General features: G+C 46.8%; 7 protein-coding genes and 1 non-coding gene across 24 annotated transcripts in view; 4 read left to right on the forward strand and 4 right to left on the reverse strand.

Moving 5' to 3' along the window:
• LOC135919543 (protein Shroom3-like) overlaps positions 1–67,383 on the forward strand; it is a 612,939-nt gene extending 545,556 nt beyond the window's left edge. For all 6 annotated transcript variants that reach the window (XM_065453435.2, XM_065453437.1, XM_065453436.1 and 3 more), the window contains 5 exons: positions 49,543–50,273; positions 60,171–60,366; positions 60,982–61,111; positions 61,536–61,814; positions 63,861–67,383. In XM_065453435.2, the coding sequence (XP_065309507.1) occupies positions 49,543–50,273; positions 60,171–60,366; positions 60,982–61,111; positions 61,536–61,814; positions 63,861–64,145 (1,621 nt within the window). In that variant the 3' untranslated portion in view covers positions 64,146–67,383. The remainder of the gene's footprint in view (positions 1–49,542; positions 50,274–60,170; positions 60,367–60,981; positions 61,112–61,535; positions 61,815–63,860) is intronic.
• A 24,535-nt stretch (positions 67,384–91,918) lies between these two features.
• On the forward strand, positions 91,919–92,490 carry LOC135919527 (transmembrane protein 107-like). Its single transcript, XM_065453409.1, has one exon. It carries the CDS (start codon positions 92,074–92,076, stop codon positions 92,488–92,490), a length of 417 nt encoding a protein of 138 aa, XP_065309481.1. The 5' UTR covers positions 91,919–92,073.
• A 1,850-nt stretch (positions 92,491–94,340) lies between these two features.
• gogo (golden goal) lies at positions 94,341–222,257 on the reverse strand. 5 transcript variants are annotated; one of them, XM_065453447.2, is made up of 12 exons: positions 221,869–222,257; positions 209,262–209,415; positions 139,668–140,183; positions 122,277–122,581; positions 117,629–117,946; positions 114,626–114,792; positions 110,840–111,081; positions 109,989–110,153; positions 100,745–101,158; positions 98,450–98,886; positions 97,431–97,991; positions 94,341–95,624 (listed from the first exon to the last, which is right to left on the reverse strand). In XM_065453447.2, the coding sequence occupies exons 3-11, from the start codon at positions 139,876–139,878 to the stop codon at positions 97,479–97,481; spliced, it is 2,772 nt and encodes a 923-aa protein (XP_065309519.1). In that variant the 5' UTR covers positions 139,879–140,183; positions 209,262–209,415; positions 221,869–222,257; the 3' UTR covers positions 94,341–95,624; positions 97,431–97,478. The 5 variants fall into 5 exon arrangements, with proteins under 5 accessions (XP_065309519.1, XP_065309516.1, XP_070391177.1 ...); XM_065453444.2 differs by having other exon boundaries at positions 94,341–97,991; XM_070535076.1 differs by lacking the exons at positions 209,262–209,415; positions 221,869–222,257 and adding exons at positions 160,237–160,310; positions 178,260–178,513 and having other exon boundaries at positions 94,341–97,991.
• On the reverse strand, positions 180,744–180,825 carry TRNAL-UAG (transfer RNA leucine (anticodon UAG)). Its single transcript has one exon. It is a non-coding gene; the product is annotated as a tRNA-Leu (tRNA).
• LOC135919549 (protein arginine N-methyltransferase 9-like) lies at positions 181,009–218,045 on the forward strand. 3 transcript variants are annotated; one of them, XM_065453449.2, is made up of 11 exons: positions 181,009–181,303; positions 181,386–181,512; positions 182,661–182,897; positions 184,438–184,605; positions 190,771–190,875; positions 192,774–192,866; positions 196,022–196,193; positions 197,001–197,166; positions 209,827–210,322; positions 212,754–212,910; positions 214,353–218,042. In XM_065453449.2, exons 1-11 carry the CDS (start codon positions 181,135–181,137, stop codon positions 214,719–214,721), a joined length of 2,259 nt encoding a protein of 752 aa, XP_065309521.1. In that variant the 5' UTR covers positions 181,009–181,134; the 3' UTR covers positions 214,722–218,042. The 3 variants fall into 3 exon arrangements, with proteins under 3 accessions (XP_065309521.1, XP_065309522.1, XP_065309523.1); XM_065453451.2 differs by having other exon boundaries at positions 181,165–181,299; positions 214,353–218,045; XM_065453450.2 differs by lacking the exon at positions 184,438–184,605 and having other exon boundaries at positions 214,353–218,044.
• A 14,932-nt stretch (positions 222,258–237,189) lies between the features above and the next one.
• LOC135919529 (uncharacterized) lies at positions 237,190–249,572 on the forward strand. Its single transcript, XM_065453418.1, has 3 exons — positions 237,190–237,572; positions 237,999–238,283; positions 244,805–249,572. Exons 1-3 carry the CDS (start codon positions 237,411–237,413, stop codon positions 249,431–249,433), a joined length of 5,076 nt encoding a protein of 1,691 aa, XP_065309490.1. The 5' UTR covers positions 237,190–237,410; the 3' UTR covers positions 249,434–249,572.
• A 2,857-nt stretch (positions 249,573–252,429) lies between these two features.
• LOC135919537 (glycine receptor subunit alpha-2-like) lies at positions 252,430–284,431 on the reverse strand. Of its 2 annotated transcripts, none has more exons than XM_065453430.1 (8): positions 284,302–284,431; positions 279,872–280,038; positions 277,288–277,355; positions 276,067–276,299; positions 269,680–269,762; positions 261,841–262,005; positions 256,348–256,658; positions 252,430–252,899 (listed from the first exon to the last, which is right to left on the reverse strand). In XM_065453430.1, exons 1-8 carry the CDS (start codon positions 284,337–284,339, stop codon positions 252,549–252,551), a joined length of 1,416 nt encoding a protein of 471 aa, XP_065309502.1. In that variant the 5' UTR covers positions 284,340–284,431; the 3' UTR covers positions 252,430–252,548. The 2 variants fall into 2 exon arrangements, with proteins under 2 accessions (XP_065309502.1, XP_065309503.1); XM_065453431.1 differs by having other exon boundaries at positions 284,362–284,411.
• A 2,004-nt stretch (positions 284,432–286,435) lies between these two features.
• LOC135919535 (uncharacterized) overlaps positions 286,436–288,358 on the reverse strand; it is a 28,500-nt gene continuing 26,577 nt past the window's right edge. For 2 of the 5 annotated variants that reach the window (XM_070535078.1, XM_070535079.1), the window contains 3 exons: positions 287,306–287,330; positions 287,189–287,228; positions 286,436–287,077 (listed from right to left, as the gene is read on the reverse strand). In XM_070535078.1, the coding sequence (XP_070391179.1) occupies positions 287,207–287,228; positions 287,306–287,330 (47 nt within the window). In that variant the 3' untranslated portion in view covers positions 286,436–287,077; positions 287,189–287,206. Of the gene's footprint in view, positions 287,078–287,169; positions 287,229–287,305; positions 287,331–288,021; positions 288,320–288,358 lie in introns of those variants that run through there. The other 3 variants (XM_070535080.1, XM_065453427.2, XM_065453428.2) reach the window with 3 other exon arrangements.

Below are 288,358 nucleotides of genomic sequence, written 5' to 3' on the forward strand. Positions count from 1 at the left end.
AATGAGGAGGGAAGGTAACCGATGGTCATTAAGAGTTACCGCCTGATTCCAAGAGAAGGGAAGCGTAGCAGGGGTGGCAGAAAGTTAGGTGGGTGGATGAGATTAAGAAGTTTGCAGGGGCAACATGGCCATAATTAGCACATGACCGGGGTATTCGGAGAAGTATGGGAGAGGCCTTTGCCCTAGAGTTGGCGTTGCCAGGCTGATGATGATAATAACAGAAACGCGAATATGTGGACGCGTAGTGCCAACATGTGTCAAATATGCTTCAAGATGAGCAGCCAAGTAATCATATTCTGACCTATGCATCATCACAGACGCCTTTGCAACACCCACATGTCACTGGATTAACCACAGAATAAAGCTTCAGCTATCTCCCGCGCAGTCTTACCTTTGTGTCTTGACAATACCTTCATACCTAACAGCAACGGCTTGCATTTATGCTATTGATATTGTAGGGATAAATTATAACAGGGCTGCCCTTTCAAGAAATATCTGTGATATATGAAATCATTATTTAACCGTCGTTCGCTCTGGCCAATATTTCGCTTTCCAAGGGACAGGGACATGTGATAGATGTACTACACTCTTCCACCCACTGCCGAGAGTTCACGATGATTAACTATTTGTTCGTGCCAGTCTTGCGTGGTGTTTTCAACCTTTCTCTCCACTGCTGTGCAGATAAGGCCCAACCTATTTTTTTCAGCAAAGAACATGTACGCCGTGTCGGCTTCCTATATCTTTCTCATGCGATGTGACATAGCTTGCAAGTAAGGAATACTAGCAACTGGCTTTTCATTAACGTTAGTCCTCCCTGGAATCACCCCCTTCGCTTCCATTTCGAATTTTGAAAGTTCTAAAAGCGCTTCAGTCATCCGTTGCTATTCTTTACGATTTCTGAGCGCAGACTGAAGGTCAGTCCACATTTACATTCGGACTCGATATCGCTGCCCATCTACAATGGGCCGTCGCTCGGGACCCTGCGGTATGTATAGTAAACAAGGCAACCGTACGCAGGCACACATGTAAGAGCGGCGTGTTTTGGTTGAGTGAGTACATTTATCCAACCGTTTTGTTTCAACACCGAAGTTCTGCAATAAACAGTACACACAGTAAATGTAGTCGACCCTGCAGCCTCGTCTTATCGCGCTGTAGCGCATTTACTGTGACCTTCCTATTATACCTCTGACTGTATGCGACTTTGCGATGACTACAACCATGTAATATTGCGAAGTCTCTTGTGCTCGCGTTGTGCTAAGCGTGGGCTATCAATCCCGTCACTATATTACTTTCTGTCCATTTTCATTCCCATCGAGCGTGGAGCAGCCCAGTCAGGTGTATTTCTGATAACCTCCCTGGTTTTCCTTCGCCCTTTAGGGAGTTTTAGCACACCGCTATTACCCCACCGTTCCCACCACCTTCTCTGCCACCTTTGCGCTTGAAAGCAAACACACGCACGCGGCTTAGCACCCGCTAAGCTGACACGAGGTGGAGGCGATAGTGATAACGGTAAAGTGGTAGCTGTATTATATATTTTTCTATTCGGGATACTTAGCACACAGCTACCGTTCTACCCTTACCGCTACCGTTTCCTCCACCTGCCAGTTTTGAAGGTGCTAGCTAAGCCGCGTCAGGCCCATGTGTCGCGTATCGCGCGCGAAACGTGTAGGTGGTCCAAGCGGTAGCCGTAACAGCAGAGCCGCAGCGGTGTACGAATACTCTTTTATCTTCTGTTCTGCGCACGTATGTGCTACACGCTTGAAGCTTTGTGGCGCCGGCCGTGGCAGTAATCGTCGCACTTCCAATCCACGACTACGAGTCAATCCTCGTCCGTCGCTCCTGGAAAGGGGCCGCAGCCGACGTTTCCCTTCGAGCTCCATCGCTCTTGCGCGCGTGTGTGTGTATCGGTTTGGGGAGATGCTTCGGCAGATGCACACGCATGAGTTCAGTCTTTGCTACTCGTCTCCGGGGATAAATATATCGCTCTGTCTTTCGTGAGCCCAGCTGAGACTCCGATATTATATTCGTGCCCTTCTTTCTCTCCCTTTTCGATTGTCTCAGCCGCCGGTGCACTGTGTTTTCTATACGTTCTAGCGTCGATACTCGTATACCCGGCTGGTCCCCGTCCGCACGCTCCGGGCCGCGTCAGCGGCACCGACGACGTGGCCGCACATTCCTCACTCTTTGCCTTCAGTCCGAGTGTTTTCGAAGAGCCCTGCCCCCGGCCTCGTCTGAACACACGCTAGCCGATGTCGCGGAGCTCTGTATATAGATATGCGCAAACATGTGGACACGAGCACAGCAGCAGTTGCGGAATGAAAATGGGACGCTATTTCAGCATTCTCGCTGTGTTGTTGCGAGGACTCGCGACCTTTCAGAGACGCGGAGCGTATCACTGCCGGGTATTCCCCTTTCGTTTCGTTTCCGCTTCAGTGTGCCTCTTTTGCTGTGTGTTTGTTTCATTGAATACAAGCGGGGTAACCTGGTGCAAGCGATATAGAAACGAGTGTGTCAACAGCGAGCATTCCATTATGTGGTCTTATCGGTTTTTTTTTTCTGTTTCCGTGTTTGTAGAAATCCGGGTGAGCTGCTTTCGGGGCTTCTGTGTTATGATTCCGGTTTGCAAATAAGAGAGCGGAAATCCCTCTGTGCGACGATATTATTATACCCAGAATGGCGCACTTGTTTTGGTTCGAAGTGCAAGTGGATGATAGAAGGTCACATCACGTGTGTTGATAAAACACCGCGAGTAATAGGCGTGGAAGTGCTACTGCCGAACTGGCATGATAATATTTACTTTGCCTCGAGGTGAGTGATGAAAACAGGACTCCTCCTTTTCATTCTTGTTGTTTTTCTACAGCATGAATCATAACTCGGGCAGAAGGTTCAAAACAAACGCTAACTGAGTGTTGTAACATTCTTCTTTTCTTTTTTCTTTTCTTCTTCTTTATTTGCAGTTGTGACTTCTGAACTCCACGTAACGTCTGTTCGCAGGAAACCGAATTGAATAACTGTGATCAAGTACTGAGCATTGAGAAGAACAGAACGTCTTCATTTATTGTTATTAACAACCGAATGAAGCCAAGTCGCAATGAATCCCATTTGGAAAAGCTGCATAGTCATAGCTTTACTATCTGTTGGCTTCATTTGGATGTTATTGAGCGTTGCAGTTCTATCTTCACCTAAGTTTCTGTATGGCGACAACAGTTGATAACGAAGCGTTTCGACGTCTTGATCACACTGTTTTGCATTCTGCACCTTCAATATACATTTTCATCCAGGGAAATTTGGATCGAGAGCCGTTGCCCATATGTCGCTGTGTCATCGAAGTACACGACAGTCTTCAAGATAAAGATATTTGTCCTGTATGAGAACTCACCTCGAGAAGAGAGAGACAGAGAAAATGCGGGGAAGTTAGCGAGACGGCATGTACGGTTTGCTATGGTTGATCCGAAGCGCAAGGTAATATCGCATGGTTGCCTCGTGTCTTCTTATAACGTTATTTAGCTAAATATAGTACAATTCTGGAGCCCATGCACAATCTATATGTCGCTTTGTCTTCTACTGGAAAAAGAGCAATGGCAATTTTTCTTTTTCTTTCTTCCCTTTTTTTTCAAAGCCAACGTTTTCTTTCTTGGCTATAGCGTAGCCGGGGAGGGTCAGTTTTCTAACAAACCCGCCGCACCCGAGCACTGTTTGCCTCTCGTCTGATTATCTTCTAGATGATTTATTTCGTCATTCCCCCTTCAGCGTCGGTCATATTTTATACGACGTTGAGTATCAGCCCGTCCATTCGATGCGAAAACGAGGACACGGGAACGTAAGTGAATTAAAAAAGTGGCTCGCTGTTGTTGGAGCCGCTTGAGATAAAGAGAGAGAGAGCACGGCCGGCCGTCGTCGTCGGCACTGCGACGCGAACGGCTGCAAACAATGCCCGTGGCGCTTGCCGCGCCAAACAAACGCCGCAGGCTTGACGGTGCCGCGCGCGCACCGCACGTTGCGTTGCGGCGTGTGTGCGATCGGGACGAAAGGGGCGGTGCGTGTGGGGAACGGAGGCAGAGAAGATGGGGATGAAAGGGGCGGGTTGCGGCTGAGCCAGGAGCGCGCTGCGCGGAAGCGCAGATGCTCGACACCGCAGGCCGCAACTCCCTGTTATTCTGGGCGGCAAATTCAATGAGCGGAGGCCGCGGCAAACGCAGTTATCGTGATTACCGACGGCTACCCCCCTTCTTCGCTTTGTGCGCCCTGTCCTCCGTCCCTGCCTCCTCTTTGAGAGAAAAAGCGAGAGATCGGGTGTTTGTGCCGCGACCGACTCGCGCGCGCACGCGGTGTGGGAAACAAGAGAGCGCGCATTTTTTTGCGAAACGCTTGCCGCGTCTGTCCTAGAAGACGAGGAGACAGACGCGCTCACCCAACGACAGCAGCCAGTTTACTTAAACAGGGCAAAGAAGAACCTTATTATGCATGCACTGAGAATTTCACTTCGAGGCTGCGTTAACGTGTAGGGGCTAGCAACGATTTTACAAAGTTTTAACAGAATAATGGAATTACTCTGTGGTAAAACTATCGAGCATTACTGTATATAATCGGTGCGTTCCGCCAGTACTAACCTGTGGGGCTAGAACTTGTAAAATAACAAATAAACTTGAAAGATAGCTAAAGACTGCGAAACGAGGGTTGTAATAAATGTGGTAGAACGGTGGTAGAACGGTAGAACGGTACACGGTGAACGATAGTATATAGCTGAAATTAGCAAAAGCAAGGAGAGTTCGAAGCAGGTCACCTAATAATGTAACCGACTGGATTACAAGTCAAGGCAAATGCAATCTATTTTGGCAGTATAATCTATGGGATAATTCGATAAGGAAATTTGGATTCTCAATGTGAAATCGGCTGACGAACGAAAAAGAAACTGCAGATCGCTAAAAGAAGCCTTTGTCCTACAGGAGCCCGGAGATAGAAAGATGATGCTGACGACGACGACCATGATGATAAAATTTTTGTTCCAATTTGGACTTTTAGAAGGAAAGAAGTGCTATTGGCACAACACAGCCGAGCGCAACAATAACCACGAATGACACAGCCAAGTAAGCACGTGGAACGTAATCGCTACAAGTTTTGGCGTGCCGTTTTAATTATTGGTTAGTGGACATACGGTTGGGCATCCGCGATGTTGCATATCACAGTGCACGTTTATTAGTTCCTTTACCGCGAGCTCCTTGGAGGTGGCCACTTGCACTGCGCCTCGTTCGTTTTCGTACCCGGCGAACGACGAGAGACCGCAGTTCGGCGAACGAGAACGACCGAAGCGCAGCGGAAGTAGTCAGTTTCACCAATAAATCAATAGAGATATAATGGTGATTCCTGTCGCTGGCGCGCCGTGGTGCACGATAAACGATGAGCTGTTCTATTACTCGGAGAGAGAAGAAAAAAAAACATAGAGATGCGAAGAACACATCCCCGCTGGCGCCGAGGTTTCAGGAGCGAACACGACGAGCGAAACGTCCGTGCGTGGACGGTTTTATACGAGGCGGCGGTACGGCGGAGCGCGGGCGGAAGCAATGGAAGCAAAACGCGGCGTTTTCGCTCATCTGTGTTTCTTTCCTTCGCGTTGTTTTGGTGCGCGGAGAAAACAACGATCGCGGTGAGCACACAAGGCGTGCGATGCGGAATAAGCAGGAAGCCATACCGGGAAGCATTCCTTCTTTCCTTCTATTCCCGCGGCGAAATGGCCAATTTCGATATACCAAAATAGCCACGAAGGCAGCGAGCCCGCTACGTCTGATCGGTCGGTGAATGGTGCAGGGAAGGGGAGGTGAGGCAAGACTGTGAAGGGAAAGGGCATGCGGTTTGAACGGCGGCGTAGAGAGGAGAACGCGGAGCGGCGGAAGAGACTGGGACATTAGGGAGGGAGCATCCAGGAGCGATAATCCAATTTGCTCTCGCGAACGTCGAAGAAAACGGCCTTCATATTCATCGCACACAACTGCGGGAGCGAAGGGCACGAAGCCCGTGCCGACCTGCTGCGATTTGGGGAGCGTTATTGCTTTATACCCGGCGCGGCTGCAGCGAGCTACGTAGTCGAGCGTAACATGATGACAAGCGCGTGCCGCACGTTTTTGTCGACATTTAAGAACGCGGTAAACGTAGACGTGAGTTAGAGCTAAGGACATTTACAATAGGAACATCCACACACACACACACACACACACACAAAAAAAAAAACGTTGACACGCAACCTTGTGAAATTTGCGAACCGTGCTTGGGGCTCACATGTTTACATATCGGTGAATAAGGCCGTATTGGAACTGCTACGTCCCTATGTTTATTTAGCCCGTACCAGGCCTAACGGCTGTGTTACTCCTTTAGTCTGTGAAGAACGTTCAGCCCTTCAGTTATTGTCCCTCAATGAAAGCTCCTTTTATTGCGATAACAATTATAGTGACACTCTATAGGCGCGTTCGCGTGATCGCCGTGTTATCAGGAATGTGACAGCCCGTGACCTTGTGTTGGCGGTCACGTGATCTCATGCGGCGGCCAGGGCGACGGGTGGATACGCTAAAGCGAACCAAGAAAGCTGGTTCGCACTGTCTTGATGCGCACTGTCTTCCCGCGCGCCCAGTATTGGAAGCCACGTGATGTGCTGCTCTTTGGAGGCGCGGCACAGGTGATATACTGAAGAGAGCGCCCGCACAAAACGTTCGTTTTGGGAAAAGCAGGCCCGCTCCCTACCACCGTCGCTTCTATCACCCCAGCGTTTTGACCTCAAGTGCAAGCTGTGATCGACCAAACTCTATTCGAGTGCGTCTTCGTGCCAGTGACACCACGCTTGATTAGTTGGTATGGGAATATCTACTGCAATAAATGCTGCCTATAAAACTACGAGCCTTATGTCGTGTATAGTCCAATACCGCGAACAATGATCTGCCTTTCAAGTGAAACTACGTTCTTCGTCCGGTGTAGTAGCTGGGCCAAAGTCATCTGCGCCTCCTACTTCATTATCCCCTAAACCTTGTACAAGATGGCCAACCAGAACGTAACCTCTACTACCTACCTCTCTTTCTTTTCCTTCATTCAATCTCTTTCTCTGTCCCCAACTCATATAAAGCTGTCAGATGTCTTTCACCTTCCTCGGGCAATCCTTCTTAGGGGCCCAATTTTCTCTCGCGGAAGATGACAAGGCAGTCAAGACCTCCTGCACTGCTCCCCCACCCCCTTCCCAGAAGCATCGTCGCCTACACATTCGGAACGCCTCGCGGCGCAATATGTCGGCGTGCTGTCGCGCGAGCCCGTGTCGCGCCGTCTCCCAGTGTGTACAGCTCTTCTCACGACTCTCACTCTTCCGACGCCTCCCTGCGGCTGCAACCCATCGCGTGTCCCCCCGACTCATATGAGTTGGTCGAAGCCGCCAACAGCCGGACGCATCCGCGCAGTGCCCGAGTTCCCTCGCGCGCCCCTCCGCTGGGACCCTGGAGCGATGCGCGGCAGCCTCTCCTCACGGCTCGCTTCTCTGCGGACGCGGCGCCTAATCCAATTTGCGCCCCTGCGAGAGCGGGGACCCACCGGCTCTTACTTACTTCGTCCGAGAAACGCGAGAGGCTCACAGATGCCTCCGCTCAGGCCGCCGCCGTCAAGAGCCGCGCCCGTTATGCCCGCAGCGTCACTTGTACCGCGTGTGTACATGTCACCGAACACCGCAACCTCCTTCGTCCGCCGACATACACAAACACACTGCCCGGCCCCGCGCTCTGCTTCACTCCAGCGCGTACGCACACACGCGGTGTGTCCTTGTGTGCCTGCGCACGCAGCCATGGCCAGATATAGGCGCTCGTTTATTGTGCGCAAGAAGTTCGCGTGTGGCTTTATTGCGCGGGCTAAGTCTGTGGGATTGGGCGCGCGCTTTATATTATGTACATATATACACGTGCTTAAGAAGCGTGTACGAGTACGTGCGCCGAGTATAGAGTCGCGTCGTTGGAAGCCTCGCCTCCGCCGCGCGCATACTTGTCCTGGTTCGCCGGGCACGAGCGGATCCCCAACGTTTTCGCGGTGACACCTCTCTTGGCCCTTCTCGGTCGTGTCGCGCGCAGTTGCCGTGCCTGCTTAATTCCTCTCCTGTCGCGAGCGCCATCGCGCGTAAGGAAGGCTGCGGATTAGCCTGACGCCGGCATTTCTTGTGGGCTTCGGGGCCTCCACTTGTTGGCGTTGCGTCGCGTTTGCTGTGGAAGTGTTATGTCGCATTCTGCAGCATTCAGAAGATAAAAAACTTGCTTTCTCTTAAAATTTCATCGTACAGCTACTGGTAAAGAGAATGTGCGAGTGCGCGCTACCCCATGACAGACAAACGACTTACGAGATTACTTGTCTCGCCCCTACCGGAATACCTGTTCGCCGTTATCTGCTCGGCCTTTCAGGAGCGCGGTCACGCGACCGCTTCGTCCAACTTACTGCATTGTTTATCAGAGTACCAGGCAAAAGCTTTGGTGATCATATTGAGCTTTGCATAACTCTACTGTTTTTCTTGTATTTTATTATTATTTCGTGACGCCTATCGCAGGTTCTTGATCTTGTTCCGCCACATCAGGTCGTCAGAAAAACTTTTTTTTTTTACCCGCGCAGATTTATTTCTGAGTGCGCGACGTCTGAGCTGTCGCGCTGTCGTCGTGGCGTCATCGGCGTCGATGTCCGTCATCACGCGGCCGTCATCGTCGCCATCTTTGTCATCGCGATGTTGTCGCAGGTGTCGCAGGGCACCTGTCTCTCACACTCTCGTACGGAATGTAAGGGCTCATTCGCCCTTATGTTCGCTGTTTCAGTAAGCTGCCGCTGGGGCGCTTTATGCGATCCGGTATAAAACTGATGCTGCTGGGTCGAAAGGACTACAGTACTTCGAAGAAAGCGTCAGTTCAAATAAAGCAATTCTGCTTGAAACCTCGAAGATTGAGTTTCGGGCCCTCCATGTTACTGCAGCAAACCGCCACGATTGCAGCATCGTAGGTTCAAAAATAAACCATAAAACATCAGGATGATCACGAATACCTAAGATCGCGTTTGATTTTTCTGAACGCTATGTGCGCGTGCTGTGGATGAATACCATGAAATCGAAAAAAAAGAATAGAAAGAGAGAAAGGCTTGGTGGCGCAGTGCTAGCGCGTGTGACTCTAAATCACAAGTTCGCATCTTCAAATCACGTCTGGGTCATTCCTTTCTTTTTCTTCTTTCTTTTTTTTTACATGTCATATATTTACTATGGTTAACCTCCATGTTTCTCTTCTCCCTGACTAATAACATATGCGTCAGTACGTCGTAATATAGTATTCATTTCTTTTATGTACTACTATAACGCACCACTTGGACTTATTCATTTTGCTCGAAAGTATTGAAAACTAATTTGACTTAAGAAAGCGCTGAGCAGTAGGGCGTTTTTAGCAAGTTTTAGCGAGCAATCTTCTCCGCAGTGCAAGACGCCCGTTTGGCCAGAGCATGAAGCCGCAGGGAGAAGCTCCCTTGCTGTATTTTGAATACCTACGCTAATTGCAGAAATCGTTCGCCACGTAAACAAAACTTTATCATCGGTGCTTCGGTCGACCGCTTAGTCATGTTTTACATTACCTCGTAAACACCGTACAAGAATACTGAAGAGACTGTCAGTCTCTGGTATTTATTTTTATTATTATTTGTTTTGGAAACATCTATAGCTTTGAAAGGAAAGGGGAAACGAGGAGCAGACTGGCAACTGTCACTGGAAGGGGCACAACGCCTGGCTACTCTTCGGAAAGGAGGGGACAGAAACATAGAAATTGAAGATAGGTAGGATGGTAGGAAAGAGCAAAGAAAGAGCAAGATGACAAATGTCAATGAATGAAGTAGAACACACAGTAGGGCCGGTCACTGCAGGTCACCCTACTACGGAATGTTAAATACCTGTAGAAGAAACAGTGTCCGAGCTACTAACGTGAACCTGACTTAAGTTCCTTCTAGAAAAGTAAATAGAGTGCGATGAGCCTGATCGCGTCGAGACGCACAACCACTTCGGTAAAAACATTCGTCGGGTGTAGGACACCGCAAGTCAAGGAGATGATAGTTTCTCACTAGCCACATGCGCTGCGCACTGAAAGCGGGACACTTCAATGTCATCTGTTGAAGTGACTCGCAGCAACCGAAAGACGTACGCGATGAACTGTCCACGCGTCCTTGTCGGTATGAACGTTCGCACACGTTCACATAGCTAACCCTTAGCTTAAGTAGTGGCGCTGAGTTGAGTATTTGGGTGTTTGCATAAAGCGCGCACCTCAGATCCCCAATTACAAGAAACGTGTTTCTTTTTTTAGATGTGTACATGGTCGCATCCAGCTACGTAAAACCAAATACATTACAAGCAAGAGGCTTCGGAAGAATCGAGCAGCTCAGTTGTTTAGCAGCCATACGAAGGCAACAGATAATGAGAATAAGGAAGGTAACATGACATTTCTTTATTTCAATGTAGATTTGGTTGCGAATCAGGGCTAAATTTGCGGTAAGCTTCGTATTCTGTCTAAATGGCAGTGAAAGCGTAATAAAACGGCAGTTTGCCTCCGCTGGGAGCCGAACCCATGTTTTCCGGCATAGATGATCGCACACGTAAAGTGTGTTTATTGATATATATATATATATATATATATATATATATATATATATATATATATATTGAAGCGAAATAGGTTTGCACGTGTTGACACCGGACCCTTAAGGCGAGAACGACGAAGTTCGTGATTGCGCGTGGGCTCTCCGAGGACCAGCCATCGCTAAAGGCAGACGTTTTGTCCCAGTCTGTCGGTGCTAAACTGTTTTAGTTGCCATAGCTGGGTGACATTTCTGGTGGAAGTGCTGGGTACGGTCGATGTTAAGATCTCCGGAGCATACCACAGACCTAAGCCCGGCGAGTAGTTCAACCGAGCTTACCCCTGTGCACGTACGTGCCAGCCGACGCCTCCAGGGACTCCAGCCTCAGCACGGTCTGCTACCTGAACGAACTAAAATGACGACCCAACCACCTCCCGCCACTCCTGCAGCATCGCACGTTGTCGTCAATCACATCCGGACGCCGAATCTGTTCCACGGAAGTGCTTCCGAGGACGCCGATGACTGGCTTGACCATTTTGACCGGGTTGCCAACCTCAACGACTGGAACCACGAGCGTAAGCTACGTTACGTGTACTTCGCTCTTGAAGATTCCGCGAAAATATGGTTTGAGAACCACGAGGCGACACTGACGTCATGGGAAGAATTTCGTAGGCAGTTCCTCAATGCCTTCGCCAGGGCGGACAGGAAGGAGAGAGCGGAGTTAGCGTTGGAGGCAAGAATTCAAGGCCCCAATGAGCGAGTGACTGCGTACGTAGAAGACATGAATCGGCTGTTCAGACGTGCGGACCCTTTGATGACTGAAACAAAGAAGGTGCGCCGTCTCATGCGCGGCGTCAAAGAGGAAATCTTTGCTGGCCTAATTCGAAATCCGCCGACGACACTTGCAGAGTTCCATGACGAAGCCACTACTATGGAAAAGGCCTTTCAACAGCGGGCCAGGCAAAACAACCGCGACGCCGTGATTTCAAGGGAGCTCTCTGCCGTTACCCTCGGTAACGACGTTGGCGCCTTGCGAGAACTCATCAGGGCTGTCGTCAAGGAGGAACTGCAGAAGATGCAGACGAGCACGGCCCCTGTGGGACAACTTTCCATTGCGGAAATGGTGCGCGCCGAGGTCCGACAGGCCGTCCATGTTCCTGGACAGTACGAGTCACCACAGCAGGTACCGCACGCCGAAATGAGTTACGCTGAAGCAGTACGCCGTCCGCCACCCTCAAGTGCATGCAGCATGGTACACCCCACTCAACAAATGGACGTAAGCTTCAGGCCGCCTCGCAACCCACCACACATCGCCGAAGCAAGGACTAGGAAGAGCGACGTCTGGCGCACCCCAGACTACAAACCTCTTTGTTTTCATTGTGGCGAAGCCGGGCACATCTACAGAATGTGTCCTTATCGTCATGTGGGGCTTCGTGGATTCTCGCCGAATGCACCTCGTCCACGACCTGGTGAGCGGCCGCCGGATATAGAGAGTTTCGTCGCAAATCGTCGCACTGTTGATCAGCAATGGCCGGAGCCCCGTTCGTCGTCTCCTGCTCGTTACAGGTCTCCATCACCAAGCCAATCCTTTACTCGCGGCGCTCTGAGACGCCGCTCGCCTAGCCCGGCGGGTCGGGAAAACTGAGTTCAGCGACCTCCGGAGGTGAGGCCGCTGACGACGACCGTACGCAATATCCTCCACTACGACGACAACGACGAAAACAGAACGACGCAGACGTACAGACGGAGTCGAACACCTTACGAGAGGTAGTAACGTCGAACATTCCCGTCACCATAGACGACGAAGAAATAACGGCGGTAATCGACACTGGAGCGGACACCTCAGTTATGAGCATGGACCTTGCCTGCAAGGTGAAGAAAGTTTCTACCGAGTGGACAGGGTCGCAGATTCGAACTGCAGGAGGACATCTGCTAACCCCGGTAGGAAGATGCACAGCCCGAGTGAGCATTCGTGGGTTTACGTACCTCGGAGATTTCGTTATCCTCCCAACCTGCTCGAGGGACCTAATTCTGGGAATGGACTTTCTGCAGGCTAATGGAGCTGTGATCAACTTACAAAAGTCGCGGGTAACGTTTTCGACGGCGCAGGCCTTAGCAGGGAGCAGCACTGACGACACGTATGTCAACGCCTTGAGGATTGTTGACGAGAACATCACAGTGCCGCCAAGGAGCAGCGTATTGACCCTCGTCACCTGCGACGCATTCGACGGCTATGAGGGTATTGCCGAGGCAAATATCCAGCTGCTGCTTGAAAAACACATCTGCATCGCCCGCGGCCTTGTTCGAATACAGCATAAGTGCTCGCAAGTGTTGTTGACAAACTTCAGCCATGAGTATCAGCACGTCCCTCAAGGTACAGCTGTGGCATTCCTGAACGAAATTGCTGACTTCTCCGATATCGGCACGTTACAAGTGACTTCACTGGACGCAACAGCTCACGCCAGCCTGAATACCCGCGTCCACATTAATGCTGACTTAGCAGATGTCCAGAAGGATCAGCTGCTGGGCCTACTGACAGAATTCTCCGGCTGTTTTTCCACGGAATCCAAAGTCCAGCGCACTTCCGTTACGCAACACCGGATAGTTACAGAGGAGTCGGCGCGGCCTGTTCGTCAGCATCCGTATCGCGTGTCACCTATGGAGCGGGAGGCGATTAAGCGTCAACTTCAAGAAATGCTAAATGATGACGTCATCCAGCCGTCGACAAGTCCGTGGGCATCGCCTGTCGTACTAGTAAAAAAGAAAGACAACACACTCCGCTTCTGCGTTGACTACAGACGGCTTAACCGAGTCACCAAACGCGACGTTTATCCCCTGCCACGGATCGATGACGCTTTGGACCGTCTGCGTCATGCTCAGTTCTTCACTTCGTTAGACCTAAAGTCAGGCTACTGGCAAATCGAAGTGGACGAGCGTGACCGTGAAAAAACCGCCTTCGTGACTCCCGATGGGCTGTACGAATTTAAAGTGCTGCCTTTCGGTCTCTGTTCCGCCCCTGCTACGTTCCAACGAATGATGGACACTGTACTCGTTGGACTAAAGTGGCAGACGTGTCTAGTGTACCTAGACGACGTTGTTGTGTTTTCCAGCACGTTCGATGAACATCTCGCCCGGCTACGAAGTGTTCTTACCGCAATACGCAAGGCCAACCTCACCATCAAGCCTGAAAAATGTTACTTTGGCTTCCAGGAACTCAAGTTTCTAGGCCACGTGGTCAGCGCCCAAGGAGTACGACCAGACCAAGAAAAACTCGCTGCCGTTGCCGAGTTTCCTCGTCCTAAAGACAAAAAGTCTGTTCAGCGGTTCCTGGGCCTCTGCGCTTACTACCGTCGTTTCGTTGAAGGCTTCTCAAGGATTGCTGAACCGCTCACGAGACTGACGCGACAAGATGTGCCCTTTGCGTGGACGGAAGAACAAGAGCAGGCCTTCACCGAATTGCGTAAACGCCTTCAATCCGCTCCAGTGCTGGTGCATTTTGATGCCACCGCGGCAACTGAAATACACACCGACGCCAGCAACGTAGGACTCGGGGCCATTCTGGTTCAATGGCAAGATGGCGCAGAACGTGTAATTGCGTACGCCAGTCGTAGTCTGACAAAAGCAGAAGCTAATTATTCAACGACCGAAAAAGAATGCTTAGCAGTCGTGTGGGCCATCAGCAAGTTCCGACCCTACTTATACGGCCGGCCATTTCGAGCGATTAGTGATCACCACTCGCTCTGCTGGCTTGCCAACCTACGAGACCCGTCAGGTCGCCTCGCTCGTTGGAGCCTCCGCCTCCAGGAATACGACATAACTGTTGTCTACAGATCCGGCCATAAGCATAGCGACGCTGACTGCTTGTCACGTTCTCCTATTCCCTTGACATCCTCCGACTTGGAGCTAGATTTGCCGTTTCTTGGTGTCGTCGACGTGGTGCGCATGGCTGACTATCAACGTGCAGACTCTGAGCTGCTTCCAGTCATCCGATATCTCGAGGGAGCTGACGTTGTTGTCCCACGCCCACTTTCACGAGGATTGACGTCGTACTGCCTGCGAAACGATGTCCTGTACAAGAAAAATTTCGAGAACAGCCAGGAAACGTTCCTTCTCGTCGTTCCGACGACACTGCGCGAGGAAGTTTTACAGGCGTGTCACGACGATCCCTGTGCCGGCCACTTAGGCTTCGCGAGGACATTAGCGCGCATACGGCAAAAATACTATTGGCCACACCTATTTTCATTGGTTCAGCGCTATGTGCGAACATGCCGTGACTGTCAGAGGCGTAAAGTTCCACCCGTCAAGCCTGCCGGCCTCCTCCAGCCTTTAGATCCGCCTCCGGCGCCGTTCCAGCAAGTCGGAATGGACCTTCTTGGGCCGTTCCCCACGTCCTCCTTGCAAAATAAGTGGATAATCGTGGCAACTGACTATTTAACTCGCTATGCGGAGACAAAAGCTGTGCCGCGGGGAACTGCTGCTGAAGTCGCCAGCTTCTTCGTCCACAACATCGTGCTTCGCCACGGTGCACCCGCTGTACTCATTACTGACCGCGGTGCAGCGTTTACAGCGGAGTTATTGCAACAAGTCGTCACACTGACGCACACCGACCACCGAAAGACCACAGCCTATCATCCCCAAACTAACGGCTTAACAGAGCGCCTAAACAGAACATTAGCCGACATGCTCTCCATGTACATTGATGTGGAACACAAAACATGGGATGAAATTTTGCCATACGTCACGTTTGCTTACAATACCGCTGTGCAGGAGACCACCGAGTTTACACCATTCGAGCTTGTTTACGGACGTCGCGTTACAACCCCCTTAGACGCCATGCTGCCGGTAGACCAAGGAACCACAAGGAATGACAACACTGAAGATTTCGTCGAGAAAGCCGAGGAAGCTCGCCAGCTTGCTCGGAATCGCATCCGCACCCAGCAGAATGCCGACGCCTGCCGTTACAACCGGACCCGACGGAATGTCCAGTACTTACCAGGCGACCGCGTGTGGGTGTGGACGCCTATCCGGCACCGCGGGCTCTCAGAGAAATTGTTGCGCCGCTACTTCGGCCCCTACGAAGTCGTACGCCGCCTCAGTGATGTGAACTACGAGGTGGTGCCTCGAACCTCTGATCCTGGTTCGAACCGACGCCGTCCACGTGCTGAAGTCGTCCACGTAGTACGGATGAAGCCGTACTACGCACGCAAGGGCTAAGCAACCCTCACAAACCGCTTCAGCATTGTGTACATTCCTTTATGTGCTTTTTTTGTCTTTTCATGTGGACACTCTTGCCCATAGTGCGCGCCCGCTGCCCTTGAAGCGACCGGGCCGGTCGCTTTTGAGAGGGGAGCAATGAAGCGAAATAGGTTTGCACGTGTTGACACCGGACCCTTAAGGCGAGAACGACGAAGTTCGTGATTGCGCGTGGGCTCTCCGAGGACCAGCCATCGCTAAAGGCAGACGTTTTGTCCCAGTCTGTCGGTGCTAAACTGTTTTAGTTGCCATAGCTGGGTGACAATATATATATATATATATATATATATATATATATATATATATATATATATATATATATATGTATGGCTTAGACTCGCATAAGCGCCAAGTTGTCTTTCATCTTCGTTTCTGGTTATTGAGAATGCAAAGGTTATCGCAACCTAACCATAATAATAACGCGCTGTAACTCACTGTAACCGTAACTACGCTTGTTTCGGGCACTATAGGGTCAGGAAGGCGCGATCGCTTCTTCGCACGTGAAGGGACTCGTGGATTTCTATTCTCGAAATCGAATGTTTCCGCAACACAGCGGGAAAAACAAACATCCATCTATTTTGAAGCGCTATTTCTGTAAAGTAAACACGAGCCAGTGCTTTCTCAAAACTGTGGAGGCGTTGTTTTCTCAAAACTCCGGAAGCGGAACGGTAGAGGGCATACACCAGCGCTTTACGCCAGCGATCTAAACTAGTCGGGTCTGTTTGCGTAGTATATGGTGGGGAATATTCTGCTTGCTTGGTTTATCGTTTGCCTATTTGCTTTGCTGCGTATTCGCGCTAGAGCCGCACGCCGTCAATTCGGCTGCTAAAACTTATAAGCTCGTTTCTGCGTTGACGCTTAAAAAGATTGATTGATTGATTGATTGATTGATTGATTGATTGATTGATTGATTGATTGATTGATTGATTGATTGATTGATTGACAATGCTATTTTTGTTAGCGATATTTACATATCCGTTGCCTTCAAAGTGTTTTATTTGTAATGCACCTGTACTATACAGAGCACACACTGATATTACAGAAAGGCAAAGCGTTATATCCTTTACAACCACTCACGCCGCGCAGTCGAACATTCAAGAACAACAACCCTATTTTGCAGCTGGTAGCGGCAATGATAGCATGGAAGCGTGCGCACGCCTCGCTATTCTACGCCCAGAATGGCCGCGCAGAAATCAAGAGGCGAGTGTACCGTTGGCAAAATTGTGCCGCAAGCGAGGGTCAAAGCGGATACGTGAGACAGTGGTCGCCCTGCACAGTGTTTTATCACCACTGGCGACGTCGGCGGATGTGTGCGGCTTTCTTGCGTCGCGAGCACGTCACTTAGCTCATAGCGTTTCCTGCAAAGATAACAGCAGCGAACCCTGGCATTAATTTCTCTCGGAACTGCGTGCATGGTGGTTCGGATGCAGCATCGGGATGACGACCAGTGCGTGGATTTGCCTAAACTTCGTCCTTCTCGCTTCAAATGGCTTTGTGACTTTGTAAATTAGTCACTTTCAACAAAATATTCCGCTAGTAATGCAACAATTTGCAATGATTAAGCACGTGCGCAGACAGTTAATTACCTTGCTATGTTTGCAAAGCTATGAGTGATGCGAAAAATGAGAAAAATGAAGCGTAATAAATTACATCGCACAATTTTTTTGAAGCCACAACTACGAAGATTAAACAAATCCATTTACTAACCGTCATTCCCGCAGTAGCTGAGCGATCACAGCGCCAGATTTCCGTCTAGTAATTTTTGTAGGAAACTCAATGGCTTAGCCCACACGGAGTGAAATGTTTTATGCGTTTTTATCGCGGTGTAGTGATAACTGGGCGAGTTGGTCGACATTTCATCGCCACTTTGAAGCTTCTCTTGAGAGAAGCTACACATATGTCTCGTAACTGAAAACACGAGCGTTACATTACGCAAGATAGGTACCCAAGAATCTACTGCACAACCAAGAAACCATATCGCAAGCTAGCTTGGCTATCTTCCATTTGCAAAGCTTGCAAAAACAAACATGCTTTTGAAAATCTTGGCATGGACCATTCTGGTAAAGATCGGACCTAGCAGCACTGATAGGTCGTTAGCCTGAAAGTGGCAATGGTTGAAAGATTATAGCGTTGCATGTTTTTTTTATGTGACTGATGATTTATCACTATCAATTACTGTTGTACTTTTGCTTGTGATGTAAAAGACGTTTGATAGGTCCATGCCCAAACATTTTGGAAAGTGCCCCTTTGGCTACCTGTTGAACTTCACCGCAGTGCACCAGCGTTAGTCAATTGGCATCATTTTCAAAAAAAAAAAATGATCCTTCAGAAAGCCGCCAGAATTTCAACGACGTTAAATGAGCAACCATGAGAGGGTACACTCTTCCTTTAAAATGCGCATTTTAGGCACTTAGTGGTGACGCCTTCGCTGCGTTATAGTAGAACTTTGGTCAGGATTAAAACGCCGCTATAAAACGCAGCAGCAAAGTTACAAATAAGTGCCGCAAACAGACACATTACCAGAATGTCGTACCCACTCGACGTAGTGAACAAAAAGTTTTTGAAATTCTGAAGGCCTTCTGAAATATAGTGTTTAAAAATGTTGACCATCGAGTTACGCTGGTGTATTGCGGTGAAGTTATACAGATGGCGGCAGGGGCAATGTGTTCGTAATTCCTGGGCATACAGCAACACAGGGATTATGAGAGGCACGTGTGCCGTCGTGGAGGGCTCTGGGTTCGTTTTTGATTGCCCGCGGTTATTTGCCGCGCAACTGAAGCTCGGTGCAGGAGTGCGTTTGTTTCCTTCTACCTGTCTTGGAATGCGGCCGGGAATCGAACCCTCGACTTCGTGCTGCGCTGCAGAACGCTACAGCAACGGAAGGACTGCGGTGTGTATGCATAGGAAGTCGCTTACGAGTCGGCGCCGCCGCTTGCTTCTTCTGCTATGAATGAATCAATGCGCTTTGCTCTTCTGTAGCTTTGGCTCCCTTCTCTCTCCTCCCATTCTCCCTTCCCCCAGCGTAGGGTAGCCAACCAGACTTTTCACTGACTAACATCCCTGCCTTCCTTACATCCCTCCCCCCCCCCCTCTCTCTCTCTCGGCGTGCCTGGAATGCAGTATTGGAACACCGACATGTAGCCCGCTGATGAAAAATAGTGCTCTATTTGCTAAAAGTTTGCAGCTCTTGCCAACGTTTTTTTTTTTTTCGAATGGTCGCCGAGCTCGCCAAAAGCGTCAGTCGCCTCCATTTTTTCTTCATTAACGCTGACTGCACGCCGTTTCCAAAAATAGGCGTAAATAATTGTGTTTCCTACAAAAAATTACCATAGACAACTCGGCCCCTAGTTTCTACTGCGGCTGCAAGTACACATCTCGACTCAGCCGGCACGGGAATGGGGGTAAATTCATCGAGTTGTCTAAAATTCGCCTTTCTCGCTTCAAATCGCTCTGGAACTTACCAAATTGTTCAGTTTCACTGACGTATTGCCTTATAAATCCATAAGTCCGTAGTGATTATGCATGGGTGCACAAACTTATCGCTTTCGTGCGTTCAGAAAAAGTCGCAGTTTTGCCCGAAATGCGAAGCATGGATTGTGGTAGCAAATTAGTGGACACCTATACGAAGTAAAGGTGCTAGGTATATATCGGCCGTATAAACTTGTAAACGTAGGCACACTAACTAAATTAACAAGCATGGTGTCACGCGCGCACAATCAAACATGAACGCATCTCGCTCGATAATCGCGGAAATTCGCTGTCGAAATACTGGAGCGAGGAAGCGCGGCAGCAGCAGCAAGCGAATTAACCTTCGTGCTGCGTCTCGCATCCATGCGAACTAAGCCGCGAAAACACGGCGCGTGGCGGACTCTGTCCCCGTCGCAGCTGGCTTTCAAGATACAGCGGCTCGGAGTAGAACGCTCCCCTCCCCCCTCCTCCCCGCCCTTTCCTACTCTCCCCCCGAAAGGGGTGTACGGCACGGCGGCTAAAAGACGGGACAAAAGAAGACACACAGTGACACACACAGCGCTGTGTGTCCCTGTGTGCCTTCTTTTGTCCCGTCATTTAATAGCGCTACCGTACAACCCTTGAAGATGCATTAACAACAAGCCCACTCTGCGACCTTCGTGAGCTCCCCCCGAAGCCTCGAGCGCGACAGAAGACGGCACGCTGCTTCCCCGCTTTCCTCTCTTGCATGCGCGAGATGGAGCCGTGATCGCCGCCTCACACCCTCGCACGCTTTCACTCGCACATACAGCATATTGCGCGCAGCGAATATTTTATTGCTCTTAGACTTTTTACGGAAATTCACGGCGACGGCGACAGCAGAAATGCGGCTGGAGTGTCCATATAATTGCTATCGCAGTAAAAAAAAAAGTGATTGCTTAAAAATTTAGAAACATGAATCTTCATAAATACCGTCACAAGAACGCCTTAAGCCGCGAGTACGAAGAATGGTCGTGGCAGCAAACTTCTGTCAAGTAATTTTTGTAGGTTATATTCGATGCCGTGAATCACTGCGCGGGTATACTCTTTCGTTGCAGCCGGCACTATAGTGCTTTGAATTAAACCGGCGAGCGCTCGAGAAAGAAAAGAGAGTTGGCGTTGGCTGGCCGCTCAAAATAACGCTGCGCCACGCGCCGCGAAGTGACACGCCGCCGCGTTGCTGACAGGCGAGCTGGCAGATCTTGCACCTCGGCTCCTTCGCCTCCTTCCGCCATCGCCGGTTGGCTGTCGGCTGGGCAATCAATTTCGCCGGGTCGTAAAAGCTCACTCTGCTCTCGTCCTCCTCCGCCGAAGCATAGAAGGGACGTCTCGTGCGTAACCCTTCAGCGGGAATAATTTTAATATATATACACAGTCGCACTTGTCGCGACCAGAAGGGTCTCGAAGCGTGCACTGAAAACGTTTATCTTTGCTCCACCGACGTTTGCTTAGTTTGAAAGGTCCATATTTGCCTGTCCATTTCGAGACGTTCTTTCTGAGTAAGAAAAACGACTGTGAGGCGGCGATCGCCCCCTTGTGAAGCAACATTTCCTCTCTCTCTTTTTTGCGGTCTCGTTTGAGTCTGGAGAGCGTAACCACAATCTGTCACATATTTCTCGCTTTCGAGTTTTCTCTAACGTTGAGAAGTTTATGAAAGAGTGCCTTCTCCTTGACAATAAATACTAGACTGAAAGCACACATCTTGATGCGACTGTGGCTGAATTACGGCGGGAGAGATTTCGTTCAGGCTGAGTCCATGCTTAGCATGGCTTAGTGCTTGCCGAATGCTACAAGGATGAAGGGCTGTTACTCGTAGCCCCGTGCTTTGTTGGTACTCATGCTTTTCCAAGCACGGCGGCCGCAATGGCTATGGCGTTCTGCGCCAAAGCACATGATCGGATGTTCGCTGTCCGGACACAGCGCCCGTGTTGCGAAGGGAGGGGAATGCAAAAACTTTAGTGCACCGCACTTTGTGTCCCAAGTGATGAAAGTTTATCTGGAGCTCTTTACTACGGCGCTTCTCGCAACCCCTGATCTAACCTTTGTGGCGTCAAACTCCATCGACCACGGCATAGTGCACGTTACTGAAGTTCCAGCAGTGTTCTCGAGCTCATGAACTCGGTCCGAGTTATAAGCTCTCACTCAAACACGTCAGCGTTGCCCGCAAGGAAGCGCTTTTGGATTCAGCTCAGCTGTTGCGCTCCGTTTCAGTAGAGTGCAGCGTGCGACACCAACGCAGAGACATCGGCTCCGCTCGAGAACGCCAGCGACGCCGCGTTTCAGTTGTCGCTGCATCGTATATATACGCTTGCGTGGCAACTCGTGCCGCGCTTCGAATAGGAGCCGTCTGTCTTCGTTGGACACGTCACCGGCTCCTTCCGTTGGCCTTGGTCCAGTTTTTCAGCGACTCGGCCGTTCGTGCCTTTCGTTGAATGGGAAAGCCCCGTGTATCGCGTAAACGAACATGGCAGGCAGCCCGCACTTATCCAACCGCTTCCGCAGCGTTTATCTTTGTGTTCTGCAGTGCCGCGTCTGCCCGCGTTGGCGCGTCTGTCTCGTGGCCGTGTAATTTTCAGCGTCTTCCCCCGAGCACGTCAACCAGAGCGTTTTTATCCTCTTTATAAAGTATCGCCCTCCCAGTCAGCCTTTCCGCCGAATGCGCAGCGAGCGACGGTATCCGCTGGCCGCGCGGTCTGCGTCCGGTACACACGTTGAATTCGTTTGCAGGTCCTTCGCTCCATGGTCTCCCAGCCCTTCTTGTATTAACTCCAAGGTGGTGGACGATTTACTATGTTCTATCGCGCACCCGCGGCAGTGGCTCTGTGCTTATAGCGTTCTGCCGCCGGGCACAAAGTCGCGGGTTCGATTCCTGGCCGTGTTCAATACGAGGCGACAATAGCGCGGCGTGCTATAGTTGGGCGCACGCTAAAGCATCCGACGTCAATCAGGTGCTGTATATCGGAAGCATCCGAATTACTCTCGACGTTAATGTGCACAGGCCGAGTTACGAAATGTTTTACTGCATTGCGAAGTGTTTCCCCAGCTTCGGAATGAGAAATAAATTGGGAAAAAAAGCTTTTGTTTTATTGCGATACTCGAGGCAAATTTTTCACCGTGGTCGTTGTCGTGATGTTGCGCACATGTTTAGGTACATCTATGCTATATCTTTATTTGTGCCGTATATTCAAGGTAGATACTACATTGTTCAACCACCAAAATTGATAAAACTATGTTCCTGACTGATAATTCTCAGAATTTTTCTTGGGACTGAAGCGCGCAACAAAAGCCAGAAACCGAAGATTTTGAATCTTCAACAAAAGCCGAAGATTTTGAATCTTCGCAGACTATCAGAGAGTGCAAAACGATGTTAGTGCTCACAATCTGAAAGTGATATCATTTTAATGGCGCCGCTCTTCGCGAGCAGCGCAGTGGCGCCTGTGCGATGTCATTATTCGCCCTATACACGACGCGTTTAAGTTTTCAAGGAGTGCGGAAATTCCAACGTTGGGACAGCCAGGCCATGCCCGCCTTTTTTTTTTTTTAAATAGAAACAAGCCAACTGTCGAGGCAACTCAATTTGTTGTTGTTTGTTAACTGGGACAGCGTGAAAAGTGTGGCTACTGAACAGTCTGCTATATCACAATTATAGCAAAAAGCAAACAGAAGTAACACTGATCGAGAGAACAATATAGATGGGGGGAAAATTGTGGCTCTCAAAACTGCATAGAGTAAAAGAAACTCTCGCTACATGACTAAGTACTTTGCATAAAGTTTGTTGCGGCTTAGGTGGCGTTATGGCTAAGAATCCACCAAGCCCATCGACGAATACGTCCAATTGTAGGAATGAAGGAAAAGGGGTTTATTGGCTTGGTTACACGGCTTCAGTTACGGAAGCCCACTCCATGCAGGAGCAAGTTAAACGTCCGAGTTCTCATGAGGACCCTCTGTCACACTGCTCGAAAAGTATCCGCTTTTAATAACGTCGTCTTCCCTAAGTGAATCGACTAGGGAATCTAAAGACTGTCCAGCAGCAAATCACAATAATCGAATCCTGCTGCGATACCACGCCCATGCTCGCAACACTCCGCAGTAATCTCACCTCCGAAGGCATGGAATAAGCTGCAGGATAGCAACCTGCAAACCCAAGGTAGCCGTCGTTTTTCGGTAGCATTGGGTGGGCCCCCCGCTCCCCTTTCATCCTTAGTTCAGGCTGTCAGGAAATGGTGGGTTTGGTGGCTTTTTGTGGTATTGAGATGTAACAAGTTGTAAATATATAGATATCATGCGCAATGCGGAGTGCTTACAAAAACTCGATTTTTTTTTTTCACTACAGCTGTTTCGTCTGGCGTGCACACAAGCACAATATTTTCGTTGCAACAAGACACTCAGCGATGGAAGGGGGCACGTACGCTCCGTGTGCAAATACAGCCTAGCTTTTTGTACACATCTCTTCCATGGCATACGGGCGCTGCGTTTTTGCAAACAAAGCGGCGGTCGTGACTCAAGGGTATCGCGGACTTCTGAGCTTTCGCGTGAACCTTTGTCTCGTACTTGGACTGGATGCATGGATATGTTGCGTGCACATGTGTCACCTGTGGAGATGACGAAACAAGCGAAATTTTTCACTTTACCGCATTTGTTTGCATGCCGGTGCCAGCATGATTCCTGAGGTCTGTGGCCTTGGATTGGACAATGTAAAAGCAAACATATAACTCGGCTTACGTTGGCTAAAGACACTTTGAATATTAGCAGCGCAAAATATAGAGTGCCATGAATTGAATTCTGTGGTTTTACGTGCTAAAACCACAATTTGATTATGAGGCGCGCCGTAGTGGGGGACTCCGGACTGATTTCAACCACCAAGGGATCTTTAACGTGTCCCCAATGCACGAGTCACGGATGTTTTCGCATTTCATGCGCATCGAAATGCGGGCGAAATCCGCCCCTTTTATCAGTTAAACAGATAAGAAAGACCACTCAATGTAGGCAGTGCTATTCGCTTTGAAAGCAAACAAAAGTGACCTCCTATAAACAAGGAAAACGCTTGATTGCGCTTTTAGAACTACGCTGAGAATTATACCGCCCGATACTTGCGTCAGTAGTTACGTAAATTTGACGTCATGAGATTAGAATAAGAACAAATTGGAATAATTTTACGTTATAAGGCCCCAGAATAATAAGCTTATAAGATAGCACGAGACCTGCTTCCAGAAAGGCAAGATAGAGAGAGCTACAAGTACGACTCACTATTAAAATCTCACATGCGAAGCTTTACAGTGAGCTGAGCGTCTCCTTAAATTTAGCCCGCGACCGCGAATTTAGCCCTCCGAGGACGTCACCGCGTTGCGCCGGGGCTTGTCACGGGATGCCTTTAGCCTGACGTCTTCTCACACGAGCTGATGCACGCCTGGGGTTGCCTCCACCTGCGCACGTAATATAACATTTCAGTACAGCGCACTCACGCGAGGAAGATGAATAAACTTTATTCATTAAAATGAGCTGACGGTGGAGTCGTTCGATGTGGGCGGCGTCCCTAGTCCTGGATGCCGTGGGCCTGAGTCGATGGCTTGGTCCCGCTCACTAGACAATGCTCCAGGTCTTCAGGGCTCGGACTTGTCAGCTCGGCCTTCCACTGATCGGTGTTTGGTCCGGTTATGCGTGGTATCGATGGGTTGTCCCCACACTCCTATACCATGTGGTGGAGGCGATTGGGCGCAGAGCAGAAGGCGCACTTGTAAGTGTAGCTCGCAGGATACATGGCGTGCGGCAGGGTGCCGTGCGCAAATGTGCCGGTCTGTAGTTCACACAAAAAAATTAAAAAAAGAAAGACGCGAAGTTTCTGAGGCGTCTGCAGCGCAGAATATGACGTCACGGTGGTGGGCTGCTGCGAACGTCAAATTCAACCGCCCATCGACGCGGCTACGCGCGGACGCTAAAGTTCGACGCTCTCGGTTTGCACTGGAAAAGATAATGTCGCGAACCAAGGAGTTGCAGTGGAGCACCAGAACCGGAGGACTAGCGTAAGCATAAACGAAAGTTTATGCGTAATTATTGGAGAAAAAGGATGAAAAAGATGAATATTAAATCTGCAAGGGAGCCGCATGACTTGATCTTCCTTTCTTTCTTCTTTTTTTCCCTGGGTTTTCATGCGGCATAATGTGGGCATGAAATTAAATATGAGCATGGAGGCTGGTTTCGTGCAGACACTGCAATTGGAGCTACTTAACAATTGTTTATGAACCATCGTTCTTAGTCTTCAGGTTGTTGGCTTAATTCCCAACTACAAACCCCTATAAATAGACTTTCGCGTACTGTCTTTATCCCAGGGCACGTCCAACCTCGATGGCGGTTATCCCACAGGAGCATCCGCTGATTCATGTACAGCATGACCTTAAATCGAGGCCCTCCAAGCCTAACCATGCCACTGGACGACATTTCGGAAAGGCGAGCGCGAATATATGATACCCTCATGCAGGCGAGTCGGTCGCCCATATAAAAAGGTGGGTCGTCGAGAAAAGACCTCGCTTTAGCCTTGTTCTCGCCTCAAAGCACGACACAAAATCGTTCTAACTTCGTACAGAACACAACGAAGATGGCATATAGGAAGGGCCAGGATAGCGTCGTAGGAAAGGCATAGCGTCTCCAAATAACGATGACATTCATTCCTGTAAAGCAGCAGAACAGAGAACAACAAAACAAATAAAACGAAAATTTTCGCCGGGGGTGGTTGTTCTAGTATAGCGACTCAACCTTCCAGCTTAATCAGCAAAACTGTGTAGAGCGCAACTAATTTGCCCGCGGCTAACACCGAACTGAGTGCCTCCTTGGTCCCTTACCTTGAAATATATATATATATATATATATATATATATATATATATATATATATATATATATATATATATATATATATATATATATATATATATATATATATATATATATATATATATCAAATTTTCCGCTCCAACGCTGCTTCTGTGTATTTAAGCCTAAGCTGTAATCGATGGTGCGTGATTTATGGCACTTTCAGCTCTTCTCGCGTCACACGTCGACGAAGCCGCTGGCGAGGATAGCCTAATAGCCTCCATTCATCACGCTTAAGTGCCCGGTCTTTGTCTGTTTGTCGCCTAGTGTTCGAGAAGATGTGAAAGAAACACTGCTACAGTTTAGTCGCCGGAAGAGAGGCGGGCAAGCGCGGTACGCGCTTGGTTTCTAATTTGTATTTTTTTCTTTAGTATCTGGTTTCATGATCTGGACGCTTGCTTGCTTGCTTGCTTGCTTGCTCCTTTATTTTTCGCTCGCTGTGAGCTATCTCGTGTGTAAACCCTTGTTCGGAGACTTGTTGGTGCACGGCGTAAACACCGTAAATAGCGTTCGTGCAGAGAGATAAACAGTCTTTCGCAGCTGTTTCGCGTCCTGCGCGATGCGTATTGGGCGAAGGCGGGTTAGCCGTGAGAAGCCCTTCATTTCGTTATCCGCGAAATCTAGTCGACCTGGTATTCACAGCCCAGTGTTGACATCATGTGGCTCCTCCTTCAATGTTGTGGACACTCACCTCTTCTGCCGAGACTGAACACGTTTCCGCCTCTGTCAGCGCATGCGCTTGTATACGACAGTTGTGAGGATGGCATCGGTGGTGACGTATTGACCATGATTGTGGGACTATGAGAGATTATTTAATGCGCAGGCGCAAACTTAGAGAGAAAGTTTAATAATATATGGAGAAGTCAGGCTTTGCGTGCTGCTCAAAGTGAGATCGTGAGGAATGAAAGGTACTGAGACAGAAAACACAAACAAAGCACACGCACACTTACACACACGCTAACTCATACACTGACCTGGGTCGTCCTTGTTGTATACAGTAAGAACGAAGTAAAGAAGAGTGTAAAACAATATGAAAATAACGTCACAGCAACGGAGTGCTGAAAAAATCAAACGGAAAATAAAATATTCGCACGCCCGAGCGTAGTTCGTCATTCCGTAGGAAAGAATGGCATTAAATAATATATACCCAGACATGCTCCGCCCATACATAAACTGAGAGTGTGTTGGCTGCAACTTATGCATATTTTTCTCGCACACAATGCAAACCGGGATAAATTAATGGAGAGCTGTGGCGTGTTTCCCCCCCCCCCCCAAAAAAAAAAAAGAAAAGAAGGAGTACGAAAGAACACCCTCTTCGAAACCTTAATAAATTAAAATGTCGACGAACTCACGACTGAAGCAAACGTTGGCTTTATAGGGCGACCGTTACGTCAGAGTACCGCGACAGAGACGAGTAAAATATGTTCGGTATTCCTGCGCAACCTGCCTCCCGTAATATGAGCGTAACGTCAACGTCGGCTCACTCGTTTAGGACATAGTGCCGTTCTGCATAACGAGCCGAGGTGGTATAGAAGCTGCATGCAGTCGCCCATGGGCTTTATGCATCAGCACAGCGAATGTCAGTGCATGCGGGAAAACCACTCTGATCCGAGAGTTTGAACGAATGTACGTACTGACACTTCATCTCTCTTTCTCTTGACAGTTATCGTTTTCATCATTTTCATCATTTTCCTTTTTTCTTCTCTAGTTCGCACCCGCTTGCTCGCAAGTCTCAGCGAAGTTGCTAGCGGAAAAGTTCTGTGAGCCAGCTATATAGGCCCTTAATTAAGCACGAACGCTAACCACGTGTCATCGCTTCCAGCGCAACGTCCTGTTTGTTGTTCTCTGTCCTGCAATTAGCGCTATCGCCTCCCAGATTTGTACAAACCGCTACCAACTAGCTCACCTATAGTCAGTCGCCTTATCGCTTTTACGTTCGCGGGTAAGAAACTCTTCGGCATCAATTCTTTGGGTTATGGCATGTTTATCTCACCTATAGAAAAGCTATATCGCCCGGATACGCGGTGACGCCTTATCGCACATTTTTTCTTTTTTTTTTGTTGGTTTGTTTGTTTGTTCTGATCTTGCGTTTCTGCTCCGATAGTATATCGATTATTGCTCATCGCACGAGCTCAATGAATAAATATACTGTCTCTGTAATATACTGTCTACTGTAATGTACGGCCATCCTGTCTGACGCGCTTCTCAATCTTCCATTCATCATTACATCAGCTCATAACATCATTACAACAACGACTGCCCGTTGTTGTTTTACAACAGCAAGTGCCCGCGTCAGACTTGTATTGCGGGCGATGTGCAGTATGGGTCAATTTTAGAAGGAACATAGAATTATACTGCCCAATCGAAATGCACCTCTACTTCTCATTGTTCTTAACTGGAGGAAAAAAAGACGAGTGTTTCATATGAAGGACAATCTACAAAAATAGGTAAACTTCCAAGCCTTCGTATCTCGTCTGCTGAGGTCGAAGCTTTGACCAGCTTTACGTCTAAGCATCGTACATAACATAGAGTTGCGTTCAATATGAGCTGCAAGACGGTGCCCATGGACTAAAAGGCTCCAAAACTACAAGGCAGCGCCTGCATATCAAAAATGGTTTAATAGTTACCAGTAACTTAATTTGTGTTCTCCAGGTTTTCGTACGTCGGCGCCGGCGTCTGCTATTGAGGCCTCTTCCAAGACGGGAACCGTGTTGCAGCTCATATTGAACGCGACTGCGCGTACGCGGTACAGGACCAGCAGATGGGCAGTGAGATAAAATTTGTGCGCATAAATGTTTCTTTCTTTCTTTACTCCCTTTCATTCTCGGGACACTAGCTTCGGCCACATCGTTTCCGTCTCGTTTATTTCCTTCTGTGCCGCATCGTGATCAAAGCACATGTTTGTTTGTTTTATCTCTCGAAACATAAATCTATCTTTTATTCTATAGTATGCATGTCACTGTAGGCATCTAAGCACGTGAAATGTAGGCATGCAAGAGTTAGGCTCGAGGAGGTCGTAATCTAGCTAAATTTGTAGCCTGTCTCGAGTTAAAGGCGCCAAGTGTGGCGTATCGTCACAGAACTGCGTAAATAAAGGCGAGGACAGGCTGGGACTATACGCTGCGTCATGGCGCATGATTTACGTTGCCTGCAATCGCACGTTGCCACATCGCATTTGATACTGGAGTAACCTCGAAGCTTGAATATCTTATTTTGCTTCACTTTGCTATCGCTTTGCGACCTATTGCAGTTCAGGCGCAACGCATTTTTTTCTAACGAGACAGCCTCGAGCGCAGCACGACCGCAGAAACAGTATGATATATAGGCACCTTGCACCGGCCAGAGTGCACTACGACGCTTTTATCACCTCAGCATCGCCGACAGCGGCCTCTAGGGATGCCGAGAAAATCAGATGGCATTCCAAATGACAACGAGCCACGCTTCACCGCTCGTCTCGCCTTTACGCACCGAGCTTTGCCGAGCTCAAGTTCAGCATTGTTCGCGCTCGAGACCTCGCCCGCGCATATGTCCAAGTCATGGGGAGCACGCACACTTGGACGTTTTCAGGTTTCGGACACTAGTGGCTCTCGGTAAGCGATGGGAAATGTAACGGCTAATGTGCATCCCATGCCTCCCATTTTGCTTACGCCGCTCGCTGTGTATTGCAGTTCTGGCGGCTGCGTTATTCTGGCGCGGCTGTCAAATGTGAACAGCTTCAGCGCAAGGTGCCTGTACGCCGGCTCAGGGAGTGAGAAGCCGTATTATTGCTGACAGCCAAACTATAGAAGCGTGCAGTCTGTTTTAGTGAGTAGTTAGACAACAAATGCGTCTATAGGTACGCATTTGGCTGCCTATAAGCAAGGCAGTTTTTTATTACGCAAAGTATCACCACGTCGGGTGGTGATATATGTGATTCTACTGTATCCCTCGCCCCCGTAATTATCATTTCTGCCTGCGCCGTCCTGCTCCATACGGCGACAGGCCAAGACATTCTAGCTTGCTCTGTTCTATCTGCTTTTCCTTGGAATACATCATCCCCTACAATCTCTGAAGCTCCTGCCAACGCCCACGCCTAGAGCTCTTCTTTCTCAATAATACCTCTTCTCATTTTCCATTGCAGTGAGGAAAGTGCCTAGCACGAGCTCTGTGGAAAGCCCGAGAGGTAGAGAGAGAAAGAAATGCAATGGCAGGAATGTTAACCAGAGACCCATCTCCTGTTGGCTACCCTGCGCCGGGGTAGCTTCAGCCTACATACCACTGCTCTCTCTCCGCAATAGGCTCGCCATCCACTAATGTGAGCCGGTTAAATGCGTCCAAGGCTAAACCCGTGGTCCGTGACTCGATTCTCTCAACGTCCCTTCTCTTCCTATTTCTTTTTCGACGCCACCAGGCGCCCAGACGTCTGGAATGACAGCTTCCCCTGCGCGGTGACGCTGCTGTGACGCGAATAGATGCGCTCACCCCTCTTCGAGTTGCGCCATTATATAGAGTGGGCTTCGCGTCACTCGTATATACACGGCATACCGAGACCGCGCCCGTAATTTGCGCGCACCGAGGTGCCTCTCGCATCCCCCTTTCACATAACCGCCTTTCCAGCGTAATCTTTTCGGCGAAGCCGCGGTTTATTTATTTTCCGCTTTTCTTTACTAACGTATCACCTGCTCTTGTGCGTATACGAATTGGTCCATGGGCGCGTTATAAGCCTTATATGCTATATTGCTAGTACTAATATATTCTATATACTACTATATAGTTATAGCCTTATATAAAAAAGAAGAAAAAAATAAAACCTTATATTAGAGTCAAAGAATGTTGCTGACAGCAGCAGCACCGACTATGAGCAGCCAGAATCTTAATTTCACGTCGTATATTGTAATCATTATGTGGATGAGAAATAATCGGCTCCAGATGCCGAGAATAATGTAGTTCAAGTTGCGTTCCGTCTTTATAGAGTATGACGTCCTCTTCACTTTATTATAAGAGCAAATGAAATTCAAAGCTACTGATGCAAAATAAGAAAAAAAGCATTAAGGTGAGTGATACTTTGTTTACGGGCGAAACCTTTTTGGCTAAAGCTCGGCAGATCGCAGTTCTTATTGACGGCAGTGCGAACCTCAAGGTCCGTGTTTCTGCCTTCGTCTTTCTCTTAGTGGCCGTTACACTTAGAGGTGGAAGGGTCAAAGGCGTACGTGTGCACCTGACGTCACTCAACCGGGTCGACCCTGAACCGGAAGGCGCGTTTCCTCTTGGCGGGCGCTTATAATGCAAAAACTGGGCGACTGAATGAATGTAGATGTAACGCGCAAACCGCGCCCTCTAGAGCAGCACACCTGACCGTTGGCAGGTCTTGTCGCAGGTGCATCCTGTTCGCCTTTGTTTTTATTGCTTGTGTCATGCTGCACAGCTGCTAGCTTTGTGTGCTTCCCTTTCTATATTGCCTCCGCACTCGTGGCGCATAGGCTAAATGGTTAGCGATGACGTTCTGATTGGGAGCATTGACTTCGTTGAACAAACAACGACAAAAAAAGGTAGAGGGTTCTTTTTATGTCGAGGTGCATATATCCCGCCCATCATCAAGCCAACGTGTGGTTTGGTCATTGCATGGACACACTAACGATCCGCCTCGCGGTCACCACGCGTGGGAGTTGACCTGCACGCCTTGCAATCCTGCTCGTCTTTCACTTCTCGACCCGAGATTTACGGACGCCGGAAGCTTTTAAGCGCCTATACCTTCGGTCGTTGCACCAACAAGTCGGTGCAGTCGGAAGGGAGCGGTTCCCAATCGAAGGGAGTGGTTTTAAAATCTGAATCGCACGGGGTTCAGATTTGTTGCGTACCTATCGAGCTCTGCGCCTTGCGGCGTCAGCGGAACCGCTACATTCCATGCACGTAAGTCAGGTCGAGAAACTTGGGGTCACGTGCGATGCTTATTAATGAGTGAACCCTTCCTTCTCTCTTCGTCGTTTCTTTATTTTTAGCACTAAAGAAGTCGTCAACGGTGCGTATACGAAATTGGCGCAGTTGCGCTTTAATGAGTCGTGACGCGCGAACACTGAAGATGTAAGGTGTGTAACGGGAATAGTAGGTAGCCCCGTGGGGCCGGCACTGCCGGGTCACGGTTTCGATGTCACGCCTACCGCGGGGGTCACGGTCCGGACGCCGCCGCAGCAGCGCCACCAAGCATTGCGCAAGAGAGGGCGAAGAAACTGTCGAGTCATTGCCGCAAACAATAGGGCGAGAATTTCGTCACCCCTGCACGTATCCGAGAGTCTGTCGGGCAATCAGCCACCCCGCCGACGGCAACATCACGCTCCTGAGCGCCCCGAGCGCGCCTCGGACGAGGCGCCAGCCGTGTCAAGTCCCACGGCGGGCAGGCCGCTTCAGCGAAGCATGCCGGCCAGGCCCCCCGAAGCCTCGTAGTGCGAGCGCAGGCGGCGGTGCACGGCGCATCGTGGTCGCCGGTGTGTGCGAGGCGCCCGCCGGGGCGGGAACCTGTTCACCCGGCCGTCGCCGCGCTGACTCACACGCACGAACGAACGAACGCACACACGCACAGCGTGCGCAATTTTTAGCGTGCGTGTGTTGTGGACGTGGTCACGTGACCACGTGTGCCGCGCTGCTTTCTCCCTCGCCCGCGTTCCAGCCGCACTGCTGCCTAGCGCGCGCGGATCGACGAGCTGCCGCCGACGAGACCGACCCGCGGAGGAGAGATAGCGCGCTGCGGTCTCGCAGCGGTCGTCCCCTGGCTGCCAGAAACTGCGACGAGACCGCGTCGCGTTTCGTGTCGCCGCTAGCTCTGACCCTTGAGCTCGTGCCTTCTTGCAGACCAGCGACTGCCAGTGCGCGTGTGCAAGCCTATATCAACGGCTAGTCGACTTTTTCGCTGAGCCGACGTGCTCGTTGTGTTGTCAACGCCGGCCGACGACGAAAGTGCGGATATACACAGCCGAACATCGAAGGACTTCAACGAGGAAGCAAGCTCCACGCTTTCCTCCGTCGACTTCGTCATGGGATGATCCGTGAAGGCGGTCCAGTGGGCGGCTCTCTAGGAACGCACGATCTCACCGGGCCGCTTTGGAATCCATGGTCGCCATGGCAACGTACACGCTGTTAGTAGCATGCTTCCCCGCATCTTGCATGACACAATACCTTTCTTGATGTTCGACACCGTTACTCTGTATAGCTTTTACTCTGTTGGCAAAGCGTCGCGGGAGGTTAAACAGCGCGCTAAAGAGCGGCGTAAGTTGTTATGTCTGCGTGCGTATCCAGTTTCTGCCTGAACGGCGACCGCTGCAACACATCCTCATAGCGAGGCACTGTCACGTGCTCAGGGCATTGCGCAACTCCGGAAAGTTTTTATCTGATGACCGAGTTCTATACAGCGCGTATATTATTATCTTTAAATGTGCGTGATGCAGGAGACCTTGGCATCGTAGGTGATGCCGTGCTGTACATAGTTTTGTAAATTGCGGATTAACGGCAGTTTCACTTTTGTTTGCGAACCCACGACTTCGTCTGATCCCTCCTCTCCCTTCCTCTAGCCCTGTTCCGCTTCGCAGTCGCCCGCAGTTAGACCTCTGACCATATGTCCAACTTCAGAATTCTTAATATACACGTGAGCGTACGCCGTATTCATTTATAGGGCGTTCCACCTCGCGCGACACTGGCACAACCAGCTGTTCGCTTTAGGCTGTTGTCTTTGCCATGCTATTCAAACACGTCAACCTCCTGACGTTTGAACGTTCGTTTCGCGCGCCCTGAATCTGTCAGCTGCGAACGGTGCTTGCTCGCTTATAGCGCGTTTGTTGTGAGAGAGTCCCTCCCCTTTGATGACTTCCCTCCATCCACCGTCCGAAAGAGCGAGAACCTTGGCTTGGGTGGCACACTAGCGCCGTCAGTCGATGACTGCCTCGGCTACCAGAAGTACGTTGTTTGCGTTGGCACGTGCGAGGTTAGAGCGCGCCACCATGTTGGCCTGCATGCCCGTCTCATTTGTTCCCATTGCGTCTTTCTCGGATTTCGCGCGCGGCCTATAAACGGTCTGGCCCCTTCCTATCGCCTCAGTATGTACGGCCCCGAGGCATTGTAACCGCAAAATCGCGCTTCGGATCTTGGTTTTGTTCTTTACTTTGCCGGGAGAGCGGGGAAGCTCCTCCCTCCCTCCCTTCGTTATTGCGACACGCGGTTATGCTCCCAACTGCGCCGCCTGCTTGGCAATTTGCTTGCTTCTCTTCCGTTTCATTGCCGTCTTCCTTCTTTGCTTGGCCGTTGGGACTGGCCTCGGACCCAGTAGCTGGACACGCTTATGTCATTCGGCCGCAGGCTGACGCTTTCTTTTTTGCTGACCACCCAGGTAGATCACGTAACCTGTTCCGATACAGTTCGACGCTTGCTCGCACAGCTGGACGGGTTCGATGCATAAAGCTTGTCATTAACCTTGTCCTCTCGCAGCGCCGTAATTACGAAATAATTGCCTCAAACGCCTCGTGGTTCACTTGTGTTGTCCTTTTGTAGCCTGCTTCAATTAGCAGCGCGGGCTTCTGTGTGAGGTGAAACTGACCGGAAGCAACGTTTGGTAGCTTTATATTTCATAGGTGTGCTGTCTACTAATAAATTTTAGTTTGCTGGATCCAGGCTTGCATGAGAACATTGCGCCAAGCGGTGAGGATATCTGAGTCAAGTTTTAGACGCTTTCCAATTAGTTTTTGGTGATGTATGTCATTCGGTAAGAGAGGCTTCCTGTGTGAAGTTGACAGCCGTGAAATTGAATAGTTTTATTTCTCAATTTACCATCAGTTAAGGGCACTGGGACAGTTCTTTCCAAATGTGGGGCCGTCATGGCACAGCTGCTAGATCAAAGTCTTTACTACTGCTTCCCGTCTGCACTGTCTCTTTGAGACCAACTTTCTTGCTCACTGGGACTATTTCAGGGTAATCCCGCAGACATTTCGCTAAGTTTTGCTCCGTAATCGGGAACAACAGGAGGCCATTTCACCAGGTCAACTATTTGTGCTGAAATATATGACGGCTCTGTATTGTGGTCTGTACGCCAGCTTTATGGAGCTGAATACACTATGAAACGTGAATTCCAAGGCAGCCAAAGTCTGTGTATCATCATTCCGTAAAGCGTGACCTATCACCGACCGGTTCAATGCAAGTTTGATTCTTTTACTGGGTACACAAAGGAAATGATACAGGAATATTAGCAAAACATTCGTATGTCCCAAGATTTAAGAACAATTGGGGGGACTTCCTCAATCGGACAAATAATAGTAAAAAGAACAACAAAGGAAGTTGTAACAAAGCTACAAATAATATATCTGATATAGTAAAATAACTACACGAAAAATGAACTTATAATGATAAAATGGGACAAAAATATTTGCGATAGCAGAAACCTCAAATATAGAGTCCATTACTTTCTGCATGGCAACACTTAATACAACCGATTGCTCTTAGGCTAAATGTGAACAAGATCACGAAATTCCAAAGCTGCGAGAGAAGTCTTATCAACTAGTCGGTGGTCAGATGGTCACTTTATCCAGTAGGTATTTATCGAAAGTATTTCAGAATGACAAAGTTAATCAATCGAAGCGTGGACACGAAAAAGAACAGAGACCACCAGATGTTTCGAGAAACGTCGCACAAGAGTTCGTGTAGTCGAGTGCTGTCGATTCATGGAGTCCAGTATCACGTATTCTATCGTGTAAATACTTTTTGAAAGTACTTGGGAAGCAGTGAGGGGGTAGACTAAGCGCAGAATGACGCGAGGCCTACTACAGTTTCACATCGTATCTATGACGAAGCGCTGGGGCTCACGTAGTCGAGTGTAGTCGCGGTTTATGGAGTCGAGTTGATGTATTCTGTCGAATAAGTATTCACTGGGGGTGTTAAGAAGCAAGTGGGAAAGAAATGTAAATAATGGGATGTTGATTGGAGAACAGTGTAAATTTAAGTGTACATAAATTGGTCTCTTTATCGCGCAAGCAACCGTTTCCCCCGTATACGTTTCAACTCTCGCGCTCATGCACCTCGTCCTTGAAAATGTCGCTGCGTTGCAGACGAAACGAAAAAAAAAAACGACTAGATGTATTGATTCAGCGAGAAGAAATGGGGCACCGCCCGTTTTCGCTCACGCGTGTCCTGCCAGGGATTTGAATAACGCTTGTTTTTACACTTTTGCTTTATGAATATTTCATGAGTTCGCACTGCGACGAGCTGTCTCCCTCAGACGCTGCGTGCGGACTTTCGTATCTGCGCCCAAGGTGCAGCAGTCAACGTCACGAGAAAGCACGTTTCACGCCTATTCAATGCTGCCTCGAACGCGTCTCCAAGACACCTTATTCGACTCGAAGCGGTGATGCACACTGCAGCGGTTGCGTTGTAATTTGTTTTGATTAGGCCGCCGGTGACTCGTCGCTGTTGGTGACCATGTGTGAACGCCTTGCGTCCCTCTTTTCTGCCTGTTCTGCGTACCACTAGACTATGATGTCTCTAACTGTGGGCCTACTCTGCACTTTAATTCATGTGCTTTCTTTTCATTAAGCCTTTCTTGTCTCTCACTCTCTTTCTTTCTTTCTCTAAGACTGTATTCAGCGCAATATTCAGAGCTTAGTTCAAACAAACATAATGTATCATGGGGAAGCGAAACATAACTACATGCGTAAAGGAGTGTTTGTTGTGGTTGCGTTGTACTTATGTGTAAGCCCTTTACGGCAGTGTTCACCGTCCTGTTCGTTCTTGTGTTTTCTTTTTAAATTTTGTAGGCCATAGTCAAATTCCCCTTTACTGTTTTTATTTACATGACATGAAAGAGACGGCCCGCTGACACTGCGTCAGCTTATTGTCTCGTGATCAGGAAGTGTTACACATTTGTATATCCTCCCACGAGGCCTGCACTATGATGCCTGTCCTTCAACCCTTAGCGTTCTTATGAGCGCCGAGTAGCGGGCTCGGATAATGTGGCTTCTGGCGAAATAAAAAGGGAGAACATAGCCGACCTCCCGGCCCTTTCCTGGTGAATAAACGTTCTCTACTACGTAAAAAAAATCGCCGTGGCCAGTAAAAACGCAGACGTAAGATTTGTGGTTCTTGCGATAGTCGTTCGGACAGGCTGACGACTGTAATAGCTCTTTCAGCTCTCGAGAATTCCGCCTACGATGCGTCATTGTCGTTTATGTACTCATGTATAAGGAAAGCTAACAAATTGTGTATACGCGTTAGCGGCTGCGTGTATAGCTTGCTTTCCGTTAGCGAATAGGCTCTGTCGACGGTGTGTATCTACGGCCTGGCAACTTTATCCGCGTAGCAACGTGACCTCACTGCAGACTGTCCTAGCCCGGGTTGTGCCTGAATGCTTAAGAAACACCGCTTTCCTTTTGCGTGCTTTCCTCCGTAGAGCGAGCCTTGCTCGCGACATGGTCACAAGGGAAGAATGTTTAACACGACAGTTGCGCCGTGTTTTACATCGTAAATACAACGCGCCATGCGTCTGGCTGTCGACAAATCGGGAACATCGGGTCACGAATTGGCCGCGTATACTAGGGAGCGTTGAGCGTATCGTACTTGAGAGAATGCTGCGGCGTTTCTGAAGTTCGCTCACGTGCAAATGCTCTACGTATGAGCACACGAGAGCCGTTCCTGCATTTAGTAAGGCTTCGTAGCCGCTTCGATACCGAATTGAAGCCACTGAGTCGAAGTGAGCACCCCGACCGGTGTGAATCTCCGCACGGCCACTTCCCCTAGAGGTCACGTGCTTTTGGCGTTTTCTTTCGCTTTTCGAGCGGAGCGGCAAAATCGTGACAGCTCAGTGCCCGTCGTACATTCGCGAAGGTGCAAAGGTCTCCCCCGTTTCTTATCTCTTTGACGGCACCTGAGGCGAACCAGCCTCTTGATGGCTTTATTACGTGGTAAAAGCGGCGTGCCGTGACTTACGATTGGAAGCCTTTCGCAATTTGCTTGTTCTGCAATCCTAGCCGCCTGGAAAGTCTATTGTAAGGGAGCTCTAAAACGGACTTGTCGCTAACACTACTTCCTGGAGCCAGAGGACCTCATCGTCTCTAGTACACGTGCACCAACAGTGACACCAACAGCTAAGCGTCAAAGCCTGCCCTAGCGGCCCGGGTTTAGACACGCTGAGCGTCATGCGTAGGTTGAAGGTTTCATTGCAAACGTTGGCTAGGTGTCTTTCCTTCTACCAATTTTCATCTCTGGCGCTAGCAATTGGGTGAAAACAAAATGAAATCTAGTATGACGATACGATCAAACCACTTCATTCCCCCCTCCCTCATTCAGGAGGCATTTTATGTTTTCACGTACTTTTGTGTCCTTTAGCAGCTTATACACCCAAGACATTGTGCAATAGCCATAGAGGTTTGGTTAGGGCGATTTTTTCAGTGTTCCTGCGCGAATTACGCTTCGCAGCGGCTGCGAATCGAAGTAGCAGCTTCTGAGCAAAAAATTCATATCAGTTTAATAACCGGTTTCATGAGAAAGGTGGTTGGCGAGCCATTCGGAGATGGCGAACGAGTTCTCAGGATGACACCTGTTCCTAGGCATTAATTCGCGAACTTCGTCAAGAAACACATTGGCGTTCCAGTTACGTTTGTGCTTCAATGCATAAAACGAAGTTGTGATAAAAACGTGCATTTTTACCGCACGTTTCATGGCGCATATCTGGAAAAGTGTGTCATCCACATAATTATTTTCAAGTGGATATGCCTTTCAGTCTCACCGGCTATAATTTGTACATAGGAACGTGTGCCGTAAGGTAATTACTTTAAACTTAATTAGTGAAATTTTGTTGAATATTCGATTACGCGTTTCGAATTATCGTGCCCAATATGGTCCGCCACTTCGAGTGAATGAGATCAAGAACTGTAATTGTAGCATCTACCACAAGTGAACCTTAAAGATTGCTTAGTCTTCGCAGAAAAACCGGCTATAGCGTAACTCGAAGTCAGCGTGAAACCGCATGCGGCGCATGCTTGACGCGCTAACGCGTTCGTCGGTCCGTTCTCCGTCCGAAGCTCGGTCACGACGGTTCTCTCTTCTTCGGCGGCCGAGGAAGTAACAAGAAAAAGGCAGGACGCGGCCGTGACACAGTGAGAAACCCCGGGGCGAGGCCCATTACTGGACCCGTCTCTTTTGGCCCCGAGCGCAGGAAGGAACCTGTCCGAGCCGATTGCCACTTGGGTCAGCGAGCCGCTCCCACATGCTCTTCGAACTTGCCACGTCGCAAGCACCAGGCAATTCGGTGCAGCGGTGTACGAGCCGGAACATTCCAGAGAGACACCCGCCGCCATCCCGTACAGGCTGGGAACCTCCCAAACAGGCCGCATAATAATTGAGCGTTTGCCGCAGTCATCTTGGAAAACCGGCGCACAGGCTCACGAATGGCGGCACTCTTAAGACAGTGGGGTGAGGTTACTTTTCTTTCAACCCAGAGGTCGAACTGGCTGACCTCGCTCTCGGAGCGTTGATGCTCGCGGTCCCTGATGCGCCTTTGACGCCGATGCTGGATGCGCAAATGTCGGCGTTCACAAGACACTTTCTATTTCGTTGTCCTGAAAAAATAAACGAAACGTTAATAAGACTGACGCTTCTTGTCTTACCAAAAAGGGAAAAATAAAGGAAGGGAGGAAAGACCAGAATGTCAACTATAGAGGCGCACGTCATGTTTACTACTACGGGGATGGGGATGTGTTGATGTTGATTCGTTCAAACAATCGAGATGGGAGCTGATTTCTTGTACTCTTTGATCAAGCCGAGGATGCACTCATAATTAGATTCCGAATGTCCAAAGAATGAAAAAAGAAAGAAAGCAATCTGCTCCTGCACTGTCGTTTTCCAAACCCAAAATCTCGTTTCCTATCGTGCATGCATGTGCGCGCTCGCGCGCGTTTGTGCGTGTGTGTGTTGTTGTTGTTACTTGCACGCGTCGCGTACGGTGTTTTGTCTCTTCTTTCACGCGGCTACACAGAAACTGAACGTTATAAATGTACAGCGCGCGTTCTTGTCCAGTTACCAATAAGTTATAACTTTCGATACCCGGGGGAGTCTGAATGGTCGGCGATATGTCTCGCTCGCTACTCCAAGTAAGCAGGGACCTCCACGCGGTGGGTAGTGGATCCACAGTCCTACAGATTGCGCTCAGCGAAGAGGCACAAAGTAATTCAAACGTTGGTGGTATACATCTTTAGTCTAGCACCTCTCTCTCTCTCTCTCTCTCTCTCTCTCTCTCTCTATATATATATATATATATATATATATATATATATATATATATATATATATATATATATATATATATATATGTATGTATATATATATATATATATATATATATATATATATATATATATATATATATATATATATATATATTGTCGCTTCTTTCACAGTTTGCACGCAGCGGCTGCGATAAACACGGAAGTCGTGATTTGACTTTCAAATAGAGTGTCAAGCATTGGTTTACTGTCTCGCGTTCTCAAAACTGCAGTTCAATGGCGGCTTATTCAGCCGTACCACTTTCCAGGCAAACTGGCCGGAGAGCTCTCATCCGGGGTTCGCATGATGTGGTTCACTTTTGTTGCGAATGTGGATTTAGCTTGTTGCGTGCTTAATTACATATACATACCCCGCTGTGCTCCTAAATTTCGCGTCTTCCTGTTCGTCAGTGGCATTGACGCTGCACGAAAACTACAGAAAAAGAAAGATGCAAGCGCTAAAGTATGAGCTTGCTAGAACAACAGTGACACGAATTTAAGAAATGGACGCATGCCGTATGTTGTGAGCGAAACGAAGTAATTTTTCTTAAAGCTTCGAACCTCTCTGTGGGTGTAATGAGATATACGGTCATGCTAAACATGACTCCGTGAAACGGGATGCGAGCGAGAATAAGCAGTGTTGTTTTTTAGTTACAGTGATGTGAAGCAAAAAGAGAATGAAAACGGGCAAATAATATGTCGAATCAACTGTTAATTTTAATCGAAATGTCAAAATGATAAGAAAAATTCAAATGAATGTGGACGAAAAGACAGCAATATAGGCGAACAATGTGAATACCGCGTACAGCCAGTGCTTCTACTGTACAGGACTTGTCCTCGTCAGGGCGACATCTACTTTCCTCGTGTGTACAGCTCACTCTCACCTCAGAGACGAGGCGCATAAGCGAGCAGGAAAAGAAATCATGAGCCATTCCACTCTGTGAATGTGGATGACCAGGAACGCTGTCTAGCCCACGACAAAGAGGTGACACAGAATTTTCAACGAAGGTGCTAATACATTTATTGACTTGATCGGTGGTCATCGTGACGAAAGGTACGCACACACATTTAATATTATACATCCGCGTTCATTCGGGCTATATATTCGTTATATACATTCGTGTTTTCATTTCGCGATATAGTGAGGCAAAGATGTTGAGAGCAAGATCACCTTACCGACTGGCATGGGGGCAGTGCCGTCAGGGCCTTCGCAGAGGGAGGGGCAGCATGGCAACGCTGGCATGGTGAGCGGCAACGGAGCCAACTGTGGAAGAAGAGGACAACGAATGCGCGAGCAATGGCACGAGCCATTGCTGATGATGATAGTTTTTTGCTCACTCAGATTTGTTGACGGGCACGAAAAATGCGCGGAATCCTAGCCGTAAATAGCTTCGCTGTAAATGTACGCTGAAGATAGGGGAAGTGCAAATGTCTAATACGGAGAATAATATAGCAGCTTGTCCGAATAAATACAGCTGCGTAAAGTTTTAAAGGTACACTAGAATAAAAGAATTAAATCAGTTTAAACTAGACTCGTAAAACATTCTTTACAAGCTACGTTTTCGTTAAATTCACGGCAGGAGTTTCCTAGAAAATAAAGTGAAGATCAAACTACCTTTTCTTAACTTTGGCGCCGAAACTGCAGCGTCAGCGTGACGTCATTGACTTTAAGGTATTTTCTCGCATTTGGTCTGTTGCAGCGTAGTAAATTATCTCTAGCCCCTTAAAATAAAGCGTAGTCGACCTTTACCGACAAAATTATTTAAGAGGCCCGAGCAGACTGCGTCCAAGTCCATGACGTCACGGCGTATTTTTGCGCGAACGTCAAGGAGGCGTCTTTTCTGATTTACCATGCCTCCTCTCACGGCAATATAGACATTTTTGGCGTTGTAGAAATGTAATTTTCTAATAGAGCTAAGCTTACTTCTATCTTTAATGTAATATACTTGAACCATACGAGTCTTGATGGTCTTGAACGATGATCGGGAAGCTGACATTATGGACACGGGCACGTTAGCGCCAAAGAGGAGCTCTACTGAGAGCTTCTCTATGTATAGCTGTGCAGATGAAAGACGCGTAATTCGCTCTAATCCTCTTTGCGGGTGTCGAGCGGCTCCTAATCGCCGCGCGCCATTGCCCGCTTATACCAGTGAACCACGAGGGTCAGGGCTTTTTTCTTTATTATTATTCCAGGGTGCTACCGCATGATCGCGAAGTATTTGCATAAAGGATACGTGCTGTCTTGCCGGTAAATACCGAAAGAAGCTCTTGTCAAATGGGATTACGCGACTGATGCTGATGGGTCTTTAATATTTCTTATTTAGTATTTACTATCGGTAGGACTTTCGGCGATGGGCAGTGTAACCGTCGAAACGTGGTTTATGTTGTTCTTTCTATCTGGTCATTATCGCCATTGGTGTTTGGGAATATGGGTACTCATAATTTATTGTCTCTTCTTTTCGTGTGGCTGAAACGGATTGAGACGGTGCCTTTTCTATCACTCTTTTATTGACTAGTATGTGTTGTTTGGTGTATTGACTAGAATGTGTTGTTTGGTGGAAGTATTACATGCAAAGATGGGTGGAGGGTAGCGAGGAGAGGTAGGGAGTTACTGAGGGACGAGCAGAAGGTAAATAATTTGGTTCTAATTTTACCCACAAAGCACACACTAAGAGAGAGGAGCATGTGTTGAGGAAACGCGTAGGGTTTGGCCTCTAGCCTGCTGCTCTGCTCAGGAGGGAGGAGCGAAAGAGAGGGGTACCAGGAGCGCCGATTAGGATAGGCATAGTAAGTTCCAGTATTGATTGCGTACACGTGCGTAACAGAATGAGAAGCAGGCTGAGGCAATAAAGCAAATGCAAACTCGTGGGTTTTCCAAGTGTTTCAGTGCTGCGTTTCGCGATTATTTGGCATCAGAGTGAAAGCTGCGAGGCACGTTCTGGTGCTTCGGGACTGCGTTCGAGACTGTAATGTTGTAATTCAGGTCCCTTTAGTTGTAACCACGTCGCGAAATAAAACGATGAATGAGATTGGAACGAAGCGCACGCGCCGACTGTCAATGGAGGTTGGCCAGCCTTTCTGGGGCACCTTATCCCTGTCTGTAACCATTATACCAAAGTGTGCTACTCCATCTGTCAGCCCATTCTTGATTATGGAGGTTAGTAGTCACTGGTCAGCGCTTGTGTTGTCGCAGTCTTTATACTCCGTTTTATACATCAGGTGCAACGCTGTGGCGGCTAGAGATACCTTTTGCAGTGGCCGCGTTCGCGCTTAGATATAGTTCGGTGTCCTTGGACCGCTTTTTCTGAACATGTTCTTTATATAAAGTGAGTTCTGAATGAAAATAAGAATTTACCATTAGAGGCAGACAAACCGTGCGCTTATTTGGCTACCAACACGTTGTTTTACATCAATTTGCTTTTCGTTTTTTTTTTATTTGCATGCCGTCGCGGCAGCCTCACTTGTATGCTCGCGCAAGAAAATGCCTCTGGCGCCTATAGCGAAGCATAGACGGAACGCGCGGAGTGAGAAAATTTGGAGGCCGCATTACGTGCGTAGCTTCCAAGGAGAGGAGAGACAACGAGAAGGAAAGACAGGGAGGTTAGACAGTGTAAGTGCCGGCTGGCTACCCTGTGCTGGGGAAAGGGGTAAAGGGAATAAAAGGGGAAAGAAGTGTTGCACCTGATGTATGAAACGCACTACAGTAGACGTCAGAGCGTCGCCGTCTGCTCGAGACTGGGCAGATGGCTCTTCGGCGCGAAGGGCCACACGCAGCGTAGGACAACGTGCGCGGGCGCGATCGCGCTTTTTATTTGCTCACGCCAGGTGCACGCTTCACTCCAGTGCCAGATTATTGTGAAATATAGCATAATATGAGAGGGCTCAGAGCTGGCACAGACTCCTGCGTGAAACATTCTAACGCAGGCACTAGACGAGAGAGAGAGAGGAGGGAAATAAAGCAAACGAAAGAATGGTCTTCATTGCGGCAATCGTAACTCCACATCCTCCCGGCGTGCCCCAACGCACACAACGTGGTGGCGATTTCATCACTCCCAACGAAACTGTGCACACGCGCTTCACACGAGATGATCCATCGTCTTCTTTTTTTTTTTTCAAAAGTCCTCCATCTTCCGGGCTCTTTCACGTCCGTTTCGTACAATCACGCTCGGCGTCGAGTGAGCACGTGTACATCGCCGGGGCTGTTTCGCCTTCGCCGCGTACACCGCTCACATACGCATACGGCTTCCTCCGTTCGTCGTCAAGGGCTTCTTTGGCCGAAGGCAAATGGTAAGAAAAGAACGGCAGGGGCTATGGCCACTACAAGTCGGGGCCTTCTTCGCCTCCCTTTCCGCGTCCGTACGCTCACCCGAACGCGTGGGTGCGCGGGCCGAAACCGGAAGGGTCCCTTCTGCGCAACGCTGGAATGCCTGCAAAGCCCCTTTCGCGCGAGATAGAAAGAGGGAGAGAGAGATATGACCGCGGTACGAGCAAGGAGCGAACGGCCCCTTGCTTGCTTTGCTTGCCCGACCCCCGCACGCACGCACGCACGCACGCACGCACGCACGCACGCACGCACGCACGCACGCACGCACCGAAGACGTATGTACGTGCGTAGTGGCGGAAGCCCTCGCAGTGCCTGCAGCCCGGACGAAAGCTACAGCGAGCAGGGCCGAACTACGGGAGCAGCGCAGCGTTAGGCGGCGTTGTTGGCTGCGTCTAAAAAACAGGGCTTCCCGCTGGGAGGGCATAGGTATTCTGTTGGGTATACCGCGCGGACGCCCACGACTGACTGGCTAGCATCGGCTCGCGGCCATTCCACCGAGCGTCGAACCTACGACCTGGCCAGATAGGGGGCCACCGCCATCCATCTCTGCCTCCGCACTCGTCCGCTTCGCTCGTGTTTTTTCGCTCTCGTTTCAACCGTATAGAGTTTCGCACAAGAACTCCCAGAAGAAACTCTGGATCTGTGCTGTCTACGGTAGCTGCAAGTAAGGCTCCTTAGCTAATCCGTACATGGATTTCCCTAAGTTTCGTCTTTCTGGCTTCAGACAGGCTTGTTATATGGCAAAGTGATCGTTTTCAATGAAATATTGCGTTATAAATGCAACACTTCCCAAATGATTATGCATGTGCGCCAGACCTTGTTGCCTGAATGAGCTTAAACTATGATTTATTGAAAATTCACAAAGGTAAACCGGAATAAATAACGCCACAAAAACGTCTGAGGCGATAAGCACTTAGATTAAACAATCTCACGTACCCCATCACCCGCCGTGGTTGCTCAGTGGCTATGGTGTTGGGCTGCTGAGCACGAGGTCGCGGGATCGAATCCCGGCCACGGCGGCCGCATTTCGATGGGGGCGAAATGCGAAAACACCCGTGTGCTTAGATTTAGGTGCACGTTAAAGAACCCCAGGTGGTCAAAATTTCCGGAGTCCTCCACTACGGCGTGCCTCATAATCAGAAAGTGGTTTTGGCACGTAAAACCCCAAAATATTATTATTATTATTACGTACCCCATCGTGCCTGCTTTAGATAAACGATCGCATCGCCGGAGTTCCCCGTGGTAATTCTTGTACGGACCTTTATGTTCTGATCTAGGCTCTGGATATACTCCATCGGCCGCCATCGCCTGGTCAGCAGCAGGACCACGTTGCCAACTCGGCCGTGTCCACCAACTGTTCTCGTTCTTTTCTTGTGCGGCTTTTGCGAATTCGCTGGCATTTAACTTCGGTGGCTTCCCCGGCGAAATAAAAGTGGCGTACAATGCGGTTTCTGTGTGAGAAGTTTACCTTGTACGGTAGTTTACGTATACGCCAATTCTGATGGGATAAGCTGCGAAGAAACTTACAAAACAGATCGCCTAAGTTGTATTTGTAATGGTCTTAGCTAGCGTCGCTATTTTTCTATTAAGGAGGGTTCTAAGGACATTCCAAGAACACCTCGGCGTTTTTCTTTATTACATACAATCAATTCGTTGTGCGTTTGTTTTAGGAGAGCTAGTGAACAACCTTATTGCACCCATCTCTCTCTACGCGCGCAGCGCTCACAGAAACGAAGAGGAAGCGAAGAAGGGCATGTTTCTTCTCTTATAGCCGTCATTTTTGTAAGCGCTGCACGTACAGGAAGATGCATGCTTGCCAAGTAGCACAGTTTTCAATTGTAAAACACCTTTTGCACACGCTCTTCGTTTATTTTCATGTCCGTACCTTGCAGGCAGCAAGGCATATTGCTATACCTATATTATAATGAAACGGATGGTATGCATGAACGGACGGAAGGCAAAACGGGAGGTTTGCCTGCGCATGTCGGTCTTCACAGTAGCACGCGCAAACGGCGACGAACACTGCATTTTATGCAACAGCCCTCTCTTTCCTTATCGCTCTTGTCTGCCTTCGAACGCCGCTAATTGAATACCAGTGCCTGTTAAGGTGTTATAATAGAACCTCGCGCTCCTAACTCCTCCACCCAACTCATTTCCCAACGCCCAATGATAAGCGATGCAGAAGTCCGCAAACAAGTTCGCTGCGTCACGTTCGGGCAGCATTTTTTCATGCGTCTTCAAGCGTCTCGTTCGCGTGCAATTAGAACGTATACCGACAGAAAAATCCGAGTTTCGCTGAAACCCGCGCAAGATCGAAGTTAAATTTCTTCGTATACCCCCTCCCCCACCACCCATTGCCCCCTCTTAATGCTACACCACCATTCTTGTGCTTCTGTCGCTTCGGCACCGTCAAATAGATGCAGATATTGCAGAAAGAAAGAGAGACTGCAACGGGAATCCACATACCGCGTGTCGTCGGGCGGTTGGGAACGAGCGACCCGCTCGCGGAATAATTTAACCTGCCCGTCTTGTACCTAAGGAGAGCCCCTTTTTTGTCGCAAAGGCTTCGACGACGACGTCGGCGCATTAGCGCACGAATCCTGCTGCTGCGACGGCGGCGTATGCCTTTCGCACTCTGTAAGGAAGCGCTTATTTCTTGGCTATTTTTGCTTATGGTTAGCGCAATTACGCTCGAAGGTTCGAGAAAAAAAAGTTGCTGACCTTGCGGCGCGCGCTTTTCGGCCATAAATGTACTCTTGTCGTGCTTTATTATTTTTTTTCTTCTTCTTTGTGTTCTTTGATATGGGTATGCCCGTCCACTGCGCACAAAAGAACTTTTTGTGATGAATTCGCCTGTTGAACGAACAAAAGGCGCGGTGGCGCCCGTAGTTCAGCGTTCCCGAAACTAATTTGCCGTCACATCAGTTTCACTTGGAATTTTTCCCGTAATGTATTCCAGTATGAGCAGAATTCCATGCAAGCTTTTTCTCTTCCCTTCACGACCTCCTCTTGTTCTCGTATTCGCGGTAGCGTACAATGTCGTCTATCGGGGAAGCATGTGCCTAAAATTAGTTCGTGGTGGTTTCACGCCGTGCTTTGAATTACGGGAGCTCCGCGAAATGTGCTTGTGTGTGTGTGTGTGCGTGAGTGCGCGTGCGTGCGCGCGCGCGCGCGCGCGTGTGTGTGTGTGTGTGTGTGTGTGTGTGTGTGTGTGTGTGTGTGTGTGTGTGTGTGTCTGTGTGTGTGTGTGTGTGTGTGTGTGTGTGTGTGTGTGTGTGTGTGTGTGTGTTTTACCCGTCATCTAATATGTGATTCTCATCTGCTTGTTGGCTTGAAAACGTTCTGGCGACGGACCTCACAGGTGCCTTTGTTAAAATTCTTAATCTTACGTTGCCTCTCACTGCTTCGCAAAATCTATCACGCCAGTTTATGTCATGCGTGCCATCACACTGTTCGTCCGTCCAGAGACCCCTTTTCCTCGAAATCCATGCGACTGTGCTCAGCTTTGTTGAAATGATGACGTTTAGTACGCCCTGTAGTGAGTGAGAGCAACCTCTTCTACTGTGTATACCGAGGCACACTTTCGACATTGCGTGCACTTATACTAATGGGTCCCCCAAGTTTGTTTACTAATCGCTGCCTTCCCTGGTTTGTTTTCACGCTACGCCTACGTCCCACAACCACAAAGTGCGCTGAAAGCATCCCGCGTGGACCACGCCGTATAAGTAGATGTACAGGAAACAGTAAAAGCTAATCGCGTTTCATCGTGCTATGCTATCAGGCTGTGTAATGAATTAGAGGGGTACTACGCACTGAAGAGATGGGCAGTGTTGTTAAATGATAAACACGTCCTATAGCTGTGTTCCTCTTAGGCATCTTTCATCTTGTTTGAGCCCAGCCAACCCGGCGTGCTCTTTCAGCGGAGTTGGTCATTTCGTTATAACTAGCCGTCTGCGTGTTTTATGTGCATTAGTATTCTCCTTTCTTTCTTTCTTTCTTTCTTTCTTTCTTTCTTTCTTTCTTTCTTTCTTTCTTTCTTTCTTTCTTTCTTTCTTTCTTTCTTTCTTTCTTTCTTTCTTTCTTTCTTTCTTTCTTTCTTATACTTCTTCACCTTTCAACTTTTGATTGGAGCGGCTAAGTTAAAGTCGTTTACTGAGCTCATGCACTTGCAGCTTCACTGGAACCTAGAAAATACCTTTCTTGTCATTTCACGTAATGTTAGTGTCTTCGTGTGGAATATCCAGTCCAGTGTACCTGAAGTTTCACATGCGCCACTATTCTTCTAATTAACCATCTTGTTTTCATAGATAAGTTCAGGTTCTCTTGCGATACGCAAGAACAGCGTATCATACTCGTTCTCTTGCTTATATTATTTATGAATACCCGTCAGCCTGGCTCATGGTTTGCATGTTCTTCTGTGATCTATTTTTTACGTGGACAGTAAACAAAGGGGAAAGCTTTTTGTTTGCACTTAGTAACCAGATGTTACGGCACGTAAAACACTGTTAAAGATATTATTAATGAAATAAACAAAGTGGACTTACAGTGTATCTATGCCTCTGACATGATATACCAGGGAAGGCGAAGGCAGGCCAGCAAGTCACACGAAAAGAGAGACAAAAATTGCAGTAAAAAAATAACAGCAAATGATTCTGATAAGGCTCATGTGCTGCACATTTCCTAAGCTTGTTTAGCAATCGCCGTGTATCACCCTGACCACTTTCTCCCTTTTCATTTCGTGCAGGGTGTACCCCAAAGACTCGTACATGTGGTATCGGACCGAGCGGAAGCCGGGTCGCCAGGGCTTCCAAGGGAATTACCGGCGCAGTTACCACGGAAGCGGAGGCGGCGGCGAAGCTGCTGACTCGGGTCCCGAATCGTGTCCGGGCTCGGACCAGGGCTCTGAGTTCACCTCGGAGGAGGCGAGCTCCGAGTCGTCCTCATCGTCTTGTCCTTCGTCGCCGCTTAGCTTCCCGCCGCACTCGTGGCCCTCTCCGGGCGCCGCAGCTCCTCAGTCCGTGACGACTGCGGCCTCTAGTCAGGACTCCTCGTCGGCGAAGGTCGCGCCCCCGCAGTGCGAGCCCGCGGACTCTTTGAACAACAACAGCTCGGCAAGCACCACTGCCACCACCAGTACCGCCACTGTTGGCGGCAACATCAGCAGCGGCAACAACGTCAACAACAACGCGCCGCTTCCGACGGCGGGTGGCGAGCAGGTGGCGTGCAACGGTTGCCACGAACACTGGACGACTACGTGCTCGTCGTCGACCACGACGAGTGCGAGTACGACGAGCGCCGGTTCAGCCGCGTGCCGCCGCACCAACTCGGCGACGCAGACGGGACCCGACGACGAGTGGCGCTCGGCGGTACAACTTCGGCGGCCCTCACCCAAGAGCCAGGAAGAGCTGGAGTGCGAGCGCCTGTCGCAGGACTTCGCCTCCCGATATGGGGACGCCGCGCTGCGCTCCCTGCTCGGTGAGTACACGCGTCGGTCTGCCCCGTGATCGACCCTCATTCAAAGTGCGGTGGGCACACTACGAAGCCGGTATTGGGCGTACTGCGAGCAGGCAAAACGAAGAGGTCTGCAAAAAGAGGCGAAGTCAGTCTTCGCGTGACTTTCTCACAATGAGCCGTGCACCAGCCAGCCCAAGTGAACACGATCCTGCGGTGTTGGGCAACTCTTGAACTCGCGTTTTGCCGGCGTTAGCAAGTTAGTCGGATTGCTCGCCTCTTCGTGAAGGCGGTCTGTAACAAAATAGGGAGAGAGTAAGCAAGCAAACACTGAGAGGTTGACAAGGTTTTGTGATCTTGGCTACCGTACACACGGGAAGGGGGAGGTCGCCGTGAAAGTGAAGAGAGAGGAGACGAGTTCAGATTCGTCGCGTGCGCTAGAAGGCGCAGCGTGTCTGTGGTCGTGCACTCATGTCCGTCGATTTCAGGAATTGCCAAATACTGCGTACACCTATAGAAAAAAAAAACGTTCCCCCCCCCCCCCCTTGTTTCCGCGACAAATAAGTACGTCCATCTAAATATGCTACGCGTTGCTGATTAAGCTCACCCAGTAGCACACACGCTTCAATATAGAGTCGCATTACCTTACAAAACAATGTGTTGTAACTGAATATTTTACACGCAATACTTAGTTTACTAAGCCAAGCGGTAGCGTTGAGTCATGAGCGTAGAGTGGTAGGATACAGGGCGCACTCGGACTAAGCGTAGACGTGCCCGTTGATGTAGATAAAATCACTAACGCTTCTCAAGCACATTCCACAAGGTACTGACAATACATTCGCACAGTGGCTAACGCCGATATATACTCGATTCATCAGTACTGGTCAGAATCCGTGTAGTTTCTTTCTTTTTCCTTTCTTTTTTTCCCTTCAAAACAATGTAATTTATCGTTGACTAATGATCTGCGTATAGTAATAATTAACCTGGTTTCTGTCGTTCACATGGAGTGCTCCTTTTTCTCGGGTTTCCGTTTCTTTGGTGTTCTTAGTCATAATTCTCGTTTTTTTTTTGCATGATAATCAAGCTTTTTCAATAGTGAGGTTTACCGTTGTCGGTGAGATAGAGCTTGCCATCCTCGTGTTTTCTCACTTTGTGCACTTCTGTGCCTTAACCCTCGCTCTGTGCTTCTTCTCCTTCATTGGCCAGCTGCTATACTCTAGCTACCGAGATATCATATTGCAAGCTGCGAGTATAGCGAAGTAAATGCGGTACCTTGAGTTCCATGCCCACATCATGCTTCCTGTGCAAAAAGTCACCTATTGATACTTGTGTAAAGTAGTTGTCCATAGCGTTTCTAACGCGAACAAGCATTTCCGAATTACTTGCGCCAAGTGTAAATGGAACGCCGCTGGCCTTGGGGGCCGCTTATACTTCAACCGGACCCGACACTAACTTCCGCCGCAGCTCTGATCTAATTCATTCCTGGGGCCACGTAATACACGAACCAATGTATGCGAACGGCAACGGACAATCGTGCCATTTATGTACGAGTTGCACGGCAGCGCCTAACTTCGAGAAACTAGCGCTCTCTCTCTCTCTCAAGGTCTCCCGCACTAAAGCTGAGCTTGTTAATGGGGAAATTCCGTGGCCCGCATACGAGGGCCGTTCTCGGACGGTATACTGTGCCTGCTTTTACCTTTCGCTCCGTCATTGTTTTATCTCTGCGGAACGCATTCCAACGGAGGTCTGCGCGGAATCGAACAGAGCTCTTGTCTGCAGCAGTGCCATGCGCCCGCCTTTTCGCCGCCGCCTCTAAAACAGAGAAAGAAACGGTTATCGAGAGTCAGCCTCATAGGCGTCGTGCTGACCGTGTCGGTATAAATAGAGCGTGCCTTCAAAGAGAAAGAACGCTTGGCCGGAGCTGCGCGTCGCGTGGACGCAGAACCAACGCAAGAGGAAGCGGTCCTTGTCTCTTCTGCGAGGCGCGGAGGTGATGGGGGAGGGGGTGAGAAAGGGGGCTTTCTCTAGATGTCACCACGGACGGTCTTATGCGCTGCCGCAGGAAAGTGGGTCGTCGTCGTATGGCCCCTCCATGGCCTCTATCGCGCGCCATCAAATCTCTCGTTTTCGACCCCCGGGTTGCTTGTTACGTACCAGTTTTCGACCGCGATAAACTGAGCGCGCCGGCGGTGCCATATGGGCCGCTGCTGCGGCACCGCGATCGCTAGCAACCTCGCCACCATTCTCTCACACTTCTGGCGTCACGCGTGTAAGCGAATGCGTCCGTGGAATTTGGGACACGGATAGTTCGCAGAGAGGTAATACTGACATTATCTCTCTCGGAAAAAGAATGAGGCAGATGTTCCTGGTGTGGTCAGTCTCAGTCGGTGAACCGCGTTCGCCGAACTTTGTAATCCAGCGTCAGAGGCACTGTTCCCACACACCTGCATGCTCCGAATGCAGATTTGCCGAAAAGCGAAACAATGGAGCGATAATGCACAGTCATGTTTGAAAGAAAAAAAAAGGCCGCAATTTGACGCGTTTGCCCTGTACTGCGCACCCGTTGCGCCAAGAAGAAACAGAAGAAATACACAGACAGATCACAGACGTTGGTAGAGCAGAAAACAGCTGAAAAGAAATTTATCGACTGTCACTCATCGAAGAAACGTATTCAGTCTTCTCGCTTTGGTCCAGGCGTGCTCGTACAACACCTGCTAGATAACGGAATGCATGAGCGTTTTGATGACTTCACTCGTGAAAAAGGGCCAATTGAAAACCGTGCGTTGATAAGAAACCCGCCGAAATGTGTGCGATTTCGGTACTGCTTCCGCGTGCAACTGACGTCATCGGCGAGAACACGCAGTCTTTCTGCTATCCAAGACGTTTACAAATCGTACTGTTTGCTCTTATCAAGTGAGACATGGTCGCCCCGTCATTTTATCGTATCATTTTATCGTATTTGTCGTGGCGCGTATCGCGTATGGCATGACAATGGATAAGCGTACGACGCGTATAGACCGATCGTTCACGAACGCTTACCTCAAGGAATGGTTGATAAACCCGACCGTAAGATATGATAGATAGAAGGTCATGGAGGGCAGCATCAATATACTTCTGGGCAGTAGTCGCGTTCTCTCCTTATACGACGAGCTGGAGTTTCCCCGGCCCGCCTCGACGACAGCACCAGAAACACACGACGGAACCTTTCCTTCGCGTCACTCTCGATCACGGTAGCCCAGGACGGAGCAGCTTCAAAGGCGGCGCGAACTCAACCGAGTGTGCATCGATTCCTGCTCGCAGTCGCAGTGGTGGAGGCGATGCTGCAATTATGGAGGCCAGAACCGAAAGGTATGCGCAGGACTCAGAAAAAGTGAAAGAGAAATGTCTGTAAATGCCGTTCCCCGCCCGTCACTGTCATTCGGCCACCGCTCTTGTTTCAGTTTCTTTTTTCCGTACCACGACGGATAACTCTGAATCGCGCACGAACTAGAATAATATCCTGGAAATTTTGTTGCAAATCTATTAAATAAGAGATATACACTAGTGGAATGAGAAGGAGAGTGACGAGCGTTCTAGTGCACTGGTACTCTGTCGGCCGAACGCTTCAGAGTATTTTGCATAACGTACCAAAATGAAACGTCTGCTGCAATGCAACCCCAAAAGTAGCACAGAAAAGTTTTATCACGCCTCAGCGCGTGCTGAGAATGGCTTTCGCGTGCAATCATGACTGTTCTAAGGGCGGGAATCGTCGCGTTAGGCGACACATAGTCACCTAACCTGCTACAGCTGATCAGGTATCCTATTCATACATAGCAGTCTAGCATTTTGCCTCTATCTCCTTGATTTTTTTCTCTCTCTTTTTGAAACCTGCATCTCTATATTGTACAGTTACTTATGCCTTCAACGACTCTAGTCTCTGCAGAGCTCTAGTCTCTGCTTTTTTGTCACCAACACTCCTGCCACCAAAGGTATCTTGCTCATCTCGACGCGCTGACGAGTGAACATCTACTTCGAATCCCAGCGCTCTTGGAAGATGGACGTTCCACCTACATATATATATATATATATATATATATATATATATATATATATATATATATATATGTGCTAAGCTATACAGGGTGTCCCACATAACTTGAGCCAAGAATTTAAATATCAAAGGCACGTCGGAAGCGAATTTCACCGAACGCATACTATTCGCTATATAGCCTATAGTAACTCAGGTATGGTATGGTATGGTATGGTATGGTATGGTATGGTATGGTATGGTATGGTATGGTATGGTATGGTATGGAGAACGTTATTATTGGGTCCTGAAGGTCAACCCTACGTTGACGCGGGCCGCTCCCCCGTTGGGACTGTCAGGTCGAGCCCTTCAGCCACAGTAACTCAGGCAATTTTTTGTATTTCCCATGACTCACTAAATAATTAAGTTTAATTACCCGGCGTTTTTCATTATTGGCTGAGGACTCCGAGTATGATACGCAGATTTGTATAGAGCACCTTTAGAGACCACCGATCGAGTTGTTTCTTTTACCATGCGTCTCACGTAGTCCTTTTTTCCGGATTGCAAGGAACGCCCGCGATATATGAAAAAAAGCCACGTGAAGGAGCGCTTGCGGAGTGCTATCATGCGGCTCTCAAGCGTGCGTTCGGTGAACGAGGTCGGTTGCATCGTGACTGACGACGGTGAAGCGGCAGGCCGTTCTTTTATCTCCTCGGTAGCGCTCGGCCAGCAGCATGCATTTTCGCCGTCATCCGTCGTCACCCAGGAATTCCGCGATCGTTTTCGCATGTTGTAGCGCGTAGCATCGCGTTACTGCGTGAATATTTCTCAGTTTCTTTTTCTTCTTCTTTCTCCTTTTATTCCTTTTACCCCTTTCCCCAGCACAGGGTAGCCAGCCGTCACTTGCACTGGCTAGCCTCCCTGTCTTTCCTCACCTTTGTCTCTCTCTCTCTCTCTCTCTGCTTTCTTTGAAACTTAGAAACTTTTGAAGATCGGGGTCCAATCCCGGCCATGGCGGAGACGCAAAAATATACGGGGTCCTGCGCCATGCGCAGGGCCCCGTATATTTTTGGTCTAATTTTGCATTTTGAAGCGTCCTCGTCTCCCGCCTATCCGTTTTCACGTACCGCCTTCTTCGAACTTGTAATGTTCAGTGAAGATCGACGTGCATTTCGATACCGCTTGGTTAATGTGCTATTCTTTTGGCAAAATATTTATTTGACCACGCTTAATCGATGGGAAAGGAATTATTTGTGTACGTATGGAGGTGAAGCGCGCTAGAGAGTGTTGCATTGCTCGACAAGGGGCCAGGAGCCTAGCTTTCTCTCTTCGCCACTGACTGCCCACAAAGCGTGTGCGCGCGGATGAGCCACGTGCGCGCGGATATCGTAGCTCCTCAGCCCTGCGTGGTCGCTCGCGATATGTTCAGAACCAGTTTTCCTTGCTTTGCCTTCTCGCATTGCATGCTCATCCGCTGTGGAGATCCTTATATTAACGCGATAGCGTTGAGCCCCTTGTCACAGAAAATTCGGTGTCGGCGTCCGGCATCGACGCCAGCCGTCCTGTGAGCCAAAATTGCCGTATATATTTTATGCGCCGCTAAAGATCTTCTATCACTAAAGTTGCTTATACCTTGTCTTACATTATTTGCAAAGTTATTCCTCGGAATTTTGAGAATTACAGCCCGCAAACAAATGTTGTGAAACAAAACACCAACAGCGTACGCCTTTTATGTTAAATCTTCTCAGACTGAAATACTAAAAGTGCGAAACAATAACAGAAGATCGGCCAACTCAAGAGGCCGCGTCTATATACCAGAAAGTTAAACTTCGTGAATAGCATTCGCGGCCACCCTTTAGTGCGGTTGCATAAGCTGCACTTTCCGGGAAGCGTGAGAATCATTCAGGGATATTTGAATGCTGTCGCGTTCCTCTCTGAAAGGCGAAGCTTAAGCGTTCTCCAAAGTTTTTTTTTTTTTTCCCGGATCGGCAATTCTAAACTTTGCACGATGTGGGCCGCTGTGCTGCTTAGGTCACGGGGATGGCATTAACTGCTTCAGAAGAACATCACCGCTCTTCGTCTTGCTTTGCGTGTGCTTGTATACAACTACCGTAAGGCAAAAAGCTGGGCTACCTAGAACTTAGACATCTGAAACTTCTCTAGCGCTCAGGGGTAAAAATAAACCGCGCAAAGAAAGAAAAGACGACAAGATAGGAATCCAAACTAGACATGGGTTCTCAGAAAGATATAGACAAAGTGCTCAACAGTGGCCGAACAAGGTATGCCTCAGCCTGGATAGGGTTTAGAGACAAGAGGGAGAGGGAAAGAGCTAGGGAAGGAGATCAGGGAGGTCAACCGGGCGAGCGTCCGGTTTGCTACCCTACACTGTGGTTAAGGGAAAGGGGGATAGGAAGAAGAGAGGGAGCACTGAGTACGCGTGGTAGGATGCACAAAAGCACTATAAGCGGTTTCTCAAACCGGTACACTTCAATTACTGTATTAGTGCACGAATCGCTTCTTGTGCTGGGCACGGGTCTGGCCACGGTCCGAGTATCTTTGACTCGGAGAACGACGTTTCACAAAGGTCATGACTCAAACGAAGACGAGACCTTCTGTCGAAACGCTGGCTACAGGGTGATAATTTTCTTGATGTGTTAATCAACCCGACAGCAAGGAGGACGTTTGGGTTTGGCAAGTGGTCTGATTAGCGGGATGCGGTTATCCTGTCGGGCGACTGTAAGATATGCCAATGCACGCCTGTACTTCACAGCAACGCATGTTCAAGGACAGTAAAAAGAATAGAAATGCAGATATATACACGAATCTTACTCGTATAGCTTATTGCATGCGTCTATCGCATCTGTTCAAAAAAGACTACGACCCAAGTCGACGGTTATGTCCTATATACAGGTCTGTGGCAAGTAATCTTAGCATGCGCCGTGATGTAATCCCTTCTTTTTCCGCGTGACCTTCTGGGTGTATATTTCGGAGCAGCAAAATCATTTCAAGGCTGTTGGGTTTGCTGTTCTGGCCTCTTTTCTTAATCTCAGGTGTCTGTTTTGCCGTCTAAGCGATGTAGATGATTCTAATGCCTTATGCAAGCTTTTTTATTCCGCCAGCGTTCCATTGAATCAAGCAGCACGCGTAGTCTTCGCGTCGCTGGCGGTCTTAGCCGAGTGTTCTGTCAAAAGAGAGTTCTTGTGCGTTCCGTCTCTCCGCGTCATTCATGCTAAAGCCGTGCTCAACTCTGCGTTGCCATCCTCTTCCCATTTCGCTGGCGCAGCTCTTGAGACGACGGAATCGTCCACTCGCGGGGAAAAAAAAAACCGACCAAGGCGCTCGCGCGTGCGCACCCACAAATGTTCACGTATCTCGAGTGACGCAGTGTATACGTCCCTTTGTGCGTAGGCGCGTGCGTGGGTGCGTGTGTCTATTGCGCGTATACCTATAGCCTGAAAAGAGCACGTTCGCTGCTCTGTATACGAGTTCGCTTCCAACCACGACTATCGATTCGGGTTGAGTACTGTAGGAACGGGGTGGCGGTCGGCGTGGATGATAGACTCGCAACGGCTTCTGACGAACGACATGGTGGGCTTCCGCCATCCATCACTGGTCGCTCTCGTATTGCGGGGCCTTCGTCCTCTTGCTTTGTTTTCTAACGACTTCTTCCGCGTGCCACGCGGAGGCAGCACCTATCCGCCCATAGTGGCATGTCCTTGATCTTTGGTATTTGAATCGGTAGCTTTTATTCAACTGAACATTGAAGTGCATGTTGCGGTAGGCTTTTCGCCCGTATCGTGAAGCCTGCATGTAAAAGAAGAATGGAACCGAGCTGGGAATAGTGAGAGAAAAGAGCAGAGTCAGTTTGGTGCGTGGGCAGTAAATGGCGTATAGTTATAAGAATCGCAGCTATGAGGTACACATTGTTTGTGAAAACACGCATCAAAATGCATACGTGGGCGTTTACCTAGTAAGACACGCACCTAGCATACGTGGTCGTACCCTACATATAAGAAAGGGATTTTTGTTGCTTAACGTTTAAAATTGGACGCAAGTCAATGACAACTAGATAATTTTACGCCCGAACTATTATTTCTGACTAGGAGGGAACGTTCTGTCAACCTCTTTATCGCGTGAAGATAAAAGACATTTGAGCACGTACTCTCTTTTTGACCATTGCGCTACTCTATACTTATGCTTTTCGTGGCTCTGTGCCTTATCTCTCAGTCTTATTCCGCAAGTTACGGATTTGTTCGTTCTTTACAATGTTCGTTACTTTATTGTTTTATAGGGTCATTAGAGAGAGAGAAAAAAATTACAAGAGGAAAGACATGAAAGTTAACCATCTCTGTTTGTTTACACCGTAACGTGTACAGGGGAGAAAAAAATGGGGGGAGGAAATCCTAAAAGGTGAAAGAAGACTGGAAAGAACGAACAGAGACTATCTGTGCGTCGGGCCTTCTTTATCAATCATATTCACTGCGTTTCTTAGTTGGTGGATGCGTGTTTACGATCAGTCGTAGCTACGGTGACGTTTAGGTTCAGTCACCGCGTTTCCGCCTTTCTGAGTTTCCAGTGTTGTCGACTCAAGAGCTTTTCTCGAGACCGCTGCAGTCAACGCACGTCGGCGCGCCGCCGCCGACGGCTGCGCTGCGAGCCACCGGCGGCGACAAAGTGCGCAACGCGGGCGCGGCCGACGCCCACGCGTGCGTTTCTGCAGACTGTACGCCGCTGACATTCCCACGGTCTCCATATCGTCTCTGTTTCGCTCTTCTGCCGATCGTCGCGTTTCGACTTCTTCCCCGGTCTTCACGCCCCTTTCTCGGTTATTGACCTCCGACATACTTGTCGACTTCACTTTGCGTTCCTGCATGTCGTCTTACGCCACACGTTCTTGGACTTTTCCTCCTCTTTTAACTATACTCCTTTTCTCTATTGCTGCTTCTTGTCATTCTCTTCCCCTGCTTCTTTTGATTCTACCTGGGGACTGACCAAGGAAACTGTTTGCGAGAATGGCGTGATAAAAAGAAAAGAGAGCTAGGCGAGTGGGCACAGTGTCATGCCTAAATACCGCGCTGCAGCGTTTAACCGTGAGTTGCTTCCTTGTCTTTGTTGTCGCGTACTGGCCTTTCGTGCGCAGTATTTAGCTCAAAGGATGTCATGGGCTACAACTTCGTGAAATATATTGCGTGCATTTTACGCAGTCAGCCACGTTAAATGAATGTTCTACGGGCCTGTCATGTTTTTGGGAACTCTTTGTTGCCTTCCTGACAAAAATCAATCAGCTACTTCCGCACTCCGTAGTCATGGGGCGACATTGTTTGGCGCCATTCGAAAGACGTATTCCTTTTCGAAAACGCACGCTATTGTCAGTGAAACTTTGTTTCGGCATAGCTTCTTGACTGATAGTGTCTCAGAACCAGAACGCTTACTCACGAGAGTGGAAGGGTGCGCATTGATTTCGATCACCTGCGGGGGTTCTGTAATCGTACTCCAGCTTTTCTGCATTCCGCGGTACGTACAGGGTACGTACCCGTAGCCTTGTGCTCAGCCGATGAACAGTTTAGCCTCTGAGCTAAAGCGGTGTTTTATTTGTTACAGTTGTCGGTGTTACAATTATCTGAGGTCTTAGAACAGATAACAAAGCCTAAATACTCATATCACTTGCAGTTCTGCTGACCATGACATATAATAGGCTCAGGAAGAACACGGACCACAGGAAGTATTTAAAAGAATGCTTCCTGGGGTTCGAGTCTTTTCACGGTGGTTGTCTGGCACTGGATTCAGTATTCCAACTGGATCAAACCAGCACGTGTCTGTATATTGTTAAGCAAACTGTGTTGCTGTTGATATCATGCACGTTTCGAACCATTTACTATCTTCATATTCTTTTCTTACGCTTCCGTCGTGCGCAGTGCCCAGTCCGAACCAGAAGACGACGTCCGACTACCTGGAAGGCCTGTTCGACGCGGACGCCATCCAAAATGGGCAGCCTGATTCCTCGCTCCCTAGGCGGCGCAACTCCGTGGCTACGTCGCCACAGCCTTCGCCGCCGCCAACTGCTTCATCGTCACCATATCTTATATCCAATACAGGGAACAACGCGATCAGGTAATAAATACGAGCACAGTAAGACCGCAAGTTTGTGAGCTATGCTCGAGATAAGCGCTAGCTCTGATCATGACCACACTTTTAGAAGAAAACGGAAGTATGGCCATTTGAGCTTCACAGATATAAATGTGTTTGCAGCGTTGCCGAAATACACTTTGCCAGTAAATAATAAAACATGATGAATAAGGAAAGTTATCAGTAGAAATGAATGTAGGAGTGAGTGAGCTCTTTAATGCCATAATAAAGGCGAAAAAATCGAAATGTGACGCAAGAAAATGTAGTACAGAGCTGTGTTCATGCGTTCCTTAACATTTATAAAGAGACCTTGGCTTGTTAAATCCAGTCCAGACACTGTCACAACTGCTATGTTTGTAGAATAAAAGGGACACCCAACTGATTGTAATTGAGTTGTTTTCGCTTTGTAAGGTTGATGCAAGTCCGTTAGAATTGTTGACAAACTGCTTAGCGCAGGCAGCGGACCTGCGCGTATAGTGTGATTTGAGCTTAACGCTAATGCTCGACGACAGCGTTATTGCAGGTAATTGGAATCGCAGAGCATTCAGAAAACACCAGAGAGGTGATCTTCCATAGTTTTCACTCTGCCCCACTTTGCAGGGACGAGAACCTTCCCGCGAACAGTGCCTACTACACGACGTCCGAGCCCAAGGCCAAGTTTCTGACCAGGTTCGGATCGGACATCGGCAAGCAGGAGTGGACCTCCGACACCGAGCTGGCTGCTAAAAAGGTCAGTCGGCACTTGCAGCACGCATTCTTCTTTGAGAAATGAAAGGCAGTCTGCTAACGCGGCTATATCCTCACGGGTTCTTTTGTCTGTGACCGGGCATGATCCGTAATTTCTTGCTACATAGTAAATTCACTTGAACACCTACGTTCCTCCAGCGCTGTTCCCTTCTTCTTCATTAAAAGCGCTAGCACTACCTAGATAATGTCATTTTACTAACTGGCCCAACTTTATAAATCAACTATTCAGCACACACAGAGGGAAACAAGGAGGGAGGGAATTCTGTAGACTTTCTGTACACTCCAAACGCGTATTCTTTTCCCAAGGCGGTTGTCATGCTACCACTAGCCTTCCCCCCTCAGCTCGTCTTCCTGTCGTCCTTCAGTGTCGTCCTCCGGGTAATGGCGTCCTTGTCGGCGGTGCGCAGGAGGAGCTGATGGCGAGCATCTCGCGCAAGCTCGACGTGCTGCGCTCGGCGCGGCTGAGCCTCCGCGAGGAGGCCTCGCAGAACGAGCAGCTCGGCCGCGCCCTGGGCAGCCGCGTCGACCAGCTGGCGCGGCCCGCCGAGCGCGACAAGTACCGTCTCCACGTCGACGAGCTGGACAAAATCGTCAGCCTCATCCTGTCCCTCTCCGGCCGCCTGGCACGCGTTCACAACGCGCTGGCCGGACTCGCCGGCGCCGACGAGCCCACCGCACAGGAAAGGGTCAGTGGCTTCCCACCTTCATCTTTTTTTTTTCGGCCGTCAGCCAAGTTATGCTCGACGCCCCTGTTGTTGATCGTCAGATCACTGGAGCTAAGCAACAGTGTTCTTGGTTGGTACTTGCGAGAATGACAAGTTGGGAGCGGTCGGGGCTCAATTGCTGCCCAGCGGCCGAGAAATTTTTAGGCGTCCGCCATGAGCGAAGCGGTAGGTATGAGCTATATTGAAATGTGCTAGTTTTCGGAAATTCTGTAAGAAACCTGATGGCACAAATTAAAGTTTTGATTCCGGCATTCGGCAATACTTGTCTTATTTTTTCACTTAAGTAAAGCAGGTTTCAATCAGATTGGTTCAGCAGCTGTTTAATAAAGGCATTTTCACGTCGATCGTGTATATTAATAGGGAAATAAAAGCTGGTCCCGCGATAACGCATCCGCTGGGACATGTCGTGGTATCGAGCATCATACTTAACGAAGGTGAGCGCATCAGAATAAACTTTGCCGAAAGCGATTTCTCAAAGCATGTTTGTAATTGTTATCGTTCTTCTCTCAATGGAAATTGACCAAATATCCTGTATAGCATGTATACAGCAAATATCTTGTAGATAGCGTGTTGCGTGCGTTCTGCGAAATCTATTCAACATGAATTAGGGAGGGGATAGAGTGTTGTCATTTCTTTTTTTTTCTATTCTAGATTAGCTTTTGAGTCAATGCTGCCACATCGCAGGCTGCAGGCTCTTCAGTGGCCAAACTTCCCATACTGTCGCATATAATAACCAAGAACAACAACAGCACCGCATGCTTTACACCATGTTTATAATACATTAATTTATTTCTATATGATGCATCGGTATACGTTATGCAAGGAAACCATTGAGAAAGTTGAAGGGCTTAACGGACCCCCGTTTCTTATCGTACCGTACGTAGGTATGGTACGATACGATAAGAAACAATTGCTAAAGCATTAAATGACAAGATATATTAGGCATCCTGTACCTGCGGGATGCCTAATACACTTTTATTTATTTATTTATTTATTTATTTATTTATTTATTTATTTATTTATTTATTTATTTATTTATTATACCCTCAGGGCCAAAGGCATTACAGAGGGGTGTGGGTAATATAGATTACAAAGACAATAAATACAATACAGTGAATTTTGTTAGAACATAATTTCAACATTCTCCAAAACAAACAAAGGTTGTTAGTGCATCACGAAATCGTCGATTATCCTCAATGGCTGCAATATCGGGAGGGAGGCGGTTCCATTCGACAGATGTCTGGGGAAGGTATGACTGGAAACAAGCTTTAGTTTTGCACTTTTGGATGCCAATCTTGTGCCGATGATCAGTGCGATGGGAGATGTATTCCGGTGGTGAAGTAAGATCGTCATGTAGCGTGACGTGATGATATACCTTGTGAAATAGAGTGAGGCGACTGATTTTCCGACGAGATTTTAAAGATGGGAGCGAAAGGTTCGTTTTCATGGCTGTGATACTTGCAGTACGGTTGTAATTTCAAAAAATAAAGCGAACGAAGTTATTTTGTATAAGTTCAAGAGAAGATATAAGATTTTCATGCCCAGGGTCCCATATAGATGACGCGTATTCAATTGTAGGTCGTATTAGTTATTTATAAAGTAGGAGTTTTAAGGACGAAGGAGTAGCAGAGAAGTTGCGACGTAAATACCCTAACATGCGATTAGCGTTATTGGTAACGTATTCAATATGGGCATTCCATGTTATGTTTCGTGATATATGTACGCCTAGATATTTATGTGATGCGACGGAATCAAGAGGAATGCCATTAAGACAATAAGAAGAAGGGGGAGTGTTAGAGCAGCGAGAAACACGCATGAACTTACATTTGTTAATATTTAATTCCATTTTCCAAGTTTTACACCAGTTAGAGACCAGTTAGAGTTAGAGTTAGAATACCGGTGTACGTCTTCTCTTGCTGCAGCTATCAGTAGAGAATGCAGGTTGTGTGCCACCATGTGCGTGCTACCACGTGTGTGCATCAGCTGTTCCCCGGCTCGTTTGCGCAGAGAGCCCTGGAGGCCAAGCGGGACAAGCTGAGCAGCCAGCACGAGGAGGCGCGCCGCCTCAAGGAGAGCATCGACCGGCGCAGTCGTCAGGTGGCCCAGTTCCTGCGCAAGTACCTGACGCCTCAAGAGTACGCCGACTACGACCACTTCGTGCGCATGAAGTCCAAGCTGCTTGTGGACGCGCGCGAGATTGACGACAAGATCCGGCTCGGCGAAGAACAGCTGGCCGCGCTCAGGGCGGGAACCGTGGCCACCGCGTCCTGGAAGTCCTTGGCCTCGTCCTAGGGTTCGACGATAGCCGTGCTCTGACGCGAGGCCGTGGCGCCGTGAATCATCGAGACTGGAGGGGTTGCGAGGGGCTAGAGTCTCTGTCGCGTCCTGGTAGGCCAACTGCAGGTTAAAAAGAAAAATTAGGTATCTAGCGCACTATGTCTCTCGTATTCTACGTGTAGGTCTGGGACACTATAAAGTAGATCAACAGCCTTTCCGAGAATTTTACAATTCACTCGTTGTCTTGATGGCATTGCCCGTCATCGGACCATGTGCTTAGTACTTGTAGCACTTTTTAATATTTAAAGCACTATAAGGCAAGAGAAAATATCCTTTTCTATGCTTTGAACTGTAGAGATCGTTGCGAAAGTCTAACTGCGCAACCTGGACGCCTCTGTTCCCTAAGCCAGGTTAACGAATACTGTACATTGTTGCAAATGCCCGAAAAACCTTGTTTCCTGCTCCTAAATCTTGTTGTCATATGTTTACAAGTACCAGAAACTAAACCTGCTGCGAAGGCGTTTTCGAATTCTTTCAGTCGCACCCGTCACAGATGGTATCTGTGCCATAATGACCTAATGAAATTTCACTGCACAAATCGGCATGTCCCTTGAATACTTCCTTTAATTAAGGAAAGTTTTATTCCATAGTTAACGGACGCTAAGTGCTGCTCAGCGCCAAACTGCTTCTGCAATTCACATGAAACGAACGCAGTAGGTGAAACTGTAGTCGTTGTTAAGAGTTGTCTGCGTGAAGCAGTTTTGAGAGGGCTGTAGACAAGACTGCTTCCTCAGATACCAGTGCAATTACGTGCCCTGAACCTCTCCAGTCTCGCCGATTCGTGGCCGTCTCGTGTACATAAGTCATCCCAGCACTCACCGCTACGTCATCGCTTGTCCAAAGTGAACACCACGGCCCATCCATGTCCATGACGGCATTCGACAGACCAGCCGTGAGAACTGCGCCGTGGTCTTCGAAAGCTCCATGTGTGCTTTCCTCAATCGTCGAGAGGCCGGGATGTGGTGACTGCGTGACTCGGTTCGTGAGGTGCCTGAGTGCTCCAGTGACTCATTTTCTGACTGCCCTCCTAGTGCCATATCAAGTTTTTCAAGTCCCCACGTCCCTATCACCCCACAGTCGTTTTCCTGTTCCTCGAGGTGGTTCCCGGAGGTTCCGCAATAATATTGCTTCGGTTATTGGGTTCTCGTGCATATGAGTCCGCTTCTTCTCTTGGTTCTATTGTTTTGTTAATTGCGGTACTATTTCGTTGATGACAACAGTTCATGTGTGTCGCCCCGCATTTCGTCACCTGCTTTTTGTCAAACATTTCTTTATTTTTGCTTTCCCATTTTTACTCATCGAATGAGTTACTATACGGCGAACACGATTGAGTGTTTGCTAAAGTTGATTTTATGAAGGAACTAAAGCGGAACGTGTTCTTAGAATTTTTTTTTTTTAGCTCTATTCACTACGGACCTACGTAAGGAACCTGCAGAGTGCGACGTGCTCATACATCGCAAAGCTTGAACTAAAATGCTGTGTTTTCAAAGCCTCTTGGCATTATTCGTCACTCGAAGGCGCCCCGGGAGATCAAGACAGTGCAAGAAATTAACGCATTTGCTCGAGCAGGTATGGTTGCGTACAACAACGGGCTAACGCTATCGTATCTACCAGATGCTTAGCCATTGTCGCAAAGGAAAAAAAGACAAATGAAATCATTAGCAAGATACAATACTATCACTCGCGGAGTCTCGAGATGCTTTGCAATGCTACGGGAACGCAGGGCTCTGCAAGTTCCACCATTCAGAACACGCGTCTAACAAGTTGTGTTGTGTACGGCAAGGACCGTGTAGCCCGTGAGCGATGTGAGCGTTCCACTGGCAATCGTGTCCAACGATCTGAGTGGTCAGCGATGTGAGAGCTGTGACGCGTCCTCCAGAAAAGTGAGGCTGCATGCACAAACCGCGGAGTCGCAGAGACTGACATTTGGACGTAGCCCTTTCACCTGTTGTAATATTTCCCCACGTTAGCCCGCTTTCGTCTTTTCAAACTGCTGTTGACCAATTAAAAGGCAGCTTCTGCTTTAGGAATGCAATATTGCGACTCGCTGAATGTTGCACATGTTGCCGTTTCCGACAGAGAAAAAAAAAATGTAGTCCACATTTTTTTTCTAGTTTTTTTTATTCTTGCAATTGATTGCTGTTATTTTTTTATTTTTTGTTTATTAGTGTGTATATTTATGCAGTTGTCATGGCACCGTTACACCGCATTTCTTTTTCTTCCTTGGTTTTGGCTGCGTGACCGCCTCTCCCCTATTTTCTTTTTTTAAGCGCTTTTAATTTATTCTCCCTCGCTAATTTACAAATGCATAGGTCACTATATACGAAAAGTAGGAGGGGAGCGTCGGTCCTCGTCTATGGCAAGTACTGCGTTTCTAGTGTGATAAGAGTGAAACACTCTGGAGGAGTCTTGTAAGCACCCTGTTAGGTCAGTGGCAATGTTTTCACCGAACATAGTGGATTGTGCCACGTGAGGAAAGGATCTGTGAATAGTGTTGATTTCGAATGGAGTTCCCCGCGCATTTGTGTGCTTGCGTGTGCGTGCGTGGGTATATTCTTTGTGCTTGCGTGCCGCTTCTCTTAATGCCCTCTCCCCCGTCCACTACCCTCGCCCGTGATCTTTTCGTGGCCTGGTTCCAGAACCAGGAATGATTGTAAGTGTGACAGGTCCAAGGCTGTTGTGGAGAGAGCGTTACGCGCGCGCGTTTACCCCAAGGCTGCCCACTTATTAACAGTATTTTTGTAGAGCCCCTTTTTAAAGATCCTGGAGAGGCGACAGGAGCGTTAAACCTTGCGGGGAACGCGCGGTACTTCCTTGGCGACCGCCTGCGTCGTCGTTGGACGGTTCGAGGTTCCCGTGTCTTTTTGTACAAAGCGACGACACAAGAACCACCGGTAGCTGTTGTTCGCGGCCCGCATACCTTGGGCAAGGCGTCGCTCGCCTCCCGCCTGACCCGAGCCTCAGCTCCCGCGGGTGGCGACGCGTTGCGGCAGTTGGCACCCGTGCGTACTCTGTTTCTCTCGGCTGTAATGCCACGCGGTTGCATGAAGGCGCGCTCGTGCGCGTCCGCAGTCAGCGGATCGTGTTGTGCCCGCGGCGCGTCCTTCGATTCTTAACGTGTATATATTGACAGAAAAGCCACGTGACAAAATGGCAAGTCTGTGATTTCAATAAAAAGCCACGTTGCTGTGCATTCCACCGGCTGTGAGTGTTATTTCGAGCCGCGCTGGTTTTTCGTAGAGCCAGCACGGTCTCCCCTTCTGCCTTCCTTTCCCAGCGCTGAGCGTAGTGATAGAGTGGCAAGCCAGATAATATTTTCTAGTGGATGACCTTACCACTTTTTCTACTTTCTCATATTTGTTTTCTCTTTCTGCCTAACTCTCTTGTCCTGTCTTTATATTTTTTTACCTTCTGTTATCAATATGATAGTTTATTAGGCTAAGCAGCTACACTCCCCGTCAAAGTGCATACCGTGGACGCAAAACTGTGAGTACTCAAGGTTCGTTCTGTACAAGAAAAGAAGAACAAAAAAAAATGAGCAAACAGGTTTTAGTGATTGATCTGGCTGAAAACTCATGTGCTGCTACAGCAGACAGCTTTTACTTCAGGCACCACCATCATAATTATTGTGTTGCGCCCAAAGACGCCTTTGTCCGCTACAGTATATTCTTATGTGGGCTTCGAGATACATTCACAGACGCTGCCAATCTTAGAGTCTACAGGGCGCTCAAATACCACGCGCGAGAATCTCCGAAGCTGCGTGATAGCGCAGATGCTCGCGCGTCCAGCTTCAAACTGCGCATTGCCGCAGGTGCGTAACTTGAGGCCTCAGTGTCAGTAATGGTGGACAAAGCGTTTGTTTTTTTCGTCATGCGACTAGAGTGAAGCTGAGCACGAAACGGTGGCCGGATGGCGCGACGATGACTTGACAACATGCTGTTTTAGCATAGCGCCACCGTTCGGCCGTTGTCGACACCGTTTCACCCCAACTCGGCGCAATCGTCATTGGTAGAACGGTGACGCTGTGTAAAAATACTGTGATGATTTCGCACCGGAAGGCGGCGGGCTCAGCAAACCAAGTTTCCAGCTTAAACCTTGTTGCTATAATAAAATAAATAAATAAATCGGGAGTTAATTGATTTCCGAGCATTCACACAGGATATGTACGCAGCGCACTACCTCCAAGGCATGTGCCATCAACTTTGGCCAGTCACTTTTGGCTGCCCAAATGGCGCCTCCAAAGGCGCGTAGTCCAATGCTACGGCCCTTCCTGAACTAACCTGCAAGACCGACGTCAGATTTTTCATCTTTCAGCTGGCTCCTGCCTCATATCTTTCTGTTAATACTGTTAAATGCGGAAATACTCTTCCGCAGGACAGATTTCCGCAGAACTGATTTGCTGCATCCTGTGCTACTGTGTTTCAGCTTCGTAATCGCCCTCACGCTGTCATATCTGTTAGCCTCCTTGTTGGCTGAGATGGTAGAGCGCTCTACGACCTCGAGATGGCATTGGTGCCGGGTCTGATCTCTGGGTTAAGGGAAACGTTGAACTGTTCAGTTTTCAAAGCGAAGCTTTCTGTTGCCTTCGAACTTGCGAGCTTCGAGCTTGCGTTGCGACGAGCCGCCGAAGTATGCGCTGCTGACGCGCGACAGAGCAAAACCTAGTAAACTTCTATAACAGTTTTAATGAATCAGACGCGCTCCTGTATCTTTCCGTGGCACGTTGAAGAAGGCGACGAAGACCCGCGCCGTGATTACGTGTTGCCGGCTGTCATATTCACACTCACAGACACAAAACACAACTTTAAAGCTCGCACAGCACTCCGAACACAGTTTGTCTCGCGAACCGAACCTGCTTCGACAAAGTGCCGCACGTAAAAGTCTTATCTCGCCTTTCGGAGGCCGAGAGCAGCAGCGAGAGCTTCACGAGCGCGCTCGTTATGGCAACGAGGATGCTTGGCGCACCGGTCCCAGTGGCCCTTTGCGAAAAACACCACGTTACTTCCGCCACCCTCTAGAGTTCATCCGGGCTGGTCAGGTCATCTCCTACGCATTTCTTCCTCCATTTAATACGCGAACTGTATTTTTAAGGCTGAATAACGTACAACTTTACATTAAATCACAGATATGTTCACATTTTCAAAGAACGTGAAAGCGTGCTGGTGTCCGTTACAATTAGTCCTTTAAGTCTAAATGGCTAACGATTGACAGGAAGAGCTCCACCATGGTTGTTGGCCGACATATTCAAAGAGCACTTCTAAGGTTCGGTATCGACGGCCTCTTCGGACGTCGATGCCAGGGAATCATCTATGGACGATTTTTCAATCTTTCACTCTCGCTGTCGGGAGAAAGGCATTTCCCTAGCCCCAACGTACAACAACGAAGCAGTGCGCTACTGCGAGAATCGCGGCAGTGCGCAACCATGATTTTGTGATGGTGATGGTGTTGGTGGTGGTGGCGCTGTTAGCGGTCGGTTGTAGCAAATGGCGGGTTTAGCCTGGCGATCGAGACCGACAATTCTTCTGCCCCGACGTCTCCCACAACGTTATTGCGGGACTCCACCACATGCTCATCAAACCAGTCTCTCTTAGGAATGCAAGAAGACTTGAAGCTTTTTGCGAGCTATAAGTGACTCTTCTGGGAACGCAGAATGTTGCAGGCAAGCATGCGGAAGGTCATTCTATTGCAGGTTCTCAAGCAGAGCGTCCTTCTCATATCGGTATATTGAAAAATACTGCAGATGGTGTTCAATGCCTCCTCTCTTCACATGCAGTATATACAGCTCGGAAAATAGATACACTCCGCCCTGAATAACCACGCTGGTGTATTGGAAAATCCTGTTTTGTGAGCAAGGCGTACGTACGTGACAACACATCCCTTCTATATTTGACGTATTAGTTCTGCGGAAACCCGCAAGGTGGAGAGAAGTAGTGAATAAAGGGAAAATCAGACATCCACCCGTTCGCAGCAATTGCTACAAAGGAAACCCATACGGGTTCCTCGAAAGAAAGGCCTCATAGTTGAAGAAAAATTCGTCCTGGTCCGGGACTCGAACCCGGGACCACCGCCTTTCCGGGGCAGCCGCTCTACCATCTGAGGTAACCAGGCGCCTAGCAGACGGCAGGGCGAAGTCGAACTTGTCGACAACACGAAGCACAGGCAAGTGTTTGACGTAGCAGTTCTGCGGAAACCCGCAAGGTGGAGAGAAGTTGTCGACAAATTACCTTGCCGTTTTTAGACTTTTTCGAGAAAATTAATGTGGGCCTATTCGTTCATTTTTCGCGTAAATCGGCATCAACCTCTACGAGGGGAGTGATGTACGGGAGGAACCATCGCTTAGGAGAAAGCTTACTGAACCTTGCTGAGACGATGATTTCCTGGGCTATAACCTTACCGTTTTTAGACTTTTTCGAGAAAATTAATGTGGGCCTATTCGTTCATTTTTCGCGTAAATCGGCATCAGCTTGTACGAGGGGAGTGATGTACGGGAAGAACCATCGCTTTCGAGGAAGCTTACTGAACTTTGCTGAGACGATGATTTCCTGGGCTATAACCTTACCGTTTTTAGACTTTTTCGAGAAAATTAATGTGGGCCTATTCGTTCATTTTTCGCGTAAATCGGCATCAGCGTGTACGAGGGGAGTGATGTACGGGAGGAACCATCGCTTAGGAGAAAGCTTACTGAACCTTGCTGAGACGATGATTTCCTGGGCTATAACCTTACCGTTTTTAGACTTTTTCGAGATAATTAATGTGGGCCTATTCGTTCATTTTTCGCGTAAATCGGTATCAGCGTGTACGAGGGGAGTGATGTACGGGAAGAACCATCGCTCTGGAGAAAGCTTACTGAACCTTGCTGAGACGATGATTTCCTGGGCTATAACCTTACCGTTTTTAGACTTTTTCGAGAAAATCAATGTGGGCCTATTCGTTCATTTTTCGCGTAAATCGGCATCAGCGTGTACGAGGGGAGTGATGTACGGGAGGAACCATCGCTTTCGAGGAAGCTTACTGAACTTTGCTGAGACGATGATTTCCTGGGCTATAACCTTACCGTTTTTAGAATTTTTCGAGAAAATTAATGTGGGCCTATTCGTTCATTTTACGCGTAAATCGGCATCAGCGTGTACGAGGGGAGTGATGTACGGGAAGAACCATCGCTCTGGAGAAAGCTTACTGAACCTTGCTGAGACGATAATTTCCTGGGCTATAACCTTACCGTTTTTATACTTTTTCGAGAAAATTAATATGGGCCTATTTGTTCATTTTACGCGTAAATCGGCATCAGCGTGTACGAGGGGAGTGATGTACGGGAAGAACCATCGCTTTCGAGGAAGCTTACTGAACTTTGCTGAGACGATGATTTCCTGGGCTATAACCTTACCGTTTTTAGAATTTTTCGAGAAAATTAATGTGGGCCTATTCGTTCATTTTTCGCGTAAATCGGCATCAGCGTGTACGAGGGGAGTGATGCACGGGAAGAACCATCGCTTTCGAGGAAGCTTAGTGAACCTTGCTGAGATGATTTCCTGGGCTAGAACCTTACCGTTTTTAGACTTTTTCGAGAAAATTAATGTGGGCCTATTCGTTCATTTTTCGGGTAAATCGGCATCAGCGTGTACGAGGGGCGTGATGTACGGGAAGAACCATCGCTTTGGAGAAAGCTTACTGAACCTTGCTGAGATGATGATTTCCTGGGCTATAGCCTTACCGTTTTTAGACTTTTTCGAGAAAATTAATGTGGGCCTATTCGTTCATTTTTCGCGTAAATCGGCATCAGCGTGTACGAGGGGTGTGATGTACGGGAAGTACCATCGCTTTGGAGAAAGCTTACTGAACCTTGCTGAGACGATGATTTCCTGGCCTATAACCTTAACGTTTTTAGACTTTTTCGAGAAAATTAATGTGGGCCTATTCGTTCATTTTTCGCGTAAATCGGCATCAGCGTGTACGAGGGGAGTCATGTACGGGAGGAACCATCGCTTAGGAGAAAGCTTACTGAACCTTGCTGAGACGATGATTTCCTGGGCTAGAACCTTACCGTTTTTATACTTTTTCGAGAAAATTAATGTGGGCCTATTCGTTCATTTTTCGCGTAAATCGGCATCAGCCTGTAAGAGGGGAGTGATGTACGGGAAGAACCATCGCTCTGGAGAAAGCTTACTGAACCTTGCTGAGCTGATGATTTCCTGGGCTATAGCCTTACCGTTTTTAGACTTTTTCGAGAAAATTAATGTGGGCCTATTCGTTCATTTTTCGCGTAAATCGGCATCAGCCTGTAAGAGGGGAGTGATGTACGGGAAGAACCATCGCTCTGGAGAAAGCTTACTGAACCTTGCTGAGCTGATGATTTCCTGGGCTATAGCCTTACCGTTTTTAGACTTTTTCGAGAAAATTAATGTGGGCCTATTCGTTCATTTTTCGCGTAAATCGGTATCAGCGTGTCCGAGGGGAGTGATGTACGGGAAGAACCATCGCTCTGGAGAAAGCTTACTGAACCTTGCTGAGATGATGATTTCCTGGGCTATAACCTTACCGTTTTTAGACTTTTTCGAGAAAATTAATGTGGGCCTATTCGTTCATTTTTCGCGTAAATCGGCATCAGCGTGTACGAGGGGAGTGATGTACGGGAAGTACCATCGCTTAGGATAAAGCTTACTGAACCTTGCTGAGACGATGATTTCCTGGGCTATAACCTTACCGTTTTTATACTTTTTCGAGAAAATTAATGTGGGCCTATTCGTTCATTTTTCGCGTAAATCGGCATCAGCGTGTACGAGGGGAGTGATGTACGGGAAGAACCATCGCTTTCGAGGAAGCTTACTGAACTTTGCTGAGACGATGATTTCCTGGGCTATAACCTTACCGTTTTTAGACTTTTTCGAGAAAATTAATGTGGGCCTATTCGTTCATTTTTCGGGTAAATCGTCATCAGCGTGTAAGAGGGGTGTGATGTACGGGAAGAACCATCGTTTTGGAGAGAGCTTACTTAACCTTGCTGAGACGATGATTTCCTGGGCTATAACCTTACCGTTTTTAGACTTTTTCGAGAAAATTAATGTGGGCCTATTCGTTCATTTTTCGCGTAAATCGGCATCAGCGTGTACGAGGGGTGTGATGTACGGGAAGAACCATCGCTTTGGAGAAAGCTTACTGAACCTTGCTGAGATGATGGTTTCCTGGGCTAGAACCTTACCGTTTTTATACTTTTTCGAGAAAATTAATGTGGGCCTATTCGTTCATTTTTCGCGTAAATCGGCATCAGCGTGTACGAGGGGAGTGATGTACGGGAAGAACCATCGTTTTGGAGAGAGCTTACTTAACCTTGCTGAGACGATGATTTCCTGGGCTATAACCTTACCGTTTTTAGACTTTTTCGAGAAAATTAATGTGGGCCTATTCGTTCATTTTTCGCGTAAATCGGCATCAGCGTGTACGAGGGGTGTGATGTACGGGAAGAACCATCGCTTTGGAGAAAGCTTACTGAACCTTGCTGAGATGATGGTTTCCTGGGCTAGAACCTTACCGTTTTTATACTTTTTCGAGAAAATTAATGTGGGCCTATTCGTTCATTTTTCGCGTAAATCGGCATCAGCGTGTACGAGGGGAGTGATGCACGGGAAGAACCATCGCTTTCGAGGAAGCTTAGTGAACCTTGCTGAGATGATGATTTCCTGGGCTTGAACCTTACCGTTTTTAGACTTTTTCGAGAAAATTAATGTGGGCCTATTCGTTCATTTTTCGGGTAAATCGGCATCAGCCTGTACGAGGGGTGTGATGTACGGGAAGAACCATCGCTTTGGAGAAAGCTTACTGAACCTTGCTGAGATTATGATTTCCTGGGCTATAACCTTACCGTTTTTAGACTTTTTCGAGAAAATTAATGTGGGCCTATTCGTTCATTTTTCGCGTAAATCGGTATCAGCGTGTAAGAGGGGAGTGATGTACGGGAAGAACCATCGCTCTGGAGAAAGCTTACTGAACCTTGCTGAGATGATGATTTCCTAGGCTATAACCTTACCGTTTTTAGACTTTTTCGAGAAAATTAATGTGGGCCTATTCGTTCATTTTTCGGGTAAATCGGCATCAGCGTGTACGAGGGGTGTGATGTACGGGAAGAACCATCGCTTTGGAGAAAGCTTACTGAACCTTGCTGAGATTATGATTTCCTGGGCTATAACCTTACCGTTTTTATACTTTTTCGAGAAAATTAATGTGGGCCTATTCGTTCATTTTTCGCGTAAATCGGCATCAGCGTGTACGAGGGGAGTGATGCACGGGAAGAACCATCGCTTTCGAGGAAGCTTAGTGAACCTTGCTGAGATGATGATTTCCTGGGCTTGAACCTTACCGTTTTTAGACTTTTTCGAGAAAATTAATGTGGGCCTATTCGTTCATTTTTCGGGTAAATCGGCATCAGCCTGTACGAGGGGTGTGATGTACGGGAAGAACCATCGCTTTGGAGAAAGCTTACTGAACCTTGCTGAGATTATGATTTCCTGGGCTATAACCTTACCGTTTTTAGACTTTTTCGAGAAAATTAATGTGGGCCTATTCGTTCATTTTTCGCGTAAATCGGTATCAGCGTGTAAGAGGGGAGTGATGTACGGGAAGAACCATCGCTCTGGAGAAAGCTTACTGAACCTTGCTGAGATGATGATTTCCTAGGCTATAACCTTACCGTTTTTAGACTTTTTCGAGAAAATTAATGTGGGCCTATTCGTTCATTTTTCGGGTAAATCGGCATCAGCGTGTACGAGGGGTGTGATGTACGGGAAGAACCATCGCTTTGGAGAAAGCTTACTGAACCTTGCTGAGATTATGATTTCCTGGGCTATAACCTTACCGTTTTTAGACTTTTTCGAGAAAATTAATGTGGGCCTATTCGTTCATTTTTCGCGTAAATCGGCATCAGCGTGTACGAGGGGAGTGATGCACGGGAAGAACCATCGCTTTCGAGGAAGCTTACTGAACTTTGCTGAGACGATGATTTCCTGGGCTATAGCCTTACCGTTTTTCGACTTTTTCGAGAAAATTAATGTGGGCCTATTCGTTCATTTTTCGCGTAAATCGGCATCAGCGAGTACGAGGGGAGTGACGTACGGGAAGAACCATCGCTTAGGAGAAAGCTTACTGAACCTTGCTGAGACGATGATTTCCTGGGCTATAGCCTTACCGTTTTTAGACTTTTTCAAGAAAATTAATGTGGGCCTATTCGTTCATTTTTCGCGTAAATCGGTATCAGCGTGTATGAGGGGAGTGATGTACGGGAAGAACCATCGCTTTGGCGAAAGCTTACTGAACCTTGCTGAGATGATGATTTCCTGGGCTATAGCCTTACCGTTTTTAGACTTTTTCGAGAAAATTAATGTGGGCCTATTCGTTCATTTTTCGCGTAAATCGGTATCAGCGAGTACGAGGGGAGTGATGTACGGGAAGAACCATCGCTTAGCAGAAAGCTTACTGAACCTTGCTGAGATGATGATTTCCTGGGCTATAGCCTTACCGTTTTTAGACTTTTTCGAGAAAATTAATGTGGGCCTATTTGTTCATTTTTCGCGTAAATCGGTATCAGCGTGTACGAGGGGAGTGATGTACGGGAAGAACCATCGCTTAGCAGAAAGCTTACTGAACCTTGCTGAGATGATGATTTCCTGGGCTATAGCCTTACCGTTTTTAGACTTTTTCGAGAAAATTAATGTGGGCCTATTTGTTCATTTTTCGCGTAAATCGGTATCAGCGTGTACGAGGGGAGTGATGCACGGGAAGAACCATCGCTTAGCAGAAAGCTTACTGAACCTTGCTGAGATGATGATTTCCTGGGCTATAGCCTTACCGTTTTTAGACTTTTTCGAGAAAATTAATGTGGGCCTATTTGTTCATTTTTCGCGTAAATCGGTATCAGCGTGTACGAGGGGAGTGATGTACGGGAAGAACCATCGCTTTGGCGAAAGCTTACTGAACCTTGCTGAGATGATGATTTCCTGGGCTATAGCCTTACCGTTTTTAGACTTTTTCGAGAAAATTAATGTGGGCCTACTCGTTCATTTTTCGCGTAAATCGGTATCAGCGTGTACGAGGGCAGTGATGTACTGGAAGAACCATCGCTTTGGCGAAAGCTTACTGAACCTTGCTGAGATGATGATTTCCTGGGCTATAGCCTTACCGTTTTTAGACTTTTTCGAGAAAATTAATGTGGGCCTATTCGTTTATTTTTCGCGTAAATCGGTATCAGCGTGTATGAGGGGAGTGATGTACGGGAAGAACCATCGCTTTGGCGAAAGCTTACTGAACCTTGCTGAGATGATGATTTCCTGGGCTATAGCTTCACCGTTTTTAGACTTTTTCGAGAAAATAATGTGGGCCTATTCGTTCATTTTTCGCGTAAATCGGCATCGGCGTGTGCGAGGGGAGTGATGTACGGGAAGAACCATCGCTTTGGAGAAAGTTTACTGAACCTTGGTGAGATGATGATTTCCTGGGCTATAGCCTTACCGTTTTTAGACTTTTTCGAGAAAATAATGTGGGCCTATTCGTTCATTTTTCGCGTAAATCGGTATCAGCGTGTACGAGGGGAGTGATGTACGGGAAGAACCATCGCTTTGGCGAAAGCTTACTGAACCTTGCTGAGATGATGATTTCCTGGGCTATAGCCTTACCGTTTTTAGACTTTTTCGAGAAAATTAATGTGGGCCTATTCGTTCATTTTTCGCGTAAATCGGCATCAGCGAGTACGAGGGGAGTGATGTACGGGAAGAAGCATCGCTTAGGAGAAAGCTTACTGAACCTTGCTGAGATGATGATTTCCTGGGCTATAGCCTTACCATTTTTAGACTTTTTCGAGAAAATAATGTGGGCCTATTCGTTCATTTTTCGCGTAAATTGGTATCAGCGTGTACGAGGGGAGTGATGTACGGGAAGAACCATCGCTTTGGCGAAAGCTTACTGAACCTTACTGAGATGATGATTTCCTGGGCTATAGCCTTACCGTTTTTAGACTTTTTCGAGAAAATTAATGTAGGCCTATTCGTTCATTTTTCGCGTAAATCGGCATCAGCGAGTACGAGGGGAGTGATGTACGGGAAGAACCATCGCTTAGGAGAAAGCTTACTGAACCTTGCTGAGATGATGATTTCCTGGGCTATAGCCTTACCGTTTTTAGACTTTTTCCAGAAAATAATGTGGGCCTATTCGTTCATTTTTCGCGTAAATCGGTATCAGCGAGTACGAGGGGAGTGATGTACGGGAAGAACCATCGCTTTGGCGAAAGCTTACTGAACCTTGCTGAGATGATGATTTCCTGGGCTATAGCCTTACCGTTTTTAGACTTTTTCGAGAAAATAATGTGGGCCTATTCGTTCATTTTTCGCGTAAATCGGTATCAGCGTGTACGAGGGGAGTGATGTACGGGAAGAACCATCGCTTAGGAGAAAGCTTACTGAACCTTGCTGAGATGATGATTTCCTGGGCTATAGCCTTACCGTTTTTAGACTTTTTCGAGAAAATTAATGTGGGCCTATTCGTTCATTTTTCGGGTAAATCGGCATCAGCGTGTACGAGGGGTGTGATGTACGGGAAGAACCATCGCTTTGGAGAAAGCTTACTGAACCTTGCTGAGATTATGATTTCCTGGGCTATGACCTTACCGTTTTTAGACTTTTTCGAGAAAATTAATGTGGGCCTATTCGTTCATTTTTCGCGTAAATCGGCATCAGCGTGTACGAGGGGAGTGATGCACGGGAAGAACCATCGCTTTCGAGGAAGCTTACTGAACTTTGCTGAGACGATGATTTCCTGGGCTATAGCCTTACCGTTTTTCGACTTTTTCGAGAAAATTAATGTGGGCCTATTCGTTCATTTTTCGCGTAAATCGGCATCAGCGAGTACGAGGGGTGTGACGTACGGGAAGAACCATCGCTTAGGAGAAAGCTTACTGAACCTTGCTGAGACGATGATTTCCTGGGCTATAGCCTTACCGTTTTTAGACTTTTTCAAGAAAATTAATGTGGGCCTATTCGTTCATTTTTCGCGTAAATCGGTATCAGCGTGTATGAGGGGAGTGATGTACGGGAAGAACCATCGCTTTGGCGAAAGCTTACTGAACCTTGCTGAGATGATGATTTCCTGGGCTATAGCCTTACCGTTTTTAGACTTTTTCGAGAAAATTAATGTGGGCCTATTCGTTCATTTTTCGCGTAAATCGGTATCAGCGAGTACGAGGGGAGTGATGTACGGGAAGAACCATCGCTTAGCAGAAAGCTTACTGAACCTTGCTGAGATGATGATTTCCTGGGCTATAGCCTTACCGTTTTTAGACTTTTTCGAGAAAATTAATGTGGGCCTATTTGTTCATTTTTCGTGTAAATCGGTATCAGCGTGTACGAGGGGAGTGATGTACGGGAAGAACCATCGCTTAGCAGAAAGCTTACTGAACCTTGCTGAGATGATGATTTCCTGGGCTATAGCCTTACCGTTTTTAGACTTTTTCGAGAAAATTAATGTGGGCCTATTTGTTCATTTTTCGCGTAAATCGGTATCAGCGTGTACGAGGGGAGTGATGTACGGGAAGAACCATCGCTTAGCAGAAAGCTTACTGAACCTTGCTGAGATGATGATTTCCTGGGCTATAGCCTTACCGTTTTTAGACTTTTTCGAGAAAATTAATGTGGGCCTATTTGTTCATTTTTCGCGTAAATCGGTATCAGCGTGTACGAGGGGAGTGATGTACGGGAAGAACCATCGCTTTGGCGAAAGCTTACTGAACCTTGCTGAGATGATGATTTCCTGGGCTATAGCCTTACCGTTTTTAGACTTTTTCGAGAAAATTAATGTGGGCCTACTCGTTCATTTTTCGCGTAAATCGGTATCAGCGTGTACGAGGGCAGTGATGTACTGGAAGAACCATCGCTTTGGCGAAAGCTTACTGAACCTTGCTGAGATGATGATTTCCTGGGCTATAGCCTTACCGTTTTTAGACTTTTTCGAGAAAATTAATGTGGGCCTATTCGTTTATTTTTCGCGTAAATCGGCATCAGCGAGTACGAGGGGAGTGATGTACGGGAAGAACCATCGCTTTGGCGAAAGCTTACTGAACCTTGCTGAGATGATGATTTCCTGGGCTATAGCCTTACCGTTTTTAGACTTTTTCGAGAAAATAATGTGGGCCTATTCGTTCATTTTTCGCGTAAATCGGTATCAGCGTGTACGAGGGGAGTGATGTACGGGAAGAACCATCGCTTAGGAGAAAGCTTACTGAACCTTGCTGAGATGATGATTTCCTGGGGAATAGCCTTACCGATTTTGGAGTTTTTCGAGAAAATAATGTGGGCCTATTCGTTCATTTTTCGCGTAAATCGGTATCAGCGTGTACGAGGGGAGTGATGTACGGGAAGAACCATCGCTTTGGCGAAAGCTTACTGAACCTTGCTGAGATGATGATTTCCTGGGCTATAGCTTTACCGTTTTTAGACTTTTTCGAGAAAATAATGTGGGCCTATTCGTTCATTTTTCGCGTAAATCGGCATCGGCGTGTGCGAGGGGAGTGATGTACGGGAAGAACCATCGCTTTGGAGAAAGTTTACGGAACCTTGGTGAGATGATGATTTCCTGGGCTATAGCCTTACCGTTTTTAGACTTTTTCGAGAAAATAATGTGGGCCTATTCGTTCATTTTTCGCGTAAATCGGTATCAGCGTGTACGAGGGGAGTGATGTACGGGAAGAACCATCGCTTTGGCGAAAGCTTACTGAACCTTGCTGAGATGATGATTTCCTGGGCTATAGCCTTACCGTTTTTAGACTTTTTCGAGAAAATTAATGTGGGCCTATTCGTTCATTTTTCGCGTAAATCGGCATCAGCGAGTACGAGGGGAGTGATGTACGGGAAGAAGCATCGCTTAGGAGAAAGCTTACTGAACCTTGCTGAGATGATGATTTCCTGGGCTATAGCCTTACCGTTTTTAGACTTTTTCGAGAAAATAATGTGGGCCTATTCGTTCATTTTTCGCGTAAATCGGTATCAGCGTGTACGAGGGGAGTGATGTACGGGAAGAACCATCGCTTTGGCGAAAGCTTACTGAACCTTACTGAGATGATGATTTCCTGGGCTATAGCCTTACCGTTTTTAGACTTTTTCGAGAAAATTAATGTAGGCCTATTCGTTCATTTTTCGCGTAAATCGGCATCAGCGAGTACGAGGGGAGTGATGTACGGGAAGAACCATCGCTTAGGAGAAAGCTTACTGAACCTTGCTGAGATGATGATTTCCTGGGCTATAGCCTTACCGTTTTTAGACTTTTTCCAGAAAATAATGTGGGCCTATTCGTTCATTTTTCGCGTAAATCGGTATCAGCGAGTACGAGGGGAGTGATGTACGGGAAGAACCATCGCTTTGGCGAAAGCTTACTGAACCTTGCTGAGATGATGATTTCCTGGGCTATAGCCTTACCGTTTTTAGACTTTTTCGAGAAAATAATGTGGGCCTATTCGTTCATTTTTCGCGTAAATCGGTATCAGCGTGTACGAGGGGAGTGATGTACGGGAAGAACCATCGCTTAGCAGAAAGCTTACTGAACCTTGCTGAGATGATGATTTCCTGGGCTATAGCCTTACCGTTTTTAGACTTTTTCGAGAAAATTAATGTGGGCCTATTTGTTCATTTTTCGCGTAAATCGGTATCAGCGTGTACGAGGGGAGTGATGTACGGGAAGAACCATCGCTTTGGCGAAAGCTTACTGAACCTTGCTGAGATGATGATTTCCTGGGCTATAGCCTTACCGTTTTTAGACTTTTTCGAGAAAATTAATGTGGGCCTACTCGTTCATTTTTCGCGTAAATCGGTATCAGCGTGTACGAGGGCAGTGATGTACTGGAAGAACCATCGCTTTGGCGAAAGCTTACTGAACCTTGCTGAGATGATGATTTCCTGGGCTATAGCCTTACCGTTTTTAGACTTTTTCGAGAAAATTAATGTGGGCCTATTCGTTTATTTTTCGCGTAAATCGGCATCAGCGAGTACGAGGGGAGTGATGTACGGGAAGAACCATCGCTTTGGCGAAAGCTTACTGAACCTTGCTGAGATGATGATTTCCTGGGCTATAGCCTTACCGTTTTTAGACTTTTTCGAGAAAATAATGTGGGCCTATTCGTTCATTTTTCGCGTAAATCGGTATCAGCGTGTACGAGGGGAGTGATGTACGGGAAGAACCATCGCTTAGGAGAAAGCTTACTGAACCTTGCTGAGATGATGATTTCCTGGGGAATAGCCTTACCGATTTTGGAGTTTTTCGAGAAAATAATGTGGGCCTATTCGTTCATTTTTCACGTAAATCGGTATCAGCGTGTACGAGGGGAGTGATGTACGGGAAGAACCATCGCTTTGGCGAAAGCTTACTGAACCTTGCTGAGATGATGATTTCCTGGGCTATAGCTTTACCGTTTTTAGACTTTTTCGAGAAAATAATGTGGGCCTATTCGTTCATTTTTCGCGTAAGTCGGCATCGGCGTGTGCGAGGGGAGTGATGTACGGGAAGAACCATCGCTTTGGAGAAAGTTTACGGAACCTTGGTGAGATGATGATTTCCTGGGCTATAGCCTTACCGTTTTTAGACTTTTTCGAGAAAATAATGTGGGCCTATTCGTTCATTTTTCGCGTAAATCGGTATCAGCGTGTACGAGGGGAGTGATGTACGGGAAGAACCATCGCTTTGGCGAAAGCTTACTGAACCTTGCTGAGATGATGATTTCCTGGGCTATAGCCTTACCGTTTTTAGACTTTTTCGAGAAAATTAATGTGGGCCTATTCGTTCATTTTTCGCGTAAATCGGCATCAGCGAGTACGAGGGGAGTGATGTACGGGAAGAAGCATCGCTTAGGAGAAAGCTTACTGAACCTTGCTGAGATGATGATTTCCTGGGCTATAGCCTTACCGTTTTTAGACTTTTTCGAAAAAATAATGTGGGCCTATTCGTTCATTTTTCGCGTAAATCGGTATCAGCGTGTACGAGGGGAGTGATGTACGGGAAGAACCATCGCTTTGGCGAAAGCTTACTGAACCTTACTGAGATGATGATTTCCTGGGCTATAGCCTTACCGTTTTTAGACTTTTTCGAGAAAATTAATGTAGGCCTATTCGTTCATTTTTCGCGTAAATCGGCATCAGCGAGTACGAGGGGAGTGATGTACGGGAAGAACCATCGCTTAGGAGAAAGCTTACTGAACCTTGCTGAGATGATGATTTCCTGGGCTATAGCCTTACCGTTTTTAGACTTTTTCCAGAAAATAATGTGGGCCTATTCGTTCATTTTTCGCGTAAATCGGTATCAGCGAGTACGAGGGGAGTGATGTACGGGAAGAACCATCGCTTTGGCGAAAGCTTACTGAACCTTGCTGAGATGATGATTTCCTGGGCTATAGCCTTACCGTTTTTAGACTTTTTCGAGAAAATAATGTGGGCCTATTCGTTCATTTTTCGCGTAAATCGGTATCAGCGTGTACGAGGGGAGTGATGTACGGGAAGAACCATCGCTTAGGAGAAAGCTTACTGAACCTTGCTGAGATGATGATTTCCTGGGCTATAGCCTTACCGTTTTTAGACTTTTTCGAGAAAATAATGTGGGCCTATTCGTTCATTTTTCGCGTAAATCGGCATCAGCGAGTACGAGGGGAGTGATGTACGGGAAGAACCATCGCTTAGGAGAAAGCTTACTGAACCTTGCTGAGATGATGATTTCCTGGGCTATAGCCTTACCGTTTTTAGACTTTTTCCAGAAAATAATGTGGGCCTATTCGTTCATTTTTCGCGTAAATCGGTATCAGCGAGTACGAGGGGAGTGATGTACGGGAAGAACCATCGCTTTGGCGAAAGCTTACTGAACCTTGCTGAGATGATGATTTCCTGGGCTATAGCCTTACCGTTTTTAGACTTTTTCGAGAAAATAATGTGGGCCTATTCGTTCATTTTTCGCGTAAATCGGTATCAGCGTGTACGAGGGGAGTGATGTACGGGAAGAACCATCGCTTAGGAGAAAGCTTACTGAACGTTGCTGAGATGATGATTTCCTGGGCTATAGCCTTACCGTTTTTAGACTTTTTCGAGAAAATAATGTGGGCCTATTCGTTCATTTTTCGTGTAAATCGGTATCAGCGTGTACGAGGGGAGTGATGTACGGGAAGAACCATCGCTTTGGCGAAAGCTTACTGAACCTTGCTGAGATGATGATTTCCTGGGCTATAGCCTTACCGTTTTTAGACTTTTTCGAGAAAATAATGTGGGCCTATTCGTTCATTTTTCGCGTAAATCGGTATCAGCGTGTACGAGGGGAGTGATGTACGGGAAGAACCATCGCTTTGGCGAAAGCTTAGTGAACCTTACTGAGATGATGATTTCCTGGGCTATAACCTTACCGTTTTTAGGCTTTTTCGAGAAAATTAATGTGGGCCTATTCGTTCATTTTTCGCGTAAATCGGCATCAGCGAGTACGAGGGGAGTGATGTACGGGAAGAACCATCGCTTAGGAGAAAGCTTACTGAACCTTGCTGAGATGATGATTTCCTGGGCTATAGCCTTACCGTTTTTAGACTTTTTCGAGAAAATAATGTGGGCCTATTCGTTCATTTTTCGCGTAAATCGGTATCAGCGAGTACGAGGGGAGTGATGTACCGGAAGAACCATCGCTTTGGCGAAAGCTTACTGAACCTTGCTGAGATGATGATTTCCTGGGCTATAGCCTTACCGTTTTTAGACTTTTTCGAGAAAATAATGTGGGCCTATTCGTTCATTTTTCGCGTAAATCGGTATCAGCGTGTACGAGGGGAGTGATGTACGGGAAGAACCATCGCTTAGGAGAAAGCTTACTGAACCTTGCTGAGATGATGATTTCCTGGGCTATAACCTTACCGTTTTTAGACTTTTTCGAGAAAATTATTGTGGGCCTATTGGGTCATTCATAGAATGTATCGATGAGTGATCGTGTAAAAAGTTATTGGGTTTTACGTGCCAAAACCACTTTCTGATTATGAGGCACGCCGTAGTGGGGGACTCGGGAAACTTAAACCAATTGGGGTTGTTTAATGTGCACCTAAATCTATGTACACGGGTATTTTCTCATTTCAGCCTCATCGAAATGCGACCTCCGTGGTCGGGATTCGAACACGCGACCTTGTGTTTTGCAGCCCAACACCATAACCACTATGGCACCGCGGCTGGATATATCGCGTAAATTGACATCAGCGTGTGAGTGGGGAATGGTGCATGCGATGAACTCATGCTTTCGAGAGAAGTGATTGAATCTTGCTGAAACAATATTTTCTTTGGATATGTGCTTGTTGTTTTGCATATGTTTTTAGAAAAATGATGTGCGCCTATTCGTTCCTTTATCGCGTGAATCAGCATCAGCGGGTGTATGGAGAAGGATGTATGCGAAGAACCATCGGTTTCGAGAGAGCTTACTGAACCTTGCTGAGATTATATTTTCTTGGGCTATAGGGTAACCATGTTCCCATTTTTTTGCAGAAAATTTATGTGTCCTTATTCGTTCATTTATCGCGTAAATCGGCATCAGCGCGTGCGTACGAAGTGATGTATGCGACGAACTGGCGCTTTCGATAGAACTTATTGAACCTGACTGAGGCTATATTTTCTCGGGCTATATTGCTGTGTTTCCTTGTAAATTAGGCCATAATGAATACGTTTGCAAAGTCTGGACCTTGCACCTTGGCTTTGGCTGTAAGATGTTCCGCGAAAGGCGAGAAAATAGCCAATGCACGCGCTAAAACCACGCGTGGCCTGCCTTTTACCGTGGCCCCCTCTGGCGCCGTACGCCTGGTATGGATGGATGCTATACCACCGCCCCCTTCCCCTTTTGAACGGGGCGGTTGGTTGCGCCACCAAGCTCCTAATGTTATGATATTGCCTAATGTCTCACCTATCTCAACAAATGAAAAATAAACACGAAGCATTTTCATAACCAAACTTTCTGAACCCCTGTTGGGAACTTTGTTTTTGTATGTCTCCGTGGTACTTTTCTTCAAACTCGGTACTTTTCTCAAAAACGTACGTAAAATGGTACTTTTCTCAAAATCGCATTCGGCGCATTGAACCAGCGAAAACGTAGCCTTTAAGATCTGCGTTTTAAATATAAAGGTCGCCTCTCTATGAGTTGTGGATTTGGACATCACTTATTGGTAATTTTAGAGGTAACCATTTAGTTACTATGAAGTAATAGATTGCTGTACCCTCCATTTTTTAAAATTTTGTAATTCTATGTTCATACAACAGATTACATAACCTTTTTCTTACTCGTATGACGTCCAAATGTGCACAAAGTTAAGGTGTTAAGGTAGTGCTGCCACCTATCGCGGACTACGATGACTAAGCAGGCGTGCCTTCAGCCTCCGAGAGTATGCTTTCACGAGACTGTGCTAGAATGTGGTTAAGTGGACCAAGCGGCTGGTGTGGCACATGCTTTTGCAGTGAGACGATTCACGACGAAAAATGCTGTGGTGGCGTTGCGATCGAAGTGAATTGGGCCGCATGAAGGTCTCGTCGTTGGAAACTGCTGGCGAAACTTCTCGGCAGAATCATTCGTGCAACTTTGCGCGCTGGTATAAGCGTTCAGGCCACCCAAATGGTGTTTATAATTGGATATGGCAAGTATTTGGGCCTTATGAACAGCTACCTTTCTTTTCTTTTCTTTATTTTACTTTACTATTATTTTTTAATGTCACTCTGCGATTGCGCACGCATCGCGGCCGCAGTGTCGGCTTTCATTCTACGATGTTATTGTGCGGTTCCCTGTGGAGAACAAATATTTTTCTTGTTCTTTTAGGCAGCTTGTATCTCTCGTGTGTATTTTTTTGCGCATATACTTTTCTATCAGTAGGTCTTGCGAAACGCAGACGGAAAAGCATGTGTAAACTTCCTGCTTGTCGCTTCAAACATAAAGCATATCTACGCCATCCGGCGGCCTGTACTCAGATTTACAGAGTGTATTGTTAAAGAAAAAAAAAACTGTAGTGCAACATTCCCTTCATGTTTCCATCTTCCTCGCGCAACATAATGCGGAGTAACTAGTACGGGTTCTTTTATTGCGGTCGGACCTCGGGTGCCGAAAACAGTTTTAGGCAGCCATTATATATCTTAACCTTTGGCCCGTAAGCCATGTGAAACTTTTTGTCCAGTCAGTCTATGCTTAACAAAAAAGAAAAAAAAAGGAAGAAACACAATGTCATTCCACTCTGTGAATAAGGATGACCAGCTACGCTGCATGTGAGCCCCTTAATGGCCAACTGCACCTCTGCCGCGGGTCGTCCCGGGTATTGCACAAGCTTCGGGATCGGCCAACGTATGAAAAATTGTTGGTCTATACGTGCTAAAGCGATCTGCCAACTTCGCTGGAAAAAGTGCCGCGGTAGACTAATTAGTGGCTGCACAGGGGATATATGGCGTTGCGCTGCTAAAATTGAGCTGACGGGTTCAAAACAGGTTGAGGAATTCGATGGGAACGAAATGGGAAAACACTCGTTTACTTCTGTTTAGGTGCACGTTAAAGAACCCCAGGTGGTAAGAACTGAACAGGGTGCCTCATAATCATGTCACCAGACGCAAAACGCAAGAGTTTGTTTAAATAAAAAAAAACGAGAATACAAAGAAAAAGAAGGTAGATGTGTCCTTCGGCTTTTCTATAGGGTGGTAAACGAAAGAAATTATTCTCGAGTCGGATTTCTGAGAAGAACGTTTGCCCTTACGTTATATATCATCCCTAAGTGTAATATGCCGTTCCCAATTAACTGTACGTCTGCTGAACTATATACAGCATACAAACAGCTTCTCTATTATAAACGGCTGCTTTCAGTTATACGGTGCACTATCATAAGGACAATAATGAAGCAATTAAAGGAACATCATGCCTCACATACTCGTAAATATATTTGAGGATCTGCTGTGTTCGTTGAAGAAGTGTGGTACCACATTGGGCACCCAGTTTTGATGGGTTGCAGACATTGTGAGACGGTCAGAAAAATGTTTTGCTTGCCTGAATTAGGTTAGCATATTTACAGGGTGCCCTAAAACGGGCTGTTTGTGTTGGGTGACAGCTAGGAACCTGTTCAGTGGAACCGATCAGTGCCCGTGCGTGAATTCTCTCCGGAACTGGTGCGCCTCTGCGCAACAGCCACGAATCTCCTGCAGCACAGTCATTCGGGATAAGATTCCTCACTTGCATCGTCCCAAAGCCAAAGCAAGTAAAACCAAAGCAAGTAAAACCATAACAAATTTTACTGCACAGACTTTCGCGCGCAGACGCACGTGAGCTCGCTCGCAGACGACGCACCTGACAACGACAGCAAAATTCAAGACGTCATCTTGTATAACCCACGCATCAGATGTGTATCCGTAGCAAAAAAGCCAGTATATTTTTGCACTTGAAATCAAGCACCATTATAGGAGCGTACGCGCGCAATCGGTCTCAGCGCCCTCAGCGAAATTACGTTGAATATGCCACGAAGCGCGCCTCCGCCCCAATCCAATTCGCTCGCAGCGCCCTCGCACAATTTTTCCACACGCGGCGCCTCAGCGGGAAAGCGCCGTTCGGCCCACTCCACCGTCGTCTAGTACACTCTAGCTCTCGCACTGCAGCGTCTCGGAGTCCATGGCGCGCTTTTCGAAAGTGTCGGTCAGGGTCGAATAATCTTAAGTTCGACTCATATGCAATAATCTATTATTTCTTTGTTTATATCACTACTTTCGCTTGCCACAAGAGTGTTCTCAGTACTATAGAAACACATTTATTTTCAAAATAGAAGTCTTTGCATATCGAATGAAGCGAAGAAGGGAAGCCAGCTTTTTCTGACAAAGAATCTTAATGAGAGGCCAACTTTTACGTCTGACTTGCTATTTTTTCGAGCTGCATCCACGCGCAAGACAGATACTGGGCCGGATCGCAAGTGTCGTGTGCACAGGCTTCCATCGCTATAATATATGGCGTTCCTTTTTTATGTCACGCACGTGCAGCTGCGAATTAGAGATTATTGAGGGTCAATAAAGAAAAGTAACTACGCTCGCCGATCCAGGATTTAGGCCTAGCAGACAGGAGGTTCAAGAACACCAAGGTTAATTTAGATCGGAATCTGGAGTTGTGAGAACAGTCATGCAACATGATATGAGTTTACTTGTTGAAAGATAATGAGCCTTTCCGAGTTCCGAGATGGTTGGTTGGTTACGTCGTTCATTGGAGGCGCTGTTTTATGCGGCTACACCGGTAAGTAACAAAGCGCCTCCTCGAAACTCGTGCATTTCTTTTTGCATGACTTTTTGCAACAGCAGCGGTGTGGGTTCTCGCTGTCTCAAATTGGTGTGCGGCGTTGAACGTGACCGATATGAACGGCGTGCTCGCCACCGTGGCTCCGCAACTACGGCATTCTTCAGCCATTCCGCCAGCGGCGGCCGCTTTCCTGTGGGAGAGAGGAAAAAATGTGCTCCTGTAGCAAGCATTGGGGTTGACGTTCAAATGCTCCATGTAGCAACAAAATGAATCCACATTCCTACATTAGGGCATCTCTCAAAGCACCCGGGTTGCTTCGAAGTGTTATAGTGAATCAATGAAAAAAAAAGAAAAGAAGACGCGCTTAAGAATACCCATAATGCTTGAGGATTCAAACGAGGGCCAAACGCGCACTAGAACATGTCACCACGGTAACTACCATAATAAGCGCCATGCCTTTCTATGTAAGAGAACAATAATGCTGGTATTGGGTTGTCTGTAATCGTAACAAAGTTACAGGGCTGTGAATTTCATGCTTAAAATTTTCTGCGTTGTGCTATTTTCAGCATTTATTTTGTACGCGTTGAGTTCTAAATAAAAACTCTGCTACTAACTGTTGCTAGAGTACTACCTTTACTGAGAAAAAGTGGGAGACTTCGATTACCTGCTCTCATTATGAAGATACGAGGTGTTGAAGCTGATGCTGCCAATTTTTCGAAATTATCTTATTTTCGCCGTTTATTCAGTAATGTCTGATATCATAAGACAAAACTCTGCTGTTAACAGCTACTACAGCATCAATTTTACTGAGAAATAATTACAGAGCTGGGTTACCTGCACTCATTACATAGACATGGGGTTTTAATCCTGATGCTTCAATTTATAGAAATCACACCATTTTCTGCATTTTTCCCATAGTAACTTAGATTAAAAAACAACACTCTGCTGCTAACAGTTACTAGAGCATCAATTTTACCGAGAGTATATACAGGCTTGGGTTACCTGCACTCACTAAATATATATAGGGCAGTGAGCTAGATTTTTCGATATTTTTTTTATTTAATAATTTCCGCCAAATTTTCTATAGTAACGGACATCATAAAGGAAAGCTCTGCTGCTATGAGTTGCTAGAGCATCAATTTTACTGATCCAGAGTTGGGTTACCAGCATTCATTGCGAAGACATGCGTAAGTCAACTTGATGCTTCAATTTTGCGTGAACTTCAGAATTTTTTGAAAATAATTATGTGAAGGAACCGGAATCATAAAAGAAACCTCTGAAGCTCTAGCAGTTACCAAATGATCAATTTTACTGAGAAATACTGACAGAGTTGAGTTACCTGCATTCATTACATAGACATGAGGTTGTAATTGTGAAACTTCAACTTTACGATATCGCCCAATTTTCGGCATCTTTTTCTAGGAACACTGAAATGTTAAAATAAGAGCATGCTCCCATGGGTTACTCGAACTTCACTTTTACTAAGAAAATAAAGACATTTGTGAGGCATAGTTGCTCATGCCTGGTCGCGTATAGCAAGCACTGAACGCGCTGTAACTGCCCCAGACAAACGCGTTTCCACCTCTATTAAAGAAAAGGGACTGCAGGAACAACGCAAATGAACGTCTAAGTCGGCGAGAGTGGCTGCAGGAAGCTTCAGACAGCTGGGACCTTACTATTCAAATTTATTTGAAATCCGTCCTCATTATGCAACCGCTCAACGAATGTAATAAAAAATATTACGGTGAAAATAAAAGTGTTCAAGGTATAGTTGGGAGTAAAGGTTTGATAAGTGTGGGGCACTCTTGTTTCATTTTTTAACTCATCATCATCATCAGATTGTTTCTTTGTACATTGCAAGTCAAAGGCCTCTGCCAGCGATCTCCAATTACCCCTACCTTGCGCTGGCTCTAACAATTAATGCTGTTTAAATTGTGTAAACGGTTATTAGAGTACTGACACCCAATTTATAACTGTGTTACTACGCAGCATATTTGCTGAATTTTGTTAAACGTTGATACGTTAGTTTATAGCTTGTGTGAAATCACCGCATTGTTTACGCGAGTGTTACAAAAGTCCCATTTTTATATTTCAAAGCGGTGTATATCAGGGAGAATTCGTCTAATTTGTATGTCGTAACTGATGCAATGTAAAGTTGCTTACTTTTTAGCTGTGGTGTTAGTGTTGAAAAATTGAATCCTCAGTCTGATATTTAATTTTTTGTCGTCTTTCATTTTCCAGTTTAAGGCAACTTTTAATGACTAAATGAAAATTCTGCTCCTTCCAGCCCGTAGATATTACCAGCCGCTTTCAAAACTGAGAAATCTCGTCATACTCGGTACAGTGGAAGCCTAGCAAGGCAATTTTTTCTTTCACACTTATCTTTAGCTCTCCGAGAAGAGCTTAATATCATTCAAATTATTCGCTTTATTCACATGGGTTGTTTGCACCATGCACATAATTAAACGCACGCATAATTGCGCGCATAACTTAAACATAACGCAGAACAAACGCTGACATGCAATGTGGGACACGAAGTTTGTATGAACCCTCAAGGATGATAAGTTAGATTTCCGGATTCCCATGCAAGCAAGAAGAGATCAGGCTGCTTGTGACATTCGTGTTTAACATTCCAAGCCCACAACCTTTTCTGAGGTAACTGAACGTCGCACGCAGAAATCAAGAATACAAATACCTCAATGCGGTGTCTAACAAAAGCAGCTTATAGGCGGAGCAAGCATAGTTGTTGTTGTTTCCGATCAACTGTTTCTCCGTTGCCAAGGAAACCGGCCCGAGAAGACTGCAGCAACAGAAAATATCGCCCGTCTCCCCGCGGAAACGGGTGGTGTGATTCACTGCGCCCAAGTTCAGGTCTGCTTACCTCGTCATAAGCTCTCTGCCAGCAGTGAATGCGGGAATACAGTTTGTTACGTGAGTGTTTTAGGTCTTTTTCTTTCTTTTTTCTTTCAATACGAACCAGCTGTCAGCTCCTCGTACTATTCTCCACGGTGTCGACATGTGACGCGAAAGTGTTACCTGAAGTGACTCCGTGCACTTGATTTTGTGCAAACTACCGTCGTGAAAACACTGGCACCGCCGTGGTTCACTGTGGAAGACCGCTAGGACATCGTCCTTAGGATGAACGCACCAAAACCAGGAATGAATATTGGAACAACGCACTGCGCGTAATATGAACCGCCCACTTGATATCACTGACACTGCAGCGGCTGATTGAGTGAGCCGCTCGCCTGGTTCTAGTGAGAACCGCTTGTTCAGCAACGTCAGCACTAAGGGTGCAAATTCTCGCCGGTACCTTGCAATCGCACTTTCATTTACTTGAACTTCTCTTGCTGGCTTTCGCATCTTCGATGTTCCTTACTGGACATCATCACTGCCATGACTGTGTTATGGCAAAGCTCTGACTTTGACTCCTGTTACTGTGGGACCTGCCATTGGGTGAGTGTGCGAGCGCTGACTGTCCTTATTTCTCGCTCGTGATCTTCCTGCCTAGTGTTTCCTTTACAAATGCGTAGGGTAGCCAATTAGGCGCGACTCTGGTTGACCCCTTGTCGTTCGCTTTCATTTCTCTCTCTCATTGCTAACGCCGCCCATGCGTTGAACCGAGATGCGGACTAACGCGCTTGTGCCAGGTCGTTTTCTGACGCTTTCTGCTCACGTTGTGCTTCTGGTGACGCTGCTCTGGGTCTACGACGAGAACGTTCGGGCCTGCCTGCCCCGCGACTTCAGCGAGGCGCAGCATGCTGCCAAGAGCACCGAGATAATCGTGGGGCTCTCGCTGGGCCTGGTCTTGGCTGCGTTCGAGCTGGTCGGCTTCCTGACCGGCGTCTCCATGTTCTTCGCGTCGCAGGCGCTCATCTCGACGTCAGCTCACTGCGCGGCCACCGTCGCACTCGCCTACTTCGTCGTGGACCTGTGGAACTGCTCCGCCTACTGGTGGATATTCGTGTTCTGCAGCGTGCTGCCGGCGTTCGCCGAGCTCTGTGTGATCATAGGAGTCGTGTGGCTCAAGAAGGTTCCCTGAAACGGGTGTCCGTCTCCCTCGTGAATGCGCGGCTACGTGCATTTCTTTGTTTTTGCACCTAAGTGGTGGTCGCGAGTGCGCCGATATGTATACCTGTTTCCTCCGCGTACTTATTTTTCTCTCTCTCTCTTTTTTTTTTGCTGACTGGTACGTGCTTCGCGTAACAGGTTTTCATGTATGTCATTTATCACGAAGTCATGAAAGAGGATATGTTGTTCGGTTATTATATATATAGATTCATCTGTGTTCCGGCAAGCAGAGTGTACATATACAGGGCCCTCCATGACCTCCAGAAAAAGGCTCATGGCCCCGTTGGGAGTCATGATCCGCAATTTTAGGAGCACTGGGTCAGTTAGGGCTCGCTAAAGGACATGGTGTAGCCCAACCACACAACCATAATGAAAAGCAGTTGTGACGTACGTCTATGTTTCTTTCATTATAGTTGTACCTTTGTGCTACGTTATGTCCTTTAGCGTGAAGTAAGATTGCTCGCTACTTTGATATCATGTGACAAGTACAAGTACTTTTATCAGGCAACCGCTCAAGCGATTCGAATGAGTTTTATTGAATTAAGCGCAAAAAATAAAGAAATTTGGTTTGTATTAGACTAAGATTTTTTATGAGCGCTTGTATATTTTTATTTTATTTATTTGACACTGTCAACCCCGCTCTTGGGGTCATTACGTTACCTGTGCTAAAGCTCACCTTTCGCTGCATTATTTCATTAGGGTTCATCAGTGTGCATGTGTGCAGTGTGCATGTTTACATTCTGATAGTAGACTGCATCGCAGTCTCGTATGTGTTGCAGGCGCCTACGAGGCAAGGACGAATGAAAGATCAAGACACACGTAGCGCATACTTTCAAATGATTTCTGTCAACCTTGTGTCTTAGGCGCATTTACACGCCTGAAATGCTGGACCAACTTGCTCAACTAGGCGTGTTGACCAACCTCGTATGTGTGTTTGTGAGTGCGAATGTGTACGCACTCAGTGCGGGGCTACTTGCCTTCGCCTTTTATATCTATATGTTCGTGTGTGTACATGACTATGTGCTGTGGATATTTGGCCCTGGTACATTGTGTCTTTTCTTGCTACGCAAATGATATATGTATATTATATTCTTGTTGCTACTATGCGAAAAGTAGTAGGACTCACCATTATAGGGTGAATACATCTATTTATTTTATTTTCGCCTCAATAAAAAATTGTTCTTCGATTTTTTTACGACAGTTTCCGAAAGTCGAGCCTCTTTAGGGGCCTTAAAATCATTTTGTAGCTCTACAACTCGGCAATAATATCAAGTACAGTTCTGTAAACCACGTCTACTAGGAGACCTAGAGGGATGAAAATAATGTACAATATACTTCCGCCCATTCGACTCAGGTTAATTCGATTTTTCGGTTCATTCGATCACGACCAAAAGTCCCGGCCAGCGCGCATGCCTTTCTATGGGCCCTAACTTTCGCTATTTCCATCCTAAAGCTTGACTTCGCCGGATAATACGAACTCGACCAGTCGGCACGCACGTGCATGACCCGTGTGGTGACCCCAAAAGCGACCCCTTTAGTGTCAGCGTCTGACTCGGCGGAGCTTAGGGGACAGCGAATGCGTCGAACACGCGCCGTTTCCCGTCGAAAGCGCTTATTCTCGGCCTGCCTTATTATTAGATTAGTTGTGTTAAAATGTTGCACATAGATATTCTTATTTCCCCAACACCACGATTCGTTTCCAGCAGAGGAATTCTCTGCCGAAGAAAATGTTTTCGAGGCTCGATACCTACCTCCACTGCAAACAACCAGAAAGCACATTTAAGTCCAACAACAACACTCTGACGAAGGATTCACTCAGCCTCGTGTAGCAAAACATTTTTATTAAACACAATTTTCAGAAGTGACTAGCGCCGTCAACTATTTACAAACGCTGGCAAGGCTTTACGTACTGACGTAATGATTTGGTTCATTATTGTCTGCGCCAAAGCGCTGTCCATAAGACGAGAGCCCTTGTTTGTGAGGAATTGACATACAATCAGGACTAAAAAAAAAGCATTTGTCCTGAAGAAAGAAATGACGTCATAATGCCGTCCTCGTCGGAGCCAATGACTAGTCGTTGTAGATCCGCGCATTCATACGACTTACACGCGCAGAATTTTGATGAACTGAGTATTAAAGGACCACAACAATGGCAAGGTGCACTGCGATAATCAGCGCTATTCTGGACATTAACAATTTCCGCCATATTATCGGGTTCGCCATCTTCGAGTTCACGGTGCCTCTCTCACGCGGTAAGCTAAGGAAAAGAAAAAGAGAGTCAAAGCTGATGCGGTAATGCCCTCTCGGTAAAACATAACGACAACAAAGAATGTGCAGTGGCACCGAACACAAAATGATTAGCACCAGTGACCGGCAAAGGTAGTGGTGAAATTGCGACGCGCGGCGTTGCTGTGCAGACATGGGCAAACATGCGCACAAATATGCAAGGCTGCTGGGCTCCTCCCATGTTAGAAGTGTAGGGGTGGCCGGCGGGTACCCATAGACGACAGAGTTCGAGCGATTATCTACATCATGATCTTTTCATGGCCCGTTCCGTAGGCTGGTTAACAGCCAACCTTTCCAAGCCGCAACCGGATGCCGAAATACCCTCGAGTGCCAAGAGTTGGATCGGCCCAGTATCTTGCTATCAGCGTGTCATCAGCTGCAGCACCGCTTATCGCAGTTTTGCTACTCCAATCGCCGATCACTTGCAATACTTCTACGTTGCCTCAATCAATCCTACGATTGTTTGTTAGAACATTTAGCTTCTCTCCATGCTGAAGACAATAAAGTGTGCGTGAGGGGGACTGTGATATCGCAAAAGAGCAAACGACGAAAAATGTGCTTGCGATTCGATGTTATCAGGTACTCGATATGCAAGTGAAGCAAAATTGCTCTTCAAAGGAAGCGTTAGCTCCTGGTCAAGTCAAGGTTCCTCATGCAAATACAAGTCAAACGCAGAAGGGATCTCACTACGCAAGCGATAAACTAGATTTAATAAAATTTGTTACAAGTGAGATAAAGCTAATAAATATCGATCACCAAAAGCCGTTCTGATTGAGGGCCTCGACTGCCTTACCGAAAACGCCGGAAGTGGGTAGAACTCTGTAAGTGAAAAAAAAAATCCTATTAAAAACAGGCACCGAAATTCTCTAAACTGTATTTGAGAGTGTTTACTGCGGAGAAATGTATTAGTTCAGTGCTTAGAGGAAGTTTCATTGCTCATGTAATATTTTCAAATGTTCTACTACCTGATTTGTGATTTATTTCAGAGCGAGGTACAATAAAAATATATATTAGTGTACAATATAATTTACTCATAATATAAACTGTTGCAGTTCATAATGTTGTGGTAAACAAATCAATTGCTAGAAAATCGATGTTTCGTTTCTTCCCAACTTTTGTAAGAACATCGAAGGTCCTAGGGATGAACAAGAAATATCTTTCACTCCCCACTCCCCTCCCCACGTGTAGGGTAGCAAACTGGACTCAGTCTGGTTAACCTCCCTGCCTTTCCGTCTTCCCTTCTCTCTCTCTCTCTCTAGTTACAACAGTCGGCAAAATTAAACTTTTATTAGTGCAATAATGTTCATCAAGATTGCATCTATGATTGTCGGGTGAGAAAGCCTTTCTGCAATTTACGTGTATTTGAAGACGAAGGCCAACAGGCAAAGCGACCTTTGAGGAGCAAAGGAGCAACAAACGAAAACAACGGAACAAAAAATGGCGGCGATGATACGAAAGTCATGAACATTTTGAACAATGCCTTCGTTCACGACGCTGTTTCAGAACTTCTGCACAGGTGACCCATCGTTTATCCACACTCGCAGGACAGGGCAAGTATTTACACAAAAAGTTTTTACGATAGAACTCTGCGCTAGAACTCTTCGAGTTAGTCATCCGTTATATCGGACATGTTATCAGTGAAAATGGCCAGACAATGGCAAACAGCACTTGCACGTACAAAAATTGCGAACTCGGCTCCTGAACTGCTGCGCATGGTTCAAGAAAAAAGGAGCGCGTCGCTAAAATTACCTTGCGTTGCCTGATAACGTAGCTGGAAAAATCACGCAGGCAGAAATCGGCGACGGCGCTATTGCAGCTACATCGGCAAAGCCGGTAAGTGTAACCAAAGCACTCAAGAGAGGACGTTGGGACTTCCGAATTTTTTTCCGCTGTAATCGTTAAGAAATAACTTGCCCGGCTTAAATAATTCGAAATGTATATATACCATCGTTTGCAGCAAGGATGACAAAGAATGATTACTGCGCCACCAATGCTGTGAACTTGGGCATCGTACTCTGAATGCTAATCCGTTTTAAGCGATGCGATTAGCATATACGCACCTCTTAGCCAAATATCACAGGTGAGTGCGATCATAGCAACAAAGTCGTAGTCAATCATGTAAACGCGCAAAACCGAAGTAAGGTGCGAGCAGAGCGTTAGGCGCTTTACTTGGCGTTGTTGACCGCCCAGTGAATCGCACTGACGCGCACATTCCGACAGCCAGGTTACTCGAACTGCATGATGGTGCTATGGTTGACAAGCGTGTCATCGAAAGCGTGTGCTGCGATATTTTTAGCGAGTGATGGTCCGAGACATATATGCCATTAACAGCGTGAAACGCGTGTAAGCGCGCCCAACTTACGACCACATTATCATTCTGCAAAATTGTGCGTAAAAATCTCGCGTTATTTGCCAGAACTCGGGCAGTTGGCGAGGACATGAAGCGAAGTTAACGCGCACCCTCTTACGTAGATGAACTTGAGACAGCTACTGTTTCATCGACCCCTACTGCTACTGTTGAGCTGTGATCAACAACCGTGGAGGTGTTCCACAGCAGCAGTGTCAGCCGTGAAGCAGAATAGAAAAGTCACAGCCTAGGCGGCGTTTCAGTCGGAAACACTTAACACTTTCTGCACCCGGCATCCAGCTGAGCAGAGGCGCCCTTATAATCCGTCACTGCTCGTCTTCAGACTCGTCCACCTGAGCCACCACGCTCAAGTCGGTCGTCTCGGTCGGCGGGGGTAAGGTGTAGCTCTGCAGCTGCAACTCCAGCAGCTCGTCTTCGGCCGGCAGCGGCAGGAACGGCGGCCAGCTGCCCACTTGGGCGCTGAAGAACGACCCGGGCACGTCGTGGCAGCCGTAGTCGTAATAGTCCAGCTCAAAGCCGTCCTCGGTGCCGCTAGTGCTGAGCTCGGAGAGGGACGCGGCCAGCGCGAGGGCCGCGCCGTCCCTCGCGCGCGAGCCGCAGCTCGCAACGCGGTCCACGAGGCCGGGAGCCGCCGCTCGCCGGTTGGGGCAGCCCGAGCCTCGCCCCGAGGCCTCCAGGGACTCGACCGAGTCCTCGGCGCCGTCGCCTCTCGCCGCGATGAGGTACTTGAGCGGCCTCGGCTTGAGAGGAAGCCGCGGCGTGCACGTTTGGCTCTGCGGCTGCGGAGACACTGTGGCCACGGGCACCCGCTTCTTGAGCTGCGCGAAAGAGAAAACGAAGACGCGCGCATTGTTAGGATCGGGAAAGCTGGCATTCACCTGGTTTATACGCAGGAGACCTACGCGCGTTCCTCGGAGAGGTTTTTACAGCCGTGGAGCTCGGTTTGAAGACTGCGTCACCTTTCGCGGTGCAGTCACACTGCGAAATAAATTCACGCGCTTTACTAAATGAGCCAGGAGCTTCTCGTGTGACCGAGTGGGAAGAACTAAGAGACATCTCGGTCGACTAACTGAGTCTGCTATACGCTGGTTACCATCAGTCCATGAACGCGTCAACTACAGACAATTACCTTAATAGCAGCCCACTAACTTATTCTTCTTCAACAAGACCTAAATACAACCTCTTTTCATCGCAAAATTTTCCGTTGTCTGTGGGCCAAGCATGCTTAGTACTGGGACGTTTCAGCAAGACAGAAAGCTCTAAGGAGCCAACTCACCACCGGTGTAGAAGACACCGAAGCCGTGCACACGGAGCCGACCGACTTAAACAGGCACGCTTGCTCCATGTAATCCTCGGGGCTCTCGCCCGAATGCTTGAGCGGGAAGGCACCCGCGACGGGCACAGCTTCGTTCTCGTCCGGCGCGTCGTCTTCAGCGGACATCTCCGAGATGGAGGTGAGCGAGCCCGCGGCCAGGAGGCGCACCGTGGGCCGCGAGTCGATGCCGCCGTCCGAGCACAGCGAGTCCGAGACCAGGCTGCGCGCCTTACGCCGCCGCGTCAGGCAGCAGCGGCTCCGGTACGCGACCGCCAGCAGGGACACGGTCAGCACCACGGCGCAGCCCAGGAAGGCCAGCAGCGCGTGCACCGACGAATGGAACGGCGCCAGGCCGGAGCGGCGAGGGTACCGCGAGGCCACGCTGGCCGAGGTCGAGTCTGCGAGTGGATCACGCGTTATAGAAGTTACATTGTGCCCAAAATTCACAACGGGTTACCACGAGGTGCACGGCATCATGGGGAGGCTCCGGGATAATTTTGACATCCTGGCCGGATTCCTTACCGTGAAACCGAAGCACGGTAAACACGCGCGGCCTTGCATACCACCCCCATGAGAGTGCAGCGTCCGCGGCCGAACCCGCGACCTCATGCTCAATAGCGCGACACCATAGTCGCCGAACCACAGCGGCGGATAGTAATGGCACGTATCATGGTGAACATCGCCGTGATCACTTATTTCACGTACACTGCAGGACGACAAACATTGACCGATAGGCTCATGATAATGATGATGATCGTGATGCAATACACCACAATATTTACCCGAACAAGTCCCAGTAAGTTGCCGCGTAATTAACTGTCGAGTACCAAAGATCACACTTCGCAAAAGTGAGACTATGTCATTCGACAATATACGGCGCGGCGACATATACTCGCACCTTAACAACGCTCTTTAACGGCGGGTAAGTTTGTTCGCGAGTGAGATGGTTCGTTCAAGCGGCCCCTGGTCTGTTTACTTGTGTGCGCGCGTTGTTTTTGCGCTCTTCAAAGGTTTGAAATGGAGGGCCGACGATTTTAGCCACTCGACAGCAGATTGCAGAGCCAACGTCTAAAATAGACTGAAGTTGTGTAACACACCCTCACTAACATGCATGTTTTGTAACTACTATCAATCGTAGCGTAGTTCATTTCCCACACAAAAAAAAAATTCTCAGAATTAACTCTGGTGTCTACGGGAGGTGCAAGTTCGGCGGTTTCGCTAGCATGGGAATGAGGGGCCGTGAATTTGCCTTAACATCGTCCTTGTGGCTTCAAAGGGCTTTGTGACTTTTCAAATTGGTCGTTTTCAACAAAATATTGCATTGCAAGTAAAATTCGCACTTATTACGCATGTGAGCAGAGACTATTTGCGAACTTACAACTGATTTAGAAAACTATGATTACATAGAAATTTAGAAAGATAAAGGATATAATAAATAACGTCACGATAATGTTTGAAGCCACAAGCCCGGAGTTTAGAAAAATCCAGACGAGAACTGTCGTTCCCACGACAACTGAACGATTGCCAGCTAGTTACTTCTAGTTTTAAGTTTTTGCAAATTGACTCATAACATTCCAGAAAACTGTGCTTATAGGCGGGGAAATGCTTTGCGCACTGGTGCGTTCTAGGGTTACTGTATATGCTAATACAGTAACTCTAGTGCGTTCCTCAGGTGCGCGCCACCTTGTGGGTGCGTACATTCATTGGTAAAGATTATTTACCGATGCATGTCGCACCCACAACAATGAGGGCATCCGCTGACCGCTCCCTAATGCAAAGCGTTTCCCCGCTCACGCTGTAAATGCATCCTCGTCCTCTCGCACCACTTCGCGATGCTGCCGCTCGGCATTGCTCACAAAGTTAACAGATAAATAAATACACTAATAAAAAGGACCACCTGTATTCGCAAAACCCTTCTCAAGTAAGTGTATATGCCCGATGGCCGATTTTGGGTGCACGCCACTCAAAATAGTGAACGCCGTGATAGCGCGATTGGCCTCAGCGATGGCCAATCGCAGACATTTCTGCAAGTTTTGCGAGTATGGATCGAAGGACCGAATTCACAAAGGTTTCCTTTCGTAAGAAAATATTGACAGTGGTAGGCGCCTGTTTCTAAGAGGCACGCCAGCGCACAAAGTTGGTTACGAATACGGGTTGAGTTCATTTAAAATGTACCAATTGCAGGTTGTTTGGTCCGGAGTCTCACTGTTGTCGACAACGCGCTAATTACTCCTCCAGTGGGACGAGGCGACTCACTCGTTTCCCAGAAGGCAATGCTGAAGCTGGCCACAGCCTGGTGCGACGCGTTCCTAGTCGAGGACTGGGCGGCCACGTAGTCGATGCGGACTGGCCCCGACAGGGAGGTGGCCTCGAGCAGCGGCTGGGTGCCGCCTTCGGAAGGGACGGCGGCCAGGAGGACGCCCAGCGGGGACGTGCCATCGCGCACCGATATCTCGCCGGCGTCCAGCTCCACGTCCATCAACCTCACGGAGACCAGCCTGTGCCGCGAGAACGGCTTGAGCACCCACGACACGGAGCTGTCCACGCACGGCGTCGAGCTGGAGAAGCGCACGGTGGCACGCCGGATCACCGTCAGCGTGCAGCCGCAGATGCAGTAGGTCGACGGCAGCGGCGTGGTCGAGGTGGCGTTTTCTGCCGACGGCGTGGTGTCTGCCAAGGGAAGCCAGTATACTGAGGATCGTGCTATACACATGGCAACGATGCATTCTGAAAACGGCATGCGTAGCACGAACAACGCCAGTGAACACACCGGGGTTAACGTTCTCTACTTAGAGGTGCCTTTCTGAGGAAGTCCTTGAAATGTTATGAGAAAGTTCCCAGAAACTGCATCGTGATGGTCTGGCTTTGTGGGACTCTCTAAAGCTGCAACCACACAGAATGTGTACTTATGGGACTTCATTCATTAAGCAAAATTACGAACAAAACGTTATAAGAAAGTTCCCAGAAAGTGCATCATGATAGTCTGGCTTCATGGGGCTCTCTAAAGCTGCAGCCACACAGAACGTGTACTTATGGGGCTTAATTCATTAAGCGAACTTACGAACAAATTTTGGCGTAAGAAAACTAGCGAAGACAGCGTATTCAAAAAGCTAAAACCGTTCGTAAGCTCAGCAAGCTTCCGATGCCCGCCGCTGCAAGGACGAGCGCTGTAGTCAACAAAAGGCGTTTTTGTAATGGTGGCGCAGGTAAGAAATTCAGTACTTGCGCCAATAGTAAGCACAAGCCGACTCACGAAACTTAAACAGCCACCGCAGCTGCCGACTAAGAAGAAGAAGAAGAAGAAGAATAAGAAATAATAATAATAATAATAATAATAATAATAATAATAATAATAATAATAATAATAATAATAGTAGTAGTAGTAGTAGAAATTTTTATATACATTAACTGCACGGGCTCGTACCCCAGTTCCCCAGAGGAAGTAGGGGGGTGAAAAACGGAGTTTGTTCAGCAGGGTGGTGCCCCTATTCCAAGGCCCCACTGGCACGGGCCATCCGCTCAGTTTGTTGGATCAGTCGAAGCTGATCCCCCAGGCCCGGGCTAGACAGCAGCGTCGCCCATTTGTTCCACGTGTCATTTGTTCCGTGTTTTGCTCCGCATTCTGCCCACTCCCACGTGATGTGAAGGAGTGTTGGTGTTGCCACACACCACGGGTACATGTCTACATATGCCGTGGGGAAAATCAGATTGTCAGAATCATCAGAATCAATGAGATTGTGCAGATTTATGTAGGTGTTCGTCTGTAATCTTCGCAACACAGTTGCCTCCGCAGCGCCGAGTATGCTGTGCAGGTGTGGATAGACTTTCCTATTTTCTCTATAGTATTTTAGAATTGTTTCATAGCATGCCGACTAAAGAAGGAATTTCTACGATAAGGGGGTTGCTGGCTAACGAACAAGATTATGTCTATCTGCGCCGCTCGAGCTAGCGCGGGTAAGCGTTGGAACGTGCTGTCGTGGCCCATTGGCCAGAGGCCTCAACTGATAGCCGAGAATGACACGTGCTTTCATTTTTTGTGGCGCGCTCTGATTGGAAATCTCAAAGCGCATTGAGCAGTTCCAGTGCGTAATGTATTGGGCGCGCGCTGCTGTGAAAGGCAGTAGCATTAATGCTGTGCTGCGAACTTCTGCCTAATGTCTGATGCGTGGAATAGCCTTACTTTTCATACTCATCATGACTCTCTATTCGGCGGTAGCAGATAGAAATGTGGTGTCTAGTCAACTTAAGTCAAGTTGGTCAGTGATGCGTTTTGAGCATTTTTATCAAGTTTCTTTCTAGTTTCAGCTTTACCTGCCTCATAGGGCTGCGGATATATTATTTTTTTCAAATGCTTTTAAAGCCATAATTCTCTATGCGAGATGAAACAAGCAAAAATACAATTCACCGAAGATTACGATACTCCTTAACGCGAAATTTGAGCGCAGCTCTATGCGCATTTTCATTTCGCGATATATTGGCTGGCGCGGACAATCTGTCTCGTGCGGCGCGTTGCGAACGGTGCGAAATGTGGCGAGACTGCTTCGCAAACTGGGAGATCGCGAGAGGCAGCACGTGGATGAGGCGTGGGCGTGATTCACAGCAGCAGCCGCAGGCATACCTTCGCACATGCAGCGCTTTGTTTCTATATACGGTATCGGCAGCGTCATCGCGGTGTATAGACTGAACTGAACTAGTCGTCGTACCCTTTGTAACGGGTGAGTAGTATTCCAACATACTCAGGCCAAAGAATAGGCAAAATAATAAATAATAAAAAAGTTGAGAAAAAAAAAGGGAAAGAAAAGACAGCGTCGTAAAAGAAAAAAGGAGCACTCATCGGTTCACTAGCGTGGCGCACCAGGGTCCACCACTAGGAGAGCCGTTTTTTCACCACCATCGCCGCAGCGGAAAGCACTTCGTCCCCGCTGCCTGATGTGGCATCGTCGACTGAGTGAAATCCCAGCGCGCCCACTTCTGGCGGAAAAGCGGGGAGGTTTTGACGCGCACTACGCTGGCGCAATCTTGTAGCCACCGTCACCGAAGAGTATACGCTCCAGCACCTCTCACAAAGTCGGCCACGGTGGCCTGGTATCGCGAAGTGAGCAATGTGAAGCGTGCGCAACACTGAGAATGGTCACTAAAATGCGTCGTGTCCGCAAGATCAGCGTTTGCGTCGCTCGAATTCTGTTGTCTTTTGTGCTCTCCCGACGGCGCGCAGTTCAACCACTTAAATCAGTGCGTTCGGACGAAGCTACGACAATTGTCTGTATTTAGTGGTCTAAGTGCCCGTCGCATGGATTGCAGAAGCCCTGAACGAACTTCACATTAAAGCCGTGGAGCTTGCAGCATTCCGCTTATAACTAAAGAAATTGTTTCAATTATGTAGAAGTGACATGTACGGGGTGTCCCAGCTATCATGAACCAAGATTTTAAAAATATGCAAATGCCACGTAGCTGGACAGAACCAAGATAATGTTCTTTGCCGTCGCTTGAATATATTCAGATTTTTTTTGCATCCCGCCTAATTTCATAATTAGTCTTAATTATTTAATTTCTCAAATATTACAATTAGATGAAAAGTGTCAATGAAAAAATTGTAGCACAAGATGAGAAACCCCCGATAATGTTTTCTGTTGCTCAATACGTGTCAAATAAAAGTGTTTTTCCGAGCGTGAAAGAAGCTCGAGAATACACGCAGAATTGCCGTGTGACTTGTGACTTGCTGTTCGAGGCACTTTGCGTGTATTCGCGGGTTTCGTACTGCGTTTTTGCCCGCTTCCACTGCTGCCCCTTTTTCGTGTTAACTCTTTGCATTGCTAAACTTGAGCATGCCGACTTGTGCCTAACTAGCAAAGGAATTACAGGCTGTTCGTGAGGAGGTCGCCGAACTGAAAACTAGTCTAGTGATGTTTAATGACATCTATGAATGCGTGAGACATGACAATGAGGCATTGACTAAAAAAAACAAGGTCTTGAGAGGGGAAAATAAGAAACTTAGTAAACAAATGTGTGATCTCGAACAAAATTCGCGACTCAATAATGTTGATTTGAAAGGCATCACCGAGTCAAAAGGCGAAGACTGCCTGGCAGTCGTCCAAACTATTGTTGACAAGATTGGTTGCCTAATCGCCCATACAGATATAGACACCGCACACTGGGTGCCCATGAAAAATGGAAGCCACATTATTGCGCGATTCTGTTCGCAAAACAAGACGGCTGAATTCACTAAAAAGACAAGAAAGGCGCGGCTGTCTACCGCGGACATAGGGCTTGCCCAGAGCACAGGCCCCAAACCTGTGTATGCGAACAATCACATCACGCCAGAGCCAAAACGCTTTTTTTTGCGCAGGCTCTTGCGCTTAAAAGAGCACACCAGTGGAAGCACCTCTGGACCGATAATGGCGTGATCAAAGCCGGGATGATCGACCGATGACAGCCGCGCGTTTCCAATTGCGTGTGCAGAAAATCTTGGTATCTTCCGCTAGATATGCTGTCCTTTCTCATTTTAAACCGACCTTAAATCGCCATCTATCTAGACGTGCCAACAAGCGACAGATTTGTTGCGCGAAATGTCATCAGCATTATCGCTTCTGCCCCTAAACAACCAGTCTTAGAAATCACCATGGTGATCTTGTTGCGATCCATTGTTTACCTCATCATTCATTCTCTATAACACGTTTGTCTGAAACACGGTTATCTGACAATGAAGGCAGCTTATATGGATTACCAGGTTATCATTCTGAATATCGCAATAGCGAATTGTGTCATGGTGGTGGAAGCGCCATGCTTGTAGACTCGTCCTTAACATGCACGCGCCGTCTTGATATCAGATTTAAACATATTCCCTGTGAATCTGTTTATCCATTTCCATTTAACCATCCATTTAAAAATAGTGTTATACCAATTAACAGTCGTAACACTATCGTAGCTTCCATTTATAGGTCACTTTCATCTTCGTATCCTGAATTTTGCAGTCAATTAAGCAACGTTCTTAATACCTTGGTTATAGAAAATACGAACATTGTTATATCTGGTGATATTAACAATAACATCATCAATCCTGATAGTGTATAATGTTTAGAGTACATGCACTGTTTATACAGGTTCGGCTTTTCCTCGCATAATTCAGCTCCAACTAGGAATGATTTACTGGGCTCCAGTACACTAGTAGATCGTATTATCTACAAAATTTCATCTGATCACATTGCAGGAGTTGTAGATAATTATATTAGGCTTAGTAGACCTTAGGCTTTAAAAATATAAAGAGCAATAATACATTGACAAAGCGGCTATTTGACTCCACCAAGTTTGTGCAGTTAATTTGTGCAGTTAATTCGTGCAGTAGACTGGACATGGATGAATAAGGAGGATTGCGCAGAAAAGGCTTGCGTCTTTCTCGGAAACAATAGCTAGGTGCATAGAAAACTACACCACTTACACTACTGTGAAGAAGAGGTTTCGTTCACCCAGAAATCAATGGATTACTAACCCCCTGTTAAAGTCTATTATTAGAGAGAGTAACCTTCATAAGAAATTTAGGTCTCAGCCTTTTAACCTTACATTAAAATCCCGCTTTCAGAAATATTCTGCAACATTATCTTTCTTTATTAAAGCAGCGCTAAGCGCAATCATTACGAGGATCTTATTGTAAAAAAACACAAGCAACACGACGCGCTGCTGGAAAATTATTAAAGAGTTTCTCAAAAAAATGATTGCTCAGAGACAACAATAAAGATAAAGCAAGGCGACGAAATGTGTACTGATCCTCTTAGAATAGCTAACGCATTCAGTGAGCATTCTTGCGCATCTACGGATTCGCAGCAGCCAGCGTGTCCTTTACCTGATATACCTCGGTGTAGTCATTCCGTTTATCTGCGTTCAACGACTGCAGATGAAATTCATCAGCTCATCACATCTTTGAAGACTACAAGCGCTTGGTTAGACCACATTGATCCTTGTAAAGTAAAACTGACTTCGCACGAAATATCATCAGTTTTGACACTAATAATTAACAAACTCTTCTCTGCAGGGGTGTTTCCGAGCTGTCTTAAAGCTGGTAGAATAGTTCCTGCTTTCGAGAAAGGTGATCAGACTTCAGTAGGGAATTACAGACTAATGTGTACCCTTGCCCCCTTTTCTTTTGTAAAGTGATTGAAAAGCTATTCCACATTCGATTAATACGCTATTTAAAGAAATTGAAAATTTTGTCTCCTGAGCAATTCGGATTTCGCCAAGCATATTCAACCGAACTGGCACTTATCACTAACTACACAAGTGTGGCCCAATAGGCCCAGTACACAAGTCTGGGGCCCTTAGTGACATATGTAATTACATGCCAATCTCAGTGCTGCCCGTGCCATCCAAAGTATTTGGAAATGTTATTCACACGCGCCTCATGAATTTTATAACTAAGCACCACGTAATAAATGACGCACAGTACGGTTTTCAGAAAAATAAAACAACAGGGCTAGCGTTATCATGTGTTAAAGATAAAATAATGGATGAGATTGAAAATAAGCTTTATACCGTTGGTCTCTTCATTGATCTTATGAAAGCATTTGATTGTGTTAACCATGATATTTTATTAGCTAAACTTCATGATTACGGCATTCGCGGCGTTGCCTTAGATCTTTTAAAAAATTATCTTTCCCACAGAAAACAGTGTATAAATATTGGTGATGTTATTTCCCCAACTACTACAGTAAAATAAGGAGTACCTCAGGGGTCGATTCTAGGGCCCTTGTTATTTATACTTTACATAAACGATATAGTTGATATACCTAACTCCCCGAAGTTAGTAATTTGCGTAGATGATACCAATATAGCTTTTTTCTGCGCGAACACTTAATGACCTTCAGGACACGATTAACGACTACCTAATGCAGCTTGATAGTTGGCTTCATGCAAATAAATTAGCACTGAACCTAAATAAAACTAACTACGTCTTGTTCAAACCCACTAACAAAACATGTGACAGCGAACTTACGCTGATATTCCAGGTCACCGTTATAGCACACGTAAAATGTCAGAAATTTCTAGGTGTGTGGTTTGAAGAAGGTATGTCGTGGAATACACGCCTAAACGAACTAACTTCAGAACTAAGCAGAAAAGTTGGCTTATTATCAAATTATCAGATCTAATTCCTCTGCAGCTAAAGAGAGCGATATATTATGCCCACTTCTACTCCCGTTTATCCTACTGCACACTAGTTTGGGGTATTACAACGACTACGAATTATAACAAACTGGAGGTATTGCAGAAGAAAGTGCTGAGGATTCTTGATAATTATCATGGTGAATCCAAAAATCTACCAACTAATCTTTTGTTTATTAAACGCAATTCGCTCAAAGCGAGTAAAATATATGACTACAAACTCCTGCTGCACATACATAAACATAACCTGTTACATTCAGCAGACACAACGTCAGCTAGTTATGCAGTGCGTAACGAACGGATAACACCGCCACAAACACGCACAAATTCTGGAAGGGCTGTCCTCGCTTATCAAATACTCGCACTAATAAAGCGTGTGAATTCCCAAACAAATTTCAGCATGAAACTCTATAAATTCAAGTCGCACATAAGACGTTTTTTGTAGTATGAGTGAAGAACCCTCTAACACAAGTGCATATTTATTTTTTCATGTTTCTATGTTTTCATTGTATGTTCGTAGTTGCCATATCTGTATTTGATTTTTTCTTGCATTGTATATTATTTTCACTATTTCAAAATACCCTGCGATGTAAAGTCTTTCAAATTGTTCTTTTGTAAATGTATCACTTTGTCTGCTGTCGGTATGGTCGCCAGGTCTCCTCAAGTTGTCTATGACAACTTTTTTGCCCAGAGGACCCCCAACATTGTGTTGGAAATAAACTGAACTGAAGAAATCAAGCAAGCTATTGACAGAGGTCTAATAGTTGGTTCTGTATTCATCGAACCGACCAAGGCATTAGACACCATAAACCATCGCATACTACTTGCTAAACTCTAATCATTTGGTATATCTGGTCCTCCACTAAACTTTATTAGAGTCTACTTGAGTAATAGGTCTCAAATGGTACAGGTTTACAGCCATCTCTCATCATCCAAGTTAACTGAAGTAGGAGTCCCACAGGGATCAATTTTAGGCCCACATTTATTTTTTATGTTTGTTAATGACCTACCCACCATTCTTTCTAAGACCAAGTGCATACTTTACGCTGATGACACGACCATATTTACATCCAGTAAATCAATAGACCGATCCCACCGACCGAGCTGCGCATGCGCCGATTTTCCGGAAGTAGCACTGCCGCAATGATCGGCAGTCAGACTCTAGAGTTTGTGCAGGAGTAAGTTTACCTAGGTCATTTACTCACATGGAACCCTGATCATGAGGAGGAAACTTACAGAAGAATGAAAATGGGTCGGAGGGCATACGGCCGGCGTTACCAAATCATGACCGGAAGCTTAACGCTGTCCTTGAATAGAAAAGGGTACAATCATGGCATTCTACCGGTGCTAAGATATGGGGGACAGAGAAGCTTGAGAACAAGTTAAGGACCACTCAAACAAACGATGGGACGAATAATGTTAAGCATGGCGTTAAGATACAGGAAGAGAACGGTGTGGACCAGAGAGCAAATGGGGGTAGTGGTAGTTTACATTAGGAAGAAAAATTGGAGCCGGGCAGGCCACGTAATTCGTAGGGACACATAATCGGGAAGCGCTGTCGAGGACGGCAAGATAGGGTGATGAAATCAGGCAATTTGCAGGCAAAACTTGGAATCAGCTACAGCGCAGATCAGGTGTAATTAGAGATCGCTGGGAGATGCCTTCCTCCTGCAGCGAATATAATTATACGATGATGACGTTTCACAACATCAAAAATTAATCCGGTATTTTAACGCACTGTTCCTTTTGAGACACAGTTCGCGTCGTACTGTGAGGCCGCATTCACATGTTTACAGAACAGTGTGTCTCACCTCTTGAACGTGGTGCGCAGTAATTTGGCGTGAGAATACAGCCTCAACTCCGTGGCCTGAACCACAGGTGCACGGTGTGCGAACATATCAGATTACCGTGCTTCTTTCTTTGTCATTGCTTTATTCTTTAACCTCGCTATCATACGACGCCCTAAGTTAAGTGCGCTGCCACATCGGTTGCACCTTTATCTTGCTGTAAGAACATTTTGGCTAAGAAATTGCGTACAAACCGTGCAGCTTAGTGGATTCTGCCCCCGATGCCCATATATCGTATAACATCGCTCGAACTCAACGCGTCTATATTATGCAAGGCACCGTAGCCACGACGAGAACCGCGGCTAAAGTGCATTTCATGTAGCTACCGTTTAAATAAAATACCGCCCATTATTATGGAATAGTTACCGCATTACGTCAATTAGCTGACGTGTTTGCGCAGCGCGATGGCCACGCGATATGTGTACGTCGTGGATACCTTGCGTGTGGTTGCTGCATAAATTGTTAGTTTAAAGGATGCGAGCAGTTACAAAAGCAGGTTTTACCTGGACAGGGGTCCAGTGTGCAGGACCTGGTGTCGTAGGCGCTGCCGAAGCAGGTACCATCGAGCCTGCCGCACAGCCTGTAGCGCATCTGGCTTCCACGACCGCATGACCCCGAGCACGGACCCCACTCGGTCCAGTTGCCCCAGGAGGACGACGACGACGAGCCTGGGCAGAGAAGTGCAATTGCGGTCTGCCCGGCGGCTGCGTGGTGCAGTGATGACTAGCCTTACCGGGATCGCAAGCGTGAATTCAATAATAAACCAAGTAGCCCAAGGGCAAGTCAACTTACCGTGCGGGGGTGCACGTTAAGGAACCCCAGGGGGTCAAAATGATTTATTCGGAGCCCGTCACTACGGCGCCCCGCACAGCCCACCGTGCCCAGTTCAGGCACGTCAGACCTTTTAACTTAATTCTGACCGAACAGTTGGCAGACACGTGGTTTGGCACAAAAGTTTTCAGTCGATTAATTATCCTTACGCGATTCGAACGTGAAAACATGAGGACTTGTTTAAGTTATCCCCTTAAACTAAAATTTCACCTTAATCCACATTGCTCCAATTTGTACCAACCTTAATCCACCTAAATACATTTTAATACACCTTAATCCATTTTAATACCCCTTAATACAATTTTGAGAATGGGCCAGGGTGTCCGGCCGACGCCTTGGCTGTTCACCATGGTATTCCGCAGTGTGAGTCGCAGCAGGGCCAGCGCCGGGGACGTGACATCGTCACTTGATCACGTGAGTTTTCTTGCCATCCGATGTTAACGACGGAAGCCGAATGTTTCGCTTTATGGGGCACGTAAGGTTTTCGCCTTAAAATGGAGGATGACCACTGATAGCGCCTCACCGGACTCCAGCGACCAGGGCCGGCACTGTCTGAGCAGCTCGAAGACGGCGCCATTGCGAGCCACGCTGACGTAGGCGAAGCAGAAGTGCGCGTACGCATCGGGGAACAGGTGACACCCCAGGGTGAGCGCGTGCTTGCCCCGCGGCAGCCTCCGCTCGAACAGGTAGCGCCAGGGGGGAGACGCGTGCGCCGGAAGCCGGGCCGGACCCGGAAGGCCGTACACGCGCACCTTGTCCCGGTCCCTGCGCCACGACGGAAAACGTCGCGGACAGAAAAGCGTCCTTAGGAAAAACCACCTCGGGTGCATTTTACTTGCACTGGTAAATATGCGTAAACACAAGAGAGAAGCACGCAGGACAGGTGATAACAACGGGAAATTTGAATAGGAATGACACAGAATCAATGTGAAAGGCCAACCTGCGTGCGCATAAATCCAGTCCAAAGCATTTGCAAATAAATCAACCACGAACTGCAAAAAAGAAAGACGCTACAGGTCCGCGCGATGCACGCAGCAGTCACTGCGTAAGCTGGAGCTCCATAGGAACTCCATTTTTGGAACTACGCACTATATGGTGTTCGCGTCGTTTTCACGAGAACGATCTGGCATGCCCGCCCGTCGTCGACGGCGAGCTGCGGCTTGCACTGCGGCTTGTCCTGCTCCCTGCGCAGCGGTCTGCTGAGCCCGATGTTGCCTGGTCGTAGCCGCGCACGTAGCTCTATGATTCGCTTCTTCAGCAGCGGTTCATATTTTGGGAGGAGGCGCCATATCGTGTACCGGAGTAAACACAGGTACCAACATTACGTGGCGCGCTTGTCACATCCCTTGACTCGCTTCCGCGTGGCCCCGCTCTAGACAAGCAAATCCTGGCTGTCCGGCGTGCCCGCGACCGGGGCAGTGGGCTAGACCTGCCGGTCCTGACGTGGGACTAGCCGGGTGCGCGAAGAAATCGCGTCCTCGCTTGACCTGCAATAATGTTTCTTCGCTCACACACCCACTTGACCCGTGGTAACGTACGCTGCTGCTGCAGCTGATGATGATAATAATGATTATTTATTCGCATCTCCTTCGAAACGGCGTGGTGAAAAATAGTCACCTAGCCTGCTTGAGTTAACCAGGTCCAGCTACATGCAGGATGCAACTGTTATATGCAACTGCTACATGTAGGGACACCTGGTGGAGTCTGTGCAAGCTGTGCTTTTGGTTTCGCGGTGGTAGCCTATATGAAAAGCTGTAATTTTTGCTTATAGTCTGTAATATTGACACGTGTACTTGTGTATCTTTTTCGGGTGACCGCTTTTCACCGTCTAGCAAATGTTATCGCTCAGAGGGGGACGCGTCCACATTTATAGGCAGTTTCTCGAATGTTATCGATGATTCTTTCTACTGTCTGTTCCCAACGAAGCTTGCGTAATCTGATTGCATGTGCGACGCCAATTGTGTAGAACTTTCTCGAAGACACGCGAGTACCAGCGATTACTCTGGAACCTTCGATGGCTCATGTATAAAAGCCGACGCGCTTGACCCGCAGATTTGGACAATCACAGACTGCGTTCGCCACTATCGCTCTGCTTTAAGTGTAGCCTGTTTTTGTTGGCCCAGGTTCGCCCAATAAAAGTTAGTTTCGTCATTCACAGTGATGCTACTGTGTTTTTTTCCATCACTACTACGTGACAATATAGTGTTTCTTGAAATCTATAGTCATTTAGCAGTTATATATACGCTATATGTTGTTTTTCTTCCAACGGACCAGTTTACAATTGTCCAACAAGTCTCTCAGCTGCATCTGACTTCGAGTAAACTACGGAACGATTTCATAGGCATCTAATTAAGGTGTAAATCTTTCATTCATCAATGCCAGTTGAATAATAAACTTGCTTCTTTTCACAATCTTTTTTTTTCTTTTTTCAACAATCACTTATTCAGTGTTCCTGAAAGCTAGTCATGCAAGAGCCAGTCATTCTCGAAAAGCTTGTTTGCAACCAGGCTCTGAAGATACTCAGAGCTTATTTGTGCAGTTATTTTATTGGAAATTTGGGATGTTATGTTTAATACTGATGCTAATTGTCTGCGATAGCGGGCTGTTGTTTTCTCTAGTCAGTAAAGGTGTGGGAACTAAATATACCAAAATACATATTCCTGCTATAAGAATGTGCGTTTGCGTTTGAATACTCTATATTGATTTCGATATTCGATACCTACTATTCGTATTCGACTCGTATCCAAAAATTTCGATATTCTCCCAACCCTAGTAAGCTTCAACGCCACCTGCATGCTCCTCCGGGAAGCTGAAATCGGCAGGACACCAGTAGGACTGCCTTATCAAGCGAGCCGTGGTGGTTGCAAGCATCAATTTGAAACATAGGCTAATGTCTATCTACTTCTGTAGGTAACGTGACTGGAAACCTTTATTTGAGCGCACAAGCGCCACGAGATACAAAAACCGGTAGGCATGTGAGACTGCAGGGCATTCCATATCAAGAAAATCTGACATTTGAGTGTCAGTCCCCTCTGTTCCTTTGTTACCCTTCTTGAGTTGGTAGATGGATTGGCTTGAAAATGCGTTGAACTGGGTGAATGCGTATCCGGGTTGGGCTTTTGTATTTGCTCTTTGTTCTTAACTAGGAGCGTTCGAATAATAAAATTTACGAACTGAATAGGAATATATTTTTTTAAATTTCTAAACAAAGTGAAATATAAAGCTTGTGTGGCGCCCGCTTGGTAGCGAAATAAAGCCTACATACACTGTGTGACAAATGCACGCGATACCATGCGCACTTGAAGCTCCGGACAACAAAGAAGTTTGAAAATGTGAAACAATAGTTTTTAGTTATCCGGCGCACCACAACCATGACAGTAACGGAACAAGAAATAAGCTCGTCACCACGTGCACGCACAATTCGGTGAAGGGAAGAACTGTGATACTACAACACCACACATTATTTTAAAGGGTTGCAAACCCCATGAGACTGGCGAAATAATAAATCGAGACAGCAAAATTGTATATAGGCGGTCTAACAGCGAGTCATTCTTAGTGAATAACTGGAAATCATTGAGCGTAGCTACCTGTTCCATGCGCACTCACACAGGAAATCATCTTTGCTTGTAACATTTCCCTCGTTTTGTGCACATCTATCGAGTCAAAGAAGAGTAACTGGCGCCCCCTAAAGGCGCTAACATGTCCTTAAACACAGTGAATAATAACACTAAGAAACACAGAAGCTGGAAACACTTGTACAACTCGCACTACTTCACAAGCACAAGAAGTACAGGGACACACAAATAGAGCAAGAAATAAATACTTTATTTTGGAGAATTACTCCGCATATATAAGTTGGTTAAGGGTAACGTACAAAATAAAGACGTCGTTAGCTTGCGCCATTCGTACTATAGTGTGTTCTTCCTGTTTGTTAGTATAAGTATAGCGCACATGATAGCAGTCCCTTTGTTGAACCTGAGGACGAATACGCACTCTTATCAAATACTTGAAGGTCTAAACTGATATAATGTGATCACGTCAGTCACTACAGTTTGCAGTTCTTACTTGCACTTAACAAAGTTCGTGCAAAGTCATTAAACGGTTACGCTATGGAAGTGTTTGCACTTTCTTTAGGTATTTTAATACGGAAGCTTGCGTTGCAGCCGAGTTCAACTTTTCTCCCTAATTGACATCGTTTCTATTTTCCGGCCTCCGAGGCGCCTACACCGGCCTTTCGTGCACACGTGAGTTTCAACAAAACATTGTTGCCAGAGCGCACTGCAAAAAGAAAAAAAAAAAGAGGGCGTACTTGCTGCAGGTAGTCGGGTACCGGTAGAGGACGTTGATGCCGTCGTGGCAGCTAGAGATGGCCGCTTGCGCCACGTTGAGCATGTAGCGAGAGCTCCACACAACTCGCACGGGCACGCTCTCAGATATCAGCGGCAGCTTTGGGTCGTCGGCGCATGATAACCGCACCTGCAACCGCCAGAGCATCCCTTTAGACCTTATCTCAAATCGGAATGTCACGAAATCAATATTATGGGGACGGGGTGTCACAGTGAGAAAGCAAAACCTAAGCGACAGCAACGACTGTGCGAGCACGGTCGGCTGTCCTTCAGCTGAATCCGCGAAAATACACACAGGGACGAGCAGTTAACTGACCATCCTGACGATTATGTGCGATGACTTGCGGACAGTGCCTTTCCCAAGTGGCTGTTGTGATGTCTGCATTAAACTGGCTTCCGTGCTTGTATATAATTAGTTTCCCCATTATGCCGCGTGGCAACACAGGTAAGTAAAAAGACTGTGGTAGCCTCAATTGTAGTTGACATCTGTACGTAATGCTAAGCATTGCACAAATCACTGCAGCACGAGACGCCGATGTGCGTCGAACTGGTGGGTACCTATAGCGGTGCGAGACGCGCTTTGCCCTCTTGCTAGGGCCTATAATTGTGCTTGAAGCTGCCGAAGGGAAACTGGACCAGCTAAACCAGTGCGACGCTCGTTTGCGACCCCCTCACGGCCATCACCTGGCAGGACGGATGACCACGGCGGCGGTATCGTTAATCAGTGCTCTATTTCTGGCGGATGAGGGAAGCGTCGTTGTACGTGCGCTCACTCAACGCGCTTGGGTGGTACTCCTCCGTCGTGACCATCGCGGCCGCCAACCGAAGCCTCAGCTATAGCGACACTCGTTCGCGTCTCTTGCCCCAGGTAATACGATAGCGGCCCAAAGGGTGCGTTGAAAGAGGAGACGCTCGCAGAACATGTCGCAAGTGCTCTATGAGATGATGATAGGGATGTAATGAAAGGAAAGTCGCTTGATTTTGCAACCCCATATGAGCTCACACTCAACGCGCTTAGCTGGTTCTCCGTCGTCCCTCTCGCTCGCTGCCGCCAACCGAAGCCTCAGCTACTTCCCATCCTTTACTGCAAGTGGCGGTAGTTGTCTGATTCTCGACCCATGAAAACGGCAAGATACAGAAAGATATCACAATGACTGCCGTGACTCGAAGAATAACGCTTCACATTAAAGGTTCGCCCGCTTTTCACATATGCGTTATCGCACATTCTAGGGCAGGCAGTCGGTGGGGTTCGTATAGATTCAGGAATGCACTGCATTATTCGCGTTGTGTGTGCATAGAATGCCTCTCTCGCTGGTCGAATTGGCGACATTTACAAAGTTTCCGATACAGGAAGCACGTCCTGCGCAATAGCAAATAAATAAGTAAGTAAACAAACAAACAAACAAACAAACAAACAAACAATATATATATATATATATATATATATATATATATATATATATATATATATATATTAGTGACAATTCTGCCGAATGGATCCCTAGAAAAAAAGAAAAACGAAGCACGCGTGGCAGTTGTTGAATAGGAAGCGGGTAGTACAGTGGAGAAAGTACATTTATGTTAATTAGGTGGGGCGTCGCGTTGATTTAAAAGGACCCTGAAACACTTCTCTAACTAAACAAAATATAGCCTCACTGTTAAACGACGTCGTCTCACGAATGTCATGCCGCAAATTTCTTTCGAGTCATTCAATATAGGTGGAGTTGTCTCACCGATAACTGGCTTTCTCTTTTCGTCTCCACCAGCGCGCTGGAAGCTAGCTACACAGGCTGCACGGCGTAGAAATCAAGGGGGCAATACCTCGGCCCATAGTAGGGTGCCTCGATGTCCTCTTCCCCGACGGGAGAGGAGGACGTCGAGGCACCATAGCCAGAAGTAAACCAGTTGTTTCGTGTCGCGGCACCTCATGGCGGCCGCGGTAAACTACACGCTATAGCGCCTAGTTTACCGCGGCCGTACTGCGTACACGCAGCACGCCGCTGCCATCTCGGAAGGCCACGTGCCGCTGACGCAGTTACGCGCAGTGCAAAAAGAATCGCTCTTTTTCTGTCCTTTTTGAGATAAAGGCCACATATATGTTTCATTTATATAACTCATAATTATCAAGTATGCATTGCTCAGAATAATCTCGTGTTCATAAATCAATTCTTATAATGTACTTAACAAAAGCAACTAATAGCTTTGGTGGGCCAGCTGCTTTCCATGACACTGCATGACGACATTGCGGAAGCGAAAGAAAGCGATTTTTCGATGTTTCCGAGAAGATGTAATTTCCCGGCTAGATGCGGCGCAGTAATATTTGGCTCACATGTTAATAGCTTTTAGCGCAAAGAAACGCACAACACGAGAGAAGGCACACAGGATGTGTCGTGCGTTTCTTTGCGCTAAAAACTATTAACATACGATACCAACGAGCCCACCAGTCTGTTTTGTTGAACTTGGCTCACATGTTCACAGCAGCCTCTACGACAGATCGGCAACGCTTTCTTGCTAGGCTCAAATAGCGCTCCGGGGTTGTTTTAACTTACATGCTTGTATACACGCCTCGATGTAGCTTATATTTTACCACGTAATTGCAGTTGGTAATCAACAAGAGAGGGATTGGGCCCGTCATATCAGCCAACAATATATATATATATATATATATATATATATATATATATATATATTATTACGATATTATCGGTAGATACCCGAGAGACGAGCCGCCGTGAGAACGACGACGAAGTGGGTCTGTGCCCTTGGCGCGAGTGAATGTGGGCCTGGAGCTCTGGCTCCAGTCTAGTGTAAATACTCTGTAAATAGCCTCTTTTGTCTGTGTCTTTCTACACGTAACTTTCTGGTGGAGGAGCGGGGTATCGATCCCCGTAAATTTATATATATATATATATATATATATATATATATTTCCGGCGCTGCCCACACCGCAGAGCATCTTCCCGCACCTGGTAGTAGCCAGCCCGGTCGAAGGCCTCGCAGTCAAGCGTCACGTCGTGGCTTCGCAGCTCGGCCCAGCTGGCCAGAGGCTTCTGGTCGACGAGGGACTCCTGGAACCAGGACTCGGGCTCGCGGTGCGCGCCCCGGTACACCAGCGACACCACGAAGCCGTAGTCGTCCTGGTGCAGGGGAGCGCAGCGCAGACCCGGCAGCTCGAACGTTACCACCACGTCCGAGCCGTACGTCTCCAGCACGAGGGGCACGTGCGTCACCACTTCCGGCCAGCGAACCACGGTGTCGCGCGTCGAGCGTGCCAGCACGGTCTCCTGCGACCAGGTCGCGAGGGGCTCACGTGACCGCTCTCGCAAAGCTGTACAGCAACGGTGCTAGCCAGATTGAAGCTTAGAAAGCCGGGCTTCTATGTCAGTTCCTATACTTAGTTCCGTCAGCTGAAAATGCGCATACTAGGCAGACGTATACAACCCTCACCGTTACATGGATCTGTAATATGCATAATGATTAGCGATAGATAAACAACCTGCGCAGCATAGCCTAAGTTGCTTTTGCGCCATTCAACCCGATTTAACTAAATAGGGAACAATCCTGGTGAAGCAGATACAGATTACTTAGTAAAGAGAGGACACAACGCGGAATTCACAAAGCGATAAGACTGAGTGCGCTCTTTCTTTAAATATAGTCGTACCGCAACCTTACGCGCCAAATTTCTCACAAAATAAGGTGCAAATTATACGTTAGCAGAGGAAATTCAAAGGAAGCCAACCGCAAACACATGATCGCAGTAAGCACGTCGCGGTTTTAAATTCGTGACGAAAGCAAAGAATACCGAACTGCTGGTGTCTGCTCCTTTTGTGCAAAGCTGTTCCGGACACTTTTTATATCAGCCAGGAGGGCACCAGAAACCTAAAATGCCGTGTGGTGAAAGACGCACCCTCGCGCTTACTACATCTTGTTCTTTAAATGTGTTGTCACAATGAAACGTATGAACCTTGTAGATCATATCTTACGAAAACATACGTGTATGCCGCAATACTGTTAATCGCGGAGATTCTGTCTCTGTAGCTGCTTTCTTTATTTCTCTGCTGCAATTTCTTTATCTCTTTCTCTCTTATTATACGCTGCTTCGAATACCAAATGTGGCTAGAAGATGTTCGATCCACGTTGCTTCGCTTAGCGATTCTTCATTTGCCCCATGGTAGCTGCCTCATCGCGACTGAAGCCTCAACATATACTCAGCCTCTTCGGCGCCGCGCAGCCAGGGAGTCAACCTCTCATTTTCTCACCATACGTTCCCTCGCTCACCCTCCTAACTCTAAACACGGCTGAGACTCTTCCTCCCCGAGGGGGGCTGTTCCTTTTGTCTGACGCCAGAATGAAATGGCGCCACGGGGCAGTGCAGCCAACGAGGGTCGTCAGCCGCAGCCGCACGCGCTGAAGCCACGGCCAGAGTCTCGGGAGGCGGGTTCCTTTCTCTCTCTCTCTCTCTCTCTCTGATGAATGACCACCGCACACGGGTGCGTGTCTATTCCATGGTTCGGGGTCCTCTTTACGAGTCCCCGCTGGATTGGTCGCCGGTGGCCCGCACCTCTTATCAACGTCAGCGCCAAGAGCGGTGTCCGCTGCTTCCTAGAAGCACGGCATACACGAGCGCAGCGCATATATACCTTTACCGCAGCACCGCGCACGATCGATGAGCAGAGGGCAGCGGTGTTAACGCATTAAGCCTGCTCTCGCGTGCACGGGCTCGAGTTTCCGTTATTGCTCTTCCTTCCGGACGTGGTATCACCGTGGCCACGCGCTCATCGCGGGCGACCTTTTTTGTTCTTGCTGTTGCAGGTATGCGCGTGCCCCCTTCTGTATTCTCCTACGCACGAGTTCTTACGAGCCGACCTGTAGTGAATTGGCTGCGGATCCGCACAAATTAGTCTCGGATTGCGCCGGCCCAGGAGTGGTTCGCATGGCCATCGCATTGAAGGCATCTCAATCAAGTACCCCTCGTCGCGAGATGTAAGCATGATCCGCCCTATATGTCACGCAACTTATTGAACGCTTCGCAATATTGATTGCCGAGTTATCTGATTGCGGGATTGTGGCGACGCGGTTCGCACGAAAATACGGCGGACGTATTGCTGGACGAGAAATGTGCGCACGCACGCACACTCGCTTAATGTTATTTGCCGTCGCTTGTTGATACTCAGATTATATTTTGCATTCCACCTAACTACAAAATTAGTCCTCATTAAGTCATCAAGTTCTCAAATATTATATTTAGATTAGATGCGTCAATGAAAAAATTGCAGAGCAACATAAAAAAACTCCCGAAACAGTTTTTGATTGCTCAATACATGCTACACAAAAGTATTTTTCCGAGTGTGAAAGAAGCCCGCGAATACACGCAAAGTGCCTCAAGCGGGCAGTCGTGCGGCAATTTTGCGTGTAATCGCATGCTTCTCTCACGTTCGGAAAAGAAAACTGCTATGTAGCTTGTATCGAGCAACATAAAGCTGTTTCGAGAGTTTTTCATGTTGCTCTGGAATTTCCTAATTGACACTTTTAATCTGATTATAATATTTGAGAAGCTGATTAATCAACTAGGACTAATCATGTCATTAGGCGGAATGAAAATTATTGTTTCAGTACATCCAAGTGACGGCAAGTAACATTACCTTAGTTCTGTCCAGCTACGTGGCATTTTCTTATTTTTATATCTTGGTCCTTGATAGTTGGGACATCTTGCACAAAACTACCCGCCGCGGTTGCTCAGTGGCTATGGTGTTGGGCTGCTGAGCACGAGGTCGCGGGATCGAATCCCGGCCACGGCGGCCGCATTTCGATGGGGGCGAAATTCGAAAACACCCGTGTGCTTAGATTTAGGTGCACGTTAAAGAACCCCAGGTGGTCAAAATTTCCGGAGTCCTCCACTACGGCGTGCCTCATAATCAGAAAGTGGTTTTGGCACGTAAAACCCCAAATATTATTATTATCTTGCACAAAACTGACGTTGCAATGAAAAGCCCCTGTCCTCTTAAGGCCCTTGTCCTTTTAGGCCCCTGTCCTTTTAAGAATATTTTAAAAATACCACAGCATAGTAATTGTAGGCCGAAGAATTAGGTACTACAGCTTCGGCCACGTATAGGATGTTTACAATGAGCCCGTTCGTGTTACACAGGTTCTCATGTGACGATGGCGAACACAGAGATACGATCCACACTCAACAGCACCGCTTACAGGAGGAACGAGCAAGGAGAACACAGGTCATGCGCTGGCTAGCAACTGAGTTTACCAGACGAGCTACAGTATGGAGCGTTACGAATTCGCCCAATTTGTAATCCTAATAACAGAGGAACGAAACATAAGTTTATGCTTGCTATAGTTAAAATTAAAAAAAAGGTGTGCTTAATGTTAGCGTTACCGTTTAGCGTTAACGTTACCAAAACAAGCACACGTATACAAGCGCACATGCACACTTACAGAAAGAAGCGCGTGCACGCGCATTGAGCACGCATCCCCCCACCGCGGCCAGACTGATAGTTTTCAGTTTCGCTGCGATACGGATAGCGATAGTAAAACACTGACCTGCTCGATACTAGAGCACTTGATATTTGTTGAGGGAATAAGCAAAATAACTGACCTCGGGCAAAGTAAATAGCCCACGTTTAAGTGGGCAGTTTACGCAAGGGGGCGCAGGGGCGGGTTCATATATGCTTGGGTGGTGTGGGTGGCAGTCAAATAAAATTGTTAATGAGAAATCCAGCAGGCATTGCATCAGTAGGTATCAGCTGGCAATTTTCAAGCTATACAAACGCTATATAGTGCATAATTATCAGTATCTCATTAAGCTCTTCGGTAACAATGCGTGATTAAAACAATGCGTGATTAAAGAGTGCAGTAAGGCACGACAGACGCGGCGCTACTCGTCGGCGCTACTCGCACTTACGCAGTCAAAATAGAGAGAGAGAGAGAGAGAGAGAGAGAGAGATATGAAAGGAAGTAAAGACAGTGAGGTTAACAAGAAAAACCCGGTTTGCTACCCTACACTATAGAGTGGGGGATGGTGATAAAGAAAGATCAGAAGATCGAGACAGAGAGAAACATAGAACATTCACAAAACCACTGCAGTTCACAATGGAGGATAACAGTTAACACTAGTGTCACTGCTACAGTCGCTCTTGCATGCTTGTTTTCTGCAAGAACTGCAACGATACATTCGTAGCCCTCTGCTGCGACGGCTTGTGAGGTCGGTATTATAATATGATTTGGTCTGACAATGACCTGTTGTCGAGCCAGCTAGCGCGGTCGCGAGCGCTCCTCTCTATGCCTTGTATCGAGGAGAATCACATAAAAATGTGTTCTAGTGTCTCTTCGGACCACGGTCATCACAGGCCATTCCAATAGCCAGTCAGCCATTTCAATACGGAAGGCAAAAGGTTTTGCAAAGGCTGCCCCTAATTACAGCCGACAAGGAGGGCAAAGCATCGCGTCTAGCTGCTCAGACACAGCTAGAATGCACGGCGTGCTGGCACGAGACATCACGTTCTCCATGTGGCACAGACGAAGTTTTCGAAACACGCGACCCAGCAGTGCCCTTCGCCGCCACCCTCACACAATCCAGGCAAACGTGATGCTCTCGGGCCTCACCCCGTCGGCGGCGACGAGAGCGAAGGCGTATCTGCCGGCGCGGTGCACGAGCCCGCAGGCGAACACCACGCGGCCGGTGGAACCCCGGCGGGGCAGGTCGGTCTTGGCCAGCACCGTGCCGTCCCGGGCGTCGGCCACGTGCGCCGTGAGGCCGCCCGCGGGGCCGCTGCCGGCGGCGCCGCGCACCTCGGGCAGCCCGTACTCGACGCTCAGGTCGCCCGACAGCGACGCGTACTGCTCGGGTCCCCGCACCCAGTAGCTGTAGCCGCCTTCCTCGGGCGACTGGCTCAGTGCCGCCTTGCTCGCTGCGTAGGTGAACAGGAAAAAACAGTAATTCAACTCTCTGACGTCGTCTGCACATACACAGCTTGGACATACACCTCTATTCGGAATGACTCATAACGCTCTTAGTTGCACCGCGCTATGGGAGCATGTTAAGGAACCAAAGGAAGTGAAAGTTAATCCGGAGCTCGCCTATATGGCGTGCCTCATAATTGAATCGCGCTTTCGGTGCGTGAAATTTATTTTCATTTAATTTTAATGCCCGATAGTACCGTATGTGAAGTATACGTGGGTGCAAAGACCTTTGTCAGAGATCACCAACACTTGAGCACACAATTACTTGAGTGCAACTCGAAACGGTACAGCTTTCTGAGGATGAAGCTAACTTGAAGGATACTGCGGGCATAATAGTAACCGCTTTTCCGTGTAAACAGTCGGAACAACAAGCTCGACAAGATGCCGTGGTTTGAGCGCTATATGAAATTGAGGGATGTTGTGCCTCTAAATTCAATTTAGCATCGCAGTGAATGCTGGTCGCACATTTAAGCAGCTGGAACGAAATGACACGAACACATTCGATTCTGCTTGTTGTACAGAGGCCACAATGCGCGGCCAGGACGAAATAACGCAGGAAGTCAGTGAAACGCTCAAAAAGGAGTGCGATCTCAGATAAAGACACGAATTAGACGCAATACGGCAGCAGTATAACTGTTGATAAAATGGTACAACGCAAAAAGCAACAGCAGGCATTAACGTAGCCAGGGGCTCGTGATTGAAATTGCAGAGGAGGACCTCGGAGAGGCTGGGATCAAAGTGGCCGCGCTTCGATACACCGCTATATACGCACCTGCTCCACGAGCAGCAAAGGAGAGGCAATCAATAACTCATGCCGTAATTGCGCACTCAGATTTCGACATCGTGGTGCTCGGAAGCGGATGCCGCAGAAGCCAGCCACGTGGCGACTAAACGTTGGCGAGTGGCCGTTTTCTAGCATTGGGTGCGGCGCCCAAGAGTGCACGCCTGCCCGAACTGCAAGACTGCCGAATTATACAGCCCCAGACACTTTCTTTTGCAGGTGTTGCCACACGTGCTGTTCGTGCGGCAAGGGTGGCCTTATCGCAAAAGATGACGCCTGAAACATAATATATAGATCCATTATACAGTCACCCACACTTCTGTATAGAGCGCTCGAGCGCGTGGCTGCACAGCAAAAAAAAAAAAAAAAGGAAAGAGAGAGGGGGATAAGAGAATGACAGAAAGGTTAACCAGGCTGCATGAGCTCGGTTGGCTACCCTGCATGCACCGGGGAATGGGGCTGAAAGAATAGAAGGAGAACTGTTCGTATGCAAGGATCGCAGCTCTGCACATTCATTAGAGCAATGAAAAAGTACTAAACAGCACAGCTAAAATGTAATTCTCGAGTTCTACGTGCCAAAACCACGATCGCTTTGTGAAGTACGCCATAGGTGTTTTTTTTTTTTTTAACGTACAAAGAAATTTAAGTACGCAAGCGCTCCTTTTTTTTTTTCTTACGCCCCCATCTTAATGCGGCCACAGCGTCCGGGATCGAACCCGCGATCTCGAGCTCAGCCGCGCAACGCCCGCGGTGGGCAGTAAAGCACCTGCTATGTTTAAGGTACAATGTAAAATAATTTACACCCTCGAATGTGAGAAAGGGTGTAAATGTGTCCATAACTCCCACTCTTAGGGTGTGATTTATATAACCGACACCTGAAGGATGTGAGTTATAAACACATTTACGCCCTTTTTTCACTTTTGAGGGTGTAAATTATTTTACAGTGTACCGGGCTGGAATAAGGTGTTGCCCGGGCATCTCGTGCCTTCCGCTGTTCGCAAGGGTTGTTTCTCAAAGCGACCAGTAATGCAGATATATCGATTTCTTTGCATCGATCGCATCGCACCGATTCAGTGTTCGCACCGATTCAGTGACTGTCCGTTAGGCTATGGTGGTCTGCTTCTGAACACGCGGTCACGGATTCGACTTCCGGCCTCGGCGGCTCAATTCCGATGGGAATTCGAAGGCAATAGTGTAATTAGATTTAAAGTTAACACGCAGCCTTCCACTGCGGCGTAACATTTACCTTGTGTGTAGCTTTGGGCTTGCAGCCTCGCGGCTGATATTCTCGAAATGCGTAATTTTAAGGTTAATACGAACAATTCACGTTACGCTTGACTAGGCGTCACCAAACATGCAAAAGTGCCTTATAAGGCAACGTTGTGGCTCTCAGAGTGACTGTTGGCGGTGCTCGCCGTTATTGCATGCCAGATATTCTGACATTAGCAATTTTTCTTTTTTTTTTCCATGACTGACAAGCTACAGCTGTCAGTCAGGCTAGCTGCGTTTTATTTGCAGAAGCCATTACGAAATCGCGATCCGCGAGATACACAGGCATCGGCGCGGCAAGCACGCCGTCGTGAACCGGGAACTGACGAGTGACTGTGCACAGCCCCCGACCGGAACGCGATCGAATTTCCAACCCACGGCACAAAAGAATGCCTCTCGGACCACCGAGTTGGCGTTGCCTGGTTACAATTCGTGCCCTTAAAACTATGTGGCCGCGCCGGGGTGAACCCCGAGGAATCAATAAGAGAGATACGGGAAAGCCCTGGGCCGGCATAGACGGTCCCGTTGGCGCGCGGCAGATGGCAATCGCTCCGCGCGTGCCACGCGTCCGAACACCACGCGGCTGTGCCAGCGACGCCGCCACCCGGCACACGCCATCCGAGGGTCTGCACCTGACGTCATAGCACGGTGACGCCATGCACGGAGTTTGAAGCGACCGCTGAGAAGGGATGCACGCAATCGTGGAGGAATAGGCAGCAGTAAAGAACAAAGCTGCCGAAAGTGACTATATATCATGCGCGGAAAGCTGAACTCCACCGTACTTTTACCCCGTGAGGCAAGCGCAAGGTCAACTTTCGCTTAAAAAAAAAAAAGAAAAAGAAAATTGCACCCTTTAGGGCTTATCTTGTCCCCTGTACAATAATTCTAATCAATCTTGCACGTATTTTCTTTCTTTAACGCCGCGCTTCCTGTTATTTCAGGTGTGAACGCCAGGCGCCTATGAAGCGTGGCATAGCGCTATTGATAAGAAATTAGCGAACGCGGATTGTTAAATAAAGAAAGTGCATGGAGGATTGATGGCAATGATTGTATGGGCGGCAAGCTAACCCAAAGGGTGCAAAAAAATTTTGCCTGCAGGGCTTACTTCGCACTGGGCACACACAACACGGAGAGTTGATTGTGTTAGCACTGCACCAAAGTCTGTTTCTGAGAGAAAAAAACTGAATATTATTGAAATAACTCGAAAGAGAGAGTGTTGACCAGAAAAAAAGAAATGAAGTATGTTTAAGAGGAAACTTTAGCTCGGAGTTTCCTATCTAAACACATGGGAAAGGAGAACGTGTTTTTCTCGATAACCACTGCACCAAATTTGGCGAGGATTGTAGCATGTAAAAGAAAATTTTTAAATCTAGTGACTGTTGGAAGCGAATTCTTTACTTAGGCCGAGATGTGCAACGGGCGGCTTTCTTGACGTGGACAGAAGTTTCTTTGCTGCCAATGGCGGCACATCGTGACCAAGCGAAGTACGCACCCTGAAGATAATCAGTAGAGCTGCCAGGTCGTGAAAAAATGGCTGTGGCTTAGCTAAGGTTAAGCCCAGGATGCGAAGCATACTAGCCTTTATTTTAGTTGTTGAACCACTGTTTAGCCTGGTGAACTGCTGTTGCTTGGCTATATTTGGTTCGGCTAGACGAAGAAACAACTCATGCAGGCGAGCGCACGAGCTGAGACCCGGCTATGTAGCTACGCGGCCGCAAGCGAGCGCACGAGTTGAGGCTCCGCTTTTGCAGCTGTTATGACGTCATATGGTAGCTACGCGGCCGCGCGCGGCGCAGCAAGGAAGAGCGTGGTTGTGCGGCTAGTATGCTTCGCATAAAAATGGCCAGGCTTAGCTTGGTTAAGCCAAGAATGCGTTGCATATTGCGCGAGTTGGGGCCCAGGTTTTCCTCCGGCTGTCGTGACGTCACGTCACGTGGTTGCGCTAAAGTTCAATGGTGGCTGCCTGGCCGCGCCCAAGGGCTGAACTGAGTGATTGCATTATGCAACGCATAAAAATAGAAGAAACTTAATAACAAACATAGCAAACTTAAAAGAGAATAGACCCACATATGAGGCGCGCAGCAATGAACAGTGGCTCATACCCTCAATGGTAGCTACGCGGCCGCGCTCGGCGCAGCAAGGAAGAGCGTGGTTGTGCGGCTAGTATGCTTCGCATAAAAATGATCGGCAGATAAGCGCGCACAAGGAAGGAAACCGCTCACGGCCGTAAAGGGAACTCGCCGGTGAACAGCTGCGGGTGTCCCACAGGCTGACTCAAAACATTGTCGCCGTCAGAGCTTGACTCTGCTTTGCTGTCATCTTCGGAATCATAAGTCGAGTCCTCATGGCCAAATTCAAGTGCGGGTGCAGCACAGTTTCGAGCGTGACGCTTTTCTCGCGACGCAGCCGCGTGGGACGACGCCGTGGGAGCGACTTTCGAAAACTGCGCCGTGACACTGGCCGCGCGCCTTGCCGGGATTTTACGAGAGAACCGAAATCAAAACTATTGGAAGTTCGTAGAAGATGCCGGATGCACATGTAGGACATGCGGTGGACCTTAAGAAATACACTTTGGTGGAATAAAACGACTCGGACTCCGAACCAGAGCTCACTGGTGAACAGCTGGCGTCAATTACGGGTAATTATCACCGCTCAGCACTGTCGGACGGCCAAGCCGGCGACATAATTTAATTCTTCGCTTGCTGGAAGTCATTCGAATACAAAATTTTGATGGTAGTGCGGCGTAATCGAGAGCGGTATGCTTTCTTCTCAAGTGCGGCAGAGGGTGACGCAGCCACGCCACTTTTCGCTACTACATACGCACGTTCGTTCGCAAAAAGGTCCGTCAGAAATCACAACATCGCCAAAGCGGGAAAATTTAAACTGACTATGAAAGTCCAGTGCCTGTACTAACTATTCAATGGGCTTAAGTGGATAACAAATGGCTACAACATGTCGAAATCGGCGATCTAAAGCATCGATCACACGTGATCGATTTGAATAGACGTGGTAATGAAAGAGTTAAATAGACACTCAATATATTCGAGGTGGTCAACACATGTATAACCACCATGGCGGAATGATTCCCTGAAACTCCCCGTGGAATTCTCCATTTCCTCAAGCATATAGGAACATGGTCAAGTCTCAATATATATAAACTGCTCCTGGCGTTAGTGTTTTAGTTTTTGAGCATCATCGATGCACGCAACCTTAAACAATCCGGTGAAACGAAGAGCTCCTGATTTCTCGTGTATCTCTCACCGTATATATGATCTCGAAAATCAGAGTAACGTTAAGGCCCAAACAATAAAACGTTCCTTTCCTTCGAGTGCTTCCTAACCTTACGTGAGGCCTCCTTACAGCGAAGGACCGATGGAGGAAGCAAGCATACTCTGAAAGCTCCCTTCACCCGTCCTCACGTAAGGAGCGGTTGCCGCCATGCCTGGGTTCGAGATTATCTCTTAAAAGCTTTAGGCGAACACCAGAACACCACTATTCAATAAAAAAAGGTTGTATCGTCGCACAATCTTTAAGTTGATGAGCTAATATAGAGAAGCGTGGACGCTTTTTTCTAGTTTTGTTTACTAAACCTAAAGAAGTAGCGCATTACGGTGCAAAACTTGATGTGCTCCAGCAACGCTGGTACGCCGGCGTCGTGCAACGCCTAGCAGCGCTTCCATGCCGCACGCGTGACTGAAACGAACGTGCCTGGCAAAACGTACCGTGCTCGTGCTTCTCCGAAGGTGGGCGACAGCGCGCATGCGCAAGCAAACGTCACGTGGTTAAGCAGTGAGGCGAAGCGCTCGTTCAGGGCCAGGAGCGGCGTAAGGACGCATGAAGGTAGCTTGACCCAAACAATAAAACGTTCCTTTCCTTCGAGCGCTTCCTAACCTTACGTGAGGCCTCCTTACAGCGAAGGACCGATGGAGGAAGCAAGCGTACTCTGAAAGCTCCCTTCACCCATCCTCACCTAAGGAGCGGTTGCCGCGTGCCTGGGTTCGAGATTATTTCATCAAATCTTTCCGCGAACACCATTATTCTATTAAAAAATGTTGTATCGTCGCACAATCTTTAAATTGAATAGCTAATATAGAGAAGCGTGGACGCTTTCTTCTAGTTTTGCTTGCTAAAGTTAAAAGAAGTTGCGCATTACAGTGCAAAACTTGATGTGCTCCAGCAACGCTGGCACGCCGGCGTCTTGCAACGCCTAGCAACGCCTAGCAATGCTTTCATGCCGCACGCATGACTGAAACGAACATGCCTGGCAAGACGTACCGTGCTCGCGCTTCTCCGCAGGTGGGCGACAGTGCGCATGCGCAAGCGAATGCCACGTAGTTAAGCAGTGAGGTGAAGCGCTCGTTCAGGGCCAGGAGCGGCGTAAGGGCGCATGAAGGTAGCTTTGTAGCTACCTTATGCTGAGGAAGCGCCAAGGAAGCCTTCACCGAGGGCCCCTCAGTAAGGAAGCTTTCAGAGTGACATAAGGTAGCCTCACCGCAATGAAGGCTTCCTTAGTCAGGTAAGGAAGATTTCATTGTTTGGCTGAGGAAGCACCAAGGAAGCCTTCACCGAGGGCGCCTCAGTAAGGAAGCTTTCAGAGTGACATAAGGCAGCCTCACTGCAATGAAGGCTTCCTTACTGAGGTAAGGAAGATTTCATTGTCTGGCCCTAAGTTCTCATCACTTTACTTCCTTATGGACTACGTATAGGCGAATTACATAACGGGTGTGCTTGCAACATATAGAAAATGGTGTTACCGTAATTTTCAAATCGAGAAAAAAAAAGCTTTTACATCTTGAACAAATTACCACGAGGAGCGACAGCAGCGACTTGATCAGGAAGGGCATTCCAGTCTAAAGATGTTCGACAGAAAAATTAGCCTGAAAAAAGTTTGTGTGCGAGCATGGTTGTGCCATGCGAAAGCGATGACCAGTACATCGTGATGGGCGCAATGGAACATCAGCATTCGTGATCTGGATGCTCCTTTCTCGGCGTTTCGCATCCTGAGGAACGAATTCCCCGTTGGCGTAACTCATGGCTCCTAATTGTCTATGCTCCTCAGGTCTCTTAATCATCCCGATCGCACACACCAAACGCGCGAAATCACGCCTTGATGAGGTAAAATTCTATATAGCTTTCTTCGCGTTCCGCATTGTTTGAGCGCTCTTGCTATGCTCACCAAGTGTATTGCATTAAAGCTTGCTCCGCGGACGCACAGGCTTGGTTATTGAAGACATGGACGATCCGCTTCCCCTCTTTGTGCCTTATGTGGTTCGACTTAATCTGGTTGTGCTCGCTGTTCGACGTGGAAAGAAGGAAGGAAGGAAGGAAGGAAGGAAGGAAGAAGTTGAGAAGGAATGGCAGGGAGGTTAACCAGTTTAGCTTAACCAGTTTGCTACCCTACACATGGGCGCGGGAGGGGGGATGAAAGATGGGGAGGAGAGAAAGAGACAGCACATACGTCGTCAATTACAGTGCGTCACTCTTGCGTGGTACGTGACACCACTGTCACAGCCGCTTGTCCAAGCCCGTCTCTTTCAAAAACCGAAGTAGTCCCTTCGTCGTCTTCAGTTGCGATGTCTTCTGTCGGCGACTTGTGGAAATCGTTTAAACTGTCAATGGTCTATTCTCAAGGTGCGCTAGAACGGATGCCATGGACTGACTGTGAACATTATATTCAGGACAATCGCACAGAATGTATTCTAGCGTCTCCTCGCAAAGACAGGCATTGCAGAGAGCGTTGTCGGCCATTACAATGCGAAATGAGTAAGAAACGTGGAAAGAAAGATGTTGCTTAGCAGACCACAGAAGATGGATCTTCTTTGTCGCGAGCTTTTAAAACGTACTGTTCTTTGAAGGGTCCCGGAATAATAACGAAAGGTGTTCTACATGCCTGTTGATTATATATATATATATATATATACTCTTCGAGACACCAAGCTGATCAGCGTCTCGTGGAGCACGTACCCGTTTTAAGAATATGAGATGCTCAGGAAAAGGGATTGCCGGCCGAGCATGCAAATTTAACCACGCCTCCTACCACAAACACTGCAACAACCATAATCGTATAGCGCCCGCGTTTACACGCTTTTCTGTCTCAGTCTCTTGTGTGTTGTGAGTGAATGTTCGTGCGTTGCCCACGCTATTAAACTCGTCATTCGCCCACAATAGACGCCTTATCTCTTACTCCGCTTCTTGTATCTTTCGAAACTTTTTTGCTACGTAACGGTGAACTTGGCATTCACGCTGGCAGACCCGCCTTATCTCTCATCCGCTTGGTTGCCCCCGTGAGGCCCGCGCCGCACGCGGTGCAATCATGGTGCCCGCACGCTGAGTTAACTCCTGCCGTAATGGATGTCCCTCATACATGAATCACGTGTGCACAGGAGCCGCAGTGGCCGGCCACTCGACGGGCGTATATGCGTGTGCACAGTATACAGCCGAGGTCACGTGGCATGTGCGGTGTCGCGTTGCGGCGTCGAGGGCGGGGCCACATACACCCCGAGGGACTCGCGCGCGTGTTCTGGTGGCGAAACATGCCGCGCCACTCGATCGATGGCTTCGTGCGTCGCCCGTCGAAAAAAGAGCGCACAACCCAGACTCAACGGCCTACTACACGCGTGCAACCCTCTGTCCGTGAACGTTCGCGTACGCGTACGGGTCATACCGTAGACTACACGCAATGCGCGGCGCAAATAGCGCTGGCGGTGTGCGGTCGTAAAGTGTCGTAATGAAGGGCCGGTCGTCAGGCTCGCAGCCTCCCTTGATGGAAGGGACCTTGCTTTCTATGTCAGACGACTAAAGTTCAAAGTTTCAAGATTGCTTTCAACGCTGCACCGGATTCAAATCAAATATTTATTGATCGTGAACAATAGTGGCGTGCATATTCATTTAAATTTTTACTGAATATACAAATTTGATTTGAATCCGGCGCATTGATCAAGCTTATGCGTGCTTAATTTACAGCCGCGTGAAACCAAGAGACATGGAAGCTAAGGAAAGGCGCAGGGTGGCCGCCAGTGTTCATCTCTAAAGAAACGCACGCCTAATGCAGAATATGTGGGTTCGACCCACACCGGTGGCAGGTTGTCTTTTCGTCCACTTTCATATCACTTTTCCACATTCTATGTTTCAGTTAGAACAGAACAGTTAATTTCCCCTATGCTTTCCCACGGCTTCCCTGTCTCAGAATTCAGAACTCAGAATTGTTCGATCGCTTACCTTTGCGAAACCTGCGCTTTCCCTTTTATTGAGAAGGCGTTTCAAAGAAGTATTGAACCACGCCGAACGATGTCCGCAAGTAATAATGCGCAATGGCTTCAAGGTACATTAAACTTGCATATGCTTTCAAGCCGATTTGCTATCCATAAATGCAAGCAAAATGTACGGAGAAATATTGAGTGCGTTTCGGAGCGAGGATTGGACCCTGATGCCACGTAATCATCTCTATATCTCTGTCGACATCGATATCGCTCTGCATACTTAACCGCGAAACCAAACTACGAACGAAAATCATCGGCGCATCAAGGCCACCCGAAAGACGGCTCGCAGGTAGACAGAGAGCGCAATCGCAGACAGCAATGTCTGGGACGGAATCGCTTTGACAAATGACCAATGATCAAAACGCTGCATTAGTAAAGAATGAAAGAAACCATGACAGTAAAATACCGAGCAACACACGTTGATAAACCAACAGAAGTCGCCTCCGTAGGTATGAGACATTCCACAGGGTGCCATCCCATGGAAGCCGATCGAGCGAACCGGCTAAGAGGTGGCGAGTCATCAAACCAGTTCTGCTTTCGAGGATCGGGAGTCACAGGGAGGCGCGTCAACTTGCGGCGTGATGCGGAACATTAACAAGCCCCCCTCCAGGGCAAAAAAAAGACAGCGTTGGATTCCTGCTCCGTCGCCATTGGGCAGATCGGCGGCACGGGCGACACCTCCCGTATCGCAACCGGACCTCCCTCCGACGGGTGCCCCGTGCGTTGCATATCGTGTCGCGTGCGTGGGAACGTGACCTTCGTCGTGTGCGCGGTCTTCGCTAACAAGGCCTGGTTTTTCGAAGTAGGTAACACGCGCGGTTCACTGATGATGACGACGATGCATCGCGGCCTCGCTCCGTGCGATGCTCGTGGTCGACTAGTGATTAACCGCGCAGGAGCCTAACTGGCGACGACAATCGCTGGCTCTGAGTGGCGGCCAAGCAGCGTGTTATTGAATAATGTACTTGTCCTCAGTAAACATAAGGCTTCTCCGTGCTGCGACATAAATGTATTGCGTCGAAACCAGTAAAGTTATGTCAATGACAATAAACCAAAACGTTCATGGATGACTTCGACATGAGCAGCCACTTCGTGGCATGACGCTGTCAAATACAATTTCGAACTATCCTGTGCGGAAAACAATTGCCACAGCACTTTCATACGGCTAGCAATGAAATGAAATGACGAGTTCTTAAATGACACAAATGTGTATTCCCGAAGCACTGATAACGTGAAAGAATTTGCAAGCAATGTGCACGAACATCCGTCATTCGGAACACCCACTCAGGGATGAATGGTTTGGTATTCCAGTATAATTTAGAATTTGCAAAAGTGGTCACAAATACCAATCAAGGTGCAACCATGCTATGCTTTTTATTACACCCTCAGCACATGCATGTTCGTTTTGCCGCGCTAATTTAACTATACAGGAAATATTTCTATGCCCGCATAGACGTGATCAATGTGCCGTTGCTTTCTAAATGCTCATGTAAGGTATCTTTGACGCTAAAATGGCTCGCAAGCGAGAATGCCCCTAATAAACGGTGCTCGAACAAAAGCAACGACATGCTCAAGCTAGCTGTTGACGTCGGCAGTCTTTGGCCGACGAAGAGCTGGCCCGTTGCATAGAAGTCACTCCCGACAACGGAGCAGGGGAACGGCGCATGGCGAAACAGTGGTGACGATGGCGAAGCGCGGCCCGTTGTGTTCATTGACACCGGCCCATACAACGGTCGCCGCCGCGTACATCTCGCCAGCGCTATACCGCACGACCAATTAAAACAAAATAAATGATTAATGGAACCAAACGTTAAGAAGTGCAAACTAATGCCTGTCTCCCGTAAACATGGGTGACCTCCAGTCCACAGGCTTTGCAGCACGCCTCCTGAACCTTTTTCGTGCTATCGATATCTTGGCGTCACTCTAACTTCCGATCTAACATATTGTAGACGTCCAGCATAAAACATGGGATCAAGTCCTGCCGTACGTTACATTCGCATACACGCATAAACATAATAAACCATGCATCAAAATAAAATTAATAGCGCTCATCGAATGTTAGGATACCTACGTCCTAACTTTATTAAATCCCCAACCGCGTTACAACTGATTCCATACAAAACACTTGTCCGCTCCAAATTGGAATACGCCGCTGCTATTTGGGATTCTAACCAGGATAACTTAAATGCACTTGAACTGGCTAGGAATAATGCCACTGGTTATATTGTAAATAATTATTGTCACACAGCTCGCATAACTGATGAAAGCATCATGTTCCCATTTATACGCATAAAATGTTTTCATTTAGGCGTGTTCCATAGGAGGCTACTATCACCATTCTTTAAACATGGAACTCGTCCTCGCTCCTACGTATAGCATTCATCGCGAGTGAACCACGACAACTATATTGGGTGCGGGTCCTGTCGCACATTTGAATTCGCGCTACGGGAGGCTATCCTTCGCAGCGATGTCCCTGACCGGTTGCAGAGGCTCGTCGGTCGGTTCCCCGCAGCAGCGGAGGAAAACAGCGGGCGGACGGACCAGACTGACCTTCCATTGCATATTCGTAGGATTTTCATATCAAATAAAAATGTTTCAATCGACCACTCGATCAACTCGGCACACGTTACGAGACTGGAACAACCTTTCCGCTAGCATTGCTTTGATCCCGGATTATCACTTGTTCAGACAATCTTTGCTCGCGTTTTTACATTGCAATTGATCAAATCAGACTTTATCAAATCAGACTTTATTTCAAATACATTTTTTGACACATTTTGTTTGCTGGTCAATCTAAGCACATCGTGCTTGTTAGAAGACCAAGCAGCAGGTGATGTACCACGTCTTCTTTTTGTGCTGTTATCTTGCGTGTTTTTTTGTACATTTATTGGTTTGTGACTATTGTAATTTTTTCCTTGTTCTATTTCACCCTTTGGTAGCAGTTTACATGGATAATCTTGCTCTCACTAATATTTATATTGTATAACTTGTCATATTTTGTCATTGTTCAATAATCTGTAACCCACTCCTCTCTACAATGTTTCTTTTTTTTTTCGTTTGAGAGTATATGGGATGAGTAAATGGAGTGACTAAATTTAGTATCCCTTTTTTGTTTGCGAAACGTATGCTGTTCCTAAGCACAATGAAAGCGAACTCAACACAAAGTAACAAAGGTAGGCTGAGTGAGAAGGGGATCTGCGTATTTCACACAGCAAAATCGCAATAAAGCACCAGTGTTTCCGTGAAAGCGTTTAGCGCGACCCGCTGTTCGTCTTTTTAGCCTCAAATTGTGTTTAGTCAGTGGATATTAAATATTCAAATAAAGTCTGGGGTTCTACGACCAAAAAGTCGATACGGTGATGAGGCACGCCGTAGTGTGGGACTCCGGATTAATCTTTATCTCTTGGTCTTCTTTAAATTAAAGTGCACACGAATCTCAGTACACAAGCACGTTGGAATTTCGCCTCCATCAGAATGCGGTCGCCTCGACACTACCAACACCATCGCCACTAATATACCGCGGCGAATAACGACTCGATATCCTGAAACACTTCTAGCCTAACCATTTTAAGCATACAGTGGCTGAAGTTTTGTTGAATCAGAAAATAAAGAATCGATGCATAAGGCTTAAAGCACTGATCAGAATCTGATTTCTGGTTGAAGTTGAAGTTTATTCATATGCCAGCGGTGTCAGTTCGACCAGTGGTGCGGATATATAATGTTGTTTTTTTTTTTTTACATCGCCTGATGACCAATGACGGTTGGTATTTGGCGGGGCGCTACAAGAAATAAGAGTTTTTATGAAGCCTTGGCATCAGCTACCTGCCTTACACGGCCCATAAGCAAAGCAAAGCATGACGTCACAGAACAAGTGGCAGTTTCGCACTTAGTTTCAGCGTAAGCAAAAGAACAAAATTGCCAACTATGCTGGTAAAATAATACACCGGCAACTATAAACTAGTACAGCAGTATTAATAATATAAGGTGTAGGGGGGATTATGGATCATACTTCCATACTTTCTCCAACGTGGGGGGCAAGGAGCAAGAAGCGGAGCTGTGACGCTATGCGTCGCCACGTTTACTTGTTTACAGATATGCGGCATGTATACCATGCATGTGTACATATCCATTTCATACTGAATATTAGAGGTCTCTTGCCATCGAACACATTATGCTAGTGCAGTGCAGGTTGTGCATGGAGCGCTATAAAAGAGCACGCGCATTGCGCACCGGGCAAGGTGTACCTTTATTTCGGCACTAAACTGGCAACGCTACGCTTCGCGTTACGTTCAGGTGGATGACAATTTCCCCTTTCATGAACCTGCATCCTCGTCGCGGGCTTCCGCAGAATTAATCTTGTCATATTCAGCGTCTCTTGGCTTCGAGTTATCAATTAATTCGGCCTCGCTGGGCGGTCTGCTAGTCTCCTGTTTAGCTCAAATGGTAGAGCGACCTCCCGGAAAGACGTTCGTCTCGGGTTCGGTCCTCGTACCGCAGGAGGACTGTTTCTTCAACTCCGAAGCTTCATTTCTGAGGAACCTGTATGGGGTTTCCTTTGTAGCTTCATGCTACAATAGCGTGCATGGAACGGGTGGATGACAACATTCCCTTTCATGAAACTTCTTCCACCTTGCAGGCTTGCGCGGAACTGATGTGCAAGAAATGTTTCTACTTTAATTTAAAATAAACCTTCTTTCGATTTGGCCCTCTTCTCCTTTTTTCCTTTTTTAGCTGTGGGTGCTTGTTCATAATATTTTTCTAGCGCAGTTCTCACGAGAAGCGCCCTCCCCTCGCCACCCACTACCGAGTGAATGACTCATCCGCAACAAATGAGAAACGGGACTCCAGGACTGAAGAGGAAACCGACGCCGTAAACGAATTTCAGGACCGATGCTTCCTTCGGCGAAGTGCATCCCTCCAAGAGCCACTCCCACGGCTTCCGTCCGAACAGGCCGGGCGAGCCGCTAAGTGAGCGATCATCTGCAGCGGGCTCTTAGCTCAAATTGGTTAAAGTGGTACCGACGCGACGATCCGCTTTCCGCCAGCGCTCCTTCGCCAGCGTTCCTCGTGTATATCGGCGCACCCACACAGGCGCGAAGGAAGCGTCTGGCGGTCGAGCCAGCCTTTCGCGTGAACAGTTCGTCTTTTGTGGAATACAGCCTCCCGAAATGTTTTGGCGCATTTTTCAACGTCGCGGGCAATTATATACGCGCTTAATTTGCTGAACCCACATGGTGCCGGCTATGTGAAAGTTATGAACAGAAAATGCGGTCCCGATGAGGAGCTTGCTCGGAAGCAAAGCGTGCGTACACGCCGCTTGTATACGCAGCGAATGTGTCGCTTTACGCGCACATTTAATCTCGTCAATGTTTCGCAGCCTGCTTTATATATGGCTGTCCACCAGCTTCATGCCTTAGTAATTGCAGCGGCGTCATGCTGTTGGTGTTTCGCTATGTGAAATGCAAAACATGAAACAAGTTCAAGCAAGGTGACATCCAACTTCTCTCTCTTCCTATTGACTACCTCATTACGCTAATTGGAGTTCCAAGTTCAGTGATTAATGAAACTAAAGACACGGAATTCGATCTGGCGGCCACTGGCTATTCGGTACGCTACCATAATCGCGCGCTTTGATTCACAGCTACCATAAAGCGACGCGGCTCTTCAGCTCAGAGTGCTACGTGACTCTCAGAGCGGCAGTCAAAATGGCGCGTTATATGGCTACCGTCATCGACCTCAGTCATTGCCGAAAAGGAAAAAAAAAATGTACTCGAAGCACATAGGCTGGCCTTCGCCGTGAAACGGCAACCGGCCGAGCAGAACGGTCAGTGCCCTCTGCAAACGGACAGGTAAACGCACGCAGGTATAGCGCACGCTTAGGGAGAACACCGACAGGAAGTCCGGGCGCCGAGTTCTGAGCGACATTGTGTGCCACGCTGCCTAAATCAAAGCTCCCGGCGCCGGACACGTTGATGAGGGCATTGGTCCTCCTATTGCCAACGATAAAAAGTAATTAAAATGATACGCAACAAAAAAATAGAGAGCTGGGCACATGTTCCAATTGCATTGGTGACAATGACGGAGACGCCCAAGCGCTGTTTATTTAGCATGAGAGCACAAGAGGACAAGCCAATGGACGTGCAATGATGATACGTGTCATCTGTTCACCTGTCCTCCCTCGAGCAGTTCTCATTTTTGGTAATTGCAAGTTAGCCCAAATAAACACAGATGTCTAGCACGTGCATCGTTAAAAGCCCTGAAACTGAAGAATGTTCTTCTAAGGATTGGATCGTGTAGCTGTGTAGCCCTCGTGGCACCAGCAATACAGAGTCAATACAGGTAAGGCACCGTCAGGAAACCATGGTGTCCAAACAAAACCCAATAACCCCTTATGTGTTAGCGTTACTTCAAGCTCATATCTCTGTCATCTCACCGCAGATGTACACATAGCATTACGTTAGCGGTGGTTGTATTGACACGTGACCGCGCCTCACGAGGTCTTAGATTTAGAGCTTGTTATGACGTCTCACAAAACTAGATTTAGAGTAACAGTAAGGGCCCGAGTTATTGTGATAACGGCTCACTGTGAAGGCAAGCTGGAGAATCACAACGTCACAGTGGAGGCAGGCCCAGAATATATTCTCGCGCGCTGGAACCTCGCATTATACAGGAGAGATAGCGGAAGACAAGTGTGTACTGCTAGACGATGAGACGCTCTATACAGGTGTATAGGCGTACCGGATGCTCTTGATTGAAAACTTTCCATGTCAATGATAGAGAGCTCAATCGCGCAGTGACAAGGTACAGCTGGCAGTCTTATGATCACATGTGTCGTATTAGGTGCGCGTACCTTTGCGTAAATACGAAGTGACTAGAATGGTCCATAAAGAAACTACCAAACTGTGCGCGCCATGCGTTCGTGTGTGCTGCTTCGCCTTCGCAACTTAGGCCTTAATTCTAAGCATAAGACTGTGTTATACGTGTATGTAGTGTTACACACGCGCATTTCGTCTTCTCCTCGTCATCATCTTCCATGATTCTTCCTTGTCCGCTGTCCTCTTTCCCACGTGCGGAGTACCAGGCTAGCGCATGTCACGCGTACATTATTTTGCTTTTTCGCGTTGGCCATTTTTACCGCTGTTATCATGATATCGTTCTATGAAACACGCGCATATGTTGTATATGAAAATTGACAAATCAGGCTGCGCACGCGAAGCGATTGTAGTCGTACATTCTCGAATGTGAGCGAGCACGTGCGACTACTCTGTGCCTGCATCAACGTATACACATTCCAAATAGCGGACGAACTTAACCAGTGAGTTAATACTGAACGACCAACGACTGTGCTTGCCGCTATAGTTGTGATTTGAGTATTACTTCTTTTTTTTTCTGTGCACGGGTTCGCCAATTAAAAGGTCAGATTCTTAACTCACAGTATTGGCCGCGTTAACTTCTTCACCACAGCATGACAATATGCGCAAGCTGACCTATCCCTATCATACATTATCGCCCTATCTTCCTGCGCACTAGCTAGCGCTGAAAATGAACGGCTAATTGCGGACACTAATTTCGACGATGGCCACAACTGCAGTTTCTTTTTTCCTTACGATGCGGGGCTGCACGCACAATTATAATGTGCCATCGATAACCCGCACTCTAAAAGAAAAAAAAGACATAAAAATACGCGCTCTGTTAATTGCGACATCAAAATGAGAACACACTCACGTGCGGCGACCTCGTGCTGCGAGGAAAGCGTGGTGGAAGGAGCGGTGGACGAGTTGTCCGCGGGCAGTTCCGTGGTCTCCGTCGCGGCCTGGCCCGGTCGCAGCAGGATCGCCGCCTCGACCACAAGCAGAAGCAGCAAGGAAAACGGCGCCAGCACACAGGGCTCGGAGGATGCTCGGGGCAGCCGGCCGCGGTGACCAGGCTGGCCCATTCCCGGTCCGGCCGGCCACCCCCGTCAGCGAGCTGCAGCGGCCGTCGAGGCCGCCGCCGCCGGACCACGCGCCTCCCCGCGCCTGCTCGCCCTCCTCCTCGCCGATCCGGGGTCGGAAACGGACCCCCGCCGCGGGTCCCGTCGGCGGGGTGGAAGACAGCGGCCGCCGTTGGGCCGACGTGCTCGAGGACGTCGCTTGTTCCCGGCGCTGTATAGCGTCACATCTGCGTCGTCAGATGTTCTTCCACGCGCCACTAAAGATGGAGCTGGCGGTGATAGCAGCGATATGTGCGCCCGGACGGGAGCTACGGGGGAGTGGAACAAATCGGGGGACAAACAGACCAGTGGGAGGAGACCGCTGATTGGGAGCAAATATAGCGCTGAACGAACAGACAAGAGAGTACACACAAGTAGGAGACGCGGAAGGGCCCGGGCCTAGCTGCTCTGTTTTGGGGGAAGCGAGGAAAGACGCGGGGGAAAAGGCAGGATGAGTGATGACTGCGAGGGCAGAAAAGGATGGATGCCTATGTAGCGACGCCGACACATCTTTCAACGCGAACGTGCTTCGAGTGCTTTTAGGCGTGTCCCGCATACGGAGCTGGAGCTTTCCAGCGATGGTGCTTCGCGCGCTTGCCTAGTCTGTCTCTTCCTTCGCACAATCATCTTGCCTTTTGCAGCCTGCTTCTCGTAAATGGGCCCCTAGAGCCACGTCTCTCGCGCTTTGGGGTAATGTAGTGCGGCTACGGGAGAAATGCCTATGAAAATATGGCAAAACCGCAAGTCCAGCTTAGGTTGGCGTAGTTCAGTTTTTAAGGGCAACATAACTGCTCAAGCGGCTGTAGCCTGAACAGATGTTTATAGTGCTGCACGTGCTACTGTGCTGTGCGGTGAAGGTATGCGGTGACAGTGACCGACAGTGATTGTATGTCTATGCTCATTTCTTTCTTTATCTCTACTTTCTTATCACTTTGCCTCCCCCGCCTCCCCTCTCTTCCCAGCGTAGGGTAGCAAACCGGATATTCCCACCTGGTTAACTTCCCTGCCTTTCCGCTTTCTTCTCTCTCTCTCTCTCTCTCTCTCTCTCTCTCTCTCTCTCTCTCTCTCTGTGTGTGTGGTGTGTGGTGTGTGGTGTGTGCGTGTGTGCGTGTGCGGTGTGTGGTGTGTGGTGCGTGTGTGTGCGTGTGTGTGCGTGTGTGTGCGCGTGCGCGTGCGTGTGCGTGTGTGTGTGTGCGTGTGTGTGTGTGTGTGTGTGTGTGTGCGCGCGCGCGTGCGTGCGTGTGTGCGCGTGCGTGCGTGTGTGCGCGTGCGTGCGTGTGCGCGTGTGCGTGCGTGTGCGTGCGTGTGTGTGCGTGTGCGCGTGCGTGCGTGCGTGTGCGCGCGTGCGTGTGTGCGTGTGCGTGCGTGCGTGTGCGTGCGTGTGTGTGTGTGTGAAAAACAAAGTCGTAAGTGGCTCCGCTATATGCTCGTCCAAGACGATGCCAAACAGCGAGCATATCCGCGACATTCATTGTTGTTGTGGGGAGCAACTAACGTGTGGCGGACCCCGGCTAGTGTCTGTATAGCAATGAACAAGAGGAAATGGTAAGGATCTCTGTAACAGAACGAACCTCAATGTAAACGATTGCACTTTACGAAAGTGGGCAAGCAGAAATGCTATAACCTAATGTATAAAAGCTTTGCTACACAGCTGATTAGTGCTTCACATTTTTGCCGTTATATCTACACAAGGTAATCAGCTGGGCGCATTCGTATACTTAGCTGCTGCATAGAAAAATGCGGCGTATAGCACAGTGCGAAGTGTAGTTACTTTACATGTCACGGCCCTCAGCCTTCTACTAATGTCTGTAGCAACAAAATATGCTGAAAAGTATTCAGCTTTTACTTTCAGGTCATTTAAGCAAATGCCGTTAAACCACCCATTCATCATGTTAGCGAAACAAAAATCAAATCAAATCAAAGTTTATTCTTCACCCTGTCGAGATACATAATGAAGGACTTTATAAAAACAGCTTTTTGTTCTGTCTGACTGGCAATAAATTTCGTTGCGGTAAGGGCACTTCGGCAAAAAAGAAAGGCAACACTTGACACTTCACAGACAACGTGTTATATGTAATAAGGTATACACACTAGGAAAATGAGAACGTACAGGTAATACACCGTTGTAAAGATTTTGAATCAGTATATACATCAACAGAAATGCTAATGAAAATGGTATTAGAGCTTCCTTGAACTCGTAGCGCATATCGTAGAGATATTGTTAGTTAGCGGTTAACAAAAGCGACTCAATTTAAACCCGATATCATTATCTCCCGTGTCGTATTCAACATGATGAAACTGTACGGCCCAACACCCCGGAGCTGCGCAGCGGACTATAACTTACGCCATGGTCAAGGAATTCGGATTTGGACACCCGGTTGGGCTCTTTACCGTGCACCCAAAGCCCGTCAGACATGCGTTTATGCATTTCGCCCCCAACGTAATCGGGGCACCGCGGTCGGGAATGGAAACCGCGACCTCATAATCAGCAATGCCACATCTAACCACTGAGTCATCGCAGAAGGGTTGTTTCGATTTAGTCTCAGTAAAGAATATCATGACTAGAGACTATGTTTAGGTGTTAAGGAGTGCTTTTCTAGGCGCCTGTAACAGGCACTGAAGCTGTTAATTAAAGCATATAAAGGCGCCAAATACTGTCCTTTAGGCATGCATAGGCTCTATAGTAACTTCCAGTGTGCATCTGTGGATAAATTATGATTTTATAGGGAACACAGCCCACTAAACTACTGTTTGGTGAATTTTGTTCTCTCGATAAGACGAATGCAGACAAGTTGCGTAGGTTATAAAAATTATACGAAATTTGTTGTGCCTACACAATATATACGAGAAAAGTTCGGAAAGCAGCGACAAACAAGCGCCATCTCAAGATTTTCTGGTTTCGTGCCACACCTCTTCTTTCTTTTTGCTGAGTATTGGTTTGTGTGCAGAAAATGGAAAAGCTCAAGATCCACTGAAGTTAGTGGCACATATTTGTACTTCAGAACGCTTAGTATTATTCAGTGCCTTCCAGTATTGCAGATTGTTCCCTGAACAGAACCTGTCATGGTTCTTTCACTACAGAAAACCATGAGTTTTTGTCCGAGACAGATTGAAGTTTGAAACTAACTCTATCAGCAAAAGGTCCATTGGGAATGGTGGCGACTTTTTCCCCAGTGTACAAAATGAGCCGCGTATTCTGGGTCAGAGTTGCACTCGAACATTCAGTTCTCTCGATGACGTCGGCTAACAACGTGAAGTGAGTGCACAAGTACGCTAAATCACTTTCAAGTGTATCGCCGCGTAGAGCAGTTCGAGCCCTTTACACAGCGATGCTCTCGACTGCTGCAAAGCTGTTAATAAGAGCCTGTGCATTTGCAAAACATTTAGATGCCTTCCGCTAAGTTCTCCAGCGGGTGATAACACTATAAACAAAACAAAGCAAGGACAAAAGACAAAAAAAGAAAGGCATTTCTAATTTCCGAAAATTCAGTATGTGCGCTGACATGCAAACATACATCTACAGGCGCAATAAGATTGCCCTGCAGTAAAATGTTTCTAAAGCAATAGTGCACGTTTAAATTACATGATAAATGGGCAAAATAAGGACGTAAGGAAGAAATGGAGATATTGCCTGAAGTTCCGGTCCCAATCATGACTTCAAGGGCTCCGTTCAACTTCATTCTATTTATTTAAACTTCTTGGTTTAAATAAATGAGCGCAGTGATGACCTGACGTAACACTTAGGTCCGAGAGACCGCATCCTTACGCACCACACAAATCGTAGTGTAGTCTTTTTGAAACGTTTATTTATATGAAATAGATAAATAAGAAAGAGTGTCCACCTCCAGGAACTCTGAGTGTGGTTGGTTCAAAATGTACTGATTCAATATCCTATCGGGGATATTCTTGGTAATTTGCTTCAATAACGAAAGTGAACGTCACCATAACCCACTCAAAGTTCGACACGTCACCACAGCTATTTTCACACGTTCACGCAACAGATTCGTTCAAAAACATACAAAACGGTGCACGATACATTACCTTTCTCCCAGGATAATTTCATTAATGAATAAATAAATAGCAACTATGTAATTATTTGTAATACTTTCGATTGTATTGAGCCACCCTGTTAAAATCCCTTTTTAGGGTGTCGGTATCTATAACTAAATAAACAAACAAATAAATAAATAAATAAATGAATAGTAGTATACCATGTTATTCTATAACTTTCTTTGCGCGTGTACAAAAGCTTAAAATGGCAAGCACGGTCACTCTATGGAGCAGTTTTTCCTTGATTTATGAAGCATACTTAGCCATACTGTTATTTAATCTGAGAACGTTTCTTTCAAAACTGATACTTCACGTTGGACTCATTGTTGTGGCTCTTCACGTACTTCTCTTTGTTTCGTTTGCACTCCTTCCTGCGTAGCGTGTTCTCTTCTTCTGAGAAGTAAGTGCGTAGAAACCGAAAGCGACACCGGATGCCACTACAGCGTTCCTGGAGCGAAGAACGGCGCGTAGCGTGCCTTATCCCGGCTCATTATTCAGATACCCGTCTTTTGCGTGCACAACGAACATCACGCTCGACTGTCCAAAAAAGAAAGAAAGAAACCGTCAAGAAACGATGCTTTCTTAATGGTACACGTTCCATCGCATTAACGTGCAGAGAAGGAGGATAGCCGAGAATCGAAAAAGAGAGGTTCGCATCGTGCCCTATAGTAATACGTTCTTCCGCACTAACACCCACATAAAAAGAAAAGAAAATGGTTTGTTATCTGGACCAAAGGAACAACAGTACCGCGTAAGAAGCTATTTCATGCGAACGATTCCTTTCGGTATCATTTGGCTGAAGTTGTTTCTGTTCTGCGAAAAATCGTTGGCGACGAGAAAGCTGGCGGGAGCAGTTCTATGTACGTATAATACTTTTACTTGCACAGGTGTGGTCTGGCGGTATCCCCTCTATGCTACCTCTGCAATGAAACCGAATCTATAGATCATTTTTATTATCTTGTCGGCGATTTTCTGTTCACCGAAAACTATGTCTAGAAATCCCAATTCAAAATTTAGGATTACCTTTAAACAGCACTACTATTCTCTCCCTTGGAGCAACAGTATTGGGATACAGCCACAGGAACATATGCCTAGCCATTTATAATTTTCTATGTGGCACAAAAAGAATGCCTTGTTAATAGTTCTTAGTTTCCACAATTGATTTACTTCTACTTCAGTCTACGAAATTCAAAAATATAAAAGCACAAATACACAGTTTAAATCCTTCTAGTATTGTTGTTCAAAAATTTAGCTGACCCAAGTTTAAGTATATGTTTTTTAAAAAATAATTTAGTATTCCTATCAACGCAAGGTTTACTATAGTATTGATCACTAGTTTTACCCATGTATTCATAGTTTATTTTTCATCTTGGATTATATATTTATTTTACTTTTTGTGTTAGTTATCTATTAACCAAATTCTTTTATTCATTCAATCATATTACCACCCGATTCGTGGCCTATCCCCCATAGTGGGTTTGTGTCATTTATTGAGGATTCATCATCATCATCATCATCATCATCATCATGTGTGTATGTATGTATGTATGTATGCATGTATGTATGTATGCATGTATGTATGTATGTATGTATGTATGTATGTATGTATGTATGTATGTAATATGTATGTATGTATGTATGTAATATGTATGTATGTATGTATGTACGTACGTATGTATGTATGTACGTACGTATGTATGTATGTACGTACGTATGTATGTAGGTATAGATAGATAGATAGATAGATAGATAGATAGATAGATAGATAGATAGATAGATAGATAGATAGATAGATAGATAGATAGATAGATAGATAGATAGATAGATAGATAGATAGATAGATAGATAGATAGATAGATAGATAGATAGATAGATAGATAGATAGATAGATAGAAAACAAGGAGGCCGCAGACAAGCCGATGAGTTTGCACATCTAAAGGAAGCCAGCTTGCATACTCTATACCCCTGCAAACGCCGTTTGAAGAACGTTTGCTCTTGATCTTCAAGAAGAAGACAACTCAATGCTCCTTGGTCCGCACGAACCCTCAGACACAGGTGCGCGCCGTTCTCGGAGGGCTATTCATCTCTGGGGGAAGCACGGAAGATACAAAAGGACAAACAAAGAAGGGGTAGGGGGGGACAGAGAGGGATAACCTTCGCTCTCGAGCCCGAGGATTGACGTTCCCATAAATTCCTCAAGTCCCTCGCGTGCGCGCCAGAGCGGAGAAGAGCGTGCAGAAGAAAAAGTGATCGGCCTTGTGCATGGGACGCTTCCACAAAGGGAACGGCAGGCCGCCCTTTTGAGGCATTCGCCTCTCCGCGCACAGAGGGCGCGGGAATCGCACAATGGCGTACGGCAGGTCAGACGGAAGTTTTGGTCGCTGTTTGACAGCGCTGAAAGAGCGACAGCTCTCGTTACCCGGCTCCTTGCGCGGACGCGTAAGGAATGCGAGCAAAATAAAAAGTAAAGCTGCGAGAGGCGGGAGAGCTTATAGCAGTGCACACCAATGTGAGACTTTATTCTCCATCGCTCTAAGTTGTTACCGAAAAGCAGGCCAAGTGGTACCTTTTTCTTTCTTAGACAAAATCAAATAACTGAGTGAGTGAGAGAGAGAGAAAAGTGAAAGGCGGGGAGGGAAACTAAGACGCATCTGGTTTGCTACCCTACACTGAGAAAGGGGAAGGAAAGGAAAGAGGAAATGGATAAGATGTGATGCGCGGCCATACACAACAGCGTTTATATTCTTTATTTATTTATTTATTTATTTATTTATTTATTTATTTATTTATTTATTTATTTATTTATTTATTTATTTATTTATATGAAAATACTGCAGCACAACAGTTTTGGCGCATGGAGGAGGGGTTATACAAAGCATAAAAATAATGAAAGTACAGTGCGGCACAAGGAAGGGCAGTTCAAGAGATTGCCATGAATAAAACAATATACATATAATGTTCCAGTCGGAAACGGTCGGAGGGAAAAAACTGTGCTTGGATGTTTCAGTTCTTGCAAAAATCGGTTGGAGTAAATGACTTGCTTTGTGGCGTGTTCGTCTAGACGATAGCCGGGCAATCAAAGGCGCCCATGCAGCCCAGTCCTCTTTAAAGAGCGCAGCAGGGCAGATGCTCTTCTGTGCGGAGAACGGTGTCGAGTCCATTCCGCTAAGGCTGCGGGCAGGGGCTGTCATCAAAAAAAGGGCGGTGACAGTGGATGGGTTCGGGACCACAAATGTCGCACGATAAGGTTTGTGAAATAGTTCGTTGATAGAAAGAGTAGAGAGGTGAGTGTGAGGTGCATTCCCGTAGCCAATTTTCGCTGGAGAAAGAGGAAAAATGAAAGAAAGGCCGCATGGCATGTTTTAGAGCAGAATTTTTTTTGCGGGGATAGCTAGGTCGAACGTTCGGTTCTCTTAGAATTCTCTCTGGGCTCCAGGCCTTAACACAGTCCGTTCCTGTTGCCTGACAAAGGTGGACTAACATCCTGGCCAACCGCCTGGCTTCCACCGGCACACACACGGCCCTCTGTACCGGCCACTCCTGGACTTCATTCGGGAGACAGGGGTCTATCTTGTCATTTGTTTTGTTATTCATTTTACTTTAATTTTATTACGCCGCAAGGCACACTGGTGCATTGATAATATAAGTGCAAAGGCATTTCGACTTTTATTTACTCTTGAATTTTACTGCTTTTGTCATTTTGCAGGCCTATATTGAGTTTCCTTGTTCAGATAAGCGAAAAAACAGCAGATGGCATCTGCCATGATACCAATGTTTCTTTAATAAGGAGCTTTAAAAAAGCAGCGAAAATGTAACATGGGCTACAGTGTAGCCCTTGAAAAAGGTCGGTCAACCAACCGGATCTTTTGGGTAAATAAACCGACGATAACCGTGAATTTGTACCTCTCATCTTTCTAAATACGCTTGGCCCATTGAAACACACACACACGCACACACACGCACGCGCACACACACACACACACACACACACACACACACACACACACACACACACACACACACACACACACACACACACATAATATATATATATATATCCCATGTGTCATGAGACATAAGAATTAAGACCTGAAAATAAGAGCCCTCAGAGCGACGGCAAAACGACATGAGCGACGGCAAACGGCAGGCGCATAACGCCCTGGGAGTGACGCTCCATGCATTACCCCTTTCTTGTGAATACAGTTTAAACGCCTCAACATAGCGCCGCCTACATTTCACGAAAGTACTGCGCAGCGACCCAAGACAGGGACCATATCGTCATGTGCCCCTCTCTTCTCTCGTTGTGCGCGCGCCCGGCTAAAGATGGCCGCTCCACTGCCGAATGAGTCAGCAGCAGCAGCGGTAACAGCGGCGGCAGAAGGCAAACACAACGGCTGGTGCGTCTGCACCCGACGCCACGCGGAGGGCGACCACCCTCTTCCGAAAGGGCGGAAGTGGGGGAGGGACGGTTCGTAGAGCCGCTAGTCGGAGAGGTAGTGGGAGAGAAGGACGCCCCATCCAGTGCCGCCCCCACCTTGCCTGCCCCGTCAGCACTGCACTGCGTAGCTGTGTACAGACACCCTCCTCACCCAATCATTCCCCCCCCCCTCTCCAAGACCCCTCGCTGTTGGAACTCCGCATGCTCGAAATATGTAGTTACGATCCGCGCCGAGTGCAAATGGGGTAACGAAAGAATGATTCAGTGCGTCCCGGCGCTGGCACACAGCGGCCACGAATGACGGCAAAGAGGAGAGACGATGGCGCCAACGGCAAGGCGCTAATTAATAATGAAGGTGCTTGAACCTCCTCCGTCGACTGTCCAGTTCCATGGCATCAATTAGGTGGGCCCCGATCGGTCGCCCGGAGCGGCGGCTTGCGATATAATAGCAAGGATACAGCAGAACCGACTGGGAGGACCGGGTGTGTGCTGTCCGTGTGTCCGATGGCAGTTTTCCTACTCGTGCCGAAAGGTTCTGTAGAACAGCTGTCCTTTGCCAAAGAGCTCGGATGTACATCTCGTGGAGGGGTTTGTACGAAAGCACTGGTGTGCTCCTGTCGGTATCTTGAATGCTGCTTTAGTTTAAGCAACCTTCCCGTTGCGCCTCCGGAAAACTTGCAGAAGCTATAGCACATGCACGCATATTTCATGTCAGAGACAGGGACAGGTCGGTTTACAGCGTAACAAGCTCATGAGCTCTTCCCGTAGAGCATTTGAGTAGGAAAGCTTCATCAGGGTGAAGGATATAGCTGTTGCAACATCGGCGATGTATATGGAAAAACAGGAATATCGGAAAGCTTCCGAATTATTCCTTTTGCCGGAGCAACGTTGTCATGGGAGCAGACTAGCCCGAATAAATAAGCGGAACATCAGAAGAACTCCATCCACACACCTTCGCCACGCTTCATACAGTTCAAAAGTGCTTCGACGGGAGCTGACTTCATGGCGTAAGTTGCGTAGCTTAAGTGACACGCACAGGGGCATTGACGCTAAAGGTTTACGAAAACGTGAAGCTAGTGTGTCCGTGAGTACGTGTCTTACCGCGTTTACTGACCAACAGTACAATTGTGTACTGACCCCCGTACAACAGTACCAACTGTACAACTGCCTCCTGATAACACGTTCATTACACCTGCCCACCGCATCACCCGAACCAGCTACGTGAACTCGCTCCACCCCGCGAAGGGTCCGTACCCGCTTCGTACCAGCTCTTTTCCTTTTTTCATGCAGAGTGAGGAAGACTGGAATGCTGCTCCCGTTCTCATCGCCACTGCAACTGACTTTCCCTCCTTCAAATAATTTCTTGACGATTCACAACAATCTTCACATAGTTGGCGTTTAACAACGCCCACCCTTCACGTAATGTCTCGCATTTGGACTTTTTATGTGATAATAAATAAATAAATAAATAAATAAATAAATAAATAAATAAATAAATAAATAAATAAATAAATAAGCTCTTGCCAACAGTTGCAGAAGGCACGTTCTTCTGCTTTCCTCTGGAGATTCAGAGCGAATGCTTACAAGAGTTCAGGCAGGTTACGGGGGCCCCCATGCAGCTTCGTTGGAGCGGTTTATACTTTGCGGCGTGTAAGAAGGACTTACCAATAGCTTACCACTAATCCTTAGTTGTCAGTGGCTTTGACACAGTAAAGAAAGCTACAGCAACTCAGTTGTTCAAGGTTCACAGATGGACTAAAGCAGGTGCGATTCGTTTTCACGTAAACTGAGAAGTAGTGCCATGCGGATCGGATTGTCAGGTTTAGCTGTTAAGTACTGAGCAATCTTATAGTGACGCGCGTACAAAAAGACTTCGACGAACACCACCCCCCTACAGGATCCTCCAAGTATCATTGCAATGGGAGAGTGAGCACGCCTTAATCTGATAGCGCCTGTCACATCGCTTAATCAGCAGCGCTATAGTGTAAGTTCGCACGCTGAGCATTTGGTGCTAGCTGCGAGCGTGGGAAGCCGCTCCACCATAAATATCGCATTTTAAGTCCATCTTTCACCCGATGTTCGCTTCATCTCCTGCATGCCTGCAACACCAGTTTCCCCTCTAATGCGCTGTGAGGTACAGGCGCCCAAATCTTTAACTGGTGTGCGGGAGCGGCGACTTTTCCGGGCGTCAGCGCCGTATGACGCGGCGAGGCTGGAAACAGCCTAGCAGACGATGGGCCCAGCTGAGCGCGCTTTGTCCGCATGCGCTTAGCCTCAGACTGTTTCCAGCCTCGCCCCGTCAAACGGCGCTGACGCACGGAAAAGTCGCCGCTCCCGCACACCAGTTAAAGATTTGGGCGCCTGTACCTTGTCTTTTAATGCGAAAGCATCATATGGCCCATGAAGCGGAAAATCCCGCGGCGTGGCCGGAGATGATACAAAATACCACGTGGTCACAGAGACGCGCTTGTGCTCGCGCGTTCGTCGTCGTCTTCTTCCACAGCTGGCCCCGATGCCACTCATCATGCCAGCGTTCCCATACTGCCCCTCTCTCCTTCTTTCCTTCCTTCTGCGAAGGCGCTGACGGCACTGGCTCATTGCCAATCAATGCGGTGATTTTGGTGAGTTCTGTCATGCGCTCCGATGGACGAACTTTCGACTTCAACTTCTCAGTTGGTAGGTGCGCCCGGCTCCTTTGGACGTCCGCGCAAGTATACGCGAACGAGGCCGAGGCGTGTGATGCAATAAATGATACAAGGCAACGCGCTCAGCGTGACAATAAATTCTTGTCCTGAATAGGGACAAGAACCTTGTCAAGCTGGAAACAAGCAGCTTTTAGTTATTGCCTCAGCGTTGAACTTTGGCAAATTAACGAATGCGAAATAAACATTGAATGATTAAGATTGAAAACAATACCATTACGTTTCGTAAAACAAGCCGCCATTTGGAAGACGTCACAATGCTTTCGCATTCATACACGTAGGGATAGCTAAGACTTGATGGCCTTGACTTTTTCTTGTGTTACTCACAGAATAAGGTCACATTATCATTCTGTCGGCCTCATATGATTCTAAGGCCATTCAGTACTGTAATTAAACTCGATTACGAGCGCATCAAGCGAGTGCATTTAACCGAACAAACATAGTAGAGGACCCTCTGTGTGTCCTTAATTACCACTCGCAGCAAACGTGAGCGCTCCGGTTGTAAATCTGTCACATTAGTGGTTACAAAGCGACCAAGAAGACAAAAGGATAGGACGAAGGCCTGCACCGAGCGCGGCATGTTAGGGAGCATTATATGTTCGCGTTCAGAGAGAGCGACAAGATGATTACGCCGTAGCCGTGGGGGAGCCCGACAGCCTAATCGTAGCCTGCAACATGATTCCATCTTAATACTAAGAGGTCAGACGTTTGGCCAGTAATTAAAAAGAAAATGAACGACCTCAATTTCGGAAGCCTATACGCTCATCAACTATACAGCAGCCAATCTTTTGTATACGAGTGGTTGCCTGTATCCTGTTTACTGCTTTCTTCTCCCCACCATCTCTTTCCGCTTTTCTCTTTCTTCCTTTCTGTCTGCCCCCCCTTTTAAAGTGCATCGGTCCACTTAATTGCGAGCACTCATCTCTCCTCCGCTTTTAATTTTACGCTTTCCAGGATGCCCAGCTCGGCGTATACACGTGGTGGAGCCACTACTCTTGGCCGCTCTTGATTAGGCCTGGAGGAACGCAGGTCGACGCACAATCGACGGCGTTTCGCGGTCTCCCTCGGGCTCACCGAAGCGCGAAAAAGGCCGTCCCCAGAGAACCGCCCCCTCGGTAGCTGAAGCAAGGACGTGTCCCACCTTTTCCCCGTACACAGGCACGGAAGAAGCTCGCCCCTGTAACTGCGCCGCCGCCGAAGAATACCCTGTCGGCAGCCAGCTGGCAGTACAAACCGGGGGAAAAAAAAAAAAGCAGCGGCCGAAGCGAGCAAGCGTATACTATAAAGCAACTACAACAGAATCGTATATAGTGCCGAAATGAATAGCTTCAAAAGCGCCGCTGCTGTTGCCGCGCGTTGCGTGACTAACATACACTGAGTGCATGGCGAAAACTAATTTAAATTTATCGTGTACCCAACACGAAAGAAATAAAGAGGCGAACGACGAGATCCACAGCTAGGCAGGAGCTGGGCACTATAGCATACAACGATGTCGGACACGTGTCGGTCTTGTTGCCAAGTCTGGTGTGCACAGCGATAACCTGCAACAACCAACCGGCTGGGCAAGGTTTTCGATAGCGAAGGCCTAATCCCAGACCCAGGAAGGACCGTATACTTAGGTATAACGAAGGACTTCGTTTGCGAATACATGCCGCTGAGCTAAGCACAGCTGGGAGAAGTAAGGCCCAAAGAGAAGGCCACAAACATACACACCGCTAAGTTCTAAAGTTGTCATCATTATTGAAAAAAAGAAAAAGAAGAACACACGCATGAAACACAAGTTTTCCGCTTGGTGGTGAAGCCGATGGTGTGCATTTACTCAATCATCTATTCCCTTTGTCGTTCACATTGAAGCGGGTACGTCTGGCAAGAGATTTAACGTGATTTAACCTCGAGCTATGCACAATATCTGCTTCTCCAAAGCAGAGCCACCTTCCAATGTCTTCCTCTTGAGCTTTTTATTGGCAATGTTCTGCCAATTTATTGGCAGCTACAGTGCAGTAGCACGAAAATTAGGGTTTATGGTCATGTCAATACACTGCAACCTTCCGCAAGTTCCCGAATGACGTTGTCTCGAACCAAGTCCTCGAGGCTCGTCATTTTCGTCTTGGGTCTCTGTGTGTTACTTTCGCCGACACCTTTCCTTGGCGCACACTTCTTTCTGGACCCATGAAGACGGGTGCCTGAGCTGAAAGCGTAAAGGCACGGAATGGCAGCATAACTAATGGCATAATGAAATGCGCGCTCCAAGAAGAAAAGAAAGATAAATCTTGTCTCGCCTAACTTCTGAAGGATGTTGAGGTTAGTGCGCGTGATGAGTGATGGGCCTCGCCTTGTGGCCTCTACGCGACCGACGGCGTCTGGTCAGGAGTGCCCATCCATCACCAGACGGCGTATACAGGAGGGGCGGCGCCGAAGTGTACAGACGGCGCTAAGTAGCCTATTCACGCTCAGCTACCTGAATTCTCGCCTGTCGGGATTGTTATTTGCCTCTTCAAGATCTTCTTGGTTCGGGAAAGATTCATATATGTCTATAATTGTGCATTTTCAGAGGGCGCAACATGAAGCGTATGGTAGACCATAGAGTTACTGTATGTACAGTCAACCACAAAAGTTTACGGACCACGGAATATTAGAAAACGTAGTCAGTAAAACCGACATCAGAGTGTTGTTCACATATACGGGTAGAGACTGTAACTGCGAATGCTATAGGCTGCGTTGTGAGGCTGCGCAGATATTCAGATTTTTCTCAGATTTCCTGCTTCGTAAAATTTTGTGGTTGACCGTACTTACATGGTAACTATAAACTCTACAGTAGACCAGGAATAAGCGCCATCTCGTGCACTTAACACCAATGACAGAGTGCCATGCATCATTATTTGAGAAGCGAACCACCAAGGAATTGCATATTTTTCTAATACCAGTTACGTCGTACGGTGTATAGGTAATGTTCTACATTACGGCAGTGTTGCCTAATTAGGGCCTGTATACTTATGAAATAGTTCGTAAGTGAAAGCGGTTCGTAAGAACAGGTACAAACTATTTGTTATCAGCGAACGCCACCAGTCCAATCGATACCACTTAAACGAACGAAAATCTTTGCAATTCCGCTCCACGGCCAGTATATATACAAACAAGTTCGTACACTAAAATGGTTCGTTAGAGCAGGCTCTCGCCAGTCGTGAGAACGAACATTAGCGAAAGCGGCTGATCAGTGACGAAGAGTTCTCACGAATGCAAATATTAGTGAATTCGGCCTCAGGTGCCGAAGCAACCCAATCATCACCACATTTATCTCTCTCTCTCTCTCTCTTTTAACTCTCAATATCCGTCCATATAGTAGATGAAAACTATTCATACCTACCTGTCAGCTTTCCCGCCATAATTAACCTTCCTCTTTGTCGTTCGTGATCGATGAACAGCGTCACAACTCAAGGGTATGTCAGCTGAAAGCTGCGTCTGTTTCAAGGTGCATTCTCCCCTGACTAGGCACGCTTGAGGCTCAAGATAGGACGGGACGGGAGCTCCGGCAGCGGTAGATCGGCATCGGCAACTGATAGGGGCGCATTACGCTGGCCTGCTTCGTGCTCGTGGTGGGTGTTAACCGAACGAGGGACTGGAAGCAGCTCCTCCGGCAGTGGCCTCGGGATTCATAATTTAATGCGTTTACAGGACCCCCCTGACGCCTCTCGGTTCCCGCCCTCGGACTCTTTAGTCCGGTTCCTCCCGGCCTGGCCATGCATTCTCTTCTTTTGCTCTAGCTTTACGTTTGTTTCCCTACACGAATAATCTACATGCTCGAAAATTAAAACCAGACAGTGTTGCAAAGGCTAAAGGTATATGGCTCCAACCAATCGCGCGACAGCTAGCCTATATAGCGATGCACTGTATTCGTTCCCAACAAACGTAAGTACATCCACTCCCAAGTCGTCTGCTCCTGAGAACGAGAAACAGACGATGCTGTTAAAAGAGAGGACATAACACTCGAGCATTCCCATATGCAGTAAGCGTGCCCCACGACAAATCCCCAATGTCCGCAGCACACTCATTTTTATACCGCCTACGTAACATTGTTTAAATATTCTTATGACCGGTGACCCAAGAAAATGGGCCGGGGCTTCACCTATAGTTTGTAAGTACGCTTCAGTAACATGTCGTCTACAGCCCACTGCAAAATTTGATGTCTAGTGCGTGACGCGCTTTTACTATATACCCCTAAAGTATGTTACGCATGGTGGAAGAGGCGGAAGGTCGCGCGGGGACCAACGGGTATACGAGTTGGAGACTGTGAGCGCGTTGGCAGATTGGTTAAGGATTAACAGTGTGAGACTCGTCCCGGACTCATCTAATGTTTGACACTTCCGACTGGCACAGTCTTAAAACTTCGCAGTACTTCGTTCCGCGCACGAGGGCTGGTCTCAGCACTCCTCGTACCTTCCTATGCACTGAACGGTTCTAACGTTCTATAGCAGGACAGGTCTGCTGCGGCAATGCAACAAGCGTACAATAAAGTAGCCGAAAACAAACAAAACAAACAAAACTAACAAACCTCGCGCGAGCCTCCATGGCTTGCCTCTGCGGGCACCGAAGTACCAGGAAAGGGAGTGGGCTGGGCAACCCCCGCCTTTCACCCCTGTCAGTTTCCATTTCTTTACGAGTGGTGCACACGAACTGGTCCCTTGTCTATTCCCGCCGGATTCTTTGCTTGAGCCGCACGTCGAAGGAGGGGGCTCGTTAGTTTTGACGCGATAAACCGTCGGCTACGCCGTGTGCCTGTGGCCCGCGCAATTCATGAGTCCTCTGCGTGCACACGATTACTGAGAGGAAGGAAGTTATACGGAGGAATGCAATATACGCGCTGCCTTCTCGACCGTATGCGCGCATGCGAGGCCGAGCGAATTCGGGAGTTCGTGAAGCACTCGCCCTTGCAGGAGACGGGACGCAATGGAAAGGGGAGAGGGGGGATGGGGCGGGTGACTTGGCCAGCAGTGTTATATATACTTTGGCTGTTTTACGATTGTTCGTGAAGACGCGCCCCGAATGCCACCGCGCGTGTAGTGATTGTTTCTCTGGGTCTTCGCAGCGGCGTGAAGAGAGGTCTCCCGCGCCGAGCCATTTGTTGGGCAAGAAAGGAAAGCGCACTCAACGCCTATAGCTTTTTTTTACGAGAAACGGCGTTTGAAAGGCTGCGTGGCGGTATTGGTAGGCCCTCCGCGGAAGGTTACTTTTTTCGCTGAACATTGTGTCCGCAGAAACTCCGCTACGCACTAGCAGCATGAATTCAAACAAGCAGAAATAGACTAGAATACGTTGTAGCGTTGCCGAGTTCGCCTGTATCAGTCACAGCGGCTAAGTCAGGTCAAAAACGCACGGTTCTGACTACAGATCACGCCTCGAAACCGGTTAAGACCAACTGTCCTTATTATGAAAACTGTTCTGATCAAATTTGTACTATTCCAGCATTATTTAAGGAAAATTGTACCTGTCCAAATTAATGTCAATTTCGCCCCTAGAGAGAGAGAAATGTCATTTATGATATGCTCATTTATGTTCTTGATTTGCTTTACGCATTTTCTGATTATATTTTCCCTCTATTCCCGTCTAGAGTGTACTGTCACACCGTTGGCCTCGTCCCACAGCTCACATATGGAACTATGCCTGGTTAACTGAGCATCGACAATATGTCACACTGAATACTCATATTCGCCGATTAGATTACCGAACGCGAAGGAGACGGCCAGAAAATACCGAGTACTGGCGGTTCCACTTCTGCCGCAAAATATAGTTCGTCTACCTCAAGCGAGAAAGATACGGCATCTGACGCGTATGACACCTCCATGCCGGATCAGGAACCCTACCTCACCGGTATCTCTTATGCTCCACTAGTATTACCATTTTTCAGAGCCACAGATTCTAGAACGATGACATCATGTGTCGCAGGTTCACGAAGCAACGCAGGAATCATAGTTCCTGAAATCGACTGGCCAATAAAGTGGCCTAGAGGCATCCCCCTTGTGCACGCGCGCTTCTAGTGCTCCCCCCGTCCCTCGCTTTCTTTTTTTTTATCTATCCCTTGATGCTCTCACACTGCGCATGCTAAAAACAGGCACGCGTCCAGTTAACCCCTTCTACATTTTATTTCTCTCTATCTTCTTCTCTTTAGCCTCCACAAACCCTTTGTCTCTCTCTCGGTCTCTTTGTTCATGCAACCGCCGCATTTTGGAGAAGACGTGGAAGCTGTCTGCTATACGAGCAACTCTGACCGACGTCATCACAAGCCCACTATTTGGTCTCTGTGCTGAAAAGTCGTTTAAACACCACACACAAGTTCAAGTACGAAAGAAAACGTGAAACGTGCATGGTTTAACGCACATATATCGAAGTTGTTTAATGAACGGCTTCATGTCCTGGAAGCGGGGACTAAGGCGACCCCGCAGTCAGTGCTTTATTGTTATTTTATTTTTTCATTTGCACCCGCCAAGCTATAGGGGCGGCTTTCCTAAAGCTACGCCGATCATTGGGCCTCGGCCGCTGGCGGTCGCCAGCTTCAAAGACACACCACGGGCGTCTACAAGAAGCCTCCACGTGGAAGCTGTAATTTGTACGTGACAGAGGAAACACTTTCTCGGGCGCTAATGCGACGGTGCGCATTACCCCACAAATCAGAAGCGCGCAGTGCCCGCTCCGGCGTCTGCAGAACCGGCTACGCTCGCGGTGTAATAAGCGCCGCCACCACCACCACGTATACGCAGCGCGTCACTTGGGACTGCCCTATCTCTCCATCACCCCAAAGTTTGCAGCAAAGCGACTTACTCGCGTTTTGCGGCATGTATATTACGTGCGCCGCCCGCATGTGTGTGCAACGTGAGTTTTCTCTTTTTACGCGCCCTCCCTCCGCACCGACTTCGCCGCCGGCTGCGTTTCTGCTCCTCTCGGCTGGGAAGGTAATCTAGCGTGAACGCGGGAGCCGGGCTCCGCTCTCGGCAGGAAGCTATCATCGAACCGACACAGTTGCCCCGCAGTGCGGCGCGATAATCCTGTAGCTCAAACCAGACCGCGTCGAATCCTATGCGACGGGAGTGCATACATATACGCGAGGAGATAACAGGCATGTCGCAAAGACGTAGGCGTAAACCGTGACCGCATAAACGCCTTATTGGCGCACTGGCTGACGTTGCTTCTTTGCTTCGGCCCGATGGTACGACTTCCCGTAAATGAAATAAGAACCATAAAAATTATAGGTGTGCCAGTTTGAAGAAGCATGCGGCTTCAGTTATTAGAACTCCCTTCATTGCATCGCGAATCATGGGGTTCTGCTTGTGAGCAAAAGGTTGCGGGTTCGGTTCCCGCTAAGCGGTAGCCGCATTCCAGTGGGGGCGAGAAGGAACAACGCTCGCTGACCGCGCTTTAAGTGCCCGTCAAAGGACCTCGAGCTAGTTTAATAGGTGGTGTCCGAAACGTGGCACCTATGACGTGTTTCCGTGTCTGCAATCGCTTTCAGCACATCCAGTCATGCCATCCTCGATCGTTCTTCTTTAGCTGACTGTATATTTTTAGATTTTTCAAAAGCCTTCGATAAAGTATGCCATAATCTCCTTTTATATAAGTTGCAGTTACTAAATTTGGATTCCAAACTGCTTGCATGGCTCGAATGTTTCTTACTAAATCGTTCCCAGTTTGTCTCTACTAATAACACTGACTCTCCTCCGAGTCCTGTTTCCTCAGGAGTACCACAAGGATCGGTTCTTGGCCCTCTTCTCTTTCTAATCTACATTAACGACTTACCTTCCTGCGTCTCTTCCCATATCAACTTGTTTGCAGATGACTGTGTAATATTTCGAGAAATAACTAGTCCTAACGATACTACTATTCTACAGTCTGATCTTGATTCTGTGTCCGCTTGGTGTAAGACTTGGTGCATGGAATTAAACACTAAAAAATGCAAAGTCATGCGCGTAACTAGATCTACTAATGCAAATGTTTCATATCATCTTGATAACTTTCCTTTAGAAGTAGTATCGTCATATAGATATCTTGGCGTCACTATATCATCAAAACTAACCTGGAATGATCACATTGAATCCATAATCGCCAGCGCCAACAAAACACTTGCATATCTTCGCCGGAATTTCTCACGCGCTCCTCAGGCTCTTAAACTTTTACTTTATAAAACACTGATTCGTTCGAAGGTGGAATACGCCGCCTCTGTTTGGGACCCTTTCCATGACAATCTAATCTACTCACTCGAAATGGTTCAAAATAACTCTGCACGTTTTGTTATGTCTAATTATGCTCGAACCGCAAGTGTGACTAATATGAAATCGAGCCTTGAACTACCATCACTAGCATCTCGCCGTAAGTTTTATCGATTGTGTCTTTTTCACCGCATATTTCAGCATTGTTCTCTACACGATGATTTCATCTTTCCTCCCCAGTACGTATCACCACGCATTGACCACCGACATAAAGTAGCCGTTCCTTTTTGCAGGACTTCTACTTTTCAATATTCATTTTTTCCCAGGACTTGTGAAGAGTGGAACCACCTACCTACCACTACTGCAGAAATTACAGACCATCAACATTTCAAAAATGCTTTAACAGTAACTAATTAGTTCTTTACCTCATGTTATTTCTCGTTTTTTTTCTCTTGTTTGCTTGTGCTTGCCTGTATCATCTACTCATTTTTTTCTAGTTTGGTGATCTGTATTGATTTGATTTGTTAATTAGAGTATTTGTATTTGCATTGGTACATTATATAACTCCATGTATAAGTATCTTTTCACAGAAATATTTTTCTTTTTGCCACTCCCCTCTGTAATGCTTCGGCCCTGAGGGTACAATAAATGAAATAAATGAAAAATGAAATCGGCAAAAGCATCGCCTTCGATATTAGTGTATTTACTTTACTCCAATGAAGCGGTCACTACGCGTTGGATTTAGACATCTATTATTACAGAGTCCCCAAACATACGCACTACGGCGTCTTTCATTGCCCCTGGGTTGCCTTGGAACGCTAAACTCCGTAATTAATTTTATAAAGCTTAATTGAACGTGCAACGTTAAAAAACATATACTCAGCTCGCAATGCACACAAATTGACTTCATGTGAATAATAATTAAAAAAAACATTACCTTAGCCTTGAGAAACTTGTTGTGAATACCGGAATGTACGAAGGCTCACTCCGCAGTTTTTGGAACTCAAAACGCTGCAAAGCGAGGATGGGTACGAATGAACTCTATAGGTGCGCCGCCTGCAGTGCACTTGTGACGCACACATCAGTCGGGAAATGTAAATGTACATAGAATGTCAGTGGCTTCAGAAAGTGCATGGAGTGAACAGAAAGAACGGCCACATATATACACAGCTAAAGTCCAAGCTAAACAAGTGAAGTAAGCGCTTAAGCTTGCTAGATTAAGAAATAAATAAAATAATGTAGTGTAATAAGATAATCGCATATACCGGGGGCCTTTTTTTAAAGGTCAAAATTCGCATTGATGTTCCGAAATTCATTGGTGTTCCAGTTACTTTTGTGCTTCAATGCATAGAACAGCGTTTTCCTAAAAAAAAGAAGAAAAAAAAGAACGCCAATGCATTTTGTCTGACATTTTGAAAAGTAATATATGGAAACTGGTGCACTCTTGAGTATGCGTTCCAAGTGGATACTCCTTACAAACTCACCGGCTATAATTCGTAGATTTAAATATGCACCGTAAAGTAATTAAGAAATGAATTCGCGTAATTATGCTGCTTAGTTCATGAAGCATTCTGAATTTTCGTGGCACTAATCGCTGCCTCATCAAGTAATTTAGATCAAGGAATATAATTGTACTATCTGAGACAAGTTATTTTAACAAATGTGGCCCTTCTAAAAAGAGACCCGGTACATAAAGAGAAGAAACATCCCTAATCTCCCCAGGAAACAACAGCTCACCGTTCTCTTACATTTCTTTTTCCTTTCGTACACACAAGCGCTATATACTTTTACTTGGGAAAGGTGCATCTCGACTTCGCGTTCCCGAAAAACATCGGGAAAGACAAAGCCTAGAGATAGACCATACCGAAGTTCTAAAAAATGAAATGGAAAAAAAAAATGAACGAAATCAAGAAAGAAAAATGTCGGACCCGTTGGCCATACGGTCACGCTCAATGCTTTACACGCGTAGTAAAAGCAGCTTTTTCCAGATCGTGACAAGCTCTGTAGTACCACCTCTTTGGGGTCAGGACTTACGGAGACACCATCTGTCGGAAGCGCCTCCCTTGCGTAATACGAGGGATAACGCGGCACGCTCCTCATAAGTTTCGCTTACGGCGCTCAATAAAAACACCACGCGGCAGCCCTCCTGGACAATTATGTATACTCTCAAAATGAGGGAAGTTTTGACTGTCGATATAATGATCTTGGGCAAACTGAAAGCACAGAATCGTTTGCAGACGCTATCTCTTTATCGAATACGTACGGTGAACGCCACTGCGCGCGGTCGCCGCGATAGAGTCTCCCGAACCGGCTTCTTGAGTGAAAGGTAGGCAAAGGTTGAGAGTAAACTATGTGAAATATGTTCTTATAGTGAGCTGTCTGTATAACCAAATGGGGCATAACAGAATGGAGCCTCACTCCAGCGAACGCACGGGTTCGCAGCGACCGACTGCGCGTCTGCATGCATGTCCGCGCACAATGTTTTGCTTTCGCTGTGAGCGCGTTTTCGCACCGTGCCGCGAGCTTTAGGCCGCAGCACACGCGCATTTGACAGCACACTAGCAACCATTGTTGCGTGGACGCTATCAGAAACGTTCAAAAATAATTTCGTTATAGAGACTTCGGCGAGTACGGCGACTGTGATGTGCCGTCGCGACGATTCAATATCTTTTTTTTGTCTTCTAAATTCTTGGACATTTCAATATTATTTCTCAAGTTGCGTCGCACTGCATGTTTATCGGTCTTCTCAGCGTGCGATTTCCCTCTGCTTCTTTTTCGTAATCCAGTGTATTAATTCATAACACAAACATGACCATACGCCATGCCTTTTTTTTAATGTGCGTCTTACCACTCCCTTTCCGTTCCAGTGAACTTGCCATTATCTAGCATCAACAAGTTCATTGACCAAACCATCATAGCATTAGTCGGGCAGCGGGCGCGGGCAAGCGGCTCAGTGCGCGTGTCCTTCTATTCACCAAACATCGCAGTCCCGGCGCCGTAGCAGAAATTTTCCTCGCGTCTGTGCTTGCTGCATATCCGAGTTGTAGCCGATGGCTGTCTGTCGGTTCTAGGCTTCGCCAGCCAAGCTTCACGCAGCTCCTTGGCCTGCGGCTACGTGCGAATAAGGCTGACACCGGGCTCCGTTGCGAACGTCCGACACTGCGGCATCGAGCAGTAGCCTACCATGCTGCACGCCTCCAAAGACAACCACTACCTATTATAGTACTTTCAAACGTTGTCAAGCAGACACCCAACGCGGTAAAGTCTCACCACTTAATCAGAACCGCAGCGCAGGTGGGACTTTTAAACCTTTCGTTTTCAGCTCGCTTCGGCGCTTCCGAAGCAGCCGACGCGGCCGCTGTGTCCACGTGATCCCTCATGCCACGTCACGCCGTCGGTGGCGCCAGCTTTTCCAGTGGTGGAGCTCGCCCCATGTAGTCTAGAAAGAAGCTGTTGTGTCGCATTTATTACTGCGATAGCAATTACTTGTACATGGACACACCAGGCGAATTTTCGCCACCGCCTTCGCCGCGATTTTCCGTATAAGGGCGATAACATCGCGGCCGCGTGCCATATGCAGTAGGGGCGAGCGAAAGCTTGCGAGGGTGACGTCGAGAGGAATGGCGGCTTGATGAGGCGTTGTCTTCTCGCGCTTGCAAGGGAGGAAGACCGGTAAGGTACGCGCAAAGGAATGGGGGGGGGGGGGGGGGGGCGAGATGTGCGCGTACTAGGAGGGGTGTGGGGAGGGAGCAGACTAGCACTCATCTCCCCTTCTACTCCCGCTGCGGTGGCTGAGCGCGGCCGCGCGCGTCGTATCTTGAAAGTAATCTGTGCTGGGTTCAAAGGCTAGCCGGCCGGAGATAGCTGATGGCTTAGAGTGCGCTGTGTTCTCGCGCGACTATAGCTCACGTTGAAGCGAGAGGCAACACGAGGGGAAATTCACTCGCTGCTGCTGCTGCGTCTCCATCAGGCCATCGTTCTGACAGCAAGTGTGCGCGGTCATCGAGTGAGATGTGCTCGTGTTTGTCGGTGTACGCGTGGCAACGCGCTTGTTAATTTGGTTAGTAAGCGAATGTTTACAGCAGCTTATGCAGCCGATAAAACGACTAACCTTGCTTCGCATAGCTGTCTAAAAGTTTGCTATTGCACTCAATGCTTCGTCTTACTACTAATCCCCCCCCCCCCCCCCCGCCCCATTTTAGTGCTGCAGATCGGAACGGGGACAGACAAGGAGACATACCCTCCTTAAACGTGCCCGGTGTCGTGGAATCCTACCCACGAAGTCATTGATGTCAGCATGCGCGTACAGGGTTCTCAGCCCCGCGACCCGACAGATGGTCGGTGTTGTTGTTAGTGGTGGAGGTCTCCGGAAATACGAGGGTCGCCACGGAAAAGCACGCAAGAGACGATCGTCCCGCGACACCCAGAGTTGCGTTTCGGCGCTTTCTGCGCACAGAAGGCGCGCACACGCACCACGGAGTCAAGAGTCGCCTGCTGCGGAGGCTCCCCTAAAGACGCGACCCTTGTTCGGCGCGACACACTGCGACCACCCGGTGAGCTGCGATCGAGATAGCGCGGTCGTGGCGGGCACAGCGTGCGTGCGACGGCCACTTGCCGTTCTTCGTGCTGTGGGGGAAGACGGCGAGGCCTTCCGTTGAAGATTTAATGGCCGCCCTACATGTGCGGTCCCGCTACTGCTATACGTCGCCGAGTCTCTCTTCGACAGACTGAAGAATGGCCTTTTCACTCACAGGCGGCACTGGTCATGGTTTTCGTACGCGCCCTCGCACGCTGCCCGTTGGTGCTCGCAAATCTGGCAACAAATGCCTGCCTATCCATCTGTATCTCAACGTTGTGCCCCGTGGCTGTGTCTATGTTGCATGGATGAACGGACAGTCTGTTCAATAGTGCTGAATTACAGGTTGTAACTATATACATTACAGAGAAACGGCGCGCTGCTTCGTCTGTGCCTTCCGTTTGCTCCGTCCCGTGGTTGTTTATTTAGTCACAAGACGGTCTTTGTTGCATCAATATGGGCAAGTGTCACTGCTAGTAGCGAGGCCTGAAAATCTCCTCAGGGAAGGAAGCGTGTAAATTCGCACTGGTCACGGAGGAAAAAAGTGATTCCTCCGCTGCAGTATATTGCAAGAGCAGCTGTCTCTCACAACCGACGCTGTAACCATCATATCAAAAATAGCGTCTGCCCTCGCCCGCTACAGTATTAACATGCTGTGTACTCCGAGACACACGCGCAGACGTCACTACTCTCATACTCATAGCCATGCAGAGATGCTGCAACAAACACACAGCTACGGCGATTGTCTGAGAAGGAAAAAAAGCATGGTCAGACGGATGGACGGAGCAATTCCATTTTCGAGCTTTTGACTGCTGTCGCACTAAATAAATCAAGGTTAAAAATTACAACCGAGCCTTCTGTATATCACCATCATCAGCCTATTTTATGTCCACTGCAAGACGAAGACCTCTCCCTGCGATCTACAATTACCCCGTCCTGCGCCAAGCGATTATAACTTGCGTTTGTGAATTTCCTAATTTCATCCCCCCGCCTAGACTTCTGCCGCCCTCGAATGCGCTTCCCTTCTCTTGATGCCCATTCAGTAGCCCTAATGGTCCACCGGTTATCTAACCTCCGCATTACGTGACTTGCCAAGCTCTATTTCTTTATTTTAATGTCAATTAGAATATCGGCTATCCCCGTTTGTTCTCTGATCTACACCGCTCTCTTTCTGTCTCTTAACGTTATGCCTAGCATTCTTTGTTCCAGTGCTCTTTAACTTGTTCTCTAGTTTCTTTGTCAGTCATCAAGTCTCTGTACCATATGTTAGCACCGGTAGAATGCACTGATTTTACACCTTTCTTATTAATGATGATGGTAAGCTTCCAGTCAGGATCTGGTAATGTCTGCCGTATGTGCTCCAACCCATTTTTATCCTTCTGTAAATTAATTTACAGAAGAACAAAAATTCCCTTCTCGTGATCAGGGTCCCCTGTTAGTGATTGAACTAGGTAAACAAACTTTTTCACAGACTCTAGAGGCTGGCAGGCGATCCTGAATTCTCGTTCCCTTGCTAGGCTATTGATCATTATTTTTGTTTTCTGCATATTAAACCTCAACCCCACTCTTCCACTCCCTCTGTTAAGGTCCTCAGTCATTTGTTGTAACTCGTCCCCAGTGTTGCTGAACAGGACAATGTCATCTGCAAACCGAAGGTTGCTGACATATTAGCCGTTGATGCTAGCTCCTAAGCCTTCCCAGTTTAATAGCTTGAATACTTCTTCCAAGTATGCAGTGAATAGTATTGGAGAGATTGTGTTTACAGGTATCTTTCTACTTTTCTTGTGGAGAATGAAGGTAGATGTGGAATCTCAGTAGATATTTTCCAAGATATTTACGTAAGCCTCCTGTATTCCTTGATTACGTAATGTCTCTGACTGCTGGTATCTGTACTGAATCAAGTGCCTTATCGTAATCTATGAAAGCCATATAGAGAGGCTGATTGTACTTTGCAGATTTCTCGATTACCTGATTGATGACATGGATGTGATCTATTGTACGGCACCCCTCCCTGAAGCCAGCCTGTTTGTTCTCCTGGTTGACTGAAGTGTTGCCCTTATTCTATTGGAAATTTTATTGGCGAATATTTCATACAATACAGGAAGTAAGCTAATGAGTCTATAATTTTTCAATTCTTTAACGTTTCCCTTTTTGTGGATTAGTATAAGTTTGGCATTCTTCCAGTTCTCTGGAACCATTGAAGTCGTGAGACATTTCGTATAAAGGGCCGCAAACTTTTCAGCATGATGTCTCCTCCGCCTTTGATTAAATCGACTGTTATTCCATTTTCTCCTGCCGCTTTACCTCGTATTTCATGTCTTGTAAGGCCCTTCTAACTTCACCGTTAGTCATAGGAAAAGCCTCTGTAACCTGTTCATTACTACTTCGAATGGAGGTAGATTATATATATATATACATATGACAAAATGTGGAAGGGCAGGCAATTCAGATCACCTCTCTCAAAATTCATTCACGCAATGACACGCACGGATACCTTAAATGGGAGGCGATAAGTTCAACGTCGTCTTAAGACATATTCAAAAGTGACTTGTTTTGCTGATTGATCAGCCTTGTCTAGTATATATTTTCTATCCAACACCTTAATCTCTTTCGACTCGGAATATGTTTTGAAGTTGGCGCCTTATACCGGGTATTTCAGCGAACACTTACATTTTTTTAAATATTTACTCTAGTAGATAGCACAATTCTAGTCCATGAGCTGGTCTACTAAGAGAGGTGGACATTGCTTGCAAAAAAATTGAAATGCATAACCGACTAATTAGGAAAGTCCACTAATTAAATTTTCGACTAATTACCTTATGGCACTCACTGCAACTTACAAATTCTATCCGGGGAGTTCGCAAGGCGGATCCAATTGGAATGAATTCTCGGCATGACACCAGTTGCGATACTAATTCGCGAACTTTGCGAAGAAATGCATTCGCGTTTCAGTTAGTTTTGTGCTTCAATGCATAAAACGATGTTTTAAGAAAGTAAGTGGAACGACACTGTATTTTTACCGCAAGTTTAACGGCGCATATGTCATGAATGGTGTCATCCCCACAATTATTTTCAAGTGGATATGCCTTGAAGTCCCACCCGCTAGAATTTGTAAATTGTGATCCGAAGTGAAGGCGCTAAAATGACGGAGGACAAAGAAGAAACACGCACACACACAGGGCGCCCATTCCAACAATGTTTAATGAGGAAAAGCGCCACTGATTTATACTAGGAGCGCTATCACAGTTTCTCAGGGCGCATTCGCGTTCAGGTAAAGCAGTTCTTTGCGTGACAGTGATATGGATGCGGCACTTGCACAGTTATCAGCTGCTTCATTCACTGTCACGCAAAGAACTGCTTTACCTGAACGCGAATGCGCCCTGAGAAACTGTGATAGCGCTCCTAGTATAAATCAGTGGCGTTTTTTCCTGAGTAAACATTGTTGGAAGTGGCGCCCTGTGTGTGTGTGTGTGTGCTTCTTTGTCCTCCGTCATTTTAGCGCCTTCACTTCAGATCATGCTTAACCAACACGCCCAACTATCCATCCTAACGTTGTAAATTGTGATGCGTGCCATAAGGTAATTAGTTAAAAACCTCATTAGTGAACATTTCGTTCATTAGTCAATTATACCATTTCATTTTTTTTATGCAAGTAATGTCCGCCTCTTCGACTAGACTAGCTCATGGACTAGAACTCTGCCACCTGCCACAGGCAGTCTTGAAAATTTTTTGAGAATGTTCGCTGAAACAACCTGTATATATGCCACACGCAGATAAATGAACGAGTAGCTTAATACGCGAAAGCAAATTCTACCGTCCAATGATTCGCCGACGCGCTGCAGCACCGGAAGCGGGAAGTGAGAGCTGGACACCCGCGCATATAGCGTGCGTATCTGAGATCAGCCGGAAGTAACGCCCTAGTGCACTGTGTACGTACAGTCGTCGAAAACCAACAGTATCGTCTCTTCCGAAGTCCCTACATGTTGTTCCACATCAGGAACGACAGGATTCTGGGTACGGCAGCAGTAACGGCAACGACCCGGGATACGCTGCTCCTTAAGATAAGAAAAGAAAAATTATACTCTGGGGTTTTACGTGGCAAAACCAAGATGTGATTATGAGGGACGCCGTACATGGTGGAGGGACTTTGTGTTAATTTTGACTATCTGGAGTTCTTCAATATGCACATACATCTAAGTACACGATCGTTCTTTTGCGTTTCGCCCCCATCGAGATGCGGCCTCCCTGGGTGGGTTTGAACCCGCGACCTGGAACGCAGCAGCGCCACGTCATAGCCACTAAACTACTGCGGAAGGTTCTTTACCAAAATATAAAAACAGCGGGCAAGCAGCACAAACAAAAAGAATATACGAATACATACACAGCGTTTGGATCGCGATTCAGTGTCAAGAAAAACGAAAAAGCGCTAAACCAAATTCTCGTTAGCACTAGGGCGTGCATTCTTTTTCCTTTCGTCATACATTTATTTTTTTCTCATGATATCCTTTCCTGTTCTTGCTTTCCGTTTTTTAAATCTACTAGCACTTACCTTTTTCTGCGTCCCGCCTACGCGCTGCTGTTTATGGTAAGACCGATTGTCCTTAATGAACACAATCTGATCCCACCTTTATCTATATACATTCGGTGTAGTTGATTCATTTCTGCCAGCTCTGGCTCATCCTAAGTGTGCTTGAAATGCAGCGAATGGGGAAAAGTCTTGAACACACACACACACGCGGTCGTTATTTCTAACTCCATGCAGAGTAAGTTTAACCAGCAAGAATGCACGGCAGCAGCGCCGGAAAAGAGAGAGAAAAGGCACAGGAGGTGGAGGTCGCACCTCTCCTCCATTTGCTCATTGCGCCCCTCATGACTTGGGAATGACTCTTCCTGCAGATTCGCGATCCAGACATCCCAGTGGCTGGTTAAATGGCCCTTTCGCCCTATTTCCCAAGCCACCAAGCAAACGTGAAACATGCAAGTGAACATGAAAACGCAAACGCGCAATTACTCTGGTTAGTTTCTTCATTGCGCGCGTTTCATACCGGCCCAATTTTAGGTGAAATGACAGAAGCAGCCAATGAAATGATACTGCGGTTGTCCGTACACATGTGTCGCTGCCGGCTGAACATGGCTAAAGGAAATCGGTAGCGTGTTTTCTCAAGGGCGATAACTGTGTGACCTTGCAACGTCCAGGAACATGTCACGAAGCATTCAAACGGTTCCACGTTCAAAGCTCGCAAGATAATGGTTGAGACATACGTCGCGCTTTCACGCGTATTAGCCGCACCAAATAAACTCAAGAAGCTTCGCGATACATTTCGCGTGCGACTTAGGAGCGAAATTCCTGCGTAGTTCGGCTTCACAGCAGTGTGAGGTGCTCCCCCGCGAAATGTGGATAATGAGGTAGTTAGAAATTTTTTTGAAGAAATGCTGCTTCTGTGACTGCCTTGACTGCCTTGACTGAAAACAGGATGATCGACACTCACGTCATTACACCTGCAGCAAATAGCCCCTGAAAGCTAATGCGCAACACTGTTGTCAAAATGCGCTAGATGCATGCAAAGGCCGCTTGCTCACTCGCAAATACGGTACACGCTGTCGCAGCTTTGTCCAATGCGATGAAGTGTTGAATATGAGCCATATTTTGCCGTTTTCAAGTCGAAAAATAATCTCCCACGAAACGAATGATGTCGACCATCTCGTGTACCATTGGAAAGGCATGTCATGCTGCCAACACGTGTGTGACAGAAACATTCTCATATGGGCGGAGAATCTTACTTCATCTTGGAGAGGACAGCTTCCGGAAGCAGAAGGAGCCTAGACTCTACTCGAAATATTTCAAAACGTTTTCCTCTCTGAATTTGGCGATAAGCGCATCTACGGTGCCACGACCAATAACGTAAAACACGACCCCGGGTCTGTATGAATTTTTGAGCATCCATTGCCCTTCAGCAAAGAAAGGATTGTATAACGGAATATGCCATAGCGGAGGATGCAGTGGGGTAGTGATTAGCGCTTTATTTTTCCTCGGGGAATACGATTCATGATGAAAGTTCATTTTATGTTAATCGTCGCTGTTTACTGAATGTCACTGCGATATTACTTTATAACACCTGTGAATTTTGTGAAGTGCATGCTAAACACGCAAACACACACATTCATTAATTAGATAACTTGGTGGTCTTGCATTCCAAACACCCTCATCTGCAGTAGTTCCAGGCGACTCTTGGTAGTAAATAAAAATGATAATAATATACTGCCTTCTCAAAAGAAAAAAAAAAGAACCTGAAAGTCATAAGCACTACCACAGCTACACCATCGAGCTGTCGGCTGGTCTGCCAAATTAACACGGTTCGAACAAAATACTTCGGGTTGACTTTTTTACGTGTGGAGGTTGAAATTGGGTTATAGAAGATGTCGTAGGTGATATATATATATATATATATATATATATATATATATATATATATATATATATATATATATATATATATATATATATATATATATATATATATATATATATATATATATATATATATATATGTTGGCCACATGGAGTCGTGTCCAATGACCACTGAAGCCTTTGAAGGCGCACGTTTTTTTTTTTTTTTGCGTTCCGTTCCCGTGGGGGTGCGAAAATTGAATCCTATACCTCGTCAACCATCGCGGTGGGACAAAACTGATTCTCCAGACGAGCATCGGACAAGCATTGATAAGCTATACAAACAGCATTTTGCTTCTCTTGTCAATGACAAATTCCCTTCCCAAATCTTATCCCCCTCCCAACAAGTCCGTTTGAGGCAACTCGCGACTCTTTCTAACTTATGTCTTGCCAAACGACACACTTCTCTTCTTTATCTACAAGTTCAGGGCAAATGTTCCAGCACACGTCACTTGAGTTTGTCCTCGTATGTTCAAAGTGAACGACAGATTATCGACATCCTCCCAATTAATTTTAAATCTGAATCCCTAAAGGGAACATTTCAGTACTACCTCATTGATTCCCAATTAAGCAAGATCAGTCTGGGATGCTCTTTTGAACTTCATGGTTTTACCGTGCCATTTATTACGCCTTTTACTATGCCACGTATAGCATTGCTCGAATAGAGCTATATATTCATCTAATGAATCCCAGTTAGTCTATGGCTGGGGATGCAGATGGGCCAATAAAATATTTGTACGGCTTAAACCCCCTCAGGACCTCAATAAAGTTCTTGACTGACTGACTGACGCAATAAAAAGCATTATAAGTGAATATATGATATGATCACTCATCATTCATTCCCTTCCCGTATACACCTTGGCTGATGCTTTCGCAAGATCCTGCGGTTTAATTTTTCATGCGATTAGCATACTTTGGAAACTTCAGCCACATTAAGCGGTGTGATGTCTCTAACCTCTTTCACGCCAACATGGGTCCCTGGGAATGTGCGATTGGGTATGTGCCGTTCTTCAATAAAAATTAAAAGAAAAAAAGGAGAAGAAGAAAGCGCGAGAAAGAAGTGCGGCCACTCCACGTGTGTCGTCAAGCTCTCTAATAAACACTCTGCACTTGTAAATATTATAGCTCTGTCTCGTTACTTCCATCGTTATATGCACCAATAAGACGCTGATCATAAGAAATATTGCAAATCGCATTAACGTTGCCAATCATTTCCAAAAGCGGCATGCACCGCCAACTTTCTATTAATAGGCGTTTACAACAACGATAAAAAGACACCGCCAACAACAATAAAGCTATCCGCACGGAGTACTCCCTTAAACACCTTTATACGTCATTTTACGTCATCTTACGTTCGCATATTCCAAATGTATTATTATTTAGAGCTGTGCAGTTCGGCCACAGCCACATAGAAATTCGTAATGCACTCCGCAAATTTATATACGTATGAAGCCGGATACGTTGCAAGGGGTTCTATCTCATCTCCCTACGGAGAATTTGTCCTATGTTCTTTCAATCTGAAAAGTTGCTGAAAAGTTGTTGCATCTTCTCAATAAGTAGGTTTATTATCTAGCTTCACTTCAGTTTCTGTAATTTAATTTCTCATTTATTTGCCTCACGTAATTTCTCCCCTGTGCGGTCAATCCCCGTCGCGGGTGCGTGTGCCACGTTCGAAAGGACTCAAGGTCAATAATGTTCCAAGACAGCCGCAGTCGTGCACCGTGTCTCGAATAACACTGACCACGAAAAAACGCGGACGTCTACGCAACCAGTCTCGACTACATGCCGGAAAGACAATGCCGAGGGGCGCTGAGGGCGGGGCTGTACGGAGACACAGAAATTGCACCGCGTTCGATTTATTTTAGCACGCAAATAACGGGTGTGGACTGCTCCCCCCCTCTCTCTCCCTCTTTTACCCCGCGCAATGTGCCACCTGCATATCTCGCGTTATACATTCGTGCATCGATCGATGACGACAGGACTCGCCGTCCGTGCGACCAGTCTTTTTGTTTCGCAGCCACGGTGGTTCCGGGACATGTCAGAACCCGAACAGTCTGAGCTCAGCGACGGCCGCTCCCATGCATACGGTGGAGGAGGCAGAGGAGGAGAGGGCTGAATTTTTTATGAAGCGAAAACCTGCACACTTTTCTTTGTCGGGGATCATCTGTGAGCGCGCGCGTTGGAATAATAGGTGGTCTTGGCAGTGCTTGGCCCATTCGCTTGATTAGAAGTCATGCGACGAGCGCGGGTCGCATATAGTGTTACCAGTGGCACGAAAACGAGAAAGAAGCAAGGCTGTTCAGAAAACGACGGTCGCACTGCGGAATGTTGATTCTAAACGCACGTTGACTTGTGTATGAAGCACGCGCAGGTAAAGTTTTCACTGTTGAAGTCTACAATGGGTATTAAGATCATCCGTTTTCGACGCTTATTCTACGTGCGACACAGACTAAATCGTGCAACTCTATATCTCTGACTGTTTGGCGGCACGAGAAACAGCCCTCATTCAGCTCGGTAATCTTTTGCCTTAGGAGGAACTAACGTAGAAAATAATCAGAGCAGGTCGAGCTCTGCCTCTCTTAAACGACCACTCGTTTCGAGCACCCACATCGTTTATACGCCGGGCTTCGCGGTTGGCCGTTCTACGAAAGTGTCAGCTCGGGCGTTTCGAAGGAGCCATTTCACCTGCGGTACCATTGTCACAGATTACCTCGCACTGCAGGACATATTGGATGGTCACTGCTATACTTTTAATCTCTCCTGAAGCTATATACATATTATTATTCTTCAACTATAGAACAGAGCGCGCACTCATCTGTGCGTGATTCATGGGCGCTTTCCGATATTAACGATCTCGGCCAGGAATATTTCTATTTTAATACGGCAAGGCCGATAGGCGGTTAACGTCACGGTAACATTTTTCGCTACGTGCCAGACTCCCCCTTCGAGTCTCAAGTCTATCGGTCTCAGGGGAACTTGTCTTTAAGAGCATCAAACTTCTAAAACCATCTTTTTCGTGCGGTCCTGGTGACATTACACCTCCTTTGATTAAGAGGTACGGGGTCTTGCTTGTTCCAGTGCTTACTTGTATTTTTAATTCTGCTTTAAAGACGAACAAACACATTCCCAAGGGCTTGGAAAACAGCGCGGGTCGTTTCCCTCTTTAAGTCAGGGGTAAAAACTGCTGCGTGTATCTACAGGCCTATTTGTCTCCTATGCGCAGCATATAAATTATTAGAGTCAACTCTGCACTCAATAATTTCAGCCTCAATTAAAAATACTATCATTCCTCAACAGCATGGTCATGTATCGGGACGCTCCAGAACTACTAACCTCGTTAGCTACATGATATGCATGCCTCTCAAGCAGTATATATAAGAAAGGACAGCTGGATGTCGCGTATTTTGACCTCAGTAAGGCATTTGATTGTGGTATGCCGTAAAATATCCCTTCCAAAGTTGAAACAACTTGATCTGCACCCCTCTGTCACAGCGCTGATAAGAAGCTACCTACGTGACCGGTACTGGTATAAGTTAGCGTAAATGGTCAGTCGTCAGAACTTTATACGGTTACAAGTGGAGTTCCTCAAGGGTCTGTCATGAGCCCTCTTTTTTTCTCGCTGTTTAAAAACGTCATTTCGGCAGTCATTAAAAACTCCTCCACCTGGGCCATTTGTAACATTATATAAGAGCGTATCCCTTCCAGTTCTTGAGTACGCCTCCGTCGTTTGGGGCGGTACTTGTAGGTCAAATTGTGAATTTCTCGAAAGTGTGCCAAAAAAAATTTCACATCTATATTTAAACATCGATTCTCTCAAAAGCTTTCCATCTCCATACAACCAACACAGGCTCTCACGTTACCTACCCTCACTTGTAGACGCAACAAATCGGATGTTCATTTTCTCCACAAATCAACACATGTATCGAAGAATCTGCTGCTCGGACTTGCTTTCTAATGTGCGCTTTTACATTCCACAGAAAAGCACAAGGAAACAGCGCGCCTTTCAGTCTTCAGATTTTTGTGACCCTCTATCTAGAGTGCAGGCGGCATATAACGCCCATTCAGAGTGCCTGGATATCTTCATGCCTAATTTAATATTTTTCTGAAAGGAGTTGCAGGGGTATTTCAATAACTGAACAAAAACTCTCATATCGGTTGTCTGTTCCATCATTCTGTAATCATTTTGTCTGTTTCTGCACTTTTGCTTTGTATTCTCTTCGTGTACCCATTTTATGCTGTTAAAATTTGTATTCGCGAAATTATTATTCTTTTTTTTATGTGTGCGCCCGTGTGTGAGCTTGCGTTGTTCTTCATCTGTATTGTTTTGCCGAGTGCGCCAGCACCAAGACCTTTGAAGTTGTTCCTGAGAACTTTAATAAACACCTTTGATTGATTGATTGTGTTCTCGGCCCTCTTCTCTTCCTGCTGTTCATAAATGACATTTCGTCAGCAGTTCGACACTCTTCGTTTCTTCTATATGCTGGCGACTTAAGGTTATTTAAGACTGTCAACAAAGCTCAAGACTGCGTTGACTTCCAAAAAAGGCATTTTTTTCACCCTCAAACCGGTGCAGAAACAATAGATTACTCTTAAATGCCTCCAAGACTATGGTAATAAGTTATACCCTGAAAACACACCACGTGCGATTTCCATACGCCCTTCGGGATGCTCTACTGCCCAGGGTCGAAGAAATTAAAGATCTTGGTGTGTACTTCGACGAAACGCTAAGGATGTCTTCACACGCTGAATATGCGATGCAACGTGTCCTCCGCACTCTTGGCGTTGTTTGCCGTATATATCGCATGACTTACACGCCCGTGCTGCCTTTGCGAAGTTGTATTTTACTGCGTGCCTTCTACTACTAGAGTAAGTCTCTGTAGTTGGAAGGCGGGAACGTTTTGGGGCGGAACGTGTCCAAAGTAAATTGATATCTGTTTTAAAGCACCGCATTTTCCGTTCTGGCGGCTATAGTCTAGCCCTCTCATATATACTTCAACTCACACCTCTAAAATCAAGACGTATTAAATCAGACAGTCTGTTCCTCTATAAGCTAGCCCATGACATTATACAATGCCCAAAGCTTCTTGGTCATGCGCAACTTTCCCTGCCGCAAAAGTATACCAGAGAAGGCAACAATCCTCATTTCCTGTCTGGCCTTGTTGCACTAAAAACTGTCCTATGGCTCGACTCCGAACCTACCCGTATATCGACAGATTTCAGAGTTCATCTCCTGTGCTTTCTATAAATGTAGATAATCATGTGGTATCATTGACTCCCTTTGCTTTGCGTACTGCTTTTTACGTGCACCAGTACTTAGGCTCCGTAACTGTAATACGCATTTGATTGATTGTTTGGTTATTAACATGTAAGGTAAAGGGACACTATTCAATCAGCGACTTACTTGCACGCACTGTTACGCGTTGCCATCCCTTGCTTTGCCTTCTTTCTTTCTCCTCGTTTATCTGCGATCCTATGGGTAGCGTAGCAAACGAAACACGCGTCTGGTAATATACTGACTTTCAAACACTTTTTAAGAGCAACTTCGTTTTATTCCGCACGTTTTCCCATCTGTTATCTTAAATGTATTGTTAGTTCCTTTAGCGCTGCCAAAATTTCGTCTGCGTCTCCCCCATATCGGCTACGTGGGGAACAGCGCGCTACTGTGCGACGGTTATGTATACCGGGCCTCCGATACGCTCAAGTCATATGATTTGTCGTCCATCGCGTAGCAGTAAAGCGCCTAAGAGCGTTTATTGTAGCGTTCATTCGTTCGTCCATAATTTCAGCGTATTTGTCATCGTGCATTGATGTCCTTTGAGAACAATTCCCATAGACTAAAATCTGTTACGCTGTTGTACCTTTCGTATCGCGCACACGTGGCGAGGCGCATGACAACTCTCACGGTCATCCGCGCGGCGTCCCAGTGCTTTCAAAAGACACAAGGATATGTTTAGAGTCCCTTAACAGACGTTGGCTGGGGACAAGGCTGAACGAATTCGCTTTTCTCAGAAGGGAGCAATATGACTATCGAGGTGCGCTGTCTTTTGTGCACTGAAGCGTGAACATTCACTCATAGAAGGTGCGCGATCGTACCTCTGCAACTGCAAGCAACTTAGTATATTTTCGGTGACGTACCAATAGGCCGCGCTAGCTGTTTGCTCATAAATAAAGCTACAATGCACTTGAAGAGGCGCTGTGATGCTATTGTGCAAGACGGACGTAAATTAAGGGCACCGGATTTGAAGTGAAAAGAAACAAAGAACCGAAGTACTATACGCTTTCACTATCCATAACATCTGCAGTACCACCGTTACCGGTGCTGGGGGATGGGTTACTTACGAAAAACACAGCAAGCCACTGGAAACGCAGGACAAATTAGTGACGTACGCAGGATATATAGCATACATATCAGGCACTCTAAAATTAAAAAGGGGGCTGACAGATGGGAGTAGCACGTGGTACAAAGGCAACGGCCATCGTTTCTATAGGAGGACCTGTCTTCGCAAAAGGCGAAGATGGGTCCTCCTATCGAAACGTTGGCCGGCCTTTCTGAGGCACCTTATATTTGTTTATAACGTTTATACCATATCAGGCACTACATAAGAAGGTTTATGAAAAGTAATATCGATAACTGTAACCAAAGGTTTCATCTGAGCTAGTGGTTCATCATTACTTCTATTGTTTTGGGAGGGCGCGGGGGGGGGGGGGGGGAGAGTTGCTTGTCTGGAACCATACATATTGCCAAGACGTAATTATGTAATATCACTTCTTAATTAGGCTGACAGGTAGTTTGATTTACGTGAGAATCGCTAAGTGAGAATTTTTTTTCGTACGTGTGTACATTCGCCTTCATCCATTATGAATATTTCCTGTGCCTTAAAAAAAGATTTCAGCTGCTAGTCAGCCATGTGTCGTGTTGCCTCCTTCATGTCATGTCTGAAAAGTTATGTTGTACGTTACAGTAATCAATAAATAGAATAGAATTTCAACCTTTTTCTGTACTAAGAGAGGAGCAAAAAAAAAAAGTTTTAGCAATATTTTCTCTGTCACATGGAAATAAGCGTACTAGTGTTCAAAACATCCATAGCCTTGACTTGTATGAAAACATCTACATTTCCTTCCCTCCTTTTTCATCCTCCTCCTCTACCTTTCTGAAGGAAGTAAAAGAAAAGGGACACGCACATTATATCTATATGGGTTTAACACATTTGACGTTTGTTTCACTACAGTGTCATACGTGATAAAGGGACCAACATATTTCGCTAAGATTTAAGACATGCTGTTCGTGAAGAAGCAGAGCACATTTCACGTTCTTTAGAGAGGCCATCATAATGATGAATAACGGATATTTACGAACAGTTGACAAGCACATGTAGAGAGAGTTAATAAAAGAATTGGGGACGCAGTCCTCCTCGGACGACTCCACCGTCAGCTCATTTTTACAAATAAAGTTTATCCCTCCACCTAGGATGGAAGCTCACAAGACCAGAAAATTTTTACTAGAACAGTACAGAAGACAACGTTAGGCTCGTTAGCCCGATAAAGTTGCCGCCAAATTACGAAAACGAGCCTGAAACGCACCCGTGTAGTGGTCTTCTCTGTACGTCTTGCGCGCAGTGAGACAAAGCAAAAATTGAAAGTGCGATTTGTTTGATAGCGACTTCTTTTCCCCTTCACAGAATGTCCTGAATGGGTTTGCTTTCCCAGAGTTACCTATCAAATATTACGCTAACACGTGTATGCAAGAAACACTACGTAAATCAACCCTTTGTTTTATTCAGATCGGAAGCCGCGCTTCGCTTCCAGTGGATACTCATATATAATGCGAGCTAGTCTACCGCCGCAAGCTTGCGGAAACGCTTACTTTCGATCACGCGCGAGCGAATTAATAGCTCGGCTAGGCAATTGATAGGAGAAGTGGACAAGCACTCCATACCTGGCGCTGAATCGGTCGATCCGAACTTCGAGAGCGTTGGGCGCGCCGCGGATATCCAATGTGTCGACGCTGGCGTCATCGTTCGACAAAGACGCGCTCACCGAAGCCGCGCATACGCGCATGTAGCACCGCTTTCTGCAGGAGAAAGCGTCGCCGGCGCATGACAAGCCACAATTTCCAGATTAGTCTACGACTACCCTAGCCACGCCGCATCTGAGTGAACGAACGCGCGCGCACGAAGTGTTGGAGTTGGCGTCGCTTTGACAACTGGCTTCCCCGCGTGGAAACACCTGTCGCAAGCGCTTGGGCAGGGGTCACGTGACTCGACTGGCGGCTTCCCATTGGCCCGCCGCGATTAAAGGGAGGACCGGGGGCGAGTGCGTGGAGCGTATTTCGCCCGGCTTTTGCCGTCATCGGGATCGCTGCGTGGCATGGCACGCGCTCGTGCAAGCACGCGATTTGAGAGGGAGGGGGGAATGTTTTTGAACGGAGCGCCGGGGATGGGAGGCAGCTTTGAAACCAAAGTTGCAGGGGAGGCTTTGCGCGGAACGAGGGGTCCGTAACTCGTGTGCACGCTCTTTATGAGATCTGTGTACATTGCTTGAATTGCGAGGTGCGAAACAGGGACCGGTGAATAAATGAATCTGGCGTCCTCGTTTGCTTCGGTGAGGCCTCAGACCCAGCGGTTGATGCAAGCCGTGGTTAGCAACGTTTCTGACCTTTAGGGTGAGAGTGCTGATCGATATAGACGCTGAATTTTATCATTCAGCGCTTCTTTCTTTCTTTCTCACTTTCTTTTTGCATTTTCTCTTTCTTTCTTTCATTCTTTCTTTGGAAAGGAACATAAGAATACGAATATTGAACGGCCAAACGCAGACGCATAGATTTAGGGTAGGGATGTTTATATTGGTATAATCTGGTACGACGCCAGTACTGACAGGTGCAAAAAAAAAAGAAGAATTGCTGACCAAGACAACTAAACCATCAGTTTTAAACACAAGGTCATTAATTGTCATCAAAAAGGAAAGAAAAAAGAAAGAAAAAGGAAAACCTGCACGACTAGCCTCTCAACATTTTCAGAGGCTACTCGCAAACAAGCTTTCCCAGAATCAATGCCTGCTTATGACTAGCTTTCCAAAAACGCTAAATAAACGGTAGCGGAAGAAAGATTAGAAGTTGTGAAAGGAAATACGCTCAAGGACTTGTGCGCTGTAGACACATCTGAAGGAACCGTGTCAAGGAATATATCGCTGGTTGTGGCATAATTAAGAGCTATAACTGCTAGGTGATTGCGTACACTACAAAAATAAATAAATGACAGACTATAAGCAGGAATACGTGCTTGTCGGGTAGGCTCTCACCGCGAAACCATAAACAAAAAGCTTGCATTACTAATTTCGTTTGAGCAATTGCTTAGAAAAGTGTTGTCGGTGCCCCACTTCCGGTAATTTGCGATAGTTTGCTTAGCTGACAGAGAACAGCAGCCAGACTTTAAGAGTCTGTGGTTGAGAAATAATTCGTTAGTTCCGATATTCGAAAAGAGCAAATGGTTTATTTTCATACGAATAGTTAGTGCGTAATATTCGATTCGTATTTGAAACTTCGAATATTCGGCTGCCCTTCATACACATGTTTGTACAAAAGCAAACGGAGCTTTGATGCGAAAATATGTGTTAAACAGAGGCTAGCTTTTTTTATTTTCTAAGAACATGATAATTCATAAACTACATCATGTTACATCATCACTTCACGCTAACTTGTGTACGGTACCCATATATGCAAGCAACTCAATTAAAATACAGTAGCAGTAAACAAACATATGGGTCGTGGTTCGAAGACTAAAGAAAGAAGAGCATATTTGTTTGCGCAATTACCAAAAATCATACTAAGCTGATAATCGTAGTTTAATTTCTTCTCTAAAAAGAAACATTAATGTGCATTATTCATACACAGTGTACAATATACATTAATACATCAATACGAAACTCCATGTTCACTTCGATGTGACTGGTGTGCTAGTTTTTGCAACACTATGACAGATAAGTATAGATGAACACTAGATTAAGTATAGATCATTTATAGCAATTTGTGACAATCGTTATATGTGCGTGCATTGACGGTATATGGCCAATGTGCCAGTATTCCTAGATTAATTCTGACAGACAGCATTCAAGGGACCGTGATGATCACACGTAAACAGACTTTTCTCACAAGTGCGGTGGAAGTTTTCAGCATGAAATAGCATTATTTTAGCTCGAGCAAATTGTGAAATACTGAACTATAATCAAAAAGCAGGTGAGCAATAATTTTGCGATAAAATAAAAACGACAAATTGGCAAACTGCGAAGCAGAATATGAATTTTGCGATAAAGAGATCCAAAATTTGTACTGGTAAATGAGAATAAATGTGGGATCAGGGTACGCTAATATTAAATGTCTAAACAAAACACGGCGTTTTGAACGTTTTTGCTCAAAAGCACGCTATGGCAGCGGTGGGATTCGAACCCACGCCTCCTGAGAGACTGGTGCCTAAAACCAGCGCCTTAGACCACTCGGCCACGCTACCGACGGGTGATTGGCGCACTATACGGAGGTTAGGAACATAGCAAAAGGCATGAACCCCTTTAATCTTCATTTGTTTTTTGGTGAACAATAAATTCAGACTAACAGATAATTCGCAGTACAGACAAAGCTTTTATCTCCTATTTTATATAAAAACGGTGGCATCCAGGCGCGTAGTGCTGTTTCGCAGACACCAATATGGTTGCCGGTTGTTTACTTCGTCCACGTGAGTGGCCGCCGGGTTTATGAGGCGCGTATGTAAATGGTTATAACTGCGATCATTTTATAAAATACGCTTGAAGAGTGCAAGAAAATGTCTCTTTCGGAGAGTAGAAAGAAAATGTTCCAATATTCGCTTTCTCAGATAGAAACCTGCATTGAAAATGGTACGTTCGGCAGGGCGCTCGCACATTTCTGTGTAGTTTTCAAGCTGCAGCCGTCTACGAAGAACGATCTCAAAGAGGCATTCTTGCTCGCAGTAGGTGAGATTATCACCGTCGTAAACCTTTCTGTTGAGAACTGAGTAAAGGAGCCGGGATTTCGTGTCTTGTCGTTCGTTTACAGGTAAACACACCGATAAATTGGAAGCCGAGGAAAGATGGACCGAACTGTTCGATTGCTACGAGGAACTTCTGAAAGCATATTACTCGTGTGAAGAGCTACACCATTCGCTGGGAGCATTGTTGTTAAGGTGAGCGACTTCTTAAGAAATGTCGACGTCCTTAGCTGGCTAGCACAGTGTTCATGTTTCATGCTTGTTGTGTTCGTCATTCGTCTTGCTCGTGTTACCTTGACGGGAGGGCTGACGGAAGAAGCGATGGGCCTGATTTTGTCTGTGCAAAATCCGTTGCTTCATAAGCACTTGTGTTCTGTTCCTGCCAATGGCATTCAGTACATTCTTGCGACTTGTCGGAAACGACTCAAGGACATCCGCAACGCTACTGTGTGATAATATTTTCATTTTGGTAAGCTTGCTTGCATAGTCCTTGAAAAGGGGTTTCTGGCAGTCACAAAGAAATCGGATCAGGCCACAAGCAAACAGCTTCACCACTTAGTCAGTGCTGCTAATGCAAGTGCAAACGCATAATCGAACTTCGTCATGCATAAACGCATTTAGCTTTTTTTTTCGAGTACATATAAGCATTTGTTTTTTACCTGCTTAACCTGCCCACCTACTCAAGTGATTTTTCAATGTGCACCAAGCCCACTGCTGCTACCATATCTTGAAACCTTGGTAGTGTTGCACCTGTAATAGGCTGATCTTCCAGTGTGAAATAAGCATTCACTTGAGGTGCTTCTTGAATTTCCTTGTACTGTTTTTATTTGCTAAAGCACCGCAAGATTCTAAGATGAAAAGCTAGGCAAGTTGCTACAAATTCACATTGGTGGGGCCAGTGTGAATGAACGGGCAGAAATAGAATAAAAGCTCATACGTCCATTTCTGTTCTACTTTCTTTTGTCATTATCACAATGAACCTACCACAGTTCACACTTAAAAATTTCTTGGAGTGTTATTCAAAAGAGTAATGTAGAACTTAATCACACGAACCTGCTTTAGTCTAAATTGCAAGCATGACTTCCTTATACGTTGGAATGATAGATGCAACAGTTCCTGTTCTACTGTGATGTACTGCTGAAGTCTATGTTTTGTGGATCAAAATAAACAGCCTCATTACTTACTCTAGAACCAGCTGACGAAATGCCCATACTAATTTAGTCATGTTTTCATGGAGTTGCTGCATGTACAGTTATATGTCTGAAAGTCATGCTGCTTTGAACACACTTGTTCACAGGTTTTCTTTATTCCATGAAATGTGCTACATCAAACAACTCCTGCAGGCACGGCCACATAAAAGCGGCAGCATGCAGTATACGGAAGGCACTTGAGATCAACCCAAACTTCACAGCAGCTCGTCAGAGCTTGGATGGACTGAGGACGTTGCTCATAGAACGCTGGCACTTCCGGATGTTGAATGACTTGTCAAGAAATGAAGCTTTTCACGATGCCATCACAGCTGCTGTCCAGAAGGGTCACAAGAATATGCTCGATATTGGAGCAGGAACTGGCTTATTAAGGTTTGTGAACCTTTAAATGCATAGCCCGTGAGTGTGATCTCCAGTGCTGCATTTTGAAAGCAAGCATTTTCTTTATATGGGCACCAACTGCCATTTGTGGTAAGGGATAAACTTCATGATTGTGAGATCGTGTTAGGTTGCTTGCATGGCATTCATTGTAAAAGCGCTCTCCGCTCCACAAACATGTGGCCAGAATCTCAATAATGGGCCAGAATATTTATCGATATTAAAATGCTTGGTATGCCTGTGAATGAAACGAGTGGCTTGGTTCAGAGGGCACCATTGCTGCACGGCTCAATTGAATCGCAGGATGCAGTACCTTGAAATGCAGGCAAATTGAAACGATGCAACTTCTTCAGCTATCATTGTGTGAATTTGTGTGCATTGAACAGGGCTTATCTATTATGTCACATCCTCTGACTTGCTCATGGCACCATTTGTGGTGGCTCTGCAACTGTGGAATTATAAGCAGGAGGTTCTGAGCTTGACAGTTGGCTGTGATGGCTGCCTTCTGACTGGAGTGGAATGCAAGAAGTGCTTACTATCGCACTTTCGGTGCACATTAAAGGTGCCTATTGGGGATCAAAATTAATTCAGAGCCGTCCACTATGCTATTTGTCATAGTCTGTGTGTTGTGTTGAGACGCTAAATCTTCTCAGTGTACTCCAATCATTCATGGCATGTTGAACTGTATCATTACTGTGCAGGTTCCTCTGCTGATCTGTCGCTAGTGCCACAGGTGATCTTTGGAAATGAGTAGGCAAAATTACACTAAAGGCCCTCTGAGGGCCATACACATCGTTAGTTAACCTTGTTTTCCATCTTTTAATGTTTGCATGCATGTGTCATTTGGCATTGCTAGAATACAAACCTAATTTCATGTGCTGAAGTTTTGATGTGTTAAACTGTGTGACACTTCACTTGTGAAAGATTTGTCTGAAGTGTGCCGACTTCAGGTTGAGCTGCCACGTCTTTCCACTTTCTTGCTAGCTAGTAGTGTGTGCTGCTGACACACAGTGAGCTATGTGGCATGCAGGGGTGCAGTCAGGGAGGGCACACCGAACATGTGCCTCCCCCTCCTAAAATTTCTTTGTACTAACATGCAGCCTCCCCAGAGCCCCCTCTCCTCCCCCCCTCCCATCCTCCCGTTCTCTGAAAAAATTCCTGGCTACTCCACTGGTGACATGCAACTGGACCATTCTCATCAGATTTCTAGCCTCTTCGATCCCATCGTGGATACTGAAGTCGCAATAGATGCGGCATACGGAGCAGGCTGAAATAGCTTTTGATGGTTTTAGAGTGAGTATGAATAATGATATGCACACTTGTGGTTATTGCAACAACTCAATGTAACCAAATTTCTTCAATGGTCAGCAGCCTTTCGGTCTTGCACGTATGAACACATACGTGTGAACTAGTGGTTGCTATGAAAGGAAAACTCAGTGTTACCAAAGAACAAAGTTTGCATTTGTAGGCTTTTTTTCATGCTCTTTAGGCGAGTGTTCCATTTCTGAATGTTTCACGCCATCATTTCTTTCAGCTTATTTGCCCTCTCTGCAGGTGCAGACAAGGTGTACTCGTGTGAAATGTCCTCGACTTCATGTGAAGTTGCACGCACTGTATTTGAGGAGAATGACTTTGGCACCAAAGCCTGCATAATTAATAAGCACTCCACAGAGCTTGCCATTCCTGGTGACCTTGGTGAGCGGTAAGAGTTATGCATGCTTATTGTCATGTTTCTGCTCAGTGGAATGCGCTTTATAGAGAAAAACAAACAACCTTTGGCTTACTTGAAATTACTTGAATTATTACGAAATGCATTACCTTGGCATTTTGCAGCTGCATTTTTTAGACTGTACCAACACCTTATTGCTAAGTTTCCTGTCTTTTTTGCATAACTTAAGGCTTAAACATTAACCATATGCATGCAATATTCAAGTGACGGTAAAGTGACAAGTTTGACTGTTACAGAAGCTATTCCGACTCTGTTGCTTGTCATGTCACTGGTTTTTGACCAACCAGAAATTTTCGCTTCTTGATTTAACGTCTGTGTACTGCAGGCCGCCCCCTTGATATCACAACAGAAGTTGCTGCTGTGGCTAAAAGTAAAACTATTAAAAACTAGATAATGTTTGCAGATCAGGTAATACAGTCCAAGACAGTAATATAAGAGCTCCACTGCAGTCCATGCATTATTGTTTAGTGTTTGCATTTTTTGTGAGCATATGATTGTGTTCATTCGAGCAACAATGGAAGTTTTTTCAACTTTTCTTTTTTTGCAATGTCGCACATCACAATGCAACAGCATGATTGGGCCCATATGTTGCATTGATTGGATATATTTGCACGCAGTTGACTCCCTGCTATCATTATACATAGATGCAACTGTGGAAAAAAAAAGATGCAGGCACAACGTACAGCACAAGTGCCATATCTTTTGTCTTCATGTCCTTGTATTTTTCATGCTCAAGCCTCAGCACTCTTTACTGTTTACAATAGGTGGGCAGACTCATTCACGAGTACACTGATTCATAATAGCTTTACACTCATTTCACAGGCATGAGATAACATGCTAAATGAGTGACGAAGGGTGTGAGTGGATGTATGAACGGGAGTGAGTGCCAGTTAATGCGAGTACGAATGAAAGTCAGCAACGATGAGTGTGAGTGGACGCAAGTATGTGCGTATTTGAGCAAGTGCGGGTATGTGGAAGTTGACATGAATATGAACATGAGTGGTGCTGGTTAGGGGGAATGGGAGAATGAGTAGGAAACTGAATGAGTGCCGATCATCTTGAGTGCACATGAGTGTGAGTGATTACAGTCGCCGATCGTTTATTCAGACCTCACGGGGACTGCGAAAATGTCCGAATAAACAGGTGTCCGAAAAAGCAGATTAAGAAAAAGAAAGAAATCCTTTACTTCCACGCACTTATTCGGGCTGGGCAGTAAGCTTGAAGAAATCGAGAATGCGCCGTTGCATGCTGTTCCGTTTACGGGCAATCAGGTAAGCCTGAATCTCGGAGAGGGTCGTACGTTCACTATAGGCGGCTGAAAGCACAGTCACTGCTTGTCAACGCTCCGCTTGCTACGGCAGCGTAGCACATCGTGCATCATCTTCCGACTCGGAGTCATCGTCCGGCGGTGCAGCAGAAACTTGACGAATGATCTCGCCGTCATCGAGTTCTGCGCATGTCAGTACAGCAGCGTGAGCACCTGTGAAACTGTCAAATGAGACAGTGTCCGGAACCACTGCATAGGTCTCGGCAGGACACTTTCGGCGTCAGTAGGGTGCACATCGGAAGGCGACAAATCCTAGGCTCCCGGCACCCGCTTGCCGGCATTCCCCAGCGCAGCCTGCGCGGGCACTGTCGGTGCCATTAGACACATGACGCTATGTTTCCGTATGCCACGTTGCATCACCGCAACCTCAACACAGCACACAAAGCAAACATCATTACGCCGTCACGCCGATACCAGTCGCGCAAATGAAAAACGTGGCCTACTCACAGCGTCGTGCACGAAGAAACAAACAAATCAGCTGCTGGATGACCTTGACATGGCTTACTAAGCTGAGACTGGAACTGCTGTAGCCACGAACCAGGCAAAAACAATGATGAGCGGGGATTTGCAGTAGCGCCACTTCGTGGGGCAGCAAGGAGGCTCCGTTCAAAACAAAAAATGGCGTTCAGCAAGTCGAACCATGCACTAGTCAGAGTTGGTGCATGGTGCTTTCGATCGAGTTGGCTCAAGGAGTGTCCGAAAAATCAGACGAGAGGTTGCAAGGTGTCCGAACTTTCGGCAGTTATACATTATGGTCTATGGAGAGAATGGCGGTGCAGCGAAGCAGACCGAATAATCAAGCATGTCCGAATTTTCGGAGTCCGGAAAATCAGTCAGTGACTGTACATAGCCTGCAAAAACGTTGATGAATGAGCATAGTAAAGTTTGTTCTTTTTTTCTTTGAAGAGACCAAGTTTCTTCAAGGTGTTTATCTGTATTGATGAATCAAAAGGCAGGGTAGGGATGAGAAAATTGGAGATATATTGAAGCAAAAATATTTACAAAGTCAAATGCGAAGCTTGCAGAGCAACACAGATGATAAACAAGTAAACAGTGCCTTACTCTTCTACTTTTTCCGAGTGAGAGCCTAGGACAATTGTCACTATAAACGACAAACTGAGTCTCATTGTTTGACCTCCAAGTGGTTACAGTCCAGACTAGTGATACTTCATACGGAGTCTTACTGATCTATCAGCTTAGTGATTACAGCCTGGTAATGAATGAAATGGATTCCTACAGCTTTAAAGTGCATTCCAGTAGACAAATAAAAGGGGGTGGCAGCAACTGCTGGCCCACCCTGACATTGCACTATCCAGTGAGGTTACAAGTAGCCGCCACCTACTGGGTTGTGCCTAATCTTGTTAGCAGAGTTGTTAGACCTTAAGTGAGCATTTGGCACTCTTTTGCATCGTACCTCTCTCTCTCCTATTTTTAGTTGCATGGGTGCCTCTAATTTTTGTCGTCACGCTTGTGCTAAAATTGTCCGAGGGCTCATTGTCATAGATACCTAGGATGCCAGAAGTGACATTCGCACCGGCATTATACAAGCACTTCATCAAAGCAGTGTTTTTGTCACATTCAACGTTGTAATTTCACGAGGTCTCTTTGAGCATTCGACGACTGGTATGTTCTCTGTTTGGGAATTCTTTGCAATGTCTATGCACAGGTTGGGAGACACACAAAATTTGTTCTTGCCATTGTGTGTACTTTGCCATAAGCAGTTCGACATGACAAAAGGAAGGGCAGTGAGTGAAGTCATTGCCCCACCTTTGGCGACAGTGGTATCACTCCCATTTTCATGGGCGGGGGTCAGTAGGTAATTACACCTGCAATCGAGTGCTGCATGTACCGTCAGTTACTGTACAGAGTGCACACGCAGTGCGCCACGTCGCTTATTCTGCATGCGCAAGAGATGAGCAGCCTACACTCATAATCAAGTATTCACTTATTCTGTCGACCTATGCCGTTGACAGTGCCAAGTTCAACAGTGGTTGCATTAAAAACAATGCTAAAAATGTTTAAAGAACTTTTTTGTTCAGTGGATAAACCCTTGTTTATGTATTCCCACACTGAAAACAGTGATCGACGAGTGAGCAATTGCATGCTGCCATGGCATGCAGTATGTTTCTGGCGTGCATGCTATGCAGCATACACATAAAGAACAAATAGGAACTTGTAAACGAGCAACCCTGCTGTCAGCTAATGCCTCTTCATTGCTCTTCTGAAGGCCTCATCTGCCTGTATCAATAATAAACTGTTCTATATATATTACGGTGACTCTTGCCTCTCCATCTGTTGCAATAACCTGCGGACCTATGACCAGAGCTTCTTGCTTCATACTTGGTTTTCAGCACCATATGAGGCGAGTGTATTACTGTGGCTCTGTCTCATTGTTCAGAATGTCTTCATAGTTCAGTTTGTCAAGTAGGCAGGTGCTTTTGCAGCAGCAAAAGTTATGGCATAGGAATCTACTTGCTCCTCATCGTCGTGCGTCCAAGATGGCCAACCAGTAGTCTTAGTTGTGGTATATGAAGTTGTAGCATCAGTTGCCATCCTGTTGCAAACTTGTAGTTGGTAAGGTAACATGTTGCAGGGACTTTTCACATGCTGAATGAAATTAGTGCTTTCAGGTTGACTTCATCACTACCAAGATCATAGCTGCAGAGTTGAGCATGGTTGTAAGCCATCTGCCATTCTGAATTTATACAATGGTCTTTCCATCCTGTGTTTATATGCTGGCTAAAGAATGAAAAATAGCTCTTTTGAAACTGCACTTTTACACCGAAATACCCTTGAGTGGGAGGTGTGGGTGCAACCTGGTACTCTTGCTATCAGCAGGGTCCTTCAATACTTTTCATCTGGTCATGAAACTTCCACGTAGCGCCATGGGAAAGCTTTATATAGTGCGCACAGTAGATGCACCATGCCGCTGGCGCAAGTAGGTGGACTGGAGCAGACGCCGAGCGGGCACCACAGGTGTTATATGCGTATCCTCGCTATTGCGCAAGGATCAAGTGCCTGTGTCAGCATGTGAATGTTGTCGACACAATGTGCAAATGGCCGCCCAGTTTCTGTACAGTGTTCAAAAAGTGCAAACAATGCCTTGTTTCATTTCCGGGTTCAACAGCATTCACAGTAGCGGCTTAATTCATAATTCAGATTTTACACTTGAATTAGAAAGTGACTACAGAGCAAGTTCACGTTGCACTTTTATGTAATTGCATGTAAAAACATCTGCATTTCAAAATAGCAAAGGTCACCAACCGATTAACTAAATAAAAAAATAGGTAATTACTGAACTAACAAAGCTAGCCAACTGATTACTACACTAATTACCAATTGCTGGACATTACTAATTATTGCCGAAGTATTGCTAAATTACCAAACAATTACTAATTATCATTGAACTAATCACTAATTACAAGCTTATTACTAAGCTAACAGTTAACCAACTGATTAACCAAACAAATATGTAATTCTTAAACAAATTGCCAAACTAATAACTAACCTAACTTGCTAACTAATCTAACAACTACATTAACTAACTAAACTCAACACCATGTAACTACAGTAATGAAATCAACTTTACCAATAAGCTTATCAAACTAACAAAGCTAACCAACTGATAACTAAGTTTCAATCGTCACTTACAGTGCATACATAGACAAGGGACAAAAAAGGACGACAAAGACAAGCACTAAGCTATCTAATGATAGAAAAATAATGAGAGAGAAATGACCCTATGAAGCATAAATTACTAATAACCTATCTAATTATAATAACGAAGCAAATATAATTAACTTCCTAACTAATTTACTCGTAACTAAATAACACACTGAACTAGCTAACCAAATATAACGGACTTATCCAACTAACTAGACAAACTGCAAATAGATACAGCCAAACAAAACAGTTTGTACAAGGAAAGCTACTAAGGGGAAGCTGGCAACATCAATCATTAAACAATGCCGTTTATAATTTCAATGCAAACGCATTGCACATTAACTTATTTTGTCAAAAGCTCCCATTGCATGGTCACTCTATAAACATGCTGAAATAAACGTGAGAGAGGCGCCTTTCGTCATGAAAAGATTTGCATGATCGTGTAGCCCGGCCATCTGGTGCGTCAGATTGTTCACCTTCTACTTATGCCAGTGCCTTTGATGCCACCTTCTGTCCCTATATGAAACTTTTGGGGAAGTTTCATGACCAGATGGAAAGTATTGAAGGACCCTGCCATCAGCTTGTCATATGCTGCAGTGATGTATATTGAAACTTGACCACTCTGATTGCCATTGAATACTCAATGGTCCTGTTGGGATAAGCTCACGAAATCAAGTTTGTCATACGGTGCTCCAACTTCACTTTACACTGTCGACACATGGTACAATAGAGCTGGAGTTAGCCTTCCCAATAATGCCATTACGCTTGTGTAGTTCAGTCTTAGCCACTTAATTGTAGGTGCTCTCAGTCAGGTCTCTCAGGTAGACAGATGGTACCTGTGTTCTCATAGCTAAGCGCCAGTTTGGGCTTGGAACTCCTGTGACTGATCATAGAAAATACATGTGTAACACACTACATTGCTTCATTATAATGAATAATTGATCTATCAACAGCCGTGCCAGTTACAAGAAAGCATGACTCAGCTTGTATGTATTCCGTTTGCCATGTTTCTTTCTAATGCAAGTGCTTCTAGCTGCTCTTTGTCATAGCAAGTGGAAAACTTTCAAGACGTTTCGTATACAAAATAACCTAAAGTATCTGTGCTTATGATAGCCATGTTAGTTAATAGAATTGTTTTTTTCTTTCAGCGTCACGCTTGTGGTTACCGAAACATTTGATGCTGGTTTGTTTGGAGAACATGTTCTGAAGAGCCTGAACCATGCATGGAAGTACCTTTTGAATGTGGAACCATCGTAAGTTAGGTATTTATACTTACTGCCTTATCCTCAGCACGAAAGGCATTGTCGCAGATAACATGAGTGTTGGTCACAGGTGACATGATTGTATTCACTTTGTACATGTACTGTGTACGTGCACTGAGTTTCAAGAGCACAGGCCCTTGAAACTATTAACAACACTTAAATTTGAAAACTTGGGTTTATTGGTGTCTTGGTGTCTTATCAGTAGACAAGTGCTGCTACTTTTATGTCGAATGCATTGCAGGAAAATTGTGCGCAGCCGCTCATTAAGGTGGCCAGCTCTATAACTTTTCGACTGCAGTAGTAAAAGCACTGATAATATCAGCCCTTCAGGTGTAATCAATTCTCTTTTTTTAGAATCTTGCTTTAGCACATTTGTTGCATCTTTGGATTCATTAAAAAGAGAGCCGAGTTACATGTTAGTAGTTTTGAGAATCAACATTCCAGTAAATGAAGCTCTAGCCTCCTGATTTATATTATAGCTACCACTTTGCTAACACATGCGTGACCACAGCTACAATTAGTAGTTGCAAAGATCTTGTCCAAAAGCCTCAATGCTTTGGTGAGCTGATGAAATATTATATTGTGTTCAAATAAAGAACCTCTGCACTGTCTGTTTCTACAACAGCTATTGTCTGTAGTAGTTCTCTCGCATAGCTTCTGCAGAGAGGCTTTTGAGATTTGCAATGATAACTGTCAGGGGCTCTTCCCCTACTTAAGATTGAGTGTTCCACCTGCTTGGTCTTCTGCAGAAGACTGCAGTGTGTTGTAAATGAAAATAAGATAAAGATGGAGCTGCCATTCATGGCCACTACTGGCAAATGGTTAAAAAAAAGCAGCATATCAGACATGCGAAAACAAGGATTTTAATCCTGTGACCTTGACAATAGAGAGTTTTAGCCCAGCGGGTTTACAGCCAGCGAAGCGGAGCGGTCTCCACCGTTGCGCCAGCGGAGCGGCTCGCGAAAAAAGAATTTTAGCCCAGCGGATCACCCGCTCGAGCGGGGTAAAGAGCGGGGTGCTCTGCTGCCCCACCTAGTGGTTCGAATAGGAGTTACTGAGAAATGAAATTGAATTACGCTTGCTTTTATTATGCAAGAAATGTTGAATAAAGATATATTACATGTTCTCAGTGCATTATTTGTTAATAATGTACCGAGTACTAATGTACGGGTCAGCGTGGCAGTCGCCGTCTTCGATGCAGAACTGCCGGCGTTCATGTTCGCGGCTGCCGTCTTGCATTTCCCATACACGCCCGCGCGCCCTTACGCACGCTCGCGCGCTGCGTATACCCTCCGCTGGGGAGTGCTTTCCAGCGGGCGTAAACGCTGCTCCGTAAAACCGCTGGCCGCCTCAGCGTGGTGCGCATGCGCAGTCGCGTCTCCGCTCGCCCGCTCCGCTCCGCTGGTCGTAAACCCGCTGGGCTAAAACTCTCTAATGACAGCCGTGTATGTTACCACAACACTACAGCTGGGCTGGGCAGTGAAACGGATATACAAGTCGGTCGTCAGTGATGGCAATGGTCAGTGCCTAAATATGCTATGGAACTAGTACCATGCCACCTTCCTTAATGTTAGTTAATGTTGGACACAGGTTTGTAGGCACAAACTGTTCAACATGTATTGGTGTGGTCTTCTGCTTTTGGTGCCATCTGGTGAAGGCACAGCAAACTTTATCCAGTCGAACTTCAATAAAATGGAAACATATGTAGTGAATTATCAGATATACTCAAGTAAACGTACCATATGCTCCAAGTCATTGGCTATCATTGTAATAGTGCGGCAACTGTGGAGCAGGACTGCCGCAATTTTTGTTTTTAAGGAGGTATTTTACTTTCCATAGTGCTATCAATTCTTTTTTTCAACACTCACTAGCTAATGTCTCTTTTCCAGTGCATGTTGCCAACCAAAAGCCACCGTGATACCTGAAAATGCTGAGGTGTTTGCCTGCCTAGTTGAAAGCCAGTGGATCAGGAGCAGTCAAAAGTGAGCAAGCCCTTTCCATAATGATGCTTTCCTTACTTTCTAAATCTGTTTAAACAAAGATTTTGTTTTGTACTACAGGACGTTTGTCTTTCTTTTGCGTCTTCTTTCTTCATTTCTTTATCGATCAGTGTTGTCGCTGGTGCACAGTTGTTTTGCATGGCCTTGTGCAAATGAGCGAGTTTCCAAATTTTGTTATCGATTGAAAAACATCCACCAGGTGTGGAATTGTACCTTGCAGCAGCACAGGGAGCAGGTGAAACATCATTTTGGAGAAATGGGGCCCCATATGTGCTGCGCTTCAGCCAGAGTGTCAGTTAACAAAGACGCCTTCAACTCACGTATGTTAAAAGTAGAGTAGCAGTGCGAAAATAGCAGCAGGTTGACTGACGCGAGTGAGAGAAAACTCTCAGTGTACCGATGCTGCAGGCTTGCATGCATTGCATGAAGTATGCAGAGGTATTACGCTGCATGCTGCAGAGAGTGTGTGCAGCTGCTGTGGCAAGCACAAAGAAGCAGCCCACATACCGAGATCCAAGTCCGGGCACTCAACTTGTGAATCATGTTTGTCCTCTTTCTTCACAGAGGATGCACGTTTTGAACAATTTTAGTTTGTATACTCGAAGCATGAGCGCAACGCAAGCAGAACTGCCACGATGCTCATCAATTGCATGCCTGGAGCTTTATTATCAGCCTCTACAAACTATAATAGTGCCAGAGCTTTGATTTTAGGATATACCTGCACATGGGATGTATTCCTGTAGATAATACTAAGACATTGTACTGCAAAGGAGAGCTGTTTTAAAAGCTTGACCCACAAATTCGAGAGCAAATACACAGTGTTACAGGGAACCTAGCCCAGATCTGAAGTGCAGGTTGCTGTGAAAGAAGTGTCTGCGTAAGTTTCGGTACCCAAGCAGAATGCCTGTTGAGCATGCTATACTAATGGATACTTAAGGGTGCACAAAGCCATTGGCGTTGCTTCAACGATTCTTTGAAGTTCAGGTAAATCTGCTATTTATTAGTTCATTAGACAATGAAGACAATTTCTGAATTTCTGAATATGATGATATGATATGATGAACGATGATAGAATGATGATAACTGAGCCTCTTAAGACAACGCTGCCTCACAACTGTGCCATAGGAAAGATAATGCATGTGACCACTGTTGCAAGAGCACTGTGCATTTTGAAAATTCCCTGTAGTCATGTTGTGTTACAGCACAGATGTCCAATTAACAGCCAGTGGCACCATCTGCCATGGACTTCACTAGCGTTGTAGCTAGAGGGGTAGCTGTAACTGAGGCATGTGTGTGTATTGCCTCTTAATGCGGTGGCCAGAAAATGCCCGTGGTACACTTGAGCTTTTTTTCACCCACCCTACAATTTTTAGGATAAATAAGATTAGCAGATCATTTACAGTGAAACCAGAACATATCTTGGAACAAGTCTTTACTCGTGGCACAATTCACTGACTATGGTGCAAGACGGCACAATAATATTCCTATGGCACAAGTGACGCAGCTGTTTTGCCCCTATATCTTCTGGGGAAGTGCTTCACAAATCAGTGCTAATTGAAGTGCGTATAGTCTTTTGGGCACTTTTTGGCCTAAAATATTTAGAATATTGAAACCATGAGCATTCATTTAGAAAGGCAACAGTCTGTTAGACTGTCTGTTTAAGGATTGTGTAATGTTTAGAAACACAGATAAAGATACCAGGGGGAAATGTAGAAACAAGCTCATTTGCAAAAGAAGGTAATAACTGCGTCAGCACTCCTTCGATTACTGTGAGCAGAAAGGAAACTGCCTATCTGGAAAATGTTGGGTTGCGCGTGCGATAATTTCCACTCATTTTAGTGTGTATAAGTACCATTCTTTTCTGAAATAAAATTCAGTTGATAGTTAGCGCACATCCTGTCATCGAATTTCTTGTCTGTGTCAATCCAACGCTATGACTTCAATTGATCTTGCACTCTGAATTGAAGGCCCGCTTTGGTTTTCACAGGGTCATGTGCATTAGTGTCCCGTCTGGCAAGGGTTTTTTTCCCCAGTAATTACGTCCAAAAGAGCACTGCACACTACCAATGATGCCATGCATTTGCTTGTTACATTGTGGAACACTGTTTAACTATGCAGCATTGATTCTGGAAGGATACGTTTCAATGTTTAGAGAGGCAAAGGTGCAACACTAATGGAAATGTCAACATTCGTGCAATACGTTGACAATGCCAATGAGTTTGCCGAAATGGTGCATGGAGCTTGAGGATCTATGACACAAATAAAAGCTCAAGTTACCTATCGTGAGTATGTGTAATTTGATGATTGCTTCGGTACATCTGAGCCGCTGAGCTTGTTAGACATCGTTGCCAATCTCAGCATGACTCATAATGTCGAAACCAAAAAGCAGGTGGATGAAGGCATGAATGGTTGCCTCACACTTGTGCATGTTTGCGGACATTGTTGTGGCTTTCATTATCTTGTGTGGTTACTTTGATATATACATGGCTTTGCATAAACCAAAGAAGGGCTATGAGTGCTTGAAGAGAAGTTATCTTCATTGAACACAAGTGGCCAATGGCAATTATGAGCTTCATTTTGTGCGATTCACAACTTATGACGGTAAAAAAAAAGTTTTTAATGTTAATTCTTACATCCAGGCAGCTGTAGCGACAACATTCATTTGGGCTAGATGGTGCATACTTGAATTGTCTTAGTTGGTGCTGTTCCTTCCTAATTCAGCTGTAGTGAGCTTCACATTTAGTATGTTTTCAATAGTTGTTGGCGTTCTATACAACTTCAAATAAAGTTTAGCGTGAGAGTAGCTTTTTGCCTCACCTGCAGTGTTGCACAAGCATAATCACATGTTACATTTTCTTGGATCAGTCATTCTTTGCAGTCTCCTAAAGAATGTATCAAGAGGGTTCTAGTGTATTCTGCTTACATGTTCATCATGACAGCATTCATTAGTGATTGGGCAGGTTCATTTACTTGGCCTAAAATGTGTGGCAGGTGATCTTTTAAGTTTTTATTTTTTTTAAGTGCGGAGAAATACAGTAAATGATGCCTTTGTGCTACTCATTGAACATTTGCTCTCACTCAGACTTATAATTGTGTACTCTACAAAATGACCACATTCCAAGCTATTTGTTTTCTAGGGTTAGCAGAGACGTGCTGGAGGACATTTTGAAGTTGGAAAATGTTGAACTGAATGCTGCAAGTGATGATGAACAACCATACGACTCTGAAAAACTGAGCCAGGTGAAGCATGGCTTCCTGAGGCTTTCTGAACCTTTTCATCTGCTCTCAGTGGATTTCAACAGTCACAAAGTATGTCACAAAGCTTTGGAAAACATCTTGTGTAACACGCTTTGCTTTCATGACTATTCTTTTTTTCACTTAAAGTTTGCCTCTGAGCTATAAAATGCGTTATGCATCTTATATGTGTGTATACAGTAGCTTGCTTTCTAAAATTAAATCCAGCAGGTATCTACGGTGTCTACAGCTGGTAGTCTGCTTGTAAGTGGTTTGGATGTAGCCTCACTTTTGGCAAGTAGTGGCATCTTGTTGAGCACAGTCAGTTGGCATGCAAGAGCACCTGACAGAATGCAGAATAGACAAGTAATGCTGAAAGCTGGCGACAGGTTACAGAGATTGCTACTAGTGTCACTGCAGCAACCATGCATCTCCTCCTTAGCACAAGCTGTTCTACGTGATATATACTGCACAGGTACTCTGATAAGCATGGTGTTATCAATGTGTGAACGGCAAAAAACTTCCCTTTTTCGGGTGAGTGCTGGCTGTTGTGGGAAGTATAGTAATGCATATATGGCTGGAGGTTTATGACTAGCTGAACGTGTACTGGGGAAGACAAGCCTGGTGTCCTAATGATACACATTGTGCAGGGGAACCTCGACACTGCAGTATGCACTTTTGTCTATGAAAAAATATCTACCGTATTCAATTCCTTGCAGAGGTTATTCACTGCTTGGGCTGATTCTGTCTGTATAACTATATTTCCAATGTTTCCCGTGTGGCATTTGGGATTGTGTGATGGTTAATGCATTCTATGTGGCCTGCCACTCAGTGAATAGGCTTTTCACTGCGTTTTCATTTCTGGCATTACTTTTCTTACAGGAAATTAAAAATCTTATCAAAGGCATACAATGGAGAGAGAAAGTCTGCTGCACCCAATCTGGCATCCTGGACGCTGTTTGCTTGTGGTTTCGGCTCAAAGTTGGAGATGCGTGGCTGGACACAGGACCAGACTCAAACAGCTGCTGGGAACAAGCCATATTCACAGGTAGCCACGCAGCATGACGCACTGCTAAAATCCAAGTTGTTGATTGCTTTCTATAAATATAGACACCTTGTTATATATAGAAACATTAGCTGAAAGCAGTTTGGGTGGGTGCAGAAGTATTATTTAGAACGTTAGAAGTTGCAAAAGGCTGCCAAAGCGGAACCTCAAAGCCACTGTTAATAGCAGTGGTAGTCGTTTCCCCTGGTTAATTTGTGTGTCAACTTGTTTTGCTGTTATTGTGTTTTCATATCAGGCCAACCCCACGTCATCACCGCTAGTAAAAAAAAAAAAAAAAAAAACTTTTGTTTGTTATTGTCTCTGGGAATCGAACTGTCACACCTGTGGCACTATGCAGTTGGGAGCCGAACACACTAGAGAGCTTTAGCTTGCCCAGTATTAGGGTAAACGCAGGTGGACTGGGCATTGCGGCGGAGGCATAGACGTCAAAAACATCTAATATTGCAGTAACCAAGTATGCTACTTTGATGCCGGTGTAAACTGGCATAATCGTATTGCTGCCGAAAATTTACACCAATAGCAAACTAAAACACACTTGGTTACTGCAATATTAGCTGTGCTTGTCCGATTGAGCTCTGCGTCATCAGGTGGCTGCATCATGTAGGCTGCTCACGTTTACACCTCCACCCCCTCTGCCCCAACGCCCAGCGTGCCCGTGTTTACCCGAATACCAGACAAGCTAAAACTCTCTACTAACTACTAAGCTGGTTGTTGTTGTTCAGCGACCATGCTTCACAATTTGTATGGTGTTTTGTGCACCATGCAGACGCAAGGAGGCTGTGTCTGTGCACGTACTTAGGAAGTCACAGCAGGCAATACTGTGGCAGATGAAAATGACTGTGCACATTGCAAATAAGTTATTCTTGAGAAGTCCGTTGCTGTCGCGGTAAATGAATTCAGCACCGAAGAAATTGAAGTCTGCGTATTATTTTATGTCTTAATGTAATCACTTGTTACTATGATTACCTTTGTCGTGTTGTAACCTTTGTTCTGTAACATTTGTGCTATGATAACATTAATGAATAACTTGAAGCCAGGGGAGAAAACAACTTTCACTGTTAATGGTGCAGCTGAAGTTATTTTTCACTGCTTTGTTGCAATATACTTTTACTGAACTGGCTTCAAGCAGTGTCTGTTTCTGGTATAATTCTATTTCATGCTAGCATTGTTCTATTGTTTACAAGGTAGACACATATTGATACGGAACAGCCGCCACAGTGTGGCTGCACTAAGGAGGAAGAAGATGACGTGTACCCGCTTGATATAGCGTCGCCATTTTGGCCTCCGTTAGCTCCCCTGTAAATAAATTGTAAATAGCATTGGGCATCAGCTACATGTAACATTAATTTGGTGGAGGCAGATGTTCCCGGTACCCGTCATGGAGCTCCGCAGCGGTTGCAATGGCGACAGTGCAACTTCGTCTCCTGCTGGCGGCACTTCATCTATGCAAGCATCTCCGCCTGCAGCCCCAACCTACGTCGCCGTTTCCCCCCCTCGAGATCCTGGTGTTTTCAATGGAGTCGGCAGTCCTGATGTTGATGACTGGTTCTGCTTATACAAACGTGTCAGCACCAGCCACAGGCACAGGTGGGATCTGACTATTATGCTTGCCAACGTTGTTTTCTACCTCGACGGAGCTCCACTGGCATGGTTCCCAGCACATCACAGCACATCACGCGACTTCCCAAAACAGCTGCTACGTCATCTTGTGACGACCTCTTCCACCAGCTGTCGCGATGTCACAACTTCACCCGCATTATTCGTCGTGAGGTCAAAGCAGCACAACCGGTGGCCCCTTCATTCCCGTCACCTGATCATTCTCCAGTGACAATCTCCTTGATCCAGGCCATCGTCCGTCAAGAGTTGTCCAACGTCGGCTTACAATCCATTCGTTCCATATGCTCGGAACCTCTTTCTCCATGCACATCCCCACCCCGCTCTTCTTACTCCTCTTATGGACAGCGCAACCCCTCCGAATGGCGAACCGTGGACGATAAGCCGATCTGTTTTAAAGGGACCCTGAAACGATTTTGGCGATTTTCTACAAACGTACTGAGTCGTTAGAGTAGGTCCTTCTGATCAATAATTGACACATCTAAGTGCTCTGCGTAAAGCGTGTAATTTATTATAAGGTTTTAAAAATGCACATCGCTGTCGATCGCAGCGCACTGCTCGGCGGTATTTTAAGCCGCCCCTACCCATATGATGCAAATAACCCATATTACGTCACATGGGCGAGCTATCTGATTGGCTGACCAGGGCGCGTGGTCGATAATTTTTCCAACTTTATGGTAAACAAATGATCTTCGTAATAGTTGGAAAGATAGTTAATTTGTTTTTATAAAAAGAAAGTAGCATAAAGAGAATGCACAAGAACAATTTTTCAGTACACTTAAGCACTTCCGGCACACAGCAAGTGTCGTCTGCTTGTGTTACAACATACTCCATTTTGACGAGAGCTCCGCGGTCAGATTGGTGTCAGTCTTTTCGCGAGCACTATGATTCGACTTTGTTGCCTTGCGGGCTGCAAACGTAGCGACTGGCAATATGTCAAGCTGCGACATCGTGTCCCTCTGCAAGGCAGCGTACGAGCGAACTGGCTGCTGCGCAGGATTTGCGCGTTTGTGGCCGTCACTGTACACCGGAAGATTACTAACGCAATAGCGTTTCGCGAGTCCCGTATTGGCAAACGTAAGCGCAAGGGGACAGGATCTGGCCGCTTGACTGTGCCGTAACGGGATGAGCCGAAATGAGCAGAAGGGCAAATGCGAATGGTCTGCACGGTGCAGCCACCTGGTGGCATAGAGCTCAACCATACACAGTAGCAGCAACGAAGCGTTTCCTTCTTTGCTGCTGGTGCGTACTTTTCGCAGGAGTGTAATCATCAACACGTTGTTTTTATAAATGTTTAAAATGTTTTACACTTCGTTAGAGCAATATTAGCGCTTTGTTTGACTGGTTAAGCGCTGCGCCAACAAGTGTCTGGACCATGCAGACCGATCAGGCCGCTCACGTACGTCTACGCCAAAGTTCCGTCATCAGCTTGAGTTTATGCCTCCAGTCATTTGCCGAAATGACCAGCTTGCCTGTGGTTAACGGAATACCAGACACGTTCGGCGCTACGACAGAATGCTCGCAACGCACGCTGCTTCGATAGCTCTCGCTTGGGGTCGACAGCCAAGCAGCTAGCGGAGAGGTTTCGCGCGGGCGGGGGCGGGCTCCAAAACACCCGGAAGTCGACGATGTGACGTCGCATCGTGACGCAGGCCCAGTGAAGGCGGAGCTTAGCCCCGCTCGCTCGGCGGACGAGTTGAGGAGGAAAAGCATGGCTGGGGAGGAGGGTAACTTATAATCGCTTGTAGCTCCATTAATACGTAACGCTTCACTTAAATTGTGGTGCGAATGTTCTACTTAAGCTGTACCCTACGCGTCCACAAAATTTGTCCGAACCGTTTCAGGGGCCCTTTAACTGCCGACGCATTGGACATGTCGCTCGCCACTGCCGTAGCCGCTGGACTTCTCCGATGCACTATTCTCCTGATTACCACCCTCGTCCCTCTAGCGCATCCTTTTACTTCGCTCCTTCTATGCCCGCCCCATCATCGGACCCTGCGACACCTTTGACATGACCCCGCTACTCCCGCTCGCCTTCTCCCTCCTGCCGTCAATCTCGTTCACCCCCGTCGTGCCATGCTCCTTCTCCGACCTACTCGCCGCACCCCCGACCGGAAAACTAGACAGTGCAGCTTCTGGAGGTGAAGCTGCAATGACGACATTGGCACGAAATCCTGGCTTCACCTTACCCACGAACAAGAATCTTGTGGACGTTCTCGTCGACAATGTTCCTGCGTGCGCGTTGATTGACACCGGGGCGCATGTGTCCATTATGAGTGCTGCTCTTCACCGTCGGCTCAAGAAAGTTCTGACACCTGCCTCGAACCGAGTTGTACAAGTCGACGACAAAGGAACTGTCACTATTGTTGACATATGCTGTGCCCGACTCGCCATTGCTGAGAGACACACCGTCGTCCTCTTCACCGTCATCGAGCATTGTTCTCACGAACTCATTCTCGGTCTGGATTTCCTTGCCAATCATTCTGCCCTCATTGACTGCTCGGCTGGCTCACTTCGCCTTGACTTGCCTCTTCTTGCCAACCCTGTGGACCCGCCTCCAAGCCATTTGAGCTGCATGGATTTTATTCGCCTACCACCTCACTCTGCGACACGCATTGACTTGTTGTCCGGACCAGCTATACCTGACGGCAATTACGTGGTCGCACCAATTCCGGCCATTATACTTACGCATGGTGTTATCGTGCCGTACACTGTGCTGACAATTACTGGCAACTGCACCTGCCTTCCCCTTGTCAATTTCGCACTAACCGCGTAAGTTCTGCCTCAGGGGATCTCGTTGGCTATAATTAGCGCTTTGCAGGATGATGAGGTCAAGCCAGTCACAGTGGAAGATCGTTACAGCTCAGTTCATAGCGTGACGTCATCTCATGGTACTGACGTCGACATTGAGAAGATGGTTTCCTCTGACCTTACACTTGCTCAAGCTGAAGCCCTTTGCTTCATTCTTGAAAGCTATTGTGACATTTTTTACTTTGACAATCGACCCTTAGGTCAAACGTCCGTTGTGACCCATTGCATAAATACTGGCGATGCGAACCATATTCACCGATGTCCATATCGTGTTTCTGCGTCGGAACGAGCTGTTATCCAACAGGAAGTAAAAAGGATGCTTGAAAAGGACATTATCGAGCCTTCCTGTAGTCCCTGGTCATCTCCCGTCGTACTTGTCAAAAAGAAGGATGGAGCGTGGCGCTTTTGTGTAGATTATCGCTACCTGAATAAAATCGCAAAAAAGGACATGTACACTTTGCCATGTATTGATGACTCTCTAGACTGCCTGTACGGTGCCACCTATTTTTCTTCTGTCGACTTACTTATTGGCTACTGGCAGACATCAGTCGACGACATGGACCGAGAGAAGACTGCATTTGTTACCCCTGATGGCTTTCATCAGTTCAAGCCGTTACAGAGCCTTTCGGTCTCTGTAACGTGCCCGCCACCTTCGAACAAATGATGGACTCTTTGCTTCAGGGGTTCAAGTGGTCCACCTGTTTGTGCTATCTGGACAACGTCATCGTTTATTCGCCCACATTCAACACGCATCTAGACCATCTTTCAGCGATTCTTGACATGTTCTGCTGCACTGATCTCCAGTTGAACTTGTCAAAATGTCACTTCGCTCTCCGCCAAATCACTGTCCTTGTACACCTCGTGGATGCCAGAGGTGTGCGACCTGATCCGGACAAAATTTGTGCCGTTACAAACTTTCCTGTTCCGAAGTCTACCAAGGACGCTAGTAGTTTCGTAGGGCTGCGCTCTTATTTTCGATGCTTTGTGAAGGATATTGCGACCATCGCACGTCCCCTTACCAACCTCTTGAAGAATGACGCCCCTTTTTCTTGCGGTCCTGACCATGCCGCCTATTTTTCGCAGCTTACTACTCTCCTTACCACGCCTCCAGTTCTGGCCCACTTTGACCCGTCTGCTTCAGCGGAAGTTCGAACTGATGCCAGTGGTCCCGGCATAGGAGCATAGGTACAACGCCAGCGTGGACATGATCATATTAAAGCCTATGACAGCTGACTTCTATCACCCGCCGAGCACGATTATTCAATCACAGAGCGCGATTGCCTCGCTCTTGTATGGGCTGTTGCCAAGTTTCGTCCATACTTGTACGGACAGCCATTCTGTGTCATCACTGATCACCATGCCCTCTGCTGGCTGTCCTCGCTCAGGGACCCCATGGGACGACTTGCTCGCTGGGTGTTACGCCTGCAAGAATATACCTTCTCCGTGGTATATAAGACTGGCCACTTGCACCAGGATGCTGATTGTTTGTCCTGCTACCCCGTCGACAAACCGGCTGATGCGGACGCCATCACTTGCGTTTTCTCTTAGTCCCAGTTGCTTCAAATTGGCAACAAGCAATGCCGCGATCCTTCATTACGAGCCCTCATTGACCGTCTAGAGTCAACGCCTGGCGATGCCTCTCTCCGGATGTTTCTCCTTAAGGAGGGGACATTATACTGCCACAATTTCGGTTCACACGGCCTTGACCTTCTGCTCATCATTCCAAAACACCTGCGTTCGACTGTCCTACACCAACTTTATGACGCCCCCTTGGCTGGACACTTGGGCGTCTCATGCACATACGACCGTGAGCGCCATCGATTCTTTTGGCCGGGTCTCGCCCACTTCGTGCGGCGCTACGTTGCCGCTTGTGAGCCCTGTCAGCACCGGAAGAAGCCCTTCACACTTCCAGCTGGATGTATGTCTCCAGCCAATCGCCATCCCATCGGAACCCTTTTCCCGTGTTGGTCTAGACCTTTTTGGACTATTTCCTCTCTCTGGCTCCGGGAATAAATGGGTCACCCTCGCTACTGATTATGCTACGTGGTACGCAATCACCAGAGCCCTCCCGACAAGTTGTGCTACTGACGTTGCTGACTTTCTTCTCTGTGACATCATTTTAGTGCACGGTGCTCCGTGCCAATTACTCACTGACCGTGGCCGCAGCTTTCTCTCGGCAGTTGTCGAGGACATCCTCCAATCCTGCTCGACAAAGCACAAGTTCAGCACGTCCTACCACTCACAGACCAGCAGCTTCACGGAGCACCTCAACCAGACCGTCGTCGACATGCTTTCGAAGTACGTTGCGACCGACCACCACGACTGGAATCTTCACTTACCATATGTGACGTTCGCGTATAATTCATAGCATCACAACACCGCCAGCTATTCACCATTCTATCTCCTATATGGCCGAGAACCTGCAGTGCCCTTGGACACTTTACTGCTCTCGGCCACATGTTCAGCCACTGAATACGCCTGCAACGCGATTGCACACGCTAACCACCTACTCCAGCTCGCCCACACCCGTCTCGAGGCCTCACAGGAGCATCAGAGACGCCTCTATGATTGCCACCATCACGACGTGCACTTTTCTTCGGGTTCTCTGGTGCATCTCTGGTCACCCATTTGACGTGTAGGCCTTTCTGAAAAGCTGCTGTCGCACTACACTGGCACATACCGTGTGGTGCGACGAGTGACCGATGTCAATTATGAAATCGTCCCCACCAACCTCGCAGCGTCATCGTCAGCTGCAAGTGACATCGTTCACGTGGCGAGACTAAAGCCATACCACACACCTTTCACCGTGGATGTGTAGATTAAGCACCGGGACGGTGTTTCTACTGCCAGGAGTGATGATACGGAACAGCACAGTGTGGCTGCACTGAGGAGGAAGAAGACGACGTGTGCCTGCTTGATATAGCGTCGCCATTTTGGCCTCCGTTAGCTCCTGTGTAAATAAATTGTCACTAGCATTGGGCATCAGCTACACATAACAATATTTTTGGTTCCACCGAACTCACTTTTGCATCCCATTACCTTAGAGTCACCTGCTGGTGGCCATTTGGAATCACATGAATTAATAGTGCTGCTTGCAGTATTAACCATGGAACCCAGCTTTCAGGTAATCGTACCAACAAGGCTGGAGGAAACATGCTTGTACACTACAGATTCTGATTGCTGCTTTTAGTGCTTTGCTACTGCTACAAGTTACAAGAAACATTTTAACAACCTCAGTACAGGTAAACTAAAGAACTATGAACATTGTGTAATTTAGGCAGTCTTGAGGTGCACGCTTTGTACATACAAATACATTAAAAGGTGAACGAATCTATTGCTGTTAATATAATGGTTAATGCTATCAGCTAGGTTAGATACTATTGTCCACTACCCCACTTGCTTTAGCCACATACACTGGCACCTGACATGTGGCTACTTGAGATGTTGCTGCAGTTGCTGTTGGTATTCCAGTGCTGCATACCATAAAAATATTTTTCTTTCTTTAGTTTAATTGAGGCTTACTGAATACCAATTATGAATTGTAGGCATAAAAGCAGCAGTTGGCACTATAAGCACCAGGCATGAGACGAGTTTCAACCGGTGGTGGCTACATGCGGCAGCACCACAGATGTAGTGGCATGCGACGGACGAGTCGAGCGCAGCAGGCTCAGTCGCCAGCTACTATATTGATTTATTATGTTCCGTCACTTTTTCTGTTTTGCATGTTGCCGAAATACCATTTGGAACCACATCTGAACATATTGCATTTTTGGATTCACAATCAGTTACTGAAACATGACTTAAGCTGTGAGACCCATTGAGTTTCATCCATTTTCATCTCAGCCTCACCAGATGGAACGGCAGAATGCCTGGATTCGCACGGTCCTATGCTGTTTTGCTTTTGTCTAGTTGTTTTTCTGTAAATAAGCAAGCCATTCATTCGCAAGAACATAGAGTTCCATAGGAATTGCGTTTTCACCTCCACAGGTGCGACGGCTCTGGAGCTTTGGCACGTAAGGCAAACACACGGATTTGAAGTCGTCATTTTGCCGTCCTCTCAGTGGCTCAGCCTTATTATTTTAGAGTATATTTTCCTTCCTCATGCTTCCCAGCTCTGACTGCATCTGGTACACGACTCTGTGTGCTCTGCATCGAATGCACGATCAACACTGGCCACTGGCCGCCGCTTACGTTTCTTGTCACACGAAGCTGCGCGAAACAAACCACCAAGGGGTGCATTCGGATAAGGACCCACTGGGGGGGGGGGTCCCGACTATGTTTTGTTTTCAGCAAAAATTTTATATGAGGTGGACAGATGTCTCTGCAGAAAGGAATGAATCGTTGGTTTGTGAGACGCATCACAGATAATTTGAAGAAAGAGCAAGATTGTAATTCACTAAAGGTGGAGAATAGCTTTTTCTTGCTACTTGCACATCTTGCGTTTGAATACCTGTCACTCCAAAAGTAAAACATTACATACTGCGAAATATGTTTTAGTCATCTTAAACTTCTAGAACTACTGACCAAAGGAAACTTAGACTTATGTCAGCCACGATGTTTTCTTTGTTAAAAAGTTGCCAAACTTTGCTTTTTGAGCAAGCGCCTCTCACTGGGCCCTGTGATTAGCGGTTTTGTGGGGCCATTCTAGCTAAGGCAATGAAGGCGGAGAATTTTCTGACTAGTCTTCAAATAATTTCTCGCGAAATAATACAAAAAATATGCAGCTACATTACATATTTATTTTGTAATAAAAACCCAAATATGTCAAAATTGACTCATTTGGAGGGTGTTAAAACAAAACAAGAAAGAAAAGCAATATCAGCTGATTTTCATTAGAATGCCCTTGCAGGACTGATAAATCTAGCATTGCAACATAGTTTGCATTATTTTATTTTAAGCAAGAAAATTGAGCCTATCTTTGTAGCCCTGTACACTCTAAAGAAAGTTTACACCCTTTGGGTTGTATCTTGCCACACAACAATAAACGTCATCTGTCTTGTCCACATTTTCTTTCTTTAACGCTGTGAGCCCGGTACTCCCAATAACAAACGGCATGCGCGTTATCAGCAGGACAAGAATTCCGGACAGAAAAGTAGCGGGCAATTTTCAAGAAAGGAAACGCAAGGAAGGCAGATGACGATTATCGTTGTGTGGCAGATATACACCCCAAAGGGTGTAAACGTTTTTTAGAGTGTACAGTCATTCCTATGATCTGTGTAATTCTAATAATAAAGTCGAAATTACATTCATATTGCATTCTGAGATTGTTTTTGTGGTGTTAAAGAAAAGTAACTCCGATTGTGGCTCTTTTGCCTCTTCTGAGCCATGAGATGAGGTGACCTTTGGTTTTCAGGGCTCCTGTATCCTGATTTCCTGTACGGCATGTTAAGGTAGCAGTCACGTGAGAGCGCGCATATAGAGCTGTTTAGGGCTGGCCTGGGGAAACTATTTCTGGCAATACTCTCTAATTACACCTGCTATCCGAAATTCTCCCCCGTGTACATGACCGATGCATGAGCCCAGTGGGAAAGCGTGATGATGCCACTGCAGTGGAGAAGTCGGCTGGGTGTGTTCAAATAAGGGCAGCTGCAAAACGGGTCCCAAATATTTTTCATTTTAACTAAAATTTTATATTAGGCAGAAAAACCCTTCACACAGTAGAACTGAGGCTACTTTTCCTCCAAACTTCTTTGTTTCACACAGAAAAAAATCTTAATTGAGACAAAGTGCAATAATCTCGTTATTCAGTCGCACAGTGTTGCAACTTAAGCATGTTATATAGAAAATACAGTTTTCTACATATTAAATGTTTTGCTCTAAATCTATACAACTTCTCTCATGAAATTAAAGAAAATTGAGTTTAATTAATCTTAGCACCCAAACTTTTCAGTTCCTGAAAACTTTTTGGTTCGACTCCCTTGTGCCGCGTGTGTGTTAGGCAGAAGCATGCAGAGTCCGCTGGAGATACTGCCGACTGCACTGACACAGTCCCCATTTTCAGTACCTCCACTTCCTTGTGATTGTACAGAGATAACCAGCCGAAGGTGGCTTAGTAAAGCAATAAGCTCCGCCACTCGCCTCACCCTCCGCCTTATTTTATTTAAATAAAGTGTTCGTAAGGATGTCTACATGCTTCTTTGCTCTAACATGTGATAAAAAGGGAAACACCGTACGAAGAGTAGCCATGGTGATATACAGAAAATGCTTAAGGAAAAGGGATTGTTAACAGTTCACGAGTCGTGACGGAGCTACCACACCACAATACAAGCTTAATGCATCCCATGTGTGTGTAGGAGCTGTTGAAAAAGTTTGGGCGAAATTGTAATTTTTCGTACTTTGAAGGTTCTTAGAAACGAACACTCATGAATCCCAGTGCATAAAGCTGTTAAGTATACAGAAATAGTACAAAAGCACTCCATTCACCTCGGTCGATGTTGAGCGCTTTATGAACCCAGAAACCTACTGATTATAATTATCTGCTACTATTCTTATAACTTTACAAATATTTGTAAACATACATTATTGAAGGCTTATTCTTTTTCATGAACATTTGTTAAAAAACTATTTTAGCTTTTCGTGCCATTGGTTCAGCAGCTTTCCTGTTTTTGTTTTGTATTTTTTATGTTTGCAACACTTTATGTGTCAATGTGAGCAGAAAGGCTTGGTAATAACTGTAATATGTGCTTCTTGTGTTGGAGCGTACTCGCTGCAGTATGCAGATTGAAAAGAAGAAAATAAAAAAAGTGGCCTCTTAAGTGCCGAGCAAAGCATTGTGAAGCAGTAGCTTACTAAATAAGGTTCCTGCTTTTCAGACCTCACAAGGAAGTGCCATGTCAGTTCTTTTACCGTAATGATGGGCTGCACATATTAATATGTAAAACAGGTTGGGTGTGCTAAAAAATGATAGTGCCTGTTAAGATTACTATCGGGCCTGAAACGAGACTTTAAGTGCCTGTTTTAGAGGCCTAAAACCCACAGTTTTAGTGCCAATAATCTGGCTTCTAGTTATGACATTCTTCGGCTAAGCACGAACTCATAGTTTAGACGTCTGGCTGCTGCAACCACACATTCTGATCAGTGTGAAAAGGTTTGTACGCTTATATTTTGGTGCATGTTAAAGACCACGAAAGGTAAATATTAAATCAAGTTAAGGTGATAGATTAATGCTCACAAAGATCTTAAGTTGTCAATATGATAGATAACAGAGCTTTAGTAAGCGAGAAGTTGTAGCAGATGTAGCACATGATTTGAGGCTGTACCAGTACATTCTATTACTAGCCCGGTGACGTCGTGTCACCTCATTATTGTGTCACTAGTGCTCAAATGATAATAAGGAGATCATCGCATTGCATTGATGCTACTATTCTACTTCTATTCAATACTTAGAAAAAAGAACTCATTTATGTCATCATTGAAAGCAATGCAGGTGGTAAAAAAATTTAGCATTTTGCTCGACGCTGCATTGCCCGCACTCACGTTTGGCAATATCGATACGAAGTGTTAATGCGCTGGCTTTGCTGGATCGCGAGGCTTATACTAACTGTGGGCTGCAGAAAATACTGTGTCCATGCATTGTCATGAGATGCCCTCCACATTTAACTTTTTCTATACTGAAAGCAGTAGTGCAGGTCCTCAGGCATCATTTTTCTCACCGATCGCAGTATAAGGAGATGATGACGTATGCAGCACCACACCGCCTCGCTCGTGGTGGGTAATTTGAATTGCACTGGGGTAATGCAACTCCATCAGCCATGATTTTCTTTGGAACCAGGTCTTTTCTTGGCACGAGAAAGCTCTGGAAGATTTCTGGAAGGGTATAATAACAGTTCACATTGACTTAGCATTCGCCTTTAGTGTACCTTTAAAGAATTCCTGATCGTCACAACTAATCTGGAGCACTCCGCTATGACATCTCTCAATGTCCCAGTGTTGCTTTGGGACGCTAAACCACATAAACTGACTCAACTCATTCAGTCAAAATCCCTAAATAAGATTCAAGGTTATTTTGTATCTGCTCACACTGGAGAAGTATGGAGAAGTAGCGCATTATAGGAGCTCACACTTTCTTGGGCCAAATGCTGTAAATGTGTTTAGAAACTTAACTTGGTGGCTTTAGTCTCTGAATTCATTACTTATATTTAGGAATTGGTCAGCTGCGTATTGTAGCTTTCACCTTATCAGCTAACTTATTATTGCTGTTTTGCTTTCTTTGTGCAGGTCCAAGTGCACAGGTGTCATGTGGCGAAGTGGTTGAGCTCGCTGTGTCCTGCCAGAGCCACATCTCCATGCGCTGCACTTTAGAGTCACCGGGCAAAGCCTCTCAGAAGAAAGTGTTGAGCTTAGAGCCTGCCATTGTACGTGCAATTAATGGACAAGCACATGCAATGGCGCAGATTTCTGAAAAAATGAGTGGAACACTCGAAGAACGCTCTTCACAAAGTATACTGGATATTTCAAGTATCCCAATCCTAGGCTTGCTCCTCGTGCAACGTCAACCAAACTGGAGGCTCACTTGTATGCATAACTCAGATTTGAAAGATATTGTTGCCCATTTTGTGAAGGCTCATAAGTTGGAAGTGTCTGTTTATGTAGCAGAAAGCCTGGAGGAACTGTACAGTGACAAACAGAAGCAGTATGATGTGTTTATCGTTAATGTTTTAGAATCATCTGGGCTTTTGCGGCAAGGTATTCTTGAAGACATCGCTCTGCTAAGGTAAGCCGAGGTTGCGCTGCTATTTTTTTTTGTGGAATACAAATACCTCTTCTTTTTTTTCACCGGTAAATGTCATTTTAGCAGCATTAGCTGTAAGTCATTCACAGCTCTGCTACCGTGCTCGTTTGTTGTTTCATCAATCTAGATTTCATGTGACCAGTTAGTGGAATTAACATGCATTACAGGCTAACAACTTTTAATGCATCGTTTGAACTACTCAGCGAGTTCAACAATCATTGCTTATTGGTGTACAGTGCATTTCGTGCTTGGAGAAAAGACATGAGCATTTAGCTCATGTTTTGCATGGCACAATTCTTAACCAGTCTGCTGCAAAAAATGTACGAATGGGTTAGAAGCATTCACTGATTAGCTGTGGAGTTTACCATTCCAAAATAGAATGCACACACCATTCTCAAAAACAGCAGATTAATTCTAACCACCTGATATTCTTTAACATGCACCCTATGTTAACGTGTTGTAGGAGTCTGCTTTCATTCTGCCTCCCTCATAATGTGGTCGTGGTGGCCTGAAATTTAACCCCCAGTCTTGTCTACAGTGGCAGAATAGTATTGCTACTGCACCAGGCTTGTAGAAGCATGTTTGTTGCTGTGCTGAATTCTGTCTTGACTTCTAGCCCTCAACAAGCTAGCTCATGCTTTGAGTGAACCTTGCTGAAAGAAAATGAATAAGTTGCTAGAATATGCATCTAGTGTTTGGATCTGTGCACTCAAATTCTTGCAAATCGCACTGAAGCGGCACAATATCGTAGCGCACATTTAATCTTCTTGAACTAGTACTATCTTTCCAGCATATCATCAATGAAAACATTGTTATGCCTCGCTTCTCTCTCTTAAGTAGAAAAGTAATGTGTCTCTCTTTATCACAATATGTTTTATCACAATCTACATCACAATATAGAGTTACTTTCCAATCACTCATTTATGCCATCTCGTATCAACCATCATTATAAAGCATCTGTTTCTCATTGTCGTACAACCAACGCTTTCACTATTTCATTCCTAAAATGCAATGACTGGGAACACTTGCCCACGTCCATTGTCTGACCCAAATGACTTTAAACATGTGCTTGATGAACATGTTGTGCACTGATATTTGTGTTCTTCTGTAATGCCCTGCTGGCCATAAATAATTAAACAAGAATCTTAAACAGTTAGTTGTTGATTCCTAGTCTAATCAAAGGAGCTTCCTGCCAACCACTAATGATTACTTAGTAGCTCTTGCATCTGCTTCTTTTGCTTTCACCTGCTACAACTTTGACCCCATAGCATAGAAGCAAGGGTACGGGCAGTATCTTATTCCGCTCATTAAGAAGTGCTGTCTTTGTCAAAAGTTTCGAAGCCATTGCATGCGCAACCAAACCTGCCACTTCGCTGTGTACCGGGACCACTGTACACTCTAAAAACCTTCTGTACCTCTTGGCGCTTATCTTCAACCCAAGCAATAGCCAACATCTACCGTGCATGTCTTTAGTTTTTTTAATGCAGTATGTCCAGTACTTCCAGGTCACAAACAGCAAGTATGAATCAGCATGACATAGCATTGTTGACCAGAAAGTAGCGAGTGCAGTGTTTTAAAGAAAGGAAAGCATGCAGAGTAGATGATACTTGTTATTCGCTGGTTAGATCGTTTTTCACGGGAAGGTGACGAAAAGGGCATTTGCACTCAGGCAAGCGAGTTACGGGGAAGGCCTGCCAGGTGGTCCAAATTTCTGGAGTCTCCTACTATGGCGTGCCTCATAATCAGATCGTGGTTTTGGCACGTAAAACCCCATAACTTATTCTTTAATTTATATGTATATATGTGGGGTTCGGAAAACTGGCCCTAGCCCTACCCCCCTCTCGCCCTGAGGAAGTAAAGCTTTCCGCCCATGTTGTTTACCATGAAAAGCTAGTATTAGCATTAATATTCCGATTCATTACTGTGCATGCAGTGAATGTGTGTGTACAGTGCTCCAGGATTCCAATGCGATAATCGTTCTGCATGGCGGTTGGCGTTTTTTGCTCCGCCGGTGGGCGCTGGAGACACCGAGCTGAGGCATTGTTGTATAGGATGAAAACGAGGGTCTTTGTGGTGTATTGTGACTGCATTTGGGCCCCCAGCAATCGCCCAGCGTTCACTGCTGGCAGCTGTGTGTGCTGGCATGTGCACACATGGCTGTCATTCAAACACAATTCGCAGACCAAATGGTGGCCAGAGCTTTTTGCGGTATCGGTGAGTACAGAGGGGCTGAATCTGCGTCACACACGCTGTCACTTTCATGTGATACAAAAATGCATCAGCTTGGGTTGTCCCCAGCGCCCACTGGTGGCACAAAGAGTGCCAGGTAGCCACGCGCTCGAAGTATCACGCTTTATTTGCTGAGCACTGTACATATCAGAATTATTATGAACTGGCAGAATTTTTTTTTCAGGAAAAGCTGCCTGAAACCTGACGTTACCATGGTTCCTTCTTCAGTAACTCTCCGTGCTTTACTAGTTGAGAGCGAAACGTTGGAAAAACAGTCACGCCTTGTATCTGACAGCAGCACCCTTGGCTTCAGAATTGCAGATTCCATCAATGCTTTTCAGGTGGGTGCTTTTTTTTTTTTTTGCTGTAGAAGAACTTGCACAAGTGGAATTGTTCCAAAACGGCAAATTTTTGTTTTACCATGAAATTTTGTTATCCTGTGGTTAAAAAATGGGCATCTTGTTTGTTGCACTTTGGCACTCAGGTTTGTGTCAAGTTCTTTAATTAAGCTGAAGAAGTAGGTTTCTTGATCTCTTAATGAGCAGAATTTTCTTAATGAAGAAAAATGTGTGAATGGTGGTTGAGCTTGTTTATTTGTGTAACGGGAACATCAGGACATGTTGCTGTGATCCTGAATATCAAATGTTACCATGTTCTTACCAATTTCGTGCCTTACAAATCTTTCTCATTGGCCTTTTTTTTTTCTTGCTGTGTTGTTCTGCCCTGGTAAACTTGACGTTTGAATTAACTGAAAGCTTGTTTTAATTTTGACTTCAAAATGCATTGAAAGCCTAGCGGCTCAACGAATACATTCACCTTTTATTGAACTATAGAAATTTATTTATAATCCAAGCTTTTGTGAAGCAACTGTGTATCTTGACACTCATGCATCTACAAATTGAGGCTAAAACTCGGAGTATAGGCTGTGTGCCCAGGCTTTGAAGAACATTAGTCTTTTTATAGATTCTGCACTCCAGAAAACTTTCAGTACCTGACTGCAAAAATTTTCAGAACATTTGAACTGAGAAAAGTCTGCTATGTTCTGAAACTTCAAACGTACCGTGACAACACAACTGTGATCCTCAATTATTATATACAATATACATTTGTGCACGAAAATTGTCGACGAGTAGCCACCTGTACCTGACAGAGATGCTATTTTCTTGCTTTACGGTGCAAATTTAGACAGGACACAAGTAGGTGCATAGGACAAATGCTGGTACTGACATATTTCATACTTGACTTCCATTTTGTGCTTAAGTGCAGATCTAAACCCTGCTAAAGCCTAAATATAGGCTTGAATTTGTCAAGAGCACGCTAAATAATTTGCTATAATACTTTTTTCTGCAGACCAGTTTTCGTTTCAGTACTGAAGAGTTGGATGAGTCATGAATCATGATACATTGGCTTACTTTGTTTCTGCAATCGCTGGCTGCCACACATGAGTGCAGCCAGAAAAAATACATTCAGCACCGGTACAGTTTTTATGAGCAACCTCATCGTGCCTAGCTTTAATGCTACATTGTGTCAGGAAGTTCTGCTCTATGTCATGACGTCGCAATAATGTAAACAACGCCAGGTCAAGATGAACTTTAACATAAAATTAAAATACCTTATAAGTATTTTTTTACCTTCTTAATTTTCATGTGTCATTTTACATGCGAGAAGCATGTGGTAAAGTTTGCACAATTTCAAAACGATGTGTCTTGCAGCGAAAGCAATGTGCTTGTAGTCTTTTTTCTTCCATCTCCCATGCTAACCTGTTTGCTTGGATGGCCTTTAGGTACAGATGCAGCAAGACATCTGCCTTGCAACACTTCCACATCGTGCACTGTCTGATGTATTCACTTTGCTGGAAATCAACATGTCAAACATTGGATTTGATTTGCCTGAAATCTCAGCAGTTCGGTCTGTGCCCTTGCTGCAAACAGGGCGGATATCTGGCTGCTGCTATTGGTTCGAACAAGAGTGCTTTGGTGGAATCACTCTGAGCAGCTACAGTGTTGAAGACACATCTCTGCAAGCAGGTGTTGTGTTTAGCAGTGGTGTGCACGGTGCTGCGGGAACTACAGTAAGGGTTGGGACATCATGTGTGGACAGTAACATCAACATCTGGCTTGACAATGTCAAAAATGAGAAAGTGTTGCAGTAAAGGTCTTGGTGTCAAAAAAGTGTCTTTTGTATTGCTGCAGCAATTTACCTACACTTGGTGACAACCTAACTATTCACTACAAGCTCCGCCGACAAAATTGCAGTGCACCTACCTTCTGTGCATCTGGTCTCTGAAGCATAGTTCCAATAAGAGGCAGATTTTGAAAAAAAGTTGTGAGAATCAGCCTCTCATTGGAAAAAGCGCATGAATACCCTGCCCATTTTCCTTCCTCGCATGTGTGAGAAGACGGCGCCACATAAAACCACTGTCCATCTCAGCTCACCCTCGTACTTACAGTGAACAGTGGGCGGCCACGATCTTATCGCACTTAGGTTTTATACGAAGTGCCACGCCGACGCCGACGGCGAAAGTTTGCCTGCAGTGTCCATGTAATTGCTCTCGCAATAAAAGCTTGGCATTTTCACTCGGATTGTAAAGCGCTGACTGCGATAGCAAGGTTCAGCGTTGCGCTTGAACTTGTCGGACGGTGTTCTAACCATACACAGACGCGGCATACGTGGGTGTGCCAGAATTTATGGTGCCTTTAAAAGCTTTAAGACGCAGTGTAGAGCCTGTAATGATATCGCACGGGTGCCACTACGTTGCCCGTAAAGAGCCGTGCCACCAAAATTACATCAATTTCAGGTTTGAGCACTAGCTGATAATGTTATGTTATATCATTATATCATGTTATATCATATTATTATATCATGTTCTATGTTATATCAGAATGATGATTCTATGCGAAGAGAACCAAGTGCATATTGTGTCATAGCCGTCAGTAATGTTTTGTTGATGCCATTTAATTTTAATTAATTCCATTTAGCAAATGTTTTAATTACTGCTCTCAATGTCATGCTGTCAATGAAGAATTTGTAGGAAATTGAAAGGAACTTAAAGCTGCATTGTTTTCAGCGAGGTACATTTTGCTGGTTTATTTTTTTCTGGCTGATAAAGAAAGCCCACAAAAATGGAAAAATATCGCATGGCTAACCATCTGCTCGCATCAAAAAGCAGTGACCTCAAACAAGCTCCATAGCAGTTAATGGCAGAGCTGACACTTTATCTGATGCACCCTACCCACGACAGTGTGGTGCCTTGGTGTTTATAAGGAAATAGTGCTCATAACTGGCACATGGTTGATCCATCGTGGAAAGAGTGTGCTCACTAACTGTGTCTAGGTAAACAAAACAAGTCTTCATCATGGTTTACAAAAAAGTGGCACTTCGGCACCGGTAGCGAAAATAGCAGACAGCATGCTTGGCCATTCTAAGGAAAAAAAAGAAAGCATAAATTGGAAATGAACAGTGGTGACAGTGATTGAGTTAGAGAAGAGGGAGAGGGGTGGAGAGTAGTGGTAGCTAGGTTCCCGTTATAATGAAGCAGTGAAGGAGAAAACAGTCGCTGCGCAGCACCAGTGCGTGTTTCAACATTGTAGTGGTAGAGGGGGCTATTTTAGTAAGGCGGCGGGGGGCACAATAGAGAAGGAGCATGGAAGGGAGACAAAGGCAGCAACTTGTGGAAAGGAAATGTACTGTCACAGTACACATATGTAGAAGCATTGCCCGTTCTGACTATTTTTGGGGTCCAGCTGAGATTGAGAACAGAGAAAAAAAAGAAAATTGCCTCGCCATCTTGGCCCTGTGAAAGCGGATGTCCAGCAAAGCTTTTGAAAACCACCACTACAATTGCCGAGAGGTGGGGAGGGGGGGGGAGTGTATGCAATACTTTCTTGCTTTAGTGTATTGGTAATTTAGAGTAAAGGGAGGCAATCGCACATAAGTAAGACATGTTCGAAGCTCGCGTATGGTCGCCGCGCATTACTAAAAGCCTGTGAATGCTTTGGCACAAGGTGTTGCATGTCCTATATTTTGCATTTGTGCATTGTTATTCGAGCTACTGCATAGTATCGTGGGACAGCACATACAAAACATATTTTAAATCTATTAGCTGCTTACAAAATAGGGCAATAAGAATTATTACATTTTCAAATAGGACGGATTCTACAGAATAACTGTTCTAACTGACACGTGTACTTCTGCTGGACTCTGTTCATATATTAAGTGTTGCTGACATAATACATAGAATAATTAAACATGATGACCCTTTCCCACTAAGCACTTTTACGTTACCTGCGCACTGTACAAGGGCTGCAGCGAACAACTGTTTTAATTTACCGGTTGCCAGAAATGCCTACGGTCGAAGGGTAATAGAATTTCAAAGCGCCCTCATTTGGAATGCCATACCGACTGATGTGAAAGCAGCACACAATTTTTCCGCAGCCATGAAGCGTTTCATGGTCAGTGCATAAGTGGTACAATTGGATAAATGGTCAACTTGCTTGCTGTTATCCTCTATGATTGAATCATGTGTTTTCTAACGTGTATTCAGTTTTGTTTTCCTTTTGTCACTGTGGTTACCGTTTGCCAAATTACGTAGGCATGTCAAACAATTGGTCCCATTACTAGCCAGCCAGGCTATGGGACCAAACAAGTTTTGCGAAGTTTTCTGTAATGTGAAGATCCAGATGACGAAAAAAAAAAGATAATTTTGACAGCATGCTGCTCATTCACCATTCACACTGATCCTTGGGGGTCCTAAGGGTTGCCTACCCATAGCAGCGCTGCAACAACAATGAAATCAGTAGCTGGGCTGGTTAATTTATCTACAAAAGGCTGGTGATGTCACTCCCCACATCGCAAGCTGCCGTTGCCACGGGTTCCAGAACATACTGCGTCAAGCCAAAACTGTCAACCATGTTTTTCATTTCTAGATCAATATGGCTTGCGTTCAAAACCGCACATGTACCATTTTCTCATTTCAAGCCTGGCAAATTAAAATCACCCGCTAGTAAAATGGTTTGGTCAGACCTCTGAAACGATGTTGTATAACATTTTTTTTGTTGCTTTACAATGAAATAACCTTCTTTTATTAGCACATTACTTTATTTCATTGTTCTATCTTGTTAGTTTGTATTTATATAACAATATGCTGCGTATAATCGTTTGTTGAATGCATCCTACTGCTGTTTATACCATTATCATGTATGCATTGTGAAACAGGAGGTATCCTGGACTTTGGGACCTCCTAATGTACTGCTGAAGATATATGCCTGTTTTCTCTTGTGCTGCAAATAAACTATAAACTTAAAACACATAAATCTATGCTTGGTGGTTGATAAAATGCCCCAGTGACAAAGGAAAAATTGTTAGCCAATGTAACTGTACACCAAACTTATTTGACTGCGACATGACCGATGTTTAGCATCGCAGACAAAAGGGACGAGCGAACTAACAGAATAAGCACCATCATGAACACTTGGCCTATCATTGCGATAAGCAGCATAGTTATTGGAAGACACCTCCTTATCAGCAATGGATTGGTTGAGCCAAGATTCAGTACGATGTACTATATGTACCTTCAACGACTTAGCCAATCCAGCAAACTCATCTGTTTTGTTTACTATACTTCAGCAATTTACCACTACAAAAATTAAATTATGATGAACACAGGTAGTATCACCAATGTGTCAGCATTTAGACAATACTTCTTCCTTCTCATTGTCCCATGTAAAGGTTCTGCCATTTATGATCAGCTTATTGGCTTGTAGTTTAACCTGGTTTTTCTTATCCGCTTTTTTACTTTCCTGTATTCTCAGCGTTTCTTTTGCAATACTCGAGTTTCAAATGAGAATTCCTGTTCCACACTACTGCAAATCCTTAAGCTTCCTTGCATTCTTCAGAATGACCTCCTTTACTTTATTAGATGGAATGTTTACACTACTTGGTCTTTTGTTCCATTCATTAAAACAGCCAACCCAATGTGCGTTTTCAATTGACTTCACTTCAGTTCCTAAATTGGTAGTGGAGATGACGTTAATCAAGGCCTTGGACTGTTCCCGCATTTCAGATCAGTCGTTTTGACCTATCCCATAAAACACAAAAGCTTAATCCATGGCTGCTATTCTCGAGGTCTATATTTTTCTTTTGTAGAACCTTTACTTGACGAGTTAGATCCTTAATTATGGTTGCTTGCTCTTTTACCAATTTCTAAGTGTTGCCTATCTGGCCCTGGGTTGTGTCAAGCTTGCTTTTTAGTTGAGCCATCTTAGCATCATTGTTAGTTACCTTGGTGTCAATGTTGTCTAGCTTAGCCATGATAGTAGTCTAACTTATTCAAATAACCCATTGCACCTTACCAAAAGGCCCAGGATTGAGCTCAATGTCTCCGGAAAGCAGCAAGAGCTGAGCGAGGTATATCGCTCGGTTCACGCACAAAAAAAAAAAGAAAAGTACAGCAGGTGGCACACTCTTGTAACGCAAGTAGGCGAAAGCCTGCTGCACATTTGGCAATACGTGAAGTCATACAACTTCTTTGTGACACACGTTGGTAATGCATTAAGTTATACAATCGGGGCTAGACTTCTTGCAACGAACCTATGGGAAATGCACATGTGGCACAAGGCAACCTCCTCACTAAAGCGCAGCGGCACACACTTCTTCCGCAGGGGCGTACTTGCGCGGCCGTTCCCGCGAGCCGCAAGAGCGTGCTCATTCCTCCATCGCTTGCCGTCGGCAAGCGACACCGCTCCAATTGTGACGTCAAAGCGCAGAGCGCGTGCACCTGCATTTCTGTTAAGAGGAAGCGTTATCTCGGGCCCAACTCGGACGCGGCCTATTGAAATACATGTAAAACGCAAAAACGCTTTCCCGAGGTAACAGCTGGACCGATTGTAATGAAATTTCCTGCATTTGAGAGAGAAAGTTAAACTCCAGTGACTGTTGGAAGCGGAATTTCGATTTAGGGCTTGAATTTTATTAAAAAGATCTTCAAAAATTCGAAAGCTCCAATAAAATAGAAGCACGAAGTTTACAAATTAATAACTCTGCATCAAGAACAGGTATCGCGGTTCTGTAAACCGCACCCATTAGATCACTGAAAGCGGACAAATTCAATATATCATTTTACATCTTACGTGAATTTGTTACGTGTGTACAGGGTTCTGCAAAAGCTGTTATTTCATATTACTAAATTGCTTGAGATTCATGTGTAGCAAATCAATTTTGTCCGCTTTAGATGTACTATTAGATGCAATTCAGAGAACTGTGATATTTTTCATTGCTGAGTTACAGAGTTATAAACATTATAGTCTCGTTACCGAAAATTTTATATTTCTGCCAATATTTATTAAAAATTGACAACATGAATAAAAAATTCGAAACCAACACTCACTAGACTAAGTATTTGTTTTAAATGCAACAAACCTCGCCACATTTGGCACAGTGGTTGCCGAAAAGGACGAATTCTGCTTTTACGTGTGTTTAGATAGGAGCACCTGAGCTAAAGCTTCCTCCTAAGGCGCAAGACTTTAGGGGCTCATAAGTGTCCGTGCACAGTCCGTGGTGGGCGCAGTAAAGCGGTGATCAATCACAGGCGGTGACAGTGCCCTTGCATACCATACTCGCGGCCACGGCGGCGTCCGTTCGCAGAACAGTTCAGACAACAAAGGCAGTCATAGATAGGCTTTCGCTTATCGCAGTTTAGCTCAGCAAAGTGCCCATAGATTTTTCTGCGCAACAACACCTGGTGCGAGAGCAATTACTGAACTTTTTTTTTTAATTATGGGGTTTTACGTGCCAAAACCACTTTCTGATTATAAGGCACGCCGTAGTGGAGGACTCCGGAAATTTCGACCACCTGCGGATCTTTAACGTGCACCTAAATCTAAGTACACGGGTTTTTTCGCATTTCACCCCCATCGAAATGCGGCCGCCATGGCCGGGATTCGATCCCGCGACCTCGTGCTCAGCAGCCCAACCCCATAGCCACTGAGCAACCACGGCGGGTCAATTACTGAACTTACAATCATACCGTTTGTAGACCTGGGAACATCATCAACGCGCTCATTTTATACACTCATCACGTGGCTCTACCTCTTCCGCACCGTCACATGCGCTGTTAGATATGGCGCCGTTTCCTGAGGCTACTTCGAGTTCACCAAACCACTTCAAATCGCAGCACAGCTAATTGAGGAATGCAGAAGCAGGAAAGCACATTCCAGAGGAGCGCACGAGCCAACAAGTTTGTAAGCCGCCGGTAGCTATTGTCTGCTTGAGTTTTCCAGAAAGCGAGGGGAGAGCACGGCATTGTTGGAAGTGAAGTGCGTGCCAAACCAGGACGGCGGTGGTGCGCCGTGACAGCCAGACGTGCCGGGAAGGCCCAAGCGTACCTCTTCATCGCCTTTGAAGAAGACAATTGCTACCGCTGAGGGGCCGTAGCACCGGGAGCAGGTGAACCCTCGGACAATGGAGCATGAGCGCCCCTTCCCTTCTCCTCCTTTGAAGAAGCGCATTGCACCACTGCGAGGCAAGACCGCAGAGAGCCGCCGGTTGTGACAACGCGATACGGGCGCCAACCATTGGCTGAAAGTGGCGTCATCTGAGCGGACTCTCCGATCGGTCGAACATGACGTGACTTCCAGTGCTCGAAGGGTTTATAAGAAGCGTTCCAGAGAGACCAGAACATTCCCTGATTCCCTGATTCACCTCTCTCGAACTTCTTGCCGCGGGCCGCAGCGTCCGAGTTGCTGCCGGCCCGTAATGACTGTACGACGGGTACTTGACGCTCACCTCCTTGTAAATAATGTAAAATAAATACTCCCAACTTTGGTTTTCATACCGAAGTCCGTCCTTCAACCCCTACAGCGCCACCCAATGACCCACGCATAGTAAGCGAGATGGCTGCGACGTGACGTGTGCAATCAGGCACGCACTAGACACCTTTAGTAAGCCAGACCCGTGGAGCAGCCGGGGCTTCAGGGAAGCGTGCTTGTCTCGCACCCAGGCCGAAATGCAGCGAATTTTCTTTTCAAAGCCGCTAACTTACTTTGTTTACAGAAGCCTCCCACAGAGATGTGACGTCACTGAGCAATTTTGTCATATTTTTACTCTTTGCGGCGTCGGCCATTTTTCGTCACGGCGCAGTTTCGCCATGGGCACCGCCAACATAGACACCTAAGGCTTTCGCCTTAAGAACGTGTATCAAGCCTGGTGCATACTCGCGCTGTACACGCAACACGTGCTTTAGTGGGAGGAGCCGGCAGCGCTATAGCTGCTCTAGAAATTTCAATTAGATGAACAGCACTAACCTGCAGAAACAACAGCTAGTGGTCTGAGCTGCATGTCGGCAAGCATGCCGGCGTCAAATTCCTGGCAGTCACGGTGCCACACAGTTATATACGCAGCCGTGAGTCACGTGGTTCACAACGCTTGAAGATACCGTCGACGAGGTCGTCGTCGACGAAACTGTCCCAGCGAGTACCGCAGTATTCGTCGTCCAGCGACGAATCTTCGTCGGTTGTCGGCATGCGGCATGATAGATGACAAAATCGGCCGGTGAATCACGGATACCGTGGCATTATCAAGCGCTTGATGCGCAGTCGCCGTCCAAGAAGCAGCGAAAACCTGCAGAAACAACAGTGGTCTGAGCTGCATGTCGGCAAGCGTGCCGGCTCCAAATCCCACGCTGTGAAGGTGCCGCGCAGTTATATACACCAGCCCCGGGCCACGTGGTTCACAACGCTCGAAGATACTGTCGACGACGTCATCGTCGACGAAACTGTCCAAGCGAACAGCGCATTATTCGTCGTTCAACTACGTGTCTGCGTTGGGCGTCGACATGTGCCATGATGGATCCAAAAATTGGCCGGTGACGTACGGATAAACCCGAATCCAACCGAGCGCTTGTGCGCAGTCGCCGTCCAAGAAGCAGCGAAAACCTGCAGAGACAACAGTGGTTTGAGCTGAATCTCAGCAAGCGTGCCGTGCCAGCTCCAAATCCCGCTACCTGTTTTGTGCTTGATCTTATCGAAACGCATGCTGTTCTGTGTGTTGTATGAGTGATTCCAAAGAATGTATGTACTTTTTACTTCACTTTGCTGAGTTCTTGAAGCCTGCTTCACCTCATCCGCGGGGCGGACCGGTATTGCACTACCTCCGGTATCTGCCCACATTTTTTGTTCACGAACGACTCCACGAGAAATGACGACCAACGAGAAGTAATTACAGCTTCGCTGTGAAAATGAGTGTACGGGTATTGCAATGTGAGCACGTCCTTGGGGCTGACAGTTCTAGAAAGCCGAGTTCGGGAGCCTCTGTGTAAGGGCTGTTTTTGAACGTTTACCGGATGTGGGGTCTCACCCGTACTCTTGGGACAAAGGAACGACAACACAGTAGTGCAAGCAATCACACGGGCATTTATTGCAGCTTTCTTACACTAATTCCTGCTAGTTGATTGCTATCCACAGAACATGCCGATGGACGCGCAACCAATCTAGGAAGTCCGACTCACCGCGACCGGATAGCGAGCGAATATGTTCGCCCCTGTGCCTGGTCGTTCGCGTGTACGGTCATGCGAACGGTGGCGCGTTCGAACGATCGCGTTCTTCCATTCTGGTGTCCTGCTCCTAGGCCTCGCGAGAGTTCTCGCAGAAGCATGGATCGGCGCACGCGCGGAACGTCTGCGCCGCTCGCCGATGCCGAGACAAAGAGGAACAGCCTTCTCCCTTTTGCGCCCAAGTAACCCCGCTGTTAGGTGGCGTTAGCTGCGCTACACTCGCGCATTCGCGTGTTCTGAACGCGCGCTTGGTTAGCTGGAGATTTTGTGGCGAATGGACGTGCTTTTCAGGGCTCCGTGGCGGCAACGAAAAGTTTTTTGGGCATGTTTTGAGCTTGCTTCTGTTTTTGATTTGCAGATTTTTTTAGCCTTTAAATAATTGGGTAGTTTTTTTGTCTCTCTCTTTTCGTGTGCGCGGGTGTGTTTCGTATACATTTGTTTTTGCAGGATAGGCAGAGCGTTCTCTCGCGCCACGTGCGTACATGTGCAACCGAATGGGACGTTAAGTGTTTATAGCCTTTAAATAGTAGCTTGGAAGTGGCAAGATTAATAGCTATTAGTGGTTCTACTGTGTCTGTTTTGTCAGGGAAGTGAGAGCGTGGCTGCGTGGTTGAACACGTGCGAAAACGTGTCATACCTTAAGTCTCTGCGGCATTAATTGCTTTTAAAACATTGCATGGTGAGTATTTGCGACATTTTAAGGATTTAGATCCTGTGCGTATCGTTTTTTTTTTTGCTAGAAGGCACGTGCTCTGCATTATTATAGTATTATAGTATTTACATTAGAAAAAAAGCCGTGCAATACATGGCAAGAAAGCCGGGAAAGCGGGCAGTGTGCGGGAGGTCCCTCAAGGCAGATGAGGAGACGGATGAGAATGGAGAGGGAGTCGAGTCAATCGGCCCACACTGTGATGTCGATGCTAGGCTGAAGAAAATGGAAGCTTTCCAAGAAGATCTTGTTAAACAGGTTGAAGTGCTAAAAAATGAGCTAAATAGGGAGCGTGATGCACGGAGGGTAGTGGAAGAAAGACTTGAAGCAGCCGAGGAAAAGCTGAACAGGACCGCCATTGTGAAGGAGAATGGTCGTGACAATGGAATGCAGTCCCCCCGACTTGACAGGAGAGGGGGTGCCAGCAAAGTACGTGGAATGCGTGCAACGTGGTGAGGGGTTAGCTGGAAAGAGCGGCACCTACCTTGAGGCCGCCACGGGAAAAAGCAGGAGCGCAGGGGTCAATTCCCCTTGTCGAATCCGAATCACGCGGAAAAGGACTGGAAGCAGGGAGAGGTAGGAGAGAGTGAAAGGGTGATTATAGCCGGTGACTCAAACCTGGCTAGGTGCTCAGAAGCGCGATAAAAGAGTGGTGGTAGGGACATTTCCAGGGCAGACCCTAGGTTCTGTCATAGAGCGAGCAAAAGAAAAGCTTGTGGAAAATGCCCACGTGCGCAACCTTGCAATAGTAGGGACTTTTAGCGGTGCTGCGGAAAGTACGGTATACGGTACGGTAAGTGCGCAATACCGTACCGGTCGAGGACTGCGCATGCGCGAACTGTACCGTACGGTATGACTTTCCGTACGGCATACGAGGCGGTAAGGCTCGGCTAGCACCGTGTGTCGCGAGCTGAGCTGCACCAAGCCAAAACAGTGAGAAGCTGATGTCGGCCACAGAGTCCACCTCTCGCGTGCTTTTTTTTTTACCATGATAATACCAAGGCAAGAGGTTAATTTAAACCACCATCTGCGGGGCGACGAAGTGACAACAAGTAAACAGTGGCATAAAAAAAAAACCCAGGTAGGTGGCGCCATCTAGTGATGCAGAGTTTACTTAGAGGGGACACAGAGTTTTTATTGCAGTAACTAACTATATTCAACTTATCTGCTGGTGTATATATTCAGCAGCGGTGCAATTTACAAGAAACAAACCCTTTTTTATGTATTGATTAGATAAAAACACCTATGTAACAAAAGGTTTCACGTGTTGCAGGACGAAGTGTCACAAGATGTCGCCACCGGCCTTGTGACTGGTGTCTAAGTTTGCCGTAGCCGGGCCCTTTTGTAAAAAATGATGCGTGTATGAACAAGCTAAAGCTTTCTAGTATTTGTCAAAATGAATATTTCGCGCTCAGCGCATAGTTATTGTACTCTGTAAAGCCCCAATGTTAGCCGCTATCATCATTATCAGATTACCGTACGCATCGAGCGGCACACGCAGCTAAAACGTCTTCGGTCATTGCGGTAATTTAGTACGGAACAGTAATACCGTACCGTATACCGCGCTTACCTTACCGTAATAAGGCACTGCTAAAAGTCTCTAGTAGCAGGTGGGCTAAATGACGTCCTAAACAGGAAAGGGACAGGACTAGCCCAGCGCTTGGCGAAGGGGGTGGACGACTTGCGCGAGCTATCCCCTGAGGTGCAGACCGTGGTGTGCACGGTGCCGGAGGTGCCTGTACGTGACAGTCACGTACAAAGAGCCGTAGTGGCTGCTAATGAGGCGATATGGAAAATTGGCCGAGAGAAAGGCTTCGAGGTTGCTGAACAGGATAAATTTAGAATGTCAAGAGCATCTTTGGTCATCAGGTACAATGAGTGGAAAAAAAAAACTTGGCTGGGTGAAACGTATTTGTGGACCGGAAAGAATTGCACAGAGAAGAATCAAGAGTTAGTGGAATGCATAAGGGCTGATATTAAGGGTTTCGGGAATGATGCTGAAATTATCCTAACAGGTGACATGAATGCCCACATACAGGATTTAGATCGCTATACCGAAAACAACGGGAAGTCAATGCTAGACTTTCGTGGGCAACATAACCTCGTTATCGTGAATACAGGGCCTAAGTATGAAGGGCAGATGTCATGGGAACTGGGAACCAGCAATCAACCATTTGTTACTGTTTGATGACAGAAGGGATTCAGGATAAGTTAAGAGAAATGGTCATTGATGAGGAAGGGTTTAGTAGCATAGGGAGTGACCATAAACGTATCATTTTGAAAATGGGATATGTAGTTGGGAAAGAGAGCAAGCAGTGCAAAATAGCCAGTCCAAATTTGGACACAGAACAAATAACAAACATAGTCAATAGAGTCGAGGAAGAACTTTGCAAATGGCCAAGTAATCAGTGGGAATATAATAACCTTCTACGTGTAATAACGACACAAATATGGAAAGAGAAACATGTTCATTGGAAAGGAAAAAAGAAACCGAAAAGCTGGTGGAACAGGGAGATAAGAGAATCGATCGCTGAACGACAGACAGCATCCCGAGAGCGCAGGCAGGCAAAGAAGGCGCAGTTGCAGCAGGATGAAGTAGCCAGTAACTGGGAAATATATCGGGAGAAAATGTCTATGGTTCAAATACTGGTGCAAGCAAAGATAAAAGGATAAAGTAAACGTTGGTTGTCAGAAATACGTGAGAAAAAGAAGGCCGCACCTAGAGTATTTTCGAACAACATAAAATGATTAGGCAGGAAGTCAACAACAACACAACATATTCTAGACGAAGATGGAAACAAATTGGAAGGGAAAGCGGCATTAAATTACATAAAAAAAATAACAGCCGAATCTTTCCAAGGCAATGACGAGGTTGTATCTGAAGAAAAAAAGAGCATGAAAGAGAACCAGATGGAAAAGGAGCTGGTGCTGACAAATTTCAACTGGAAGAAAGCCGAAAAGAAAATTCCTAACCGCACAGCCACAGGGCTAGACGAGGTTCCTGTTAAGCTGATTAATGAACTTGGACCAAAAAGCAAGGACGCTCTGGTGAAAACAGTGGGGAAATACCTTTAAAAGATAGACGAATACTAGACAGTTGGTGACAAAGTGGAATGAATTTAATTTATAAAGGTAAGGGGGAGAAAGATAAAATTCACTCGTATAGACCGTTGACCGTTACATCGGTAATATACAGGTTAGCAATGCATGCTAGTCTCTTCTATTGCAAACGTTGATAAGAGGCCGCTATCAGACGAGCTTTATTTAGGTCATTGGCCTAATGCAAACAGCGCAGCCCTGATAACAAGTGCCGCTATAGCTTTTCTAAAAGCCACTCCGCTGGACGCACGGCTTTAGAGATGCCACAACGCTGTGAACTTGCATATACGCACCTCCTCCCCACATCATCATCATCATCATCATCATCATCATCATCATCATCATCATCATCATCATCATCATCATCATCGTCGTCGTCGTCATCATCATCATCACATACATCATCATCACCACCACCACCACCATCATCATCATCATCATCATCATCATCATCATAATTCACAAGCCTCTTTTCCTCCCCGTCCCTTCTCGCCGGTGCAGAGTAGCATGCCAGAGCAAGTTATAGCTCAGGACAACCTCTCCGCCCATCTGTAAATACATTTCTCTCTCTCTCTCTCTCTCAGTCGCGCGGCAGTTCTTCCTGTATTCTCGGGCTTCTTACATGTTTAGAAAAACTTTATGAGCTGAACGTATTGAGCAACAGAAAGCTGTATCGGGAGTTTTTCATGTTGCTCTACAATTTTCTCATAGACACTGTTCATCTACTAATTAATTAAGACCAATTATGTAATTAGGGGCTGAGTATCTTTAAGCGATGGCAAACAATATTACCGTGGTTCTGTCCAGCTAAGTTGCATTTGCATATTTTTAACCTTTGCTCAATTTACTTGGGGCACCCTCTAGAAGAAAAATGGCTGTGGCTTAGCTAAGGTTAAGCCCAGGATGCGAAGCATACTAGCCTTTATTTTAACGCGACAGCGTTAAGGAGCTCGTGTCGCAGAAAAGCCGGTGTCGTCGGCGTCGGCTCAGGCGCACATTTCGTTGTCGCGCCGAACGCTGCGTTGCTCGACGCTCACCGCGTCCGATGCGGGGCGCGTAGTCGCTGCGCCGTAGCAAAGCCACCTAGAAACAGTCTCTGTAGCACGCCGCAACCTTCGCTTCTCATTCCAACGAGCAGCTCTGTCTCCAGGAGGCATCTCACCTCGTGAGTGTCTAGCAGAGGCAAGCGCAGCTGCTTATATACCGCCGCGACGCCGCGAGCGACGGCGCGAGTTGGAGCCCCGTTGCTCCTCTGTCGTGACGTCACGGTGTCACGTGGTATTGAAGGCGACACCGCCGCGCCTGAGGAGCTGAGTTGAGTTCTAGTAATATGCTTCGCATAAAAAAAATAAAAAATTGAGGGATTTGTTGGTCAATGCGAGAGCACAGAAGCCCAATATGCTCAAGGATTGTCAACCACGTGGAAAGCCTCGCTGCAGGGTTTGTCGTCCCGTAACAACTGACGCAGACGAAATATCGAATTTGGTTTCCGTATATAATATTAATTTTTTAAAAAATTGTGATTCAGGTAACGTCGTGTACAAAATTCGATGCGAGGTGTGTAAGCATGAGGTGTGCAACTGGGTGCCTCACGCAGGACTGCAGACGGCGCGCTTTCGTCTCATTCGCGTGGGCGAGATTGAGCCGTGATTGTCGGCTCCCCTCGCACGCCTCCACTCGCACATACAGCGTAGAGCGCGCGGTGACGGGGTTATCGCCCTTGCACTTTATACGGAACCTCACGGCAACGGCGACAGCGATGGCGGAAATGTGCTTGGAGCGCCCATATAGTTATCGCAATAGTAGAACTTTTTTAAAAAACAAGACGATTCGGCTTCCATACGGAAGCCTTGTTCACAACGATTGCGAACAATGCTTCCGCTAGTAAGCCGAAACGTCTTGTTTTTAAAAAAAAAGTTATTTGCTCGATGCACGTCTTTGTCATGTTTGATCCCGACCAGATGGACTTCCGTCGAACTCTGGATTGCATATCGAATGCTCTATAGATGCGGGCGGCCCCAGAGAGTTACCCTATCCAACTCTTCTTCTAGTGACTCTATCGGATGGATGGATGGAAAAAAGAGCCACCAAGCTCTTTTCATTATTTTGCCTAATGTCTTATCTACCTTTTAACAGACAAAAAATTCACAGCATCAAATTTCTGAACCATTAATGAGTGAGAACTTTGCTTTTGTACGCCTCCATTGTTTGTTATCTCCTTGCTTTTCTGCCACCAAACTTCCAATCGCCTCTTACTAATCTCTATAGCGGACATATTTAAAGCGAAACTTTCTTTGCCTACGCCAGTCGTATATCTGACGGATTTTTTTTTATTTGTTGAAGAGGCCCCAAACGACGTAAGACAGGAACTCACTTCCCTGGCTTCTTGCCTGCCTTCCCGCCCAACTCAGCCAGCGTTGCATAATTGCCAACCCGGGACTGGAATGACTCCGGAGTGATTCGGGTTTTCGAGAAGCCCGGAATTAAATTGTGACCAATTTTGTGGGAAGGGCATTGATCCTGTTTTACTTTGGATGAAATAGGAATGTAATGGCTTCCTTTCCACAGGTATAGTCCTATAATTTTGACGCGAAACGTCTTTTAGTTCTGTCAGAACTTGCTGAAACCGCACGTAAAACAACATAATATGATATTATCCCGTGCATCTTTGCAACCGTAGTAACCACGCTGCTTACTTTGGTATTACCCGCCGTGGTTGCTCAATGGCTATGGTGTTGGGCTGCTGAGCACGAGGTCGCGGGATCGAATCCCGGCCAGGGCGGCCGCATTTCGATGGGGGCGAAATGCGAAAACACCCGTGTGCTTAGATTTAGGTGCACGTTAAAGAACCCCAGGTGGTCAAAATTTCCGGAGTCCTCCACTACGGCGTGCCTCATAATCAGAAAGTGGTTTTGGCACGTAAAACCCCAAATATTATTAACTTTGGTATCGTTTTGTGGAGAAAACCCATTACTCGATAACGCATGTGTCACGTGCACAGATGGCGCCATTTTCGCGCCACGCATGACGCCGTCAAAGCTAAATTTAGCCTCTTGCTCGGCAGTACGTTTCTCGATACTAGCGGGCATGCTTATAACCTTGAGAGCTCACTCTGCCATAGTAGGTGTAATCCATCGAACTCAAACCTGTGCTCATCAGCAGTTATCAGGCTTACATGTGTGCAATCCGTTCCAAAAATTTCACGGTTGCTCGCCGAGCGCCCCTACGTTCGGCACGGAAGGCCCATAAATGGCGTGAGGAGGCCCGGGCAGCAAAACAGAGGGGTGCCAATTCACACCTACCACCTTCGACCACGGCGGGCCCACTACGGATAGGTAATGAGCATGATTAAAAGAATAGACCGTGGGACCACCACTATAACTGTATCATAAGTTAGGCATGTAAGCTTTGTAACGGCTCAATAAATGTCACTGGTGAACAGCTGCTGGTTAAGTTATTTCTGTACACTCTTAAACAAATGTACACCATTTGGAGCTTCTCCTGTCTGTCTGGCCCGCATTTCCTTTCTTTAAAGGGCCATTCACCAGGCCACATAGCAAATTTTGGTTATATGCAGGAAGTTGTTACGTGCCTTGTAGGGAGCTTTCTGCCGCAAGAATTTTTCAAATTGGTTCATATTACTAGCCGAGATAGAAATATTTCAGTGCCACGAACCCATGATTTTAGGACGCGAGGACCGCTGCCAAGAGAAACACACTCTCAACCTGCCCCATCTAGCCTCTACAAGCGAAATTACTTCCCTGCGTTCTGCCATGCTGGAGCTCGAGGACTGCGTGACGCATACGCATAGAGGAAGGAAAGCATAGGCGAGGCGCCGGCCAGCACGGACGTATTGGCGAAAGTGGGGCGGAAGTCACTTGCTGTTTTTCGACCACTCGGAGTGGTACCCCAAACGTCAACGTTGTCATAACAATCACGCTCCTGACGCTCTCGCTGCTGCTCTACCTCTGAAAAGTGAGGTAGTTTTTATCAGCCCGTGTCTTTCTCGCAGCGCATTCTGTTCGCGCGACAACCTTACTTTGGTGCGTGGTGTGTAAGCTTGAAAGTTGTGTTTTGGGTCTGTGAGTGTGAGTTGTCACTCAGCAACAGACACACTCAAGTAATCACGGCGTGGGCCTTTGTCGTCGTCTTCAACGTGCCGCGGAAAAGCACAGGAGGGCGTCTGCATCACTAAAACTGTTACAGAAGCTTCGTAGGCTCAATTATTCTCATTCCTAAACCAGCTAAGCCTCGTAACATCAACAACCTTCGACCCATCTACCTAACTTCGTGCGCGGGGAAACTCTTTGAAAAGATTGTGCAGGTCCGGCTCTCGAACCACATAAAGCTAAACGACATGTTCCCCTCCAACATGTTCGATTTCCGACCCCACGTGTCGGCGCAGGACGTTTTTCTACTACTAAAGCACGATGTCCTGCACCCGATCAGAGGGTCGGACGATACATTTGTACTGGCATTGGACATCAAAAAGGCCTTCGACAGCATCTCCCATCACACTATTCTGGAGGGAATGGAAGCGGTGAACTGCGGAACACGAATTTATAACTACGTGCGCTCGTTCCTCAGCGACCGCAAGGCCACACTCGGATTAGGCTCTATACGAGGTCTGACACCTTCAGCCGTCCCGACAGAGGCACCCCTCAGGGAGCTCTCTCCACTGTTATTTAATGTGGGGATGAGAAAGCTAGCTCTGGAGCTAGATAAACACCCGAATCTCGGCTGCGCGATATATGCCGATCTATGCCGATTCACGTTCTGGGCTCACCAGGGGTCGTATGGGGACAAGCAAGAAACTCTTCAAAAGGCCATATACGCAGTCGTAGAATACGCGAGGGCGGCGGACATGGCATGCGCACCCGAAAAATCGCAATTCATTCGGGTGCATGCGAAATACGCAAGAAAGAAGGACTGGGTGCCACTCACTCTGAGTCTCGACGGGGCGCCAATTCGTGAAATGGAGACACTCAGAATATTGGGGATGTGGATACAGCAGAACGCTGGAACATCCCACACCCTTCAAAAACTAAAAGCGGTCACAGGAAACGTGGCCAGAATGATACGGAGAGTGGCAAGAAACAGACACGGCCTAACTGAGGGAGAGACCATCAACCTGGTTCACGCATTCGTAATTAGCCGATTCACATACGCCCTTCCGTATCAGGCCTTGACAAACCAAGAGATTATACAGGCAAACACAATAATAAGAAAAGCCTTCAAAGCCGCCCTTGGTCTTCCCGAATGCGCTAGCACAAAGAGATTCGAGGGACTGGGTCTGCACAATACTTTTGACGAGCGCAGTTGCGACGTACGTTACATGCTCAGAAAGAACGACTTTGTTCTTCATCTCAGGGCAGGGAAGTATTGACGAGGTTAGGCTTTCCCCTGAGACCTCAGTATTGCGGAGAGGAAACGGCACAGATAGACCGCAACGTTCGATCTCACATCGCGGTGGCCCCAATTCCCAAAAACATGCACCCCAAGTACCATCCCGGACGACGCAGAGCTAGGGCAAAGGCTCTTCACAAACGTTTTGCCATGAGACCGGGGGTGTATTATATGGATGCCAGTCGAGCCAGCTCAGACACATTTACAATAGTCTCACATTCAAGAACAACATTACAACGGCATCTTTCAAAACCGCCTCGGCATGCGTGGCAGAGGCTACAGCCATCGCCTTGGCCATTCAGGACGCTGAGCGCCAAACCAATTCGGCTGTCATATTATCCCACTCACAAGCGGCTTGCCTCCTGTTTCTACATGGAACGGCACCCAAATCAATCAAAATTTTAGGCAATAAACTAGACGGGCACTACACTATCATATGGTGTCCGGCACACGAGCGACTGGGAGGAAGCGCGAGGGCAGACTGTATTGCTCGAGCATTATACGTCCGAGCAACGGCATGGCCTAGCGACGACCTTCCATCGAATTCTCGTGACATCCTCCTACAGCAAAGGCAGGAGCGGAGGCTTTTTGGACATCCTCACCTCTATTTAAACAGCCAACAGGAGAGGGACTGGTGTCGTACTCAGACGAATACATACCCCAACCTGCACCACCTACACAGAATACACCCCACGAGGTTAACTGACGAGTGCTCGTGAAGCACAGAAACACCCACACTAAAACACATCACATGGGAGTGCCCCAGGAGGCCTCCGCACATAGACAGCCCCATATTACACCAACATCTACTAATGAGGAATAGGCAGTGGGAGGCATGGCTTGCGGACGAGGGTCGGGAGAGCCAGTTGGCTCTTCTGGACCAAGCCCAGCGAGCCGCTCGTGCCAGTGGGGCCCTGGAATAGGGGCTCCAACCACCGTGCCCTATTTTATTTATAGTCAATAAAGTTTTTACTCACTCACTCACTCGTAGGCTCTGTTCTGACGCGCGATGATAGGACACACTAACGACGGCTCGTAGCAATGCGAGTTCAAAGCTCCCGCCTAACTGCTCCGGCGAACTGATTGGAGGCCCAACGGGAGATGGCAAACCAACATGGCTGCTTTTCCGGCTTCAAAAACGAGACGTCAAGGCCTCTGCTATTTTATATTAGACAGTTGTAGTTTAGCGTACGCAACTTATAGCGTACACTATACGATATAGTGTAGCGTACGCAAAGCAGCGCACGTTTTTTAGTTTTAGTTGGCCGGCGAGATTTTTGAATCTCAAAGGCCATATGCCGTTGTTGCGGCTATTTCCAGACAGTCGCGATAGGTAGCGCTGACATCTCAAATGTTTCTCGAATGCGGTAAAGTTAGGGAAACTATGGCGCATGTTTTATTAGAGTGTGAAGACGTCTGCCCAGCGGTCGATTTAGGCACCATTGGCCTCCTTGAAGCCCTTATTGGTTTCAGCGAGAGCAGTGGAAAAGCAAACGTGTGCGCAATAGGGATTAGTAAGAGGCGGTTGGAGGAATGGTGGAAGAAAAGTAAGGAAACGACAAAAAACAGAGTCGTACAAAAGCAAAGTTCGCAATAGGGGATCAGAAAATTTGGTTATGGGAGTTCATATTGCTTTTCTTTCTTTTTTTTCGTGTTTAACTTAGGTAGTATATTAAGCAGTATAAAAGCAAGAGCTTGGCGGCGCGACCCACCGCCCCGTTCCAAAGGGGACGCTCATAACATCCATCCATTTCTTTCATTAGGCTTCGACTCGTTCGAAACGAAGAGCGATCTCGAAAACACTCCAAGGTTATCCATAATACTCTGTCGTCGAAGCGGCCTGAGACTAAGCGAAAGCCGTTTACACAATCATTTGCTACGAACGAAGTGCATTTTATAAAAGCAACGTCAAATTCAATTCGAAGCGGGCAGCCGGGACCGCCGCCATGTTTCCCGCTAACTCCGCAAACCACACAAAGAGGCTAACGCTAAGAAATAGCGTGCGTACGCTATACGCTATTGGTCCTTTTGCGTTCTGCGCATGCGCAGTGAGGACCAGCTATTTTATAGCGTATGCAATGGTATAGCGTACGCTATACACTCTAAGAACAGTTTACACCCTTTGGAGTGCCCCTTCTGCCACACAACGATAATCGTCATCTGCCTTGATGCGTTTCCTTTCTTTACCGATGCGAGCCCGGTACTTTCCAGTAACGAACGGCACGCGCGTTATCAGCGTGATAACGTTCGTGCTATCATGATAACAAACAGACGAAACAAGCGCATCTCTCTTGCTGCGGTGCGAAGTAAAACAAAAACCCGCAGACATTCGGTTTGTGTGCTTTATTATGTCTTCGAACTTAAATTTGTCTATTGAAGCAACATGTTACAGAAATAACAGCTGTTGCTTTGAATAATGCTCGAAAGGTCACGTGTCACTGTTAGCGACGTCGCAGCATATACGTGTACGTAGACCCACGTTCTGATACGTCATCCCCCGTCTTGAAGCGCAGCGTCCGCGAGGAGGCCGAACGGCGCTTGGTTGGAAATTTCAGCTCTTTCCGACGCGCGTAGTGATGTAATTTTTAGCAGACATAATTGTGAACGCGCATCACTGCGCTTCTCACTTCAAAATGGCCACACCTGGTGAGGGGCCCTTTAACGCTGCGAGACCGGTACTTCCCAGTCACGAACGGCTTGCGCGTTATCAGCGTGTCACAGCATTTTGTTGAGAGGAAAGTAGCGAGCGCTGAGTTTTTAAGAAAGGAAACGCAAGCAAGGCAGATGGCGATTATCGTTGCAGGACAAGGTAAGCCCCCAAGGGTGCAAACTATTTAAGAGTGATACCATAGTGGGGGGGGGGGGGGGTACACCTTCAGTAGCAACGCAAAAGACGTTTCGCGTTACCCCACTGCGGCTGCGTCGTCGATACAGCCTATTCGATAATTTTTTTTTCTGGAAGCATTACGTGCACGCAGCTGCCTTCGAGAATTTCTAAAAATTAAATTATTTGGTTTTACGTGCCAAAACCACGATCAGATTATGAGGCACGCCGTAGTGGGAGACTCCGGAAATTTGGACCACCTATAGGGTTCTTTAACGTGCATTCAAGCATTTCTGTCGTGCTTTCTAGATCAGGAAAGCTGCACTTCGGTAAGGCTGCTGCTGGCGCTGGAGTCAAACAGGGGCGCGTTGCCGTTTTTGCACGTGGCATCTACTGCTAGAGATGAGAAGCTCGTAAGCACAATAGAATCACCGGGCTCTTGGCTTAATAACTAGGCCGGAAGATGATGAACAGGATCCTCTGGTTGAATGTCAATCACCAGCACGGAGGAGTCTAAACTGCTGTCCGAGGAAAGAAGTTTCAATCGTTCTGCAAGCTACTTATGAGTCGGACTATATGTGCCTCCCTTTTTTTGAAGGTAAGTTACGTCGCTATGCGGACATTAGCAGCAAGAAAAAAATTGCGGCAACTTCTCTCATTATCGAATATGTGTTGAATGACTTTATTAATAAAGTTAGGTCACATGCTGTAATTGCGAAATTGAAGCAGAGCAATAATGAAGTGTTGCCTGCTTAGCAGCAATTTAAGACTAGCACCACTTTCGAGAAAAATCTGTCTTCAATATCCGCTCGGCGTTCCAGTTAAGATCATCCCGAACTGTTAGAGGCACAATTTCGGGAAAAAAGGAAGAGGAAGCGCACAGAGGCACTCCATGTTGAGCTAGGCTCCATTGGTGAGCTGATAAGCCCACCAAAATAAGTTTATTCAGGATGCTTATGTTGAGCTACGCACTTCTGCCACCGAATATTTTTCAACTACTATAGGAACAATGTTGCAAACTTACAGGTCAGTCACCCAAAATTGTGAAATGTAACAATTAGGTGTTTTTATTTGAGTTTCTTTTACAAGTACAGTGTTTTACACCTCGTGAACATTGCCGGAATTAAAGGAATGGAATGGCAACATGCAGATATATTCGTGGTATGAACATTCAGCTCCAAGAAATTAAATAGAATGGTATAATGCCATGCCCTGATTCTATGTGATGGCAATGGAATTGACAGCCCCATTTCGCATCTGTGCAAGCCTTGCTCCACCCTAAAAGGAATGAAATAATATTACGTCATGCCTACATTCCATTGAAAGGAATGGAGGCGTGGCGCAATATTATTTCATTCCATGTAGTGGAATTATAGCTCGCAATCCTGCCTGCCTTGCCTTGCACTACCCTGCCTCAAAAGGCCAGGTAAAACGCAATGAAATAATGTTTCACATAAAAAAGAACAAATCCTCTCTTAATACATTCTGCGCCATACATTACGCTCACACCTTCCTCATGGCGCAGCAAAAACGGTAGTCGTAATCATTCATCCGTAAATCATAATGAAACGCTTTATAAACGGTGCACTGCGAGCGACGTCCTCACCAGTTTTCTTCGGCACCCATGTTGTTACTCGAGCAGACCATCGGTTACATGTCCTACGCTTACATTACTCTACTTGTTTCTTTCTATCTCAACCTGAATATCATATGTTTAATCGCTAATTCATTCTGCCATCATTTTCCGTCTCTTTTCCATTCTTTTAATAATGGCACACGATTTTGCGGAAGATAGGCGAAGAATCGGGCGGTTATTATCGTAACAAAACATAAATGAAAATAAAAGAAATAATGTTAACGTCGCTGTTTCCGCGTCCTCCTTGTTTTCTTCCTTTTTTTTTTGTTGTCACTCCAACGCACCGCGAATGTCCTGCAGCGAAAAGCGCTTGACAACAACTTGGCTACTACTATTTCCTACAAACTATTGCTATAGTTATTATTAGCTTTTGAACCCTCGCACGGTCCGATTCACGAAGGATTCCCTAGAGTGAGTTGTTCCATTTCACCGAGGAACAAGCAACCAGCCATTGCCAGTCAGAAAATAAAGAAGAAGGAGGCACGGCGTGCCCCGTGATGCGCTCTCGCGTGCTCGCGCTCGGAGAAGAAGGAGACCAGCAAGCTTCCGAACGGACCCCTGAGCAGCTTTTCGGTCTCGGCACTGTGGAACGCGGCCACTCCGTTCGCACACGGTTCGCTTATGCCACTCCGGGCAAAGGGTGGCCTCGCCTGCTCAAGACTTGGCATTCCCCTGTGGCCATTGGTCACGCTGGCCAGTTTGGTGTCTAGCGTCTCCTGCCAGCAGGAGCAGCATTCTGGAGGCCGACCGCGCAAGTTCATCAGCTATTATGGCCACCGGGAGGTGAGAAGCCGTCGTCTGGTTTTCTGCAATACCTGTGGTAGCTCGAATGCTTTTCAATTCTGCTGCCAAGGAGGATCGAGGTCGCCGGTGCGATTCGTGGGGGCTCCATTATGGTAATAACGGTGGAATGGGAAAATGCTACGGTAGCGATCCTTAGGTTAACGTCTAAGTGGTCAAAATTGAACATGAAGCTTTCGCTACGGCGTCTCATGGTAGCCCCTGTGTTGCTTTAAGGCGATCAACGCAATCAGTCGTCTTCCGTTTTTTTTTTTTCGTTTTCTTGTGCTCTTGATAGCTGGGGCATTATGACTACTGTCCTCGCTGAGTCGTAGTCCTCGAAGAGCTCGGTCTGGCTCTTTGTGGCAGACGTAGGAAATTCCAGCATGCAGTTCTGCTCACTGGGTCGTGCACGATTGTCACGCGCAGGTACAAGAGGGAGAAAATTTTATCATCTACTGCTTTGCTGATCCGAAAGCCAAGATCTCGTGGACCAAGGACGGTTCAGCGTTGCGCCAATGGTCCGCCTGGCAGGGATACTCCGTGTCGGAGTACGACGCCCAGGACTTCAAGGTATCCAGGCTGGAGGTGCAGGCTGCCGACGCGGACTTCTCGGGCGGCTACAGCTGCTCGAGCGAGTCGCTTGCCAAACACTTCGTCCAGGTCACGGCCCTGCGGGACTCGACTGGAGGCGAACCGGCCTGTCACGTTCTTGTGAGTGGCCGCCACTGAGCAAGGCAGACCGGGCGTATATAATGATGGACGAGTAGCGTGTAGGTTGATTAAAAACGTTTACTAGCACACGGTGTACTACTATCGGCAGCCGCGCTTCCCACGAGGTTCGCTGCTGCACCTTTGGCAACATGTCATTCCACTCAACGACGCCTTTGCCGGTGTCGGCTTTAGTTGACGTTTATTTGCCTGTACCATTCTGCTGCCGTTTTAAGCGCACACTACCATGAGGACATCTGCATGCTTTGTGCTTTGTGATCCGGATTTTGAGCTGAGGTGAACAAGCCCGCGGCTTTCGACAGAGTTATTTTCTCCTTGTATGTAAACGGGATCGTACATTTTCATTAGATGCCTCGCACATGATCCGGTCTCTCAGAATACATTCGGATGATGTTCCGAAGTTGTACTCAACGAACGACTGAATCGATCACTCGAACTCATTTTCTCCAATAGAATTTCTGCCAACTACCAGCGTAGTTGGCAGAAAGCGGACGTCGCAGCATCAAGGCTTGCAAATTTAAATGTACAGGGTGGTCCTTTATGAAAGGGAACGCGCGATCGCGTGGCCTGTGCTCCGTGGCGGGTGGCGGCAAGTTTTATTCAGGGACCTCAGGTGGCAGTAGTGTCCCTGTATATGCTCCTGCAGAGAGCAGAGTTGCGCATAGGTCCGCCATTGTGTTCCAGCTCTGCAGTTAAGCAACTGTTCGAGCGCGCAGAAGGCAAATGCAGCGTGATGTTCCATTTGCTTTCTACTCATGCAGCTGGTAGTGAGCTACATATGCGACAATTGTTCGCAAGCGGTGAGCAAGGTGACACTTTTTAATGCAGGCTATGCTCGAACGATTGGTCCAGCCTGAGGGGTGCCAGCTACCCGCAACAACCTTGCAACCTTGCAACAAAAATCGGTGCAATGTTTTTCAGCACGCATATGAAGTTTTCTCGCGCAGGCCGGATGGCAAGAAATGTTTTCAAGGGTGTTTATAGAAAACTCGCACACGTGTGGTGGACAATTATGTGAGCCAGGCACGTACCCAGGATTTTTTTTCGGGGGGGGCCCACCACCTCCATCATCATCATCATCATCATCATCATCATCATCATCATCATCATCATCATCATCATCATCATCATCATCATCATCATCATCATCATCATCATCATCCTGTTTTATGTCCACTGCAGGACGAAGGCCTCTCCCTGCGATCTCCATTTACCCCTGTCCAGCGCCAACCGATTCCAACTCGCGCCCGCGAATTTCGTAATTTCATCGCTCCACTTAGTGTTTTGTCGTCCTCGATTGCGTTTTCCTTCTCTTGGTACCCATTCTGTAACCCTAATGGTCCAACGGTTATCTAATCGGCGCATTACATGACCTGCCCAGCCACAGTTTGTCCTCTCGATGTCAATTAGAATATCGTCTATACCCGTTCGCTCTCTGATCCAAACCGCTCTCTTTCTCTCTCTTAACGTTATGCCTAGCAATCTTCGTTCGATCGTTCTTGGCGCGGTCCTTAACTCATTCTCAAGTCTCTGCCCCATATGTCAGCACTGGCAAAATGCACTGATTGCACACCTTACTTTTCAATAATAATGGTAAGCTTCCAGTCAGGAGCTGGTAATGTCTGCCGTTTGCGATCCAACCTATTTTTATTCTTCTGTGAATTTCCTTCTCATGATCAGGGTTCCCTATTATTAATTGACCTAGGTAAACGTACTCCTTCACAGTCTCTAGTGGCCGACTGGCGATCCTGATCTCTTGTTCCTTTGCCCGGCTATTTATCATTATCGTCATCTTCTGCATAATAATATTCAACCCCACTCTTATACTCTCTCTGTTAACTTCTCCAATCATTTGTTGTAACTCGTCTGCATTGTTGTTGAATAGAGCAATGTCATCGGCAAACCGAAGGTTGCTGATATATTTGCCGTCGATCTTTACTCCTAAGCCTTCCCAGTTTAATAGCTTGACTTCTTCTAAGCACGCAGTGAATAGCTTTGGAGAAATTGCGTCTCCCTGTCTGACCCATTTCCCTATAGGTATCTCCCTGCTTTTCTTGTGTTATAGAATTAAGGTAGCTGTAGAACCTCTTTACATATTCTTACGCGAAGGACGAGCCAGTAAGACGAGAAACTATTTACAGATTATATTTACAACAACGGTTGCAGAGCTGACCGGTTAGATTCACAGCGCGAGCCCAGTTCGTTCTTCCTCCTCTTTTCTGGAGTGATGGCGCCCACGCACCTCGTTCAAACAAACAAATACCACACGCATGTAGAAATATTTTTCAAGCTTTTTACGTAAGCGTTCTGTACTCCTTGATTACGTAGTGCCTCTAGACTGCTAGTATCTCTACTGAATCAAATGCATTTTCGTAATCTATATAAGCCACATAGAGAGGCTTATTGTACTCTGCAGATTTCGCGATAACCTGATCGATGACATGGATGTGATCCATCGTAAAGTATCTCTTCCTGAAGCCAGCCATTTCCCTTGGTTGACAAAATCCATTGTTGCCCTTATTTTATTGGAGATTATTTTGGTAAATATCTTATATAATACTGGGAGCAAGCTAATGGTCCTATAATTTTTCAATGCTTTAACGTCTCCTTTTTTTGTGGATTAGTATAATGTCTGCATTCTTCCAGTTTTCTGGGACCCTTGCAGTCGATATACACTTCGTATAAAGAGCCGCCAGTTTTCTAAGCATTATGTCTCCTCCATCTTTGATTAAATGGACTGTTATTCCACCTTCTTCTCCCGCTCTTCATCGTTTCATGTCTTGCAGCGCCATTCTGACCTCATCGCTAGTTATAGGAGAGTTTCTGTATCCTGTTCATTACTGTATCTAAGTGAGGTATCGTGACTCCTCTGGGTATTGTATACAGGTCAGCTTAGAATTTTCCCGCTGCTTTTACTGTATCTTCGAGATTGCTTATGATATTATCCCTCTTATCTTTTAGTGCATACATCATGGTTTGTCCTATGCCAGGTTTCTTTTTTACTGATTTCCGGCTGCGTTAATTTTTTTTACGGCTTCTTCAGTCTTTCCCATGTTATAGTTTCGAATATCAGTTATTTTCGCCTTGTGGATCAGTTTTGACAGTTCCGCGAATTGCGTAACGCTGTGCGGCCGCCAGTCCCATACAACCACGTAGAGCGCAGGACTCTGCGATTTTAGACGTACTGCGCTCACAGAGAAAGGTTAGAAAAACACCCACATAAGCACAGCAGAGAAGTGGCAACGTGAGGCGGTTCGACCGATAACTGTAGAAGCGTCATTCAAAGCAAGTAATTATTTTCCACTTCCGGCGGCGTTTTCTCTGCTTCCTTCTTAAATAAAAAGATGTTGATCCATAAATATTCTCATAAACAACGGTTAACATTTTTATTATTCGCTTTTGCTTGCAGTTTGGTTGTTGCGTTGGCTCTCTCCCTTAGTAGATCGCTTAATTTCTCAACTCATTGCGATTTTTGTTTCCGGTTTCCAATATTGCGCAAAAAGTTCTATACAATTAAGGAAAAACAGCCGAGGTAACTGGCGACAGTCATCTTGCTTATGGGTTTAAGGGTTATTGCAGGGTTTCATGATGGACGCTCTTTCACATCATCTTATTTCCCACCTTATCTAACCCATATCACGTATATATGGTTCCGGGCATCTGTCAGCGTCGCGGCGAGCCGTAACTCAAGGAAATAATGAAGCAAAGGAAAAAGTTAAACGCCATTGGTGTTTTCTCCGGCCGCAACTCGTTCCATGAGAGTACAGACCAGCTGAGTAACAGCCGCATCCCTCTCCTGGTCCCAGAATCAGCCTAAACAGAGAAGGTTGAACTAACAAAAGCAACAGCTATGCGCGTGACGGTTGAATAGATGGTGACAACTGAGCGCACCTCGAGTTAATCGCGCGGGTGCGGAATCTATGAGAAAACTGTCCTTCCTATTACAAGAAATGCCGATAACTATACCGCCATCTAAAAGGACTGAAAAAGGCAGCATAAGGCTGACCGATGAACAGCTGTCAAGTCTCAACATTAATCTGGCGGCGCTTTAGGAATGTGTGAGGAGTGGTGGCGTGGGTGGGGAGGGGGGGGGGGTTATGCCACTTGATTTCGGGGGGGGCCCGGGCCCCCCCGGGCCCCCCCCCCCCCCCTGGGTACGTGCCTGATGTGAGCGCATTTTGGCTGCCGCAACCAGGCGAACAATGATTGTGGCCAAGAGAACTATCGCACCTGCAGTTATGTCAGTGATCGTTAACCGTGACCGTCATTCATCACTAACCGTCATTCACAGCAGCCGGACGTTTTCGATATATGCGGTAAAGGCACGTAGATTTAAACGCATTTCAAATGTTCACATGTGCACATTTTATGCAAAGCTTACTTTTACGATTCATACCGCAAGCTTAACAGCTTCTTCGTAGCAGCAAATCTTCAAGTGGAAAAAGATTGAATATGCGCGAGCTTCTAGATCAAATTTATTTCGGACAAAGGAGTGGTTGAGCAATGGCTTGTGGCAGCAGGGGATGAGTGCTGGTTCTTGGAGCCTTGGGGGCAGAATGGAAAGCCACTGAAAAGGCAACCCGTTATTAACAGTAACAACAGGTTATTTTTATTGTACTAGTAATATAAGATGGCAAACTTGCAAAGTAATTATTCACCCATTGCAGACTGTAATATGACAACACTTTATCTTCTTTATCTCTTCATACTACTAAGGTTAATTTACCACAACACAGCGCTTATTAAACGTACAAAAATAATTTCGCATTCCTCACGTCGACTAAGGATGATCGAACAAGTAAGATATTGCGGGCGGTAAATGCTGAAGCTGTCACAGCTGTCTCATCAGCGGGAGCGCACGATGTTTTCGCATACTACAAAACAATGAACACGAGTACATTAATCAACCTTACATGGAAAATCAGAACGCCGACAAAAAAAATATAAAGAGAACAGATTAAAGAAAAGCCAGGATGCAGCGGGCAAATCGTATCTGCTAGTATTTACTGTTTTGAACGCACTGTTATAGAGCCGCATAGATAGAACAATCGTACAAGTTACACAGAAACTTCGGCGAGTTCGTCAGAGACGTGAACTCCCTTCTTTGTCCTGCGTCTGTGTCACGCTGCACCTATACTCCTAAAATTGCACAAGTGAACAACCTCTCATGCCAGGCGTACGCATTTCATCATGTACAGGAGTGTTACTCGAGATAAATGCTGCTTTAGTGTAAACAAACCGAACTAGCCTCTGTAAACAAGGCGAACGCACCTCGCACCCCTTTCGGAGCTGGCTGGTCTCGTCCGTCCGCACGGCACCGCGTAAAAAGCTTTGCCACCTTCCGTGCGACTTGTGCAGTTTGCTGCGCTGCACCCAGTCATACTGGAATGCAGGTGTCAAAATGATGTGTTTCCTAACGCTTCACCAAAGCTGTTAACTTAATATCGTCGGATACCGTACGTGCAACCCGGAGCCGATCAGGGCAGCGCACGCAATTTCGATGACACTGACAGAAACGAGTCGGCGCCGCACCCGTGAAGTTGGCTTCGCAGCGGCGCAGTTGAACATCTGACGTCATTCTTGTACCACGTGATAGCGCTCGGCGAATAGCGGTGCGAGCGGCGCCGGAAAAGTTATGCGCAACTCTGCTCCCTGCTAGACCATATACAGGAACCTTACCTCCGCAAAGAAACCTGCCATGAGTAACTACTTAAGAGGAAAAAAACAAAATCGGGAAAGAAACAATTTATGATAACTCAAAGGGAAGCTCATTACTTTTCGAAGCGAGATCAGGATGCCTTAGAACACGCACCTATAAAGCGAGATATAAGAAGGAAGAAGCATGTGCTTGCTGCGGTAAAGCTAGGGAAACGATGGAGCATGTTTTATTAGAATGTGAAGACATCTGCCCAGCGGTTGATTTAGGCACCACTGGTCTCATGAAGCCCTTAGGTTCAACGAGAGCAGGGGAAAAGTAAACATGTAATAGAGATTAGTAAGAGGCGATTGGAAGATTGCTGGAAGAAAAGTAGGGAAATGACAAAATACGGGGACGTACAAAAACAAAGTTCGAAATAGGGAGTCAGAAATTTGGTTGTGGGAAATAATTGTGCCTTTTTGTTTTACTCTTTCTTTAACCTAGGTAGGGCATTAAGCAGTATAATAGCAAGAGCTTGGTGGCGCAACCCACCGCCCCATTCAAAAGCGGACGCTCGTAACATCCATCCATCCATCCAGCAGTAGGGTGCCTCACTACCTCGGCAGAGCATAGGCCACGCGCTCGTGTGTTCGTTTTCATAAAGGACTACCGTGTGCCTCAAAGAGGTATGGCAGCAACAAGCATGCAAAAGTGCAAGAAAAGCACTTTGCGCTTGAAGAAACGTAAAACAGTGAAAAAAAGAAGAGCTAGTGCTGTTATATATATATATATAATTCGAAGTTCACGAAATCGAGAAAGACTGATAATGGAAGAAACGTTGTACAGACTACGGATATCTGTTCAGGTTCCGAATGAATCCCTCCGACTACGCTGCGGTATCGTGGCTCCGGACGGAGAGAATCTGACTTGGTTCAAGGACGGCGAGGAATTATTTCCCGACAATGACCGGTTCCTGGCCGTCGGCAGGGCCCTGGAGATACGGAGGGTCAGCGAAGACGACGCCGGCGCGTACGGCTGCTCCCGTGCGCGCTCGGCGGTGAACGACTCGGCCGGCATGGCACATGTCCTGCAGCTGGTGACGCCCGTGCGCCTGGAGCCCTTGGAAGGCGCCGTGTACGCCCCGCTAGGGGCGCGCGTGAACCTCGAGTGCCGCGCGTACGCTCGTCCCGACCCGCAGATCACGTGGCTGTTCGGCGACCGCAGCCGCGTGTCCAGCCCGCTGCTGAGCGTCGACAACGTGTCGGTCTCCCACTCGGGCACCTACAGGTGCTCGGCATCGCACGAGCGATGCGCGCGACTGGTCGCCGAGAGCGACGTGACAGTGAACGTGTTCGAGTCGACGATCCGCACCAACGAGGGCTTTCCGGGATCCGGCATCACGCTGACGCCGGGTGCCGATTTTCTGCGGCTCACCTGCGACTACCCGGCCGACCGTAGCGCCAAGATCGTCTGGATGAAGGGGAACGCGACCGTGCGTTCTGGCGACAAGTACGTCTACAAGGACCAGTCGCTGGTGATCAACAAGCCGGAGCGCAGCGACGTCGGCAACTATAGCTGTGTCGCGCTCGGCCGCGTCGTCAACGAAACGGCTGTGATCGTGGTCGGGCTGAAGGTTGACATTCGCACGAGCCAGTCGAAGCGCTTCAAGGAGGGTCACGACGGCTTCCTCTCTTGCAAGATCGATGGGTACCCGAGGCCGACCATCCGCTGGTACAGAAACGGGCACCTGCTCAACGCTTTCCGGAGCTCCAAGTTCAAGTACGGTGGGAAGGGAGCTGACGACTACGGGACGCTCGTCATTCGTAGGCTGGGAAAGCGCGATGAGGCCACGTTTGCGTGCCTCGTGGACAACGGCCACAGTCAGGACCGCGCCTTCTTCGCAGTCGTCGTGAGCGTTCCGCCCTCCCCCCTCGTACCTTTCTTCGTGATATGCTGTGAAGTCGCGCTTTTGACCGCTGTCGCCTTCCTGTTCGAACAACGTGTGCGCAGCCTCTGGATGGCCGCCCGCAGGACGACTTCGCCGAAACGCTTGCGCTCGCCCGACAGGGCTGCCGGCCATAAGCAGAAGAGCTGCACCGAGTCTGACATCCTGAGGTTCATCAGCTGCTTGGAGTCTTCGGGCGATTTGAATTTAGACGATCTATACGTACCTCAGCCTGACGAAAAGCCTCAGGCAAAGGACGTAGACGCTGCCTTAAAAGATAAACCGCCCAAGTCCGCCCTGTTTTCCCGCGGTAATGTCGACGCCGCCGCCGAACCACATGTGGAATTTAGGCCTTCGGAAAATGTTGTGAAAGCCGACATTGAACCCCTGAATGAGTTAAAAGCGCTGAACAAAGCGCTTACAGAACGAAAGGAAGGTCGCACAGAGGAAGAAGGACCTCCAGAAGATAACGTTTCTCGTAGGAAGAAGTCGCGCAAAAAGAAGTCCCGGCGCTCTTCCCGCAGGTCCTGTTTATCAGAGGACGAACCTTTCCCGGTGACCGCACAGGAAGACAGTACACTGCAGGCGGCCGAACTGGAGAAGCCCTTGGTCACTGCGCAGAAAGAGCGAGCGCCTAAGTTTTCCAAAGTAGCGGAGGAGCCTTTGCCTACGGTTGCGCAGTCGAAAGTCTCTATGGTAGATAAGATACCGCCTTGGAAATTGCAGGAAGAAGAGGAAGTGCCGCAGTTTTCTGATCAAGGTTCCCAAGAATTGCCCGCAGAATTCGCAATTTTGCGAGCGAAAGCGAAAAAGAAGCGAATGCCGAAAAAACTGTTCGCGGTGCCGCCTACGGAGGAGTCTGAAGACGCCGGGCTAAGACGACCCTTGCAGAAAACCGAGGAAGCGACACTTCTAGCGAAGGGCTCCGTGTTCAGTCAAGGGAAAGACGCCAAGGAAAAAGCGACTGCGTGCAAGCTTGCTGCGGAGACCTGCTCGATATCGTCGCTTGATGACTTCACGTATCGGAAAGATTCGGCGTCAAGTCAGATAGGTGGTAGTGAGGTTTTGACAGATACAATAGAGTACAAGCCGGCCGTACGCAAAGCAGATTCTGACGGGACGGGAAGCTTTCTGTTCGAGGAGGAGCAGTGTAATTGGAAGCATCCGAAGAGGCAGCTCACTGAATACCCGGAGGCACCAACAGTTGCTGTGGCGGGTGACGTTCCTCCAAGTGGTCACGAAGGCGCCTTGTCCGGCATGCCAGCTGCAGAGGGGGACGCGTTCGCAAGAGGTATTGGCTTCACTCTAGGCACCAAGCATGAAGACGGCTCCTTAAGAACTTTGAAGCGGAAAGGCAAGAGACGTAAGGGTGGGCGTAAGTCGAAAAATGCAGGCGGATTCTCACCGGAGGCCACAGAAGAAGGACCTTTCTTTTTTGGCGCTTATGCTGGTGCGGGAATGAAGCAGAATATCCTTCGCGTACCTTTATTCCAGCAGCGTGATGAGGCCAAAAAAGCCGGATTTGTGGGATACGCAGAGGACACCATGGTGGAAGGGTGGTTGAAATGTGAGACGAAGCCACCGGAAGACGCAAAGCGGGGCTCTCTGACTCGGCGCGAAGAAATGGGCGGGTATCCATCAATTGCGCAAGGGCCAGTTTTTCCAACCCAAGAATCTGTACCTTCGCACCCAGACCTAGAAGCTGTGCGGGCTCTTCCAATTCAAGAACCAATCCCATTCCCTACAGCTCTAGAAGGAAAGCTAGTTCCATGCATGTCAGAAGCAGAGCCAACTTTTCCTGACCTTCGTCACAGTAAACCTACTGTGAAAAAGCGAGAAAGCAAGCACTTTCTCATTGAACCGGCGATCAACGTTGACAGTGAAAGCCCGCCAGGTCCGCCGTCTCCGGAGGAGGTCAGTGTCCGAAGCCGGAGGGACAACTGTGTTGAACCACCTGTTGTCACAAGGGTGCCTTTTCCATCCAGGCACAAGAGTGGGCAGAAAGTAGAGCTTGTACAAAGGGAGGTGCCAGAAATACTAAGTCCACTAGTTGAAGTGTCTGAGGGCGCACCAACAGGTAGTGCGCGAACGGAGATAATCGTAGCGACACCACCACGAGAAACCCTTTCACGAAGAACGAGTGGGCAAAAAGTAGAGCCTGTACGAAAGAAGGTGCCAGAAATACCAAGACCACTTGTTGATGTTTCTGAGGGCGCAATAACAGAGGGAGCACCAACGGATATAATCGCAGTGACACCACAACGAGAAACCCTTTCACGACGAAACGGTGACCAGAGAGGTGAGAAAGGTGCGACCACAACGCCCGTTAAAATGGGGCCACTGGTTCTGTCGCCAGAAAGCGTGGTGTGCGATAGTACACTTGCAGAGAGTACCACGACCTCCGTGGAAACTGTGCCGAGTGGCACGGGGCCGTGGGCTCTGCAAGAAGCTTATCCGCGAAGAACCACCGGAGATAGAGACGATACAGTGAAATCTACGACTCTGGAGAAAGCGTGCCACTTGGTTGAAGTGCAAGACAGCACACTGTCAGAGAGACCAATATCAGAAATCACAGTGTCTGAGAGCGCTGTAGCAGAAGACACGGCGCCTATGGTCGTTCAAGGAACTCTTACACAAAGATTCAGCCAAGAGGAACTCGTGTCAGCCGCGAGAGAAACGGCGCATGTTTTAGAGCGCAGAGAATCCGAGGACTCGTCCGAAGACACCGAGTCCGATGTCACGGCAGTGATTCAAAAACGCCAACAGGGAAAAAAGTTGGGCACTGACGAGCGCTCGCCGACGAGAACTAGCAGAGAAATGTTGGATCACCCACCGGGCACGATAAACGGCGTGCTTGGTGACACAACAGTACCAGAGACGCTATCGACGAGCGTCGAGTCAGAGAGCAGCGCCGATAGCGAAGATAGGGGCCTTGTGGAAGTGGAAGCTCGACCCCTCGCGTCAAAGCGGCAAAGCACTTCCACAGATGATGAACAAGACACCATCGAGGAGCAGATCACGCGGTACGAGGGCTTGCAGGTTCCCGACTACCAGACCACGTCGTCTTCATCAGAGGGTGAGTACGAGCCTCCGATGGTAAGTGACCTGTTCGACAGCACCGCGTCACCGGAATCGGATTGGACGCAGAACCCGGACAACTACTACTTCCTCTCCATTCCCCCTTTCGAGTTCGCCATACCCAGCTCTCAGATCGACGGGCCGGAAGCAGGCTCGCCGCCTGGGACAGCTTCGAAACAGTCGGCGAGGGATGATAAGAGAAAGCGTGGTTCACCGAGAAAGCGGCGAAAGCAGCACAGATTTAAGAAACATACGCAAAGCGGCGGGAGCACCTCCGGGACTTTTACGCCGTCGACGGAGCCGGAAGTGGACAGCCCCGGCCAGTCGACTGCGGATAGATCCGGCCAGCCGAGCACGGACAGATCCGGCCAGGCGAACCTGGTCAGAGCTGCACCCTCGACAAGCCACGAGTCTTCTCAACGCGAAGACGAGACCGCTTCGCCGAATCGACGTGTAAAGCGAAATAAGTAAAAAACTCGATCGACACAAGGAAAAATATAATTACTTCGACACGTGGTCTGTCGGATGCTGGAACACTCTTCTGCTTTGCTTATTTTGTCAAATACACTATGTTGGCACCGCTTTTCGAAATGCACGCCTTCTCCTTCAACAGTTGTCTGGGCTTGTAAACTGTATGGTTTACTCACGCGATCGCTTGATTTATAACTCGATGGAGGGCGAGAACAAATATACCGTAAAGCCCTGACCCGTATGAAAGGTATATTGTACGAGCGTCAGGTAACGTGCATTTCTGACAGTTTGCGCAATATACAAATTGTAGGTGAACTAGACCCACTAATAATGCTATCGCACAGTTTGGAGTTTTCAAGGCATGAGGACTGTTTAGTGTTGATCACGAAGTTGATGTCATTTCACCGTGACTGATCGACATCCAACTATTTAGGATATTATTATTTTATCAGTGGTTCTTACTAAGCATGCGTGTACTGTACTGTGACATGTATGCACACACAGAGCGGCAGGTGCGAGGAAAGGCGGGGGTGTTTTATTGCTGGCAACTGAGCGAAGCTTCAGGCACCGGCGACTTTTCCTAAAGGTAGTTTTACAGCGAAGCTGTTAGCTTCTCGGTGGTCGGCATTTTTCGCGTCCGTCAGCCAAAAAATGTGGGCCAATCCCGGGGGCCGTGCAGTCCAGGAACAATGGCTCGTAACACCTTAGGCGGAGGCTTCAAACCCTCCGCAAAGTGAAGCGAACGGTGGCGAAGCTTCAGGCACTGGCGACTTTTCCTAAAGGTAGTTTTACAGAGAAGCTGTTAGCTTCTCGGTGGTCGGCATTTTTCGTATCCGCGTCCGTTAGCGAAAAATGGGGGCCGATCCCGGGGCCGTGCAGTCCAGGACAATGGCCCGTACCCCCTTAGGCAGAGGCTTCAAGCACTCCGCAAAGTGAAGCGAACAGTGCATACATTCTTAGGCATCACGCATACAACATACAGAACAGCATACGTTTCAATAAAGAACAAGCACAAAAATTTGGAGGACGCTTAAGCTTCGCCTTTAAGAGTATAGCATTCAAAGATCCCTGACTGCTTCTCACACTTCCCGACAACTGCAGCGTATGTAACCGTAATGTTTACCGGGAAACGCTCGTGGCGAACGCTATGCACGAAGGTGGGCTTTCTGGTAGAAACGCGGTCTCTTGCATAGGCCGCGATGCGGCGGAGGCAAGCGCCATCTGGAAGCGTTTCAAGGAAGCGGGCGTGCGAAAATGGTGGACGTCGTCTCCGGTATATGCATTGTAGAAACGCTAGAAAAGAGGTTTGAGTTTTAGCTTAACAGGAATATGTTTTCACGTATATTCAAATTGCACTCCGAGAGCAATCACGTCTGTAGGTTGTGTGCAAGTCGTAGTTTACAAATTTTCCTCGTATTTTAGATTGAGAAATTCAATTAGTTCAGTCAATTTCTTGCGTCACATAGAAGGCCTGGGAATGCGTGGCTCGAAAATCTTTTTGTCGCAACGACGCCTGGCGCGGACGCCAGATTTTCTGCCACACCGGGCGCCTCAACGATATTGTGTTAAAATATTCATGCGAACCACATAATTGATAAGGCGCTCCTGATAATGCGAAGCACGTAGCGCTCCCCGCATATATTTCCCGGTAAATATTACAGTTGCGCAAGCTGCCACGGCGACGGCTGTTTGCGACGTGGGGAGTGACGTCACTAGCCTTTCGTGCATATAAAAACCAGCGTAGCAATTGATTTTGATGTTTCAGCACCGCTATGGGCGGCGGCATGCTGTCAAAATTACCATTACTCTAAGGCAATAAAGCATTGCATACCCCCTCAGCAGTTGTGGCGGTTTTCAACAGCTTCGCTCGACATCCAGTTTCGCAGGGCCGGGGTGACGAATTTTTGTCTGCCACTCTGACACACTCTACCAACAGCGTGCTTCTGTACATATCCGTTGCGGATTAACATGTAAAAGTATTTCCATATCACGGCGATTGATAGAACCAATGCTGAATTAAGGTAGCTTTGCTCAGTACCTCTGCATCTTTGTGCTGTATAAAGCAGTGGGGGGGGGGGGGGGGGGTTGCGAGTCCGTCTACATTGGTGCGCGTTCTCTTGCACAAGTAACGAAGCGAACGAAGCGAATGAAAATCATCGACGAACCTAAAACTGTAGGCAGTTTGCAGATTCGGCATGGAGAGGGAAGAAAATTTAAAGCCGGAACCTTTGTTATGGTGGCTTTAGCAGGGTGTGTAGATGTGCTAGTTTGGGCAGAAATAGCAAGTACCGGACTTGCCCTGCTATACCCTACGTGACAAATTATGGACAAGTCCATGTCCTGGCTGCGGGCGCCACAAACGATCACGCGAGTTGCGATCTGTTCAAGATCTAATTTTCGAAGAGCTTCTTTCGCTCTGTACTGCTACAGCAGCGCACGAAGTTAAGATACATTGTTACTAAAGCGGAAGAAAATGCTACTGCAGCTTGAGAAGTGAATTATATATAGGGTGTTACAGCTAACCTTTTAGGCAAGCTATTACAAGAAAAAAAAACGAAAAATTAACACTGTTCAGGATGCGCTTACAAGACCTATGATTTCCGGACGTCAGACCTATGACTGCCGAGCACCGCACGCCTTATTTAGTATTTCTTGCACGTGTCTAAAGCGAAGCGTTCTTACCGAGTTCGGGGCGCACTTCCGACGCACCTGGCCTCTAACGCTGAACGCGTTTAACGGGATGGCGTGCCATCTAGGAAGGTGCAGCGAAGAAGCACGTTACCGTTTCAAGGAAAAAAGTTTCGTACACTCTTCAAGTACTAGAGAGAACTGTGGCGCTAGTGTCTACGAGAACTGCGAGCAGGGGTGAATGATGGTTAGTACACTGATTTTCTTAAACTTGGCCTTTTGACTTCCAACGGCCTTCTGGCGTACTGCTTGTATGTATGTCTACATAATATTCAGCCTCTATGCAAATAAAATCGTTTCTCCTTGCAATATGCTGCTTTTTAATACTAATATTTATATATTTATGCCTTGAAAACCACACTTCACATACGCACACATACTGTTCGCGAGCCATTCACACCAAGAATGCTTTGTCGGTGCGGAGTCGTCACTCCGCCGACCGGACGGGCAGCTTGGCGAAGTCCTTGGACGTGACCAAGGGTCCGGCGAAAGCGCCGACGTACAGCAGCGACGCCAGCAGGAACGCCAGCGGGAAGAGCGTCTTGCACGCGTCGTCAATCTCTCGAGGTGAAAGCCGCACCACGCGCGCCAGCCCCGCTGCGGCGGCCACGGGCGAAGCTTCGGACGAGGCGGCGAGCTTTCCCGCCGGCGAGATGCAGCCGCCGGCAGTGGCGCCTGTGGCGCTCGGCGAGAACACGACGACGCCCGAGGAGGCCCCGCGAGGCGGTGACGCAGTCGCGGTGGGGGGCGCGATGGCAGCGTCTCGAGAGTTGCCCGCCTTGGGAGGAGAGGAAAGAGGGAGGGGCAGGAAAGAAAGAGAAAGAAATAACGCCGTACGAAAAAGTTCACAGTGTTAACGAGCAGCTAACCGAGTTCTGGCATTTCTAGAGAGTATAGGCTTGTCTTCGCGCTCTGTTGAAATAAACTGGTTGCTTTTTATACCTGAAATGCATAGGTTTATCAAGAGAGAGAGAGAGAGAGAGAGAGAGAGAGAGAGAGAGAGAGAGAATATGGATAGAAGGGCAGTGAGGTTAAGAGATATATTTCCGGTTGGCCACCTTGCATGGGGGAAGGGGTAGGGGACAGAGAGTGAGAGAGCGTTGATTGGAGATCTGTCGAGAAGGCCGGTAGACCTCAGGAACTTGAGTAGTGCGAATAAAGCCTTCTGCGCGGAGTTTATTTCGGAGCACTGGCCTACTTTTTGTTATGATGGCAGACGATTTCCGATTGAATTATCAAAAAGTATATATTCCCATGGCACCCAGAATGGAACGCGCTACAAACCAGGGTTTGGTTTCTAGTCAGAAAGGCTGAAAGCTGGAATAAATAAATAAATAAATAAATAAATAAATAAATAAATAAATAAATAGAAAATTACCTAATTCATCGATGGAAGGAGGAAGGGTGAAAAAAAAGGTGGCGGATCCAACACACGATGTTTAAGTTGCAATTGCATTTTATTTGCAACTTATGTAGTTACAGATTCTGCTTAAATTCGAACAAAAGTTCACACGACCTCACATAGTGGATGGAGCGATGACTTGTCGGTTAATGTGACGTTTTGCGAATGGGGAAGGATGCGTTGTGACCAGAGGCGCACGTGCAAAGATATGAAACGTCGCGATGCATGTTTGACCTTCAACGCCTCTGACGAACACGTTCATACGGTGAGAAGGCTTCTTCACTTTGTAAATGTCTTTGGTCCTGTAAATGTTTTTTGTAATATACGCCAAACGTGGTATGGGCAAAGAAGCTATATCGACATGCTGTTACGCGAGTGCATTTTCAGGATTGCCAGGATTGCACTGCATGCAGGATCGGCTTGCATTACCAGCCACATTAAAACCGACGGGGGTACACATTTGTGTCCTAAGGATCGACCCGCCAAGCGAACCCCTTTGATCACAATGTGTCCGGGATCTACCCAGTTTTGTTTACATCGCCTCGAAGATCGTCTGCTATTGCACGCTGTCCGGGAACCGCTTTGATTACACTATCTCCAGGATCAGCCTGGTTTACCATTGCTATGTCTCCAGGATCAGCCCACTTTTGGCATATAACTGGCAGTAGGACAGTCGGAAAAATAGGCGGGTGTATAGGAAAAAGAAAAAAAAGATCGTTTTAAGGAAGCTTGCACACTTCGGTGATTCCTTCGGATATGAACTCATTTACTTCGACAGAAGCACTCTCTCTCAAAATGGGAACCGCCATATTCTCAGGAACAACTTCTTTGCGGTGCACAAAACGTCGTCTTCGTCCGCTACAGTAATCCCTGCTGTCACCTCCAAAATGCATGAAACGAATAGATGATGACTCTCTCACAGCCTTGCCTGGCGCGCAAAACCTCGGACCAACTACGAAGTGTGCGTGATTACGCAGTGACTGGCATTTTCAGCTACCAACTGCACATTGCCACAGGGGCATGCGTTTGATACCTATATAGTTGTAGCGGTGAGGGTCAAAGTTTTCTTTTAATGCGATTGACATTCTCAGCCTACGCCATCCATCTTTCTTAGGCCGCTTAAAAAAAAAAAAAACCTTCTACAATTTCTCCGGTGCTGAACAGAACGAAACCCCCGTCCCACTGGTTCCTCAAGCAGAACAGACGGGCGCTTTAGAGCTGTTCCACGAATACCTGCGGGCAGCGAAGGGCTGTTTCTGAGTGGTAGCACGCACCGGCGCGTGCCACCGGTGCAATATTAGAGGCCATGCAAAAGGAGGGGGCTCAATGGGTGCGCCCCTAGATGGCGCAGCGTGTGCAGAGGGCAGCGCGAGAGAGGAACCCGGCTGAAGAACGCGGCTCACACATGACGCGCTTCGGCGGTGGCAATACGGCGTGTCGCCACATCGTGCTTGAATGCCAGTTGCACTGTCGTCGGCAGTCATCGTGAAACGGGTTCTGTCGGATTTTTTTTTTCTGCGCAGCACGCGCAGGGTGAAAGTGAGGGTGAGGAGGTGGCCTGACGACGACGAACGACGACGCGATAACGATGACGTAATAGAAAGGGCGGACTAACAAAGTAATCCCACCTTAGAACTTTCAGATGCTGCCGTAGTGCAAACTGAATGAATGCCTGTATGAGTCGATTTCTGGAAGTGAATTCTGAAGGGCATGGTTTGTTAGCCATTTCCAGACTCCCATGCCGAATGAAGACATTTCAGCACCAGACGCCATCCTTCAAACACACTTTCTTTTATGCTCACAGTTACACTAAACGTCAGCAAAGTTCACCAAAAAAAGACTTTAACGAGCCCTGATGACCTGCGTGGTCATGTACTGCATCAATAACTTTGAGTATTATGCATTTTGCCTGAAAAAAGCAATACAAAAGAATATTTTATGCAAAGACCTGCACATATGTGAGTGTCCGATGGTGTGTGCATTTTAGCCTGACCAAAACGTTGCATAATGTACTGATGTAGTTCACTGAAATGTTTAGTGTCGCGAGAATTTGTGCGCCGTGATAGGTAAGAAGAGAAATACAACTATTAAGGCCCATCTTACATTCTATAATTATTGTGTATTGTGTATTACTTGTATTCCAATAAATTCATTTCGAACTTTTCGTATTTAAAAGAGACGTTTCGCTTGATTTTGCAACTACACATCATGTTCAGTGGAGGCTATGCAATTTGGAAATCAGTGGAGTGCTGATGCGTGTTTTTTTCAGCAAACCGCAACACAATTGTACTAAACTGAGAATAGCGAGACCTGTGTTTTGAACTGATATTTTTTTACATTCTATGTAAATAACTTTGCGTACATAAAGAATCCAGTCAGTGAGAGCTTATGGCTCTTAAGCTGGATTGCTTAGGTTAAGCGCCAAGTTATGTGTGTTCCCCAATACTTGTTTGAATTAGTTATTGTATCAGTCATTTAGAAGGCATCAATCACTCCGATTTTCCATTTCGATTTCGAATTTTCGATTTCATTCCTTAAGGATGCAACTTTTATTCATATGTATAAAAATTTGCGAAAATGCGCACTTATGTATAAGTTACCGTGTTTAGAGTGTACTATAGACACTAGCGGCACAGTTCCGTCTAGTGATTTTTCCCGGAAGCTCTATGATCAGCGCATAGCCTCCGAGATCGCGCTCGCTCGCAAGTGCGAGCGCGTGCAGTCTCGGAGGTCATGTACCGTGGCGTCCATTGAAGATAGTAACGGTAAAGGAGTTTTCCCTCTTGCACTTCCGCGGGCCAGCGTGTGGAGTTGCAGCACTCACCGTGTGCAGTATGAGGACGTACTGGAGGAGCGCGGCGATGATGAAGCACCGGCAGACGAGGTACCAGACGTCGATGGAGCGCAGCTGGTGGTCCTGCGCCCTGCTGGCGAAGTGGCTCACCTGCTGGTGCTCGAGAATCACGAACGAGAGCGCCATGAGCGCCGCGCGAGGCACGGGACGCCTCGGGTCGAGCCAGAAGCCAATCCACGACAGGAGCACCGGAAACAGGCTCGGCCCCAGCGGGTCGATCAGCACCGCGAGGAGCTGGCGACGGAACGCGGCCCGCACCACGAGTCGCGTGCGCCTGCGGCCTGTGCGATTTGATCGGCTTGGAATTTCAGGGCAGCGCCTCCTGAGGCGCCTCAGTGAAAGGCCCCGGAGATAATTTCTATCAATTGGTGCACAACGTGCACCCTGTGCTTGCGAGCGTTCTCGTCCCATTGGTCTCGTCCAGAGGGCATACCGGCTCATTGGCATTGGGGCTCGCAGCCAGTGTCGCTTGTCAGGAGAGCTGAAGTCAACCCTTCGTAATACGGCCACTGCGGCCGGGAATCGAACACATGACCACACACTCACCAGCTCCTAGAACACCACATGCGCTAACCACCGTCGGAGGGCGTCACCTGAACATTGGTGACAGTCCCCGCTAAAGTAATTAATCTCGGAGACATACTACAAACAAGAGATCCAGGATATGGACCGGCATATTTTAAACTTCAAGGCGTAAAACCAACTATCGTTCAATACACTGACGAGAAAACAAGTATTCGTTATTGATAACCAGCCTATGGTTATCAGTTGAGTACCTAACACATTCATCTAAGCAAGATAGCAACGAGAGAGGGGGTGTTATATCTGGAGATTGAAAAAAAAAAAATTCTCGATTGCATTTGGCAGACTCTCCTTAGTCACGAACGGCAGCTTATCAATATCATCGGAAATAAGTATGTTTAGTCATGATAATCTGCCATTATAATCTTCCATGAATACAAAACTAGACAAAGACGCTTGGACGCAAGCTAAGGACTCCGCAAAGAGCGATGTGAAAGAAGGTAATAAGTACAACATGATCATGATCGGGAGCTTTGCCAAGCCGAGATACAGTGGCGTTTTTCCCATGTCCTCAGCCATGTGGATAAGAAGTGAGTGAGTTTGGCAAGTTGTGTTGCCTACATAAGATGACCAGTAGGATATTACATTGAGATACTAAGCTTAATGCTAAGGCTAGCATTGTCGATGTGACAAGGTTAGGAAATGTGCGGTTTGGTGCCTTCTCCTGACGCCAGCAGAGGATAATTGGAGAACTCTGAGAGAAACCTATGTCCTACAGTGGGCCTAATTAGATTGATGATAGTCCCTGTTGCCTTACTTTTCATAGTTAAAGCAGATTGATATGTCATTGACACTTGAATTATAGCTTTTCTCCGTCATTAGCTAATATGCAGACGGTAGTGAAAAATGGAAACACGCACGCACAGGCACACGCACACGACGACGACGACTACACGATCGTCGCCGTAGCCTTGATGTTCTGTATGAAGCCTCGCGCCATATGCTATAGGTGCGAGCGAAAGCTTGCTACGGTGGGCCGAGAAGCTTAGTGACTTGATGCTGCGTTTTAATCTCGCGCTCGCAAGGGAGGAAGACGGGCGCGAATCGCGCCGTCTTCTCACGGGCGCAAGAGGGGAAACGGAGAGACATGCCAAAGCCTATGCATTTTCCTGCATTTTCCTGACGTCACGCCACTTTCTCCGATGGAGTTGGCGACTGATCAGCTGGCCACGCTTGGTTAGGGCTGGTTTGGCTGAGCCTGTTTAGAGCTGTTTTGGGCCAGTGTGGGGTGCCACTCTGCACAGGGATGTGTAGACAGGCCTTCTGCGTGTGCTTTTGTAGATAGTGCACGATGCCTCAGTGTTTTCTGGCTTGGTTGCTGTACTGAAGGTGAAGCTCTGTGGCGCTATGTGACCAGTAACACAGGGTATGCCACTGCTGCGTGCCGAACTGTCGTGGCAACTACAACAACGGGACCAAATTCGGAGTTTTCCCCATCCCAAATGACGATGACCGTAGAGACAAGTGGGAATGAGCAATCCGCCGAGATGACACAGGCATCTATCTGTAGGCTATACGGGATAGCAAGGTTTGTGATCGCAATAAAGCTTCGACTGGGGCTAGTTGATATGGCATCGTTCTGTATACATTGTATATTTATATTGTATATATCGTATATTTAACATATTTGTATATATTGTACTGCATAATTGGTATGGAATCCTTCTGTATACATTTGACGTGCGACAGCGAACAATAAACAGTTGACAGTTTGCGCACATGTGCGTGTGTGTTTTGTCCTTTGTATAACAGTATAGCGCAGCAAGCAGAACAAAACGTTGTGATCGCAGTTTTCTCGCTAATCACGATTCTCACAAGATCCGCACTTTGTGATGGCTTCGGTAGCTGGGCCGAGGCGTAAACGGCGCGGATATTGCGATTGTGTTGCATCCCCAAATTATAGTTTGGGTGCTACCAGTGGCAGTGAATTTGAGAATGTGGGATTACGAAACATGATTCGGACGATGGAGCCTTTAAATGAAAACCAGCCTTTACAGTCGTAAGTTGCTAAAATTTCTATGGTGAGAAAGTATTTAGGAACCAGGCGCTCTGTTACATGCTGCGGCTGTAAATGCCTCATTCTCAGCTTAGCTACTGCACATTTTGGTGAATTCTACACTTTGGTCATAACATATATCACACGTGTTGTTGTCAGCTTCGTACGTTTATCTTCACATTGATTTTGGTATATTCTGTGATCACATCATAATGTTTAACTTTTAACATAATCCAATCTAGCGGCTTGCTATCTGTTCTTGATTGTTGCTACACTTTTTATGCTGTCGCAGGTATGCGAGCTTCACTTCAAGCTGGAATATATACATATCTAAGGACCACCGGCTCATACACTACGAAATTCCTAGCTTCCTCAAAAATAAGCCAGTAGTTATGAATATAATGGTTCATAACATATAGATTCACAATTTGAACAAAAATAAGACACCTCCATTTATTTTCTGTCCCTACGTATTTGAGCATAACAATAGGAGCAGTTATGTGCCAATTTCAAGTGTATTCTTAATATTTTTTTTACTCTTAAAATATATATTTGGGTCTGTGAATTTCATTCCGTGAACAGTATTCCTTCTACGTTTTGCTATTTTGAGTTTATTTGGTAATGTGGTTATTAATGAAATACCTGTATGTGAAATTTATTTTTATAGTTTTTTATATTTTATAGTTTGCCCCCGAAAACAACGTATTTGTTCTCAAAATAAACTTGCAGTGCATTATGCTGCATAAACTGAGCAAAACGTCTGCAAATGAACATTCTCACATAATAAAAACGCCATTTTGTTTATTCTGATAATCTATTGTCCGAAATTTGGCTGTAAGAAATGATGGCTGTAAGATACGACGGGCGCATAGGTATTGTCTAATTATATATGAAAAATTGCGCACAGAATATCGTGTGGCAGTTACCTAAATGATGCGTAAGCACTTTCTACTAATCACCTGCTGTTTCGTCGTCGTATGCATTGTGTTTGGTATAATTGCGAGAAACACCACGAAAGAATCGCGAAACGGAGAAGGGCGGTTGCAACACTGAAATATTAACTGAGACCATCATAAGACGACAAACAAGAGGCGAGTAGTAGCAGTGTTCACCCATGTTATATGGTGGTGTGTTTGGATGATGATGCTGCCTCGTGGAAGATGAGCACCGGCCGATGCGGGCTGTAGTACGGGACGTATTTGAACAGCGTCACATTTGATGGACCTCGTGTACGTACACGTGGTCGATAGCGCTGCCTGCTCTCGATGCGAACCATTGTCAACCGCGACAAACCGCACTCCGGCGGCGGCTGCGTATGGCGCGGCCGCGTGGGCCCTGTCTTGAGAGCGATCTGCGATGGGGGACAGAGCGCGCCGACTGCTGATAGCTTCGTGTGCGCTGTGCTCTCGCCGCTTGATTGGCATTGAATTAAGCGAGAGGCAGCACGAGCGTCAACTCGCTCGCTGATGCGGGCCCTACCTTGAAAGCGATCTCGTCTTACGTGAAGCACGGACGGGCTACCTCGTTGGGTAGGCATAGAAGTGCTTACGTATTTAATACTCTAGTACAAGCTCTGCATATTTCCCCAGTAAACGGTGGCAAACGACACCTAACTCCTAATAAAAGCGCCATGCAGTGTGACATACTCGCAGGCCAAAGGCACGCCTCGAATATGTTTTTCGTGAGCTACCTCCTATTTAGTTTCCAAACAAAGCGAAAAAAATGGAATAAGGAAAAAAAATTGTCGGTCATACAATGCAGGCGAAGCTCTCGCTTTCCTAAGCCGCACGTGAGTGTGTCTCTCCGTCGCAACGTCAGGCAAGGTCTGTGACGTCACGGGTGCACATGGAATGAACATGCCTTAGTTTGTTCTAGGGGGACGTGCGCGCGCTAGAGAGCGAGGGAGGGGGGGGAGGGGCAGGCTATTGCGCATCTCCTCGTCTACGGCAGCTGCAGCCTGTGAGAGTGGTAGCGCGCGTCCTATTTTGGAGGCACTCTGCGCTGGGGTCGAAGGATAGCCGGCTCGATAAAGCAGACGGCTTCATGTGCGTTGTGTTCTCGCGCACCTAGTTCGCGTTTAAGGGAGAGACAGCACGAAAGACAGTTCACTTGCTGCTGCTGCCGCTTTTCATCGGCCCAGCATTCTGACAGCAAGTGTCCGCGGTCATCAAGTGAGATGTGTTCGTGTTTGCCCGTGTGCGCGTGACAAAGTGCTTGTTAATTTAGTTACTAGGGGAATCTTTAGAGCAGTTTATTCAGCTGATAAAACGGTGAACCTGACTTCGTATAAGTTGTCTAATAATTTGATATCGCAATAAACCAACTTTCCGGGCGAAACTGTGACTTTTTTTTCGTGGTAGGAGATGAGCATGTATAACCACGGTCATTATAATTATTACGTGCGGCACAAACAACACTAGGGAAAAAAAAACACCTCTCGGTAATGCGTACGTCAAAAAAGTCGATAAATGACTTATCAAAAGCGACACCTAGTGAAAAAGAGACAGTGACAAAGGCATTCAGAACAATGTAGTGCCGCAAAATTATCCCTGCCCTCCTGAACTTTTTGACTGTGCGCTTGAAGGTGCACGTTAAGACACCGGCCGATCTTCACCACATATTGCTGACCACATGAGAGGGGTACGTTATACACTACATTCTGACTGCAGTCGACGAAAGGGTTCCTATTTTTGATGTAGCAAAATCGTTTATCTTTCTTTATTGGACCACTCAGCTTGGACAACTCGGACTACTGATTCACAGTGCAATAGACAAAGTTAACACCCACTCGCAGGCCTATCTTTATTCATCGATGTGATACATGGTGCACGTACGGTATCACTGCAACTTTTCAGCATGGTTCGCATAAATGCACTGCTTCTTACCTCCGGGCAAATCGTCCACCACGAACAGCGGCAGGAGGCCAAGGAAATTGAAGGTGCCCTCGCCGAACTCGCTCGCGTCGAAGTGGATGCTCTTCTCGGAAACGCGGAATGGACTCTGCTCGTCTCCTATCCAGCGCAGAATCGACTGGTGGTCATCGCTGTCCACTGCGAGCCGACAGAGAGCCCAACACCTTTTTACAGCTGCGACACCGTGTGGTCAAATTTTTGATGAAATACCGTCCTGTGTTCGAACAACATTGTGAACAAAAAGAAAACGCTATTAAGAAAATTAGCGGCTCCTCAACTGGGAGACGCACAGTGAGCTTTAACATACGCGATTCCCTGCGGTGACACAGGCAGTGACGTAAAGCACGCGCAGCCATTCAGTAAGCTAAGTCGAGTTAAAGGATAAAAACCGCTTACAGGGCCGCCGGATCCAACCAGCGAAATCTGTCCTACGACCCAGCCGAGCTCACCGGATGGCCTATATACGAGTTGGAACAACAGGGCGTTTGCGTGAACCTGACAAAAGCGGGCCGAGTCGGCTTGTCATGCTGAAATGTGGCTGTCGATTTCATGGAAACCCTAGCCGGTCGGGCTGAACGAGCGTCGAGTTGGGCTGAGGCAGTCCGAATGCATGGGGCAGCGTGGCAATGATGATTAGCATGTGGATTTATCTAAATTTCGTCCTTGTGGATTTGAACGGCTACGTGACTTTGCAAACTCAATATTTGTAACAAGGTACTGCGCAATAAATAATTGCATAAACATTATCAAAATTTTTGGGCAGGAGGATTAAAACATAAGACCTGTAGCACATAAGCCTGATATTGAAACCTTTACGCTAAAGACACATGCACCGAGAAGTGGCATAGAACGAACTTAAGAATTTCTAGCGGGTAAACCAGTGGGTTCAGACGCTTGGGGCGTTTCTATTTGGCCACTTTGGCAGGGTGAAACCGCTGGAATTAGTGGCAACTATTACGTGTTCGAAGAGTCTTATTGCCTTGACAATTCAGAAAGGTGTAGATTGCTTCGAAATCTACCCCAATAAAAGATACCGCGTAATGAAGCCACAAGAGCGTCTGAAGCCCCAACGGTCAGACAGATCCCTAATCTAACCATCATTCCCATGGTGGCTGAACGATTGCCGCGCCAGAGTTCAGGTGACCGATCTGATAACAGTGCTCCCTTCTTGAGGTCGCATCGGGCTGATTCGCCACTTCTTGCAGAGATGGCGACATTCCTAGGTACTAAACCCGAGTCGCTAAATTTGGCACGTTTCTTTCGCTGCTGTGCCGGCACCTGTAGCGCCTGTAATCGCCACGTTTAACTCTCGCCCTCATCCGTTCCCTTCTGTCGTCTGCTCGAGCTCCCGCTCCGCGACAAACGCTTGCGCTTTATTTCACATACCACATGGCAGTGTGTATGAATGTTTGTCGTCTGCCTCAGCTTCGCTTCAGGCGACCAGTGTTGACGCTCTCTTCCCACCATCACTGGTTACAGCTGGTTACAGTTTAATCTACGCAAACTACTCACGTGAAGACTGCCTCCACCCTACGATCCGTTTACACTATTAGAAGCGAAGAAACAATCGCGGTTATCTAAGACCAAGACATTTTCTAGAATTCGCGCCTGCATCATCATCATCATCATCATCATCATCATCATCATCATCATCATCATCATTCTGGTTATGCCCACTGCAGGGCAAAGGCCTCTCACATACTTCTCCAACTACCCCGGTCATGTGCTAATTGTGGCCATGTTGTCCCTGCAAACTTCTTAATCTCATCCACCCACCTAACTTTCTGCCGCCCTCTGCTACGCTTTCCTTCCCTTGGAATCCATTCCGTAACTCTTAATGACCATCGGTTATCTTCCCTCCTCATTACGTGTCCTGCCCATGTCCATTTCTTTTTCTTGATTTCAACTAAGATATCATTAACTCGCGTTTGTTCCCTCACCCAATCTGCTCTTTTCTTATCCCTTATCATTACACCTATCATTCTTCTTTCCATAGCTTGTTGCGTCGTCCTCAATTTAAGTAGAACCCTTTTCGTAAGCCTCCAGGTTTCTGCCCCGTACGTGAGTACTGGTAAGACACAGCTGTTTTAAACGCCTGCATATCATGACACAAAGCTTCCTTAAAAAGGAAAAATAATAATAGAAAAAGAAGAATGATTAACGCCGCAGGAAGCAGCAATAAAAAGAACGGGTCTACAAAACCGCTAAGGACGAAAACCAAACCTTCTACAATTGCACTGTTTCGCAGCTATATTGTATTTTCTTTTTAATGAAATGATTTGCATTGCTCAACGGTAAAGGGACGTCAGCTGCGCACGGCGTGTTGCGCTATAGAATATGCGCTATGGCGTGTTGTTAACCGAGAGAGTACGTCGAGTTACGGACCAGTCGGCGAACACCTGTGTTGGTATACATTGTTAGTCACGCTGGACCTGCGAGGATAGGAACTCGAGGGAGTAGACGTGTACGAGGCTTTGTTTCACTTCTCTCGTGCGTGATTGGAGTTTTAAATTCAGAGACACTATTATAGTTTATGCAATACTCAGCCAAGCGGGAGTTTATTTTAAGTTCTGAAGTGCTTAGCCGACTTTTTCTTTTCTCTAGACTTTTTGTGCGGAGTGCTGATTTCTTGTAGGCGAAACTGCTGCATTCGCATGCATGCATGCATAATAACGCAGTATATATGCATGCGAGAAGCTCTTCTGTGCGCTTTTCGCAGGGAAGTTTCGGAATAGTGTACTTGGAGTAGCATTTGCCAGAAACTAAGGATTCGTGAAGTGACGCGCACAGACTATGTCCTTCCTTAATAAAGTTATCTCCCACTTTGTAACATTCGCACTTCATTCGTTGAACAATTCTGGACTCGCAGGTGGCACGAAGAGAGGACATTTTTCGTTCCCTTTGCCATACCCAGACGGACATCCGAGAACAAAACACTTCTTCACTCCACTGATCCACCATCCAACTGGCTTCAGCACGTAAAACTATCACATGCGTGGCGAGAAAATACCTTATAGTTCAACAAGCGCACATCGGCGAAACCGATGTGCGCTTGCAGAAGTCTAAAACCCCGACTGAAACACGACAGCGCATTACGATATAGCATGACAGCCGCTCGAGTCAATGCGGGATCAGACGGAAGCAATTGATTTACGCTCACTACACTTAACTATCAAGCAATGCACCACACATTTGCGTAATCCGACAGTACGCAGCTTCGTTCTTTTCTTGTCGTCTGCTTTGCGGGCCCCTAGGCCGCGTAAGAGCCGAATTTCAAGCTAGTGGTTTGCTATTTAAATCTGTCTGCACTTGGCGCTTTGTATTTCTGCTATAGTAGCTTCGAGGATATGAGAAAGGGAAAAACACTAGCAAAAGCCTGTTGGCGAGAGGGTGACGAGCAGAGGCAGAGAGCACATCGGCACGTTGCGCGCACTGAGGGTGAGCAGGTTCGCGGCATCGTTATTTGAACATAGCAAAAACAGTGGCGAGTGCCTCAGTCGGCTCTCCTATATATCTTAAAGACCAACTGCAATGACATTTTCGACCACGTAAAAAGCCCAGTTTCAGATAATTTAGACTCGCGAATGATGAGCGAGCAATGCGCCTGGCTGAGAGATCAACTGAGAGATCAACAGTCGCGCACGGGTCTTCAACATTCGCCATATCCGCATCGCTACCGCTTTGCCGCCAGGCGCACGCGTTGTCTGCATAGGCTTTGTTTAATAGCTGGTAATAACAAAAGTAGGCAACTGCAAGCCCTGCGGCTTTGCCAAGATTACTTTGAGAGTATACTCTAGGCATTTACATTTAATTTAGCCCAAGTGGAATTTCTTTGCAGTTGGCCTTTAAGGCCCCTGAATTTTCCAAAAGTAGCACTGTTCTTAGATCGCTGCGCCACCCCGCTCTCCCAGGCGCTTTATCCTCGACGTCCCAGTCATCCCAGCATCCTCTGCTTCCCTACTGCCCAATACTTGTCACGTGGAAGCACGCGTTACGGTTTTGTATATTTTTTTTCTTTCCAGCGCGCTCCGATCGTAATTCTCGGATTAGTGCGACGAAGGTACTGTACGCGCGAACGGATTGATCGAGTGCGTTATCGGACCAGATCAAATGTGTTAGAGGCAAGAACTTCACTGCGATGCCGTGCTGCTGCTCCTTCAGTTGCCGTAACCGACAAGGCGAGGGCAAAAGGCTTTTTTGTTTACCAACTGGCGAACGCAACGCACAAAGAAGAAAAGTGTGGATTCATAGGGTCGGGCGGGCTGACTTAAGGAGGTTGCAAAAGACGCGCGGCTTTGTGAAGCGCCTCGGTTCTTCTCTACCGCTTATTTTGAACATAGTTTAGGCTTGTCTCATTAAAAAAAGTGCTTGCCAATGTGTCCATGCTGTGCGCGGTTTTTAGCGCGTTTAAGCTGACTTTTTTTCGCATGTGCTTGCTTTGTTTCATAGGAGTTTACGAGTTTTGTTATGTCAGCTGGCTCCTGACATAAAAGCGACTTAGGCCTTTGTTTCATCTCCACCAGAAGTTAGCATGTTTTCGACGCTTTTGCAAGACGTGCTAAGGCTTACGAATGCAGTCGTTTACCTACAATGTATGCCCACATGTATTGATTTGGTTTGTGGTGTTTAATAATGTTAATGCCTCGAAGGTCGTAGTGGATGGCTCCGGATAACTTATTTAGGTCACTTGAGGCTGTTTAACGTGCGATTAATTCATACAGTACACGGGCCTTTTGCATTTCGCCGCTATATGTCCCGGCTGCTGCCCGACGCTTTCTCGGAATCAGCGGGTTGAGCAGCGACTACTCGCATGTTTTGTGTGCGGGAATACCACAGCAGAGAAAGGCCGCAAAGGACCACAGGCCCCTCATAAGGATGAACATTTTCATTGCTTAATATTAAAATTTTTATGAGTCCGATTAAGTTAATGGGTATCGCACGCATCTATACACTGTGCGTTGCCTTGTATTTCTATCTCTTGCGACAAATAATTACGCGGTTTTTGATTATGGAGTGCGCACGGAGTTGCCGTCCTTGAGCACCTTATCAAACCCACGTTAGGATTGTTTGGTCGTACAACCTTTTTGTTATCTGTCTCTATCATCATCATCATCATCATCATCATCATCATCATCATCATCATCATCATCATCATCATCATCATCATCATCATCATCATCATCATCATCATCACTTCTTTTTTTATGCCCATTGCAGGACGAACACCTCTCCTTGCGATCTCCAATTATCCCTGTATTGCGCCAACCGATTCCAACTTGCGCCTGCGAATTTTTTTATTTCGTCACCCCACCTAGCCTTCTACCGTCCTTGACTGCGCTTCCCTTCTCTTGGCACCCATTCTGTAACCCTAATGGTGCACCGGTTATCTAACCTGTGCATTACTTGGCCTGCCCTGCTACATTATTTTCTCTTAATGTCAATTAGAATATCGGCTATCCCCATTTGCTCTCTGATTCACACCGCTCTTTTCCTGTCTCTTAACATTATGTCTTGATGTCTATTATCACTCTTTGTGCGGTCCTTAACTTGTCCTCGAGCTTCTTTGTCAACTTACAAGTTTCTGCCCCATATGTGAGCACCGGTAGAATGCATTGATTGTACACCTTTCTTTTCAATGATAGTGGTAAGCTTCCAGTCAGGATCTGGCAATGCCTGCCGTATGCACTCCAACCTATTTTTATTCTTCTGTAAATTCCCTTCTCATGAGCAGGGTCCCTTGTGAGTAATTGCCCTAGGTAAACGTACTCCTTTACAGAATCTAGAGGCTGACTGGTGATCCTGAACTCTTGTTCCCTTGACAGGCCATTGATCATTATTTCTGTCTTCTGCATATTAGTCTTCAACCCCATTCTTACACTCTCTCTGTTACGGTCCTCAATCGTTTGTTGTAGCTCGTCCCCAGTGTTGCTGAACAGGACAATGTCATCTGAAAGTCGAAGGTTGCTGAGATATTGGCCGTTGATACTTACTCCTAAGCCTTCCCAGTTTAATACCTTGATACTTCTGTCAAGCACGCAGTGAATAGAATTGGAGAGATTGTGTCTCTTTGTCTGGCCCTTTTCTTTATAGGTATCTTGCTACTTTTCTTGTGGAGAATTAAGGTAGCTGTGGAATTTCTGTAGATATTTTCCAAGATATTTACGTAAGCGTACTGTACTCGTTGATTACGTAATGCCTCTATGACTGCTGGTATTTCTACTGAATCAAATGCTTTTTCGTTATCTATGAAAACCATTCAGAGAGGCTGATTGTACTCTGCGGATTCCTCGAGTACCTGACTTATGACGTGAATATGATCCATTGTAATGTATCCCTTCCTGAAACCAGCCTGTTTCTTTGGTTGATTGAAGTCCAGTGTTTCCCTCATTCTATTGGAGATTATCTGGGTGAATATTTTATATAATTCTGGAAGTAAGCTAGTGGGCCTAGAATTTGTCAATTCTTTAAAGTTTCCCCTTTTGTGGATTAGTATAATGGTGGCATTCTTCCAGTTCTCTGGGACCCTTGAAGCCGATAGACAGTTCGTATAAAGGGCTGCCACTTTTTCAAGCATTATGTCTCCTCAACCTTTGATTAAATCGAATGTTATGCCGTCTTCTGCAGCCGCTTTCCCCTGTTTCATGTCTTGCAAGGCCGTTCTAACTTCATCGCTGGTTATAGAAGGAGCCTTCGAGTTATAGGGACACCGCTTCCTGCGACAACTTACCAGGCGAAAGAATACAGACGCGAGCAATATGCAGATATAAATTAACACTTTAAAATATCGTTACTGGTGCTAATGGAGCGGGGGGCGGCATAATTATTTTTGGAACCTCTGTCCAGTTTCGCCCTCAAGATCGTTCTTGCTATCAAAGTCCAACCTCTTGCACTTTATTGAATAAAAGAAACAAAAGAAAAACGATTTCATGTTCTGCGAAAATTACCGACACGTTGTTCACATAATCAATGCCGTCTAGGTGTGAAAACGTTGCTCATGCCTGCCAGAATCCGTGAATAAGCTACACACATCTGTAAAAGGCGCAGAGCAGAAGCGGCCCAGTTGATAGGCGTTGCTGACCCAAGACAGTTGGAATGGCTTTTTGAGGGTTTCGACAGACTCTTCACTTTAAACTGTGCTATGGGGCACGCGTTCGAAGCGCGCGTCCAGGCCTGCCCGGGAAGCTGCGCCGTCCAGCGCCTTGACGCCTAGTGAAGGCGCTGCTGTTGTCTGCCGGGGTACGTCCCTGGGAGCATCAGCTGGCGCAACGAATGGACAACAAAATGTGGCCTCAGGGTCATGGAATCCGAGTCGGACGTCCAGCTGAAACTCCCAGAGCCGGCCACCATGCAGAGAAGCGGACAGCAGCAATTTCAATCGATCGTGTTCAACTGCCTCGGCTGGACGGCGCAGCTCACCGACAACCCCGGACAGAGCAGGTCAATCGCCATGATAATAGTGTGCTTACCACTAAATACGTGGCTGTAACGTCATTGTTCACTGCGTACGTAGCGACCCTCCCTCAGTTCAGGTGCATCCTTCCCCCGCCGACACTTCATATTGATTTTTCAACATGAGCAGCGTTTCTTCATCAGAACGCTGTGAAAATATAAATAAGTTAAATAGAAGTTATTGGTTCAAAAGTAACTAAGCGAATCAGAAAGAATTGCGCCAGCGACATCGTGATAACAGTAAAATGCAGAAATGACAGTAACAGAAATAGTTATTTATGTCTTGTCTCTCTGATTATCACAAGTGTTTGCTGCAAAAATAGCGAAGCCTCAAAGCGGGGGTAACGACGGATAAAGCTTTACCATTTACGATGGACAGGTCGCAGACGTGAACGTCGAAGGGATAATAGATGAAGTCAATGTAGCAGCACACAGCAAATTTCAGTCTGAAATGCAGACAAAATCAAAATCAATGCTATAAATGTTTGTCGTTGTCCAATTCGCCTGAAATGTGAACTCCCATCTCTGAGGGAACGTTCAGTCAAGAGCGGTAATTTGAACTCCTTGCGGAAGCCCCAGACTAATGGTCACGTAAACAAACAAAAATGATTCGTTCCACAACGCAACGTTTCCAGGAGGCCCTGATGTTCCTCGTCACATGCTTATCACTAGTTTATCGCTACCCCTGTCATTAGAATTTCGATTCCTTTGCGAGGCTCTAGTTGAGCTTTCAAAACTCTTGAAAGCTCGCTGTCACAAGCTTCTGACGTGAAAGGTATCTCGTATCTCGTAAGAGAAAGTATACTTCGTCAGCCTGTGATAAGTTCGCCATGCTCTTTGTTTCGTAGTTTTACGTTCACGTTAAAGTGTTATGTCTACTTGAGTTTGTGCACGCTTAGTTTAATCTTTTGAATAGAAAGTTTGAATTCGCACTGTCCGCTGTATATTGGAGGCACCGTTTACTCAGAAATTATTCGAAGAATTTTGCGTCTTACTCTATGCTTTTATTTCACGGGTCAGCTCTCGCGAGGAATATAAATCCGTTGCTTCAGCCTCTTCGCGTATAAGCTGACTCCACATTCCATAAGCTTAAGAAATAAGTTGCTGCTGTGAATGGTGCTGTCGAATTCACGTGATCAAAGTGAGCCAGTCTTTTTTTTTTCTTCGAAAAGGCCCACGAACACATGTTGTACAAAGTAGCAGCATTGCGCGGAACTGGGCTTCCTTCAGTGCGAAGCCCCCTTCTGATTGACCATTCGCAAAACTGTTGCTGTGCGTGCGCGAGCAAGTGCATTTCAAGCCAGGCAACCTCCGCCGCAGACTATAGCAGAACGAAATGTTGTTCCCATTCGAGATCTTGCCCTTTACCAACGGCGAACCATGCAAACGCCTCTACCCTACCAGAGTGGCAGAGTAGAAGTCAGTAAACATGTGGAATCACCACGTGTGATAAACGAGCGAGATCATATAGGCGCGACTCCTTCGATAGTACAAGTTCAATAAAATTAAGAGTTTGATGACATCTGGTTTGACCCCTCGACCATCTTTTGTCTTGATCGAGCACGTCAGCTCCCGTGGCAGGGTAGCCGAGGCAACTTTGTATTTTTTATGCGGTTGGTGTCATCTTTTGCTCTTTGACGAGTATACTGCAAGTTTGTTATAAGGCAACATCGACATTTGAAAAGCATTGAGTCAAAATTTGTCTTGTTGCCTTACAAGACACTAGCATTGGAGCAACCTGCTCAGAAACGGCACGACGTTTTATACAAGGGCGAATCAGAAAGTCGTTGCCCCTATCTTTTATTAGCCAGAATAATGTACATACAGGTAATTACAAATATGCGTACCATTCTACGTACCTTACAATATTATCCCACATAGTTCCCACACTGGTTCAGACATTTGTTCCATCGCAGCACTAAGGTTGAGATGCCCCTGTCGTTGGACAGCGACTAACGCGGCCTGCCCGAACGCTCATTGTCATGCAAGCCTTTACGGCCTTTTGCAAACTTACAACACTACCATCTCACGCTTCTCAAAGCGAGACACCTTTCCCCATACGGGGGCTGCATTTCCCTGCGGATTTCAATGGGCGTTCGTCCCTCGCTCCATAGAACACGAGTCACACTTCGTTTCATCACACCTAGAGTCACATAACCGCCATTTTCAACTGACAGCAGCGCCATGCCGCGGAGCTACCGGCACATAACACCAGGCCTGTCCAAGAAAGGTCCACCGCTGGGAATTGATACGTTCACTTCGCATTTACCGCCGTAATTTGGCAAAATAAAAAGTAGAAGCAGATACTTTCTGATTTGCCCTCGTATGTTGTTCGAGGAGTGAGCGACACGTACTGGTTGCTTTCGTTCTCCCCAGCCCCGCTGTAATTCAGAACGGTGATAAATACGCACAATTTTATGGTGGCGACGTGTGTACTCAGTATACGCGGAAAAAGTTTATTTACTTGTAACGGAGTGACATAGAATTACTTTACTTGTACGGTCACTCGCAATTTCTTTTTTGCGTAGTCGTAAGCGCATAATTTTTACGAGTAGTGAAGAAGACATGGAGAATTGCGAAGGAATACGAGAATAGATATACTTTCTTATTGCCATTTGCTAGCCTGCAGTGCTAGTTGTTCGCTAACAAGCTCCGTTCCCTGTTCGTTCAGCTCCCTGTTCGCTTAGGGCAGGATTCCTTGGCCACCTAAAACGTAAGCGTTCTAATGACGATAGCATAGGTATACCCAAACACATTAGATATACGAGGCGCATGCGGTCTCTCAATGACACGTTTTAGAGCGCAGCTCTTTGGCGTCCGTTCCTGGGTTTCGCGTCGTCGTCGGCGTCGGCGTCGTCGTCGGCGTCGGCGTTGTCGGCGTTGTCGTCGGCCTCGTAACCAGCTCGCCTCCGCCGCCGCGCTCCGCCGCCGCGCATGCGCCGCTGCTCCGCCGCCGCGCATGCGCGCTGTCGGCTCTCCGGGCGAGAGAGGATGATGGAAGGGAGGAGGAGAGACTGTGGAGGAGGGCTGGCTACACAAATGGCTCTTTGGCGTCCGTTCCTGGGTTTCGCGTTGTCGTCGGCCTCGTAACCAGCTCCGCCCCCCTTTCATCCCCCCAGCGCTAGCAGCGACCGACTGATACCGCTTTCGTGAGTCCGCTACCGCACTCACGAAAGACGTCGTGCACTTCCTGCAACTCGCATTAACCGTCCATCGATCCACACCGATGTTAGTAGTGGGGGACTTTAATGTTGACATAAAGACAAACAGCAATTTCCTAACACTTATGCGGGAGAACATCCCGTTCCTCTCGCTCGTAACGCGTCCCACGGCTGTGACAACCTCGCGAGGCACTTGTATAGATCTCGTCTTTGAGAATCAAGCATTGGTGTACCAAGTCGAACATATATCAGTCTATTTCTCCGACCACAAAGCTTCCTTCATGACTGTCAATAACTGTTAATGGAGTCTTCGTTAAAGGAATACGTGTGAAAAATAAAAAAAAATTCTGTGATAGCGCATACATGTGTTGCTCGATTTCTTTGCCTCAATCTATCGAAAAGGTGAAACAGCTTATTTGCTGCGCTCAAATTTCGCATTAGGAAGTAACGTAATCGTCGGTAATTTTTTTTAAACGTTATCCGAGTGACACCTGCTCTAAGGTGCCTCAGTCGATCAGTGCTGTGGTATACTGGCTATGTCCCAAATGACAAGATCCTTGTAACAGGTCGTTAGCCGCAGAGCAGACGACCTGGTTTATATAACGTGTCATGTCCCTGCAGACGCAGGGGAGTGACCTAACTTGGTTGCATTCGTGTGCGTTACGTCCACAGAGGCCACCATATGTCTGCACAGCAAAACATCGGCCTTTCCTTTCTTTCGTTCTAGGAGCGTTCGCAAAGCAAAAGTCAAACAGAGCCGCAGGTCGTTCCTGACAACTGGGGACATCAAGAACGGAAAGCGGGCCATAAAAGTTATACGACCTCGGCAGCGGCCGTCACTCGGGTTAGCTTTGTTTTTCTGGAAAACCTCGCTGTCAAGCTGCCTGGGCTGACTATACCGTCATGTTTACTGTGTAGCTGACGCACACATCGCTCTGAAGGGCAGATGAGCAGTCGGTGGCCGAGGAAGAGCATAAACATGCTTTTATATCGGCCTTCTGTGAAAGCGGCGTCCCATGTTTATATGTCCGCCCGCTATTATATACCGCGCTGAAAACCCCGCCAGGGCAAACAGGGTATAGGAAACGGAGTGCACGCTTTATTTATCGAGGCGGCAGTGCTTACCATGCGCCCTTCAAGATACAATGCCGCACGTCATGCAATCACCGATAGCTAACCGTGTTAACGTACGGAGCGGTTAACACGCAGACGAATGCGTAGAGCAAAATTAAAGCTGCGTCAGTTTCAAGGAACAGCACGGTTCCAGCTCCCCGGCTGAAACTATATTAAAACTGGGCTGCGCAAGAAGCGTTATAAATTGTAGGATTCGGCATTCCGTAACTGTGCAGTCGGTGGTGATAGACGCTGCCGTGGAGGGCTATTAATTTTTGGCCACCTGCAGTTTTTTGACGTGTGCCTAAATCTAAGTACACGAACGTTCTTGCATTTATATAGCACCCGCCGAAATGCGGTTGCCGCCGCGGCTGGGAATCGAACCCGCGATCTCTTGCTCAGCAGCACATCGCCATATCTACTGAGCGATCACGCGGTGAGTGAAATGTTGCGCAAGACAATAAACTTACATAATTAAATCGCGGAAGAAAAAGGGGGTGGACACGGGGCAAGCGCTACGTATATCAAATAGTCGTACCTTTCCTTTTCTGTTCTTTTACTGACGCATGTGCGCATGCGCGTATCATGTGCACTATATGTATATTTCATGACGACGTTGTTAAATAAACAGTTGAGAGTAGCACTAGTCCCGTGTCCACCACCTTTTAAGCGCAAGCATTCTTAGGAGACTCACCCAGAAAACCTCTCCGTCTGTAACTCCGTAATGCGTGAAACGATGCGCCCCATAAAGAAAAAAAAAATCAAAATAAATTTGAAAGAAAAAAAAAAACTCACCGACGATTACGATACCCCCTAATGCGAAATTTGAGCGCAGCTCTATAGGTGTTCTCATTTCGCGATATAGTGGCTGGCGTGGACAATCTGTCTCGTGCGGCACATTGAAATCGGAGCGAAGTGTGGCGCGACTGCTTCGCTGATGGACAGATCACGAGAGGCAGCGCTTGGGTGACACGTGGGAGCGATCCACAGCATCCGCCACGCAGACAGACCTCCGCTCATGCAGCACTTTGTCTCCATATATGGTATCGGTGGCGTCATCGGTGAACAGACGACGTGCGCCGCTCTGGCGCCATCTCGTGGCCATCGTCGCCGCAAAGCCCGTTTCGCGCGGCACTACGCTTTTCTTTTCACGCTTTCACCCTAGCCTTATCATCCGCTATCCGCCTCATGGTTCCACTGCACCCATCCCCTCAATTTTCCTTTTCGTGCTCTCCTCGCTATCGCCGTCTTTCATCCGCACGCCACGTTCGTTCTTTCATCCTTCGCTGCACTCGTTCGCTCGGTTACGAGGGCGCCGAGGGACAACGCCGACGCCGACGCTCACTGCAGGAAAGGGAGCCCAAGAGCTAAGCTCTAAAATTCGAAGAAACACGTTGGCGGTGGTGAGTCTCGAACTTGCGACCCCACACTCAGCAGCCCCACACTCATAGGCCGAGTGTCTTGCCCCCTATGGTGTTACCCACTGGGCTAAACACCCACGCTTGCAGAAGACAAATATATCTGAATCATAGGAATGTGTTGTGCCGCGTAGTGTGTGTTATCGCTCAACACGGAAAAATAAGCAGTCAATGAGTTGATAAGGATGATGAGGATTGGTGAGGGATATGGGTCTGATCGCGGTTGATAATCGTTCGACGCGGATGGATAAAATGCTAACGAGATATACGGGCGTATAATGGTCCGAGCAATTCTGGTGAGGTTCACGAGGACCGATAAGAGTTGATAAAAGTCGGATCATGCCTTATAAGGTTGATAAGGTCAGACGGGTTGATAGGGGTCGGATCGAGTTCGATAAGTGTTGATAAGGGCGGCATAAAGTCCGATAAGGTTGATAACGACCGATAATGGTTGATAAGGGTTTACACTTGTCGCATCAAGGGCCAAAACAGATTAGAGTACTAATAAAGCATACATTTAATGAACAGTCTAGTGCTTCGTCAATCACGGTAAACAACATCCGTCGCGTTGTATGAGCGACAATTAGCAAGTGGCACAATGCTTACGCATAAATAGACAACTCTGGTGGAGTTTCTCTATATTGCCTGTGGCACTCATTATGTCAAGTATGCTCCAACTACAGACTATCTGCGAAGTTTCACGTCGATACTCCTACACTTTTTTCCCTGTGAGAATCAGGGGTGGATCCAGGGCGTCCTCAAGAAAGTTGGGGGGGGGGGGGAGGCTCACTGCACACTCGATTTTGTCAGCGCATGCCTCTAATGGTTGGGGGAGGGGTAAGGCTTCTCCTTTGTATTCGCCAGTGTATAGTAAACAAGTTTACGAACACAACGTCTGGTGACACTTGGAGTAAGACGTCACAGAGTGACGTATGTTCGGCCGAGCGTTCACCAGAGAGAAAAGGAACAGGACGGACGCGGCAAGGTGCACTTGAGCGGTCTAGTACACTGAACGCTGTAGAAGTAAGAAGTCTCAGGCGCTGTGAAAAAATCGTTACCGTCGGTTGGCGACGATCCGGTTGTCAGGTGCGACGCGGAACCTCAAGTGCTGGTCGGCTTGCGAGTCGAGCGGATTGAGCTTTGTGACCGGCGAGAAGGCGAGTCGGGGCCTCCACAGTCGGTCCGGCAGGCCTTCGGGCAGGGGCGCCGTTCGCTGGCCGTCCACCAGGAGACTCAGGTTGAGACGCACGTCCAGCCACGAATATTCCATCTGGCTCGCGAACGTCAGCTCCTGCGAGGTCCGTGCGCAAGTTGTGTCGTACGGGAGAGGTCGGCACAAAGACGTCCGTATTGCACAGTTCAATTGAGCGTGAACGACGACGGAAGCTCAAGTGACAGAATGCCTTGCCTGTGCAGTGTAATTGGCATTTCCGGATAGGCGGCCCTAAAGGCGGCCCTTCGCATTTTGTATACATTTAAAGGAAATAAATAGAACGCGATGACGATGACAACGACGACGTTGACAGCGACAGCAAAAACGACAAAAATATCGTTTGTAAGGTAGTTTGGACGGAACAGGGCTGACACACAAAGCTTGCCGTGAACGTTAAAAACTTCGCATGGTCTGAGTCATCCTGCCATATGCTTGTATTTTAACATAGATTCAAGAATTAGTTGTTAACATCGAGGTGAAAGGAGCTAGGTTTCGCGTTCAAGTGCCTCCTTCTGGCGCCTTCACTAGATTAAACTCTTTCTGAAATGCAGGTTCATTCATGAGGTTGTGCACCCCATAGCAACAGTGTAGCAATGAGAGAAGCCGTGGTGAATGGGCTCTGGATTACTTTTCACCACGTGAGCTTCTCAAGGTGTACCCCTATCTAGGCACACGAGAGCTTTACCCCCCTTTAGAATGCAGCCTCCACGGTCCTGAATCGAACCCGCTACCTCGTCCTTGGCAGCTAAACGCCGTAGCCACTGAACTTGGTTAAAACACGTTGGCGGGCTAGTTGGTTAGACTGTATAAGCGCGACTGTACGTGGACGTAGAAAGAAACGGATACACAGACACAGCGCTTGTCTTTGTATCTGTTTCTTTCTACGTCCTCCGTACGGTCGCGCTTATACACTCTACCATGGGTATCCACTGAGCCCCGATGGCGGGACTACATTGCATCCACTTCAGTATTATAGAATGACTGCTTTAATCTTGCGAGCGTAGGCGTAGCGCTGGCGGCATTGCTCGCACATCGGGAGTGGCGAAAGATACATTGTCGTGCTTACCTGCTTTACGGGACAGACGTCAAATGCGCTTTGGATGAATAGCTGGAAATATACGACTGTTGGTTCGCCTGCAAGATACACAGCAAGTAGCGTCCAGTCTTCCTAAACGCAAAAATGTACAAGTACGCACCTAATAAATGACATATCTTAGAACTATTCTTGAAGTTAACGTTATTGAGTGTTTAATTTTGTGTCTCCCACTTTTACTGTGCTTCATAGTTTTGTTTGATATTTTCCGTACAATAGCGCCTGCGCCGTGAAAACCAGTTGTCTCGTCCGTCGACCAACCGGTGCCATAGACCTAAATGAACCGCGTGCCGTTCTATTTTACAGGGCTCAAGGAAAGTGAAGCTCGTAGTGAAGGTGGCTTCCAAATAAGGTTCTGGGCTATAATCTAACCGACGCTGAGTACCAGCTATGATGGTTGGATCAAGCAGATGTAATAGATACCGCTTCATGTTCCTTGTACTATCATTTCTTGAAGATGGCTGCACCTTGGCTTCTACAAAATCCGCCTGCACAATATATAGCTAAACATGGCGCAATGCACTTGCGAGATATAACAAGAAACATAAACCTTTATATTTGGAAAATGGCCCGGGTGAGTTAAGTGGGCGTGGCTGACGACTTGACGAAGCCCATTAGTTGCCGTTGAAGCCGTAGCTAAGTTTCAAATACCGAAAGTGGCCGTCCTCTTGCAAAGCAATGGTGCTGCTTCCACCATATTGCGAAAGCTAGGAATTATGGAGACGGCGTGTACGGCACTGAGAAGCAGTGAAACAGGCATTGCGTTATGCGCTTCCGCTGAGCGGAAACAGGCCCGGGTGTTTTATTCCCGTTCCTTCGTTTTGATGGCGGGCCCTTCTTAACGTCCTGCGCTTCCCCAACTTCGTTTCTTTTCCACGGCACTTTGGATGTTGCGAACATTTTCCTGCAATGGTTTGATAAGAAACGGGTTTCGATGTAAAAAATACCCAAGGAGCTCCACCATGTGGAAACAGACGGCGAGATTGCGCACAGAGCGGGGGAAGAAAGATTTCGGGCTTTAGCTAAAAGTGTGCCCGTGATTCGAGAGTTGCCAAAGTACAGATAGAAGAAATTAATAGGCAAGCCCACTTTATTTGAATTATTCAGCTGAAGAAAAGAGAAAGTGCTAAAGGAGAAAAGCTGTCTTCGGAATAACTGACGGATCGAAACAGGCTTATTTGTTAAAAGGAAGCTTAAGCTCGGGCCCAATTACGACGCGGCCTATTCAAATACATCTAAAACGCAAAAATGCTTTTCTGAGATAACCCCTGGACGACCAATTTTGATAAAATTTCTTGCACTTGTGAGAGAAAGGTAAGTTCTAGTTAATGTTGGAAGCGGAATTTCGATTTAGAGGCTGAATTTTATTAAAAGGTTTTTTTTTTAATTCGAAGGTTTGAGAAATATAGAAGCACAACCTTTACAAATTAATAGCTTTTCATCAAAAACAGATATCGTGGTCCTGTAAGCGAAATCCACTAGATCACTGAATCTAGATCACTAGATCACAAATTTGATACGTCATTTTATATTTTACGTTAACTTGTTACGTTGTGTACAAGGATACTGAAAAAGCTGTATTTACACATTACTAACTTTTTCAGATTGATGTCTAACATAAATTTTGTCCGCTTTAGATGTACTATGAGATTCAATTCACAAAATTGTGATATTATTTTTCATTGCTGAGGTAGAGTTGTAAACTTGATAGTTTCGTTTTCTGAAAGTTTTAGATTTTTGCAAAATTTCAGTTAAATATTATCAAAAATTCGATACCAACAGTTACTAGATCTTTAAGTTTTTCTTTTAAATGTAATCAACCTGGTCAATTCTGGTGTAGGGGCTGCCGAGGAAAACGAATTCTCCTTTTACGTGTATCCGAGCTAAACCTTCCTCTTAACTCACTTACTCTACTGGGTGTGCGTCTACACACAGAAGTGCACATGCGCACACGTTTGATTTCTGTTCAACGGCTCTTTCTTTAGTCGTCAAACATACGCGCATGCGTGTGCGCGTGTGTTGTACTGTGTTTGTACACGCCGTGCATGTTCGCATGCGGTGTGTAAGAGCACGTGCTAAGGTGAAGGAATGAAGTGTCCGTTAGACCCGCACATTGCATTAACAGAGGTGGTTAAGCATGCACGCACTTACGCGCGTGCACAAGCCGTCTTCTCCCTGCCGTTTCTTTATCCAACATACATGCATACATGCTTGCGTACATATACATGCACACAAACACGCAAATGTTATCGGGAAACGGGAAATTTTACAAGTGCTACTGAAATACTTTAAGAACGCTCTTTGTTACAGTTGGACTGATGCATTAGTGGTGCTCTTGAATTGCATTTGGAACCCTCTTTGTTACAGTTGCACCGATGCATTTGTGGTTGTACCAAAACGAGTAGCACTGGGAATTGAATAGGTTGAGGTCGAAGTCTGCAAGGAAGAGAGAAATCTGAATCGGTCAAATAATGGTGGTTATCAAAATGCATCTCGCCTTGCCGTTAGTAACAGAGACCTAATGAGGTGAAGCAGCGGGCTTTCGCGTATTATCTACCTTCGGCATCCCTGTACACGGAGGGTGGTCTGTAGCGGTTGTAATGCACATCAGTGAAGAAATGCGCATGCTGGTCGCAGGCCGGATCGAGCAGGTAGCAGGATCCGTTGCCTGCACCTGACACTGCGTTGGCAGCGCCGCACAAAGTGGACGCCGCTTGCATCGTTCTGGAAAAAAAAAACAACAACCCAGAAGTGTACCTCACTTGTTCGTCCGTTGTATTCTTCCGTCATCTAACAGCTGCGCTTCCAAGTCGTTTTTCAATGATATCCTGTAAGCACGTCTCCAAGGCACCAGGATGGGCAGATGGACTTTAGTATGCATTTTCCCGCTCATACTCTTTTCTGCTTTTCTTTTTGCAAAGGTGGTGCACCAGTTGCCTCGAAAATCGGCACACAAACAGGTCAACCCACAGTGACGGACACACGCAAACATGCAAAACCAACAATTCCTCTTAGCGCCACCCATCGCGGTAGCTTAGTGGCTAATAGCGTCGCGCTGCTGAGCTCGAGGCCACGGGGTCGATTCCGGTGGCGGCGGTCGCACGTCGATAGGGAAGAAGTGAAAAAAAAAAAAACTCGTGTAGTTATGTATAGGTTCACGTTAAAGAGGCCCAGATGGACAAAATGAACCTGGAGTCCCTTATTGTACGGAGTGCCTCAATCATACTGTAATTCTGGCGCATAACACATCAGAATTTAAAAGAAAGTTCCAGTTTTGAAAAAAAAAAAACTTTTTTCCACGTCGACAATCCTAATGCTAATAAATTAAAAGAATTTCTGCTATTATGCCGGATAGAATACACCAGAAGACTGTTTTTTCCAACGTTTACACACGCGCAGCAAACGGGTCGGGCTGAGTCAACCTACTCCGGGCTGACTCAGCCCGACTCGACGCTCACTCAATGCGACCTGATGGTGTTTACGTGAACTCTACAGGTGGATTCTAGCCGAACAAGCCGATTCTACCCGATTCTGTCGGTTTCATGTAAACGCCTTGAGAGTTAAAGCATGAAACATGTGACCATTCTGCTGCACTGTAGAACTACACTGAGTTAGTGGAGTCGATTCAACAGCGTTCTTAACAACAACGGGAACGAAATCGACGGGAACGCGGAAGAAAGGGAGCGCTTGTTTCGCATCTCATCTTTTTTTCCCGAGCTCTAGTGCAGTTTCATTCGTGGTGTGACTGAAGGGATACCGAAAAAAAAAGTACTTGTGCGGTTTTAGTAACTGGCCTCGCACAATAACAAAATAGTCCCTCTTGCTTTGCGAGGAGGCTTGGTGAGCCAGAAAAGACGCGAGCACGAAGGGCCGCGACGAACTGCCCGCATCAGGTGGCCGGGACATCAAAAATTATGACGGTATCTGCAAGGGCCCAGTGATGTTTTCTATTACAACGAATAGACTACATTGTATCCTAAAATGTTTATTTATCGCAATACCCTCAGCGTCAACAAGGCATCATAGGGGAGAGGGGGAGGGTTGTACACTGCACAATTTAAAATGATGAACTGTGTACAAGTCTCCGATGAACAACAAAAGCAACAACCTAACATAGCGCATCAAATAACAAGCATAAAATACGGGATTACGAAAATGTAAAAAAAAAAGAAAAACAGCAGGGAGTAGAAGAGTTGGAATTAGTGGTGGCAACAGGATCTCAATTAAGCGAATCCATTGTGAGACTTATGGGCGTAAAAAAAGAAGTTCTAAACGTCTCTGTACGGCACTTGTATTCTCTAACCTTCTTTGTGTGATCGATTCGTGGAGAGGCATAATGCGGTGGAAATATGTAATTTTCCTTGTCTATGCCCGTTCAAGCAAAAAATATATTCTGAAAAAAATTTAACACTGAACTTAGCAAGTGTAAAGAACAATTAGTGAGCCGTAACGGCTCAAGAGGGGAAAAAAATCAGAAATTGAAATCTGTGACGTCACACTGACGTAATGGGCGCTGAGTTTGCGTAATGGCACTGAGGTGGCGCAGTGTTTTAATCCTGACAAAAGTTATGCTATAAAGCAGCATGTCGTTACGACTAAGTGTCGTAAATAAACATGTTAATAAATGGGCGTATCCTCTCAACGTTGCTAACTGGAAGTTTTTGAAATTCGGGTAGGCTTGAGAAATATTGTTTGAAAATGCTGCCGATTGACTTACGCTGGGGCACTGTGGTGAGGTTCGACAGATAGCCGAAGGGTGCAGTGCTCGAAATTCTGGACATGCAGTGCCTGATAAGCAACACCGTTGCATTTATTTTTGCCATTTTGTACCTCGTTCACTGAAGCCTTCATTTTAACGAAGATCATGTCGCGGTTCAAACCACGACCTACATGTGCGGTATAGACGAAAAGGAAGTTAAGGAAAAGAACCGGTCAGTGCCCTGTTGCATGAATCAGGTGTACTTCCGAACTGTCGTATAGAGGAAATTTAATGCCGGCGTTGTTTTGAGTCGATGCTCATCATGACGCCTTCGTATATGTGCTATCGGAATTAATCGAAGCAAGTTCCGCCTCGCCACATACACCTTCCACTGTCATTCTATTTACGTGAGTCTCAATTTCTTAATATTGAAAATCATGCGTTCCTGTCCTTGCACAATTTACGACACCATTGATTAGAAAACTAATATAAGGTGGATGAGAAAGCTTGCGAAACTTATCTGTCCGCACACACTGAGACGTCAGACTGTTGCTCTGCCTCTTTTCCACCAGTGAAATAGTCGGTTATTAGAGCATTTTAGAATAGGGGCCCCAAACGTTTGGGGCACCAAAGAAATAGCGTCAAAGCCACTGCTCATGCGCGAGACGCAAACTGTGTTTGGGTTTTGCGTCGGGCACGCTATTTCACTGATTTAGCGGTAGCCCCGAAAGCTGCCCCAAAAGCTCTGCGTCAACAAACATGGCAGCACCCATCGAAGCGACGGCTATAACCTAGCACCAAACTGGGCTCGATTCGCGGTAACGCGTGAAGCTCCGCAAGCTAGAAGTGACTGCGGTTATCGCTTCCTCTCAACTAGAGTGTGTTAGGAAGATTGATTCATTAGACGCCACTGATTTTGAATTCGATTGTTGATTTCATGGCTCGTAGGCCTAACACGTCTTAACTTGGCTTGTGAAGGGACGTAAAGTTGGTTATACTCAAAGCTAAGCGCAACTACTTGCTTGCTGCTAATAGAATAACCTCTAAATTGTAATTAAACGCTAAAATACGAATGTCAAGATTACTCTTCTTATCGTAAAATAGTATATTTTATCTAATTATTTGTAGTAGCTTTTCTTTGACGCCGTAGTGGCGTTGCAAGCGCAAGACGTTATCCGCAAACGCAAAGCCCTATTTAAATTCAGTCGTGCGTGCCCCAACGCTAGCACCCGCAAAGCTATTTGGGGCCCCAAACTTTGGGGGCCCCAAATTCTAACTCTCTATTCATTTTCGCTTCTGCATTATTGATTCATTGAGGTTCAACGACCCAAATCAACACTGAAGCTGCGAAAGAAGCTGTAGTGGAAGGATTCGAATTAATTTTGACGACTTTTTTTTTAACGTGCACCGAAACCTCGCCACACAGGCATTTTTGCGTATGTTTTGCGTACGTTTTTGCGTCATCGGAACGCGTCCGTTGCAGCCCGGAATCGAACCCGCGCCCTCGTGCTCCGCAGGATAACGCCGAAGCCACCGAGCCACTATATGGCTGACGTCTCTGCGTTACGACAGCGTCTTGGAAACTTCTAGTAGATTGCTTAAGAAGAGCTTAGGAAACGAGGAACTATGTTCGTAAATGCTAGCGCATTTGAAATCTCGTAAAATTCGTCATCTTGTGTCTCATTCTTCCACGCTTAGTCTACAACTCGAGATTGCACAAACTCGTGACGAAGGTTCGAGCAAACGGGCAAACGTTCCTATTTCGGACAGCGAAGCTCTAGCACAAAGTATACCGCGGATGTCCGCATTAGGGGCAGGTAATATTAAAATCATAATCCGGAGCCCTCCGCTACGGCGTGCCTTGTGGCCTCCGCATCTGTTGTTCTGAGACATTAACCTCGATCATTCAACTGCGACGCGAAGTCAGTACAATACTTAATACAGCGATATATTCGAAAGCGGATTTACACACATCCTTATATCGTTGGAAAGAGAGAACCACGGTACGCCAAATGAGGTATATTAAAAATGAGAAAAGGTGCTGCGGGTGGTGTTGAACGGTTGTTACGGCGAGGAAAATATAGCACCACACCGTGCAAATAGCTGTCCAGAATAGCATGAAATAAAATAAAAAGATCAAAGTGAAACGGCGAAGCACCAACACGCCTGAATTTCGGCTTGCATGTGTGTAACTTCCTGCAGTAGTGTGCCCCTTCTCCGTCTTGCAAGCAAATTATATTGTTAGATGACCGATAAACGACGCCAAACGCTTGTATGCGCAAACTCACATGATTAGAAGCCCAACAGTCCTGCAGTTTGTCCGCATCGGGCACCACCAAGGTACGCACCTGTACGTTAACGCCCAGAAGCTTCTTCTGCGCACATTCCTGCGCGAGGACCGTTTCTCCTGTTTGGCGATGATGATGGTTAAGAAAATAAAACAAATGCCAATCACGGAGCGCACGTGCAGTCCGGATCAGATATACCCAATTAAAGCCAACCACCCAAATGAATGCACCAAAATACCCTTCGCGGTATGGCGACTCGGCGTGGAGGACGAGAGACTTGGAGCAGACTAAGAGGAGAAGAAAAGCGTTGTACAATATGTACAGATCGAGCAGGTAATTGCGTACAGGTAGCGGTGCCGAAGAGCGCACCAGACCGACGGGGCGGCTGGTGGCGACTCTTTCTTCTAACAATGGGCCGGTTCCGCCTCAAATTCCTCTCGCGATACATCATCGGCAAGAACGAGGCGAGGCGGGTGCTGACATCACCCGCGTCGCATTCCTCTTTCGTCGGGGCAGCAGTCTTGGTGCAGCGCGCCGCCGCATTCCTCATTTCGACCAACGGTAAGGGGTCGGCAGTTTCGTGGAACTCTGAAGGTTCGTATACACAGTTGAGCGAGTTGGCCTGACATGACAATGTCAAACTTGTCAGTGGGTGTTTGAAGGATAGGATAGATAAACTTCAATAAAAGAATAATCAGAATGATCGCTAATGGTCGCGGCCCCTAGTCCAAAGCTCAGCACAAGGGCAACCACTTCAAAAAAAAAAAAAAAGAAAAAAAAAGAAAAAGAAAAACGAGGGGTGGGGGGGGGGGGGGTGGGGGAGCGCCCGTTGTCTCGACGATAGGCACGCAGTGTGGCACAACAGAGGTCGCCCAGTGGCTGCTTGTGAACACGAGATTGATTCGGTACACTGTTCCCTACCCCGAAAGCTCCATCTCATTCTTTGAAGAACGCACAATGGTCCCTGCGTTTTATAGTCCAGAGGTAGCGATGGAACACAGTACAATCAATCAATCAATCAATCAATCAATCAATCAATCAATCAATCAATCAATCAATCAATCAATCAATCAATCAATCAATCAATCAATCAATCAATCAATCAATCAATCAATCAATCGTGGAACTCTGAAGGTTCGTATACACAGTTGGGCGAGTTGGCCTGACATGACAATGTCAAACTTGTCAGTGGGTGTTTGAAGGATAGGAATCAATCAATCAATCAATCAATCAATCAATCAATCAATCAATCAATCAATCAATCAATCAATCAATCAATCAATCAATCAATCAATCAATCGCCGCATCATAACACTCTGTTAGGTCCTATTAAAAAAATTAGACAATGTCGCAGAGCTGTGCCGAGTTGTTCGATGGAACATTTTTTGGAAGTAACATCTACGTTGCATTCGACGTTTCTGGTAACTTAGGACCTGCGTGCATAAATTATACCCGGTGACATCAAGCAACTCGCCAACACCACTTTGGAAGGCGCTGAATTGTAGAGCACATGAGAGACAACGAGACGTTATTCCAGCACCGGAGCTCAAGCTCAACTAAGTTTTACTTCTTCGTTTCCCAGCCTACTAAGCTCCCGCACCACTCGTGGCATCGCCTGACCTCGTCTTCCTTCTTAGGCCCTAGATCGCGTCGCTGGCGCTACATAGCTGCACCGCTAGAGAGCAGCGTGATCTGCGAACGATATCAGCTCATCCGTGCAACTCGGCGGACTGAAGTAGCGTGCGCGTCGACCGGAAAGCAGACGTCCGGGGCTTAATTGAGGGACGCGACCGTGGGAGTCACCTCGAAGTAGGCTGGCTTCAGCCGGTCGAGTGCGATGGTGTCAGGTTTGCCATGAATGCCCACGATGTATGTGGATTCGCGTCTCTCCAGTACGAGGTAGTGTAGGTGGAGAGCTGATATCGTTCGAATAATGCTCGAAGGTAACTTCGACGTTACATCGACGTTTCAGGTAACTTTGGAGCTGCGCGCATAAATTAAGCCCGGTGACATCGAGCAACTTCCGAAAACCACTCTGGAAGGCATTGAAGAATGTTTGGGCAAACAGAACGATTGCTCAAGAATTTGGTGCGACTGTGTGTAAAAAGAAAGCTTACGAGGAAAATTGGCAGCAATACCAGTTTATTCACTTTTATCACAAGGTGCGCAAGAAATCACAAGAAATCGCACTTATCATCAACGAAACTTAGTTGACATAGTACGCCTTGACAATGGAGGTGTTGTGTGTCCCGTATATAATTACTGAACGCGCTTGGGGTAACTGCTATGATCATATGACTCGAGAAAAGTTCGGAGAAATTGTGCAGTTTCGCAGAAGCTGATAAGGTAGTGCTAAGATTTCGAAGGATATGGTGTTTGGTAAGGTTAAGACTAAGGCAAAGGTCAAGAAAATATAGGCCTTCAGGACGTAGAGTGTTCACCTGGCTTTTAGGCTCTTTTGTACAATGACAACATACGAACACGCTAAATGATTTTTAAGAGATCTTAACGTGTATGTTACCTAACAACACGGTGCACAGAAACTATGTGAAACTGTATATGTTAAAAAAAGAAAAGAAGAAGGAAAAGAAAGCTGCGCTCATATTACGAAAACCGAAAGCCGGTTTTTTGTTGCCGCGCATTATCAAACATGGACATTCTACACGAGATTCAGCATAAGCATGCGCCATCGACTTGATAAGCGCTATATTGCAGAATGTATTCTAAAATGTAGATGTTCAGCTTCAGCCCATGAGAATCAGCTTGTCATGAAATTCTGGAAACAGAGAAGTAACACAATAATTTAGGCCAACGGAATTATTCGATGTTTCTAGCAATAATGGGTAGTGAGGGATAATGTCATTGGAGTTATAGAATCCGTTCTTACCGAGATCGTCTTCGGCAATTATATATCGAGAAAAGAGATGCCCACAGCGATAAAGGAAAGCAAGCTAAATGACGTGTAAAATAAGCAGGAATGTAGCTCAACTTAAATGCATGCTTACTGTGTGATGAAGTGGCGTTTAGATCTGAAAAAAAAGAAGTTAATACGTTGTAATTGGCACATAAACAAGTAGTGGTTTTTCGAAAAATACGAGCTTTCGTATTCGCTATTGTCGCGGAGGCAATGCTTGGAAATGGCGCAATTGGTTTCAGTGGGCGGCTTTCAGGGAAAAAAAAAGAAAGCGAAATAAAAAACGAAACTTAGTACAAGCATTTGATAAGAGCACATGAGACGCAGCGGGTGGACTGAAGAAAAAAATTACGCCTTTGGGATTATATTTTGCACTCAGCTATAATCGTTATACACCTTGCGTGCTTTTCCTTTATTTAACACATGGTGTTCATTACTTTCCTGTCAGGCACGTTATGTCATGCTGCTACCCGCCTGCCTTTCGTGATCGGAAAGTACCGAGAATGCAGCGTTAAAGAATGGAAATACTTGAAAAATAGATGACTGTTCTTGTTGCGGCACAATACAAGATCCAAAGGGTGCAAATTGTTCCTAAGAGTGTACGTGATAAAGTAGCATTAAATAAGCAGACACGAACGATGGTTCTATTTTACTTTTCACCTTGAGTCTTGCAGTGTTAAATCACTAGTTAACCAGGGCATGAATTCACGAAGCTTCCCGCCTTTCATCTTACGATGGCGCTATCTTCGTAGCAATCACTTCTGCCTTTTCGTTTTATCAACGTTTTAGATACGGTAGCGATGAAGTACTGCGGTGTTTTTAAGAGCGCGATAACTGAGCATCGTGGACTAAGACTTGGGCCTCTTCGATTATCATTCCCTGACGGTGGAAATAAGCAAGGAAATAAGAAAAGAGCAAAAAAGAGGAGAACCTACTACGCCACTACCTCCACACTTTTCTCCTAGCGCGCGGAGGGGGTAGGGCGTCTCCTCAGTTTCCTTCCTCCATGACAGGTCCCGACAGCTGAATCACGCGATTGTGGCACGCTCTTCTGTCAGGGCTAGTCAGACCGGAAGCCGCAGACGGTTTGCCGACAGTTTGGTACTGCACAATCGAAGAGGCCCACTTTTAACCCACGATGAA

The sequence above is a fragment of the Dermacentor albipictus genome, chromosome 3, assembly GCF_038994185.2.
Source record: "Dermacentor albipictus isolate Rhodes 1998 colony chromosome 3, USDA_Dalb.pri_finalv2, whole genome shotgun sequence".
Classification (NCBI taxonomy): domain Eukaryota; kingdom Metazoa; phylum Arthropoda; class Arachnida; order Ixodida; family Ixodidae; genus Dermacentor; species Dermacentor albipictus.

Bases quoted from the DNA above. Each gene is read 5' to 3' on its own strand.
- LOC135919527 (XM_065453409.1), top strand. From the start codon at position 92,074: ATGCGGACTAACGCGCTTGTGCCAGGTCGTTTTCTGACGCTTTCTGCT.
- gogo (XM_065453447.2), bottom strand. From the start codon at position 139,878: ATGGGCCAGCCTGGTCACCGCGGCCGGCTGCCCCGAGCATCCTCCGAG. The intron at 111,082-114,625 runs GTACGCCCTCTT...GTCGTGGCGCAG, and splicing joins TACCCGACTACCTGCAGCAA to GGACCGGGACAAGGTGCGCG. The intron at 110,154-110,839 runs GTGAGGCGCTAT...TTCTCTGCCCAG, and splicing joins GCCCTGGTCGCTGGAGTCCG to GCTCGTCGTCGTCGTCCTCC.
- LOC135919549 (XM_065453449.2), top strand. From the start codon at position 181,135: ATGTCTCTTTCGGAGAGTAGAAAGAAAATGTTCCAATATTCGCTTTCT. The intron at 184,606-190,770 runs GTAAGAGTTATG...TTTTTCTTTCAG, and splicing joins CCTGGTGACCTTGGTGAGCG to CGTCACGCTTGTGGTTACCG. The intron at 210,323-212,753 runs GTAAGCCGAGGT...TTTTTTTTTCAG, and splicing joins GAAGACATCGCTCTGCTAAG to GAAAAGCTGCCTGAAACCTG.
- LOC135919529 (XM_065453418.1), top strand. From the start codon at position 237,411: ATGCCACTCCGGGCAAAGGGTGGCCTCGCCTGCTCAAGACTTGGCATT. The intron at 237,573-237,998 runs GTGAGAAGCCGT...TGTCACGCGCAG, and splicing joins GCTATTATGGCCACCGGGAG to GTACAAGAGGGAGAAAATTT. The intron at 238,284-244,804 runs GTGAGTGGCCGC...ATATCTGTTCAG, and splicing joins AACCGGCCTGTCACGTTCTT to GTTCCGAATGAATCCCTCCG.
- LOC135919537 (XM_065453430.1), bottom strand. From the start codon at position 284,339: ATGCGGACAAACTGCAGGACTGTTGGGCTTCTAATCAT. The intron at 269,763-276,066 runs GTAACGATTTTT...TCTGCATTTCAG, and splicing joins CGGATCGTCGCCAACCGACG to ACTGAAATTTGCTGTGTGCT. The intron at 262,006-269,679 runs GTAAAGCTTTAT...GTCGGCTCGCAG, and splicing joins CGACCTGTCCATCGTAAATG to TGGACAGCGATGACCACCAG.